General features: G+C 52.0%; 10 protein-coding genes, 2 long non-coding RNA genes and 1 pseudogene across 21 annotated transcripts; 8 read left to right on the top strand and 5 right to left on the bottom strand.

Moving 5' to 3' along the window:
• The first annotated feature begins 10,505 nt into the window (after window positions 1-10,505).
• Window positions 10,506-55,501, top strand: LOC119847488 (galectin-4-like). The gene is given in 12 exon segments (XM_038382320.2): window positions 10,506-10,661; window positions 12,283-12,371; window positions 17,001-17,199; window positions 20,810-20,929; window positions 22,921-22,968; window positions 23,576-23,623; window positions 36,563-36,607; window positions 42,885-42,914; window positions 43,534-43,622; window positions 44,171-44,219; window positions 44,222-44,338; window positions 54,876-55,501. Coding segments are annotated over 12 exon segments (1,008 nt in total). The 5' UTR covers window positions 10,506-10,631; the 3' UTR covers window positions 55,020-55,501.
• Window positions 55,502-65,476: 9,975 nt separating this feature from the next.
• On the bottom strand, window positions 65,477-75,364 carry TRAPPC6A (trafficking protein particle complex subunit 6A). Its single transcript, XM_043501705.1, has 6 exons — window positions 75,271-75,364; window positions 70,133-70,200; window positions 69,218-69,335; window positions 68,240-68,323; window positions 66,355-66,448; window positions 65,477-65,641 (listed from the first exon to the last, which is right to left on the bottom strand). The coding sequence occupies exons 1-6, from the start codon at window positions 75,328-75,330 to the stop codon at window positions 65,610-65,612; spliced, it is 456 nt and encodes a 151-aa protein (XP_043357640.1). The 5' UTR covers window positions 75,331-75,364; the 3' UTR covers window positions 65,477-65,609.
• On the top strand, window positions 75,192-81,823 carry BLOC1S3 (biogenesis of lysosomal organelles complex 1 subunit 3). Of its 6 annotated transcripts, none has more exons than XR_006276807.1 (3): window positions 75,223-75,466; window positions 76,406-77,420; window positions 81,588-81,823. XR_006276807.1 is itself a non-coding variant. In XM_038382318.2 (2 exons), the coding sequence occupies exon 2, from the start codon at window positions 76,423-76,425 to the stop codon at window positions 76,990-76,992; it is 570 nt and encodes a 189-aa protein (XP_038238246.1). In that variant the 5' UTR covers window positions 75,192-75,449; window positions 76,406-76,422; the 3' UTR covers window positions 76,993-77,446. The 6 variants fall into 6 exon arrangements, 4 of the variants coding, with proteins under 4 accessions (XP_038238246.1, XP_043357636.1, XP_043357637.1 ...); XR_006276806.1 differs by lacking the exon at window positions 81,588-81,823 and adding an exon at window positions 77,714-78,054 and having other exon boundaries at window positions 75,224-75,449; XM_038382318.2 differs by lacking the exon at window positions 81,588-81,823 and having other exon boundaries at window positions 75,192-75,449; window positions 76,406-77,446.
• A 14,053-nt stretch (window positions 81,824-95,876) lies between these two features.
• LOC119847381 (very-long-chain 3-oxoacyl-CoA reductase-like) lies at window positions 95,877-120,350 on the top strand. Its single transcript, XM_038382163.2, has 12 exons — window positions 95,877-95,947; window positions 99,377-99,843; window positions 105,031-105,077; window positions 105,209-105,284; window positions 105,754-105,864; window positions 106,839-106,906; window positions 108,504-108,548; window positions 110,072-110,106; window positions 110,661-110,742; window positions 114,740-114,805; window positions 115,538-115,687; window positions 119,360-120,350. The coding sequence occupies exons 1-12, from the start codon at window positions 95,877-95,879 to the stop codon at window positions 119,477-119,479; spliced, it is 1,338 nt and encodes a 445-aa protein (XP_038238091.1). The 3' UTR covers window positions 119,480-120,350.
• Window positions 120,351-122,767: 2,417 nt separating this feature from the next.
• Window positions 122,768-124,131, top strand: LOC122457323 (rho-related GTP-binding protein RhoC-like). Its single transcript, XM_043501706.1, has one exon. It carries the CDS (start codon window positions 123,856-123,858, stop codon window positions 124,084-124,086), a length of 231 nt encoding a protein of 76 aa, XP_043357641.1. The 5' UTR covers window positions 122,768-123,855; the 3' UTR covers window positions 124,087-124,131.
• A 3,122-nt stretch (window positions 124,132-127,253) lies between these two features.
• On the top strand, window positions 127,254-139,672 carry LOC119847098 (annotated as a pseudogene).
• A 21,765-nt stretch (window positions 139,673-161,437) lies between these two features.
• Window positions 161,438-162,142, bottom strand: LOC122457315 (zinc finger protein 3-like; the record flags this gene model as incomplete). The annotated part of the gene is made up of 1 exon (XM_043501668.1): window positions 161,438-162,142. A coding segment is annotated over one exon (576 nt), but the record flags the coding sequence as incomplete, so codon positions are not given.
• On the bottom strand, window positions 162,113-162,663 carry LOC122455424 (zinc finger protein 22-like). The gene has a single exon (XM_043501704.1). The coding sequence runs from the start codon at window positions 162,659-162,661 to the stop codon at window positions 162,143-162,145; it is 519 nt and encodes a 172-aa protein (XP_043357639.1). The 5' UTR covers window positions 162,662-162,663; the 3' UTR covers window positions 162,113-162,142.
• Window positions 162,664-176,296: 13,633 nt separating this feature from the next.
• LOC122457324 lies at window positions 176,297-177,425 on the top strand. Its single transcript, XR_006276808.1, has 3 exons — window positions 176,297-176,309; window positions 176,596-176,605; window positions 177,348-177,425. It is a non-coding gene; the product is annotated as an uncharacterized LOC122457324 (long non-coding RNA).
• An 8,557-nt stretch (window positions 177,426-185,982) lies between these two features.
• LOC119847489 lies at window positions 185,983-202,360 on the bottom strand. The gene is made up of 3 exons (XR_005290096.1): window positions 202,236-202,360; window positions 187,293-187,560; window positions 185,983-186,904 (listed from the first exon to the last, which is right to left on the bottom strand). It is a non-coding gene; the product is annotated as an uncharacterized LOC119847489 (long non-coding RNA).
• PPP1R13L (protein phosphatase 1 regulatory subunit 13 like) lies at window positions 202,296-234,254 on the top strand. The gene is made up of 13 exons (XM_038382299.2): window positions 202,296-202,434; window positions 221,139-221,244; window positions 222,301-222,431; window positions 223,037-223,574; window positions 224,194-224,292; window positions 224,589-224,686; window positions 226,192-226,609; window positions 227,499-228,031; window positions 228,386-228,523; window positions 228,989-229,122; window positions 229,779-229,945; window positions 231,085-231,284; window positions 232,585-234,254. Exons 1-13 carry the CDS (start codon window positions 202,339-202,341, stop codon window positions 232,621-232,623), a joined length of 2,697 nt encoding a protein of 898 aa, XP_038238227.1. The 5' UTR covers window positions 202,296-202,338; the 3' UTR covers window positions 232,624-234,254.
• Window positions 234,255-246,335: 12,081 nt separating this feature from the next.
• On the top strand, window positions 246,336-266,260 carry ERCC2 (ERCC excision repair 2, TFIIH core complex helicase subunit). Of its 3 annotated transcripts, none has more exons than XM_038382302.2 (23): window positions 246,336-246,428; window positions 248,014-248,113; window positions 248,906-248,983; window positions 249,408-249,470; window positions 249,829-249,942; window positions 250,548-250,664; window positions 251,983-252,099; window positions 253,051-253,174; window positions 254,109-254,205; window positions 254,280-254,413; window positions 255,096-255,264; window positions 256,104-256,222; window positions 261,071-261,140; window positions 261,259-261,328; window positions 261,896-261,997; window positions 262,208-262,271; window positions 262,877-262,998; window positions 264,138-264,230; window positions 264,579-264,651; window positions 264,976-265,046; window positions 265,334-265,477; window positions 265,715-265,858; window positions 265,999-266,260. In XM_038382302.2, the coding sequence occupies exons 1-23, from the start codon at window positions 246,424-246,426 to the stop codon at window positions 266,089-266,091; spliced, it is 2,283 nt and encodes a 760-aa protein (XP_038238230.1). In that variant the 5' UTR covers window positions 246,336-246,423; the 3' UTR covers window positions 266,092-266,260. The 3 variants fall into 3 exon arrangements, 2 of the variants coding, with proteins under 2 accessions (XP_038238230.1, XP_038238231.1); XM_038382303.2 differs by lacking the exon at window positions 246,336-246,428 and adding an exon at window positions 247,216-247,370; XR_006276804.1 differs by lacking the exons at window positions 261,071-261,140; window positions 262,877-262,998; window positions 264,138-264,230; ... (3 more) ...; window positions 265,715-265,858; window positions 265,999-266,260 and having other exon boundaries at window positions 246,368-246,428; window positions 262,208-262,248.
• Window positions 251,812-275,224, bottom strand: KLC3 (kinesin light chain 3). Of its 3 annotated transcripts, XR_006276805.1 has the most exons (15): window positions 274,748-275,224; window positions 273,279-273,558; window positions 272,646-272,873; window positions 272,242-272,320; window positions 269,834-270,059; window positions 269,409-269,496; window positions 268,960-269,061; window positions 268,705-268,878; window positions 268,224-268,323; window positions 268,007-268,050; window positions 267,714-267,841; window positions 267,072-267,144; window positions 266,843-266,969; window positions 265,513-265,519; window positions 251,812-251,827 (listed from the first exon to the last, which is right to left on the bottom strand). XR_006276805.1 is itself a non-coding variant. In XM_038382310.2 (13 exons), exons 1-13 carry the CDS (start codon window positions 274,804-274,806, stop codon window positions 266,898-266,900), a joined length of 1,653 nt encoding a protein of 550 aa, XP_038238238.1. In that variant the 5' UTR covers window positions 274,807-275,223; the 3' UTR covers window positions 266,551-266,897. The 3 variants fall into 3 exon arrangements, 2 of the variants coding, with proteins under 2 accessions (XP_038238238.1, XP_038238239.1); XM_038382310.2 differs by lacking the exons at window positions 251,812-251,827; window positions 265,513-265,519 and having other exon boundaries at window positions 266,551-266,969; window positions 274,748-275,223; XM_038382311.2 differs by lacking the exons at window positions 251,812-251,827; window positions 265,513-265,519 and having other exon boundaries at window positions 266,551-266,969; window positions 274,674-274,805.
• Between the last annotated feature and the right edge of the window lie 6,410 nt (window positions 275,225-281,634).

The raw sequence follows: 281,634 nt of genomic DNA, 5'->3' as shown, positions 1-281,634 counted from the left end.
CAGCAGGGGGGGGAAAGGAGGAAAACCTTTCATGGTGACAAGCAAGGTAGGCTAATTCCAGCAGTTAACAAGAATATCAGAGGAACAGTGGGGGGTGGGGTGGGAGGGAGAAATACCAGGGGGAAATAGCTTTACTTTGTGTAATGACTCATCCATTCCCAGTCTCTATTCCTCCACATGAGGACCCCACACAGGATCCCTTAGTCCCGTGAATATCTTCCTCGTCCTCGCCTGATGAGGCAGTGGCAGGGACTACGGTTTCGGGCCCTCCTCCTATGGACCTAGGGAGGGATAGCTCAGCGGTTTGAGCATTAGCCTGCTAACCCCAGGGTTGTGAGTTCAACCCTTGAGGGGGCCATTTAGGGATCTGGGGCAAAAATTGGGGATTGGTCCTGCTTTGAGCAGGGGGTTGGACTAGATGACCTCCTGAGGTCCCTTCCAACCCTGATATTCTATGATTCCATGATTCTATGACCTCCGCACCCACCAGGAGCTGCTCCACAGGGTGGTGCGCAATATGAACCTCCAGGTAGAGGAGGTGGTGGAGGTAGAGGACCCGGTGGTCGACATTCTGTCTGCAAAGGCACCATCCAGGGTGGCCCTCCCAGTCATACGGACTATACAGGCCAATGCCAAGACAATCTGGCAATCGCCAGCCTCTGTTCCACCTTCGACCAAGGGGGTGGAAAGGAAGTACTTTGTCCGCTCAAAGGAGTACGAGTACTTCTATATGCACCCCCAACTGTGTTCCCTTGTCGTGACTTTGGTCAATGAGAAGAAACAGCAAGGTCAGCAGGTCCCAGCGCCCAAATCGAAGGACACTAGATGCCTAGACTTGTTTGGGCGCAAGGTGTACTCGGCCTGAGGCTTGCAGCTCAGGGTGGCCAACCAGCAGGTACTCTTGAGCACATATGATTATAATTCTCTATGGAGAAATTCAAAGAGCTGGTTCCACAGGAGTCCAGAGAGGAATTTGGGGCTCTAGTGGAGGAGGGCAAGAAGGTGGCCAGAAACTCCCTGCAAGCCTCTCTGGATGCGGCGGACTTGGTAGCTAGGACCCTGGCATCAGGCATAGCCATGCGCCGCATCTCATGGCTGCAGGACTCTGGCTTGCCACCAGAATTGTAGCAGACCCTCCAGGACCTACCCTTTGATGGCCAGGACTTATTCTCAGACAAAACAGACTTGAGGCTGCAGAGTCTGAAGGACTCAAGAACTATTATGCGCTCTATGGGAATGCATACCCCAGTAACGCAGCATCAGAGGTCCTACCCTCCCCCTCGGCCAAGACGGGACTTCTTTAGAAGATGCGGCCGAGGTGGTAGAAAAAGACAAACTGGCCACCAAGCCAGCTAAGGCCAGGGCCCTCCCAAGCCATCAGCTGGGCCTAAGCAGACCTTTTGAAGGTGTGCCCGAGGACAGAGCACCAGTCTCCATTCAGGATCCTTCCCCGCCTTTCCAAGATCGTCTCTCCCATTTCCTCCATGCGTGGTCTCACATAACATCAGACGGTTGCGCTCTTCGCATGGTGGAAAGGGGTTACTCCCTTCAATTTGCTTCCCCCACCACCACCACCCTCCTATCCCATCCCTCTTCAGGGACTCTTCTCACAAGCACCTCCTTGTACAGGAGGTCCAATCACTCCTAGCTGTGGGGGTGATAGAGGAGGTTCCAAGAGAGTCAAGGGGCAGGGGTTTTTACTCCCGCTACTTCCTAATCGCCAAGGGTGGGCTTCAGCCCATCCTGGACCTTCGCGGACTCAACAAATTCATCGTAAAGTTGAAGTTCTGCATGGTCTCTCTAGGGACCATTATTCCTTCCTTAGATCCTGGAGATTGGTATGCCGCCCTCGACATGAAGGACGCATACTCAGGCCTAGCCCAGCACTTCTGCCAGAAGCACGCTTCCAATCCCTGGTGAACATCATCCACAGCCTGCAAAACTTCCCAACCTCGACCGTGAAAACATGCCTATGCCTCCTGGGACATATGGCCTCTGGCACGTATGTGACCATGCATGCCAGGCTGTGGCTACATTCACTCCAAGCCTGGCTATCAACAATATACCGCCTAGGTCGGGTCAGCTTGAGCACGGTGGTTACCATCCCACCAGGGATATTAGCCTCTCTAGACTGGTGGCTGGACCCCAAATCAGTGTGCGAAGGGCTGCCATTTCATGCCCCACAGCCCTCCGTGTCCCTAGTCACGGATGCGTTATCCCTGAGATGGGGAGCCCACATCGGGGTCCTCCGTACACAGGGGCTACACAAGGTCGGCAGGAGAGTTATCCCTGCACATCAACGTACGGGAACTCAGAGCTGTGCACCTGGCGTGTCAGGCATTCCGAGAGCACATTCAAGGCCGTTGTGTTGCAGTCCTCACAGATAACACAATGGCCATGTTTTACATCAATAAGCAAGGGGGACCTGATCATCCCCCCTCTGTCAGGAGGCCACTTGTCTGGGAATTCTGTATAGCCCACTCGATCCATCTGGTGGCATCCAGGACTCCCCCAGGAGTCCAGAGCACCTTAGCGGACCACCTCAGCAGATCATTTCAGATTCACGAGTGGTCGGTTTGCCTGGACATCATCCACTCTGTCTTCCTGAAGTGGGGCTTTCCCCTGATAGACCTATTCGCCTCTCATGAGAATCGGAAATGCCAAGTGTTCTGCTCTTTACAAGGATGCTCTCCAGGTTCCCTGTCAGACGCCTTCCCATACAGTGGAAGGATCACCTGTGCTATGCCTTCCCTCCACTCCCGCTAGACCACAGGGTCCTGCTCAAGCTGCGCAGGGACAGAGCCCGTTTGATTTTGGTCGCCCGGGCGTGGCCCAGACAGCATTGGTATACCACTCTCCTAGAGCTGTCGGTGACACTCCAATTCCACTCCCGCTATGGCCAGACCTGATCACTCAGGACCACAGACGACTCCGTCATCCTGACCTGCAATCTCTCCACCTCACAGCGTGGATGCTGCATGGCTAACTCAATCTGAGCTGTGCTGCTCTTGCTTGGTACAGCAGGTCCTTTTGGGTAGCAGGAAGCCCTCTACCAGGTCCACGTACTTAGCCAAGTGGAAGCATTTTTCCTGCTGGTGCACTCAGAGTCATATGGCCCCGCTACAGGCATCAGTACCTATCATCTTGGACTATCTCCTGTCCTTAAAACAGCAGGGCTTGACAATATCATCCATCAGAGTGCACTTGGAAGCTATTTTGGCTTTTCCACCCGGGCGAAAACGGGCATTCGGTCTTCTCCAATCCCATGGTCAGCAGATTTCTCAAGGGGTTGGAGTGCCTGTTCCCACAAATTTGACAACTGGTCCCTACATGGGATCTTAACCTGGTCCTCCCCAAACTCATGGCTGCCCCGTTCGAGCCGATGGCCACCTGCTTGCTCCTGTATCTTTTGTGGAAGACAGCCTTCCTCGTAGCTATCACTTTGGCAAGGCATGTGTCTGAGCTCAGGGCACTCATATCGGAACCGCCATATACAGTGTTCCATAAGGACAACGTACAGCTGCGACCCCACCCAGCCTTCCTCCCTAAGGTGGCATCTGCCTTCCATCTCAACCAGAACACTTCCTCTCCGTCTTCTACCTGAAGCCACACACCTCTTGACAGGAACAACAGCTGCACTCCCTGGACGTTCACAGGGCCCTCTCCTTCTACATTGAGTGAACAAAATCTTTCAGGAAAACGTCGCAGCTGTTTGTTGCTGTGGCAGACCCGATGAAGGGCCTTCCAGTCTCCTCCCAGCGCATCACGTCCTGGATCACATCATGCATCCATGCATGCTATGACTTGGCTGGTGTCCCAACTATGCACCTTACTGCCCACTCCACGTGGGCTCAGGCTTCATCTTCTGCTTTCCTGGCACATGTACCCATACAGGAGATATGTAGGGCAGCAACTTGGTCATCGGTGCATACCTTCGCCACCCACTATGCGATAATTCAGGAGTCCAGGGGTGATGCTGCATTTGGTTCAGCGGTCCTTCACTCCGCGACATCTCACTCCGACCCCACCGCCTAGGTAATGCTTGGGAGTCACCTAATTGGAATCGATATGAGCAAGTACTCGAAGAAGAAAAGACGGTTACTCACTTTTGTAATTGTTGTTCTTCGAGATGTGTTGCTCATATCCATTCCAAACCTGCCCTCCTTTCCCTCTGTCGGAGTAGCCAGCAAGAAGGAACTGAGGGGGCGCTGGGTCGGCTGGGGCATATATCCGGCGCCATGAAGGCGTCACTCTAGGGGGCACCTCAGCTGACTCATCGAGTGTTGCTGGGGTAAAAATCTTCCGACATTCATGCACACGGCACACACACACATAATTGGAATGAATATGAGTAACACATCTTGAAGAACAACAGTTACAAAGGTGAGTAACCGTCTTACTTTAAAGCCTGATCCTGGGTGACCAGGTGACCAGTTTTCAACCTGAAAGTCCAGTCGAAAAGGGGATCTGACAGTGTCTGGTCAGATCTACTGACCAGACACTCAAAATTCGGTTATTGCGGCAGGGGATGCACCGGGTCATCACTAGTTCCAGTCCCTACTCAGCCGGGACTGCCTCCTACTTGTGTCGGGGGGCTGTAGCTCCCAGCAGGCAAGTCCCTCCTGACCCAGGAGGGGGATGGGAAGGAAAAAGCAGTGAGCAATGAAGAGGGAAGGGGGAAGAGGAGTGGATGGGGGCAAAGCCTCAGGGAAAGAGGCAGGGCAGGGCTTCGGGGGCAGTGGCCAGAGTTTCCAGAGTGTCCAGTTTTTAAATACAGTATTACCAAGTTGGCAACCCTAATCCCACCCCTTAGAAGTCAATGGGAATTTTGCTACTGGGGACAGAGGCTCCATGTGTCCCCTCATTTCCCCCCTTACTCTCCATGGCTCCCATTCCCCTTTTTGACTCCATTCCAGGGGACCCCTGTCCAAACTCCTGCCCGGTGTTCTGTCTGCTGCCCATCCCCCCCATACCAGTGTCCCCATTTTTCTTATTATTATTATTTACGAGGTGTATTATGGTAGCACCTAGACCTTCCACCTTAAAGCAGCCTTCCACTTTAAAGCAGGAGTGAGCCCTGGCGAGGGGATGGGGGGGCGCAGAGGGGTGCACTAGCAATTCCCACCAGTAGCGGATCCAAGCTCTCCCCCCTGACTTTCCGCAGCCCAGAGGGGCTGTTCTTCAGGTGGCTGAGTGAAGCTAATTCTGTGCACATCCGGATGCTCCCGGAGGGAGAGTGGGTGAATCTGGAGTAGAAGGGTAATGATGCTTGCCCTTCCTGCTCTCAGCCGGTGCCCACAGGGTGAGCAGGCTGCCACAGGCCCTGCTAGTGTAGCCACAGAGCAGACGGAGAGCTCGTCACGGTCAGAAATGCCAAGCTGGATTTCCAGCTAAAACCTGCTGAGCTCACCCTGGGAGCATTCCCAACCGAGGAGATTCATAAACTGCAAGGCCAGAAGGGACCATTGTGCTACTCTAGTCTGCCCTGACTAGCACAGGCCAGGGAAGTGACCAAAATAATTCCTAGGGCAGATCTTTTAGAAAAAACATCCCATCTTTGTTGAAAAATTGCCTGTGATGGAGAATCCACTATAACCCTGGGAATTGTCGCAATGGTTAATTATTCTCAGTGTTAAACGTTCACACCTTATTTCCAGTCTGAACTTGTCTTCCTTCAACTTCCAGCCATTGGATAATTTTAGACCTTTCTCTGCCAGCTTGAAGAGCCTGTTATTAAATATTTGTTCCCCTGTAGGTACTTACAGACTCTGATCAAGTCCCCCCTTCCTTACTCATCCCCCTTACTCATCTCTGTGTTGAACTAATAGGTTGAGCACCTTGAGTCTATCACCATAAGGCAGGTTTTCTAATCATTTAATCATTCTTGTTGCTCTTCTCTGAACCCTCTCCAGTTTATCAACATCCCTTGTGAATTGTGGGCACCAGAACTGGACACAGGATCCCAGCAGCAGTTGCACCAGTGCCAAATACAAAGGTAAAATCACCTCTCTGCTCCTACTCAAGAGTCCCCTGTTTATTCAGCCAAGGATCACAATAGCCATTTTGGCCACAGCGTCGCACTGGGAAGCTCATGTTCAGCTAATTCTCCACCCCTAAATCTTTTTCAGAGTCACTGCTTCCCGGGAGAAAGTCCCTCATTCTGTACGTGTGGCCTGCATTCTTTGTTCCTAGTTGTATACATTTGCATTTAGCTGTATTAAACTGCAGCCCAGACCTGGCCCAGGGATCAACACTGCAGTGAATTGGATTCATGATGGGCTGCCCATTCAAACACCACCACCCACTAGCCACCTAGCGCTCACTGGCACGGGGGCCCGAGTGTTTTGCTGTTCAGCAGAAGATGGGCCTGGGCGGCTTAGGAGAAATATGTCATGCTCCCAGAAGTCCCCAACTGCTGGGTGTAGCTCTTGATCCCTTGCCAACAGGTTCACAGTGGAGAAGGGACAGGCGTCTTGCCTTGTCTCCTCCAAAGTCTGGTGATGGGGCCTGAGGCAAAGGTAACCCAAGCTAGAGGAGATCATGGGATTGTAGCACACCCCGTACCCCCCTCCTACCACTGATCCCTGCTTGGGTGTGTCAGCACCTGGCAATTCCTGATATTTAGCTGGAATTCCTGCATCCTCTGCTCTTATTTCTCATTAAAGATGTGTCTTTGTTACCTCTTCATTCCGCCCCCTCCCAACGCTCTCTCTAATCCAACACTCACGAAAGCTTATGCTCAAATAAATGTGTTAGTCTCTAAGGTGCCACAAGTCCTCCTTTTCTGTTGGCTTTGAATGAGCGAGAGGCAGGCAGGGGGCTCCGTTTGGAGCGCTGACAGCTAATGTTTGCTTGAAGAGAGAGGCAGTGGGGCAGGGTCCGTCTTGGCAAGCGGCTGCTTATCTCGTCTATGAGGAAAAAGAGAAACAGCTGCAGTTTGCTTTCAGTGAGTGAGGGGGGGGGTCTGTACTTACAAGACTGCGTGCTGACACACTCTCAGCACCCCAAAACCCCACTCTCCCTCCCCCCACGCTCCCTGTCACACTCCACCCCCCATTTGAAAAGCACGTGGCAGCCACTTGAATGCTGGGATAGCTGCCCATAATGCACCGCTCCCAATGCAGCTGGAAATGTGGACACCACAGTGCGCTGACAGCTGTCAGTGTGGACAGACTGCAGCGCTTTCCCTACTCAGCTGTACGAAGGCAGGTTTAACTCACAGTGCTGTACATCTTTTAAGTGTAGCCAAGGCCTAAGCCACTGATGCATGGAGTCAGATTTGGATACTTTGTCCACCAGAGGGCTCCCAGCAGTGACCATCGAAACAGGCTTGCAGTGAAGAGATGTGTGGTTGCTAAGCCTTCTGTACCCAGCATTGAAGATCAGATACAAGGTGGGCGTGAGCCAAGCCAGAAACCCCCTGGAACAGTGCTTCCCAAACTTTAACAACTCGTGAACCCCTTTCACAAAAATATCAAATCTTGTGAACCCCGTCCCGATAATGAATATTTCCAGGGATTTTCTCCCTTATCTGAGTGTAAATTATAGAGACAGTGGTCTTGGAAATAATTTGTTAATTTATGACATGCTTATTACACACTATTTATTATTACATTATTATTTATCATTACATTATTAATTTTATTACATTATGAAAATAGCAACACTCTTCCAAGATTTCACTTTTGTAGCTCATATCACTTTGATTAAGCCTCCTACATGTTTCATCAAGGAGTACCAGACGTGAAACAGTATGAAAGTATTTAAGCATCCAACTCAACTAAAGAGTTCCTCCCACAAGCATTCGGGTCTTGAGCAGTCCAGGCAAACAACGCATGACTACAACAAAGCTTAAACTTGTTCTGCCAAGAAGTAATGGTCACGGGGCTCAAGCTGCCGGCGCCCAGTCCCCAAGGGGCTTGGGCTACCAGCCCCGGTGCCTGAGGTCCTTAGGGATGGCTCTGTCCACCATTACAGAATTTTTTTCTGAGAACCCCCAATACATTTCGCGAACCCCCAAGGATTCATGAACCCCAGTTTGGGAACCACTGCCCTGGAATAATACTGCTGATATCAAGGCCAGAGGGCCCTAAGCCAATGTGAGCATCATCAACTGCACAGCTCTCAGACTTAGCTCACACAACTCATCTTGGCAACTCCAGCTCCAGGACTGACCATGGCTCAATCAGCTCAGGCAGGGGAGCAGGGGTGGGGGAGCACATCAGTAGATCCCCAGAGTCATTTTATCCCAGGTCTCACAAGGGAGGTGGACACATTGACCTGACTCCACCATTCCCTGCACCTGAGGTCAAAGCACAGCCCCTCCCCTGCTAGGGTGCCTGCTATACCAGGTAGCCTGCCACCCAGAGCTGAGCCAGTGCAGGGCCAGCTCATGTATCCGGCTGGGTCTTGGTAACACAGGTGAGGTTGGGGCACGGCTGGCGATGGTTATTGTGAATAAATCCAATCTGAGCAGCCAGTTTGGGACCCTGCCCCAGGCTGCCCCAGGCTCCTGGGAGACGATCTCAAGCAGAACATATAATACCTGGCCCACGTCTGCAGCTGATGGCCAGGTGATAGCTCCCTGAGGAACATGACATCACAGATTGACAGCTGTCCAGGGTGCTGCATGGCTAAGCTGTGGGGGGGGGAGGGGTGTCACAAGAGGGGAGGTGCAGTGCTGTACTGTCCTCGGCTATGGGCTGGAGGAAAATCCTGGAGAGGGAACCTGTGCTGGTAGGGGGAAGAAATTGGAGGAAAGGGGATAAGGGGGGATGAGATGAGAACCCATAGTGAAGGGGGAGAAGGGACAAGACAGGGAAATTTGGGGGGAGGAGGGACGTGAGAGGAGTGCCTTGGGGTGACTGGGAGAGGGGAACTTGGGGAGGGGGGACTGGAGTGGGGAACTTGGTGGGAGTGGGAGACGGGTGAGGAGAACCCCTAGGGAGGTGGGGATATCTGGGGGGACAATGTTTAGTTTTTCCAAAAGCCCCAACTCCTAGAGTCATGTTAATACCTGAGAATCTCAGCTTTCATTCCAAAGAATAACAATTTTAGCCCTCCTGTTTGTCTAGGTAACTTGAAACCATGATGCCCAAGGCTCAGAAATCAGAACCGCAATGAATTATAGATCACATCTCCTGATTTTAAGCTCGTCTGATGGTCCTTGGGGTCTTGTGGACCTGTCCTCCTGAGAGCCCCCCCAAAACCCTATAGCTATATGCACATTGCACCCAGTAGGTACCATTGGCAGGGCAGAGCTTGGACTTAGCCCCCCTTGGGCAATCTCAATGCCCTTGGGCATGCTCAGTTGCATTGCTGAGCTCAAGGACATTCTGGAAGAACTCACTCCACAATGTTCAAGGTCACCAGGGGAACCATACATTGCACAGGGCTGGCAGGGGCCAGCGTGGGGCACTCAGGGGGGTGGGGGAGTGACACTGACCCTGGGTGGGCTAGGTTGAAAGGCTGGGGCAGAGTGTGGCATGGACTGGGCGGGTAAGATCCTGGGGCCAGCGGCTGCAGCAGAGATGGCTGCACAGAGATGGGCAGCTCCACAGGGATCTCCCCGGTTTCCCCTGTGCTGAGGTCAGTGGCCACCCTGCCTAGGAAGCACTTGACTTTCAGTGGGTGACTCCGCTGCATCCTGCATTCACCACTTGATACGTTGGGAGGTCTGCCCTTAGAAGCATGTGTTCATTGCTGGCTAGGGGACCATGGGGCCAGCACACAACACTTCTCAGCTGCAGAGAAGGTCTCAGAAAGTCCTGAAACCTAGCCTCAGAATTATGGCCACAAGAGAGGATCTCTGCAGGTCCAGAGCCAGGCTGAGCCCCAGCTCCATGCTAAAGGAAGAGGCGGGTCAGGCCAAAGGGCATTAACTCTTTCCATCCTTCCAATCTCATTCCCTGAACAAACTCCGGCTGGATGAGCAGGCCCTACAGTCCGCAGGCTACTACCAAGGTTGTGTCAAGACACCACTGCCATGTCCCTGAGCACTGGAGTCATGCCAACCCGAGAGCACAGAGTGGTGTCTGTGGATCAGGGTTAGCTGGGTAGGTCTGGATTCCACAGGCGCAAAAGACACTGGTGTCTTTAAAAGGGGAAAGTCTCTTACCCAGCTCAAAAGCAGCCAAGTAAATGGCTGAGAGCCTGGTGGGAACTAACAACAGCTGCACTTGAAAGGGGAACTGGTTGCAGAGACAGGAAGCAGGGTGTGTGAGCATGTGGCAATGCTCCTGGACTTTCACCCCATAGCAGCTGCATTTTACTTCCCCTTCCTTGCCAGCTCCTCAAGTCATCGGCACCGATTGTGGCCCTGGGATGGCAGTCCCTAGGGAACCATGGTGCATCCAATGAAGTGAGCTGTAGCTCACGAAAGCTTATGCTCAAATAAATTTGTTAGTCTCTAAGGTGCCACAAGTACTCCTTTTCTTTTTGCGAATATAGACTAACACGGCTGCTACTCTGATACCTTAATGGGTTAATCAAAGCACACCGGATGGCAGGAGAGAGACAACCCGCCCACATTCTGTGCTTGCAGCTCAGGAAACGAAACTGAAAGAGTCACAGAGAGCCGCCTGGGGCTACCGCCAGCAGCAGCAGCAGCAGCAGCGTTGGACAAGCTCAGCATGGCTTTTCAGCAGCCTATTCTGAACCCAGTGAGTCAGGCTGGGTGGGAGCTGAACACCTGGAGATGCACACTGTCTTCTCTCTTCAGGAGATATCTGTCAGGGCTAGGGTGACCAGACAGCTAGTGTGAAAAATCAGGACAGAGAGGGGAGGGGGAATAGGGTCCTATATAAGACAAAGCCCCTAATATCGGGATGGTCCAGAAAATATCAGGACATATTTCTGGACATATTATCTGGACATAATATTGGGATGGTCCAGATAATATCAGGACATATTTCTATCGGGTGGTTAGAAAGCTGGTTAGATTGTTGGGCTCAACAGGTAGCGATCAATGGCTCGATGTCTAGCTGGCAACCGGTATCAAGCGGAGTGCCCCAGGGGTCAGTCCTGGGGTTGGTTTTGTTCAACATCTTTATTAATGATCTGGATGATGGGATGGATTGCACCCTCAGCAAGTTCGCAGTTGACACTAAGCTGGGGGGAGAGGTAGATACGCTGGAGGTTATGGATAAGGTCTAGAGTGACCTAGACAAATTGGAGGATTGGGCCAAAAGAAATCTGATGAGGTTCAACAAGGACAAGTGCAGAGTCCTGCACTTAAGACGGAAAAATCCCGTGTACCGCTACACACTAGGGACCGAATGGCTAGGCAGCAGTTCTGCAGAAAAGGATCTGGGGATTACAGTGGATGAGAAGCTGGATATGAGTCAGCAGTGTGCCCTTGTTGCCAAGAAGGCCAACGGCATATTGGGCTGTATTAGTAGGAGCATTTTCAGCAGATCGAGGGAAGTGATTATTCCCCTCTATTTGGCACTGGTGAGGCAACACTTGGAGTACTGTGTCCAGTTTTGGTCCCCCCACTACAGAAGGGATATGGATAAATTGGAGAGAGTTCAGCGGAGGGCAACGAAAATGATTATGCGGCTGGGGCACATGACTTACGAGGAGAGGCTGAGGGAACTGGAGTTATTTAGTTTGCAGAAGAGAAGAGTGAGGGGAAATTTGATAGCAGCCTTCAACTACCTGAAGGGGGTTTCCAAAGAGGATGGAGCTCGGCTATTCTCAGTGGTGGCAGATGACAGAACAAGGAGCAATGGTCTCAAGTTGCAGTGGGGGAGGTCTAGGTTGGATACTAGGAAACACTATTTCACCAGGAGGGTGGTGAAGCACTGGAATGGGTTACCTAGGGAGGTAACCACTGAATGCATCCGATGAAGTGAGCTGTAGCTCACGAAAGCTTATGCTCAAATAAATTTGTTAGTCTCTAAGGTGCCACAAGTCCTCCTTTTCTTTCTAGGGAGGTAGTGGAATCTCCATCCGTAGAGGTTTTTAAGGTCAGGCTTGACAAAGCCCTGGCTGGGATGATTTACTTGGTGTTGGTCCAGCTTTGAGCAGGGGGTTGGACTAGCTGACCTCCTGAGGTCTCTTCCAACCCTAATCTTCTATGATTCTATGATCTGGTCACCCAGTCAGGGCCCTGACAGAGAGACGCTCCCAAGCCACAATGTCCCAATACTGGGAGACACAGCAGAACACTTGCAGGAGGGTCCTGTGAAAATTACTACCCCACTGGCCAGTGCAGGTGTATGTGCAGTGCAGTGTATGTTTCCTCTGCTGCCATTAAAACTGTGGGGTGGTTTCTTCCAGACTGTCCCCTTTTCTGGACCCATCTTTGGAGGCCTGTATGAAGGGAAAATGGTGTTAATCCAAGGAATAGTCCAAACCTTCGTGAAAAGGTGGGTGCTATTTACTCCATCCTGTGCTGCATTTCACCCACTTCCTCCACCAGCACCCCATCTGGACTCAGCTCAACCAGGCCCTTGTGCTGTCAGCACTCAACAGCTCTCCACTATCCCTCCCTCCTCACTCACCAAGACCCCCTCCCCTCCTTCACTGCACCACTAACTCTGAGCTGTCTTTACTGTCATCCTCCACCAGCACGGTTTCTCCACCAGGCTCCTCCTGGCTCCTGTTAAGGTTCACCCCCTCCACTGGCCCCTCTCTCTCCTTGTTCTCCTCTCTCTTCCTGGCTCCTTTCCCTGCTGCTTAGCTGCACAGAGCATGACTCTATTTCCCATGCTAAACCGCCACCCCTGAATCACCTGCCTCTCAACAAACTCCTCACCTCTCACTCCTCCACCATAGTTTCTACTTCCACTGCCCCAGCTCTCTGAAAAGGACTACGGGTCACTGTGAAACCCAGCTTCCAGCAAAAGCAAAAATAAATGTATTCACTTAAAATATTTCTTTTGTAGTTATTATAAGTGATAGCAAACTGATGAAAGCAGGTTACCTAGCAAATAAATAAATAATAAAACAAACTAAACTTAATATACTAAATAGATTGGATATGAATTAGCAGCTTCTCATCCTAAGAGATGATACAAGCAGGCTGCAGATTCTTAAGGGGCAAGCTGCACTTGCTTTACAGATTGGAACCTTCAGGTATTTCAGTCACAGGCTAAAAATCCCACTAGCCTGGGTCCAGCACTTCCCCCAATTCAGTCTTTGTTCCTCAAATGTTTCCAGGAGTCTTCTTGTGTGGGGAGTAAAGAACTCCTGATGACGTCACTCCCTGCCTTATATAGCTTTTACGTATGGAAGGAATCCTTTGTTCCCAAAGCTTGGTTCCCAGACTAATCTATGGAAAACCACTGACATCCAGAGATGGAGTCTAGAGACATGTGGCCTCATCACATGTCCTTGTTGAGTCATAGCAGCCATTATTCAGAGGTTTCAGAGTAGCAGCCGTGTTAGTCTGTATTCTCAAAAAGAAAAGGAGTACTTGTGGCACCTTAGAGACTAACAAATTTATTAGAGCATAAGCTTTCGTGAGCTACAGCTCACTTCATCGGATGCATTTGGTGGAAAAAACAGAGGAGAGATTTATATACACACACACAGAGAACATGAAACAATGGGTTTATCATACACACTGTAAGGAGAGTGATCACTTAAGATAAGCCATCACCAACAGCAGGGGGGGGAAGGAGGAAAACCTTTCATGGTGACAAGCAGGTAGGCTAATTCCAGCAGTTAACAAGAATATCAGAGGAACAGTGGGGGGTGGGGTGGGAGGGAGAAATACCATGGGGAAATAGTTTTACTTTGTGTAATGACTCATCCATTCCCAGTCTCTATTCAAGCCTAAGTTAATTGTATCCAGTTTGCAAATTAATTCCAATTCAGCAGTCTCTCGTTGGAGTCTGTTTTTGAAGCTTTTTTGTTGAAGTATAGCCACTCTTAGGTCTGTGATCGAGTGACCAGAGAGATTGAAGTGTTCTCCAACTGGTTTTTGAATGTTATAATTCTTGATGTCTGATTTGTGTCCATTCATTCTTTTACGTAGAGACTGTCCAGTTTGGCCAATGTACATGGCAGAGGGGCATTGCTGGCACATGATGGCATATATCACATTGGTAGATGCGCAGGTGAAGGAGCCTCTGATAGTGTGGCTGATGTGATTAGGCCCTATGATGGTATCCCCTGAATAGATATGTGGACAGAGTTGGCAACGGGCTTTGTTGCAAGGATAGGTTCCTGGGTTAGTGGTTCTGTTGTGTGGTGTGTGGTTGCTGGTGAGTATTTGCTTCAGATTGGGGGGCTGTCTGTAAGCAAGGACTGGTCTATCTCCCAAGATCTGAGAGAGCGATGGCTCGTCCTTCAGGATAGGTTGTAGATCCTTGATGATGCGTTGGAGGGGTTTTAGTTGGGGGCTGAAGGTGATGGCTAGTGGCGTTCTGTTGTTTTCTTTGTTGGGCCTGTCCTGTAGTAGGTGACTTCTGGGTACTCTTCTGGCTCTGTCAATCTGTTTCTTCACTTCAGCAGGTGGGTACTGTAGTTGTAGGAATGCATGATAGAGATCTTGTAGGTGTTTGTCTCTGTCTGAGGGGTTGGAGCAAATGCGGTTATATCGTAGCGCTTGGCTGTAGACAATGGATCGAGTGGTATGATCTGGATGAAAGCTAGAGGCATGTAGGTAGGAATAGCGGTCAGTAGGTTTCCGATATAGGGTGGTGTTTATGTGACCATCGCTTATTAGCACCGTAGTGTCCAGGAAGTGGATCTCTTGTGTGGACTGGTCCAGGCTGAGGTTGATGGTGGGATGGAAATTGTTGAAATCATGGTGGAATTCCTCAAGAGCTTCTTTTCCATGGGTCCAGATGATGAAGATGTCATCAATGTAGCGCAAGTAGAGTAGGGGCATTAGGGAACGAGAGCTGAGGAAGCGTTGTTCTAAGTCAGCCATAAAAATGTTGGCATACTGTGGGGCCATGCGGGTACCCATCGCAGTGCCGCTGATTTGAAGGTATACATTGTCACCAAATGTGAAATAGTTATGGGTCAGGACAAAGTCACAAAGTTCTGCCACCAGGTTAGCCGTGACAGTATCGGGGATACTGTTCCTGACGGCTTGTAGTCCATCTTTGTGTGGAATATTGGTGTAGAGGGCTTCTACATCCATAGTGGCTAGGATGGTGTTTTTAGGAAGATCACCAATGGACTGTAGTTTCCTCAGGAAATCGGTGGTGTCTCGAAGATAGCTGGGAGTGCTGGTAACGAAGGGCCTGAGAAGGGAGTCTACATAGCCAGACAATCCTGCTGTCAGGGTGCCAATGCCTGAGATGATGGGGCGTCCAGGATTTCCAGGTTTATGGATCTTGGGTAGCAGATAGAATACCCCAGGTCCTGGCTCCAGGGGTGTGTCTGTGCGGATTTGTTCTTGTGCTTTTTCAGGGAGTTTCTTGAGCAAATGCTGTAGTTTCTTTCGGTAACTCTCAGTGGGATCAGAGGGTAATGGCTTGTAGAAAGTGGTGTTGGAGAGCTGCCTAGTAGCCTCTTGTTCATACTCTGACCTATTCATGATGACGACAGCACCTCCTTTGTCAGCCTTTTTGATTATGATGTCAGAGTTGTTTCTGAGGCTGTGGATGGCACTGTGTTCTGCATGGCTGAGGTTATGGGGTAAGCGATGCTGCTTTTCCACAATTTCAGCTCGTGCACGTCGGCGGAAGCAGTCTATGTAGAAATCCAGGCTGCTGTTTCGACCTTCAGGAGGAGTCCACCTAGAATCCTTCTTTTTGTAGTGTTGGCAGGAAGGTCTCTGTGGGTTAATATGTTGGTCAGAGGTGTGTTGGAAATATTCCTTGAGTCTGAGACGTCGAAAATAGGATTCTAGGTCACCACAGAACTGTATCATGTTCGTGGGGGTGGAGGGGCAAAAGGAGAGGCCCCGAGATAGGACAGATTCTTCCGCTGGGCTAAGAGTATAGTTGGATAGATTAACAATATTGCTGGGTGGGTTACGGGAACCATTGTTGTGGCCCCTTGTGGCATATAGTAGTTTAGATAGCTTAGTGTCCTTTTTCTTTTGTAGAGAATCAAAGTGTGTTTTGTAAATGGCTTGTCTAGTTTTTGTAAAGTCCAGCCACGAGGAAGTTTGTGTGGAAGGTTGGTTCTTTATGAGAGTATCCAGTTTTGAGAGCTCATTCTTAATCTTTCCCTGTTTGCTGTAGAGGATGTTGATCAGGTGGTTCCGCAGTTTCCTTGAGAGTGTGTGGCACAAGCTGTCAGCATAGTCTGTGTGGTATGTAGATTGTAATGGATTTTTTACCTTCAGTCCTTTCGGTATGATGTCCATCTGTTTGCAGAGGCTGTCTGTAGTTCTCAGGAAGGCTCCCCAGGTGGGAGAAAAGCTTCCCCTAAGGCCTGTTTTATTCTAATGGCATGTTGCCCTGAAAAGGCCCTTCCCCACTCACTATCTAGAATGGTTTCAGAGTAGCAGCCGTGTTAGTCTGTATTCGCAAAAAGAAAAGGAGTACTTGTGGCACCTTAGAGACTAACAAATTTATTAGAGCATGCTGTAGAGGATGTTAATCAGGTGGTTCCGCAGTTTCCTTGAGAGTGTGTGGCACAAGCTGTCAGCATAGTCTGTGTGGTATGTAGATTGTAATGGATTTTTTACCTTTAGTCCTTTTGGTATGATGTCCATCTGTTTGCATTTGGAGAGGAAGATGATGTCTGTCTGTATCTGTGCGAGTTTTTTCATGAAGTTGACAGATTTCATTCTATCTAGAATGAAAGCATCTTGGCTAGTGGGAGTTACCCAGGTGTAACTACATTTGAAGTACAGATACATAGACAATATTCATCACTTCAGATACAAAAGTGATACACATGCATAAAAATAGGATAATCCTATTCAGCAAATCATAACCTTTTCAATGACATCCGACATGATTATCTTGCATAAAGTACATTATGATTATGTCATAATCATATCACTGTGAAGAATATAGGGTGCAGTGTCACCCCCCCCCTCCTGGCGCAGGCAGACCCGGTCACACCATCTCGTTCTGTTTCAGTTTTGGGGTGAACCTGCGGTGCGGGAATGGGGACATCGCCTTCCACTTAAATCCGCGTTTCAACGAGGACCGCCCGGTGGTTGTGTGCAACACCGAGCAGAATGGCTGCTGGGGGGCGGAGGAAAGGACCTACCGCATGCCCTTCCAGCCAGGCATCTACTTCGAAGTGATCATCAATGTCAAGGGCCACTGCTATCAGGTGAGCACACGGCCCTTGCAGGACAGCAGCCGGGGTGGATACTCTGCTGCTGGCAGCTGCCAGGCACTGCACCAGAGCCCATCAAGGGACACTAGCTCCGCAGGGGTGATGGAGGGGAAGCAGGTCCCCTTGCTGGGACAGGACACATCAGCGAGTACCAGTCTGTGGCCTTGAGGGAGGCCAGTACAGACCAGTCTGTGCTTCTGGGGTGCCTTGCTGGTGCCAGTACATGCAGGGGAGGCAAGTTTGTATCATTTTTGGTGGTGCCTAAGGCTCTGGGAAGAAGTTTGGGTGTGGGGTCTGGGCTGGGGCAGAGCATTGGGTGAAGGAAGGGGTGCAGGGGTTGGACTCTGGGAGGGAGTTTGGGTGCGGGGTGCAGGCTGGGGCAGGGGGTTGGGGTATAGGAGGGGGTGTGGGGTCAGGCTCTGGGAGGGAGTTTGAGTTCTGGGGTAGGGGGTTGGGTTGCGGGAGAGGGTGAGGGTGCAGCGCTTACCTCAGGCAGCTCCCGGAAGCGACGTGCACCCCCCTCCAGCAGCAGCTCCTAGGCGGGGGCCCAGAGGGGTCTCCACGCACCGGTGCCTGCAGGCACCACCCCTGCAGCTCCCCTTGGCTGTAGCTTGGGGTGGTGGCAGCACTCGGAGACACCCCAGCCCCCAGGGGCTGCACCGGCCACTTCCAAGCACTTCGGGAAGTAGAGCGGGCTGGTGGGCGGGCCGGCAGGAAGCTGCCTTATCCCCATTGTGCTGCCGGGGGTGGCGGTGAGGGTCCCAGGCCCTTTTAAATTGCCCAGGGGAGGCAGGGGGAGCCAGGGTGAGATGCTTCGGGGGAGGTGCATGGGGGCGGGAGGTGGGGCAGCGGGAGAGACCCGGATCCAAACTTCGGTGGAGCCAGGCCTCTGTGCTCTCATATTGGTGGAGCATGGGCACCATGGGCCCATACACCTCACCGCCCCTCGGTTCACACTGCTTCGTGACTGGCCTCGAGATGCCATAGAGGGATGTGAAAGGGAGACAGGATCAGGCCCTAAGCATTGATGGAGTTCAGCTGATACTGTGTTTGGCGGGGAGGGGAGAGACTTGCAGGAAGGGATCTCACTGAGGTCTGTCTCTGCAGCCCGGCAGAGGGTGCGGCTAAGTCTTCCTCTGTTACAAGAGGGAGATTTCCAAAGGCACTGTCACAAGGTGGCCAGCCTCTTAGGGGAGGGTCCCAGCCCCACATGGGCCACGCGCGACTCCTGCATTTGGAGATGCTGGGCATGAGCACTGGAAGCTCCCTAGAAGTAGGGAGGGTACCAGTGCCTGGACCCTGATCCCCCACCCCACTCCGTCCCGAGGCCTGTCCCAGCTCAGCCTCCTCACCTCAGAGGGGGGGCATCAACTAATGGGGAGGACATGTGACCTCCCCTCATGTCTCCTCCCTACTCCCCCTTCCCACCCCACGTTACCTGCGGGGGGATGGGGTCTTCCAGGGACACTGGCTGACTCTGAGCATGCTGGAAGAACCAGGGGGCTTTGGGGGGCGCTCCAGAAGCAGAGGCAAATTAAGGTTGCCTGGGACCTTGAGCCGGAGCTAGTGGGGTGGCCCCTCTGCACCCCTTCCACCTGCAGCCCCGCCCACTGCCCCATCCCTTTCTGCCCCTTTCCTGAGGCCCACCCCTGTTCCACCCAGGATCCACCCACCCCACTGCAAACCCCTGCCCTCTCCCCTCAGCCCCAAGACCAGAGAAGCTCTGTCCCCATGCCACGGCCACGGGGCGCAGCAGGGAGTGAGAGCTCCTCCAGTCCCAGCGCCACAGCGGGGGTCTGGGTGCTGGGGCTTCCCCTGCCACACCGCAGCTTCTGCTGGGACAGGTGGGTGGCACTGGGGCTACGGTGCTTGGGGAATCGGTTTTGCATACCCCTGAGGGCCGAAGCTATGTCCAGCTAAATGTTAAGTGCAGATCAGGCCTCAGTGCGCAGTGGATCTGAGGCAGCAGCACCATGGGGAGCCTTTCACACCCTGATTCCCAAACTCGGAGCAGCCCAGAGCCTTTAAAAAGGGGAGCCTGTGACAGCTCGGCCCAGTAATCTACCCATGAGAACTCATGGCACATGTGCCAATAGAATTGTTGTAGGCAAATTAGCTGTAGAGGAAGGGAGGGGATAGATTGAGTTACTGCTGATGTCATAAGGACCCTACCTGAGTTACCTAAATTGTCGATTTGAGCCTATTTGCAGCGTATATAACCATAACAATTAAATAAAAAAAATATTAATCACTTAGCTAAATAACAATGTAATTTCTTCAAATATAGCCTGTGCACAAGAGGTCTAGTAATGTTAACTATATGTAAAGTTTGAAGTTTCATCTATCTGGGAGGTTATCGAGATCATTCTGGACAAAGAGACACTGGGTGCTAAATTTCTTAAAGGATCCAATTTTAATTAATTTTAACTCACAAACTAATTAATTAATGGATGTACTTGTAAATCTTCAGACAATCCATTCAGTACCCAGTGAGTGAGTGCTGTAAGTTTGAGGAGGATGTGCTGTATTTTTCACATAAAACAAATCCCTGATTTAAGTGCAAAATGCAATTCAAGCTGAACTGTAAAGTCAGGACCAACACTTCCATGACAACGCACTTTTGAACTGACACTGGGGATTGCACTGGTTGATCTAAATCAGTTTCTAAACCGATGTAGTTCAATTGGTACAATTTCCTTGTGTAGACAAGACCTAAATCCATGGCCTCATTCTCCTTTTGCACTAGTGTAATCTCTGCAGCCTCTTTGGCGTTACTTCTGGTTTACACGGAGGTGGCGGAAAGTGGAGTCAAGCTCTACAAGTCAGTGGAGTTACCTCAGATTACCCTGGTATCACTGGCAACAGAATCTGGCTCAGTGTCGGCAAAGAATGTTTCCACTCGTGTCAAACGGGGATGCACAGAAACTGGTTAACTTTCATGCAGAGACTGCAGTCACTTGGAGGCTCCTCCTCAGACAGGCCCAGACACCAGTGGACAGGAGAGTTCAGCTTTTATGATGCTGGACATTTTTTCAGCCAAACTAAAAGTCATCGAATAGACTTTGCTGAAACTTTCCAAAATGTTTCCCCTTGGGCTGGGTGTAGCAAGGGAGATTTCAGTCACAGAAGAGACATTCCCCCTTGGGCTGAGTGCAGCCGAGGAGGTTTCAGCCCCAGAGGAGACATTTTCAAGAAGCTGTGAGCAAGTGAGAGCAGGGAAGCCCTGCATTCTTGCAATATTGGGTGTTTTTCTTAAAGTCCCTGCTCCTGGAGTCATGTGATTACATCAGATTAATAGCTTTCATTAAAAAAAAAAACAACAGCAAGTTTCCAGCTCTCATGGCTGTGGAGAAAAGTTTGAAAATGTGATCCCGAAAGACCAGAAACCCAGAAGGCAAATAGACAGAGTTCATAATTCTTTATATTTAAGACAATCTCATGATTTGATGGGGCATGACTCATAATTTGTGAACACTGGGGTTGGCGATACTGAAATCCTGACATGATCTTAACTAGAGTAAAGGCTCCCCCACTGCGGATACCCTCATCTTCTCACTCCTCCTAGCACAGCCCTCACCCATCCCTCCCTCTGCCCTTTCCCTAGGTCTCTGTGAATGGTCAGCACCTCCTGGAGTACAGACACCGCCTTTCCCTTCATACTGTCCAGATCCTGGAAATCAAAGGGGACGTGACTGTGAACTGCATCAACTTCACAAACCCCAGCGTGAGTATCTGCTCTGGCCTTGTTCGCACCAGTTCCACTGCTCAGGCTGGCTGCCCAGTGGCAAGGGACGTTGTGTTAACAGACCTCTCAACTGTCCTGGGTTTCGCTGGACTGTCCTGCTTGACCCCCCAAACTCCCATCCTGGTTAAAGGAGAACGTTTTTCACATTCAGGGCCACCTGTGAGAGGAGAGGGGAGAAAGGGGCAGTTTGTCACAGGCCCTGGTTTGAGAGGGGCCGCAAACAGAGCGGCATTGAGACTCAGTGCACAAGGTCACAGCCCACTCAGGTTTGGCCTGGCCACCTTCTGTCTATGGCTGGCCAGGCCATACCTGAGTGACCCCGTGCATTAGGTCACAACACCACTCAAACCTGGCGTCTCCATCTCCAGAGAGGCAGACGGGCCAAACCTGAGTGGCGCTGTGTCTCACTTTAGCACTTGAAATATAGGAAGGCATGTGTTGATGCAGGGCAAGGAAAGCCAGAGGAACTGGGGGTGTTGTTCCATGGGCGCCCCCTCTACTGCACCCAGCAGGAGACACCATTCAGGAACTTGGGTGTGACTAATGTCTTGCCCTCCAATGGTGCCTCCAATGTCCAGGCCCAGAGTGACTGGCCACTCAGGGGTCCAGTGCCCAACGGGGCAGGGAGTTGCCTGCGCTGCATGCAAGGCGAGTATCTCAGCTCCTCAGCAATCATAGATTTAACAGCTGGAGGAGAGAGGGAGAGGGACACGGAGCCAGCAACTGCCAGTTGCAAGATGGCTACTTTAGAGCAGCAGCCGTCAAATTTTAAAGGGCCAGACACAGAAAGGCATGCTGGGAAAAAGCTCCCTGCAGTGTAGAGTGGTAGTCAAGATTGGGAAGCCAGAAGGGAAGGTCCAGCTGGGGAGAAGGATCTATTCAGGTGTTGTGCCAACTACCGCTACATCACAGATTCTCAGTATCTAGACCTGCAGCTCTTTGCCTGCCTTGACTCCCCGTTACTGCCCTGCCCTGTCTCTAGTACCATTAAACCCCAGGTGCAATCCCTACTTGACAGCCAGTATGAAGCGGAGTGCCCCGGGGATCGGTCCTAGGGCTGGTTTTGTTCAACATCTTTATTAATGATCTGGATGATGGGATGGATTTCACCCTCAGGAAGTGAACGGACGACACTAAGCTAGGGGGAGGGGTAGAAATGCTGGAGGGTAGGTATAGGGTCCAGAGTGACCTAGACAAATTGGAGGACTGAGCCAAAAGAAATCTGATGAGGTTCAACAAGGATAAGTGCAGAGTCCTGCACTTAGGACGGAAGAATCCCATGCACTGCTACAGGCTGGGGACCGACTGGCTAAGCGGCAGTTCTGCAGAAAAGGGCCTGGGGAGCAAGTAGGAGCATTGCCAGCAGATTGAGGGAAGTGATTATTCCCCTCTATTCGGCACTGGTGAGGTCACATCTGGAATATTGCGTCCAGTTTTGGGCCCCCACTACAGAAAGGATGTAGACAAATTGGAGACAGTCCAGTGGAGGGCAGCGAAAATGATTAGGGGGCTGGGATACATGACTTATGAGGAGAGGCTGAGGGAACTGAGGTTATTTAGTCTGCAGAAGAGAAGAGTGAGGGGGGATTTGATAGCAGCCTTCAACTACCTGAAGGGGGGGTCCAAAGAAGAGGGAGCTCGGCTGTTCTCAGTGGTGGCAGATGACAGAACAAGGAGCAATGGTCTCAAGTTGGAGTGGGGGAGGTCTAGGTTGGATATTAGGAAAATCAATTTCACTAGGAGGGTGGTGAAGCACTGGAATGGGTTATATAGGGAGAAATCTAGGGTGGTGGACTCTCCATCCGTAGAGCTTTTTAAGGCCTGGCTTGACAAAGCCCTGGCTGGGATGATTTAATTGGGGTTGGTCCTGCTTTGAGCAGGAGGTTGGACTAGATGACCTCCTGAAGTCTGTTCTAACCCTAATCTGCTATGATTCTATGGTTTACCTTAATGTATTTCTTTGGGTTTAGGGTCTGCAAGGGCAGGCAGCCCCTGCTTACGGAATTCACTCCAGCAGTGTAAGTACAACTCTTACATTCCCATGTTCAGCTAACTTAGGAGGGAATGTGTATCTAAAGAGGAGATGCTCAGATCATCCTAGAAAAGTGAGCTGGAAAAGCTCCAGGAGACATCAGGGGTCAGAATGCTTCTGTCTCTGGCCATGGTAGCCTGCACAATACCCGACATGTCCCCCTGCTTGAATCAGCATGGGAGTAGTGGACTGGGTCCAACCGTCCCCCTGTGTATGACATTGACATTCAAACAGGGTTTGCCTCCCACTGCCCGAGTTCTGTCGGGCTGAGACGACTTCCTCTCCTGGGCAAGGGCTACAAGACTAAAGAAGCCAGAAAACTGAGGAGTGTTTTGTCTTCTTCCACCCCTGCTGCACTGTCTCTGTGTAGGCTGCAGGCTCCTTAGGGCAGGGCCTTGCTTTATACCTGAACTAAGCACACTTTTGGGTGCTCTACGAATGCCCCAGTCACCTGGTTGGGAAGCATCTTGCTGCTGAGTCCCCTCAACCCTATCAGAATGGAGCAGCTACACAGCTCAGCAGAGTGACAGAGTTTTAGCTGCTGAAGCTCACATCACAGGTGCTATGCTTACCTGGCCTCTCTGTCCTTGCAGATCTCCAATGTGTTTGCCCAGACAGTCTTCGGGGCTCCAGCTCCCAGAGTGAGTATTTTGCTACAGATGATACACATCGATCATACAGAGACTTTGACAAGACCCTGGGATGTGAGGGGGCAGGATAGGGAGGAAGACCCAGTAAGGTAACATAATTCCTGGCATATCATACAAAAGTCCCAGGTGAGGCTGCAGAGGTTTGGGGTATGCAAGCTATGCTTCAAGGACTCCTGCATGGTGGGGGCCATGAAGAAAACCCTGCATGGTTCCAAATCCCAGATCTGGAGAATCCCAATGCCTGGGTGGTGTAGTAACCGGTGGCCTGTGGCTCGAGCAGTCATGGGCTTGCAGATTTAAACTTGGGAGCAATTTGTGAAATCTGAGTTCAGCAAATTACTGGGAACAGATGGAGCTATCGGGGGTCCTGTGTGCAAGAGCAGAGACACTGACCAGGATCTACAGGCACTGTGACTATAAAAAGAGCAGCTGCTCCTGAGGTTGGGCAGCTGCTAACATGGAACTCTCTCTCCTTCTGCTCATTTGCACCTGCCTACTGTTATATCAGCTTAGTCTCAAATTTCCCTGTGTCCCACAAACTTGGTGTTTCATTTCAGCTGACTGAGGGCATAAAAATTATACCGTTAATGCAGTCACATTATTTTAGTCTTCTTCACTCTAAGGGTATGTCTACACTACGAAATTAGGTCGAATTTATAGAAGTCAGTTTTGTAGAAAGCGTTTTTATACAGTCGAGTGTGTGTGTCCCCACACAAATGCTCTAAGTGCATGCAGTCAGCGGACTGTGTCCACAGTACCAAGGCAACAGTCGACTTCCGGAGCTTTGCATTGTGGGTAGCTATCTCACAGTTCCCGCAGTCTCTACCGCCCATTTGAATTCTGGGTAGAAATCCCAGTGCCTGATGGGGCTAAAACATTGTCACGGGTGGTTCTGGGTACATATCGTCAGGCCCCCGTTCCCTCCCTCTCTCCGTAAAAGCAAGGGCAGACAATTGTTTTGCACCTTTTTTCTTGAGTTACCTGTGCAGATGCCATAACACGGTAAGCATGGAGCCCGCTCAGCTAACCGTCACCGTATGTCTCCTGGGTGCTGGCGGACATGGTACTGCATTGCTACACAGCAGCAGTTTATTGCCTTTTGGCAGCAGACAGTGCAGTATGACTGGTAGCCGTCATCAACGTTGTCCTGGGTGCTCTTTTAACCGGGCGCCTGGGCAAACGTGGGAGTGACTCAGCCAGGTCATTTCCCTTGTTTTGTCTCATGGCGATTGAGTCCTACCGGCAGTGCACTGTCTTTTAATTTGCAGCCAGCAGAAGACAATGGCCAGTAGTCATACTGCACCGTCTTCTGCCGAGCACCCAGGAGGTGACAATGGCTAGCGGTTGTACTGCACAGTCTGCTGCCAGCATGATGTATAAAGATAGATGAAGTGGCTCAAAACAAGAAATAGACCAGATTTGTTTTGTATTCATTTTCTCCTCCCTCCCTCTGTGAAATCGATGACCTGCTAAACCCAGTTTTGAGTTCTATCCTTGAGGTTTTAAGTTCTATCCTTGAGGCGGCCATTCAGTTTCTCGCAAAGCCACCCCCTTTGTTGATTTTAATTCCCTGTAAGCCAAACCTGTAAGCCATGTCGTCAGTCGCCCCTCCCTCCGTCAGGGCAACAGCAGACAATCGTTCCGCGCCTTTTTTCTGTGCAGACGCCATACCATGGCAAGCATGGAGCCCGCTCAGATCACTTTGGCAATTAGGAGCACATTAAACACCACACGCATTATCCAGCAATATATGCAGCACCAGAACCTGGCAAAGCGAAACTGGGCGAGTAGGCGACATCAGCGCGGTGACGAGAGTGATGAGACATGGACACAGACTTCTCTCAAAGCACAGGCCCTGCCAATGTGGGCATCATGGTGCTAATGGGGCAGGTTCATGTGGTGGAATGCCGATTCTGGGCTCAGGAAACAAGCACAGACTGGTGGGACCGCATAGTGTTGCAAGTCTGGGACGATTCCCAGTGGCTGCGAAACTTTCGCATGCGTAAGGGCACTTTCATGGAACTTTGTGACTTGCTTTCCCCTGCCCTGAGGCACAAGAATACCAAGATGAGAGCAGCCCTCACAGTTGAGAAGCGAGTGGCAATAGCCCTGTGGAAGCTTGCAACGCCAGACAGCTACCGGTCAGTCGGGAATCAATTTGGAGTGGGCAAATCTACTGTGGGGGCTGCTGTGATGCAAGTAGCCAACGCAATCAAAGATCTGCTGATATCAAGGGTAGTGACCCTGGGAAATGTGCAGGTCATAGTGGATGGCTTTGCTGCAATGGGATTCCCTAACTGTGATGGGGCCATAGACGGAACCCATATCCCTATCTTGGCACCGGAGCACCAAGCCAGCGAGTACATAAACTGCAAGGGGTACTTTTCAATAGTGCTGCAAGCACTGGTGGATCACAAGGGACGTTTCACCAACATCAACGTGGGATGGCCGGGAAAGGTACATGATGCTCGCATCTTCAGGAACTCTGGTCTGTTTCAAAAGCTGCAGGAAGGGACTTTCTTCCCAGACCAGAAAATAACCGTTGGGGATGTTGAAATGCCTATAGTTATCCTTGGGGATCCAGCCTACCCCATAATGCCATGGCTCATGAAGCCATACATAGGCAGCCTGGAGAGTAGTCAGGAGCTGTTCAACTACAGGCTGAGCAAGTGCAGAATGGTGGTAGAATGTGCATTTGGACGTTTAAAAGCGCGCTGTTGCAGTTTACTGACTTGGTTAGACCTCAGCGAAACCAATATTCCCACTGTTATTACTGCTTGTTGTGTGCTCCACAATATCTGTGAGAGTAAGGGGAAGACGTTTATGGCGGGGTGGGAGGTTGAGGCAAATCGCCTGGCTGCTGGTTACACACAGCCAGACACAAGGGCAGTTAGAAGAGCACAGGAGGGTGTGGTGCGCATCAGAGAAGCTTTGAAAACCAGTTTCATGACTGTCCAGGCTACGGTGTGAAAGTTCTGTTTGTTCCTCCTTGATGAAATCCCCCACCCCTTGGTTCACTCTACTTCCCTGTAAGCTAACCACCCTCCACACCTCCCTTCGATCACCGCTTGCAGAGGCAATAAAGTCATTGTTGCTTCACATTCATGCATTCTTTATTAATTCATCACACAAACAGGGGGATAATTACCAAGGTAGCCCAGGAGGGGTGGTGGAGGAGGGAAGGACAAGGTCTTTAAACGTTTAAAACTTATTGAATGCCAGCCTTCTGTTACTTGGGCAATCCTCTGGGGTGGAGTGGCTGAGTGGCTGGAGGCCTCCCCAACGCGTTCTTGGGCGTCTGGGTGAGGAGGCTATGGAACTTGGGGAGGAGGGCGGTTGGTTACACAGGGGCTGTAGCGGCGGTCTGTGCTCCAGCTGCCTTTCCTGCAGCTCAACCATATGCTGGAGCATATTAGTTTGATCCTCCAGCAGCCTCAGCATTGCATCCTGCCTCCTCTCATCACGCTGCCGCCACCTTTCAGCTTCAGCCCTCTCTTCAGCCCACCACTTACTCTCTTCAGCCCACCACCTCTCCTCCTGGTCATTTTGTGCTTTCCTGCACTCTGACATTGTCTGCCTCCATGCATTCGTCTGTGCTCCGTCAGTGTGGGAGGACAGCATGAGCTCAGAGAACATTTCATCGCGAGTGCGTTTTTTTCGCCTTCTAATCTTCGCTAGCCTCTGGAAGGAGAAGATCCTGTGATCCTTGAAACACATGCAGCTGGTGGAGAAAAGAAAAGGGACAGTGGTATTTGAAAAGACACATTTTATAGAACAATGGGTACACCCTTTCACGGTAAACCTTGCTGTTAACATTACATACATAGCACATGTGCTTTCGTTACAAGGTCGCATTTTGCCTCCCCCCAGCGTGTGGCTAACAGCGGGGAACATTTCTGTTCAGCCATAGGCAAACAGCCCAGCAGGAACGGGCTCTTCTGAATGTCCCCTTAAGAAAAGCACCCTATTTCAACCTGGTGACCATGAATGATATCACTCTCCTGAGGATAACACAGAGAGATAAAGAATGGATGTTGTTTGAACGCCAGCAAACATACAGTGCAATGCTTTGTTCTACAATGATTCCTGAGTATGTGCTACTGGCCTGGAGTGGTAAAGTGTCCTACCATGGTGGATGGAATAAGGCTGTTCTCCCCAGAAACCTTTTGCAAAGGCTTTGGGAGTATATCCAGGAGAGCCACGAATGCCAGGGCAAATTAATCATTAAACATGCTGGCTTTTAAACCTTTTATAGTATTTTAAAAGGTACACTCACCAGAGGTCCCATCTCCGCCTGGTGGGTCCGGGAAGCAGCCTTGGATGGGTTCGGGGGGTACTGGCTCCAGGTCCATGGTGAGAAACTGTTCCTGGCTGTCGGGAAAACCAGTTTCTCCACTTGTTTGCTGTGAGCTATCTACAGCCTCCTCCTCATCATCTTCCTTGTCCCCAAAACCTGCTTCCGTGTTGCCTCCATCTCCATTGAAGGAGTCAAACAACACGGCTGGGGTAGTGGTGGCTGAACCCCCTAAAATGGCATGCAGCTCCTCATAGAAGCAGCATGTTTGGGGCTCTGACCCAGAGCGGCCGTTAGCCTCTCTGGTTTTCTGGCAGGCTTGCCTCAGCTCCTTAAGTTTCACGCGGCACTGCTTCAGGTCCCTGTTATGACCTCTGTCCTTCATGCCCTGGGAGATTTTCACAAATGTTTTGGCATTTCGAAAACTGGAACGTAGTTCTGATAGCACGGATTCCTCTCCCCATACAGCGATCAGATTCTGTACCTCCCATTCGGTCCATGCTGGAGCTCTTTTGCGATTCTTGGACTCCATCATGGTCACCTCTGCTAATGAGCTCTGCATGGTCACCTCTGCTAATGAGCTCTGCATGGTCACCTGCAGCTTGCCACTCTGGCCAAACAGGAAATTGAAATTCAAAAGTTCGCAGGCCTTTTCCTGTCTACCTGGTCAGTGCATCTGAGTTGAGAATACTGTCCAGAGCGGTCACAATGGAGCACTCTGGGATAGCTCCCGGAGGCCAATACCATCTAATTGTGTCCATAGTACCCCAAATTCAACCCAGCAAAACCAATTTCAGCGCTAATCCCCTTGTTGGGGGGTGGAGTAAGGAAATTGATGTTAAGAGCCCTTTAAGTCGAAAAAAAGGGCTTCGTCATGTGGACGGGTGCAGGGTTACATCGATTTAATGCTGCTAAATTCGACCTCAATGCCTAGTGTAGACCAGGGCTAAGACTGTGTCAGACATATCTCATAATACTTTTTATACAATACAATTGACTTGTGGAATTCATTGCCACATGATATCACCAAGAGACTTAGACAAAGATGGGACACTTACATGGATGATGAGAACATTCAGGATTAAATTCTGGTTGGACTGAAGTCCGTGGCAAAAATCCCAGTGACTTAAATGGAACCAGAATTTCACCCCAACATTGTGTTAGAGAGAATAAAAGTAGTATAAGGGCCCTACTGTCAATCAAATCCTGACCCTTGCCCCCCTTCACCAGAAGGCCTGCTCCATGGGATATTACTTCCGGGGTCAAGGCTGCCACATGACCGGAAGCAAGGTGTGTCATGTGACCCCTCTAACAACTCCTCCCACTTCCCTCTACTAATCAGGAGGGGTTTCACCCCTCTAGGACTGCCCCGAGAGGAGATTTGACAATCAGGGCAAGTTCCAGGGTGGGGGTGTCCTCTCCGGAAGTGGGTCATATGACCCCCTCTAACAACTCCTCCCCCCACCCTCTACCAATCAGGATAGGTTTTGTCCTGCTAGGACCAGCCCCAAGAGGAGATTTGACCAATCAGGGTGAGTTCCGGGGGTGGGGTGACCCGCCTGGAAATGATTCGTGTGACCCCTCTAACAATTCCTCCCACCAAACTCTACCAATCAGACCACCCCGAGAGCAGATTTGACCAAAATAGGGCAGGTTCTGGGATGGGGTGAACCGCCCAGAAGAGGGGCATGTGATCTCTCTGCCAATCAGAGTGCAGCACCCATCACCCCATATGTCCCAGCGCTGGGCAGAAGAGGCCATCTTTTACCAAGAGCGTGTGTTTTAGAAATCGTGGAAACATAGCCTCCTTCACCACCCCCGTGAGACTTTGTTTTAGCCCCAAGCACCTTTGGACTTGTGTGGAGAAAGCGCTACATTACTGAGAGTTCTGAAGAGGACCCTTTGGCCCAACCGTTGGTGGATACGGCGGAAACCGACCCCGAAACCCAGATGCTTGTGAGGCACCCCGATGAGCGTGATGGCCTCTTGTTGTCCACCCCCCTTGAGGTGGAAGGGGATCATGGCTTGGGGGAGTTACGGGCAGACAAGGTGAACAGAAAAGACAACACTCAGGTAAATGAATGTTTAAGAAGTTGGGAGCTTTGGCGAGGTGAACCCTCTTTTTCAAGTGGCCAAAAAGCATAGTAAAACTTTAAATAGAAGACAGGTAACAGCTTGGCTTTCAGAGTAGGATGCTTACCCTTTACACAAACCGGCTCGAATACATTTTAAAAGAAACAAGACCATTGTTTCAGATGTGGATGCGCAATGGCAGGCAGATTTGGTGGCTATGCACCGGTTCTCCAAACACAACATCAATTTTAAGTACATTTTAACAGTGATAGACATTCTATCCAAATATGCCTTGGCCTTAGACCTAAGAGACAAGACGAGTGGTGAGGTATCCAAGGTCTTTAAAGCTATTTTTAGCGAAGGGCGCATGCCTCAAAAATTACAAACCGATCGGGGGAAAGAATTTTTAAACAAACCCTTAAGCAGATTGTTAAAGCGGCATGGCATTCACCATTTTGTTACTAATAATAAGTCAAAGCAGGGGTTGTGGAACGATTTAACAGAACTTTAAAAACTAGGATGTGGAAATATTTTACAGCCCATAACAAAGTAATGTAAAACCCGCCGTCGCTCATTTTCTCTGTCTTTGTAGGAGGAATAACTTTGGTTTGTTTTTGTTGTTTGTGTCTAAATGTCACAGAGCTGAGAAGCTTTCACCCAGCTGTTAAACTTATCAGGCCAATCCAACCATTTCACCAATAGTTGCTTTTTTTGCCCTTTTCCTTTCTCCGCTAGAACTTTTTCAATCCTGTAAATCCTGTCGCGTTAGGGGTTTACTTTTTGTAATTCTTCAGGGTAAAAAGATCCAGTAACTGTCTCACCCTTGTAATCTTTTAATCGGTATACAGGTCTCTGACCCCTGGTTAAGGCTTCATCTACTATGAATATCTCATCGGTAAATGTCTGTTCATAACCTTTTTCAAAAACTCCTTTGGTTTTAGATAGTCTCACGTGGTCGCCTTTTCTAAAAGGGGCAACAACCGGTTTTATTTTAAAACCATCTCCATAAACTGTTTTCCATACCTTCAGAGAATTTGAAGGGTTAACATCAGCAGGTCTGGTACGTATAGTTCTGTGAAAGCTCTGGTTGTAACTCTTTATAAAGTCAGGTAACACATCGATGTAGTGAAAGGTGTTATGGGTTATGATACCCCACCCCCAGAACTTACCCTGATTGGTCAAATCTCCTCTCGGGGTAGTCCTAGAGGGGTGAAACCCATCCTGATTGGTAGAGGGTGGGGGGAGGAGTTGTTAGAGGGGTCACATGACCCACTTCCAGAGAGGACACCCACCCCGGAACTTGCCCTGATTGGTCAAATCTCCTCTCGGGGCAGTCCTAGAGGGGTGAAACCCCTCCTGATAGTAGAGGGAAGTGAGAGGAGTTGTTAGAGGGGTCACATGACACACCTTGCATCTGGTCATGTGGCAGCCTTGACCCCAGAAGTAATACCCCATGAGGCAGGCGTTCTGGTGAAGGGGGCATGTGTAAAGGGGTGGGGCTTATGGGGTCAAGGGGCGGGGTTAGGGTTTGATTGACAGTAGGGCCCTTATGCTACTAATAAAAAATATGAGATGTAAACCCTCCTGCTTTGGGGCATAAGCTAACCACTAACTGGTAGGGTTAGGATACAGACTAGATGGCCACAGGTCTGCTCTGGCATGGCAGTCCCTGTATTCCTACAGGTATGTTCCTTTCTGAGTCCTAGCGGCTGGGAGTTGCAGGGTTGCTGTGCTTCAGACAGAAGCAAAGGTACTGCAGACTTGTGAGTACAAGGGAGAACGACTGAGGTGCTGATGTTCCTTGCCTGTCACAATTCTGAAGCAGACCCTGTAGAGCTGTGGATCTGGCCTGTGAAGAAATAGGAACAGATGAACAAGGAGAGAACAGTTCTACCTTGGATCTGGATATCTATGATCAATGGCATGATACCAGCCTGTCTTCCATGAGGGAAAATAATCTGTCTCTGGCATGCTAAAGTCCACTGGAAAAAGTGAGCCGGGTGACCTGGTGGCTCCCAAGGGCTTTGGCTAAAATGCACGATAGGAGATGAAGGAAATTCGATACTCACTGAAGGGCAAAGTCTTGTTGGGATTTCAATCTAGTCATGCGAGACAGAAGTTGTCACAGTCACAGTGATCAGCTGCTCCTCAAAGAGGAGAAAGGCTAAAATGCCCAGCAAAGGGAAGAGGCATTGAACATGTGTGCTTTGGTGCATCCGTCTGATGAATAAGGAAGGCTGGAGGGATCAGAGAGAATTCACTTGTTTTTCCCATTAGAAAGTCAGGACCTGTCCAGGCTGAAAGACTCTGTGATGCCTGGAACATGAGTGAAATATTGGTGGCATTAGAGCCAAGAGAATGAAAGCGGAGCATTTGAGAGAAGAAAGGGGTTTTGATCAGACTGTTTAATACTTGGTACCTCTGCTTTGGTTGACACACACATAGCTCCAATGGCTTATGAGTATTTTGGAAAAAGGATGCACCTTAATTAAACATTCAGCATGCTTCAGTTAATGTGTCCGAGCTCTGGACACATGCTGGGCTGACTGTGACTTTATTCACTGAATTTTGTCCCTCTTTGTTTCTGATCATCCTGAGATTTTTTTCTCTCATTTAATTTTGAAATGATTCACTGAGTAATCCTTGGTCTACAGCTCATATGTGAGCTGTTTGTTTCCAGGGCCGTCCCTAGCCATTCTGGGGCCCTACGCAGCCCCCCTGCAGGGGGGTGGGGGTGGGACCCCAAGCCTCCACGGAGGGAGGCTTGGGGGGCAGGGGGGAACAGAACTCATTGGTGGCGCGGCTGGGGCCGAGTGGCTGCACTTCCCGCCGCCTGTGAGTGCAGGCCTGACCTGCTGCAGTCCTCAGCGGACTGGGGGCAGGGCTGGGGCAGAGTAGGGGCAGGAAAAGGTGGGGCTGGGGCAGAGCAGGGGCAGGGGCCATGGGGAAGAGGCAGAGCAGGGGTTGGAGTAGCATGCAGCTGCGTAGGGCACCAGGAAATTTGATGCCCTAAATTTCCTGCTGCCCTATGCAGCTGCGTACTTTGCGTATGGGTAAGGACAGCCTTATTTGTTTCATTTGGTATTCAGGATACATCAGTCACATGCTCTTGTTTCTGTTCCCTGTCTGGATGAATGTAACCCCTAGAATTAGAGCTGTGTTGTGATCACTTGTAAATGCAAATACAGAATTTGCTTTTGCAAATATTCTCTAGCATATGCTTCAAATATGCTGTTTCCATAAACGTCCTGGAGCTCTTGCCCACTTCTGTTTTTGTTTTGGGTAAATCAACAAGTTAATGGCTGGAGGAAGAAGCTGACAGCAAGTTGGTGATGTCTGTTGAGGATACTAAGGCTATGTCTACACTAGCATTTTTGTCAGTAAAAATTTTGTGGGTCAGGGGTGTGAAAAGAAACACAGGGGCTGCGCTGGCAATTTAAAGGGCCCGGGGCTCCAGCTGCTGGTGTGGTAGCAGCAGCCGCCAGGAGCCCTGGACCGTTTAAATTGCTGCCGGAGCCCCAGGCCAGCGGCAGCCAGGAGCCCTGCAGCTCCCGTGGCGATTTAAAGGGTCCGGGGCTCCGGCTGCTGCTGGGATTCCCGGGCCCCTTTAAATTGCCAGGCCCCAGTTCACCTGTGCCTTTTGTGCCCTCCCCACCATCAGCGGCCCTGCTGGTACGGTTGGCTGTGTACTGGCGGCCACTTTCTTGCCAGTACGCCAGACTGGACCAGGCCGGCTTACTTTCACCTCTGCCCCGACCCACAAAAGTTTCACTGACAGAAGTGCCAGTGTGCACAGGGCTATGTCAGTGGGAGATAGTCTCCTGCCAGCATAGCTATCACTGCTCATCACTGCAGAGACTATCACTGTTAATTATGCTGGTGGGAGAGCTCTCTCTCACCAGCATAGAGCCGCGACAAAGGAGATCTCCCAGTGGTGCTGCTATAAGGTCCATAGTGTAGACACAGCCTGAGCTGGTTTGGTTAGGCTCTGTCTACAGCAGAGAGGATGTGTCCTGTTGGGAAAAATCACTTCTTGCCCCCTCACCGGTGTACCCCAAGTGATGTTTCTCTGACTAAACAAGTTGCTCTGATGTGTAACCGGATAAGTGTCTATTGGTGTTAGTGCCATTGGTTGTGTGGCAGGGTGCATGCATCCATGCTGGAGAGAGATACGGTCATTGCTCGTGATCCTTCTTGACATTTTTGGATCTAATTTTTGGTTTTAGGAATATTTCCTGTACCCTGTACTCAGTGTAACTGGAAACCCTCACTGCAATGATGCTTCCCTAATCTTATAAACAATGGCCCGTGTGGCAAAATACCTTGTTCCCCTCAGTAGGCTCACTCCTTTTTAGCCTTGGAGACTCAGGTTTGGGGCAAGGCAAATCCTTATAGGTGGCACTGGGTCCTGCTACTCCTCTCCTCAGTCAGTCCCTTGTGCTTATTTTCCTTCCCTCCTGGGGAGCGAGTGCAGCCTCCCTACTGGGAAGGTCTGGTGTCTTGTTGCAAACAACCTACTAGCAGCTTCCCAGCTCCTCTTACCCCTTCACTCTGCCCCTCCTACCACCGGGGGAGGGTTTAAAAAAGTCCCAAGTAGTTGGAGTCAGCTGAACCTAATTGGTTCCCTAGCAACCCCTTTCCCAGCTGAACCTTATTGCCCTATAAAAAGAAAAGGAGTACTTGTGGCACCTTAGAGACTAACAAATTTATTAGAGCATAAGCTTTCGTGAGCTACAGCTCACTTCATCGGATGCATTTGGAAAGCTTATGCTCTAATAAATTTGTTAGTCTCTAAGGTGCCACAAGTCCTGCTTTTCTTTTTGCGAATACAGACTAACACGGCTGCTACTCTGAAACCTGTCATTATTGCCCTATGGTTCTCTCTCCTCAGTGGATAGGGAGGGGTCTTTTAAACCCCTGGGGCTAATTACTACCCCTCTTTTGTAGCTGTTTGTCCTGGGTTTACCACACCTGTTACTTACAGTAGAGCTAGAAGGGGGACCACTGCATCATCTAGGCATCATCCAACGGGTCTTCTAAGCTAAAACTTGTCTAAATCCCCCCTTTATGTTCTATACCTACATGCTTGCTGCACTTGCTTGCATCAGTCAATGTTCCACTTGTCTCAGACACATCCTCTTGCAGAGGTACAAGCCTTCTAGTGGTTTTAGCCTGCTTAAACATGGTTTTGTGTGGTTTAAACAAAACACAAAAGCAACCCTCTTTAACCTCATAAAACAACTTGAATTGGCCTAACAACAGCAAAGCTAATTATAACTAGTTACTAACCTAACATTATTTTTCTATTAAGTGCCATCTTGCATTACCTATATTCCTTCAGTCCTCCCACTCATATCCCACAGTGCACTCGTCATTTCTGGACTCCTTTCTGTACAACATTGCTCAGGGTTCAATTTGGCTGGAGCCCCATTGGTTCAAACAGTGCAGCGTGCTACATGGATTTCACATGTAAGCCATTTCTGGAGCTAGCTACTTCTGCGTGCTATGCCTCTACGCCGCCCAGCCCTGCTTTAACCATTAGACATTATTGCCTTCTTGTACTAACAATGTTTATTGCATCTGCTGGGGATAAGTACATCTCATGTTTCAGAGCAAAGGTTGATCCGATTATTTGCAGGCATCAGGAAGGTCCATGTGGAGCATTTTACACTTGGCTAAGTGCATAGTTGAGGATTTTTGCCTTGCTCTGTAGCAACATGTACTGGCCCCTGGCTAGGGGCAGGATGTCAAACTAGATGGCCCAATAGTCCAATCCAAGACCTATCAAAGAGAATCAGGCAGGGAGTGATTTAGGTGATACCAGGGACACCTTCATAGGGGAACATTCATTAATGGAGCCTCCAGGATGGTCATTATTTTTCTAAAGATCTGGGCCAGTTCGTGTTTTTTCAAAAACATTTTGCTTAACCTGTATCAAGCTCTGGTTAGGCTGAATTTCATTTCAGCCCTGAGGGAGGACAGTTGAAGGGAAGACAGAAATGCAGAGCAAAATTGGGAAGATTCATAGTTTCACAGTTTTTTAAGGCCATAAGGGACCATTATGAGTAATATCTAGTCTCATCTCCTGCATAGCATAGACTAGAGAATCCAACCCAGGGAAGAACACTGGGCGGAACAGAACAGGATAAAGCAATGATGGGAAAAGAAAGATAAGGAAATGTCCTTAGATCTATCCTCAGTTGTTACTCAGGGGATGGATGTGCAGGAGGCAGTACGCTCGGAGTAAGATAAAAGGCATTGTGAAAGAGCAAAGAAACACAAACCGAGAGGTGCTGAGAACCTCTGACTCTATTGAGTCAAAATCAAGAGTGGTGGGATCTCAGAAATTAAATTGGAAAAGACCTGTTTGATTCTGGAGAAGAAACAGCTGGAAGCATCAACCTCACGGCTGCAAGGACAGCTGAACCAATAAGGGTCCCAGGTTCCCCCAAGTGTGTTCATGGAGCAGGGCCCACACTCAGGTAAAGGTGAGAGTGGGAATAAAATAACAAGCTGAAGAGCCTGAGAGACTGAATTGTGAAATCTGTCTTCTGTCTTTGCAGAGGAAGAAAGTGAAGAACTTCCCAGGACAGGTGTCAGCTGCCTTGGTATGGAGCACAGCCCAATGCAGTGTGGCTGCGACCCTCATTCTCTGCTCTCTAGTGAATTGTGAGAGCAGTTCTCTCCAGGGCCGTTTTGAAAGTCAGTGAGAGGGCAGTGAGTTCTCTTAGGGGAGCCAGCTATCCAAAGACCAGCAATGCCCCTCGTTCTCAGTGGGTATCTGGGGGAAGCAATGCCTGGCTTGAGCAAATCCAGCAAATGTGCATCTCAGGGGACATTTTTCAGAGTAGCAGCCGTGTTAGTCTGTATTCGCAAAAAGAAAAGGAGTACTTGTGGCACCTTAGAGATAAACAAATTTATTGAGCATAAGCTTTCGTGAGCTACAGCTCACTTCATCGGATGCATTTGGTGGAAATACAGTGGGGAGATTTATATACACACACAGAGAACATGAAACAATGGGTTTTATCATACACACTGTAAGGAGAGTGATCACTTAAGATGAGCCATCACCAGCGGGGGGGGGGGGGGGGGGAGGAGAAAAACCTTTCATGGTGACAAGCAAGGTAGGCTATTTCCAGCAGTTAACAAGAACATCTGAGGAACAGTGGGGGGTGGGGTGGGGGGAGAAAATAACATGGGGAAATAGTTTTACTTTGTGTAATGACTCATCCATTCCCAGTCTCTATTCAAGCCTAAGTTAATTGTATCCAGTTTGCAAATTAATTCCAATTCGGCAATCTCTCGTTGGAGTCTGTTTTTGAAGTTTTTTTGTTGAAGGATAGCCATCCTCAGGTCTGTAATCGAGTGACCGGAGAGATTGAAGTGTTCTCCAACTGGTTTTTGAATGTTATATTTCTTGACGTCTGATTTGTGTCCATTCATTCTTTTACGTAGAGACTGTCCAGTTTGACCAATGTACATGGCAGAGGGGCATTGCTGGCACATGATGGCATCTATCGCATTGGTAGATGCGCAGGTGAATGAGCCTCTGATAGTGTGGCTGATGTGATTAGGCCCTATGATGGTGTCCCCTGAATAGATATGTGGACAGAGTTGGCAACGGGCTTTGTTGCAAGGATAGGTTCCTGGGTTAGTGGTTCTGTTGTGTGGTGTGTGGTTGCTGGTGAGTATTTGCTTCAGGTTGGGGGAATGATGACTGGGAATGGATGAGTCATTACACAAAATAAAACTATTTCCCCATGTTATTTCTCCCCCCCACCCCACCCCCCACTGTTTCTCAGATGTTCTTGTTAACTGCTGGAAATAGCCTACCTTGCTTGTCACCATGAAAGGTTTTCCTCCTCCCCCACGCCGCTGGTGATGGCTCATCTTAACTGATCACTCTCCTTACAGTAAAGGAGTACTTGTGGCACCTTAGAGACTAACAAATTTATTAGAGCATAAGCTTTCGTGAGCTACAGCTCACTTCATCGGATGCTCACGAAAGCTTATGCTCTAATAAATTTGTTAGTCTCTAAGGTGCCACAAGTACTCTTTTTCTTTTTGCGAATACAGACTAACACGGCTGCTACTCTGAAACCTCTCCTTACAGTGTGTATGATAAAACCCATTGTTTCATGTTCTCTGTGTGTGTATATAATCTCCCCACTGTATTTTCCACCAAATGCATCCGATGAAGTGAGCTGTAGCTCACGAAAGCTTATGCTCAAATAAATTTGTTAGTCTCTAAGGTGCCAAAAGTACTCCTTTTCTTTTTTCAGGGGACATTGACACTGCAGCTGGTGGTGTACTTTCTGGTTTGGTTGGACAAACTCATGCTAACATGCTAAATGCAGCCATGGAGCCACGGTGGCACAGATGTTGTCATGGGGTAGCCCGGGGTCTCAGATAGGACTGTACTCAGGTAGTTAGCTCATGTTGAGCCCTGCATGGCTGCAGCTACACTGCTATTTTTAGCATGCTAACGCCAGCACAGCTAGCCTGTGTGTGGATCTATCCAAGCTGGAAATTACACCTCCATCTGCAATGTAGCCAGACCCTAAGTCTGCCCACTCTGCCAGTGTGTGAAAGGGGGAATTCAATGGAGGGGAGAAGAACAGGATTTTTAAGAGGGTGCACACTGAAGCTAACTGGAGCAGGGGAAATAATGTTCTGGTTGGTAAGTGGCTGGAAGGCTGCATGTCTGTCATTCCTCTGGCAGAAGAAAGATTGCCACTAGTGGCACTGGGGTTTCTACCATAGCGGAAGGGTGTCCTGAGCCTCTTTATAAGTAACAAAAGCAAGATACCATTGAATCGGGCCTCCTTTTCTTGGGAGTGGTTCAATAGGCTAGCAAAGATTGGCTGATATTCAACCGGAATGCTCCTTTGCTCAGTTTCATCCCATCACTCCTGCAGTTAGGTCCCCGGCTGCTGATGTCCGTCCAGCACTTTAGGTAATCGTATAGTCAGTTCTTTTTTTGTTGAGATGTTGCTGTGGGAGATCACATGACATTTATTTTCCAGACTGTTCCATGACAGGAGAGACATCAGTATCATTTAGTCCCATCATATGCTTCTGTTCTACCCTCTGCCTCAAACACAGGCAAGGTGTAAAGATAGCTAGAGATGAAGGGCTTGTCTCCACTGCAAAATCAGGATATAATTCCAGTGGTGCCCCTAATTCGAGTTCCATGACCACGCAGCTCCCCCACTGGAGCATAACAGGACACACCGTCTAGCCAGCGCTCAAGTCATACAGGAACGCTGGTCCAGTGCTCTTCTGGGGAGCTGGCCCAGCGTTCCAGTCCTGTCACTTGACACACACAGGCCGGGAGGGCTGGCTGTCCGTCAGTCTGGGAGCCTATTGTTCTCTCTCACAGTCATTCAGCCAGACAGGCAATACCTGCGCAGAGCCAACCCCTCAGCTGCCAGCGGGACCCACTCGTTTTGCCAAGCTTATATGGGGCGATGGGGATTTATCAATTGAAGTGGCCGCTCCTGGCACTGGGGCGGGCACCAGAGCTGGTGCTCCTGCCGCTGCTGCAGGTGCCTCTTGGAGCAGGATTGACTTGCCCTTCCCCAGCCCTAGAGCCAGCTGCCTCGGAGAGACACCCCACAGCCCACCAGGAGCCTCTGAGCAGCACTGACCCCCAGTAGCAAGGAGCCACGCCTGGAAACTGCTTGTTCCTGGCACCTGGCCTCTGCCCTGCCCCTGGCAGCCTAGCAGGACTGGGTGGTGCTCAGCCCTCTCCTGCATTGGACTTTTGGGCAGGGTATTCCATCTCCCCAGCACCACTCCCTTCCCTGTGATAGCAGTGAGCTGAGCAGCGAGGGGTTCCCCCTGCTGCTGCTGCCACCCCTGCCTCACCCCTCCCTTCCAGCCTGTGTGTTTTTTTTTTTAAGGACTGGAGTACTGGCCATCTTTTGTGGGGGCTAGGAATGCTCAGAGCATCCCACTGAAGCAAGACCACAGATGATACAGGCTGGGTGACACCTAGCTCGTCAGAGCTAGTGCAAGTACCTCTACCTGAGCGAGCATTACCCCCTGCTGCTCCAATGGCAGTGCAGTTCATAGCCAATGATACGCAAAGGAGTGATGTGGCCAGCATCACATCTGACCACCTTTGACTGCCCTAACCTGATGGATCAGATACCCTTGAACAGGTGGGTGAACAGGAGGGCACCGGTCCCTTCAGGGGTGTAGCCAAGCACCTTAACCACTCAGCCACCTGCACCCTTCTGAAAGGATTGGGCACTTAAAGAAGCAGTTTGGCAGTACGGTCCTTTGTGGCTCTAGCCTGGAGTGAACAGTCATGTAGATCGATCAGATGGTGAGTAATAGGACAGGTGTGAAGGGTACAGACACCAGGGAGAAAGAGGACTAGTTTAGGGGGGCGCAAAGGGGGTAGACTCAGGAGTAAGGGAATGAAACTGAGCAAATGAAAGTGGGGTAAATAGCAGGGAAGTGTTTTGGAATAATGAATTTACTAACTGTGAAAGTTTCCCAGGGAAAGGGCCATTGCCTGAGCTAATTAAAACAGGGACCAGCCTAAGCCCTTGAATCGGCTACCCATCAGAGGAGGGAGGTTCTGGACCAGCCCTCCAAAGTAGTCATGGGGGCAAGAAACCTAGCTGGTTTTAAGACGGAGCTGATAAATGCATAATGGGATTAGACGATGGGGTTGCCTGTGAAAGCAGGGACTGGACTCCATGACCCAGGCAGCTGCTTCCAGCCCTGTGTTCCTAAACCGTCCAGAAGGACCCAGCATGCAGGTCTCCTTCCTCTCTGATTCTGTGCTGTCCTGCAAGTGGTGAATTCCACACATTGATTAGCTGCTGGGTAAAAGTGTGCTTCCTTCGATCCATCGTAAAGGTGTCACGATTGCATTTTAGTAGGTGTCTCAGTTTAAACCCCAGGTCTCTCTCTCTCTCTGCACTGCTGCCCTCTCCCAGATTATAAGCACTGTGATTATTCTGTCCCTCCAGGGTGGAGATCTAGATTCACCGAGCCCCATCTATGCTGCACAGTTCACGCTGGATCTCTCATTTGTGCTTATCTGGGCCTGTGAATCCAGACGGAATTTGCCTCTCCTACACATCAGTATTAATCTCATGGAAATACTGATCCCTGTCTTCTCTTTGCTGCCTGTTCTCTGCAGGCAGTTTTTATTCACTCCCAACCTGTAACTTGTTCTGTGGGCCTGTTTTCGCCCAGTGCTGGGATGGTGGCATTGGCATTCCTGGTGTTCCCTGCTGCATGGTCTGTCGGTGAAATCCCCAGCTGTCACACCTCCATTGATTAGTTGATACTTTGCTGTGGATCAGCCCAGTTGTTATTTCTGTGCAACTCCCACAATGCACACTTTCCTCTTGGTACACAGAGGAGGAGGAGCTGCTAGTTATTTAACACACTTCCTGCCCACCACTTCCATTATTGGCCTTGTGCTTTCTTTTATCCGCAGTGGGTTTCCTCTCCTGGCTTTTATTCAGTGGGGTCACAGGCTTCCTTCTGGGATGTCTCAGCCCCCTGCCTGGCTGAATCTCGTCCCCAGCTAGCTCCAGGACACCAAGCACAATCCTTCCCTTCCCCAGGCTGCCCTTACCTTTCCGTTCCATCGCCCTGACCTTAGGTCTGCTCTTTCCTTTTTTATTGTTCATGCCAAACCCACGGCCTGGATCTTGCTCCATTCCAAACCCTCTTGAAAGAGCAGCTCCTCCCAAAGCTCCCAGCAGGTGCAATGAGTTTGATGGGTCTCAGTTCAGTTCCTGTGGCAGGTGCCCCCTCACCATGGTCTCTCGGACAGAGAGACAAAGACTCAAATGGGCCAAGATGCTGAACGCCTCTCTGATCAGGAGAGATGACCCCTTCCTGGCAGAGGTGGGGCACACTGCAGGAGGAAGTGTGTGTGGCTGGCTGGGATGCCCCTGTCCTGAGGGCACCATGATTCCCAGCAGATCTGGGGGCAGTTTTCAATTCCTGGGGAGCTAGGAGAAGCTGGGCTTTCCTAAGGTTTCTTTTTTATCCATCTTCTCCATTGCATTTGATCTCTCACAAATGTAAATTGCTGTTTGTTTCCTTGCTTTCCTGATTTTGGGCTCCTTCAAGGCATTGTTGCTGGCAGGAAGGCGGCAGGTTTTATGGGTTGTTCTTAGTCAAAGCTGCTACAGAGGCTGGGAAAGCTCCTGTCAGAGATGAGTTCAGGGGCCCAGGGAAGCTTATGCTCGGGAGATGACCTAGAGTGCAGGCTGGATGCAGCAAGCATAGGTGAGAAGTGTGCCCGACTGTAAAGTTCACAAGCTGAATGCTACTGAGAGCATTTCTGGGAACGGTGACAATGCTGAGAGCTGGGCTGGGGTTCGCTCAAGGGCCCGGAGGCACATTCTGGAGCCAGCTGTGGCCAGCTCCATGGAGATGGCAGCTGGCATTCACAGCTGCCTGAGGTAGTCCTTGTGGGTCACTGGTCTGCCTTGCCCTGACTCCCATGTCCACTGCAGCGGGAATGCCCGGGCTGCTCAGGACAAGAGCACTGGGTTGTTATTGCAGGGTGCTCATGAGACCTGAGCAGCAGACCGGACTCCCTTCTGGGGAGAAAAGAGCTCTGTTGGCCTTTATTTTAAGGAGGAACCCGCACCGGCGTTCCCTGCGCCCTGCAGAGAGGTAGGAGGAAACACAGGCCGGGTAGGGTTGTGCCTAGTACCCTTGCCAATGGCTTGTCAAAGAACAGGGAAGGCCTGGTGCAGTTCCCCACCACCAGAGAGGTGCTGGAGCCTCCTGCCAGGGGCTTAGCCACTGGCGCTCCCCAGCCAGCACAGGACTGGGGGTGTTACACCAGTGATGTATGAGGGACTGTTCTGACGCCTTTGTGTCGTCTCTCCTCAGCACAACACTCCTGTGACTGTGACCAACCCTGTGGAGTACCCAGCCAAACAGCGAGAAGGAACTAGTGAGAGCCGGGGTCAGGATTTTCTGACTTATCTGAGCAGGAGCTGCCCCCACCCAGAATCTGCCTTGGCCCAGAGGCCTCAACCCCCATCTCAGTTGCTCATGACGATATGACCTAAAGGCCACTGTGCTACCAGCTGAGTGATGATGGCCTGGCCTGAACAGGTGTGGCACCAGAAGAACGGGGCCTGTGCAAGCACATGGGGACTGAGTCAGCTGCTCCATACGGAAGGCAGGAGCAGGAGCACAGCCCCAAGGTTGGGGGAAGCTGCTTGCTTAGCCCTCTGCCCCAGGGCAGCTGTGTAGGAGCTGCACCTCCCTGAGCCCTGGTGAGGCAGAGCTACACTGGTGGGACACAACCAATCCTGACCAACAGAGCCAGTAACAAGCCCCTCCAGCAGCGCTGTCCCTCCAGGGCCTGGCGGTAATGGAAGATGCCCCCTCCCCCTGAGACACTTCATCCCCTACCCAGGCCTGTCAGCCCTTTAACCCCAATCTGGGTTATGACAAGCCTCCCCTGGCTCCTCCACACTTGGGTGCTGTGGGAAAGGACTGTGGCCTATGAGATTTTGGGCTCTCTTTTCAGGTCGTTCCCATTCCAAGTGGCATCCCAGGGAATATCGCCCAGGACCGCAAGATCACAATTATGGGGAACGTGCCTTTCCATGCAAACAGGTGGGTTTTCTGGATGCAGCCTGGAGGGGACACTGGGGGCTTTGGGCCCATGTGAAGGGCTGGTTTTCACCCCACCATCACACAAACCCAGCTGATAGGTTACAGCAGGAAATGGGGGAGAGACTCACCAAGCAACAATGCTTTAGAAATGGCGGGGAAGGGTGGGTTGATGCACTCAGCATGTGACAAACAAAAACCCTTTGTCTTCATTTGGGATGCAACGCTAAGCACCAGGCCCAGCTGGATGTAATCCCCCTTCCTAATATTCCTTCTCCACAAGCAGAGTGGTCTTGTCACAAGATGCTGAAGGCAGCTGGGAAAGTCTGGGCTGGGATAGGGAATTGCCAGGAGCTGGGCATAGGAACTACTGGTCAAGTTGTGTGGGCTCCAGTGCCCAGAGAGGAGAGGGGGTTGGGGGGGTGTGTTGAATGTGGCCCTGGCTACAGGACATGGGTCTGTCCCACTCTCCAGTGTTCACCATCCTGGTACATTTCTCCCTGAGCCCTTGTTGTGAAAAGCTCTGAACAAACCCTTTCTCCTCCTCATAGCTTCTACGTCAATCTGAAAAACAGCATGACTGGCAACATTGCCCTGCACAATCACACCCACGGCTGAAGGAGAAGGCGCTGGTTCGGAACACCCAAAGCCATGGCACGTGGGGCTCAGAGGAGAGGCACGTCGCCATCCTGCCTTTTGTGCCAGGCCAGGCTTTCCAGGTGAGCCCCAAAGGCAGCTGTCTTGAGGCACACATGGGAAACATGTTCTCAGCTTCATGCTTCAGCTGGGATGCTGTGCAGTCGGGAGTCAGACCCACTGGGAATCCACAGAGCCACAGGCCCCTGTGGAAACTAAATCCTTCAGAGGACATTTCATTTTGAGGACTGCATCATGACCAACAAAATATTTTCCATCTTCCTCTACCCCTTTGGGGGTCCTTGACACCGGCGGAGTGTGAGAATTAAAGGTTTCAGAGTAACAGCCGTTGTAGTCTGTATTCGCAAAAGAAAAGGAGTACTTGTGGCACCTTAGAGACTAACCAAATTTATTAGGGTATAAGCTTTCGTGAGCTACAGCATCGATTGAAGTGAGCTGTAGCTCACGAAAGCTTATGCTCTAATAAATTTGTTAGTCTCTAAGGTGCCACAAGTACTCCTTTTCTTTTTGAGAATTTAAAGTTCACCCATATTGGAATTGTCCAGACATAGAAACAGTCAAGATCAGTTGGTTGGTTGTTTTTTAATGGGCCAGTGCCTACTAATTAGAGATTTGCTCAGCATGAGGTATTCTACCCTGTCAAAACTGTTAGAATTAATTAGTAGAATTCCTAGATTTTATATTTTGTGTGGTGGGAATCTTATTAATTTCTTGGCCTCAATGAACAGCCTGTGGCAGTGAGCCTTACAGTCTAATTGTGCCCTAATGTGAAAAAGTATTTCCTTTAATTTCATGGACTAGCTCCCAATTCTGTGTTTAAGAGACTAGGGATAAGCTCCTGTGCTCTGGCTCTTGGATCATTCATTGTATAGCATCCGATGAAGTGAGCTGTAGCGCACAAAGCTTACTGCTCAAATACAATCTGTTAGTTTCTAAGGTGCCACAAGTACTCCTTACTTATTATTAAGGTTGCTTGAAACTTCCATTAATAAGATCCTTTTTTTCAGTGCTTCTAACTTAGCCTGAATTCAGGATGAAATTTCCCTAGCCAGGTATCAGCTTCAGACTGAATTTTTTGGTAAGTTTCAGTAGAAACAGTTCAGCCTTTTCAAGAATAAAGCTAGGAAGAACTAGGTTGTTTTGCTCATGCTCAAGAATCCTTGTGACCATTCTTGCTGAGAAGCTCTAGGGCAAGACCCAACAAAGGGGACTTAGGCACTGCACTGCTGAGCCAACTTTTAGGTTCCCTGCTGTCTAGAAGAATCCACAGCCTCAAGTGGGCACTTCAGGCTCCCCATACCAGTGCCAGGGGAAAGTTAGGGCCTATGACTGGGGTCCACAAAAGCCAGCAGGCTGAAGTGGCAGCTGCGTAAAACAGCCAACAGGAAATGCCAAGGAGCGGCAGGTGACCAAAGCTCAAAGGGATGTAGGTGTCATCCCTCGACTGGGAGTTAGGTGTCTGTCTGTGCTCGGATTCTCTGGTGTGACTCTCTCCTGGAGTTAGGTGCCTAAGCTGGATCAGCTCTTTCTTGGGGGGAAAAGACATCCCTTAGCGGATAGAAGGGGTGTTGACACTACGCCTCCGGTCCCCTGGCCAGTAGGGGCACTCACCCAGGATGTGGGAGATACGAGTCCTGCCTGATTTGAACCAAAATCTCCAAACTTCCTAGCTAAGTGCCCTAAACCAGTGGGCTACAGAGGGTAGGTCACATTCAAGTACTCCTGCTGGAGCTATTCCACCTTGATAATAAAACACTTAACTAATCATTAGAACACATCTCCTTAAACCCCTGGCCTATACAGGGGAGGGGCAATGCCACCTCTTTGCATGGGACCCAGTCCAGTACATATGCTCTAAGGCAGCTTCTTAGCTTGGCCATTAGATCTGGCCCCGCAGGTGAGATAGGTGGGTACTGTCTAGTTTGTGAATTCCACTGGGGTTTAGGCATTAGCAGGGTGCCAGGTGTCAAGCCTTGGACGGCTGTGCGCATACCCACCCGCAGGGATTTAGGTGCCTAGGAGACTACCAAGAGAAACAGAGGCACCCAGAGGATTCAGGAGCCTACAGGGTTTGGCAGCAGCTGGGCAGGGGTTTTGAGGTTCTAAATTTTGGACTCAAGTGCCTAAGCTGGCAGTTAGGTGCCTAAATCCCCCTGTGCTTTAGAAATTTGGCAGGGGAGGGGGAAATGTGTATCTCCCTTGTATCAGGAACATGCCTTTTGCTGTCCCTGCGAAAATCCACCCACCTACGGCCAAGTTATACATCAATGCAAACTGCACTTTGCACCATGCTCAGTAGGGTTTGTTAGAGGCTGCAGGTGTTATTCTCTGAAGAGTCCGTCTGCACAGAGCATGCTCCAGCCCAGGGCTGTAGCGTCTGCAATTGCTCCTCCTGAAGGTTGCTGTCCTGTCAGGCTCCAGAGTGGAGAACAGGGAGACTCTCTCCCGGGTTCTCCTCTGCTTTCCCTGCTGGGCCCCAGCCATGAAGTGGAGGAGGAAGCAGCCTGCCTAATGCAGAGGGATAAAGAGTAGATGCAGGGTGATTTCATCGTATAGTGATTGTATTAGCAGGAGTGTTGTAAGCAAGACACCGAGAAGTATTCTTCCGCTCTACTCTGCGCTGATTAGACCTCAGCTGGAGTCTTATGTCCAGTTTCTGGGCGCCACATTTAGGAAAGATGTGGACAAATTGGAGAAAGTCCAGAGAAGAGCCAACAAAAATGATTTAAAGGTCTAGAAAACATGACCCATGAAGGAAGATTGAAAAAATTGGGTTTTTTAGTCTGGAGAAGAGAAGACTGAGAGGGGGGCAACTGTTAACACCACCAACCTCCTGTATCCCCTGGCCAGTAGGGCACTCACCCAGGATGTGGGAGATACAGCGTCTGCCTGATTTTGAACCCAAATCCCAACTGATAACCGTTTTCAAGTATATAAAGGGTGTTACCAGGAGGAGGAAGAAAAATTGTTCTCTTAACCTCTGAGGCTAGGACATGAAGCAATGAGCTTAAATTGTAGCAAGGGAGGTTTAGGTTGGACATTAAGAAAAATTCCTAACTGTCAGGGTGGTTAACCCACTGAATACATTGCTAGGGAGGTTGTGGAATCTCCATCATTGGAGATTTTTAAGAGCAAGTTAGACAGACACCTGTCAGGGATGATATACTTAGTCCTGCCATGACGTGCAGGGCACTGGACTGATGACCTCTCGAGTCCCTTCCCGTCCTATGATTCTATGATAGCTTCCAAGGCCAGAAGGGAACCTGTGAGCATCCAGTCTGACCTTCTGTATAACATGGGCTAAGAGAACTACCCCCACAAAAATTCCTCTTTAACTTGAGCAACATCCTTTAAAGTGGTGTTGTGGCAGATAGAAGCCTAAGAGGGACAGGACTCAAGAAAGGCAGCATAAGAGCAGATGTGTCTGGGTCTCTAGAGCAGGGGTCCTCACCTTTTTCTTTCTGAGGACCCATCCCCTCCCCCACCCCACATGCTACAAAAACTCCAAGGGACCCACCAGTGCCACCACAACTGTTTTTCTGCATATAAAGCCAGGGGGGTAGCATTTAGGGCAATTGCCCAGGGTCCCATGGCCACCATAGGTGCGGGAATAATGGGTGCGGGGGGGAGAGGTGGTGCTGCAGCACCCCTGGGAATCCCGGCTGCCACCCAATGTACCTGGCATCTCAGCTGCCCTCCCCGCTTCCAGGGTCCTGGCTGTCGCCCTGTGCCGAGGGCTTTGCCTCAGCCTGGGGATGGGGGAGAGTGGACAGCACCCCCACTATTTAAAATGTTCCAGCGCCACTAAATGCCACAGGGGTCCCCACAAAAACAGGTTGCTCAGGCTTCGGCTTCAGCGGTGGCAGGGCTGGGAGTCCTGGCCTTCAGCCCCACACAGCAGGGCTTGAGCTTTCTGCCCTGGGCCCCAACAAGTCTAACATTGGCCCTGCTTGGCAACCCCCCCAAAACCTGCTCACTGCCACCCTGGGGGCCCCCGGACTGCTGGTTGAGAACTGCTGCACTAGAGCACAAAAATCAGGGTTCAACATCTCACCATTCCTGTGCAGTCAACACATCGCTGTGAAATGCGCAGGCAAAGTGTGTTTCATCCCATCTAGTGACCAGTCCCTATAACAGCCTTCTACTGTTTGCTACCAGTTACTCAGCTTGAGGAGTAGCAGTCTGTGCTGTGGGCCCAAAGGTCCCAACCCTACTGAGGACCCATGTGGGGGCCAATACAGCTCCATGTAATGGAGTTTCAGGTTTTGCTGTTTGGTTTTGCAAAAATCAGAAAGTTACATTTAAAAAGTATCTAGATTAAAAGAGCGCTAAAGTTGCAAGCACTCAAAAATTAAGAAATGCAAGAGGTAAGATTCCCGAGGCAACCTTAACTCTGCCCCCTTGTGGGTGTGCATCATAGTACAGTCTTTAACGCCAAGTACACTGACTAACGACTATTTTTTCAAAAGGATCTCTGCCTCATTCAGTGCACAGGATGAACTGTGCTCAGGGAGTGAGGCAACATTTGAAGACTTTTTTATCCTCCTCATTCAACGTGTGGCTCCTGCCTTATTTGCCACACCTCACCTAAACACTGTACGGCATATAGAATTATTCCATTTCCTCTTGGGCTTTTCGATGACACTCACTACTGTGGCATCTGACGGCAACACAAAGATTAGTGACACCTCTGTCAGGTGTGAGACAGTATTATTATCCACTTTTTACAAATGGGGAACCGAGGCACAAAGAGTCAGTATTGTCAAGAGTGATTTGGGGCACCTAACTTGAGATACCTGCGCCCTGATTTCTCAGAGTGTTCAGCATTTGTATATTACCTCATATGCTCAATTGCAACTCCCACTGACATCCCTTGCGGTTACAAACACTCAGCCCTTCTGCAAATCAGGCTCCATGATCTCAAGTTGGGAACCCAGAAAATGAGAAACACACAATGACTGGCCCCCCCATGAATATTTTCATTTAAGTGACTCACCGAGGAACTCTGTGGCAGCATTCAACTGCCCTAACCATGGGAAATCCTTTCCTCTGCCTGCAATTACCCTGCCTCATTCATCACACATTTTCCAACTTCTGCAGCAAACGAGGCCGGGGTCCTGCAAATAATAGCCACCTTTACTACACAACCCTGATTCATCCCAACACACCGTCCATCCTGTGCACTGAATGAGGCCGGGGTCCTGCAAACAATAGCCACCTTTACTACACAACCCTGATTCATCCCAACACACCGTCCATCCTGTGCACTGAATGAGGCCGGGGTCCTGCAAACAATAGCCACCTTTACTACGCAACCCTGATTCATCCACAACACCGTCCATCCTGTGCACTGAATGAGGCCGGGGTCCTGCAAACAATAGCCACCTTTACTACGCAACTCTGATTCATCCCAACACACCATCCATCCTGTGCACTGAATGAGGCCGGGGTCCTGCAAACAATAGCCACCTTTACTACACAACTCTGATTCATCCCAACACACCGTCCATCCTGTGCACTGAATGAGGCTGGGGTCCTGCAAACAATAGCCACCTTTACTACACAATCCTGATTCATCTCAGCATGATTCAGAAAGGCCATAGCCCCAGTGCCCACACTGCTCATGGCTCCTCCACTTGCACCTGTGTCCAGACAGAACCCAACCACAGATGCCTCTACACAGGCCTGGTGTGGATTTTCAGAGACTGTGGCCTGCATTTGCCCATCACAGAAAGCCAGACTGGGGGACCGTCCAGTGTGAGAGATGCCTACTGAGAGACTCTCTCAGGAAGCAGGTGGGAGAGTTTCAGGAGGAGGTGGCTAGGCTGAGGAGCAGCCATGCATACAAGGAATTCATTGAACATATGCATATGGAGACCTCCAAGGTTGAGGAAGCAATCCAGCTGGAGAGGACTGCATTAGCACCACCAGGGGAGGAGGAAACAGCTTCTTTACAAGGAGGAATCTGGTTACTTCTGATGGCAGGCAGTGCTCCACCCTTGCTCCCAACACACCATCCACAGAGATAAAAAAAAGGGTGTGCTGCCCTGGCAATGAGGGATGGCGGAGGGAGGAGAAGCCATATACTCCTGAGGCTAGCAGGGTCACAGCCACCACTCCCAAGAGGAAACAAAGGGTGGCGGTGGTGGTCAGTGACTCCCTCTTAAGGGGGACGAAGGCATCCATCTGCAGTCTCGACCTGGCATCCTGGGAGATGTACTGCCTGCCAGGCGCCTGTGTCAGAGATGTTACAGAGGGATTGCCATGGATCATCTGGCCCTCTGACTACTACTCTGTGCTGCTCATCCATATGGCACTAATGATTTACTGCAAGGTATGACCCTGAGCAGGTCAGCAGTGACTACAGGGCTCTGGGAATGAGGCGGAAGGAATTGGGGCAGGGGACAGGTATGTTCTCGTCGATCCTTTTAGTCACTGGTAGGGGTCCAGGCAGTGACAGACACATCCTGGAGGTGAATGATGGGCTCCGTGGATGGTGTTGCCAGGAGGGCTTCAAGTCCTCGACCACGGGATGCTGTTTCAAGGAGCAGGACTGCTGAGCAGAGATGGGGTCCATCTGTCAAGGAAGGGGAAGAGTATCTTTGGATACACACTGGCTAACCTAGTGAGGCTGGCTTTAAACTAAGTTTGATGGGGCAGGTGACAAAAGCTCACATGTAAGTCCAAAACATGGAGACTTGGGTGAAAGGTCAGAATATGGGCGGGGGGGGGGGACGGGACACAGGCAATCACAGCAGGGACAATGGAGACAAGAGGGAATATAGAGGAGAAATCAAATGAACATCTTAGATATCTGTATACTAATGTAAGAAGTAGGGGGAATAAGCAGGAAGAACTGGAAATACCAGTGAATAATCACAATTGCAACATAACTGGCATCACAGATACTTGATGAGATAATTCACATGCCTGGAACATTGGTATAGAAGAGTACAGCTTGTTCAGCAATGACAGGCAGGGAAAAAAGGGAGGAGGCGTTGCCTTGCACATCAAAGATGTCTACACTCTAACTGAGGTGGAGATAGAAGTGGGAGAAAGACCTGTTGAAAGTCGCTGGGTAAGGATAAAAAGGGGTAAAAAACAAGGGTGCAGTCATGGTACAGGCCTACGACAGGCCACCTAACCAGGAAGATGAGGTAGGTGAGGCTTTTTTTAATAGCTAACAAAATCATGCAAAACGCAGGATTTGGTGGTGATGGGAGACCTCAACTAACCGGACATTTGTTGGGAAAATAATACAGCAGGGCACAGATCATCCAACAAGTTCTTGAAATGCACTTTTTATTACAGAAGATGGAGAAAGTGACTAGGGGAGAGGCTGGTCTAGATTTGATTCTGACAAACAGGGAGGAATTTGTTGAGTATTTGAAGGTGGAAGGCAGATGGGTGAAAGTGATCATGAAATGATAAAGAGTTCCTGATTCTAAGGAATGGTAGTAGGGGAAAAAAGCAGAATACAGACAATGGACTTCAAAAAGGCAGACTTTAGCAAACTCAGGGAGTTGGTAGGTAAGATCCCATGGGAAGCAATTCTAAGTGGAAAAAGAGTTGGCACTTTTTAAAAGAGACATTTTCAAGGGCACAAGAGCAAACTATCCTAATGCATAGGAAAGATAGGAAGTATGGCAAGAGGCCACCTTGGCTTAACCAGGAGATCTTCAACGAGCAAAACTTAAAAAAGAATCATACAAAAGTGTAAACTAAGTCAAATTACAAAGGATGGATATAAACAAACAAACAAAAACAAACACAAGTATGTAGGGGCAGAACTGGAAAGCCAAGGCACAAAATGAGATTAAACTAGCTAGGGAGATAAAGAGTAACAAGAAAACATTTTACAAATACACAAGAAGCAAGAGGAAGACCAAGGTCAGAGTAGGCCCATTACTCAATGAGGACGGAAAGATAACAATAGAAAACACAGCAATGGCTGAAGTATTACATGCCTTTTTTGTTTCAGTATTCAACAAAAATGTTAGCAGTGATTGGACAACTAACATAGTGAACATCAGTGTAAATGGGGTAGGATCTGAGGCTAAAATAGGGAAAGAACACGTTAAGAATTACTTAGTCAAGTTAGATGTCTTCAAGTCAGCAGGGCCTGACAAATAATTCATAGAATACTTTAGGAACTGGCTGAAGAGATCTGAGCCATTAGCGATTATCTTTGAAAACTCATGGAGGATGGGAGAGATCCCAGAGATTTGGAAAAGGACAAATATAGTACCTATCTATAAAAAGGGGAATAAGGACAACCCAAGAATTTATAGACCAGTCATCTTAACTTGGGTACCCAGAAAGAAAATGGAGCAAATAACCAATCAATTTGTAAGAACCTAGAAAATAATAAGGTGATAAATAGCAGTCAACATGTATTTGTCAAGAACAAATCATGTCAAACTGACCTAACTTCCTTCTTTGACAGGGTAACAAGCCTTGTGAATGGGGGCAAGTTGTAGATGTGATATATCTTGATTTTAGTAAGGCTTTTGATATTGTCTCACATGGCCTCATAAACAAAGAGAAATATAGCCTAGATGAACATATTAAGGTGGGTGCACAACTGGTTTGAAAAGTGTACTCGGGGAGTACTGATCAATGGTCCACAATCAAGCTGGAAGGGCATATAAAGGGGTCCCACAGGATCTGACCTAGGTCTGATTCTATTCAATATCTTCATAAATGATTTGGATAATGGCATAGAGAGCACACATAAAGTTTGCAGATGATTCCAAGCTGGAAGGATTTGAAAGTGCTTTGGAGGAGAGGATTAGAATTCAAAATGCTCTTGACAATCTGGATAAATGGTGTGAAATAGATAGGATGAAATTCAATAAGGACAAATGCAAAGTACTGCACTTAGAAATAATCAATTGCACAAATACAGAATGGGCAATAACTGCCTAAGAAGGAGTACTGCAGAAAAGGATAGGTTTCAGAGTAACAGCCGTGTTAGTCTGTATTCGCCCAAAAAAAAAAAAAGGAGTACTTGTGGCACCTTAGAGACTAACAATTTATTTGAGCATAAGTTTTTGTGAGCTACAGCTCACTTCATCGGATGCATACGATGAAGTGAGCTGTAGCTCACGAAAGCTTATGCTCAAATAAATTTGTTAGTCTCTAAGGTGCCACAAGTACTCCTTTTCTTTTTGCAGAAAAGGATCTGGAGGTTATAATGAATCACAAACTACGTATGAGTCGACAATGTAACACTGTTGGGAAAAAAAAGGCAAATATCTGGGATGTATTAGCAGGAGTGTTATAAGGAACACATAACAAGTAATTATTCCACTCAGAACTGATAAAACTTCAGTTGGAGTATTGTGTCCAGCTCTGGGCACCACACTTCAGGAAAGATGTGAACAAAATCCAGAGAAGAGCCACAAAAATGATTAAAGGTCTAGAAAACATGACCTATGAGGAAACATTGAAAAAACTGAGTTTGTTTAGTCTGGAGAAGACTGAGCGGGGACATGGTAATGGTCTTCAAGTACATAAAAAGTTGTTATAAAGAGAATGGTGATAAATTGTTCTCCTTAACCACTGATGACAGGATAAGAAGCAATGGGCTTAAATTGCAGAAAGGAAGATTTAGGGTGGACATTAGGAAAAACTTCCTGTCAGGGTAGTTAAGCACTGGAAAATTGCCTAAGGAGGTTGTGGAATCTCTGTCAATTGAAAGTTTTTAAGAACAGGTGAGACTAACACCTATCCAGGTCTAGTTCAGTGGTTCTCAATCTATTTACCATTGTGGGCTACATATGCTGCTCTCTATGTGTTATGTGGGCTGCATCCACACAATATATACTACATGTATGGCCCTGAGGATGTCACATGGGCCACAGCTGTATGCTGATTGGGCCACAAGTGGCCTGCGGGCCATGGGTTGAGAACCACTAGTCTAGATAAAACTCAGTCCTGTCCCAGTGCAGGGGACTGGACTAGATGACCTATTGAGGTCCCTTCCAGTCCTACATCGCTATGATTTTATGTAATTAAAGACTGTACCATGATGCTCACACACAAGGCAGATGAATTAAGGTTGCTGGGCAATATTAATCCCTATATCATCTAATTTTGAGTGCTTGAATTTGCAATCTTCATGTTCTTTTAATGTAGGTTTTAAAAATATGATTTTATATACTTTGATCTGCTCCCCATTCGTCTCCTTTCCCAAGCAGGTAAGCTTTCTGCTGAAAACAAATCTTTTAAAGATACTTCTGAGGAAGTGGAGCTTGAGTTGCAATCTTAGCCATACTGCGTTCCCTACCAAAAGAGCTTGAAATAAACACTCTGTGATCATGTAATGCAAGGGGTGATCTTGGAGATAAGCCAGCTGCTGTTTATTTCAGGAGCTCTGTTAGAAAATGTTACATTTGTGGTTTTGAAACACACATTCACATGACATCAAACTCACAGGTCAGGAGAAGGTTTTCTTGACTTCCAACTTTATCTTCTTAGCTAATGTGCTGCACAATGAACTGATGGCTCCCCTAGGCCTTGTGTTATCCATGTAACAGATGTTCTTGTATCCTTGGGTGTCAGGGCACACAAATGTAAATCTTCTCTCTCTTCCAGATGGAGATAATGAACACGAGGAACTGCTACCAGGTCTCGGTGAATGGGCTGCGTGTGTTTGACTATGTCCATCGCATCCCTGCCAACCAGGTGGACCAGCTACAGATAGCAGGGGATGTGACACTCTCCTTTGTGCAGTACTAATGGCCCCACCTGGGCCACTAAATTCTCATTATTTTACTCAACCCACTGGGCTGAGTCTCATCTTCCACTCCACTCCACAGCCCTCCATCTTCCACAGCCCTCTCATCATCTTCATTCAACAGCTCCACTGCTGAGCCTGGAGATCTCAGCCACCAAATCTCACATCATACAGAAACTTGGAAGTCTCGGGGCTTGGGGGAGGGAAGGGCTTCTCTCATTGTCTCTTTTTTTAATCTATATACATTTCTGATACTGTAGATTAGAGCAGTGGTTCTCAATCTTTCCAGACTACTATACCCCTTTCAGCAGTTTGATTTATCTTGCGTATTACAAGTTTTACCTCACTTAATAACTACTTGCTTACAAATCAGAGATAAAAATATCAATGTGTCACAGCACACTATTACTGATAAGGTGCTTACTTCCTCATGTTTACCATATAATTATAAAATAAATCAACTAGAATATCAATATTGAACTTACATTTCAGTGTGATACTTGAGCCTGTTTTTCACTTGTGAGCCTTGTCTGAAGGCTGAGCCCCATGCGGCGTGGCTAAAGCATGTAACTTATCTTTATGGGGCCCCCTATGGCATGGGGCCCCAGGCAGTTACCCTGCTTGCCACCCCCTAATGCCAGCCCTGCACTTGCGAACTCCCTAAACCCATCCAGTAACCTCTCCTGGTGTCATGACCTTCAGGTTGAGAAACACTGATCTAGATGATTTGAGTACCCCCTAGAAGACCTCTGCGTACCCCCAGGGGTGTGTGCACCCCTGGCTGAGAACCACTGGATTAGAGTTCCAGGGCCTGATTCAACCATGTCTGATGATGAGTTTGGAGAGGGTGGGGGGGTTGTTTGAAAGCCTGACAGAACACCATATCACCCGTGGGTGAACACTTTTCACCAAGCGATCACTCCATAGCTGACCTCTCAGTCCTCTGCCTCCAAGGAAACCTGCACAACACTGTCAAAAAATGAGCCTGGGAGCTTAAATTCATAACTTTGCTAGACACTAAAAATCATGGACTGAATAGAGGCACTGGATTTATGGCTTATTACAGCAACGTGTAATCCCCAATCCTTCTCCCCACCAAGCGTTCCCCTCCCAATGACTGGACAGGTACTGAGAGGCTACTTCACTTTTGAAATATGTGCTATCTACTTATGCTAAACAATCTGTTCCATCTTGTATTTAGCTGTGACTATGACGAAGTGGGAAATTTTCTTAAGAGTTTTGCATGAATACTGTGTGGATCTCAGTTTCCCTGTGTGCTGCATGCATAATGAGGTGGTGGGAGAGGGAGTTTGTTGTTGCAGGGGACCAGGTGTGACCTCGCCTGGCAGTTGGGACACCGGAAAACTGCCTGGAGATGGGGGACCATAGTGACGAGGTGGCCCATCCCAGCTTGGCAGTCAGCCAATTCTGGCCACTGGGAGGACAAAGGGCTGAGGAGAGAGGACCCTGCTGACCTGACTTGCTGGTTCCAGCCAGGGGGAAACAAAAGATGGAGGAGAGGAGGCCCAGGTGATCTGTTTACCTGGAACCAAGACAAAGGACAGCAGAGGAGCTGTTGCAGGAGATAATATAGGATGGTTGGCTGGAAGGAAGGGGCAGCTGGACTGGGGAGAGAGAGCAGCCAGAGCCCCCCTGGATGCAGGAGAGACCTAGATGTACTGTGCTGAGGGTTGCTAGGCCCGAGGGCCCGGAGAGTTTCCTGTGCTGGGTTCAGATGCTCAATAAACCCTTCTGTGTTACGCTGGCTGAGAGTCACTGCAGGCTAGAGATCATGGTTGCATTATTTCCTCTGGGCATAGAGGCCCCAGGATTCAGAGCGAGTGGACTCCCTGAGGGGCCCCTCAGCCAGAAACAGGTGTGCTAAAGGACCCCCAAGAAGGGCTGACACTCTGAAGGGAGTTCCTCCCAGGGACCGTATGGAGCCAAGAGAGAGCACGAGTCCTGTGAGTCCATGACAGTGACACTCTGAGTACCGTTCCCACACTTGAAGAAGAGCTCTGTGTATGGTTGAAAACTTGTCTCTCACCAGCAAATTGGTCGAATAAAAGATATTACCTCACCCATCTTGTCTCTCTAATAAATTAACACAGCACACATTACATGGATTAAAAATTGGTAACATATAGGTCTCATCATAGGGGAATCATCGAGTGGGTGTGCTTCTAATGGGGTCCTGCAAGGATTGGTTCTTGGCCCTATGCTATTTATGTTTTTATCGATGACCTGGAAGAAAACATAAAATCATCACTGGTGAAACTTGTGGATGACACAAAGACTGGGAGAGTGGTAACTAGTGAAGAGAACAGGTCACTGATACAAGTCTTTAAATCAGCTATGCACTGAGAAATGAAATGTCATATGGAATATCATCCCTTGCAGCTGTACCTCCAGTGGTTCTCAACCTATTTACCATTCCGGGCCGCAGGTTGAGGACCACTGCGCCAGACACACATTGGCCTGCCCAACCCTGCGCTGCCCGCCTGCCCCTTCCCCTCGGGGGCAGGTCCATGCCAAGCGCCACACCAACCCCCCTGCCCAGAGACACCCCCCACACACAGTCCCCTATGGCCAGTGACCCCGCTAAGACTCCCCACAGACCCATATGCCCAGCGCCCCCCTTCCCACAGCCCCGCACTGCCCAGCGCCCCCACAGCCCCACCGCCACAACTGCCCAGCACCTCCCACAAACCCTCTCAGAGACCCTCTCCTGCACCCTTCCCCCCGGCCGCACTCAGCGGCCCCATTGGGAGGTGACTGTGTCCACTGGGCTGAGCTGGCAGTATGGCCAAGGATTGCTCTGACCCCTCAGGAGCAGCACAATCAGCTAAGATGGAGCAGGTACAGGGCCTGCCCAGGCTGGACTCCTCAGGACCCACTTGCCCAGCAGGGCCGCCTGTGTTGGACTGCTGAGCTCGTCTCCTGCCCCAGGGTGCTGCTTCACCTTCCCTGCTGGCAAGAGCGTTCCAGCTGGGCTGCACGGCACCATCTCCCCCTCAGCCAGCCCTGCCTCCTGCTGGACTGGAGTGGGAAACTTTGAATTTTTTTAACACACAGCTGGGCTGCAGCTGGGTGCTCACTGGGAGGCATGAAGCTGCCCGGGGTTGAGAACCACTGTACTAAACAGTCCCCAGAAAGACAGTCACAATGGAGACAGAGGACTATACATCACCCAGCATACACCAACAAACCTTCCAGCAAACACAGATTAGCCTCATGACTCACCAGTTATCCCACGGTGGGAAACCAGTACAGAAACAGCACTTCATACAAAGAAATGGCATGCGTGGGCAGGCAAACTGCAGAAAACCGGCACTTCCAGAGCACTGCCGGTGTAGCACAGACTTGATTAAACTGAGACAGGGAAGGAGACACAGAAGCAGGGTAACACACCATCCCACAGAGTGATAAACCTCATTGTGATTCCAAAAAGCATTGTGCAACTGTATCATGGAAACGGGTTGAGAGAGGGGCCCTTGACAGTAGAAGCTGGCAGACAGCACTGATCTCAGTGCTGGGGGGGACAAGCAGGAGAAGCAGCTAAGATGTTAGGAGGAAGGGGAAGTGAGGGGGAAACAAACACTGAACTCACAGTGGGGAGGAAGTAGTGGGGTGCGGGAGTGGAAAAGCAACACCACAGCACAGGGTGGGGTGCCTAGGACATGAAGTGTGAAAACTAGTCAGCGACAACATTAAACAGGGGATCGGAGAGACCAACAGAGCCCTACCCCAGCACAGGGTGTAACCTGTGGGGCGGAGAGAGCGGATGTGAATGCAATACACATGGGAATTCTTTACAAAAGGGAAAGAGGCCCTGCAGTCATCCCCATCACCTCTAGGTACAGCATGGGAAGAGGGCAGCTACCGGGAGTGACCCTGGGTGCAGCAGAAGTCAACACAGAGAATAGCAGAAAGAGCCAGGGGCCTGGGTGGCAGGTGAACCATGGGCTTGGGGAGGCTAGCCCCTGACTGGCCCACCCCTTCTGCCCAGGACCTCACCCCTCCCGACCCCACCAAAGCCCAGAGCCCCCCTACTCCACCCTGGAGCACCGGGCGGGCGGGCAGTACAGCCCCTTCCCAGGCCTGGAGCGCCGGGCAGGTAGGCAGCTGAGCACAGACCCCAGCCCCAGCATGGACCCCAGCCCCGGAGCTCCAGGTGGGCAGGCGCCATGGACCCCAGCCCCCGAGCACCACGTGGGCAGGCAGAGCGAGCACCTGCTCCAGCCACCCGGAGTCCCTGGCTGCAGGCTGGCCCCCACTAGCCCCAGCCTGGGACAAGGGCACCAGAGCCCTCCCAAAAGTGGGGGGCTGGGGCCCCCCACCTGAGGTGGAGGCAAAAGCAGCCCTCTGATCGTGTCCCAGACCCCCTGCTCAGGGCAGGTGGAGGGACCAAGGCTCCCCACAGCTGCCCGTGCAGGTCTCCCCGACCCAGCTCCAGCTGGGGGAGGAGGCCACGGAGCCACAGTCTGGCCATGATAAGAGCCGGGTGGCCAGCTGTAGGGAGCTGCGGCTGCCTGTGGTCCACCTGCCTGCCAGGCTCTCTGCATGCTGCACGGCTCTGAGGCCCTCCCACTCTGCTGGAGCCAGGTTCGGGAGAGCCATGCAGGTGCCAGGCAGGAGTGGGGAGCCGATGTGGAGTCGCAGGGCGGGGACACGGGTGGGCTGCTCTCAAACCCTCCCCCACCCAGGCAAGTGGAGGGTCCACTGCGGCTCCCCTCAGCTGCTTGGGCTTCCCAGCTGGGCTCCCGGGCCTGTCAGGGGGGTGGGGCCTTGGGGGGAAGAGGAAGGGAAGAGGGTGGGGTCCACCTCAGCAAAAGGTGGATGGGTCAGGCACCAGAGTAGCAGCCATGTTAGTCTGTATTTGCAAAAAGAAAAGGAGGACTTGTGGCACCTTAGACACTAACAAATTTCTTTGAGCTTAAGCTTTCGTGAGCTACAGCTCACATCATCGGATGCATTCAGTGGCCCGTCCACTTTCAAAAAGCAGGAGGGCTATGGCCCTCTGCCCCCTGGTTCTGGTACCGCTGGCCAGGGGCTTGGCCACATGGCAAAGAAGAAGCGCTGTGGTGGGAAGCAGGAGGGGGCCTAGGGTGGAGTGTGGGCAGAGCCATGCAGGCTGTTTGGGGAGACCCAGCCTTCCCCTGCCTTTGATACCCAGTGCCCATGGCCACAGGAGCCATGACAAGCAAAGTGGGTGGGGGAACTATATGCGGTAGAGGATGGGAGTGAACCTTGAGAAGAAGAGACACACACCAGGTTTCTCCCCCAACCTCCAACTTCATGTAATTTCCATGGGATGAAGCCCATGTCAGGGTTCACTCTCCTGACCCTGACAGCACCGCCACACTGAGAAGTTGGATAACATTGGAAGTATTTTTTTAAAAGGAGGGGGAGGAACACCCAGCCTACCCCACAGCAAGAGTATTAGCACCATTGCACTATGCAAAGAGCGAGTGAGCAGGACAATTAATGAGCCCTTCTGTCTGTCTCCAGTTACCTCTACAAGCATGGGCACTCTCCAATTTATCAATGTCCTTTGTGAATTGTGCTCACTAGAACTGGACACAGGATTCCAGTAGCGGTTCACCAGTGCGAAATACAGAGACAAAATTAACCTCTCTCCTCCTACTCGGATTCCCTGGTTTATTGCATCCAAGAATTGCATTAGCCCTTTTGGGCAGAGCGCCCCATTGGGGCTCACGTTCAGCTGATTATTCTGCTAACCACCCACAAATCTTTTTCGAGTCACTGTTTCCCAGGATAGAGTCCCCTATCATGTAAGTATGGCCGACATTCTTTGTTCCTAGATGTATGTGTGATGCTCTGTACCTCGGGGTCATATCCTACACCCCCCCATGTTCATCTTTATAAAATGATTGTTGGGGTATCCAATGCAAGTTTTGCCATGCTGGGTATCTTCAGAAGGCTCATAATGCCCGAGCATGGTGTTATAGTGATGTTATAGTAATGTAATGTTATAGTGAAGGGTTATAGGTTATAATTTCATGTATATTAGTTATGAGGCTTGAAAAATGTATCCCCATGGTTTAAAGCAAACCACTGCAAAAACTCTCCAAGAACAGGAAGGCAGTTCACCACCTCGTCAGGGACAAACCCAAGCCCAGCGTCACAGAACAATGGTCACTGGCTCAGGCAGCAAGAAAAGAATCTGTTAGACCAGGGATCTCAACTCGAATCACCACAAGGACCACCATGAGGACCAGTACATTCGCCCGAGGGCCGCATCACTGCCCCTGCCCCCGCTGTGCTGCCCCCACCCCCACCCCCACCCCACCCCACCCCTTCTATGCAGCCCCGCCCCGCCTCTTCTCACCCCTTCCCTGCCGCCCATTCCACCCCTTCCTCCAAATCCCCGCCTCTGCCCCACCTCTTCTCCTGCCTCCTCCCCTGAGCACGTGGCTCCCTGCTCTTCCCCACTCCCTCCTGGAAATGCTAAGCACCGCCAAACAGCTGTTTGGCGGTAGGAATCACCTGCAGGTAGGCAGAGGATGCGGACACACAGTGCACTGAGGAGAGGGGAGCCTGGCGGGCCGCAGGAAATAGCTCCGGGGGCGGGCGCAGGGAGCTTCGTGGGCCGCAGGAAATAACACCCACGGGCCACATCTTTGAGAGCCCTGTGTTAGACCCTCAAGGGAGTCACCCCCTTTCTTTGGCAGTTTAGGACTGCGATGAGGTAATAGCCACCTGACTCTGAGGGGTGGGGAGGCAAAGCCAAGAGGAAAAGAAAGGACATAATAAAAGGGAGAGACATTTTATCATGCTCTCTTTCTTCCACCTACATCTACAGATACCACCACCACCAAGCGCCTGAAATGCAGATAAAAGGGGGAAAGCCCAACTGAAAAGTTACCAGCAGCCTGTGGTGAGAAGCATCTAAGTTTTTAAGGACACTGAAAGTGTTAAGATCAGCTAGAAAGCATTCTGCTTTTATTTCATTGACCAAATCTGACTTATGCTTTGACTCACTTAAAATCTATCTTTAGAGCTAATAAATCGGTTTGTTTATTCTACCTGAGCAGTGCGTTTGGTCTGAATTGTGTCAGAGACTCCCCTTGGGATACAAACCTGGGACATATCAATTTCTTTGTTAAATGGCAAACTTAAATAAATGTGCAGCGGCCAGCGGCATAACTGGACCTGCAAGGTGGAAGGTTCCCAGGGTTGTGTCTGGACTGGAGACATTGCTAGTGTCATTTGGTTGCAAGTGGCTGGGAGCAGCTTACCATGCCAGAGGCTGTGTGTGAAGAGCCCTGGAGTGGGGTTCTCACAGCAGAGCAGGGTCAGCTGGCTCCCAGAGTCAAGGATTGGAGAGCCTACAGATCACCGGTCCAGATAACACCAGAGGGGAACGTCCACAGTATACATTTTCATTGAGCACATTAAAACAAAACATCATTTGCTTGTGCCCCGCTTACCAGTAATCCAGATCGCTCTGGTCTCAGGGAGCTGTTCTCTTCAATTATTTACCACTCCCCCAATTTTTGTGTCGCCTGCAACTTTATGAATGATATTTTATGTCTTCTTCCCAGTCATTAATAAAAATGTTAAACAGTGTAGGGCCTAGAACATATCCTTGAGGTACCCCATTAGAAACACACCCATTCCCCATTTACAATTAGGGAATACTGTACCTACACTACAAGCATTACAGAAGCACAGCTGTAGACATTTATCACAGAGATAGAAGGGCTTTTTTTCCAATCACGGACGAATTCTATAACTACCGAAATAGCTACCGCCTTTCAAGAGTTCTTCCATTGACCTAAGTAGGAGATCATCACACAGGGTGTGACGTTTTTCAAAGCCCTGAGCGATGTAGTTAGGTCAACTGACATTGCCTCTGGGGAGCTAATATCTGGCTGATTTCCCAACTTACAGCATGTCTCAGTGACCACCATATAACACAATTCTCATAACTTCATATGCATGAATGATACACATATATGGATAGAGAAATGATATTCAGCAGATCATAACCTCTCCTTTGATACCTTACATGGCATGCTTTATATGCAATTCATGATTATATGTAAATGAGAATATAGGGTTACAGGAAGCTCCTCCAAGGTATAGAATGTCAGAGTGGTACCCCATCAAATGCCTTACAGAAGTCTAAGTGTACCACAACAACACTTATCTTTATCCATCAGATTGTAATCTCACCAAAAAAGATCCAAATTAGGGTTGGATCTTTACTTTGTATTTTCCTGGTTTTTCAGACGTTTAGTGTAGCTGGACTCAGCGTTCTGGAAGGGCATGAATGAGCCACAGGCAACCGTAGCTCTGTGTTAACGAAGTTTTCTGCTGCGTGAACAGGAGATGTGGTATGTTATGTGGTCCTAATCCCTCACACATGGGCTCAGGCCCCTTTTTGAAATTTTGGAGCCACGATAAGTAACTGCTGACTTCTTCATCTCCTGCCATTATTCGGAAGTCAAACCTGCTTTGGGAAGCTCTGACAGACGCTACTGGGCCACGCTAAAGATGCAAAAAAATTTCCGAGTGGTCCAGTCCTGTGAGGGACTAAAATTGCTGTTAGGGATTCAATTAGACCATATTGCAATACATCCATGATGGACAGAAAGCTCAAACCCTCTGAGATCACCATTTCTGGGTGCAAATGGCTCTTAGGAAAGGGTGGCCAAGCTGGGGCTTTCATCATACCCTCACAGCCTGGACTCTGATTGTAGGGAAAGCAAGAGAAAGAAGCCTGGAGGAGTGAGCATGGAGCTCAGAGACAGCAAAGGTGGACGCAGAGCAATGCCATGCTCTGACCACCCTACAACGCACAAAACCGTTTATTAACGAGCCCTTTAATGTGGCTGCCCTGGTTATGGGCTCCTGATAGTCTCTCTCTTCCGCTCCGCTCTGCCTTTTTGTGTCGCTGTGTATTCGTTAATGTTCACACTACGTACCTGGTCCGAGTGTGGGGGAGTCAGGGCCCTGCACCATCCCCCACACCCCCGCGCGATTCACCGTAACTCTCAGCCAGCAGTAAAACAGAAGGTTATTAGGCGACAGGAACACAATCCAAGACAGAGCTTGTAGGTACAGACAACAGGACCCCTCAGTCAGGTCCATCTTGGGTGGCAGGAAGCCTAGACTCCCGTCCTGGGTCTCCCTCTGTTTCCCCAGCCAGCTCCAAATTGAAACCCCCTCCAGCAGCCTCCTCCAGCCACACACCCTGGCCCCTCATCCAGCCTTTGTCCAGTTCCCCGGGCAGAAGGTGTCACCTGGCCCCATTCCCCTCCTGGGCTCAGGTCACATGCTCACATATCATCCCTCAAGTGAAGTCACACCCTGATATCCCCCAATATTCCCAGGTCAATAGTCCCCACTCCCTACTCAGTCACAGTACCTCACTGGAAGTGTGGCATCACTAAGGCTAGGTTGTGTCAGTGGAGGAATCAGGCAAGAGGCAGCAACGAGGACAGGGAATTATCTGGGGCTGTAGCCCAGAGCTGCCTGCGTCGGCCGGTGACCACTGTGCACACACACTGACCTCCACCATTCAGGGCCTGCAGATGCTGACAAGCTGTCCCAGCAGAGAGCTCCAGAGAGAACACGCGTAAGGTATTTCCCCTACAAGGAGCAGTGGGAGAGCCCAGGGCTGCCACTGGCGTCTGACAAGGGTACTTAGGGCTGCCTTTCACTCTTGCTACGGAGGTGCTGCAGTCCCTGCATGCCAGACTCCATGTGCATTGGAGCACTGATTGCTGGGCCTGGAGCATAGGCACTGACTTATTTTCCCCTGGGGCTACTTTACCCCCCAGTCTGCCCCGAGGTCCCGCCCCCACTCCGGCCCTTCCCCTGAGGCCCCCTCCTTGCTCTGCCTCTTCCCACCCCCGATCTGCCCCCTTCCCTGAGGCTCTGCCCCCATTCCGGCCCTTCCTGTCTCCACTCCAATCCCTTCCCCAAGGCCCCCGCCTGCCTACTGCTCTCCATCCTCCCGCAAGCGCCTCCCAAACAGCTGATCCGTGGCACCACCAAACAGCTCTGGTGGGTGCTGAGAACCCTCTATTTTTCTGTGCCCCTCTCCCTCCCACAGGCTGCAAGCAGCAAGAATCAAAAGGCCAGCAAGAACTCACAGGCTGGAAAAGCCAAACCCCCAATTATGGAGCCACGCCCCTATCAACAAAGGAACAAATGGTTCCACTCCCATCAGAGCCCACCCATTGTCCTCCTGGAGGGAAGGGGATCCCTGCTCATCCAGAGACCTGAGAATCACTCCCAAAACCTCAGGTCACCACCACCACTTTTCTGCGACTGTACCTCCGACAGGGAGGGATATTCTTCACGCCCCACCAGCCCGAGCTCATTCACTTCTGTGTGGTAGCACTGGAACACCAGCATTAGGTGTCAGGCCATCCCCACACCTGATGGAAGCTGGTTGGTTACATGGGAGTTCAGCATAGATGAATGGAAATCAAAAACTTTTATTGCAAACCTACGACATCCTGGTACCCAGAAAGCAGAAACCAGTTCCACTGAAACAGGGCTGCGGGGCTGCTCCACTGTCTCTCATCCACCACATTCCCAGCCGCCACACCAGGTCAGGATTTCTGAATCACCACTTGAAATTTACCTGGCAGAAAGAGAAAGCAGAGTGTGCAACACATGCCGAAAAGGGAACTGCTACCATGTCATGGGGCTGGGTTAGAGAGATCTCATTGCCGAGACACTCTGCCTGGGGAAATCACTGTCCTGGCTTCCACCAAATACTGAACCAAGAGCCCAAAACCGATTCCCTGGGCCTCTCTTCCCTGGACACATGGCCCTCACCGAGCGCCAGCTAGGAGGGGTCCCTTTCTGAAGTGAATATTGGACAGGAGAAGGTTGGTCCCCCCGGCACACCGTTCTGTACTAACACAGGTGGCAGCAGGCACCTTCCTCCACATGCGTCAGCCTCTAGGGCCTCTCCAAGAGAAGAGTTCAGCCTGCCTGGCCCTCTCCATCCTGGCCCCCCTCCAGGGGCCACCGGGCAGGAGAGCCAGCTGGGGCCGATGGTGACGATAGCTTTGTGACAAGGGCTACCCCGTTGCCAAGAACTGGACTCAGACCTTCTGTCTCCCCTGTTCCATTCAGGGCCACAGAACAGACATCAGCTGGCTGGAACATCTGAGCAATGCCCTGCACGTCACACTGTGACCCAAGGCTCCTGAAGGCCCCCTTCTTCCCTAGAGCAGGGATGGGAGAGGGGTATATCCAGTATAGACTAAGGTTCCCTGCTTACTGGCAGCCTGCTCCCAGCCTACCGGATCTCAGCTCCCTCTCCCCACGCAGAGGCTAACTACTTACTGGAGGGCATCACCGGCACCTCGGCAGTCACAGTGCTGTCAAAGCCCAGGTGGAGAGAGCTCCTTTCACAAGGGCCACATGTAAAGGCGAGAAACTACAGGAAAGGCAGAGAGCCGGTCAGTTCTCCCCTTGGGGAGCAGCAATACTTGCCTGAGGTAGAGGGGGATTGAGCTAGGACTCACTAGCTACACTGGGAGTGACTTTCTCTACGTGCAGACTGCTCCAGTGGCTAACAATAGGGAATTATCCTCACAGTCATGGAGTCCTCTGGTGAAATCCTGGCTTGCCCAACTCAGTGGGGGACTTCAGTGGGCCCAGGATTTCATGCATATGTTTTAAGACAAGAAACAACACTTAAGATCATCTGCTCAGATCTCTTACATAACACAGGCCAAATAACCTCCCCCACTGATTCCTGCATCAAACCCGTAACGTATGGCTGAGAACAGAGTCTCTTTGTAAGATGTCCCACTTTAATTTAAAGACTCCAAGTGGTGGAGAATCCGCACCAACCTTAGGAGAATTTTCCCAGTGGTTACTCTGTTAAAAATTTGTCTTATTCCTACTCTGAGTTTATCTAATTTCAGCTTCCAGTCACCGGAACTTGTTCTAACTACTTGGCTAGATTAAAAAGCCAGAAATCTCTTCCACACATAGGTACTTGTAAATCATAACTGTAACTGTCTTTTGGATAAACTAAAGAGACTGAACTCTTTAGTTTCTCACCAGTCATTCTGGTAGCTCTTCTCTGCACCCGCTCCAATTTTTCCAACATCCTTTTTAAAATGTGGACCCCAGAAGTGGATGTAGTCTCAATGTTCTACAGAGGGAAAATTACCCTCCTGCTCCTACTCACTACTTCCGTTAATCATGGGCGGCGGGTATCACAGGCCAGAGGAGGTTGAGCCTCCCCAACAGCCCAACGTGGCCCTGTCCATGCTTTGCCCCCAGGCCCCCTCCTGCCTGCTTCCAGTTCCCGCCCTTCCCCCATGACTCGGGCGAGCCAGCCTGTGGCTGGGACTTGGGGTGACTGGGGCCGGTGCTTGCACCGCCTGGCACACCGGAGCTGGGGGCCGCTGGGGCTGCCCGCTTGATGCTTCGGGGCTGGGGGCCACTGGGGCTGTCCACCTGGCGCTCTGGGGCTGCGCGCTGCCTGTTTGGCATTCCGGAATTGGGGGCGCTCGGGTGGCCTGGGGCTAGGGGGCCAGCGGCCGTGGTGGGGGTGCTCTAGGCTCTGGCGGGGGAGAGGCAGGGCCTCAGGCAGAAGGAGAGTGGCTGGGGGCTAGCCTGCCCCAATGGGTGGTTCATGCACCACCCATGCCATTAACGCATCCAAGTATCCCATTAGCTCTTATATGGGCTTTCAACAGTTACACCAGCTCCAAGTTCAAAGCACAACAGTGACAGACTTCACCAGAGGACCTGGAACCCAGAGCACAGGAAAGCAGGCCAGGTCACAGTCCATGCAGCTGTGTTTATTATTTTATAACATCCAAGGTATGCTGAGGCCCCCCAGATGAGGTAGAAAGGCCTGGTCCCTGTCCCAAAGATCTTACAACCTAATATGGGCTATTTGAGCTTGAGGGGGGCAGTCAGTCACAGGAGAAAAGCAGCCACAAGCCACATGGTTCGGATTCAGCTTCCAGCTTGGCTTGCTAGACAGCTTTCAAAGCCTGGCAAGAGCCAACATACAGCATGTCCACGACTGCTTTGGAGGAATGTAATCTGTTGGGTTTTATATCAGGGATCTGAACACTGAAGAGGGTTTTAGCCGTGATGCCCGAGGTCACAGTGCAACCTTTCCTATGGCCCCGACAAACAAGGAGGAAATTAAAACACCCAGAGGAGATGGTTCTACTGGAGGATGTCCCCTTGTTGTGCTTACCTTGGGTGCCTCCTCCAGGTACTGCTTCCCATTGGATAGCTGGCTTAGGAGGAGGAAGTGATTGTCTTGCAGCATGTAGGTTCCCTGAGGGAATGAGATATCTGTGGGTTTGGGAGTCAAAATAAGTCGAGATGGCTGGGTCTCAGAGCCGCAAATACTAAGCCCATTAGAAATGAAACCAAGAGTCAGACTGTGTGAACAGCAGGTACCAGGATGCCCCCTGCACAGCACATGAGACCATCAGCAACTGCCTAGAAATCTACACTGACTGCCACAGGCTCACCCAATGCCAAGCCCCCGATCCTAGCACAGCAGGAAGAGCACTTCCTTCCACTAAATGATCCCAGTGCTGCTCAGTGGGGGGAGTTCTCCAGCTGCCCCTTGGTCAGTGCACTCGCTGTCTCAGAGGCAGCCTTCAGAGTGACCCCTGATCTGCAAATGGCACCTCGGAATCTAAGTCAGAGGTCAGTTCCAGAGCAGGGACAGGGACAGGACTTCCAGAACACACTGATCCAGTTCTGGATACACTTCATGGTCCTTGTATTAACCTCTGAGCTATAATGGGTTAGGACCTGCCAACCTCAGTGACCACTTCTCTCCCCAGGACAATGGGGACAATAGGGTGGAACTCCGGGGCTGGGCATTCTTAGTGCAGGGTCCTCAGCTCAGGAGCTCTGTTCTCCTGGAAATAAGGCTGCACTTGTGCCACGGACCCCTCAGCCACAATGCCAGACTCAAATGTTTGCTCAGGCCTCTTGATACTACCTGAGGCAGCAGCCATGATCTTTCCACCCTCCTCTTGGAATAAGCTAAGGCGCAAGAACAACTTTGAGGAGAATTAATGCTTTTCTTCTTACCCCTCTGCATCATGCAGCAGGGACACTGAGACAGCTAGGGAGCAGCCTGCAAAGGCCAAGACAAAACTGTGGGAAAGCATCCAGTCTTCCTGGGAGCAGGGGAAAGCATCACAGCTCTTACCTGATGGTTGGTGCGCAGATTATCCACCTGCTTCTTGAAGACAGTTATCCACAGATCCTTGCAGAGGAATTTCAGGACGTCCAGCTCATCCTTGAATGACGGAGTCTCCTTTGTCAACCTTCAGCAGAAGGGGGAAATCGCAGAGTCTGGTAATTGTCTCTTTGAATGGGTCCTACAGTATCAGGCAGCGGGACTAGAGAAAACCTGGAGCTGAGTCACCTCTCAAAGCAATGCTGACAGGATAATTGGCAGACTGCCCAGGGGCTCTAGCTCAGTGGTTCTCAAAGCCAGTCCGCCACTTGTGCAGGGAAAGCCCCTGGCGGGCCGGCCCGGTTTGTTTACCTGCCGCGTCCGCAGGTTTGACCGATCGCAGTTCGCCGCTCCAGGCCAATGGGGGCTGCGGGAAGCAACGCGAGCGGAGGGATGTGCTGGCTGCCCTTCCTGCAGCCCCCATTGGCCTGGAGCCGCGAACTGCGGCCAGTGGCAGCCACGATCAGCCGAACCTGAGGACGCGGCAGATAAACAAACCGCCCTGGCCTGCCAGGGGCTTTCCCTGAACAAGCGGTGCACCGGCTTTGAGAACCATCATTTGAGAACCATGGATGCGTTAGCTTCATCATTTCCTGTTTTCCTTGTATCTTGTCAAAAGAGATTGAGCACTAAATGGGAAGGGAAGTTGGTGCCAAAATTAGAAATGAATCCAGCTTCAGGACCCCTGCCATGTCCCCAGGCCCTCCTGAGGCCTTCCTTCCTTGGTGCTCATCGGGCTCCATTTCAGACTCTGATTCACTCCCAGTTCACAGGCATCACTTTGTACTGGGAGTTACTCCTGCCGATCTGTTAAGTTTCCTCCTCCACTGTCACTCCAGGAATCTCCCACCCCACCCCGCCTGTGCTCTGGTACTCTGCACTCACCTCTCCGAGAGTCCTTGGCCCACTCGGAAACCCACTCCCTCCAGCGCACCGAGACCTTTCTCCTGTTCCTGTCAAACACCACAGATGAAAAGGCTCAGAATGGGACCAGTGCACGTGAGCCATTCGTCTGGCAATGGGATTAGCCTGGCCTAGCAGCCCCTCCATGGCTTTAGAAGCGTGGGAGAAGGTCTCTGAGCTGGGAGCAGCAGGGCAAGATGCAGCACTGTGAAGTTGATGCTGAAGAGTGGGGTATGATGGGCTGGGGTGGGGTAGGGAGAACCTGCTGCTCACTCTGAAATTTCATTGATTTCTAGGCCAGAAGGGACCATTGTGAATGTGATCATGTAGCGTGACCTCCTCCCATACAGGACAGGCCGGAGAACTGCACCTAGCCTCTGGCACAGAGCCCTACCCCACACCCAGCCTCTGGCACAGAGCCCCATCCCACTGCACAGAACCCCACCCTTCACTGCATCCTGACTCTGGCACAGAGCCCTGTCCCACACTGCACAGACCCTACTCCACACCCAGCCTCTGGCACAGAGCCCTGCCCCACACCCAGCCTCTGGCACAGAGCCCCATCCCACTGCACAGAGCCCGCCCTTCACTGCATCCAGCCTCTGGCACAGAGCCCTAGCCCACACCCAGTCTCTGGCACAGAGCCCCATCCCACTGCACAGAACCCCACCCTTCACTGCATCCTGACTCTGGCACATAGCCCTGTCCCACACTGCACAGACCCTACTCCACACCCAGCCTCTGGCACAGAGCCCTGCCCCACACCCAGCCTCTGGCACAGAGCCCCATCCCACTGCACAGAGCCCGCCCTTCACTGCATACAGCCTCTGGCACAGAGCCCCACTACCACTGCACAGAGCCTCTGGCAGAGAGCCCCGCCCCACACTGCACAGACCCTACACTGCACCCAGCCTCTGGCACGGAGCCCCAACCATACTACAGCCAGCCTCTGGCACGGAGCCCCGCCCCCACTGCACCCAGCCTCTGGCACAGAGCCCTGCCACCACTGCACAGACTCTACTCTGCACCCAACCTCTCGCACAGAGCCCCGCCCCCACTGCACCCAGCCTCTGGCACAGAGCCCCACCCACACTGCACCCAGCCTCTGGCATAGAGCCCTGCCCCCACTGCACAGACCCTACTCTGCACCCAGCCTCTCGCACAGATCCCCGCCCCCACTGCACCCAGCCTCTTGCACAGAGCCCCACCCACACTGCACAGCCCCTACTCTGCACCCAGCCTCTGGCATGGAGCCCCACCCACACTGCACAGCCCCTACTCTGCACCCAGCCTCTGGCACGGAGCCCTGCCCACAGTACACCCAGCCTCTGGCACGGAGCCCTGCCACCACTGCACAGCCCCTACTCTGCACCCAGCCTCTGGCATGGAGCCCCGCCCCCACTGCACCCAGCCTCTGGCATGGAGCCCCGCCCCCACTGCACAGCCCCTACTCTGCACCCAGCCTCCTGCACGGAGCCCTGCCCCCACTGCACCCAGCCTCTGGCACGGAGCCCTGCCACCACTGCACAGCCCCTACTCTGCACCCAGCCTCTGGCATGGAGCCCCGCCCCCACTGCACCCAGCCTCTGGCATGGAGCCCCGCCCCCACTGCACAGCCCCTACTCTGCACCCAGCCTCCTGCACGGAGCCCTGCCCCCACTGCACCCAGCCTCTGGCACGGAGCCCCGCCCCCACTGCACCCAGCCTCTGGCATGGAGCCCCACCCACACTGCACAGCCCCTACTCTGCACCCAGCCTCTGCCATGGAGCCCCGCCCCCACTGCACCCAGCCTCTGGCACGGAGCCCCACCCACACTGCACAGCCCCTACTCTGCACCCAGCCTCCGGCACGGAGCCCCGCCCCCACTGCACCCAGCCTCTGGCACGGAGCCCCGCCCCCACTGCACCCAGCCTCTGGCACGAAGCCCCGCCCCACACTGCACAGACCCTTCACTGCATCCAGCCTCTGGCACAGAGCCCCACTACCACTGCACAGAGCCTCTGGCAGAGAGCCCCGCCCCACACTGCACAGACCCTACACTGCACCCAGCCTCTGGCACAGAGCCCCACTACCACTGCACAGAGCCTCTGGCAGAGAGCCCCGCCCCACACTGCACAGACCCTACACTGCACCCAGCCTCTGGCACGGAGCCCCAACCATACTACAGCCAGCCTCTGGCACAGAGCCCAGCCACCACTGCACAGACTCTACTCTGCACCCAACCTCTCGCACAGAGCCCCGCCCCCACTGCACCCAGCCTCTGGCACAGAGCCCCACCCACACTGCACCCAGCCTCTGGCATAGAGCCCTGCCCCCACTGCACAGACCCTACTCTGCACCCAGCCTCTCGCACAGATCCCCGCCCCCACTGCACCCAGCCTCTTGCACAGAGCCCCACCCACACTGCACAGCCCCTACTCTGCACCCAGCCTCTGGCATGGAGCCCCACCCACACTGCACAGCCCCTACTCTGCACCCAGCCTCTGGCACGGAGCCCCGCCCACAGTACACCCAGCCTCTGGCACGGAGCCCTGCCACCACTGCACAGCCCCTACTCTGCACCCAGCCTCCAGCACGGAGCCCTGCCCCCACTGCACCCAGCCTCTGGCACGGAGCCCCGCCCCCACTGCACCCAGCCTCTGGCATGGAGCCCCACCCACACTGCACAGCCCCTACTCTGCACCCAGCCTCTGCAATGGAGCCCCGCCCCCACTGCACCCAGCCTCTGGCACGGAGCCCCGCCCCCACTGCACCCAGCCTCTGGCACGGAGCCCCGCCCCCACTGTACCCAGCCTCTGGCACGGAGCCCCGCCCCCACTGCACCCAGCCTCTGGCATGGAGCCCCGCCCCCACTGCACAGACCCTACTCTGCACCCAGCCTCTGGCACGGAGCCCCGCCCCCACTGCACCCAGCCTCTGGCACGGAGCCCCACCCACACTGCACAGCCCCTACTCTGCACCCAGCCTCCGGCACGGAGCCCCGCCCCCACTGCACCCAGCCTCTGGCACGGAGCCCCGCCCCCACTGCACCCAGCCTCTGGAACGAAGCCCCGCCCCCACTGCACCCAGCCTCTGGCACGAAGCCCCGCCCCACACTGCACAGACCCTACACTGCACCCAGCCTCTGGCATGGAGCCCCGCCCATACTACAGCCAGCCTCTGGCACGGAGCCCCGCCCCCACTGCACCCAGCCTCTGGCACAGAGCCCTGCCCCCACTGCACAGACCCTACTCTGCACCCAGCCTCTCGCACAGAGCCCCACCCACACTGCACAGCCCCTACTGTGCACCCAGCCTCTGGCATGGAGCCCCGCCCCCACTGCACCCAGCCTCTGGCACGGAGCCCCACCCACACTGCACAGCCCCGACTCTGCACCCAGTCTCTGGAACGGAGCCCCGCCCCCACTGCACCCAGCCTCCGGCACGGAGCTCCGCCCCCACTGCACCCAGCCTCTGGCACGAAGCCCCGCCCCCACTGCACCCAGCCTCTGGAACGAAGCCCCGCCTCACACTGCACAGACCCTACACTGCACCCAGCCTCTGGCATGGAGCCCCGCCCATACTACAGCCAGCCTCTGGCACGGAGCCCCGCCCCCACTGCACCCAGCCTCTGGCACAGAGCCCTGCCCCCACTGCACAGCCCCTACTCTGCACCCAGCCTCTGGCATGGAGCCCCGCCCCCACTGCACCCAGCCTCTGGCACAGAGCCCTGCCCCCACTGCACAGACCCTACTCTGCACCCAGCCTCTCGCACAGAGCCCCACCCACACTGCACAGCCCCTACTCTGCACCCAGCCTCCGGCACGGAGCCCCGCCCCCACTGCACCCAGCCTCTGGCACGGAGCCCCGCCCCCACTGCACCCAGCCTCTGGAACGAAGCCCCGCCCCCACTGCACCCAGCCTCTGGCACGAAGCCCCGCCCCACACTGCACAGACCCTACACTGCACCCAGCCTCTGGCATGGAGCCCCGCCCATACTACAGCCAGCCTCTGGCACGGAGCCCCGCCCCCACTGCACCCAGCCTCTGGCACAGAGCCCTGCCCCCACTGCACAGACCCTACTCTGCACCCAGCCTCTCGCACAGAGCCCCACCCACACTGCACAGCCCCTACTGTGCACCCAGCCTCTGGCATGGAGCCCCGCCCCCACTGCACCCAGCCTCTGGCACGGAGCCCCACCCACACTGCACAGCCCCGACTCTGCACCCAGTCTCTGGAACGGAGCCCCGCCCCCACTGCACCCAGCCTCCGGCACGGAGCTCCGCCCCCACTGCACCCAGCCTCTGGCACGAAGCCCCGCCCCCACTGCACCCAGCCTCTGGAACGAAGCCCCGCCTCACACTGCACAGACCCTACACTGCACCCAGCCTCTGGCATGGAGCCCCGCCCATACTACAGCCAGCCTCTGGCACGGAGCCCCGCCCCCACTGCACCCAGCCTCTGGCACAGAGCCCTGCCCCCACTGCACAGCCCCTACTCTGCACCCAGCCTCTGGCATGGAGCCCCGCCCCCACTGCACCCAGCCTCTGGCACAGAGCCCTGCCCCCACTGCACAGACCCTACTCTGCACCCAGCCTCTCGCACAGAGCCCCACCCACACTGCACAGCCCCTACTCTGCACCCAGCCTCTGGCATGGAGCCCCGCCCCCACTGCACCCAGCCTCTGGCACGAAGCCCCGCCCCACACTGCACAGACCCTACACTGCACCCAGCCTCTGGCATGGAGACCCGCCCATACTACAGCCAGCCTCTGGCAGGGAGCCCCGCCCCCACTGCACCCAGCCTCTGGCACAGAGCCCTGCCCCCACTGCACAGCCCCTACTCTGCACCCAGCCTCTGGCATGGAGCCCCGCCCCCACTGCACCCAGCCTCCGGCACGAAGCCCCGCCCACACTGCACCCAGCCTCTCGCACAGAGCCCCGCCTCCACTGCACCCAGCCTCTGGCACGAAGCCCCGCCCACACTGCACCCAGCCTCTCGCACAGAGCCCCGCCCCCACTGCACCCAGCCTCCGGCACGAAGCCCCGCCCCTCGGCAGCGCACCCGCCCGCCACGCAGCGGCTCGCGGCCGACACGGAGCCATGACCCCGGCTCGGTTCCCTCTCACCCCCTCCCCTCACCGCACACAGCGCATGCGCCATCTCCATGTGCAGCGCCTGGAACAGCGGCGAGTCAGCCATGGCCGCCGTTCCGCCTTCCGGGATTGGACACCGCGTGACTGATCATGTGACCTATCTGCTCGTGGATCATGTGACCTGACTCCATCAGTGCCGTTCCTGTTCCGCCTCCGCGATAGCGGGTAGCGAAGAGAAGCGGGTGGGGGCTGGGCTGGGCTGGGGGCTCGGAGTGTGGGGGTTCATTGAGGGATTTTGGGGGGAGTGTGGGATGAGCCCTGGGGGAGGGGTGGAGAGAGTGGGGGCGCTCGGGGGGAGGGAGCAGAGGTGTTCTGGGGAGGGGAGTGGGGGCGCCCTGGGGGGAAGTTGGGGGAGCGGGGGTGCATGGGGGCGGGAGCAGAGGCGCTCTGGGGAAGGGAATGGGGGTGCCCTGGGGGGAGTGGGGCTGCTCTGGGGGAGGGGAGTGGGGGTGCCCCGGGGGGAGGGTTGTGGTGAGTGGGGGCGCTCGGGGGCAGGGAGCAGAGGTGTTCTGGGGAGGGGAGTGGGGGCACTCTAGGGAGGGGAGTGGGGATGCTCTTGCAGGAGGGGTGCTCTGGATGTGGAGGGAAGTGTGGGGGTGCTCTGGGGAAGCAGGGGTGCTCTAGGGCTAGGGGTGGAGGAGTAGGGGGGTGGGTTGGAGGGTTGGGGTAGGGCAGTGTAGGGGGAACAGGGTGCTTTCTGGGAGAGGGGCTGGGGAGGAGAGGTGGAAGAGATGTCTATGGGAAGTGAGAGGGGTGTGTCTCCCTGAGAAATGAATGACAGGCTTCCGGGACTTTGCCCATGGCCATATTTTGTCCTGCGCTGATGTCCGCCTTGCCATGGACTGGTGGTCTCTGTTACTGTGTTGCCCCCCACTTGGGGTCATTCATTGCCTCTCTCCTGGCTGGGTACCTGCCATCCAGTGGCTGTTGGGCTGGTTGTTGCTGGCATATAGCACTTCAGCTAATGCCCCACCTAGCTGCTCCCCCCTGGAACTTCACAACCACTTGCCAGCTTCTTCCAGGCTCCTGGGACTCATCGACCTTCTGAGCTGTCTCAGGCTCTTCTCCATTGTCGCAGTTTCCCCTCTGTTGCTCTGACTGAACTGCTTTTGTTTCTTTAGGTGGCTGAAGTCCAAGGATGGCAGCGCCCCAGTACAAAGCAGTGGTTCAAGGGGAAGCATCTGAGACTGATTCAGATGAAGAAGTTTATCTGTCATCTGTTCCTCAGGCCTCCTTCCCCAGCCTCTCTGGTGTGAAAGTCCTCGGGGAAGCGTCTGAGACCGATGACGAAGACGAAGGGAGCCCAAGTGGGCACAAAGTCAAGTCTAAGCTAGTTGACCTGGACCTGCCTCCCCTGATTGTCATCAGAAAGGAGGAGCCAAGGTCTCCTATGGGAATAGAAGAGAAACCTGCCCTTCGTATCCAGCACGAGGGGCGCTACAGCACCTTGCTGCAGCAGAAGCTGATTGAGAGCAATGCCCGCTTGTACTACGATGTCAGCAGCACCATCAAGCAGGTGTATCAAATGGCCACCAAGGAACTCGGCACCATCACTGCACAGCTCAGCAACTCACAGAGCGGCATCATCAATGCCTCGCACAATATCCGCCTCATTCTGGATGACTTGCAAGCTGTGGCTGACAAGATGGACATCGTCACCAGCTGCAACCTGCTGCCTGATATCCAGATGGAGCTGCCTCCTGCATAACCTTCCCCTTCTCTTGGAACTAGGGGACCTGAGCTACTCTGTTCTGTTGGCAGCTTGGAGTGCTGGGCTGGTTGGTTACTGGTTACTGATGGGCACTGGCTTGTCAAAATGATGGGATGTGGAATATCAAATGGAGCTGCTTTAGCCCTGATGGGTCTTTGTAGTTTTGATGATGACAATGCTGCCCAGCTAGTCCCAAGCGAATTAATGACCAAGATCTCGGGGAACACTGCTCCCAACATGCACAAAGGTCTCATGCAACTGTTGCTTAATAGAACTGCTGTTAATATTATCATGTGGCTGGAGCTAATTCCAAGAAATAAGTGCAGTGGATGCACTGAAAGGTCTGTGCTTTAGGGTAACACTTTCAGAGTTGTATGTCCAGCACGTGTCTGAAGGCCAAGGACAGTGCCTGTCCTGTAGCTGATGTAAGTAAAAAGCTCTAAAAATGGAATGTGTGGGTTCTTTTTTTGGGTCAGCAAAACTACTAAGGAGACTAACTGTCATGTGGATATGTCCCCTAACATAGAGCAGTTGTCAGATGGTCATTTCCAGTCATCCCTCCCCAGGACGGAATTTAAAGCAGTGATTTCTCAATGAAAGGTTTCTCAGCCTGTTCCCTGGTGTTTTCCATTTGGGAAGCTAATACAGACCCAGTTGTGCTAACTAATACCCTGTCAGCTCGAGTTCTGCCATTTTCTTCTCTCTTGCCTACTTCTAGGAGGGGTCACACAAGGTGGTGTCCTTGACCTTGTCTTCTCCCTCTACACCCTTTCTTTGTCATCTCCTCCACTCACCTGGCTTCAATGACCATCTTTACACTGATGACTCAACCCTACTTGTCCAGTCCTACATCACCATCTGTCTCTGTATCCTCCTTGGTCATGCCTTCCTTTAGCGTAGCGGTGAGTATCCCTGCCTGTTATGCGGGAGACAGGGTTCAATTTCCTGACAGAGACGCTTCACTTGATTATGTGACGTGGTAGCCTGCAATACCAGAGGACTGGATGTGATGACCCAGGAGGTGCCTTACAGTCCTGTGTATCTTCCTCCTGGATGTCTTGCTGCTATCCTTAATTTCCATTGATTGCAATGGAAATTAGGACCCTAAATACCTTTGAGGATTTGGGCCCTAGCAACCAAAGGGAAAGCAACCTCCTCTTTCCCTTTCTCTGTCACTGTTCAGAACACCACCATCAGGCCTGCTACCTGGGTGTCATATGTAACTTTTCACACACCCAGGTAGTGCCTAAATCATGCTGCGGCTTCTTCTGTAACAAATTGCCTTTAATCTCTGTCCATCCTGCTCACTCTCTCCTCTGGGCCCTCATCATCTAACTTGGCTCCTACAATCCCCTCCATGGCATCCCTGCAATCCACATTGTTCTCCTGGCCATTCGTTCATCGATTATAAGGCAAGATGTGACCATTATGATCATCTAGTCTGGCCTGTATCATGCAGGTCAGAGAACTGCATCCACTGATTTCTGCATCCAGACCACAAACCTTAATCTTAGCAGCGGAGTTTTGAATTATTAGTTCCTTGTATTAGTGTAGTGTGATGCCTTGGTGCCTTAATCATCCTGGCCTATTACTTTAACCATCTCAAACCCGCTTGAATCCCTCTGCTGGCTCTCCCCACTTTTCTGCATGAGATTCAAGCTTCTTGTGCTCACCTTTAGCTCCCCTCTCCCCCCACTTAGTCCTTGCCTGTTCCTCTGCTTTTGTAACTTACTGATTTTGCTCCCCGTCTCCCTAGGAGTCTCAGCCTCAAATCTCCTTCCCCTTTTTTTCTCTTCTTCTACAAGCACCTTTGCCCTGTCTTCCCCACCACTCCTTATGCAGGGAACACTTTCCCTTAACTAGTCTGTTTAAAAACAACCCCCTTCCCAGCAGCAGCAACTCACAACCATGAGTTTAGCAGGCCAATGCTCAAACACTGAGCATTGTGTGTAACTTCTGTGAGGGGGAGGCAGGTCTAAAGAAAACTGTGGGAAGCGTTATGAGTTTCAGATGACTCATTTAAAACAATGGGCCAGACAAGATTAAACTTCTAGTGAACGGCTTTCCTAAGAAATATTTGGGAGAATGGGAATGCAGATTACCCACCTCTGGTCCCATCCTTCTGAAGCTGCACCCTGAGGAGAAACGCATTGTCTACTGATCACTCATTACATGAGGATGAGTTCAGCAGCCCAAACTGGATAAAAGAGTGACCCAGATTCATGGGGTTGCTTGTTCTGAGCTAACAGCTGTTACGAACTTGTTACCATAGAAAAACCCCAGGCTGGTGGAGGTGGGGGTTGGGTTTTGAAACACTGTTTACTGGCTGGAGCCCTTAGTGGAGTTCAGGTTTTAATATTTTCTCTGTAACACTTTTACCTTAAGAAGAAATGTACTTGCTTGGAAAGGGCTGTGTCGTAGCATAACTCTGGCAATTGCATGGTTTATAGCCTCCGAGGGGAAAAGCAGGCCAGAGGTGTTTGGGCAATCTGACTTTGCTGGGGAATTCACAGTGTAGGCAGGGAACTGTGCAGCCTGGAAATAGCCAAGTCAGGAGGGAGAGAGTGTTCGTGACAATGTAGGATTCAGGCCTGTATCTTTGCCTGAGATATAATTTTGGGTCTTGTTTGCCCAGTTGATTTTTCATATTCTTATATCTTATACTAATGTGTGCAAACAAAGGACAAAGACTCTGTGTATGTTGCTTCTGCCTAGCCAGTTGGGTTTGTTAGTATAATGGGAACAGGTTAGAACAGTTAGTGTTACTGGGCATGATGGGAGTATAATATAAAAGCGCACACTTTAAGATTGCCTCAACTCTTATCTCAAGGCAAGGTCAAGCACCTAGTCAGGAGGGGTAAGGGAGGATTGGGGGGAAGGTATAAAACACCAAAAGGCCAAAGAAATGCCTATCCCTGACCATAGCACAACCTCACCCCTCCCATGGGATATAAAAGAGGTGGGACAAAGCCCCAGACTCACAACCCCCAAAACGGAACATGATCATAAATTGTAAGTGGTGGGACTGAAAGTGTGCATTGCAGGTATAATTATGCCCGCTAAGGAGCGGGAAGAAGGGGACACTGGGAAACAAGGCTCTGCGGCATCAGAGTTATTGCCATGCTTGCTGGAAACTATCCCCAGTACACATTGCATTGCCTGCACTTCAGACTTCTGGCCTTTTGCTTTCTGTCTGTGTGACAAGAACTAGGGGAGCAGGGGTGAAGGGAAAGCCCCAAACAACATTCCAAGGCACCTCTCTTCCTCTATGGAGCCTGGGTGCCTAACTCAAGCTTTGTGGATCACAGTGTGTTCCTGTGATGCTCAGCATTGCAACACCTAAATACTCTTGCAGATCCTGGCCAAGATCCCTGCCGGATTAAATGCACAGGCTGCACAAAGCTCAGGGAAAGAATCAGAATAGCATAGTGAATGAGAATGACAAGATTCATTTGTTGTAGAATTTGTGTACAGAATGAGGCTGGGGATTGCAGGAGGAGAAAGGATGGTCCTATGGCTAAAGCAATCAAATGCCATGCTGGAGAACTGGCTTCTACCTTTGCATCAGCCACAGAGTAAAGTCACATAAAGCCAACTTTTTCATGCATGGCCACTAATTAATATGTTCATTTTCAGGGTGCTCATCTTGAGACACTTGGGGATTGAGTTCCAGAAGTGCTGAGAACTCAGCTGCAACTCAAGTCAATTACAAATCAACTTTGAAAAAATCAATGCAATTTATAGGAGGCTCAAAGGATCAGAGAGAGAGGCAATGAATTGATTTTTTGATGGATTTAATCACATGTTGGTGATGGGTTTCAGGTAGCTGATGATCATACCAAAGCTGGTAGATTGGAGTCACAGGTAGGGATAACAAACAATATATGAAGAAAATATTTCTATCAAGGAAAATATCTGAAATAGGTGGTAGAAAGATAAAAGATCCTCTGATCAATATCAAAGGATCTCAGTGCATGCCCCTGGTCCCACCCCTTACAATTTATGGTCATGTTCCCGTTTCGGAGGGTCATGAATCTGGGGGCTTTGGTACCATCCCTTTTGTATCCCATGGGAGGGGTAGGGACTGAGGTTGTGTTTCGGTCAGGGACAGGCATTTCTTTGGCTTTTAGTGTTTCTTTTGCCTCCCCCCTTACCCCTCCTAACTGGTTGCTTGACCTTGGCTTGAGAGAGGAGCCAGGCAGCCTTTCAGTGTATGCTCATATGTTAAAAAAATTATATAATACATAGGTTGGGAAAAGAATGTCTGTACATTTGGGTATATTGCTTAAATTATCCACCAATACAAAGTAAGGTTTTTTTTTTTAAAGTCATGGGATATACAGAGTACATAATCAGCAATAACCCAAATGTAGGTGAATAGATTTATCAATGCAGTTTAGATATTAGAATCTGAATACATGGGTACATCACTCATTAAAAGTTATACAGAGATTTGGTTGTGGAAAGCAAAATATACTAATGAGGGAGATTGTCCCTCAGTAATTGAGACTTAGGTTGGTTGTTCATTTAGAAAATGGAATCAATGAGGAAAGTATGTTACTTTCTGACTACGCTTCTCATTGGCACTCCAGCTCATCCCACCTGGTATTGCTGATGTCCAGTGATGTGTTCTATGCAGATGTCTCTCGATCACCTGATGGCATCTGACACCATGAGTTGCTACATCAGCTGAGTGTAGCATTGACCAATTCTGCATTCTCTCAGCACTCACTCATTACTGGGGTCCCATGCGCCCAAGGCTCCGATGATCAGCAAGTGTGTCTGGACTTGGTAACCCTTAGCTCTCAAGGTTTCGGCCCGAGGGGAATATTTCTCTACCTTTCAAGCTCGGGCATCATGGAAGGCCAGGGTCCTGTTCTCGAATGGCACTGTGACATGCACCATGATGAGCTTATTCCGGTCCTTGTTGGTGATGACTATGTGTGGTTGCAGTTGGCTGTCGATTCCGGGAATGGCAGAGTTTACGGCAACCTTCCCCATGGGTGGCAGGATGGCTCTGGCCAGGCGATCTTGGATGGCGTTGTATTGCAGCTGCCAAGCTCTCGAATGGGGCTTGCAGCTACACAGGAGGTGGGGTAGTGTCTCGTTGTCATAGCCGCACTTCCTCTGTCGCTTGTCCCAATTCCCATGGCGGATGGCTCCGTTCAGTGGGATGCAGTTGATCCGGGCCCTGTGGATGAACCTCCAGTTGGCAAATTGGGTGAAGCTGCCCCCAGGGAGGAAGTGGTTGCTGGCATCCCACTTGCACGTCACCTCGAACTCCTTGTCCTGGTCTGGTTTCTGTTTCAGGTTTTCCACATATTGGCAGTGGATGGCATCCTTCAGGGTCCTCTTCAGCATGATTCTAGCTCTCAGAGTGATGATTGTGTGATCTGTATTCTTCACCTGTAGCACCAGGACTCCCATCTCCTGGCATTCCTTGCACCACATCCAGTGGCAGCTGATATGCTTCTCCAGTCGTCACATAGCGTTGCGGACACAAGTCCAGAGCGAAGCAAAGTCTCCCCTCTCTCTTCTAAATTCGCCTTCCAGCGAGCTGCTTAGGTGACATCTTAGTTGGAGGGGGTCCTGGGGATTTGCTTCTTCACAGAGAGTGCTCTGGAGGATGCCGTCGTGTTCCTCACCATGGTATCCAGGCACGTCAAAAGGTGGAAGGCGTGAGTGATCACGGCAACGTCGGACAGATCACCCCTTCGAGGAATGTTGGCACCGCCCTGCCTGTGCGAGATGTGCACCAGTTCATTGCTGGCCCTCTGGGGAAGAAATGTCCACTTCTTCACAAGCTGCCGAATGGTGTTACTCCCACTCTGTCCAGGAACACTTTAGCTCCATTCCTTATCTTTTCTCATTATACTAACAAACCCATCTGGCTGGGCAGAAGTAACACATGGTGTCTTTGTTCACACACAGTAAGGATATGAGAGAATCAAAAGTCAAACCCAAAATTCTAACCCACGTTAACAAACAGGCCTATATCCCAACAACAAAAGTCACCCAAGCTAGTCAATGGGAGATGCTGATGACAAGTGTATGCTCAGCCCCTCCTCTCTGAGAGGTAGGGGCCTACGTCTGGTCTGCAGGGAGACTCCTATCTCTGCTTAGCCATCTATGAATGGGAACCTGCCACCTTGGCCAGGCAGCTTAAGTACCCAGGGCATTTCTTGTGGCAATGAGTTAGGGCCTGGCTTGCTCCACACAAAAACAGCCAGAGGAGGAGCTACCTCTGTTAGCCCAGGTTAGTGCCTGCCCCTGGGATGTGGGAAACTCAGGTTTGAGCACCCCTTTTGCCCTGTTCAAATCTTCCCTCTCAGGAGACAGCTCTAACCACTGATCTGTGGGATAGTCTGATGTGGGGCTGCCTCAGTCTCTCCTGTTCCACTATGGCTCAGTAAATGAAAGAGTGACTGGAGTAAAGGGACAGAACCGTGGCTCCCCCCAGGTGAATGCCCTAACCACTGGGCTACAGAGAACAGTCTCTCGGGCCCAATGTTTAAGTTTTGATTACTGTGGAACAGTCATTGAGCCAAAAAAGAGAGAGACTGAGGCAGCTTCCCATCAGAATACCCTAGTGGTTAGAAAATTCACCTAAGAAGTGGCAGACCACCGTTCAAATCCTTTCTCCCCCGATACCAGTCAGCTCTGTGTTCTTGGGGAACCAGCGTGCAGCATCCAGCCTGTCTGACACATGAAAGTCACGCCTCCACCAGCCTCTGCTTAAACCAAAACCCATCAGAGAAAAAAAAACTTGCAAAGAGCAGTGAAGGGTGGATGGGAGATAGACCTAGACCCCTCCTGACAAGGGTGACAAGATTAAGACATCCCCATTAGCATACAGAATGAAGAACAGAGACAACTCCCTTAGCCTCAGCTGCATGAAAGATAGGACAGGGATTAGCATAAAGAATGAAGAACAGAGAACCACACTGAACTCTGGGACCAGAAAAGCAGGGATGCACTGCATCATGGGAATCTCTGCTCCAGATGTTAATGAACCTATGCCTGCACACACCCAGCTCAGCAATTATCAGACCAATTCTAGTAATAAATCCTTGATTGAGATCCAAAATACTGAAGCAGCCTAGTTGCATTGTGAGCTCCCTGAAAGAAACCACCACCCAGAGTCAAGAGTGATCAGCTCCTATTGTCTAGCCTAAAGAAAACCCTTGAATCATCAGTTTACCCATAAACAAATCCCTTGAACCATTGTATTTCCTCTACAAAAACCCGTCCAAATAAGGGTTCTGATGCTTAGATCCAAACTATGCATCAGTTCCACTGGGACTCCATCGTCTCCTGACTGATCATGCTGGGGCTTTGCCTGTCTCCTGCCCTCAGGACCCTGAGCTACCACCATCACCTGGGAACCCCGACCAGTTTAAGCTTCAGGGAGTGGTGACATCCCCTTCTTTCTCTCTCTCTCTGTTTTCCTTTCTACCTCAGGTATTAACCTTTAATAATGTATGTTATGTTGGTTTAGGCTCTCCTTGGGTAGTTATTGCTATTAGTCAAATAACTTTTATGGTTAAGCTGGTTGCTTCTCTCTCCCTCTGAACTTTACTCTTTTGTGTTTTTAGCTTCCCCCATTTACTCTGCAGCAATGCTTCTTTTACCTAAGCTAAATATCCCTGTAGTGCCCAAAAATACCGTGGGGTTTGCTCATCAAATGGGTTACGACCAGTACAAGTGTGAGGTGAAAGTGGGACAGGGATGTGTTAAACCTGTGACACATAAAGGGGGGCAGCTGAAAGTGCTGCTCAGCCCAACCTCTTGAGAGCAGGGGCACATAAGAGTGACAGCTTGAAGGTGCTGCTTAACCCAGCCCATTGAGTACAGGGACATATAAGGGGATCAGCTTGAGAGTGCTGATTGACCTGGTCCGCTCAAACATGGGTGTGTGTGTTCATCTAGTTCTAGGGTTGGAGGAACCCAGTCCTGGGGAACCGAGGTCCTGCAGGATAGCTCCATTGGGAGGGGACTTGCAGAAGGAAGGAGTAGAGCTCCATACGAACACACAAGTGACATAAGCAGTACATTAATAGAATTACAAAACCCCTGCCCCCAGAACAGTAACCCTAATAAATGAACGTATCCCAAAGTAATGGGCATATGTGGTAACACCCTTCTGGTGGAGAGGGGAATTGAACCTTCTCCCACAGCCCAGGTGAGGGCTCTAACCACTGGGATAAAAATTATAAGGTAGGCACTGCCATCATCTCCACCACCTTATCCTCCCAACAGGCTCAGGCCCTGCGGGTGACTTAGGCAACCAAACACCGGTCTTCCCCTGGTTTGTGACTCACTCTGGGGCTTAGGGCAGAGGTAGGTGTCGGGATGCCTAGAGTGAGGCAGCAGTACGCGTGCCATGGGGCAGAAATAGAAGGAACTTTGACCCTGAAAACTTAGACCCTGAGTGAGTTCAGGTGCCTACAGGATTCAGCAGGAGTTTTGTGGATTGCAGGGGAGCCAAAACTGGGACTTGATAGATTCCAAAGCCAAGGAGTGACCATTGTGATCATCTAGTCTGACCTCCTGTATCACAAAGGATGTCCCCCAAATAATTCCTAGAGCAGATCTTTTAGAAAAACCGCCAATCTTTACTTAAAAGTGTTCAGTGATGGAAAATCCACCACAGCCCTTGGTAAATTGTTCCAATGGTGAATTACTCTCACCTTTTAAAAATGTAGCCTTGTATCCTGTTTGGGGCTCAGGTACCTAAGTACCTTTATGGCTTTGGGCTTGTGGGAAATATAGTATGTGATCCTCCAATTAAAAATTGTATCTCTCTCTCTCTCTCTCTCTCTCTCACACACACACACACAAAACCCCCACATTTACTAAATTTTGAGTGCTTGACTTTGTAAGTCTAATGTTCATTTTAAATGTAACATCCTAAAATTTAAAAAATGCCAATTGAAAAAACAAATTCCATCATGTGGAACCACATTGACCTGCATGGAGCATCGGCAGGGTTTGTCCTCTTGGACCCACTGCAGACCTCTACTACCTTAGCTAACAGTGACAAGTGGCAGCAGGAGGCCATTATCCTTTAGGTAGGGGATAAAACACACTTTAGCAGCAAGTTTCCCAGCTATTTGCTGAATCATAGAATCATAGAATCATAGAATATCAGGGTTGGAAGGGACCCCAGAAGGTCATCTAGTCCAACCCCCTGCTCAAAGCAGGACCAAGTCCCAGTTAAATCATCCTAGCCAGGGCTTTGTCAAGCCTGACCTTAAAAACCTCTAAGGAAGGAGATTCTACCACCTCCCTAGGTAACGCATTCCAGTGTTTCACCACCCTCTTAGTGAAAAAGTTTTTCCTAATATCCAATCTAAACCTCCCCCATTGCAACTTGAATGCAGAAGAATATCGCGACTCAGGAATGCTGGGCCCTAGTCCAGGTTCTGGAGGAGGGCGATATGATTGCATGGGGAAGCGGGGAAGAAGGGCACTCCACTACAGATCCAGCCTTTGGAAAGAGACAGGAAAGAGTGAGCTAAAGGAGTTGTTTCAGAGTAGCAGCCGTGTTAGTCTGTATTCGCAAAAAGAAAAGGAGTACTTGTGGCACCTTAGAGACTAACAAATTTATTTGAGCATAAGCTTTCGTGAGCTACAGCTCACTTCATCGGATGCATTCAGTAGAAAATACAGTGGAGAGATTTATATACACAGATACACAGAGAACATGAAACAATGGGTGTTACCATACACACTGTAAAGAGGGTGATCACTTAAGATGAGCTATTGCCAGCAGGAGAGCTGGGGGGAGGGGGTGGGAAGGAAGAAAACCTTTTGTAGTGATAATCAAGGTGGGCCATTTCCAGCAACTGACTCGAACATCTGAGGAACGGGGGGGAGGGGGGGAGGAAATAAACATGGGGAAATAGTTTTATTTTGTGTAATGAGCCATCCACTCCCAGTCTCTATTCAAGCCTAAGTTAATTGTATCCAGTTAGCAAATTAATTCCAATTCAGCAGTCTCTCATTGGAGTCTGTTTTTGAAGTTTTTTTCTTGAAGAATAGCCACTCTTAGGTCTGTAATTGAGTGACCAGAGAGATTGAAGTGTTCTCCGACTTGTTTTTGAATGTTATAATTCTTGATGTCTGATTTGTGTCCATTTATTCTTTTACGTAGAGACTGTCCAGTTTGACCAATGTACATGGCAGAGGGGCATTGCTGGCACATGATGGCATCTATCACATTGGTAGATGCGCAGGTGAACGAGCCTCTGATAGTGTGGCTGATGTGATTAGGCCCTATGATGGTGTCCCCTGAATAGATATGTGGACACAGCTGGCAACGGGCTTTGTTGCAAGAATAGGTTCCTGGGTTAGTGGTTCTGTTGTGTGGTGTGTGGTTGCTGGTGAGTATTTGCTTCAGATTGGGGGGCTGCTGTAAGCAAGGACTGGCCTGTGTCCCAAGATCTGTGAGAGTGATGGGTTGTCCTTCAGGATAGGTTGTAGATCCTTGATGATGCGCTGGAGAGGTTTTAGTTGGGGGCTGAAGGTGATGGCTAGTTGCATTCTGTTATTTTCTTTGTTGGGCCTGTCCTGTAGTAGGTGACCTCTGGGTACTCTTCTGGCTCTGTCAATCTATTTCTTCACTTCAGCAGGTGGGTATTGTAGTTGTAGGAATGCATGATAGAGATCTTCTAGGTCTTTGTCTCTGTCTGAGGGGTTGGAGCAAATGCGGTTGTATCGTAGAGCTTGGCTGTAGACAATGGATCGTGTGGTATGATCTGGATGAAAGCTAGAGGCATGTAGGTAGGAATAGCGGTCAGTAGGTTTCCGATATAGGGTGGTGTTTATGTGACCATCGCTTATTAGCACCGTAGTGTCCAGGAAGTGGATCTCTTGTGTGGTCTGGTCCAGGCTGAGGTTGATGGTGGGATGGAAATTGTTGAAATCATGGTGGAATTCCTCAAGGGCTTCTTTTCCATGGGTCCAGATGATGAAGATGTCATCAATGTAGCGCAAGTAGAGTAGGGGCATTAGGGGACGAGAGCTGAGGAAGCGTTGTTCTAAGTCAGCCTTAAAAATGTTGGCATACTGTGGGGCCATGCGGGTACCCATCGCAGTGCTGCTGATTTGAAGGTATAAATTGTCCCCAAATGTGAAATAGTCAACCTCGGCCTGGACTAGTCCACACAAGAGATCTACTTCCTGGACACTACGGTGCTAATAAGCGATTGTCACATAAACACCACCCTATACCAGAAACCTACTGACCGCTATTCCTACCTACATGCCTCCAGCTTTCACCCAGATCACACCACACGATCCATTGTCTACAGCCAAGTTCTATGATACAACCGCATTTGCTGCAACCCCTCAGACAGAGACAAACACCTACAAGATCTCTATTAAGCATTCTTACAACAGTACCCACCTGCAAAAATGAAGAAACAGATTGACAGAGCCAGAAGAGTACCCAGAAGTCACCTACTACAGGACAGGCCCAACAATGAAAGTAACAGAACACCACTAGCCATCACCTTCAGCCCCCAATTAAAATCTCTCCAACGCATCATCAAGGATCTACAACCTATCCTGAAGGACGACCCATCACTCTCACAGATCTTGGGAGACAGGCCAGTCCTTGCTTACAGACAGCCCCCCAACATGAAGCAAATACTCACCATCAACCACACACCACACAACAGGACCACTAACTCAGGAATCTATCCTTGCAACAAAGCCCGTTGCCAACTGTGTCCACATATCTCTTCAGGGGACACCATCATAGGGCCTAATCACATCAGCCACACTATCAGAGGCTCGTTCACCTGCGCATCTACCAATGTGATAGATGCCATCATGTGCCAGCAATGCCCCTCTGCCATGTACATTGGTCAAACTGGACAGTCTCTACGTAAAAGAATAAATGGACACAAATCAGACATCAAGAATTATAACATTCAAAAAAGTCGGAGAACACTTCAATCTGTCTGGTCACTTGATTACAGACCTAAGAATGGCAATTCTTCAATAAAAAAACTTCAGAAACTCCAACGAGAGACTGCTGAATTGGAATTAATTTGCAAACTGGATACAATTAACTTAGGCTTGAATAGAGACTGGGAGTAGATGGGTCATTACACAAAGTAAAACTATTTCCCCGTGTTTATTTCCCCCACCCCCACCCTCCACTGTTCCTCAGACGTTCTTGTCAACTGCTGGAAATGGCCCACCTTTATTATCACTACAAAAGGTTTTCTTCCCCCCTCCCCCCTCTCCCCCCCGCCCCACTCTCCTGCTGGTAATAGCTCATCTTAAGTGATCACTCTGGTTACAGTGTGTATGGTAACACCCATTGTTTCATGTTCTCTATGTATATAAATCTCCTCACTGTATTTTCCACTGAATGCATCCAATGAAGTGAGCTGTAGCTCACAAAAGCTTATGCTCAAATTAATTTGTTAGTCTCTAAGGTGCCACAAGTACTCCTTTTCTTTCTACTAAACCCAGTGGGAGGTGAACTCATGCAGATGTACCTGTGAACTCTGGGTCTTCACTGAGCAAGGACAGCAACTGTGGGTGGGGTGGGCTGGAGGAAGAAGGGAAGGGGACTTTAAAGGAACTTTTGGTTGTTGGACTTAAGAACCTGAGGCAAAAAACACTGCCCAACATACTCTGGGGTGTGTCTTTTGCCCATGGTTTTAAGCTTATGAATCCTGCTTGTGGCATTTTCCCAGTTAATGCCGGCTTACTTTCCTGCTTTTTATTAAAAGTTTCTTTTCTATACTCAGGCTCTGGGCTTGTGAGAGGGGAAGTATTGCCTCTTCGAGGTACCCAGGGGTGGTGTGTAATTTTCCCAGGTTACTGGGTAAGGGCTCGAGCTGGTTGTGTTGTACTGTTGAAAAGGAACCCCTAGATATTGAACCTGGTCTTTGTTGCTGCCAACTCCATCTGGCAGAAGGGTTACACACCAAACACATCTTGCAGGATATTTATCCATAAAGTGTAACATGTAAGGTGACCTACAAAATACTCTTTACTTGTCAAGATTCATAATAATTGGGAGCTGTATGTATAGGTAATTGTGACAGTTTGGATCACAGAAACCCCCTGGGAGCTGCCACCTGATGTGCCAAGACTACTTCTTCTCATGCTTTCCTGCCCTGGCAGCTTAGGTCTTCAGTGCCCTGCCTGGTTTGAGCCAGACCTGCTAGCCTGCTGCAAACCCAGACCCAGGTCTGAACCACGTCCCCTAACAGCTGTAGGCTTAATTGAAAGCAGCTTACAGAAGTGTTTCTGCCTTTAACACTCAGATGCCCAATTCCCAATAGGGTCCAAACCCTAAACAAATCCATTTTACCCTGTGTAAAGCTTATACAGGGTAAACTCATAAATTCTTTGCCCTCTATAACACTGATAGAGAGATATGCACAGCTGTTTGCCTCCCCAAGTATTAATACATACTCTAGGTTAATTAATAAGTAAAAAGTGATTTTATCAAATACAGAAAGTAGAAAGTAGGGATTTAAGTGGTTCCAAGTAGTAACAGACAGAACAAAGTGAATTACCAAGCAAAATAAAATAAAACAGGCAAGTCTAAGTCCAGTATAGTAATAAAAACTGAATACAGATAAAATCTCACCCTCAGAGTTGTTTCAATAAGTTTCTTTCACAGACTGGACACCTTCCTAGTCTGGGCACAATCCTTTCCCCGGTACAGCCCTTGTTCCAGCTCAGGTGGTAGCTAGGGGCTTTCTCATGATGGCTTCTCCCTTTGTTCTGTTCCACCCCCCTATATGGCTTTGGCACAAGGTGGGAATCCTTTGTCTCTCTGGGTCCCCCCCATCCTCCCCCCAATGGAAAAGCACCAGGTTTAAGATGGATTTCAATACCAGGTGATATGCTCACATGTCACTGTAAGACCCCAAGCCTTCATTCCTCCCAGCCTGACTCACAGGAAGGCCTGCCTGCAAACAGAGCCATTCCCAGTCAATTGTCCTGGCTGATGGGAGCCATCAAGATTCCAAACCAGCATTAATGACCCACACTTTGCACAATTACAATAGGCCCTCAGTCTTATTTCATATTTCTAGTTTCAGATACAAGAGTGATACCTTTATACAATTAGGATAACCACACTCAGTAGAATATAAGATTTGTAATGATACCTTACAAGGGACTTTTTGCATGAAGCATATTTTAATTACATTATATTTACACTCATCATAAAATCATATCGAATGCAACGTCACAGTAATATTTAAAGAATAATGTATTTATACTGGATGTATGCTTTGTGGGCGTAGAGTAAAAAGTAAAGATTAGTCACCAGGATGTCTCAGTAATGGGCCAGTCAGGCAATGGGCAGTTGTCACTCATCCTGTCTGGCGGATGATGCAATGCAAAGCTCAGCCATTTAGCCTTGCACAATACTATGACCATGGGCAACATGTGAACAACCATTGGGGGAGGCTAGCCCTTGGCCCCGCCTCTTCTGCCTGAGGCCTTGCCCTTCCCCCTCAGCGCCCTCCCACTGCGGCTACCAGCTCCCCTGTCCCAACTCTGGAGCACCGGGCGGGCAGCGCGACCCTGGAGCACCGGGCGGGCGGAGGAAGCACTGGCCTCAGCCACCCTAAATCCCAGCCGCAGGCCACCCTAGCCCCAGGCGGGGCCACACTGGGCTGTTTGGAGAGGCTTAGCCTCCCCTTGGCCTGTGATACTTAGGGCCCATGACTATGACCTTGAATGGGAAACCGTCAGAGGCAAAGACAAACAATTGAAACCTCTTAGAGGTAAAAGAACATTAAAACAGAGCTTTGCCCTGGCTTTGAATAGAAACAAAAGACTATTTTTCAGTATAATAGAGTGCAGGGAAAGACATTCTGTATCCATTCACTCAGGAAACCCCTTGAGGAGCAGAGGCTTTCATAAATGCTCAGATCCTGATTTGTCTGAAACCAGCCAGCTCTGCAAAAGACTGAATTTGGGGAGAAATCTACTATATTATGTAGGAAAGTTAACCACTGATAAGTGTAAACCCACGTTTATGTTTTATGACTTTTTGTACTGTAACAATTTGTTTCCATCACTCACTCTTGTTTCTAGTTAAATCTTTATTCTTACTTAATAAAACAAAGTTTATCATAAGTGCTGTGTGGTTTACAGCAGCGGTGGTTTAAGATAAAACTGGTACACAGTGGCACACTGCTCCTCTGAGGTCAGAGGATCTGGAATTTCTGTGAGTAGCCAGTGTTGGGGCTGGATATCAGAGAGGAACGATTCAAAGGGTTTGAGGTGCACTGGTTGTTAACTTGCAAGGCAAAGGAGGGGCTGGCATAGCCCAGTGAGAGTGCTTGAGTGGCCGAAGGGCTGTATTGTCAGGGAGCTGACACCAAGCGACCACTGGAAGCAGGGAGGTGACTCACAGTCCTGGGAACAATCACACCTTGTATCACCTGGGAGCCACTGCATGGTTCACAGCTGGTGACCTAGCATCCTATTTTCGACATCTCCGACTCAAGGAATATTTCCAACACACCTCTGAACAACATACTAACCTACAGAGACCTTCCTACCAACACTACAAAAAGAAGGATTCTGGGTGGACTCCTCCTGAAGGTCGAAACAACAGATTGAACTTCTACATAGAGTGCTTCCACTGACGTGCACGGGCTGAAATTGTGGAAAAGCAGCATCACTTGCCCCATAACCTCAGCTGTGCAGAACACAATGCCATCCACAGCCTCAGAAACAACTCTTGACATCATACTCAAAAAGGCTGAAAAAGGAGGTGCTGTCGTCATCATGAATAGGTTGGAATATGAACAAGAGGCTGCTAGGCAGCTCTCCAACACCACTTTCTACAAGCCATTACCCTCTGATCTCACTGAGGGTTACCAAAAGAAACTACAGCATTTGCTCAAGAAACTCCCTGAAAAAGCACAAGAACAAATCCGCACAGACACACACCTGGAACCCCGACCTGGGGTATTCTATCTGCTACCCAAGATCCATAAACCTGGAAATCCTGGACGCCCCATCATCTCAGGCATTGGCACCCTGATAGCAGGATTGTCTGGCTATGTAGACTCCCTCCTCAGGCCCTACGCTACCAGCACTCCCAGCTATCTTCGAGACACCACTGACTTCCTGAGGAAACTACAATCCATCGGTGATCTTCCTGAAAACATCATCCTGGCCACTATGGATGTAGAAGCCCTCTACACCAACATTCCACATAAAGATGGTGTACAAGCCATCAGGAACAGTATCCCCGATAACGTCACGGCAAACCTGGTGGCTGAACTTTGTGACTTTGTCCCCACCCATAACTATTTCAGATTTGGGGACAATGTATACCTTCAAATCAGCAGCACTGCGATGGATACCCGCATGGCTCACAGGTGACCCATCAATCTCACAGATCTTGGGAGACAGGCCAGTTGTTGCTTACAGACAGCCCCCCAACATGAAGCAAATACTCACCATCAACCACACACCACACAACAGGACCACTAACTCAGGAATCTATCCTTGCAACAAAGCCCGTTGCCAGCTGTGTCCACATATCTCTTCAGGGGACACCATCATAGGGCCTAATCACATCAGCCACACTATCAGAGGCTTGTTCACCTGCGCATCTACCAATGTGATATATGCCATCATGTGCCAGCAATGCCCCTCTGCCATGTACATTGGTCAAACTGGACAGTCTCTACGTAAAAGAATAAATGGACACAAATCAGACGTCAAGAATTATAACATTCAAAAACCAGTCGGAGAACACTTCAATCTCTCTGGTCACTCGATTACAGATCTAAGAGTCTTCAAGAAAAAAACTTCAAAAACAGACTCCAATAAGAGACTGCTGAATTGGAATTAATTTGCAAACTGCTTACAATTAACTTAGGCTTGAATAGAGACTGGGAGTGGATGGGTCATTACACAAAGTAAAACTATTTCCCCATGTTTATTTCCCCACCCCCCACCCCTTACTGTTCCTCAGACATTCTTGTCAACTGCTGAAAATGGCCCACCTTGATTATCACTACAAAAGGTTTTCTTCCCTCCCCCCCAGCCCCCCCGCCCCGCTCTCACCTGTAACACAAAGGAAAGATGGTTGATCTCAAGACACCTTTCTTTCTGTCTGTAGCCAGGCACCTGCATCTGACCAGGGCAGAGGAATGACTATCCAGGGAGGGATAGTTCAGTGGTTTGAGCATTGGCCTGCTAAACCCAGGGTTGTGAGTTCAATCCTTGAGGGGGCCATTTGCGGCTTGCTCCCGTTTTAAGCAGAGGGTTGGACTAGATGTCCTGAGGTCCCTTCCAACCCTGATATTCTATGACACTTCCCCCCCCCCCCACACACACACACCAGGGATGTGAGTCACACCATCTCAGGTGTAAAATCCCTGAAACCTGGTGCTGTGACCAAGGGTGCAAACTCATGGCCTGCCCTCAGTGGGAAAGCAGAGGCAGAGCTGAGCCTGCAGCCAAATGTGGGGAAACACAGGAAGGAAAGCAGGACTCCCAAACATGTTTGTCCAGCCCAGGGGTGAGAGAAGCCCCAGTGAAGGGTAAAGCAGCCAGAAAGCTGCTGCTGGTAACAGACACCTTGTCAGAAGGGTCCTGCCAATGTGCAGGAGCATCCTGCCTCACCAGACTCTGGGTCACCAGAGCCCCAGAAATATGACCAACCTTGGAGGGGGACAAACCTCCACTGGTTTCAGATGCATCCGATGAAGTGAGCTGTAGCTCACGAAAGCTTATGCTCTAATAAATTTGTTAGTCTCTAAGGTGCCACAAGTAAACCTCCACTGATTACCCTTTGGTTGGGGTAGGGAGTGACCCCTTCAGCATTTGGGGAAAGACACCCCAGGCTGCAGCCAAGATGGCTGACACATAGAAGAATGTGAATTCACTGCCTGGCAGATGAGCAGGAGGAGGTAGTGGCCAGACCCCAACCCAGTTTCAAACCTGAAGGTGCTGAGGTGACAGGAAAGCCCAGAGGTACATGAAAACTCCAAAGCTGCTCCCTGCTAGTGTCATCTAACAGCCAAGACCTTAGGGAGGAGCAACAGCAGAGAAGCCAGCAAACAGAGCTGAAAACAGGGGAGATTGAGTGGAAGATTGTAAGGAGACTTTGGGGGAGGGTGTGTGGGGTGTTCTGGTTTTGGTTTGTGTGATTTCTTTTCCCCCTTGATAGGAGCTGAGGTGGGAAGTCTATGTCAGATATAGAGGCTCCAGAGGTAGTGACCCAAGGAACGGAAGAGACCATGAAGATGACTGGATGTAGAAGCTGTGGGATGTACATTATCCTGGTGTGGGTACCTGAAAAGAGTTTCGTTTGTCTGAAGTGCTGCCTTGTGGAGCTGATGGAAGAGAAGATGAAAAGTTTGGAGTTGCAGGCTGCATCTCCAAACTTGACTTGCAGGTAGAAACTATGCTTGAGTTTCAAAGGAGATTTGAGCAGAGGATGGAGAGAAAGCAAGAGGAGGCTGAAGGGAAAACTCAAAACTCGCAGGTGCAAGTGAGACTGGAAAACTGTGAGGGTGGACTGCTGGACGAGGAAAGTCACCAGTGGAAGCATGTGACCATGAGAACCAGGCAGAGGAAAAAAGACTGGCTAGTGAAGGAGAAACTGAGCTCAGAAATAGGGCTGCTGAGTTAGAAAATGAAGAAGGCACAGCAGACAGTAATAGAAGGTGGGAGGGCAAGGAAGAAGAGTAGACGGGCTAGTCCTACAAGAAGAGGGGAAGAGTCAATGAAGATTGCCAGAGTTCAGAGCCCCAAGAGGATAGAGAATGACTCACAGAAGATAGGAAGGGAGAACAAAAGAGAAGGACAAAGAACAAGAGGAATAATCAGAGTATCACACCAACACCAGAAAGAGGCAGGACTACATGACTGGGGAGAGGACTCCCTACCAAGAAGAGCACACAGACCAGTCAGAGCTGATCTGGAGAACACCAGGGTATGCTGTCTGCTGGGAGCTAATATACGGGATGCAAACCTAAGGCTGAAGATCCTAATGGGAGCAGGAAATAATCCACTGATTGTCCTTCATCTAGGAACAAATGATACTGCTCGATTTTTGTTGGAATGCACCAAGGGAGACTGTGCCAGGCTGGGGAAGATGATTAAATAAATGGAGGCTCAGGTTATTTTCAGTGGGATTCTATCTGTCCCTAGAGGAGGAGAGTGAAGGCCAGACAAGATTATGACAATCAACAGATGTCTCAGGCAGTGGTGCTTTAAGGAGGGCTTTGGGATGTTCGACCACTGACAGCCATTCACGGACAGAGAACTGTTCTCATGGGATAGACTCCACCTGAGTAGGGAGGGAAATAGACTTCTTCTGGGATGGAAGTTGGCAGAACTGATTAAAAGAGTTTTAAACTAGGAATTTGGGAGAGATACTCATAATCTCCAAGTCTGTTTTTGAAGACTCCGACGAGAGACTGCTGAATTGGAATTAATTTGCAAACTGGATACAATTAACTTAGGCTTGAATAGAGACTGGGAGTGGATGGCTCATTACACAAAGTAAAACTATTTCCCCATGTTTATTCCCCGCCCCCCACTGTTCCTCAGACGTTCTTGTCAACTGCTGGAAATTGTCCACCTTGATTATCACTACAAAAGATTTTCTCTCCCACCCCCCGCTTGTAATAGCTCATCTTAATGACAGGTTTCAGAGTAGCAGCCGTGTTAGTCTGTATTCGCAAAAAGAAAAGGAGTACTTGTGGCACCTTAGAGACTAACAAATTTATTAGAGCATAAGCTTTCGTGAGCTACAGCTCACTTCATCGGATGCATCGGATGTAGCTCACAAAAGCTTATGCTCTAATAAATTTGTTAGTCTCTAAGGTGCCACAAACTCATCTTAAGTGATCACTCTCCTTACAGTGTGTATGATAACACCCATTGTTTCATGATCTCTGTGTATATAAATCATCTCCCCACTGTATTTTCCACTGAATGCATCCAATGAAATGAACTGTAGCTCACGAAAGCTTATGCTCAAATAAATTTGTTAGTCTCTAAGGTGCCACAAGTACTCCTTTTCTTTTTGCAAATACAGACTAACACGGCTGCTACTCGAAACCTGTCATAATTACAAACTGTGTCTCATCTGGACATATATTTTACCTGCTTTAATCTGTCAATAACTCACTTCCTTTTCTTAGCTAATAAACCTTTAGTTAGTTTACTTTAGTATTGGCTACCAGCATTGTCTTTGGTATAAGATCTAGAGTACCAATTGACCTGGGGTAAGTGACTGGTCTCTTGGGACTTGGAGCAACCTGATGTAGTGTGATTTTTGGTTTAAGTGGCATTTTATCACAAAGTCCAGTTTGTCTGGGTAGCAAGATAGACTGGAGAATCTAAGGGAACTGTCTGTGACTCCATGGCAAGGCTGGCTAGCGAGGTGTCTGCTCTGTTTTCTGACAGTCTGCCCTGACGTAGGCACTCAGAGTTGTGAGTCACTCCAGACAGCTCTCACTGGAGATCAGATGAGTCTGAGCCCATGAAATTACAATGGAACACGTACATCAGTGCCTGGGGTTGCAGGGGGTTCTCGGGGAAAAATTCCCTAATGGCGGACAGACCTGACCCTAGGGCAGCACAGGGCCAGCAGTCCGGAGCCTTGGGGACTTCCAACAGCTAAGCAGATCAAAGCAAGCATCTCTATCACACTGAGATTTAAACTTCAAGATTCCTTATACGAAACAGAAAAGGAGGTGGATATTTTTTGCTGTTTTTAAAATGAAATAGGCAGCTAGTATTGTTTTTAAATTATTACGAAGAACAAGTTTGAACTTTGCTGTAACGTGCGTTGTTTGCCTGGATTGCGAGGAACCCTTTGAGTTGGCTTCTTAAATCCCTTCCTGCTGTTTCACAACTGATACTCCCTGATGACACATAGGAGCCAGAGGCGCCAGTACAGCACGTGTCGCCCCTGCATCGGCATGCCCCCCCCGGGGTCCCTCCCCCTTTTTTTCTGGCAGCCCCACGGGCCTCCCCAGTTTTCCAGCAATGCCCCCCCCAGGTCCCGGGGAGTGCAGGGGCTTCGCCCCGCACCTTTTTTTTCTACTGGCACCTCTAATAGGAGCCTTATCTTATAACAGGCTTAATGAAAAGTGATACAAGCTACAAAAGTGAGATCTTGGAAGATCTTGGCTGTTTTCATAATGTAATAAAAATACTGTCATGATAAATAATAATTAATAAATAGTGTGTAATAAGCATCTCATAAAACATTTTATATTTCCAAGATCACTGCTTTTATAATTTATGCTGAGATACGGGGGAGAAAATCCCTGGAAATATTCATTTTTAGGAAGGGGTTCACGAGACTTCACATTTTAGTGAAAGGGGCCTGTGGGTTGTTAAAGTTTGGGAACCACTGTGCTAGGGCATGCTGTGCCCCAGAGGAGCTGACTGTGTGATCATTTTCCTCTGAAAATTCAATCACGCAGTTCACTCTTTGAGTGAGCTACAGGCTGCTTTCTAGGCTGGGCAGATGATGGGTGAGCCCCTCAGTCCCAGACAAACTCCAAGTCCTTCAGCCTTGGGTAGTACACTCAGTTGGTCTTTAAGGTGCCACCAGACGCCTCATTGTTTATATCTAAATTGAGGGTGTCACAACATGTAGGCAGTGGACTTGAGCCATCCTCTGAGATACATCAAACAGGCCTGTCAACCAACAGAGCACTTTAGTACAAATCTGACACCACCAACTACATAGGTAAGAGGTTTTTCGCAGGAGTGGGTGGGTGAGATTCTGTGGCCTGCGTTGTGCAGGAGGTTGGACTAGATGATCATAACGGTCCCTTCTGACCTTAGTATCTATGAATCTATGCCTGGTCTGCTTACAAATGTTGCACCTCAGGTCTTTGGGCTCCGTTGGTGGGGGTCTACCAGGACTGGCTGCCTTCCAGCCCACTCACTTTGGGTTTACCCAAATCTCACCGCTCCAGAGCCTCCACTAATTCTCCTTCCCAGGACCTACGCTTGGACCAGTCCCCTGGGGTCTCTTTTCATAGCCGGACCCACTGTCCACAAGCCCAAGGCCCGTGCACACGGATCCTTACACGCTCGCTCCGCTGACCACGTTTTACGCTCAGGAAACCTATTCCCACAGAATTGCTCTGAGTCTAAACCCGTCAGGTCGGACAAAGAGTCCAGGCTAGCGACGCTGGCCCGTTTCACCACTTGTGCGACGACTTCTCTAGTGCCGACCTCCAGCTCCCCCCTTCCTTAGTTTGCACACCCGGCCGCCCTTTCTTCTGGGCCTCAGGTAACCACTCAAACACGAGGGCCCATCTCTTTCCACGGGTTCCCAGCACCAAGCCGTCCCATCCAGTTGGCTCTGAACCGCAGGTGCGTGGGCCCCCAGTTCAGGGAGCCAGCCTACGCCGCCGGCGGGCGGGGGAGATTTAGTTCCCCTCACAGACCTGCCCAAAGGGGCTGAGGGAGGCCTCCGTGTCCCCAGGATCAGGGAGGGCGCTTCTGTTGGGTGCACTTGCCGCCCCCCGCGGAACGCCCGGATAGCAGAGAAACCCTTTGAAGCCCGCGGCTGCAGCGGCGGCCGCAGCGACCGGGAGCGGCCCCGCCCCGGGGGCGGCTTAGCCCGGGAGCCGGGAGGCCGAGGCGGCCGGGCGGGGCGCGCTCGCTCGCTCGCTCGCTCCAGGAGCAGCCGCGGGACGATGGACGGCGGCGTCGCGGGGCTGCCGGCGCTGGGCGCCCTGGTCGGGCTCGGGCTGCTGCTGCGGGTCGCCTGGGCGCTGAGCCGGGCGGCGCGGCCCCATCTGCTGGCGGCGCGCGGGCGGGGCGCGGAGCTCGCCCGCTTCGGAGCCTGGGCGGGTGAGCTCGGCCCGCGGGCCCTGGGGAGGGTCTGGCCGGCCCGAGTGATGACCGGCGGCGGGGCTGACGGCTCCGGAGAGGGGGAGGCTGCGCGGGAGGTTCCCCCCCCCCCCCCGGGGGGCTGCCTGGGGCAGGGGTGCGACCGAGGGGGCTTGTACACACTGGCATTTAGGGCGACATAATTTGAAGACGCCGCCCCCTGGGCGAGCTGCGTTACCCCGGCCCCAGCGCCCGTGTGGCCAGCGCTGTGTCGGCGGGAGGTGGTTTTAATATGCCCAGGGGCGAGCTCTCTCCGTCTTCACCCGCTGGGCTAGTAGCTTCTCATGTAGTCTGGCCTTGAGTTTCCCAGCTCTGGAGCTGGAGGAGGTGCAGATTGCTGCTGGCCGGGCAGGGGCAGGTTCCTGCTCGCAGGGCTTCAGGCGTGAGGCAGCGGGGTGCCCCATCAGCTCTTGTTGTGAACCCCAGGACCGATGCCCCCAGGCACACGAACCAGCTGGAAGCCCCAGCGGGCAGGAGGGATGGCCAAGGTCAGGGGGCTCCGTGAGCCAGCCAAAGGGCCTGGGGGATACCGGCTCTGTAGAGAGGCCGGTGTCCAGGGTATGGGGTAGAAAACGTCTGGAGGAAACATTTCCCATCTTGCTGAGGTCAGAAACTAGACTGCTGCCCACTCCAGTTAACGTGGCTCTTTGTCCTTCTGGGGGCTATAAAATGAGTTCCAGGCCCTTTACTAGACCTTAAGGCAAGGGACTGGGAGCCAGGGTCTCGGGTTTTCCCCACACCTGTATTGCCAAACCCTCCTGCCGCATCTGCAGCTGATAACTGCGGGGGGGGGGAAGAGCGCTTTTGCTTCCTCAGCAAAATAAGCTATAGCAGAAAAGCACATTTATGTTGATATAACTGCATCTAACGTAAGGCTTTTGCTGGTATAACAAAGTCGCTCTAAATTCTCAGCCCTAGCCGACATTTCTTTACTGCAAAAGTTTCTAGTGTAGCCCTGGCCTCAGTGTTGCCAAAACTTGTCACGTGGGGTATTTTTCTCAGAGTCTCAGCTCCTGGAATCCTGTAATCACAGGAGAATCTCCACTCTCCTCAAATTAAAAAAATAGTTTCTAGCCCTTGTGGTTACAAAGAAAAGCTTGGAAAAATATCCTAAAGCCCAGAGACCAGAAGTCAAAGTGAGAGAGAACCCAAAATTCATCATGGCTGACAAATCACAAACATTTTTTTTATAAAATGTTTTATTTTGGGGGGGGCCTTACTCCTGATTTTTGAGGGCCTCGGGCTGGTGATACTGCAGACTTGCTGTAGAACTTGGCCCTGCCTGTAGCCTCCTCAAACAGGAACCCCTGCTCCAGAAGGCTTGTGTTGCCATATGTTCTTGCAACCACCTACTCCACTTTCTGCCTTGAGTCCCAGTGCAAGGCTACTGCACCCACCGCTGTGTATGGGAACCCCTTGGGTTCTTACCAGAAGGAATTTTTCTCCCAAGTGTTTCTCAGGCATTGAAGTTAAATGAGCTTAAACAGGAAATAAAGCATTTTAAGCAGCCTGAAGACATCCCTTCCATTCTTAGTTAATGAGGCCTCCGAAGTATGTTGCCTCTGTTGTCTGCATTGTGGTAGCACCAGTTCAGGGACTGGAGCCCCATTGTGCTAGGCACTATACACAGAGCTGGTCCCCAAGAGCTTCCAATCGATAGTTCTTCTGTTACCCAGAGAAACTGCATGCATCCGATGAAGTGAGCTGTAGCTCACGAAAGCTTATGCTCAAATAAATTTGTTAGTCTCTAAGGTGCCACAAGTCCTCCTTTTCTTTTTCCAGAGAAACTATGTAGTCTAGACCTGGATTTCCTGTGTAATAACAAGCAGGAGAGTGTCTACCTGTGTGGAATCCCTTTCTGATTGTCTCTACACATCAGAAAGGGGCACAGACCCTCTGCACCCTGGGAGGCTCTTTATCTCATTGGCCCAATGAGGCGTGTTCGTGTCTTTCATTCACTTCAGTCCTGGAAGCCCTTGAGAAGGGAGTGGGACTGGCAGCCAACTTGCCAAGCAACATTCCTTAGGGGCAGAGGGCTAGGACTGACATCCCAGCACCTCAGGCTGCCAGACATGCTGCTCAGCAGGGCACAGGGGCTCCCCACTGTCTGCTGTACTCAGAATGCTGGGCTCTAGACACAGAACCCGAGGTGTGGAGCCTCATTCTCCATGGCCTGGCACCTTGGGTCACTGTGCACAGTGGGTGAGTGGGGTGGAGAACAGAGACCAGTAGAACCAGGGAGAGTCTCCACCAGACCACACTAGGCTCCCTGCCAAGGGGGAGAGGGACTCCACCACTGATGTCCCCTCTGTGGGATTTGGGGGAAGGAAGGCTGATACTGGGGGGACCCACACATGGAGTGCTCTACTGGGGTGGACCTGAGCTGAGTATTCCTGCCTCATGTAAGTAACCTAGCCTGCCAGAAGGCAGGAAGCAGTGGGCCAGGAAGGGGGAGGTCCCAGTCTGCCCCCTACCAACATTAGGTGGGTAGGCCTGACATTCCCTGCCCAAGTAGGTATGGGACTGTAGTGCAGGGATTATAGGGCTGTAGGGGGCTCACATGAGGGTGAGCTAGAGCTCCAGATTGTCTAGTTGGGCCCTGTCTGAATGTTCCACTGGGCTGTCGTTCAGTAGAGCTTGGGTCTATTACCCCCACACTGGGCTTTGCTCCTACCTTCTGGCCGGTGGGCTCCACAGGTCAGATGGGTGGAAGAGCTGGGGCAGGGGCAAATCAGTAGCGGTGACTGTGTGAAGTACCACTGGTTTGTGGCAGCAAAGTGAAAAGTCACTGCAGCTCTATGTCGTTAGGGTTGAAAGGTCGTTAGGGTTATAATTCTTGACATCTGATTTGTGTCCATTCTTTTACGTAGAGACTGTCCAGTTTGGCCAATGTACATGGCAGAGGGGCATTGCTGGCACATATCACATTGGTAGATGCGCAGGTGAACGAGCCTCTGATAGTGTGGCTGATGTGATTAGGCCCTATGATGGTATCCCCTGAAGAGATATGTGGACAGAGTTGGCAACGGGCTTTGTTGCAAGGATAGGTTCCTGGGTTAGTGGTTGCTGGTGAGTATTTGCTTCAGATTGGGGGGCTGTCTGTAAGCAAGGACTGGCCTGTCTCCCAAGATCTGTGAGAGTGATGGGTCGTCCTTCAGGATAGGTTGTAGATCCTTGATGATGCGTTGGAGAGGTTTTAATTGGGGGCTGAAGGTGATGGCTAGTGGCGTTCTGTTATTTTCTTTGTTGGGCCTGTCCTGTAGTAGGTGACTTCTGGGTACTCTTCTGGCTCTGTCAATCTGTTTCTTCACTTCAGCAGGTGGGTATTGTAGTTGTAGGAATGCATGATAGAGATCTTCTAGGTCTTTGTCTCTGTCTGAGGGGTTGGAGCAAATGCGGTTATATCGTAGAGCTTGGCTGTAGACAATGGATCGTGTGGTATGATCTGGATGAAAGCTAGAGGCATGTAGGTAGGAATAGCGGTCAGTAGGTTTCCGATATAGGGTGGTGTTTATGTGACCATCGCTTATTAGCACCGTAGTGTCCAGGAAGTGGATCATGGACACAAATCAGACGTCAAGAATTATAACATTCAAAAACCAGTTGGAGAACACTTCAGTCTCTCTGGTCACTCGATTACAGACCTAAGAGTGGCTATCCTTCAACAAAAAAGCTTCAAAAACAATTCCAATTCAGCAGTCTCTCATTGGAGTCTAATTTGCAAACTGGATACAATTAACTTAGGCTTGAATAGAGACTGGGAATGGATGAATCATTACACAAAGTAAAACTATTTCCCCATGTTATTTCTCCACCCCACCCCACCCCACCCCACCGTTCCTCAGATATTCTTGTTAACTGCTGGAAATAGCCTACTTTGCTTGTCACCATGAAAGGTTTTCCTCCTTTCCCCCCCCCCGCTGCTGGTGATGGCTTATTTTAAGAGATCACTCTCCTTACAGTGTGTATGATAAACCCATTTTTTCATGTTCTCTGTGTGTGTATATAAATCTCTCCTCTGTTTTTTCCACCAAATGCATCCGATGAAGTGAGCTGTAGCTCACGAAAGCTTATGCTCAAATAAATTTGTTAGTCTCTAAGGTGCCACAAGTACTCCTTTTCTTTTTGCGAATACAGACTAACACGGCTGCTACTCTGAAACCTATGTTGCCATTTGAATCACAGAGCAGTTGTTGCTCTAGAACGTTTGTCCTTCCCTTGCTTGTGTGCTCTGTTGAGCAGTACAGCAGTAAATGCTGACATTTATCCTTGTTGGGCATCTGAATTATCATCCTTTTGAGATGAATGAGGCAGTGTTCCACTCTCAGTGCTATTGTGTTAGGCTTTCTGCAGATTCAGGCCAGCATTGCTGTATTGCTTACGCTGGGACTGCATTTTCAAGGCTTTCTTTGCATCCAAAAGTGCTAGAGGCTTACTGCTTTTTTTTTTAATGCAAGTTGTGATTCTGGAGAACAAGTTGGCAGCCTAAAAGGGAGTACTGGATGGCCCAATTTGAAGAGGTGGTGGAAGGTCCAGGAGGAGATGCCACACAGGAGGGAGGAGGAGAGGTACAGCAGTGAGGTCCATATGGGAATTCTTGGTGTAGAGAAAGTCCATGAAAACGTGGGAGGGGATGAGGTCACCTAGGGATACAATGCAGGGAGACCAGAGGAGAGGGCCAAAGAACAGAGCCTTGAGGGAGAGAGGGGGTGGGGAAAGGATGTGCCAAAGCAGCAGAGGGAGGAAGAGGAACAGGAGTAGACAACCATAAAGTCCATAGAGAAGATTGAGCTGATGGAGCAGTATGAGGCCTGTGGACGTGGCCATTGGGGTGTTGCCAATGACCTCAGCAAGGATTGTCCCAGGGATTGGAACTCCCCCAGGTTCTCAGTATTTTGGGGTGATAATGAAGTACCCCAGATGCTGTCTCACCAGAACCTATAGAGAGGGACTCTCCCTCCCTGCTCTGGGATTGAGGGGCTTAGCATTGATCCAGACCCTAGATAAGGTGTCCCCCTCCCTGCTCCATGGAGCTTACTCCAAACCATGCTGGGGAGTGTGTGCAAGGCATGCAAATTCCCCAGGGGAGCGGTTCTCAGCTACTGGCCTAAGGAGGCATTTACAGCCCGTACCTCTCTCCTCTTGCAGTGGTGACTGGAGCAACATCTGGGATTGGAAGAGCCTATGCCCATGAGGTAATAACCAGTGCTACTTTAGATCAGCTTTGGCACAAAGGTGAAGCTGACCCAGGAGTAGCTGTGGGGAAAACTGAGTAGATTTAGGGCTTCCCAGATTTTTCTGAGTTCCCCCCTTAATTGTTTTCCAGCTCGCCAAGAGAGGCCTCAATGTGGTGCTGATCAGCCGCTCTCTGCAGAAACTGAAGCAGGTGGCAGCTGAGATAGGTGAGTAAGACAGGCTGGGCAGGCTTCTGCTTGTGAGTGGGGTCTCTATGATGACCTGTGTGGATGCCAGGGGGTTTGGGCACCTAGGCAGTTAGGGTGGGAATCTTATGTGGTGTCACCTTGTGGCTGCATTGTTACCAAAGCACAGTATTAGAGCTTGGGTGAGTGAAGGGGTGGAAGGTGGGGTCCGGGTTGTGCCTTCCCTCCTACCACTCCCAGGGGTTCTATTACCACTAGACTAGGCCTTACACCCCTGCCCCCAGCCCAATTGCTGCAAGCCCAGGCTCCCTCCCTTTCCTTCTCCCAGGGACCTGTTGCAGCTAGCCTAGATCCCCACCCCCACCCCCACCCACACACCGTTTCCTCTCTGCCCGGGGGCTCTGTCACTCTGAGCCCACCCGCTCCCCAGCCCTGCCTTCTCCCTAGCCCCTCCCCAGGGTTCTAATCTTGCTCTGACTTTGCTTTCCAGAAGAGCAGCATGGACAAAGCACCAGAGTTATTGAAGCTGATTTCACCCAGGGGTCAGAGATCTATGACTCAATCCAAACCGCCCTGCAGGGCCTGGAGATTGGCATTCTGGGTAAATTGGCTCTTGGATTTTGTTCTGTTTGTCTTTGCAGCTGCCCTGGCCTGAAACATACCTTGGCCAGAAGCAGTGGGCCTGTGATTGGAGCTTTCCCAGGGAGATGGCAGATGTCATGCTCTCCGTTCCAATGTCTGTGCAGTTCCCAGTGGACTGTGCCCAGGTCAGACTCAAAAATAACCTGGTCAAACACTTGATTTCCATTGAGCTAATGGGTCTGATGTAAACCTAACAGATGAGCAAATTTTCTTGTAGTGTCTTCTGGGACTGGAGACTGCCTTGAACATGTGCACCTAACAGTGTCTTCTAGTTACAATCTAGGCAGGCACCCTTAACTAGTCTAGAGCCACGTGCTTGCTCCAGTAGGCTGTCTTCTTCATCCACTCCTGCTTGCATTTCCTTCAGTCTCCAGCATCTTCTGTCTCTCACACCACATGCACTAAAATCCAAATGGACACCACTGGTGGCTGTTTCTCATCACGCCCTTTACTCTCTGAGGGGATGTCTGTGCTTCAAGCTGGAGGTGTAAGTCTCAGCTCGAGGAGCTATACCTATGCTAAAGATAGTGTGTAGCTGTGGTAGTGTGAGCGGTGGGAGGGGCAAGCTACCCTAACACCTATGGTTTTGTGTGGTGTATGGTTTTGTAGGGTGGCTAGCTTCTACCACCATGGCTACGCCCTATTTTTAGCATGGTAGCTCAATCAGAGCTAGTGCTGGTATGTCTCCCTGAGCTGGGAATTATACTCCCAGCTCCAAGTACAGATGTACACTGTATAGCAAAGATCCCAAACATTCCCCCCATTTTTGGGAATAGTTGGATCCAGATCCAAATCTCCCTGCTTGGGCCTGTCTGAACCTGGTTCTTTGGGTCCTAGCGACAGACTTGTGTTATTTCTGAAGTGCCAAGTGTTTCTACTACATGATGCTCATAATTCAGAACAGCTGGGCCTGATGCATTGTTCTTTTAACAGTGAACAACGTTGCCATGACCTGTACAAAAGAGCCAGTGCATTTCCTGGATATCCCCAACATTGAAAAGGTTAGTCTTGTTCAAAAATTCTTGCTAGGCTGGTTTCCTGTCCTGCCGATGATCTGGTCTCCCTGGGAACCAGGGAGTAAAGCTGGGTCTGTGCTAAGTGTTCACGGTGTACAGATTTTTTTTAGTGCAATCTAGCGAGGATGTAGAAGTGTGTTGTTCACAAACATGCTAGAAGTCTAGTACAGCCAAGGGAATGTCGACTTTGAAAACATGTTAAGCAAGTTGAGTTAAAAGACTGGCCTACGGAATTGGGGGAGCTGTCACCCACTCCCTGACACCTCCCTCTTCCCACTTGCCTGGCTCAGGTGGATCTCAGAGCAGGGGAAGAGAGTGCCCAGGGAATGGGCAGAGTTATTGTGACTGGACTTTTCCTATATGAAGAATAAGATGATAGGTAAACATAGGGCATGTCTCCCTGGGGCATGCTGCTCAGCCTCTATTTCACATCATCTTTGGAGCCCAGTGTAACAAAGTCTCAAAGGCAATACTGAATTTCACCACAGAGTCCCCTTGTGGCTTTCATATTATTTGACAATAAAATCTCTTTATCTCTTCACTTCTGTATCAAGGTGAGTCTCTTTGGACCCTTACCATGGCTCACACCGTCCGTGCTGGTCCCACTCCACACCCTTAGCGACTGTCCTTTTGCCACTCTGTACAGAGAGACCCACCCCAGATCCTCTCTGTGCTCTAGGACCATATGTGAAGGCAGGGCTAAGTGACAGGGCAGGTCTGTGTGTTCACCACTAAGGCTGTCACCCACAGCTCTACCCAGCCCTGAAAACTCTATGGGACTGGAGACAGGTTTCATTGTTAGTCTCTAAGGTGCCACAAGTACTCCTCGTGTGTGGTTTTTTTTTTATGGGACCGGAGGAGCTTCTTGCATCATCACAACAGCTCCTCCTGCAGACACAAAATCCTGTGACTTTCAGTTGGTTTGTGAGAATAGGCAGCACTGGCCTTCCCCTGGCTGCTTGGCGGGGAATCCTCTCCCTACTGCACCACTGCCATTTGATTCCATCCATCTCCCATCACTGTCCTCTGTATCCCTTTCAGCCTTTCACCTGCCTCCACATCCTCCTGCGCCCCAACCAACTAAATCTGCCTCCTGCTCCCGTCAGTGCCCTGCTCTCCCTCATTCTCCCCATCCCTAGACAGTGCCTTGTCTTGCTTCCTGGACCATAGAGTGGCAGCAATTTTGTCTGTGGGCCTGGCTTCAATCTCATTGAAAACAGTGGGAGATGGCTTTTGAAAATGCCCCTAGGTGCTTTTCTGCGTCTTCAAGTGCCAAATACCTAACTGCCTAAGTAACTATCGGATCTGATCACCCTTCCCCTTTTCCCGCCTAAGCTATGTTAAACCTGCTGTTGTCTCTCTCTTTCTTTAGAGGGTGAGCTCTGTGGGACAGGGGCTGTCTTGATGTGTCAGTATAGTGGCTGGGGCTCTGAGTGCTACCCACCACAATAACCGCAAGCATGTATAGTGACAGAGATGAATGTGCTAACCCGTCCACAAGGGGTGGCAATCTCAGTGCTGTCAGTGACAATGGGAAAGAAGAGGTCATTATGTCTTTTCCTTTCACTCCCTCTCTCTTCAGACTCTATCGGATATTGTGAATTGCAACATGCTCTCAGTGGCAAAGGTAAGTGAAATAGAGCTGGCATCCCTAGGCAGCTTCGGTGGCTTTCTCCTGTTTCTTTTACATGGGGCATGACATGAGGAACCAATAAACTCCTGGGAAACCGCAGGGTGTTACCCGTACAAAATTCTCTGTTACTCACACACTCTAAGGGCACCCACCTTTACCCAGTTCCTAGGGCTCAGGCATAACCCTGTGGGTTTGCAGGACCTTTTACCAGTGAAAGAGCCTTACACAGTAATATCCTTTATCCTCTCTTTATTAACAATCACCAAAAACAGACTGCACACGCTACACATACAGTGCTTACCACTCCCAATAAGACACATGAACTTTTCTTGATGGCCAGTCAGGATCAGGTCCATCTGGGGGACTCTAGTTTCTGCATGATGTCATTGGTAGTGTTGCGGTCTGGGAGCTCTGATCTTTGGGGCTGTGTCCTGGAATTGGTTCCCCAAGAACTTCCTTTCGGACCCCAGTTTATATAGTGAAATTTGAGTCCTTTTTAGCTATACCTTAACCAATCATTATACTAAAATTTTACTAACCAATCCTAACATAGTGTAACAAAATTCTCTAACCAATCCTACCCCACCACCTTAATTCATTTACACCTAGCAAAATTAATTATGCAACAGACAGAAACAATCAAAGAACCAGACAGAGACCATACAGACAAACAATAGGGAAGTGGGGATCATAGTGACAAAACAATAAAGAAATGAGGATTTCCCAACCACAACTATTGATAAGTGATTGCTCGCCAGACAGGATACTGTCAAACTAAGTTTTCTTTAACCATTTTAAACTGTTTATTTGGTGATTGTGGGGGCCATTAGGACGGGGTCTCCGTCTAAACAGGCTGATATTACATTAAAACAATGTAATAATTTAGATGGAATGTGAGGATGCGAATTCCTGCTTCTCAGCTAATGGCTGCTGATCGGCTGCTCTTTTAATCTGGCTGCAGACAAAGGCCTTAGGCTTTAGGCCTTACAGTCTGGCTGCAGACAAAGGGTTTATCCTCACAAGGGGGGAGAGAGCAGTTCCAGTGTTGGGTAGTGAAGGGCTGGTGGGTGAAAGGAAAGAGGAGTGTGAGGATGGGCAGTGGGAGCGCTAATGGGAGAGGGATGGGGACATAGGAACAGCACCTATTACTGAGGGAAAGAGGGTGCAAGGGGGATGATTTGGGAGCATGAGGCTGGACATGTCAGGGGGGTGTGGCTGGTGAGAGGAGGGCAGGGTGAGGACTGTCTCTGCCTCTGTGGTCTCTGGCTGATGAGGGGAGGACAGGCCTTGCTACTGGGGGACATAGCTGGTGGGGGCAGGGCAGGCGGGATGAGGGTTGTTGCATGTGGCTGGTGAAGGGAGGACAATCTGGGGGGTGGGAGGCAGATTCTGCCATTGCAGGGCATGGCTGCTAAGGGAGGGCAGGAGCTGATGATGGCCCCTGTCATGGACAGGGCATTGCTGGCAGGCTGTGCGGCACGTCCTGTCTCATGTCTCACCGACGCCTCTCATTGCAGATGACCAGGATTGTCCTGCCCCAGATGCTCACCAGGTACAAGCAGCAGGAAATTACTGTGGCTCGACAGCGGGGGAGCCATGTGTACTGGGCCTACTTGACAGGGGCTGCAGTGCAGTGCCATCTTTGTGCCTCGGGGTGGCATCCGCCTTTAGCTGCCCCCATCCCACACTGATCAGGAATCTTCCTGGGCAATGAGCTCTCCCTCTCCCCTGCTCTAAGTGATGGGTTCTCCCTTCTCCTCCCCGTCCCCTCAGCCTGGATGGTGGGCAGGGCCTGGGCAACAAGCTCTACCTCTTCCCCTGCTCCTGAGCTCTAGACGATCATTCAAGCCCTAGTCAGCCCATCCACGTTCTCCTCTCCCTCGGTTCAAAAGGAACTCTCTTCTCCCCACCAAACAGGGTAGGCGGAGTCTGGCTGCAAACTCCAGCATAGACTCCTGTGCCCCCCACTTTGTAATGGGGTGATGGGTTCTCCCCTCTCACCCCCCGGGGGCATGGGCTGGGCCTGGGCAATGAGCACACCTCTCTCCTTTTTCCTGGGTGCTCTCTGGGGCCATCCTCACATGGAGTTCTCTCTCTTCATGGCAGGAAGAAGGGGGTCATCATTAACTTGTCCTCTGAAGTGGGTCGTCATCCCCATCCAGTGGCCACAGTGTACAGTGCTACGAAGGTAAGGAAAGTTACATCCTGTGCCTAGCACTCTTTTCTCTCCCATAGAAACTTAGAAGATTAGGTTGGAAAAGACCTGCTCAAAGCAGGACCAGCACCGACTAAATCATCCTTAAAAACCTCTCAGGATGGACATTCCACCACCTCCCTAGGTCACCCATTCCAGTGCTTTACCACCCTCCCAGTGAAATAGTTTATCCTAATATCCATCCTAGACCTCCCCCACTGCAACTTGAGACCATTACTCCTTGTTCTGTCATCTGCCACCAAAGCGAACAGCCGAGCTCCATCCTCTTTGGAACCCTCCTTCAGGTAGTTGAAGGCTGCTATCAAATCCCCCCTCATTCTTCTCTTCCGCAGACTAAATAAGCCCAGTTTCCTCAGCCTCTCCTTGTAAATTATATGCCCCAGCCCCCTAATCATTTTCACTGCCCTCCACTGGACTCTCTCCAATTTGTCTACATCCTTTCTGTAGTGGGGGCCCAAAACTGGATACAATATTCCAGATGTGGCCTCAGCAGTGCCGAATAGAGGGCAAAAATCACTTCCCTTGATCTGCTGGCAATGTTCCTACTAATGCAGCCCAGTATGCTGTTAGCCTTCTTGGCAACAAGGGCACAATGTTGACTCTTACCGAGCTTCTCATCCACTGTAATCCCCAGGTCCTTTTCTGCAGAACTGCCACTTAGCCAGTCAGTCCCCAGCTTCTAGCAGTGCATGGGATTCTTCTGTCCTAAGTGCAGGACTCTGCACTTGTCCTTGTTGAACCTCATCAGATTTCATTTGGCCCAATCCTCCAATTTGTCTAGGTCACTCTGGACCCTATGCCTACCTTCCAGCATCTCTATCTTTCCCCCCAGCTTAGTGTCATCCACAAACTTGCTGAGGATACAAACCATTCCATCATCCAGATCATTAATGAAGATGTTGATCAAAACCAGCCCCAGGACCGATCACTGGGGCACTCCACTTGATACCAGCTGCTAACTATAAATCGAGCTGTTGATCACTACCCATTGAGCTGACAATCTAGCCAGTTTTCTATCTACTTTATAGTCCATTCATCTAATCCATACTTTTTTAATTTGCTGGCAAGAATACTATGGGAGACCATATCAAAAGCTTTGCTAAAGTCAAGGTATATCATGACGACCACTTTCCCCATATCCACAGAGCTGGTTATCTCATCATAGAAGGCAATCGGGTTTGTCAGGCATGACTTGCCCTTGATGAATCCACGTTGACTGTTCCTGCTCACCTTCCTCTCCTCCAGGTGCTTTAAAGTGGATTCCTTGAGGACCAGCTCCATGATTTTTCTGGGGACTGAGGTGAGGCTGACCAGTCTGTAGTTCCCCGGATTCTCCTTCTTCCCTTTTTTAAAGATGGTCACTATATTTGCCTTTTTCCAATTGTCCGGGACCTCCCCCGATTGCCATGTGTTTTCAAAGAGAATGGCCAATGGCTCTGCAATCACATCAGCCAACTCCCTCAGCATCCTTGGATGCATTACATCCGGACCCATGGACTCATCCAGCTTTTCTAAATAGTCCTTAACCTGTCCTTTCCCCACTGAGGGCTGCTCACCTCCTCCCCATACTGTGCTGCCCAGTGCAGCAGTCTGGGAGCTGACCTTGTCTGTGAAGACTGAGGCAAAAAAAGCATTGAGTACTTCAGATTTTTCCACATCATCTGTCACTAGGTTGTCTCCCCCATTCCCACACTTTCTCGGACCTTCTTCTTATTGCTAACATACCTGTAGAAACCCTTCTTGTTACCCTTTACATCCCTTGCTAGCTGCAACTCCAGTTGTGCTTTGGCCTTCCTGATTATACCCTGACATGCTTGAGCAATATTTTTATACTCCTCCCTAGTCATCTGTCCAAGTTTCCACTTCTTGTAAGCTTCCTTTTCATGTTTAAGCTCACCGAAGATTTCTCTGTTAAGCCAAGTTGGTCGCCTGCCATATTTGCTATTCTTTTTGCACATCGGGATGGTTTATTCCTGTGTCCTCAGTAAGGATTCTTTAAAATACAGCCAGCTCTCCTCGACTCCTTTTCCCCCTCCTTATTAGCCTCCCAGGGGATCCTGTCCATTAGTTCCCTGAGTGAGTCAGTCTACTTTTCTGAAGTCTAGGGTCTGTATTCTGCTGCTCTCCTTTCTGCCTTTTGTCAAGATCCTGAACTCTACCATCTCATGGTCACTGCTGCCCCGGTTGCCACCCACTTCTATTTCCCCTACCAATTCTTCCCTTCCCTGTTTGTGAGCAGGAGGTCAAGAGGAGCACAGCCCCTAGTGCGTTCCTCCAGCACTTTCATCAGGAAGTTGTCCCCAACACGCTCCAAAAACCATCCTGCCCTATACTGAGATCCCAAGAGTAACAGCAAGCCCTCTGTGGGGAATTACGTCTCCTGTCTTTGCTCCAGGGTTCTCGTCCTTCAGCCAGACAGGCTGCTGGATCCTCTCATAAAAACAGCCATACTCAGTCAGACCAATGGTCAAGCTAGACCAATATCCTGTCTTCCAACAGTGGCCAATGTCAGGTACTTGAGGGGGAATGAACGGAACAGGGCAATTAGGTGGACTATAAGGTGGATAGAAAGCTGGCTAGATTGTCAGGCTCAACGGGTAGTGATCAATGGCTCAATGTCTAGTTGGCAGCCGGTATCAAGCGGAGTGTCCCAGGGGTCTGTCCTGGGGCCAGTTTTGTTCAACATCATCAGTGATCTGGATGATGGGATTAATAGCACCCTCAGCAAGTTCGCAGATGACACTAAGCTGGGGGAGAGGTAGATACGTTTGAGGGTAGGGACAGGGTCCAGAGTGACCTAGACAAATTGGAGGATTGGGCCAAAAGAAATCTGATGAGGTTCAACAAGGACAAGTGCAGAGTCCTGCACTTAGGAAGGAAGAATCCCAGGCACTGCTACAGGCTGGGGGCCGACTGGCTAAGCAGCAGTTCTGCAGAAAAGGACCTGGGGATTACAGTGGATGAGAAGCTGGATACGAGTCAGCAGTGTGCCCTCCTTGCCAAGAAGGCCAACGGCATATTGGGCTGTATTAGTAGGAGCATTGCCAGCCCTAGTACTGACTGACGCTGCCAACGACCAAGAGTTATGTAGTCCTCCTGTGTACGTCCTTCTGGCACCATCGCTTTTCTTACACCAGGACTCTGATGTCAGAGAATCTCCTCCGCCATCCTCGCCAGTACTGTGCTCCCCATCTTGGCACCAGCAACTATCAGTGTCAACCTGATTGTTTGGCTGCTAGAGCTGTCAAGCTATTAAAAAAAATTAATCATGATTAATCGCACTGTCAAACAGTAATAGAATATCATTTATTTAAATAGTTATGGATGTTTTCTACATTTTCAAATATACTGATTTCAATTACAACACAGAATACAAAATGTACAGTGCTTACTTTATATTTATTTTTGATTACAAGTGTTGCACTTTAAAAAAACAGAAGAAATGGTATATTTTCAGTACTGTACAAGTACTGTAGTGCAATCGCTTTATCATGAAAGGTGAACTTACAAATGTAGAATTATCTACCAAAAAACTGCACTCAAAAATAAAAATGTAAAATGTTATGGCCTGCAAGTCCACTCAGGCCTACTTCTTGTTCAGCCAATCGCTTAGACAGAACAAGTGTGTTCTTCTCCTTCCTTGCACCTGAAAATCCTGTCTAGGTATAGGGGGTGGGGTTGGAAAACAACCTCCCTTGGTCTCCATTAGCTACAAAGCAGCTCTCCTGTTACAGCCGTGTGCTTGCCCTACTAGGAGCACCCAGTGCTATCTCACACCAGCTTCCCATGAGAGCCAGAGCAACGGGCCTTGTCCCAGCCACCCATCCTTTCAGGATCTGCTTTTGAGGTTTCTTAGCTCCCTTGTGAGCGTTCATTGTGACATGTCCCCCTCCCCCCGCCACGCTACCCTTTCCCTTCTCGTTCTCCATTGCAGTCCTGTGGCTTCATTTTCATTTTCTCTCCATTGCAGAGATTTGTAGATTTCTTCTCGAGAGGCTTGGAGGCCGAGTACCACTCCCAGGGCATCCTAGTGCAGGTACTGAGAAATGAGACCTTCTCCCCTGTGGACACAAGGGCAAGGAGCGCTCTGGAGTTTGGGGCCAGCAGTTGCGGGAGGTGTCTGGGGATGCAGACACCTGTCTGTGCTTTGCCATGCTCCACTGCTCCATCTGCAGGCAGCACTTTTCACTGCCAGCTGCTGGCATTCAACAGCTCCCTGTAAGGGGAGGGAAAGGGATTATCCATTACTCTCTGTGGTGGGAAGGAAGGAGGAGGGGAAGGGGGATTCTCTGTATGGGAGTTGCTGGGTGCAGGGCACTTATGAAAATCTGGCCATTAGTGCTCTGCCCTTCTATGAGGGATACAGACAAAAGCTTATAGCCTGTTCTCTGCCCCTCTTCAGGTCAGAGGGGATTTGCTGTGCTGTGTCAGAAGCCCACTCTCTATTCCTGATCCCTTTCTCCCTCCTTGGACCCTGAGTTAGCATGCTCACCCATTGGGGGAAAATAGCCATCTTGCATGACTCTAAAGTTACCCCTCCAACCAGGAGTGACCAAGCTGAGCTGTGACTAGCATCGTCCCTTTGTGGCTGCAACAGTCAGACTGAGGTGGGAAACTCTCATGACTTCATAGTGACAGTGATTGGGCCTTCACTGCCAGCCTTGTGAGGGATCAACTCTGGTGTCTGACTAGTAGGCAGACTGAGCCTAGAGATTGTGCCGGAATGCAAGAGAACAGGCAATAATTCTCTCCCCTCTGCCCCCTCTAGAGTGTCCTGCCTCTCTTTGTTTCCACAAACATGACCAACAACATCATACCCAACCGCTATATAAAGACAGCAGAAGACTTCGCTTGTGAGGCCTTGAACACTGTGGGCATCAGTAGCAGGACATCTGGCTGCCTTTCCCACTCCATGCAGGTCAGTCTGACAGATGGGGGTATGGGAGAACGAGGGGGAGTGTCTGGTCTGGCTGCCTCTCCCACTCTGTACAAGTCAGTTTAGCAGGTGAGGGGCAGCAGCTCAGGGAGTGAATCTTCTGACAGCAGCCGCTAAATGTTAAAAATGAATGAATAAGCCAAATAAAATTCAGCTGTAAAAGCTAGAAGGGAATAGTGAGAACGAGGATTCCTCTTCCAGGCTCTGTGCTGAGGAACTAAGGCCCACCTCTCCCAGGATCCAGACCAATGTTCCCTCTAATATTTTACATCCATGTGCGGAATGAATTTTGTTATATGCAGCACCAATATCGAGGTAATGTGCAGATGTGCGCCACCAGTACAAACAAAAAACCAAGATATAATATATATTTTTAAACAGTTCATAGGTATGGAAGAAGAAAGAATATTAAAACAAGGGATAATTAACAAGCTGCTTAAGATGTTTATTTAATATGAAATCAGATAAAAAGAAAATTAACACTGCCCTTGGAGTACATGTATGTTATCATCCTGTATAACAACTTAAGCTAGTAAACATACCAAAATGTGGCCTACTGAAAACAGCTATATAAATAAAACAAAGTCTTGGCCATTAAGTGAAAGCATAAAAAATATGGACCAGAGGCCCAGCTGAATAACCTACTCCTACCATAGACCACTAAATCTTCAGGGAAAGCTATCGTCGAAAAACAAAACATCTCCCAAAACATTAGCATGCTATGGACTTTTGCCGTTCACAAAACTATCCCTCTTGCATTCATGTTATCTGCACACTGAGCTCAGCTTTAAGATGCTAAACAAATCTATGAGTCAAGTAGAAATAGTCATGTTCTCATTGCAAATATTAATACAATATTTTCTGATACTGGAAAGGAGAGTAAAAGGCATTCCCTCAGGCTTATACAATTTCTATGGGATGTCAACTCTTAATTTAATACTTCACATACAGAACAGTAAAAATAAGTAATAAAGCAACACAGAGAGCAAACAAAACCACAAACAAACAAGTGACAGCACTGAAAATATGAAGGGAAGTAAAACATCAAGTGGTTGGTTATGGGGATTTTAAATGAGCGTTTAGGAGGAGCCACACTGTGCAAGTGCAACAGAGCCCTGTAGAAACAGGCAAAGTTCTCCTGGTTTCACACTGTGTATGTCATCAACTCAAAAACTTAGAGTAGGGTCATTACCTTTTTACAAGCTCCTTAAGTAAACAAAGCACATTAACACAGGGCTTCGGAGGTTGCAGATAGATCCCTGCTTCAAAGAGCCAGCAAATAAGATCTTCATCCTACAAAGCACCTAACATCAAACCCCCTAGTGCTTGCTACTTACGAGTCAATGGGAGTACTCTGAAGAGCCAGAACTATATCAGATAGCAAAGATCTGGCCTTAATGGTTTCCAGTACCTTTCCCCAAACAAATTTTAAAACTTAATGGAAATCAGTTGTCTGGAATCCAAGTGATTTCCATTGTTTTAGAATTTGTTTGGGGAGAGGCATCTCTCCTGGCCACTGCAGCCCCAGAGCTGGGGCTGGGACATGACAAGTTAGAAAATACAAGAGTGATACTGCAAATCAGACTTTAAAGCTGTAATACATCTTCCCAGACAAAGCTAAATCCAAACATTTTAAGCAGCTGGTGGAGCTAGCATTCATTTTAGGAACTAGATTAATTAACCTCTGTACCTGTTAAGCAATTCTGAAAAGCCATCCAAACCAAAAGCTAGGCATAAATAATGCATTGCATCTCTCCCTGGCTGTCACACGCAGCCCAGCTGGGTCTGGGATGCTCTAAATTTAGTCCAGACTCCACTGACCTCCACCCACCCCCTATTTCCCCCCACATACCCTGTATTTTCCCCCATCACCTCACCTTCCATGTCCTCTCCAGGGTCCAGGTCCACCTAATTAGTGGAGCCATGTGGATAAGTCCCAGAGAGATGCAGCCTTAACCGTTTTGCCACCCAGGGCAGAAAACGTTGGTCCATACACTCCTGAGGAGGAAAAGAAAATGTAGAGTGACGAGGCGGTCTCGCACCACTGGAAGCTGGTGCCCAGGGTAACCGCCCTGTTTGCCCACCCCTAGAACTGGTCCGGGGCCCAGCTCCCTGAACCCTGTAAAAAAAAATCAGGAATACTTGTGGCACCTTAGAGACTAACACATTTATTAGAGCATAAGCTTTCGTGGGCTACAGCCCACTTCATCAAATGCATTGAATGGAACATATAGTAAGAAGATAGATATAGATATAGATATAGATACACACATACAGAGAAGGTAGAATTTGCCATACAATATAGTAAGAAGATATATATATACATACAGAGAAGGTAGAATTTGCCATACAATATAGTAAGAAGATATATATATACATACAGAGAAGGTGGAATTTGCCATACAAACAGTTTGTATGGCATATTCCACCTTCTCTGTATGTGTGTATATATATATATATACCTTCTTATTATATGTTCCATTCAATGCATTTGATGAAGTGGGCTGTAGCCCACGAAAGCTTATCCTCTAATAAATGTGTTAGTCTCTAAGGTGCCATAGGTACTCCTGTTTTTTTTTGTTTTTTTTTTTTTTGCAGATACAGACTAACACGGCTGCTACTCTGAACCCTGTAATGTTGCCAATCCCAGGAGTTCAGAAATCATGAGTCAGGACCAAAAAATTCACAACACCGGCTTAAAATTCTGATACTTAGAAAAAAATCTTTTGTTTCCTTCTGACTTCTAGTTTCTGAGACTTTAGGTCACACTTTGAACCATGTTTTCTGGCTTCTATCCACAGCCTGAAAGTCTTTTGTTTTGTTTGAGATGAAATATTGCAAGATTAATGATAAATCACACAGGTTTCAGAGTAGCAGCCGTGTTAGTCATCCGATGAAGTGAGCTGTAGCTCACGAAAGCTTATGCTCTAATAAATTTGTTAGTCTCTAAGGTGCCACAAGTACTCCTTTTCTTTTTGATAAATCACAAGAGTTGTCAATGCTGGCCTGGGCCTGCACTGAGGAGCTGGGCCCTGCACCCCTGTGGAAAATGAGAGGGCCCTGTGGTGAGGACCCCGTCCCCCACCCTCTGGGGTTCATGTCTCTGAACTGAAGAGCTAGGCCCCTTGCTGCTTGTGAGGATCATTTGCTGCAGTCATGTTACCGTCCCTGTTGTTTGCAGCACAGCTGCTGGGAAACCTGAGTCTCTCTGATGTCACGTTTGGGGAACAGGAAGAAAATGTCTGGGCTCCAGTTAGAGAAACATGGTTTTTGCTGTGATCAGTACAGCTGCCTGAGCAGCCTGGGGAGTTGGGCTGTGTTCTGAGCAGGATTCTCACACAGCTCACATGTCCAAGGCTCCTTGCAGGATACTGAGTGACAACACACAGCCCACTAGACAGCACTCCAGCAGCTGTGAGGAGCGTCACCACCAGCGTACATCTCCTCTTCAGCCTTTCCGTTTCTCCCCTCCAGTTGTCCACAACAGCGCTTGACGAGACAGTTCAGTGCAAGAGGGTACCTCTGTCCATGCCCCATTTGACCGAGACCATGCGTGGGGTTTAGACTCTAGATTCACCTTTTGCCTGATTAATCATATGTCTCTTCACAGGTGGTAGCAATTTAAATGACTTGTCCCTTCTTTGCTCATTTCAGAGCTTCTTTTATGAGCTGCTGGTTCCTGAGTGGTTTCTTTTCTCCTCCCTTGGGTTTAAATGCACTCTGGCACTGTGGAGTAAGTTGAAGACCCGGATGCCCTCACTGAAACATGAGTAGGCAAGAACTCACAGGCCCAAATGATGCAGCACTAACCCTTTGCTCCGAGCTAACCATATCCTTTTCTTCTCCTCCTGAGTTTGCTAAATTTGCTGCTGTTAGCCTGTACTTTAAAATAGCTTCACAGGGTTAATTGGTTGCTTTCCACCCTACCCCACCCCCCTGCACTTTTGTTTTTCTGAAGTTTTAATGGAGGATTACTTTGGATACTTATGGGAAATGTTTTTCTGGATAGAGCATGACACAGCTCTGCCATATTCCACTGAAATTTTAAGAGTAAAAGATCCGTGGGTGACCATGGAGACAAATGTTTTCCTGTCTTTGTGAGCAATCCCATGGTAAAGACAGCACAGGGGAAGGCAGCTGTGTTGCGGGGACTGTATTTGGTGGCTAAGTCATTACAGACAAAATGCACCACCTTGAAGAACTGAATGCATAAGTAAGTGATTTAAAGAGAGTGAAGGGTTAAATGTAGCTTTGGCAGAAATTAAAACTACAGTAATTTACAGAGTCTACATGTACAGAGTCTGTATGTAGTCTGTACATACTACAGAGTCTGTATGTAGTCTACAGAGGGTAGATCTATCCTCATCATCGTATCCGCTCATTATACTCCACACCTGAACATAGCCATTATATGGACAACATCCCCCCATATCTCAATGTTTGTACTTTGATCCGTTAAACTTTTACCCCCAATCGGGGAGATTGCAGATTATGTATTCCTTACGTCACCTGCTCCTAAACTGAACTTCGCACCCCTTGATAATCTATACCTTATTCCCTGATAACCAGAAATTTCTATGCCTAAACTCTGTACCGTTTTCTTTTTACTTCAACATTATCTTAATAAAATTATTAAATCTGCCTCCTCCCACACCCCGCGTACTTACTGCCTTTCTCCCTCCAACAGGAACCCACTAGTAACTCTCTGATAATCCCTACTTACACTAGCTTCACAGCAGCCATTTAACTTCCCTGGTCTCTGGAAGGATGGAATGATCTGGAGCAAACATGGATGTTATGCCACAGCCTTTTAGGGTAGAAAAGGCAACTGGGGACATGTCAGAACAGGAAATAATTTCACATCACAATTCCCCCCCGGCTCTTTCCCTGCATACTGGTGTTCTAGACTGTCAGGCAAATAACAGAAAAATTCAAAAGACAGTAAGTAATGGGGGTGGGGAGGATGACAACATCTGTTAGAAAAGGAATTCACCAAACACAAAGTGTCCAATAAGCTCTCGGAATGTATTGGGGACACTTGTTTCTTTCAGAAGATGGAAGAAGTAACTGGAAGATGGCCATTTTACACCTGATTCTGACTAAGAAGAAGAAATTAGTTAGGAAACTGAAGGCAGAGAGCAATGTGGGCAAAAGTGATCTTGAAGTGATGATTTCATTATTCCATGAGAAGGACGCATGAGACAAGCACAAGGAGATTAGGGTAATGGACTTCAAAAAGGCAGACTTCAACAAACTCGGAAAACTGGTAGGTGAGGTCCCATGGGAATAAAATCAGAAGTGGAAAATTAGAATCCAGGAGAGCTGGCAGTTTCTCTGAGACAATGTTAAAGGAGCAACGCCAAACTATCACAATGTGAAGGAAAGATAGAAAGAATAGTAAGCGGGCAATACAGCTCCACCACGAGCTCTTTAATGACCAGAAACTAAAAAGGAATCCTAAAGAAGTGGAATCATGGACAAATTGCTATGGATGAGTATAAAAGAGTAGCACAAGCATGTAGGGACAAAATCAGAAAGATTAAGTCACAAAATGAATTGCGTCAAGCAAGTGCCATAAAAGATAATAAGATAAGGGTTCTATAAATAAAAGGAGTACTTGTGGCACCTTAGAGACTAACAAATTTATTTGAGCATAAGCTTTCGTGAGCTACAGCTCACTTCATCGGATGCATTTGGTGGAAAAAACTTTTTTTTCTTTTTTCCATCAAATGCATCCGATGAAGTGAGCTGTAGCTCACGAAAGCTTATGCTCTAATAAATTTGTTAGTCTCTAAGGTGCCACAAGTCCTCCTTTTCATCTTGATTTTAGTAAGGCTTTTGACAAGTCCCTCATAAGCAAACTAGGGAAATGTGTGTATATGTGTAACCCCCCAAGGAGATTACCTAGATTCCTGGGGCTCTGTCTGCCGGCAGCTCAGGGAGAGGCACGCTGTCCCTGGTAGGGAGGGGGAGCCAAGGCAGACTCAGAGTCTGCCTGGCAACCAAGAGGGAGTGAGAGGCCCTCCAGGAGGCTCAGGAAAGGGGAGAAGCCATTTTTGAGTCTGGTCTGGAGCCAGCCAGGGCAAAGGCAGGACTGGCTGTGTGGGGAGCTGGCAAGTCCCAGGTCTGCATGGAGGGTTCCCGTTGAGAACTGGCCTCTAGGGACCTGACAGCAAGATCCCTCAGCTGGGCTTTTCTTTCTGCACTGATGACTCCCAGTTTGTAGAGTTTTGCTGGGAAAGTTCCCCAGCCAGGCTGAGTTCGCCCTCCAGCTCCCTCGGTGAGACCAGCCACGACATGGTCAGCTCTGCTCTGGCTGCTAGTCCAGGGTTGCTGCCTGCTGCGAGTGTGTCTGCACGCTGGGCTAGAAGACTAGTTTGGATTTTAGTACAGTTGTGTAATCTGCACCTTGAGCCCTGCACCCCTGTGTGGTGATGGGAAATCCTGGGACCAGAAGCAGCCTGACTCTTGACTGAAGAGGATCCCTGCCAGCAGAGATCAGCCCCTCTGTAGTGACGGAGGAGTCCAGAGTCTGAACCTGAGGATCATTCATGGAGTCTGAGAGTGCACCGTCTTTTAGTTAGTCAGGGAAATTGTTTTGGGGACCCTCTAGTCCCTGAGCTGTGTCCTCAAGCCAGGGAGTAAGGGTTTGGGGATTTTATAACCTGCTGCGTATTAAACCTGGGAGGGACTTATCATCTCCTCCCACTTATGAGTCCTTTGGGCTGTACTGATCCCAGTCAGCCACACTGCTAAACCACTGCAGAGAAGATATCGTGGTCATAGGTCATCAAGGGCCCTAACAAAGTATGCATGCCAAGGGGACACTGATCTTACATTTGTTACATCAGGTCATGTGACTGGGGAAAGTCACGGGTATTATCAGTGTGGGCACTGGTGACCCTAAGAATAGTGATTTACCCTGTAATGTTATATTTGTCTCGTGTTTAATATAATTACTGTGTGGAATATATTGTATGTGTTTGTGTTATTTCTTGGGAGTCTCCAACTATCTGGCAAGTAAGTGGGGGTTACCCTGTGGTTAGAATTTTCCTCCCAAGCTGCCCTGGTGACCCTGCCAGGAAGGAGTGAGGGTGGTTGAGGCACTACCAAATAAATTCATAGGGAAAAATAAAGAAGATACTGAGTGGGTGGCGGGATCCAGAAGAACCCAGACCTGTCCATCAGAATCGGTAAGCATATTGGCATTAAAGAAGGTAACCGGGTGGAGAGGGGGCATTACATATGTAAGGACTATAAGGGATGTACAATTTCTTGAAAGACTGTATTCAAAGAGAGGATGTATTTAGTGGGGTTCCAAAGGAGCCAGTCCTGTGTCTGGTACTAGCCAATATTTTCATTCATGACTTAGATAATGGAGTGGAGAGTAAGGTTATTAATTTAGAAGATGACACCAAGCAGGGAGGAGTTGCAAGCACATAGGATAACAGAATTAGAATTCAGATTGACCTTTATAAATTAGAGAATTGATCTGAAAGAACAAGATGAAATTCAATAGAGACAAGTGCAAAGTACTACAGTTCAGGAAGGAAAATCAAACGCACAACTACAACATGGGGACTAATGGGCTAGGGGGCAGCCCTACTCAAAATGATCTGGGGTTTATAGTGGATCACAAATTAAATCTGAGTCAGCCATGTGACTTGGTTGTGAAAAAGGCTAGTTCAGTACAGGAATAGGTTACTAAGAGAGGTTGTGGAATTGCCATCACTGGAGGTTTTAAGGGCAGGATGGACAGACACCGCAGTAGTGGGGGCTGGATTAGATCATCTCTCAAGGTTCATTCCAGCCCTACATTTCTATGACTCTATTCTGAGGAAATGTTTGGTCACTTTATTACAGCATTGACCCAGCCCCTCCCACTAGCACTAAACCAGAGAGATATTTTAAAACCCTCCCATTAACAAAGAAACCAAATGCAAGATAGGAGCAGAACAAAAGGAGTGACTTTGGGGGATTCCCTCTGACATTGTCCCCAGGGCAGAATACTCCCACAGGAGGGGGTACAGGGAGAGTCAAAAATTCGCTTTTCCTCTCCCTGCACCTCACTTCATTCACAGGAAAGTGAATCTGCCCAGGAATGCCACGGAGCCCGAGCAGCCGGAGCCAGCGAGTCCTGTGGCCAAGCAATGGCAGCCATCAGAAAGAAGCTGGTGATTGTGGGAGATGGTGCCTGTGGCAAGACCTGCCTGCTGATCGTGTTCAGCAAGGACCAGTACCCTGAGGTCTACGTGCCGACAGTCTTTGAGAACTACATCGCTGATATTGAAGTAGATGGAAAGCAGGTGGAACTGGCCCTTTGGGACACAAAAAATAATAAAGCAGCAATAAGTGTGTGTGGGCAGGTTAGAGATCTGTGAATCTCTCCCCACAATTATTTCTCCCACTGCCTCTTTCAGTCTCTCTCCCCTTATGTCTCCCTTCCCCTGTCCCTCCTCCCCTGGCCTACAGACAGCCATTCTTAGGTGTTCGCTCTCCTAGGGCTGGCCAGGCTCCGGCAATTCCTAAGGGGAGGAGAGATGTGCAGGGGAGAAGGGCTATTTGTGCAGAGTCACTTTCATGCCCATCCCCAGCACATTTCCTGAGGTCTTTATCAATCACCTGGAGTCTCTGGCTCAGATGTTCATGTGGGCAGAGCCTAGGGCCGGCTTATGGAGCTAATTACAGCTGGAGATGGGGCACAGAGGAAGCTTCACTCAAATTCAATCCCAATCCCAGAAACCACCGGGGAATCATAGAAGATCATAGAATATCAGGGTTGGAAGAGACCTCAGGAGGTCATCTAGTCCAACCCCCTGCTCAAAGCAGGACCAATCTCCAACTAGATCATCCCAGCCAGGGCTTTGTCAAGCCGGGCCTTAAAAACCTCCAAGGATGGAGATTCCACCACCTCCCTAGGTAACCCATTCCAGTGCTTCACCACCCTCCTAGTGAGATAGTGTTTCCTAATATCCAACCTGGACCTCCCACAATGTAACTTGAGACCATTGCTCCTTGTTCTATCGTCTGCTACCACTGAGAACAGCCGAGCTCCATCCTCTTTGGAACCCCACTTCAGGTAGTTGAAGGGAGCAGCAGCTGCTCAGCCTGGGCTCCTAAATCACAATGGAGGTGGCAGCTCCCAGGAACCTCAACCCCAACATGTTAGGATTCATAAGGAATGGGATGGAGAATAACACAAAACATTTGTGTATAAATCAAAGGGGCAGCCTCTAATATCCTGGGATCACCATGGCTACTACTGCACTGCACACAGGATATTTTACATCAATCTCTGAGAACTGAGCAGGAAATGGGGAAAAAAATAAATATTTGATTATATGATAGAAAACAAAGATCTGAAGGGATTTTATATCCATATTAAATATGTGAGAACATTGGGACAATTTGACAGGACTGTACACAGAAGTTCAATAAACAGACAGTCATAGTTCTCCACCACTACCAGCAGTCACCTGGGCAGGAAGAAGCCCTTTGGGGAGCTGCTTTAAGAGGGTACGTGAGGGTGGTATGGAACACGAAGGCTCCCTGGCAATGGGGGGGGGGCACAGCAGGGGTGGGCAGGTGACAAAGCCCTGGCTGGGATGATTTAGTTGGTGTTGGTCCTGCTTTAAGCAGGGGGTGGGACTAGATACCTCCTGAGGTCCCTTCCAACCCTAATCTTCTGTGACTGGCAGCTGGGGGAAGCTGCATTGGGCACCGGGCGGGGGCAGTAGCCCAGACTGTGTGGCCAGGAGCTGGGCAGTCTCCACGGGCCACTTTCTCCTCCTGTGCCCTTCCATGCCTTGTTGCTGGCAGAGAATGGATACCCCACCCCAGTCACAGACGCAGCCTGATCGCAGGGCCCTGCAAGCTGTGCCCATTGACCCCCTTCTCATGTGAGTAACTTCTTCCCGCTGAAACAACGAGAATTTGCTGCAGGTGAAACAGGCGGGAAAATATCCCAAATCGGAGATTTTAAAGGGATATTGGAGAATTAGGGAGAAAACGGGGCAAAGAGCGAGGAGACCAGTGACAGGGTCAATAAGTGCTCAGGCCTGGATTTCACACCCCGCACTGACAAGCGGGGAGCATTGTATCGCTGCTGGAGAGACATGTGGCCAAATCAAAGGGGGGGCTCACCCCGCACTGACAAGCGGGGAGCATTGTATCACTGCTGGAGAGACACGTGGCCAAATCAAAGGGGGGGGCTCATGAGCCCCCCCTTTGATTTGGCCACATGTCTCTCCAGCAGCGATACAATGCTCCCCGCTTGTCAGTGCGGGGTGTGAAATCCAGGCAGGTGTCTCCCCTTTCGCTCCAGTGACTGACCCTTTCTCTAGGCTCCGCCTCAGATCCCCCCCCCCTCTTCAATTCTCCAAAGTCCATTTAAAATCCCCTCGGAGGTGGGATGTCGTCCCCCCCCCCCGTTTGCCCTGCTGCAAATTGTCCTTGGTTAGGTGGGAAACTGAGTCATTCCCCAAACGGGAAGGGGGTTAGCGGGGGCAGCTTGCACTGAGACGCGACCGCCTCTGGGGTGGCCGGTCTGTACCCGCAACAAGGCGCGAAAGGGCACAGGAGGAGAAAGTGTCCCCCGTGGAGACTGCCCAGCTCCAGGTCACGCAGCCCCAGATAATGCGCCCCACACGCACACACAGGCGCACTATGCAAAGCAACTCCCCCCAGCTGCCAGTCACCTGCACACCCCTGCTGTGGCCCCCCTCCATTGCCAGGGAGCCTTCCTGCTCCATACCACCCTCACGTACCCTCATAAAGCAGCTCTCCAAAGGGCTCCCTGCTGCCCATGTGACTGGTGGTGCACTATGACTGTCTGCAAAAAGAAAAGGAGTACTTGTGGCACCTTAGGGACTAACAAATTCACAAGTACTCCTTTTCTTTTTGTGAATACAGACTAACACGGCTGCTACTCTGAAATATGACTGTCTGTTTATTGAACTTCTGTATACAGTGCTGTCAAATTGTCCCAATGTTCTCACATATTTAATATCAATATAAAATCCCTTTAGATCTTCATTGTTTTTTATCATATTATCAAATATTTCTTTTTTGCCCATTTCCTCCCCAATTCTCAGAGATTGATATAACACATCCTGTGTCCAGTGCTGTAGTAGCCATGGTGGTCCCAGTATATTGAAAATCGTCCCCTTGATTTGTATACAAATGTTTGGTGTTCTTCTCCATCTCGTTTCTTATGAATCCTAACGTGGTGTTAGCTTTTTTTGGCAGCAGCTGTGCGTTGAGTGGAATTTTGTTATTGCAATTCATTTTTTAAATCTCTTGACAGCCCTCATATTTATAGAACCCTTATCTTATTCGCAAAAAAGAAAAGGAGTACTAGTGGCACCTTAGAGACTAACAAATTTATTTGAGCATAAGCTTTCATGAGCTACAGCTCACTTCATCTCAAATAAATGCTTATGCTCAAATAAATTTGTTAGTCTCTAAGGTGCCACAAGTACTCCTTTTCTTTTTTGCAAATACAGACTAACACGGCTGCTACTCTGAAACCTTATCTTATTGTCTTTTGTCACTTGCTTGGCGTAACTCATTTTGTGACTTAAAGTTTCTGATATTGTCCCCACATGCTTGTGCTATACGCTTTTGTACTCATCCGTAGCAATTTATCTGTGATTTCACTTGTTTAGGATTCCTTTTTATTTTCTGGTAATTAAAGAGCTCCTGATAGAGCCATGTTGCCTGCTTACTATTCTTTCTATCTTTCCTTCACATTGTGATAATTTGCCATTGCTCCTTTAATATTGTCTTGCAGAAACTGCCAGCTCTCCTGGACTCTAATTTTCACCTCAGATCTTATTCCCATGGGACTTCACCTACCAGTTTTCCAAGTGTGTTGAAGTCTGCCTTTTTGAAGTCTGTTGTCCTTATTTTGCTACTCCTAGAATTTTTGCTACTCATAGAATCATGAAATCTATCATTTCATGATCACTTTTGCCCATATTGCTTTCCACCTTCCATTTCCTAACTAATTCCTTCTTATTAGTCAGAATCAGGTGTAAAATGGCCATCCTCTGGTTACTACTTCCATCTTTTGAATGAAACAGGTGTCCCCAATACATTCAAAGAACTTATTGGATACTTTGTGTTTGATTGAATTCTTTTTCTAACACATGCCCTCCCCTGCTCTTCCTCCGCCCCGTTACTAAGTATCTTTTGAATTTTTCAGTTATTTACCTGGGTCTAGGACATCCATGTGCAGGAAAAGAGCCTGGGGGGAATTGTGATGTGAAATTATTTCCTGTTCTGACATGTCTCCTATCGCCCTTTTTGCCGTAACAGGCTGCAACGTAACATTCATGTTTTGCTCCCAGATCATTCCATTCTTCCAGGGAAAGGAAATGGCTGCAGTGGAGCCAGTTGAGGTACGGATTATCAGAGAGTTGTTGATGGGTTCCTGGGTTCCTGTTGGAGGGAGAAGGGCAATAAATACATAGGAAGTGGACACTTCTCGGGGGTTGATCTGGAGGTGGGAGGGTTTAGGGAAATACACAGGGTGGAGAAGGGGGTGGGGGGGACAGGGTATGACAAACTTGCTGCGATTTGTTTACTGTGAGGCCTAGATCCGAGCAGCAGAGCCCTGGGGTTTGTGGGTGGAAATTCCGTAATTTGTCAAACAGGAAACAACCCCTGTGAACTGGCTGGGAAAATCTACCAGCCTCCTCCACGTGCTGTAGCCTGAACCTTCGAGCCAGACGCAGCTGTGAGATAAGAAGGGGCACTCCACAGTAAGGCCCAAGGAAGACACCTCAGCCCCTCCCCTCCAGATGCTGGTAATGGAGAGGGTGTTGGGATTCCCACCAGGAAATTGTCCCTGGGCCCTGCTGCGGGCTCCATCTCCTATATCAGCTTCTAGCTAGTTAGGTGAGCGATGAGAATGGGAAGACCACTGCCTCTTCTCCCTGCTAGAAGGGCTCTCTCTTTCTCTCATCACCCTGATGCTTCCTGGCTGCTCTGAGGGGGTGGAGGTGGGACTATGCTCACGCCTGCCTCCCAGAGCTTCCATGTGGTTGGACTTCTTCTCCTGTCAATAGTGATGTTGTCACTAGGTAGCAGGTACTGAGTAGCAGGTTCTTGCTCTTTTAGGGACCAGTGACCTTCGAGGAGGTGGCTGTGTATTTCACCAAGGAAGAGTGGGCTCTGCTTTACCCCGCTCAGAGAGCCCTCTACAGAGATGTTATGCAGAACTATGAGAATGTGACCTCGCTGGGTAAGGATTCCCATCCCCTTGGTTATTAGAAGGGGAAAATGAGGAATTAAAGTTCACAACACCCCACAATGCAACCTCAACTGTGCCCTGTTTCAGCAACACCTTGACAGCCCAATGATAAATACTAGCACTCTATCCTCCCCACTAAAGCATAGGAGCACTATAGCATAAAGTCTAATACCTTCTCTTTGCTAAGGCAAAACTTGGAGTTTGGTCCAGTGTAGAAAGCAGAAGCTACATACCCCTGGCATGCACTCAAACACTGAGCCTACTGCACACAATCCATCTCAGACTTTCATAATGTTACCACCCTTTGTTGTTGCACTGAGGATTCCTTCTGAGTCACCTACCGCTCACGGAGACCACTTGCATGTATGCCACCAGACTGCTGACAGTTGTCGTGACAAGAACACACCCTTGTGCACCTTTATTGACCTACCTACAACACTCCTCACTGAAGTGAGGAATACCTCTTCCTTCAAGTTTCACATGCACCTCTCTTCATATCAGAATCACAGCTCTGCCAAGCTGCTCCAACTATTCCCTAAAATGGGTGAACTTGAGTGCTTGTTTAGCACATCTATCACCCAGTGGCCCCACTGATTGTCAGGGTTCCTGCTTCTAATGTACTTAAAAAACAAACAAACAAAAAAAACCCCGGTGTTAGTTTGTGACTTCTAAATGAGGATATTGATATGATAGGCATCACAGAAACTTGGTGAAACGATTATAATAAATGAGACATGGTAATGCCAAGATATGAATGATACAGGAATAGGAATGACATAGGATATGACAGAGTAGGTTGTGCTGGTGGCAGAGTGGCACTATATTACTCCTGGGGGAATTCTGTGTATTTTATTTGTCAAAATAATGCAATATAATCATGCTGGTTTCAATTATGTAGGTAATTTAAACTACAATAAAATGGATAGCGAATGGGAGTGGGGAGTATTGGAGGAAATCCCCAAGCCTCCTTGCCTAATAGTAATGTAGCTAGGTTTGATTCTCTTTCTAGTTATGGCTGCATATATTTGTTGGCTAATCTGCTCAGTGATACATCGTAGGCAACTGAAGAGCAAGTGAGGGCTGAGGAATCAGATGCACAATTTGTATTGGCTACTGACCATCTCCAGAAACATCAGTGGCAAGAAGTTCATAGAGCACATTTTTTTTAGTCCAAAAATTTAGACCCGTTTTAATCAGTAAAGCACCATAAGCATTTATGAGGCCACACTGTCCTTTCCAGCACTCTGGCACTGTAAAGGCACCTTCAAACTTTTACACCTATTTTATACTCCTAGGGGAATTCACAAAGACAATAGGAACAATTTACTAAGCAGGCAGGCTGCTACCTTCTTCTCTGCCTGAGGGGACAGAGTCTGCCCCATACCTAACTCCTCAGAAATACCCCGAAGCCCTGCCCCTCCATGCCGAACACACCCCAATAGCAAGCAAGAGGGACAGTGTGTCTCTCACATGCACGACTGCCCAGCTCCTTCCCCTCCTGCCCCCTGGTGGTGGTTTATGTCTCTACCAGCTGCTCCGGGCTCCCGAACCAACCTGCCTGCGCTGCCATAAGGGGTGCGTGACCACTCTTGCGGCTTCCCTTTGCTTCCCCGTCAGAAGTCATTTTTCTGCGGGGAAGCAAAGAAATGTGCAGGGGACATGAATTCTGCATATGCACAATGACACAAAATTCCCCCAGGAGTAACTGTGAAAGAAACCATGTCAAATATAGAAAAAATTCAATTTTTTCAATTACATTTAACATCATTGCAAGGGGGGAGAGTACCAACAACTCCATCACTGTAGCATTTAACTTCGGAAAGAGAAACGACACAAAAGTGAGAAAGCTAGTTACGTGGAAACATTTTTAAAATACCATAATAGAGGCTCAAAATAAATGTGTACCTCCAAATGGGGACAAAAAGAACAGTAAGAGGACTAAGAAAATACCACCATGGCTAAAGAGTAAATAAGGCAGTTAGAGGTGAAAAAAGGCATCCTTTAAACATTGGAAGTCAAACTGAGGAAAATAAAAGGAGCAAAAATTCTGGCAAGTCAAATGTGAAAGTATAATTAGGCAGGCCAAAAACATAATTTGAGGAGCAACTACAAAAAGTCACTAAAACTAACACCAATTTTTTTTAATTTTTTTTTAAGTACATCAGAAGCCTGACAAACAATCAGTGGGGCTGTTTGGTCATTGACATACTATAAACAAGCACACAAGGAAGCCAAGGCCATTGCAGAGAAGCTAAATGAATCCTTTGCCTCAGTCTTCGCTACAGAGGATGTGAGGGACTTTCCTAAACCTGAGCCATTCTTTTTAGCTGGCGAATCTGAGGAACTGTCCCAGACTGAGGTGTCGATAGAGGAGGTTTTGGAACAAATGGATAATTTCAACATGAATAGGTCACCAGGACTAGATGATATTCACCCAATAGTACTGAAGTACTTTTCATACATAAAAAGTGCAGAACTACTGACTGTGATAAGTAACCTACCACTTAAATCGGCCTCTATACCAGACTGGGGATAGCTAATATAATACTAATTTTTAAAAAAGGCTCCCAAGGGGATCCTGGCAATTTGAGGCTGGGAAAGCTAACTTCGGTACCGGGCAAATTGGCTGAAAACTATAGTAAAGAACACGATTTGTTGGGGAAGAGTCTACTTGGCTTTTGTAAAGAGAAATCATGCCTCATCTATTAGAATTCACTGAGAGAATCAACATACATGTGGACAAGAGAGATCCAGTGGATACAGTAGAACCTCAAACATATGAACACCAGAGTTACAGACTTACCGGTCAACCAGACACCCTGTGGAACCAGAAGTCCTCAATCAGGCAGCAGCGCAGACAAACCCCACAGGGGTTGGGGCTGCAGTGGGAGGAGAGGGGTGTCAGGGTCCTGGAGAGGGCGAGGGCTCAGGGCTTTAGACTGGGAGGGAGCGTTGGGGGTTGGGGTACAGGAGGGGGGCGGCAGTGCGCTCAGGGCAGAGGATTGGGATGCAGGATGGGTGTGAGGTGCGGCAGGGGGTTCAGCTGCAGGAGGGGTGCAGCAGGGGGCTCGGGGCAGGGAGTTCAGCTGTAGGAGGGGTTTGGGGTGCAACAGGGGACTCAGGGCAGGGGGTTCGGCTGCAGGAAGGGTTCAGGGGGTGGATCCAGCCCAGTGCGCACCAGGGGCAGGGCAGGCTCCCTGCCTGCCTGCCCTGCCCCCACGCCGCTCCGGGAAGCGGATGGGACCTGGTGGGGGCACAGGGATCTGTGTGTTGCCCTGGCCGCTCTTCCAGGTATCTCCCCCGAAGCTCCCATTGGCCGGGAACAGTGGATAGCAGCCAATGGGAGCTTAAGGGGAGGTACCTGGAGGAGTGGCCAGGGCAACACACAGACCCCTGTGCCCCCCTCCCCCAGGTCCTGGCTGCTTCCCGGTGCACGCCGGGCTGGAGCCGCTCTAGGTAAATGCTGGAGGGGCAGGGGTGCCATGTGGAGCTGGCGGGCCACAGAAAATAACCCATGTGTTTGAGACACCTGTACTAATGTCTAACCTAAATCTCCCTTTCTGCAATTCAAGCCCTTTATTTCTTGTCCTGTCCTCAGTGGATAAGGAGAAAAATTTAACATCCTCCTCTTTATAACAGCCTTTTATGTTGCAGCCTTGCAGACTGTTATGTCCCCCCGCTCAATCTTCTCTTCTCCAGACTAAAAAAAACCCTCAATTTTCTCAATCTTTTCTCATAGGTCATGTTTTCTGTACTTTTAATCATTTTTGATTTTTGCTCTCCTCTGGACTTCGACCAATATGTCTACATCTTTCCTGAAGTGTGGTGCCCAGAACTGTATTCATTATTCCAGTTGAGGGCTTATCAGTGCTGAGTAGAGTGAAAGAATGACTTCTCGTGTCTTGCTTACAACACTCCTGCTTATACATGCCAGAATGATATTCATGTTTTTTGCAACAATATTAAATTGTTTAGTCCCATTTAGTTTGTGATCCATTACAACCCTGTGACATTCCCCTCTGGTGTTATCTGGTCTGGTGATCTGCTAGGTCACTCCAGTCCTTGACTCTGGGAATCAGCCTTACCCTGCTCTGCTGTGAGAACCCCAACTCCTGGGCTGTTCACGCACAGCCTCTAGCCTGTAAGCTGCTCCTTAGATTGTGCAATCGAATGACACTAGCCAATATCTCTGATCCCAGACACAACCCTAGGAACCTCCGTCTTACAATGTCCAGTTATGCCCACTGGATGCTGCAAGCTATCTGAGTTTATCAATTTAACAAAGAAATTAATATGTACCAGGCTTGTTATCCCAAGGAGAGTCCCTGACAGGCTTCAAACCAAATGCTCTGCTTCAGGTAGAATAAACAAACAGATTTATTAACTATAAAGAGAGATTTTAAGTGATTATAAGTCAAAACATAAGTCAGATTTGGTCAAATGAGGAAAAAAAAAAGCAAAACACATTCTAAGCTGATCTTAACACTTTCAGTGCCCTTACAAACTTAGATGCTTCTCACCACAGCCTGGCTGGTTGCCCTTCAGCCAGGCTCTCCCCTTTGATCAGCTCTTCAGCTGCTTGGTGGTGGTGTCTGTAGATGGAGATGGAAGAGAGAGGAAGAGCATGGCAAACATCTCTCCCTTTTATCATGTCCTTTCTTCCCTCTTGGCTTTGCCCCCCCCTTCAGAGTCAGGTGACCATTACCTCATTGCAGTCTGAAACTGACCAAAGGAAGGGGGGTGATTCACTCGAGAGTCCAACAGATCCTTTGTTGTTGCCTAGGCCAGTGTCCTTTATTCCTATGAGGCTGGGCTCATCAGGGAATGTATGGGACAATGATGAGGTTTGAACTGCCTCTCTGCTCTTGGAGAGTTTTTGTCTGGGCTTGCTTTAAGCCATGAGGATACATTTTCAGCCTCATAACTATATACATATGAAATTATAACCTATAACATTACTATAACATCACTATAACAACAATGCTCAGTACATCATGAGCCTTCCGAAGACACCTGATGTGACAAACTTTGCATTGGATACCATGCAATCATTTTACAAGGATGAACATGGGGGTGCTGGGTGTTTCCTCCGAGATACAGAGCATCACAACCCCCCAGATTCTTTTCCGCAGTACTCCTCCTTAGACAGTCCTTTCCCATTGTATATTTGTACAATTGATTATTCCTTCCTAAGTGTACTACTTTGCATTTGTCCTTCTAGCATTTCATGCTATTTATTTCAGGCCATTTTTCCAGTTTGTCAGGATCATTTTGAACTCTAATACTGTCCTCCAAAGCGTTTGCAGCCTCTCCCAGCTTGGGTTTGTCTGCAAACTTTATAGGTACCCTCCATGCCATTATTGGAGCCATTTATAAACATAATGAGTAGAACTGGATCCCAGACAGATTCCCTGAGGGACCCCACTTGATATGCCCTTCGACAACTACTCTGACTATGGTTTTCCAACCAGTTGTGCACCCACCTTATTGAAGGTTCTTCTAGGCTATATTTCCCTAATTTGTTTATGGAGAAAGTATTAAAAGTCAAGATATATCACATCTAATGCTCCCTGCATCCACAAGGCTTGTTACCCTGTCAAAGACAGATGTTAGGTTGGTTTGATATGATTTATTCTTGACAAATCTATGGTGACAGGTACTTCACCTTATTTTCTTCAAGATGCTTACAAATTGATTGATTTATTATTTGGTCCAGTATCTTTCCAATTACTAAAATTAAGCTGACTGGTGTATAATTCTGTGGGCTGTCCTTATTTCCTTTTTATAGATAAGTACTATATTTGCCCTTTTCCAGTTTTCTGAGATATCTCCCATTTTACATGAGTTCTCAAAGATAATTGCCAATGACTCAGGGTTCTCTTCAGCCAGTTCCCTAAGTATTCTTGGATGTATTTAATCAGGTCCTGCTGACTTGAAGACATCTTCCAAAATTGTTGATAATGACTCAGAGGTCTCTTCAGCCAGATCCTTAATGAGCTTATTATGGAGCAAGGGATATTTAGGTTAGATATTAGGGAAAAGTTTCTAACTCTAAGGATAGTTTACTCTGGAATAAGCTTCTAAGGAAAGAAGTGGATTCCCTGTCATTGGAAGTTTTAAAAATCAAGTTGGACAAACGCCTGTGAGGGATGATTTAGATTCACAGGGTCCTGTCACAGCACAGGGGGTTGGACTTGATGACTTCTTGAGCTCCCTTCCAGCCCTACATTTCTGTTGCTTTTTTGCTTTCTCCCATGCTGCTCATTGGAGGAGCGCCCCATAAACATCCCCAGACCTACCTCATTATCCTCCTTCTCATCCCTCTGTTCAGCTCCCCTGTTCTAGGATACCTACAAACGCATGATGATGGTTAGGGTACTGGTGTCCAGAGACCACTGTCTATCAAGGTGACAAATGGCTTATTGTATCCTTTGCTCCCCATGTCACTATTCAGGGTCATTGTACCTGTATTCCCACTCTTTGGTCCAGCAAGGGCACCCACTCTCAGGCTGTCTAGCAGTCACCTCTCTGGGGTAGAAACCCACATGTCTCTTCTTCCTATCTGGGGTATCTCCAGGCTGCATGTCTCCCTGCCCACACTCTGAATTCCCCAGCAAGGCAGATCCCTCAGCAAGCCTGCTTTCCCTTCCTTCCTCAGAAGCTTTGAGCAACGTACCTAAGTTACCACACAGACCATTCCCAGAAAACAATGATAAAATCAAGGTAAAAGCATTACAGAGAGATCATATTAAAAACAATATAAGAACCTACATGCATGATAATAAGCTTACCAGAGATCACCCCAAACCCACCAAGGGCTAAAGCAGGTGAACAGACCTTCAAACTCCACCAAGAGTTTTTTTCCATGTGGTCAGAAGCTAACAGTTGTTAGCTCAGAAGAAGCATGCCCATGCATCTGTGAGTCACTCTTTTATCCAGTTTGGGCCTCAGAACTTGTCTTCATGTAACAGGTGATCAGCAGGCAATGATTTCTCCTCACAGTGCAGTTTCCATAGGGTTTGCTGTGGAGGTGAAAAGTTGACTTCTCCTCCCCCAAGTATTTTCTAGAAATCCCACTTAAATTTTGTCTAGCACATTTTTTTTCAGAGTCCTTTGAAGTTCATAACACCTCCTAGGATTTATGTTAGCCAGATATTACATACCATCTGTAACGGGGTCAGCGCCCACTTCTCGTGAGCACCTCCTTTTCTCTGGCCGATATGCCTGCAGTCTCTTTTCAGCTCTCGCGAGCGCAGCCCCACACCCAGAATGGTTCTCTCGGCAGGTCTTCAGCAACTCAGCCTTCCAGCCGAGCCACATACACTGTCCACCCTTCCAGGGTATACAGTCCGTAGTATGGCGCCGTAGCTCTAAAAGGCTTCTCCCAGAGGCACTGCCTTCTTCAACCACCCAGCTGGGGCCCATTTTGGTACCCGCAGCTGGTGGTGTTTCAGCAGGCCTCCCTAGGCTCAGTCTTCAACCAGACCAGCAGGGCCCATCTCGGGACCCTTGCTGACCTGCACAGGTTCTGTGCCCAGTTTCCCTGGGCTTCAGCCTGCCCACACTGACTGGAGTCTTCCCTTTCTGGGATATGGAGGTACCTGCTCTGGGTTTTAGGAGCCCCTTTGATCCTGAGTGTCTGGCAGTGTGTGTTCCCAGTAGACATGGGCACAGTTAAATTCCTCATAAGAAGAATGTCCTGCACCTTTGAGCCCCAGGATTTTATTCATTTAATATGGTCTGGAGTTAAAATAACAGAACTTTCTGAGTGGGTGACAAATGTCCTATGAATTCACCTGATCTCACTTTTCTTCTTTCCCTTGGGCAGGGTTTCCAGTTTCCAAACCTGATGTAATCTCCCAACTGGATCAAGGGGAAGAGCCATGGGCCTCAGATCTCCAGGGAGCAGAGGAAAGAGAGATCCTGAGCGGCATCTGCACAGGTGAGCAATCATTAAACCTACTCAGAAACTGTCAGTACCTGAAGGAAAAGCTGGGATTCCCAACGAAGACCTTGTGAGGACTCTGAATTCAGGATTGTCCCCACCAGGTGTCATATCCTCAGGGCAGATACTGCTCATGGTTTCCTACCTATCTTGACTAGCTCCTGGCAGAAGCCCTATAACGTTGCTGGTTCAGGTGGGACACAACTGAGAGTGCCGATTCAGGACAAACTGCTTAAAGCAGGGCAGTTGCAGCCCAAGGCTGGGATTTTTCCACCTCTGGAAAAAACCAAACCAAACCAGCCAGCCAAAGAGGACTTTGGTTTTACCCCACTGGCTAACCACAAGTCACACAAGCAATTCCTTTAGATACTCCATTTTCTCAGTATCACCACCAGTGCCACTCGTTATGGGGACAAATGGTTATGAAAACCAATACCCCAGTAAAAGAAAAAAGGTTCTCTCGATCCCAAAGCACCAAGCCCCAGACCCAGGTCAATATGCAAATCAGATCTTACCCACAAATCACGCTATTGCCAATCCTTTAGAAGCTAAAATCTAAAGGTTTATTCATAAAAGAAAAAAGATATAGATGAGAGCTAGAATTGGTTAAATGGAATCAATTACATACAGTAATGGTGAAGTTCTTGGTTCAGGCTTGTAACAGTGATAGAATAAACTGCAGATTCAAATCAAGTCTCTGGAGTGCATCCACAGATGGGATGGGTCTTTCAGTCTTTGGTTCAAAGCTTCAGTGTAGCAAAGTCCCTCCAGAGGTATGAAGCAGGATTGAAGATAAGATGGAGATGAGGCATCAGCCTTTTATAGTCTTTTCCAGGTGTATGAACACCTCTTTGTTCTTACTGTGGAAAATTATAGCAAAATGGAGTTTGGAGTCACATGGGCAAGTCCCTGCATACCTTGCTGAGTCACAAGGTGTATCTGCCTTCTCTCAGTGGGTCGATTGTATTGCTGATGGTCCTTAATGGGCCATCAAGCAGGCTAGGCAGAGCTGACACCAACTTGTCTGGGGTGTCACCCAGAAGCATAGCATAAGTTTGAAATACAGACAATATAGAGCCAATATTCATAACTTTAACTACAAAAATGATACACATATATAGACAGCATAATCATAACCAGCAAACCATAACCTTGTCTTAGACACCTTATTTGACCCCCTTTATACAAGATTTGGTGCCACTACAGGACCTTGGTTGCAACAATGATCTATACGGTCCCAGATTATGTCAATAACGTCACAAGCCCCTTCCCTGAACTCGCTTCTCCCTGAGTGTTTGGATGCAAACTGGATGCAGAATTGATCCCCTCTTCTCTCCTCTTTGGGGAATTTTTTTTTCCATCTGCAGTTGCTTTTTTAGTTTGTTCTCCCCTTTTCCATTCCTGTTTCTGAGGGTTTTCTTTCTCTGTCCCAGAGTTGATGAGATGGTGAGTGAGACCATGAAGCAGAATCCTCAGCAGGAAGATGATGAGCAAGTGGAGCCACCTGGGGCATTATTGTAAAGATGCAAAGGGAGTATGTCCAGGAGTTGTGAGCAGGGAAAAGCCTGTGAGAGTCATCACATTCCAGAGAAGTGGCAGGGAAACCAGCCAATGCAGAAATTTGGTAAATCTGTTAATTATCAGGGAACTCACAAAGGCCTCAAGGAAACCACAGCCCAGCAGAGAATCCCCATGGGAGAAAAAAATAACACATGCATTGAGTGTGGGGAAAAGTTCAGTAGGCACTCATGCCTTATTAGCCATCAGAGAATCCATACTCGAGAGCAACCCTGTGTATACTGTGAGTGCAGGAAAACCTTCGCTCAGAGCTCAACCCTTATTAAACATCACAAAGTCCACACAGGGAAGAAACCCTATGAATGCTGTGAGTGCGGGAAAATCTTCACTCGGAGCTCAACCCTCATTGCACATCAGAGAATCCACACGGGGAGAAACCCTATAAATGCTGTGAATGCGGGAAAACCTTCACTCTCAGCTCAACCCTCATTGCACATGAGAGAATCCACACAAGGGAGAAACCCTATAAATGCTGTGAGTGTGGGAAAACCTTCACTCAGCACTCAAACCTTATTACACATAAGAGGATCCATTCAGGGGAGAAACCCTATGAATGTTGTGAATGCAAGAAAACCTTCACTCAAAGGGCATCCCTTATTAGCCATCAGAGAATCCATACAGGGGAAAAACCCTATGAATGCTGGGAGTGCGGGAAAACCTTCATTGTGATCTCAAATCTTATTAAACATCAGAAAAACCACACAGGGGAGAAACCCTACGAATGCTGTGAATGTGGGAAAACCTTCGCTTGGAGCTCAAACCTTAGTTCACATCAGAGAATCCATACGGAAGAGAAACCATATAAATGTAGTGAATGCGGGAAAACCTTCACTCAGATCTCACACCTTATTACACATCAGAGAATCCATACGGGGGAGAAACCCTATGAATGCCATGAGTGCGGGAAAACCTTCACTTGGAGTTCAATCCTTATTATACATCACAGAATCCATACAGGGGAGAAACCCTACGAGTGCTGTGAGTGTGGGAAAACCTTCACTCAGAGCTCAACCCTTATTACACATCAGAAAATCCACACAAGAAAGAAACCCTATGAATGATGACAGGGTTCAGAGTAGCAGCCATGTTAGTCTGTATCTGCAAAAAGAACAGGAATACTTGTGGCACCTTAGAGACTAACACGTTTATTTGAGCATAAGCTTTCATGGGCTAAAACCCACTTCATCGGATACATGCAGTGGAAAATACAGTGGGAAGATATATATATATATATATATACACACAGAGAAGATGAAACAATGGGTGTTATCATACACACTGTAACAAGATCAGTTAAGGTGAGCTATTACCAGCAGGAGAGGCAAAAAAACCTTTTGTCGTGATAATCAAGATGGGCCATTTCCAGCAGTTGACAAGAACGTGTGAGGAATAGTGGCGGGGTGGGGGAGGGAAATAAACATGAGGAAATAGTTTTACTTTGTGTAATGACACATCCAGTCCCAGTCTTTATTCAAGCCTAATTTAATGGTGTCCAATTTGCAAATTAATTCCAATTCAGCAGTCCAACGAGAGACTGATCATTCTCCTTGTAGTGTGTATAACTGTATTTTCCACTGCATGCATCCGATGAAGTGGGTTTTAGCCCACGAAAGCTTATGCTCAAATAAATGTGTTAGTCTCTAAGGTGCCATAAGTACTCCTGTTCTTCCTATGAATGACATGAGGCAGGAAAACCTTCACTCAGAGCTTAAACCTTAATACACATCAGAAAATTCACAAAGGGGAGCACCCCTAGGAATGCTGTGAGTGTAGGAAAACCTTTGCTCGTGGCTCACACCTTAATGGACATCAAAGGATTCACAAAGGAGAGATCCTATGAATTCTCTGAGTGAAGGAAGTTCTGTCAGAGTTCAGCCCTTATTTATTATCAGAGAAGCTGCAAGGGAGATAAATACCATAAAAACCTTGATTAGGGCTGAGAAAAGATTTTATTTTCCTTTTGCTAATTCCTACATAATGAACTTCAAGGCAGCATTTGTGTCATCATGGTGTCTCAGCTCCACCAGCTGAGTTGTCTGCTTTTCCCTTTTGCACTCACCCTTCCTTGGGGTGAATCTTAGATTTTTTTCTTTTTCACCAACTCCTTTGTCCTATGTCATGGAAGTGTGTGTCCCTCCAACAGGACTGTCCATCAGCCCGAGGTGGGGGAAGTGGGAGTCACTTCAACTAGGTGCATGGAAGTTAAATCTACCTGGGCCCTGACTGCACTAGGATATTCCATGGAGTTAGATAGCTTGAGTTAGCTATCTTGATGTAAAAACACAACTATTTTTTCAAGAAAGAAAATAGCCCATGTATAGTGGTCAGGGAAATTTAGCAAATTTCCTCAAGACCTGACATAACCTCCGTAACTTCTCCTAGTCTAAACATATTTCGAGCATCATATTCCTCCCACTGCAAAGTGATTGTTAGTCACCAGGTTCCCCCACTAGGGACAAATTGTCTCATTCCCAGTTGTTCTCACAATGCACTGGGTTGTGCTGAATAGCAGTTGGGTTTTGTATCATTTTTCTTATTTTAAATATAACAAGGAGCAGGATTAGGGATAGAAAAATATGTTTTTTCAACTTCCGTGACACCTGAAGTGGTGAGTTGGAGGGATTTCTATGTTCAGAATTAGCTCAACTGTATTTCCTCTGTTTGAGCCATGTAGAATTTATCTTCTACACATTCTACCACTCTACCTCTCAATGTGTCATATGAGTCAGTGTTCTCAGTCCTCTGCTTGGGAATCACACTTTGTTTTCTTTGATCTTAAAACCTAGTAATTTAGGTCTTGAAATGAAATTGGCAGAGACCTGGAAAGGGAATTTGAATGGATCTCAAACACAATGCCATCATTTGGAGTTTAAATCCCAGTTTCCAACTGTTAGCAAAGGATTTTTCCTACTAAGATGGGGTGTTTTGCAGATGGGAAGGTTGGCTGGGTTTTTGTTTTGTTCTGTTTTTGTTTTTTCATTACAATGATTCTAGAACTTTTGTAAATAATACAACTCAACACTAATGAGTGAAGCAGGTTTGAATGGATCAGAGAAGAATCTCTTGTCTTGGTTCTGAGTCAACACATTCAACACATGCTCTGGAATTTCTAGTTCTGTGAAACTGGATGTATCATATCTCTCTGTGATACGGATTTTTCTTCTTTTTTGAGGGCCATTTGGTCACATAACAGGATATTAATTTGATTTGTCAGACTGTGGCTCCGATTTATTGGGGACTTTGAGAAAATGACTATTTTAGCCAGTAGTCATTTCTTAGTTTATTTTTGCTTTTTCCCTTCCCCCCCTCCATGATGACATGGAGAAACTTCAAGTGCAGTTCAGTCAACAGGAGAGAATACTCTGAGTTATTGGACATATCACCAACTGTTTTTAAATCTCCAGTCTGAAATGGTGAACAACAGCATGCCCCAAGTTATGCAACTAATGGAAGTAACTGGATACAGTCACAGTGCTGTTCAGTTGTTTAGGTCAATATTGTCTCAGATGATCTGGGTAGAGGATTCCTCAGTAAGTGATTAGGAACTAGACAAAAGGCTCCTATATATGTTTTCCAAGGCAGTTGTGATGCAGGGTCTTGTGACAGACTTGTTCACACCCTGCACACTATTACAGTAATTTTTGTATAAGGCATGTCTTGTGAGGTACCATTTAAACATTCATAATTTGCTGATCACTAGTATGGAAAAGTACACATAGCAGCATTGTATGTAACATAATAAACAAGCTGAAATCATGGCTAAAAGTATGTTTGGCAGATAAATCTGAGGAATAGCCAAAAGCAGTTCCTCAGAGACCAAGGGCAAATGACACCTCAGCCAAGTGTAAACAAGGCTGATGGACCATTACCTGCTAAGTGGCCATTCTTTGGCAGGAAAGAGGGCCAGAGCAAGAATATCTGCATTTTAGGCCTTGTCTGCACTATAGAGTTTTGTCAACAAAATTATGCCGCTTTAATTAAACTGCTGTTGCATGATCACATTATGCTTCTTGTGTTGGCAGAGCACATCCACACTAGTAGGACTTGCATTGCCACAGAAAGCCGTGCACCGTGCAACAGGAGACAGGCTGCTTTGGGAAGGGCTTGCAATGCCTTATGGAGGAGGTACAGCGTCACATGATGCAGGTTTCTTAATCCCATTGTTATACCAATAAAATAAAAACCAGCAGAATCTTATTAAAGGGGAAAAGGCAAAATGCCACATTTATTGTGAATACAGAAAGAATCATAGTAAGCAGTTAGTTATAGCTATAACATTCCATTCAATTTCATATTTATTCACACATTCATTCATACACACACACACAGGTTCTGCACAGTTGTTATCATAGTTACCAGCCTTAGAGTTGCTCATGCCAAGCCACTGAACAGGTGGCCTGGACATGAGGAGGGAGCAGGGCCTTGTCAAATGCTCATCTGATGCTCCTGGAAGTTGGTTTGCAGAATTAGACCCCAAAGTTCTCACTTTCTAGAGTCCATTTTTTATAGGAATTTATTCCTATGCCAGTCTATGGGAATTGCTTCATCATGCTGTTGCTTAATCAATCAGCAGATAGCATATTCCTGATGGCTCCATGCTGCCAGATGTTATCTTGTTCTTTGGTTCTCCCATTCTTGAGGCTTTTGGGTGGATTCCAGTCCTTCTTCAGCCGATTCTGAGATTCTTAGGCTGGCACCTCCCTGAACATTCAGTTATTATCCACACCAAGCATCCATCCACATACATCCTCTATCTCTATTTTTATCACAATTGTTAACAAAGCAAGATGAATACAACAAAAGGGGGGGAGTCTCTGCGTGCTGTTTCTGTTGTTACAAAGAATTGCTTTGAGAACAGACTGTGTCTTAGAATGTACTAACACAATTAGCAGCTTGCAAGTTTCACACATAGAGGGAGAGAAACAGTACCAAAACCCAAGAGACCTCTTAATTAGTAGTACCCTGGAATTTAAACTATGGGGAAGCAAACTCATTTGTGATTTTAATACAGAACTACTTTAATATGATCCAACACCATTGTTCCATGGGCATCCTTCTAGATTACCAGCCACTTTTCAATGGAAGTGTGTGTGTGGGTGTGTTTGGGGGGAGAGACAAAGACAGAGTGTGTTTTGAGGGAGAGTGAGTATGTTGGCATCCTGTTTCTTTAAGTTCAGACTGCAACTAGTCCTGAGGTAGGACACCCCACCCCTGCCTCTGCACAGCAGAGCAGTCCCTCCCACAGCAGCAGCCTACCTGCCGCTGTGTTCCTAGTGTGGGGGAGAGCAGGAGGATTCCACATTAATGATTTGCTCTTTGCTGCCGGAACAGAGCAGCATGCTCAGCTGTCAGAACTTCTTAGAGCTTTAAAAGGGGAGGGAAACATACCTGCTGGGCAGCCGAATTCAAAACAGTGAGCAGAGTGGTCACAGCGGGCATTCTGGGATACTGGGGGATGCCAGTTATGGCGACATAATGAATTGCAGTATCTATACTAATGCTTTGTCACTTCAATTTTGCAGCAAAAACCTCTGTCTCTCTCATCTAAGTGGTTTTGTTTCACCACCAAAAGTAGCATTGTAGTGTGTGCACCCCCACTGTTCTGTTGGGAAAAGCAGCCTTTTGCTGACAAAACTGTGTAGTGTAGACAAGGCCTTAGCAAAGAAACAACATGTTCTTGTCCGCACAGACTGCCTGTAGCCTGCTCCCAGCTGGTAATGCTTCTCAAAGGGGAACAGGACTATAAAAAGAAGGGGCAGACACCCCTCAAAACACTTCCCTCTCTCTCCCTATCCATTGCATTCTCTGCCACTGAGAAGACAAAATGACACAGCTGTTGAGCTTTGGGGAAGGGGTCCTGGCCTAAAGAGTTTGGTCAGTGAGACCACTGAAGCATGTAGGTGAGAAAATTTTGCTTTGAAACTAAAAATTTCTTAAGTATGTGTTAGTGAGCATTTATCTTTATTTTTCTTGTAACCATTTTTGACTTTTATGCTTCATTACCTGTACTTATAAAATCTGTCTCTTTGTAGTTAATAAACTTGTTTTCTGTTTTATACAAGCCAGTGCGTTTAAACTGAAGTTTCTGAATAACTAAGGCTATGTTTATGTCACGGAGGTCATGGAAGTCACAGAATCCATAACTTCCAAAGACCTCCATGACATTCTCTGCTTCAGCCCCAGGGGCTGCGGCACTCTGGAGCTGGCAACCAGTGGGGCTCTGACAGGTTCCAGTCACAGCAGCGACGGGGGGACCCTGCAAGGTTCCAGCGACAGGTGACAGACTCCTGAGGGAGCCCTCCTCAGGGTTCCAGCAAGGGTGACAGCCTCGTGCGGGGGGAGGGAGACACCTCGGGCGAGTGGCTGGGGGTGTCCCATTTTCTCTTTGGGAAATATGGTTACCCTGCAGCTCTCAGCTGCCCTGGGCAGAGGCCATGGATGGAGGGGGATCCCCACAGCTCCCAGCAGCAAAAGTCACAGACAGGTCATGGCTTCCTTGAATTTTTGTTCATTGCCCGTGACCTGTCTGTGACTCTTACTAAAAATAATCATGACAAAATCTTAGCCTTACAAATAACCCATTGAAATAAACTGGCATATTATTCTCTTAAAGGTTTATTGGACGTCAAATATGTTGTACTGTCCAGGAGAGGGCTGGGCAGTACAGGACATACATTTCTGGGGGAAGATCTGGGACTGGTCATGTGTTGGGGGTCACACTGCAGTATAACCAAGGCTGAGGCAAGGCTGAGTGTAACCCAAGTGTGGCTGGCAGGCTGCAGTTACACACACACACACTCAGGATGTGTCTTGCATGCTGGAAGGCTGTTTGTGAGTGGCCCAGTTGGAAGCTACTTCAGCAAGGCATTGTAAGGCATCCAAGGTTGCAGGGCAGGGGTGAGAGAATTACTCATTAGGCTGGATTGTACTCTGGTATGTCACAGCTCTGCAGGACGTTACTCCTGAAGTCATCTCCTAGCTAAGCCTCTGGTTTGGGAAATGCTGTCCCTAACTATGGCAACGTGGAAGAAATAGAAGTGTGTTTTTGTTGAAGTAGGAACTGCAAATGTGTGTGAAATATAATCAGTGTTAAAGTTGACAGAGCTGCAGGAAAATAAATAACTATTTTTGTTTAGAAACCCCATATGAGGTAGCCAACAGAGATTGTGATGTAGGCTTATGTCTAGTTCTTAACTGACACCTGTGCCACCGGTTTAAAGAAATAAACTGGCCATGTTTGCAAAAGCTATTGCTGACAAGCACTGCTGAGATTTTGGGTGGTTTGTTAAAGGAATCTACTCCAGCGAAGTGTACATTTAGCATGGTGAAGGGTTTGGCAAGAACTCAGATAGAAATAGTAGGCACTCACCTGTTGGTTTTCACCCCAGAGAAGGAAGCTATGGAGAGCTATGGTCCATAGAATCACAGAATATCAGGGTCGGAAGGGACCTCAAGAGGTCATTTAGTCCAACCCCCTGCTCAAAGCAGGACCAATCCCCAACTTAATCAACCCAGTCAGGGCTTTGTCAAGCCTGACCTTAAAAACCTCGAAGGAAGGAGATTCCACCACCTCCCTATGTAACCCAATCCAGTGCTTCACCATCCTCCTAGTGAAAAAGTTTTTCCTAATGTCCAACTTAAACCTCCCCCTCTGCAACTTGAGACTATTACTCCTCGTTCTGTCATCTGGTAACTGAAAACTGAAACTGAAAACAGTCTAGATCAATCCTCTTTGGAACCCCCTTTCAGGAAGTTGAAAGCAGCTATCAAATCCCCCCTCACTTTTCTCTTCTGCAGACTAAACAATCCCAGTTCCCTCAGCCTCTCCTCATAAGTCATGTGTTCCAGTCCCCTAATAATTTTTGTTGCCCTTCGCTGGACTCTTTCCAATTTTTCCACATCCTTCTTGTAGTGTGGGGCCCAAAACTGGACACAGTACTCCAGATAAGGCCTCACCAATGCCGAATAGAGGAGAATGATCACATCCCTCGGTATGCTGACAATGCTCCTACTTATACAGCCCAAAATGCTGTTAGCCTTCTTGGCAACAAGGGCACACTGTTGACTCATATCCAGCTTCTCGTCCGCTGTAACCCCTAGGTCCTTTTCTGCAAACTGCTGCCGAGCCGCTCGGTCCCTAGTCTGTAGCAGTGCATGGGATTCTTCCGTCCTAAGTGCAGGACTCTGCCCTTGTCCTTGTTGATCCTCATCAGATTTATTTTGGCCCAATCCTCCAATTTGTCTATGTCCCTCTGTATCCTATCCCTACCTTCCACCATATCTATCACTCCTACCAGTTTAGTGTCATCTGCTAATTTGCTGAGGGTGCAATCCATGCCATCCTCCAGATCGGAATGCATCCGATGAAGTGAGCTCACGAAAGCTTATGCTCAAATAAATTTGTTAGTCTCTAAGGTGCCACAAGTACTCCTTTTCTTTTTTGCAAATACAGACTAACACGGCTGCTACTCTGAATCCTCCAGATCGTTTATGAAGATATTGAAGAAAACTGACCCCAGGATTGACCCTTGGGGCGCTCCGCTTGATCCAGCTGCCAACTAGATATGGAGCCATTGATCACTACCTCTTGAGCCTGACGTTCTAGCCAGCTTTCTATCCATCTTATCGTCCATTCATCCAGCCCATACTTCTTTAACTTGCTGGCAAGAGTACTGTGGGAGACGGTATTAAAAGCTTTGCTAAAGTCCAGGAAAAACACGTCCACTGTTTCCCCCTGTTTTTAGACTGTTTTTAAACTGTTTTTAGAATACCGCTCCCTGCTTTAGTGGCATTGATTGCAGCCCCAAAGGATACCAGGGTTAGATGGGAAACAATTGTTCTTTACCATTTGGCACCAAAGTGTCATGAGGAAAAGAGAGAAACAGTTGGTGCCTGTTAGGATATAGATATTCAGGCTTGTCTGTAAAGGCCTCGACGCTAAGAATTTAGGTGTATTCTTATCACTTGGCTAGTTACAGGGGTATATAAGAAAGAATCAAAATCACTGTCTGCCGGAGTAAGGGCCTTCTCTTACTGTGACAGTCTGAGGCCCTATTCTTAGGCTAAGGCCTTGGACTAAGCAGCAATGGCAGCCATAAGCTTGGAAGCGACCATTCACCTCCTCACTTTCCAACCTAGTCCCATTGAAAGAAGGTGCTATTGGGCTGTTAGGAATACAGTCCTGTCCTGATCATGCTCGTCGCCTCCAGAGAAAGGGAAGTGCCTAGAAGATGTAAAAGGAAACTTAGTTTGATAGCATCCTGTCCGGCAAGAACTCACTTATCAATAGCTGGGATGTGAAATCCTCATTTCTGTGTTTGTTCGATCACTGTAGTCCCCATTTCCCTATTGTTTGTCTGCATAATCTCTGTCTGGTTCTGTGATTGCTTTTTCTGTCTGCTGTATAATTAATTTTATTGGGTGTAAACTAATTAAGGTGGTGGGATATAATTGGTTAAATAATCATGTTATAATATGTTAGGATTGGTTAGTTAAATTTCAGTAAAATGATTGGTTAAGGTATAGCTAAGCAGAACTCAAGTTTTACTGTATAGTCTGCAGTCAATCAGGAAGTGAGTGAGTGGGGGGGAAATGGGAACAGGGAATGGGGGTGGGGAAATTGGAATCATGTTTTGCTAAGGGGGGGAATGGGAACAGGGACACAGGTAAGGCTCTGAGGTGTCAGAGTTGGGAAGGGGGATACTAAGGAAGGAAACTGGAATCATGCTTGCTGGAAGTTCACCCCAATAAACATTGAATTGTTTGCACCTTTGGACTTTGGGTATTGTTGCTCTCTGTTCATGCGAAAAGGACCAGGAAAGTAAGTGGGTGAAGGAATATAGCCCCCTAACAGTGCCTTCAAAGGACATTCCTTGCCTATGGATTCCAATCTGACTGCCTGGCTGGACAAAAAGGACATTTGTGGTGTGTATGTTATGTTGGATCATATTAAAGAAGTTCTGTATTAAAATCACAAATGAGTTTGATTACTAATTAAGAGGTCTCTTGGTTTTTGGTCTTTTGTTTTTACTGTTTCTCTCCCCCTCTATGTGAAACTTGCAAGCTGCTAATTGTGTTAGTACATCCTAAGATAGAGTCTGTTCAATACTTTGTAACAACAGCTACTCACACAGAGAGAGACTCAAAGCGATACTTTGTAACAACAGAAACAGCACCCAGAGATTCCCCGCCCTTTTGTTGTATTCATCTCGCTTTGTTAACAATTGTGATAAAAATAGAGATAGAGGATGTATGTAATGGATGCTTGGTGTGGATAATAAATGAATGATCAGTGAGGTGCCAGCCTAAGAATCCAGTGTCGATCGGCCAAAGAAGGCGTCAAGTGGAAATAACCAGAGGACCCTCAGAGGACAGACTGGAATCCACCCAACAGCCTCAAGGATGGGAGAACTGAAGAACAAGATAACATCTGGCAGCACCGAGCCGTCAGGAATGTGCCATCTGCTGACTGATTCAGCAACAACATGATGAAGCAATTCCCATAGATTGGCATAGGAATAAATTCCTATAAAAATGGACTCTAGAAACTGAGAACTTTGGGGTCTGATTCTGCAAACCAACTTCCAGGAGCATCAGATGAGCATCTAACAAGCCCCTGCTCCCTCCTCATGTCCAGACCACCTGGCCAGTGCCTTGGCACGAGCAACTCTAAGGCTGATAACTATAATAACAACCTTGCAGAACCTGTGTGTGTGTGTGTGTGTGTGTGAACGAATGTGTGAATAAATATGCAATTGAATGGAATGTTATAGCTATAACTAACTGCTTACTATGAGTTTTTCTGTATTCACAATAAATGTGGCATTTTGCCATATCCCCTTTAATAAGATCCTGCTGGTTTTTACTTTATTGGTATAACATGTGAATGATGGTAACCACACTTTCACCCTTTGTAAATGGGACACTTCACATCCCAGGGGAGTGCCCTGTTGCTCCATATTCATCAGTTGTATATAATTGTGATATTGCATATAAAGCAGGCCATGTGACGTATCGTTGGAAAGGTTATGATCTGCTGAAACCAACTGTTCCATTTAAAGATATTATTAATGCATATGAAGTTATGAGAATTGTGTTGTATGACTCACTAAAATATACTGTGTGTTTGGGAAGCGCCTAGATACTAGCTCCCCAAAAGACAGTAACCAGGGAGCTAACCAATGCCTGGGAGGGTGTCAAACAACCATCATCCAGCAAGGGAGCTACAATGCAATGACTCACTTACACAAGGCCACACCAAGGGAATTGCTCAATCTTGCCTGGTGATTCAGCAATGCTCACCAGACATGCCTGGACTTATGTTGTTCAAGCACATGGGACTAAGGGTATACAAGAGAATACAAGGGCCCCATGCTTGGCCTTTCTCCTGCCCCCAACTATGCTGCAAGCAACAAGGATGCTCAGAAGACTGAAGACTCCAACAGAGGAGACTGGCCCAGGCTTCAAGGGTGAAACCTGTGTACTATGAACTGCAATATGCAGTGGGGTGAGAAAAAATGCTTAATGTAGATGGTGTCCAGTCTAATATGGTTGAGAATTTAGACTGCATGCTTATATTTTATTTATTTTATTTGGTAACGAACTCTGACTTTTTGCTTATTATTTATAATCACTTAAAATCTCTCTTTTGTAGTCAATAAACTTATTTTACTGTTTAACTTTACCAGTGAGGTTGCCTGAAGTGTTTCGTAAATCTGCTCAGGTTTACAAAGGCTGGTGTAGATACACTTTCCCTTGATGAAATGGGGAACCAAGTAATAAACTTGCACTGCTCGTCTTGAGTGCCTGCCACACACTGAGTGCAGCAGCTTGGAAGGGAGGGAACATCGCACCCATTGCAAAGAGCAGGAATGGGTGAGTTCTAGGTGACTGTACGGTGGACGGGCTAATGTCTTTTATTGGACTACTGTTGGTGAGCAAGACAAGCTTTCCATAAGCCCCCCCTCTTTTAAAAATGATGGGACCCTGGCCCACAGTCCCCCCTGTTCTGGCACCCCTTCGCTGAGTTGCTCCAACATCAGCACAGCAGCGGCAGGTCTTGGACGAAGACATCAAGCAAAAGTGCAGAGGCATGCAAATGCCATAGACAATTAAGTGGCACAAAGTCCAAAGAAGGAGAAAATGAACTCAGGGACGCTGGAATAAGCAAAGTTTCTCATTAAAACTCCTTAAAATTGATTTCCTACTTTCACTCAGGGATGTGATGCTACATTTTAGCAATCACTGCAACAGCAAGTGACAAATCCCTATTTGGAAATATATCTCTTACTTCTTCTTCTATGTGTTTATTCTCCTAGCCCTTCCACACACATTCTCTCTTTCTCTGAGGCTCCATTTTCCCAGATGCCATTGAAAATGTGCATTCAAATAATTGAAGCAGCAGAAAAGATAAAACCCCCAGCACTGGAGAACAGACAAGCAAAAGCCTGAGATATCTAATGTAGTCCCCACCCCTGCTCCCCTTTCCTCCCTGGAGTTTTACCCTGCTACAGTCACTGCAGCTCTGATCATCATCTGTCGCACAGAAGCCCTAGCCAACAGAAAAGGTGTGAATGTAAGCAAAACGTGTTGTTTGACCAACAGGATTCCACAAAATGCCATCACAAACTGGCTCTAAAATAAGAGGAAGAACAACAATTTGCTTAGCAATAATTGATCAGTGAAGAGTGAGAAGGTGGTGGTGGTGTGAGAGAGGAAGAAATCACGAGATCATAGGTTAGGGAGAACAACAGCAGCAGCACTGTGGTGTGTAGCAAGGATGGGAGGAAGATACACACAACCACACACACTACTACTCAGTTTCTTGTGAGGCTATAAATCAGAATTATGGACAAAATAAATGCTGAAAGCCTGTGTCGTTTTAAGAATTGTATAATAATGTACAGTTCAAAAGGTCCCCAAATCACTCAAATATACTACATGTTAAACTCTGTTAGGCAACATGGTTTAACGTGTAAGTCTACTTTTAAACACCCTGGTAGGGCTAAAATATCTGTTAAGCTTTCCTGCAGTACAGCACATTTCTCCACAAGCTTACACCAACCAGTTTACAGTCATTGTCTGTATTGCTTCATATGGAAACATTCAGACACAGATACACGGTGACATTATATTTGTCCAATCAGCTGCACCCATTGTATTTTATAAAGCAGCCCAGTGCAAATAACGTATTGCTACTAACAATAATAAAAATAAAACCAGCTGCCGTCTTACCTTAAACATCAGCGAAGTAAACTCCGGTACCTGGACTTGGCACCATAAGCGTCAATGATTTGCTCAGGGTTAATGTCGCTGGTAAGGTCACTCTCTGTATGCAGTAAACACAAAGCTGACAGTCTCTCTTGACCCACTGTGGATCGTCCCCAGCGTGTGGCAGGAAACAACGTCTCACGTCCAGCTGTGCCAGCAGGTTCAGGGCCAATTTCAACAGTTTTGTAAAATTTGGATAAAATGTTGAAGCAGCTGCCTGCAGTCTCTCCAGCGTGATCTCTGGCAAACCCATCCTGAACCAACTGCAGTTCTGTGCGAGCGAGTGTGGAACTGATTGAAAGGGCCCTTGCATATTGACGGAGCAGCCCAGCAATGCCACATCTGGATCATATGTTAGCCCTGCATCTGCGCTTTCAGCTATTTCCATGGATTGGGACGAAAACCTGCGATTACATTCACCTAACAGTGTGTCCAATACAGGAAAATTCAGCTGTCAGCCCCATTTTTCTTTAGCGCTCTCCTTTTCATTTGGCTGATAGTCTCATTGTCTGAGTGTGCTTGTAACAACTGAACAGTCAAGGAAGGCTATTTTTTTCATGGGTCATTTATAAGCATACTTTTCATCTACATCGGGGTGACAGGGACATCTTGCAGCTCACAGAACTTCTGGGCTTCCTCCCAAACATCATCCCACTTAGTGCTGGTTCACACACTAAGGCATTGACACTTCTCTGACATACACTGCAGGCCTGAGAAAGTGTCGTGTCTTGTGGCTGCAGAGCTTTGTGTACTACGTGACTCATACTAAGAGCATGCTAAAAAAGGATCAAGCTCACAAAAATCTATTTTCTGCACATTCTTCTACAAACCTGATGCTTCAATAAATCTTCGGTAGGGAGGCGCTGACAGTCCCAACAAACGGTTAAGAAGTGTTCTCATGGAGTTTTTTACAGCAGATACATTTTTCCATCTGCATGCCCATCTCGTGTTACTTAAAGTACACAATCCCAATTTCACTCCAAGGGTCTTCTGGGCCTCCAAGTAAACATGGTGCGTGCCATGCTGTGAAAAGAAGGTAAACAAGCCCTCTAGAGTGTAAAAATATCCTGTTGCTGTTTACTTTGCAAGCCTTAACTAAAACCACATTTGATTTATGAGCCATGTGGTGTGTATATATAGCAGTGGGTTGATCTTGCAGGATTTTTTGCTGTACTCCACTTACATGACCTGTCATAACAAGAGCACCATCGTAACACTGTGCTACAACTGGCAATTTTGCAATCCCCGATTCTTGTAAAAACTGCTTAATGTTACGATAGATGGCATTAGCATCCTTTTGCTTAGAGCAATCAACAAATCCTAGAAATTGTTCCTTTATTTCCAGTTTTTCTGTGTATCTCACACAGCCTGTCATTTCTTCCTGTTTAAAACTACGTGCTTTGTCAACAAGAACAGTAACAAACCCATTCTCCTGAGCTTTTGGAACGATTGTGCTTTTCACAATCTCAGTAGCAATTTGTAAAAGCTCGTTTTGAGTTCCATGGCTGATGAGACTGAAAGAACCCCTCTTTTTTTTTTTTGGCAAATGTTTCATCAGACTTTGAAAACAAATTGCATAATTCCAGAAAGTTTTCATGGTTTGCTGATTCTCTCTCATCATGCCCCTCACAATGCAATTTCTTGTTTAGCCAGGTAAAGCAGTATGTCGGTGATTTTTACAGCCTACTCTCTGTTTTCATGCAACGCCATCTTCTGAGAATTTGACAACCATGTAATTAGAGAGACCACTTCTTTTGACTGTTTGAAAAAATGCCACCTTTCAGAACACAGCTCATGTATAGTAGATCATACGTTTCTGAAGCTTTTTTCCTATATTTTCCCAGTCCCTTACTCCAGTGTATGCAGGGTCTTTCAAACCACTGGAAAACTGTCTGCAAGGAAAGTAGAAAACTGCATCTGCCTGCTTACTGTATTCTAAAAATGAAAATGTCTTGCAATACTCTGATGTAAATGAATGACGGTACTGATCAAAAGCAGTTTTTGGATACTCAGGTAGAGGTTCTGATGGCCCTATTGCAGTTGTACCAAGGTCCAAAACAGGAGATTTAGCAAGGTTGTTGCTGTCAGAAACCACAGTACTCTTAGTATAGATGTAGTTTGGGGTGCAGGGAGGGGCATAGCCGCCCCAAACAGAGGCGAGGCATGGGGGAGGAGGGTTGCACACCAATCCCCCCCACCATTTCTGTGAGCACTGAGCTGTCCTGAAGGGCTTTCTCTGCTTGTCCTGAGGGGGAGGAGAAGGGGCTTTGTCATTCCCATACTGCACCCTCCACATCCTCCCTGGCACATTTCGGCTTGCAGGACGGAGCAGGATGGAGCAGCTTTTCCCCTGTGCTCAGCTGGGGAACAGCTGATTGTGGCAGGTGGGAGGCGCTGGAAGGGAGCGGGAGGAGTTGATCAGCAGAGCCACTGGCGGGGGGGGGAGAGACGCTGGGGGGATGTGGGGAGCTGGCTGCCAGTGAGTGCTAAGCACCCACTAATTTATTTTCTGCGCCTATGCCTGCAGCATGAACCCCCTGAGCCCAAGTCAGCTGGCATGGGCCACCTGTGGGTTTTCCTTTGCTATGCAGACTGAAAGAGAGTGAGCGCTCTCTGACATGTGTTGTTCACCCACAAGTGATAAGGGTTTTTTGTCTTTTATCACTTTTTTGCATGAGTTCATTCAAGAGTGTAGTGTTTGTCTGGGTTCACCCACATAGTTATAGGGCCAAAAAGCTGTGGAAAAAGCTGAAGTACTCAAAGCTTTTTTTGCCTCGGTCTTCACAGACAAGGTCAGCCCCCAAACTGCTGCATTGGGCAGCACAATAAGAACGTAAGAACATAAGAATGGCCATATTGGGTCAGACCAAAGGTCCATCCAGCCCAGTATCTTGTCTACCGACAGTGGCCAATGCCAGATGCCCCAGAAGGAGTGAACCTAACAGGTAATGATCTAGTGATCTCTTTCCTGCCATCCATCTCCACCCTCTGACAAACAGAAGCTAGGGACACCATTCCTTACCCATCCTGGCTAATAGCCATTAATGGACTTAACCTCCATGAATTTATCCAGTTCTCTTTTAAACCCTGTTATAGTCCTAGCCTTCACAACCTCCTCAGGCAAGGAGTTCCACAGGTTGACTCTGCGCTGAGTGAAGAAGAACTTCCTTTATTTGTTTTAAACCTGCTGCCCATTAATTTCATTGGTGGCCCCTAGTTCTTATATTATGGGAACAAGTAAATAACTTTTCCTTATTCACTTTCTCCATACCATTCATGATTTTATAGATCTCTATCATATCCCCCCTTAGTCTCCTCTTTTCCAAGCTGAAAAGTCCTAGCCTCTTTAATCTCTCCTCATATGGGACCCGTTCCAAACCCCTAATAATTTTAGTTGCCCTTTCTGAACCTTTTCTAATGCCAGTATATATATCTTTTTGAGATGAGGGGCCATATCTGTACGCAGTATTCAAGATGTGGGTCCACCATAGATTTATATAAGGGCAATAAGATATTCTCCATCTTATTCTCTAACCCTTTTTTATGATTCCTAACATCCCTTTTGCTTTTCCGACTGCCGCTGCACACTGTGTGGATGTCTTCAGAGACTATCCACCATGACTCCAAGATCTTTCTCCTGATTAGTTGTAGCTAAATTAGCCCCCATCATATTTGTATGTAGTTGGGGTTATTTTTTCCAATGTGCATTACTTTACATTTATCCACATTAAATTTCATTTGCCATTTTGTTGCCCAATCACTTAGTTTTGTGAGATCTTTTTGAAGTTCTTCACAGTCTGCTTTGGTCTTAACTATCTTGAGCAGTTTACTATCATCTGCAAACTTTACCACCTCCCTGTTTACCCCTTTCTCCAGATCATTTATGCATAAGTTGAATAGGATTGGTCCTAGGACTGACCCTTGGAGAACACTACTAATTACCCCTCTCCATTCTGAAAATTTACCATTTATTCCTACCCTTTGTTCCCTGTCTTTTAACCAGTTCTCAATCCATGAACGGTTTCAGAGTAGCAGCCATGTTAGTCTGTATTCGCAAAAAGAAAAGGAGTACTTGTGGCACCTTAAAGTCTAACAAATTTATTTGATCATAAGCTTTCGTGAGCTACAGCTCACTTCATCATATGCATCCATGAAAGGATCTTCCCTCTTATCCCATGACAACTTAATTTACGTAAGAGCCTTTGGTTACGTAAGAGCCTTGTCAAAGGCTTTCTGGAAATCTAGGTACACTATGTCCACGGATCCTCCTTGTCCACGTTGTTGACCCCCTCAAAGAACTCTAATAGATTAGTAAGACACGATCTCCCTTTACAGAAACCATGTTGATTTTTGCGCAACAATTTATGTTCTTCTATGTGTCTGACAATTTTATTCTTTACTATTGTCTCAACTAATTTGCCCGGTACTGACGTTAGACTTACTGGTCTGTAATTGCCAGGATCACCTCTCGAGCCCTTCTTAAATATTGGCGTTACATTAGCTATCTTCCAGTCATTGGGTACAGTAGCTGATTTAAAGGACAAGTTACAAACCATAGTTAATAGTTCCGCAATTTCACATTTGAGTTCTTACAGAACTCTTGGGTGAATGCCATCTGGTCCCAGTGACTTGTTACTGTTAAGTTTCTCAATTAATTCCAAAACCTCCTTTAGTGACACTTCAATCTGTGACAACTCCTCAGATTTGTCACCTACAAAAGTCAGTTTAGGTTTGGGAATCTCCCTAACATCCTCAGCCATGAAGACTGAAGCAAAGAATTCATTTAGTTTCTCTGTGATGACCTTATCATCTTTAAGTGCTCCTTTTGTATCTCAATCGTCCAGGGGCCCCACTGGTTGCTTAGCAGGTTTCCTGCTACTGATGTACTTAAAAAACATTTTGTTATTACCTTTTGAGTTTTTGGCTAGTGGTTCTTCAAACTCCTTTCTGGCTTTTCTTATTACATTTTTACATTTAATTTGGCAGTGTTTATGCTCCTTTCTATTTACCTCACTAGGATTTGACTTCCACTTCTTAAAAGATGCCTTTTTATCTCTCACTGCTTCTTTTACATGGTTGTTACATTTTTAGTTCTTTTACTGTGTTTTTTAATTTGGGGTATACATTTAAGTTGAGCCTCTATAAAGGTGTCTTTGAAAAGTGTCCATGCAGCTTGCAGGGATTTCACTCTAGTCACTAAAAGAAAAGCGTACTTGGGGCAACCTTAGAGACTAACAATTTATTAGAGCATAAGCTTTCGGTGAGCTACAGCTCACTTCATCGATGCGTGAGCTGTAGCTCACGAAGCTTATGCGCTAATAAATTTGTTAGTCTCTAAGGGTGCCACAAGTACGCCTTTTCTTTTGCGAATACAGACATAGCACGGCTGCTACTCTGAAAACTCTAGTCACTGTACCTTTTAAATTCTGTTTCACTAACCTCCTCATTTCTGCATAGTTTCCCCTTTCTGAAATTAAATGCCACAGTGTTGGGCTGTTGAGGTGTCCTTCCCACCACAGGAATATTAAATGTTATTATATTATGGTCACTATTTCCAAGCGGGTCCTGTTATAGTTACCTCTTGGGACCAGATCCGGCCCTCCATTCAGGACTAGATCGAGAATTACTTCTTCCCTTGTGGGTGCCTGTACCAGCTGCTTCAAGAAGCAGTCATTTAAAGTATCGAGATTTTTCTCTGCATTTCATCCTGAGGTGACAATGTCCCGTCAATATTGTGATAATTGAAATCCCCCACTATTATGAGTTTTTTATGTTGATAGCCTCTCCAATCTCCCTTAGCAGTTCATCGTCACTATCACTGTCCTGTCAGGAGGTCAATAATAGATCCCGACTGTTATAGTTCTTATTAGAGCCTGGAATTACTATCCATAGAGATTCTATGGACATATGGATTCATTTAAGATTTTTATTTCATTTGATTCTACATTTTCTTTCACATATAGTGCCACTCCCCCCCCTCCCCTGCACGACCCCTTCTGTCCTTCTGATAGATTTTGTACCCCGGAATGATTGTGTCCCATTGACTGTCCTCACTCCACCAGGTTTCTGTGATGCCTATTATATCAATATCCTCCTTTAACATGAGGCACTCTAGTTCACCCATCTTATTATTTAGACTTCTAGCATTTGTGTACAAGCACTTTAAAAACTTGTCACTATTTATTTGTCTGCCCTTTTCTGATGTGTCAGATTCTTTATGTGAATGTTTCTTGTTTGATCTGGCCCATACTTTATCCTCTTCCATCCTCTCCTCCTGACTAAAAACTAGAGAATCTCTATCAATAGACTCTCCTCTAAGAGAAGTCTCTGTCCGATCCACGTGCGCCTCTGCAGCAATCGGCTCCCCCCCCCCCGCATCTCTTAGTTTAAAAACTGCTCTGCAACCTTTCTAATGCTAAGGGCCAGCAGGGGGAATATGGGGAGGAGGTGAGCAGCCCTCTGTGGAGAAAGAAGTGGTTCGGGACTATTTAGAAAAGCTGGACATGCACAAGTCCATGGGGCTGGATGCGCTGCATCCAAGGATGCAGAGGGAGCCATTATCTTTGAACCTCGTTGTGATCAGGGAAGGTCCCGGACAATTGAAAAAGGCAAATATAGTGCCCATCTTTAAAAAGGGAAGAAGGAGAATCCGGGACCTACAGCCCTCACCTCAGTCTCTGCAAAATCATGGAGCAGGTCCTCAAGGAATCCATTTTGAAGCACTTGGAGGAGAGGAAGGTGATCAAGAACAGTCAACATGGATTATGAAAGGCAGTTATGCCTGACCAACCTGATTGCCTTCTATGATGAGATAACTGGCTCTTTGGATATGGGGAAAGTGGTGGACATGATATATCTTGACTTTAGCAAAGCTTTTGATATGGTCTTCCACAGTATACTTGCCAGCAAGTTAAAGAAGTATGGATTGGATGAATGGACTATAAGGTGAATAGAAAGCTGGCTAGATCGTCAGGCTCAATGGGTAGTGATCAATGGCTCCATGTCTAGTTGGCAGCTGGTATCAAGCGGAGTCTGACCTGGGGCCAGTTTTGTTCAACATCTTTATTAATGATCTAGATGATGGGATGAATTGCACTCTCAGCAAGTTCGCAGAGGATTCTAAGATGTGGGGAGAGGTAGATATGCTGGAGGGTAGAGATAGGGTCCACAGTGACGTAGACAAATCGGAGGATTGGGCCAGAAGAAATCTGATGAGGATCAACAAGGACAAGTGCGGAGTCCTGCACTTAGGACGGAAGAATCCCAGGCACTGCTATAGGCTGGGGACCAACTGGCGAAGCAGCAGTTCTGCAGAAAAGGACCTGGGGATTACAGTGGACAAGTAGCTGGATATAAGTCAATAGTGTGCCCTTGTTGCCAAAAAGACTAACGGCACATTGGGCTGCATTAGTAGGAGCATTGCCAGCAGACCAAGGAAAATGATTATTTCCCTCTATTCAGCACTGGTGAGGCCACACCTGGAGTATTGTGTCCAGTTTTGGGCCCTCCACTACACAAGGGATGTGGACAAATTGGAGAGAGACCAGTGGAGGGCAACAAAAATGATTAGAGGGCTGGGGCACATGACTTATGAGGAGAGGCTGAGGGAACTAGGGTTATTTAACCTGCAGAAGAGAAGAGTGAGGGGGGATTTGATAGCAGCCTTCAACTACCTGAAGCGGGCTCCAAAGAGGCTGGAGCTTGGCTGTTCTCAGTGGTGGCAGATGATAGAACAAGGAGCAATGGTCTCAAGTTGCAGTGGGGGAGGTCTAGGTTGGACATTAGGAAAAACTATTTCACTAGGAGGGTGGTGAAGCACTGGAATGGGTTACCTAGGGAGGTGGTGGAATCTCCATCCTTAGAGGATTTTAAGACGCAGCTTGACAAAGCCGTGGCTGGGATGATTTAGGTGGGGTTGGTCCTTCTTTGAGCAGGGGGTTGGACTAGATGACCTCCTGTGGTCTCTTCCAACCCTAATCTTCTATGATTCAATTATCTCAAAACATTTGTATTTACCTAAAGTTAAGAAATGGTTTTGAGGGATCAGCATCCAGGTTTCTGGGGGGGGCCCACCTTTGATCTAGGTGCTGGGGAACTTAGCTGTCAAATCCTTGCCCAAAGAAAGCTTCCTCGGACTGTTCTTTCACCTAATCTTTATTAGCTAACTTCAAACAAAGCATATAACCTCTAGTGACCCCTAATGGGTCACCAATTCTCCTACTTTCAGCAAAACTACTCATTATCTCTTACCATCAAAACATTTTTATTCATAACTAAACTTACATCCTGATGGTGTCAGAGGTGCTCAAGACCAAGTTCGGTCGTCCAAACATTCCTGCTATTCTTACAATACAGTCACTTCTTATCCCGTCCTCTCATTCTGATAGCAAAACAGAAAACATGCAGTTATTTGGCCTTGCCTCTCAGGGCCTAAGATTTTCCTAGCTATGTCATGTTTTGTTTTGAGCTGGGAGTGGCTAATCATACAAAATTGCTGACTGCAGTACTGTCAAATTCTGGGGTAACACACAGGAATATCAAATTCCAGGGTAACACTCCAGCTCTCTGAAGTCCCATTGTTCTCTCCTGGGAGGGCTCATAGGGGACACTTTGAAAAGAGGAACCAGCCAGTCAGAGCAGAAGCAGCAAAATAAGAGATTTCTGGAGATTCAGAGACCCTTTTTTGACTGGGCTTCCTCTGCCCTGTGCTGAGGGCTAGTTTGAACCCTCAGTCCTACCTCTTTCACCTCCCTCCCGATCTCTTCACCTCCCCGTCACTTTTCTTACCCTGTTCTCCACACCCCTTCCCACCTCATCCCATCCGTTCAATGTCCCTCTCCCTCCCCTTTAGCTGGTCACATTGTAATTCAACCCAGCAAAAAGAAAAAACAGGGACATTAACATGCCAGTTGCTGTCCTCACATTGTTCGCTCTGCTGGTACGGTCTACCCTTCCCCTGCCCTGCCTGGCTGGCTTGTCAGCTCTTCAAGCCTAGGGCTGTTCAGTGTTTGTACAGCACTTAGAACAACAGGGACACGGTCTGTGTGACTGGGGCTTCTAGGGCTAAGGTTATATAGACATAATAGTGATTAATGAATTGCTCCCCTGCATGGTTTGCTACTTTGCTGTTACCGAGCACTCCCAAGTTTAAACTCCAAAAACATGTACGAAAATTATCAATTTTTAAGGAGAGAATGTAAAAAAAAATGTCACTGCTTCCAGGCTCCTTCTGCAGCTCCACACATCACTTAAGATGGGGATCAGCTGCCTTGCCCGGGCCTAGGGATGCAATGTGCCTTGAAAACACAGCCCTGGAGCGGGGGTATGGAGATGGACCATTCTGTGTGGCTCAGTAAAGCCCCTCGGCCTCTACATTCTAGATTTGAAAACACTTTGGAAGGCTCCCCCAGTTATGAGGTAACTGTTATTCCCTGTACCCCTCCCTATCCTGGGTATCCCTTTTGCCATTATCTGGCCGTGCATCTTCCCTTTTCTTAACACCAGCTCCTACTCCCTGGCCCTGACTTTGCCCACCTGTCTCCCGTGCCTCCACGTTTGACCCACCTGCATAGTAAGCTTGCTTCCCCTACATAAATTCTGCCCAATGCATCCAGTGAATGCATCCGATGAAGTGAGCTGTAGCTCACGAAAGCTTATGCTCTAATAAATGTTAGTCTCTAAGGTGCCACAAGTACTCCTTTTCTTTTTTCTGAAATTAGAGAATTTTGTTATGGTGTTTCTCTCCATGGTAGCTTCTCTGCTGGTAAATAAGGGCTGAGCTCTGATGGATGCATTTCCCACACTCAGAGCATTCCTAGGGCCTCTCTCTTGTGTGGATCCTTTGATGTTTAATAAGGTGTGAGCTCTGACTGAAGGTTTTTCCACAGTCACAGCATCTGTAGGGTCTCTCTCCTGTGTGGATCCTCTGATGTGCAATAAGGTGTGAGCTCAGAGTGAAGGTTTTCCCACACTCGCAGCACTCATAGGGTCTCTCCCCTGTGTGGATCCTCTGATGTTTAATAAGATCTGAGCAGTAAATGAAGTTTTTCCCACAGTCACAGCATCTGTAAGGTCTTTCTCCTGTATGGATCCTTTGATGTGTAACAAGGGCTGAGCTCTGACTGAAGTTTTTCCCACAGTCAGAGCATACATAGGGTCTCTCTCCTGTGTGGATCCTCTGATGTGTAATAAGGGCAGAACTCTGGGTGAAGTTTTCCCCACACTCGCAGCACTCATAGGGTTTCTCCCCCGTGTGGATTCTGTGATGTTTAATAAGGTCTGACTGGGAACGGAAGTTTTTCCTGCAGTCACAGCATCTGTAGGGTCTCTCTCCTGTATGGATCCTCTGATGTACAACGACGGCTGAGCTGTGATTGAAGGTTTTCCCGCACTAACAGCATTCATAGGGTCTCTCCCCTGTATGGATTCTTTGATGTGTAATAAGGTTTGATCTCTCCTTGAAGCTTTTTCCACACTGATGGCATTCATAGGGGCTCTCTTCTGTGTGGATTCTCTGATGTGTAAGAAGGTGTGAGCGCTGAGTGAAGCTTTTCCGACACTGACAGCATACATAGGGTCTCTCTCCAGTATGGACTCTCTCATGTCTAATAAGGTGTGAGTGGCTGTGGAAGTTTTTCCCACACTCAGAGCATGTGTTATTTCTCTCTCCTACAGGGATGCTCTGCTGGGCTTTGGTTTCCTTGAGACCCTTCTGAGTTCCCTCACAATTAACAGATTTTCCAACTTTCTCCCTTGACTGGTTTTCCTGCCACTTCTCTGACTTGTGCTGATGCTCACAGGCTTTTCCCTGCTCATGACTCCGGGACACATTTCCTTTGGATCTGACTGCATATGGTTGTATTTGCTCAGCCTCTTCCCGCTGAGGATTCTGCTCCTCCTCACTCACCATCTTGCCACCTGCCGGGACAGAGGAAAAGAGACACCTCAGAAAAAGATATGGAAAAGTGGAGAACAAACAAAAATAACAGCCAGAGAGATGGGGGAACATATTAGGGACTGCATTCCCACAAACTCTTCCCCACAGACTAGCGAGGAGGGGATCAATTCTGCCTCCATATCCCACCCACACATTCCAGGGAAGAGGGGGAATGGAGGGAGCTACTGCCAGGGGTCAGTCAGGAAGGGTAGAGAGTCATGAGCAATATGTAGTGAGACAATATGATGCCTGCTAGGAACAATCCTGAACTTAGAGGGTTCACAAGGGCTTTGCAGGGAAGCCCAGCTGTTCCCTGCCGGCCCTGGCAGGTTTTCAGCTGGTTTGAATGACTCCTCACTTTGGCAGGTGGCTCCCAGGATCTCTCTTTTCTCAGAGCCCTGGAGATCTAGAACCCACGGATCTTCCCCTCGTTCCAGATGGGTGATCACATCAGGTTTGGAAGCTGCAAACCCTGCTCAATGGAAAGAGAAATGAATTCATGTGAATTCATGGGACATTTGTCACAAAAAAAAGTTCCATTATTTTAACCCCAGCCCATTTTAATGGAGTAAAATCCCAGGACACTCTGCTTATGAGGGATTTAACTAACCCCACCTCCACTAGAGGGGGGGACGTGGGACGGGATGACATGACACACAGCCATATATTCAGCATCAAAGGGGCTCCTGAAACCCAGAGAAGGTGACTCCATTTCTTAGGAAGGGAAGACTCCAGCCAGAGGAGAAGTCCCCGTGGAACTATTTCTTACTGACACAGAGAGGCCCAGATGCACTGCAGGAGAGGGAAAGACACGAGGCCTGACACCTGAGTGGGGGCAGTCAGAGACATCAGGTAGGGGACAGAGGTGCAGCTAGCACTGTCACTCACTACAACATTCTCCATTCTCCAGCCCTCCCCACTGCCTTGGACCCAAGCAGCACCCACTCTTTTTCTCTCCTCCCCGCCCATTGAGCAGAGCCCTCCTCACTCCCAGGTCTCCCAAATGTTCTGCCCCCAACCATTTTCCACACCCCATCCCCCCACACTGTCCCAAATGTTCCTTGCTTCTGACTCCCCAGGGCTTCCTCCTGTTGCTGGTGCATCCACTCCTTGGCACCTACTCTCCTTGTACTCCATCCAGCACCAACCCTTCCAGCTCCTTGAGCTCCATTTCTTCCAGCCCTCCACACATTCCAACTCCCTACAGCAGCTGCTCCATCGCATCCCCACCCCATCCCACTGCCCCCAGCCCTCCCGACTCACAGGAGCTCTTTGCCCGAAACTTTCCCCTCCCTGGTTCTTCTATTATGCTAAGTTTCAGTATCTAAGGAGTATCTTAGAAATATGAGTGTGAATGTATTACTGTGGGATTGGCTGTAACATCTTTGGGGACTCTGAATTTATGTGCTAGGCCCCTGGCTCCCAACCTTTCCAGACTACTGTACCCCTTTCAGGAGCCTGATTTGTCTTGTGTAGCCCAGGTTTCACCTCACTTAAAAAATACTTGCTTACAAAATCAAATAAATTACAATATAAAAATGCAAAGGATCACAGCACATTATTATTGAAAAATTGCTTACTTCTCATTTTTACCATATAATTCTAAAATTCATCAACTGGAATATAAATATTGTACTTACATTTCAGTGTATAGTATATAGAGCAGTATAAACAAGTCATTGTCTGTATGAAATTTTCGTCTGTACTGACTTCGCTAGTACTTTTTCTGTAGCCTGTTGTAAAACTAGGCAAATATCTAGATGAGTTGATGTACCCCTGGAAAACCTCTGTGTACCCCCAGGGATATGTGTATCCCTGGTTGAGAACCACTGTGCTAAGCAAGCAAAGTTAAGTGGGATTCCTAGGAAATACTTGGGGGGTGGGGAAGGCAACTTCTCACCTTCAGACTAAACCTTTTCAAGCTGTGCCCTGAGGAGAAACCCATTGCCTGCTGAGCACCTATTACATGAAGCCAAGTTCAGAGGCCCAAACTGGACAAAAGGTGACTCACAGTGGCCTGGTGGTGCTTGTTCTGAGCTAACAACTCTTATGTGACCACAGAAAAAAAAAACCTTTGAGGCATTTGAAGGTCTGTTCAAATGCCAGAACCTCTGATGGAGTTGGGTGATCTCTGGTAAGCTTATTGGCCTGTGTGCTAGTTCTTTTCTTGTTTTTAGTATGTTTTCTCTGTAATGCTTTACCTTAAGAATAAATGCTGGCTTGGAAAGGGCTGTGTGGTACCTTAACCGGGGGCAGTTATTCTGTTCATAGCCTCTGAGAAAGGAAGGCAAAGAAGGCGTGCTGAAGAAGTCTACCTTGCTGGGGAATTTACATTGTAGGCAGGGAGTTAAGCAGCCTGGAAGTACCCCAGTCTGCAGGGAGAGAGATGTGGGTCTGTGCCCAAGAAAGGTGATGGCAGGGCAGCCTCAGATTGGGTGTCCTTGCTGGACCATAAAGGGGGAATACAGGTGCAGTTATCCTGAATAGAGACGGGGAAGCACAAAGAACCAATGAAACAACATTGGTCACCATGAGAGGCAGCACCATAGCACCCCAACTGTTCTCATGTGTTTGAAGGCTTCATGGAAAAGAGGAGTTGTACAGAGGGATAGGAAGGAGGATAATGAGGTAACTATGGATGTTTATGGGGAGTTCCTCCAAGGAGGAAGGGGCAACCTGGGAGAAAGCACAGAACCATAGAAATGTAGGGATGGAAGAACCCCAAGAAGTCATCAAGTCCAGCCCCCTGAGATGTGACAGGACCAATTCAACCTACACCATTCAGCACCGGTATTTGTCCAACCTGTTTTTAGAAATCTTCAGCAATGGGCAACCTGCAACCTCCCTTGTGTCAGACAGAGAGAAAGAGAGAGAGCCTGGATCACTGGGCTTGGTGCAAGATCTGAGACCTGAACCAGAGGCTGTGAACCAAAGTCAGGCCATGTAATAAAGCAGATGCTTCCAAGTTCACTGTCCAGTGCATGCACTTGGCAACGTTGTTGCCAGTGCACTAGATATTTATGTAAACATATTCCAGCTAATACAGCTACATCCCAATCTAGTACAAGATGAGATGGTTTGACAGAATAATGAATAGGGATGTATTGTCCAAGATATCAGGAACAAAGGGAGGTAACAAAGCAGATGTCATGGAACATGTAAGGTAGTATGTAAGTTGTTTATTCCAGTTGTATGTATGTCTCATTCTATAAATGTAGGGGTACCTTGACTTAACCCTTTGTCCAGCCTAGAGAGCTGAGTCCTTGCCACTGGGCACTCATGTGTTACTGTACCCGTAGACATTGATTCGAGAAGCTGGTATTGTGTCTTGAGGGCAGTAGAACTGGTGGAGCCCCTTCACCACCGAACCAAGTCTGTGGTCTTTCTGGGTAACAATTATCGAGATCTACTGCTTCCCTTCATCCACTAGGCCAGTAACCTTGTCAAAGAAGGAAATTAGGTTGGTTTGCAACAATTTGTTCTTGACAAATCTATGCTGGCTATAACTTATCACATTACTATCCTCTAGGTATTTACAAGTTGATTGTTTAATAATTTGTTCCAGTATCTTTCCAGGTACCAAAGTTAGGCTGCCTACTTGTCTATAATTCTCTGAGACCTTTTTGTTCCCCTTTTTAAAGAAGACAAGTGTTATGTTTGCCCTCACCCATCCTCCAGAAGTTCTCAGTGATAATTGCTAAGGGTTCCATGATTGATTCAGTTTAAGTACCCTAGTGTGAATTTCATTAGGCCTTGCCGACTTGAATCCATCAAATTTATCTAAGGCTATCTCTATACTGGCAACTGAATGACAATACTTTTGTCTTTCAGAGGTGTTAAAAAACACATACCCACACACTCCGAAAGACAAAAGTTTCGCCAATGACAAGTGCCGGTGTGAACAATGCTTTGTCGTCGACAATGAAGTTTTTTGTCAGCAGGGGAGCTGACAAACAGCATCTACACTGTGTGCCTTTTAGCAGCATGGCTGTAGCAACACAGCCGTGTCGCTAAAACCTGTGTAGTGTAGACATAGCTTTAAGTATTCTTTAACCTGTTTGTTCCCTATTTTGGTTTGCATTCCTTCCCCCTTGTTGTTAGTGTTAATTGTGTTGAGTATTTGGTCACTGTTAACCTTTCTAATAAAGACTGAAGTAAAATAAGCATTAAACACCTCAGCTTTCTTGACATCATCAGTTATTAGCCCTTCTTCCCTGCAAAGTAGAGGACCTACACTTTCCTTCATCTTTCTCTTGCTCCCAAAGTTTTGAACAAATATCTTCTTATTGCCTTTTATGTCCCTTGCTAGGTATCACTCATTTTGTGCCTTAGACTTTCTAAATTTGTGTCTACATGCTTGGGCTATCCTTTGTACTCATCCTTACCAACTGGTCCATGTTTCAACTTTTTGAGAGATTCCTTTTTTGACTTTCAGGTCAGTAAAGGGCTCCTGATAGAGTCACATTGGTCTGTTACTATACTGCCTAGCTTTCCTTCACATTAGGATAGTTTGCAATTGCACATTTAATATGGTCTCCATAAGAAACTGCCAGCTCTCCAGAACTCCTTATTCCCTTAGATTTTCTTCCCATACGACTATACCTACGAGTTCTGAGTTTGTTGAAGTCTGCTTTTTTGAAGTCCCTTGTCCTTATTTGTTTTGGATATTTCTGTGATTTGTTCAGAAATGCCTCAGGCACCGCCTCTTCCTGATTTGGTGGTCTATATTAGACCCCTACCATGAGGTTACCCCATTTTTAATCACCTTTATCTTTGCTATCAACTGGCCTGGCTCCCACCTGCTTTTGCAGCTCAGAACAAATACCTCCTCCCATTTTACCCTGTCTGTCCTTCCTGAACAAGCTATACACCTCTGTATCAATATTTGTGTCATGACACTTATCCCACCAAGTCTCTGAGATCCCAATTAAGTCATAATTTAGCTTATGTACTAATACTTCCAATTCTTCTTCTTTCTTACCCACACACTTTGTATTTGTGTATAGACATCTAGACGTTGAGCAGGTTCCCCCACTGATTTCCCTATTGCTGTTCCTATCACCCTATTATAATTTTCCATGTCCATGAAGGACCATGTTTTAAGATTTCACAAGTGGGTGATGAAGGCTGGCAACCACGGGCTAATCGGAGGAGGAATTGGCACCTCAGTACCAAATGGGAGATGATTTGCAAGGAAGGGATAGGCCATGAAGGGCTTTGACAGGGAAGATAAGAAGTTATGGTTTTACAAGGTCTTATATACTGTCTTTATACAGTCTCTGTCCCCATTATATCCACACTGCTTCAGGGAGCAAGCCAATCAGCCTGGGTCCACAGATGTTTGTTCGTGATGCTAATCTTAGCACATTAAAAAAATATGGGTAGACATTTCTTTGACACAGTGACTCAGGCTGAAGCTCAAGCTCTCAAGCCCACCCTTGGCTTGAGTGACTGAGCTCCAGCCCAATCAACAACATCTACACAGTTATGTTTAGCCCACTGCTACAAGTCTATGGACCCAGGTTGGGAGGCAGTGTAGACATACCTATAGTGTGCTACACCTTAAGCATAGCTTTTCACAAGGGAGATCCCCACAGCTCCACAACTCTGAGACAGACCCTTCTCCAGAAAGTGCAAATGATTTCAGACTCCTGTTAAACACTATCCCTGTTGGGTGCTACAACCACTAGGTATTTGCAGCAATGCAATACAACCTTTTCAGACAAGATTAGATACTGATTAGGCAACTGGAATACAGCATTTGAAGATCCATAGGTTAGTCTGGTAAAACAAAACTGAAATCGAAGTTCACTTTGCAAGAGTCATCTGCCTGGCTTTCCCAAAGCCTCCTCAGTTTCATGTTTCTCTCTGTCTCCCTCTCTTGGTCTTTTTGCCCTGGCCAGCAGCAAGCTTTTTGTCTGTTTGTAACCTAGTTCTAAGTTGCAATTCCATTGTGTTTCCATGTTCTGCTTCCCTTGGGTCACAGTCATTACAAGTTAATATCTAGTCTTGGGTCTTCCACTCTCTCTCCAAGGTGCTCCATTCATATGTGGACAATTATTGATAGTGTATCCATGCCAATATAGAGAAGCCCATGTTACTTCAACAGCCACTGTTTCCCTGTCCCATAGAGGAATAACCACTCATTCACACCCAGTGGGTAAAAAGGCGAAGTGGGAGGAGAAGCTGACTCATGCATATTTTTCATTAAAAAAAATACTAATTGAATCCTCACATTCTCCAGAGGGAGACAAGGATATAGCAAAGGGATAGGATAAAGAATCATAAAATCTTGGTATTGTAGGGGTAGAAAGCATCTCAAGCAGTCATTTAGTCCATCGTTCAGGCCTAAAACAGGAACAAGTAAACCTAGACCATCCCTGAGAGATGTTTATCTTACCTATTCTCAAAAAAACTCAATTACAGGGACAACCTCGCTTGGTAACCCTGTGAATCCCCCTCAGACGTTGGGAAGGGAATGAGGAGGGTCCTCCTAAGGCCCCACTGGAGGAGAGATTAGAGAGGTAGGAGGAGAATCAGGAGAGGCTAACTGAAGATCCGATTTCAAGAAAAGGACCATCGTCAGTGGTGTCAAAGGTGGCTGACAGGTAAAGGAGGATGAGGATGGAGTACTGGCTCTGAGATTTGCCTAGCTAACATTTATTAGAGACCTTGGCAAAAGCAGTCTCAGTGGAGTGCCCCAAATCTCTCTCGCTCTCCCTGAAACCTCCCCTCCCCAGCCCCATGGGACCCTCCCTGCTCCCTAGAGCAGCCACTCCCCAATTCCTTCCCTCCCCCATGCTTCTATCCCCAATGTTCCCCACTCCCATGTCAAATGGATCTTCTACCCAACCCTCCTCTAGAACAGCACCACTGCTGGGCCCTCCACCCCCTTTGTCCCGTTCCCACTCTCCACTCTCCCACGCACACCATTCCCAGTTCTCAGCAGTGCCTCCCCCGACTCCCTCCATCCGCCTCCTTCCTCTGTACCCAATCATCCCTGATTCCTTCTCGTTCCAATGTGCCACAGTTCATGCCTTGGCTCTCAGCCCTCCCTGCCTTGTGGCACCTCAGCACCATCATTCCCCCCCTCGCCCCATCATCTTCTCTTCTCCCACTGTTCACTGCTTTCACTTGACTCAAGGACTCCTCTGTAAGAACCTCACACAGTCTCCTGTCTACAGAGGGAAGCACCTGACTGTAACACCAGGGCCGGCTCTAGGTCTTGCCGCCCCAAGCAAAAAATTTGCCTCCCCAAGCTCAGGTGTGGCTGAGCTTGCAGGTGGCCCTGGAAGCGGAGGGAGTGATGTCACCTTCTCCCAGTGCCTGCTTCTCCCAGCGCCTGCAGGGGCTTTCCCCCTGCCCCTGCCCAGCCGCGCAGAAAATAAGGGGATGGCACAAGGCAGCGCAGCAGGCAGTGCGCAGATGAGGGGGCGCAGCCCCAGCTCCCCGGCAGGACTCGCCCTCTCCTTCCCAGGTAGCGGCTGGGCCCAGGTAGCGGCTGGGCCCTGGCAGCTCAGCATCCCAGAGCTGAGGCTTCCCCTTCTCGCTGCAGCCAGTGGCACAGCGCCCTCGCCCTGTCTAAGTGGTGCAGCTCTGAGAGTACAACTGCCCTGGAAAAAAAAAGGATGGCCAGAATGCCGCCCCTGGAAATGTGCCGCTCCAAGCACGTGCTTGCTTTGCTGGTGCCTAGAGCCGGTCCTGTGTAACACCTGCCACGAATGTGCAAGTGTTCCCAGCAGAGTTAAGGTTAAGGTTCAGCATTACTTTCTGGTTAAAGGTCAGCTATGCTAATCTTACTGAAATTTACATTCTTACTCATATTGTCTTGAAACACACTGCTCATCATTGGGGGGCAGGGCAGTGTGAGTGGTCCAAAGATGGGGTTATTTGATCAAGCAGTACCTGAGATACAGCCCCCATAAAAGCAGCTTTTTTACAAAAATCACTTTGCTCTTATAAACACTTCCTTGCAGACTTTAGGCTCAAACCACAGTTCGAACGGTCCCCTGACTAATCGCAGTCACTTGGCATTTATCTCAGCTGGTCCCTGGCCTCCACTGCCTCTTTGAGGAAGCAGCACTGAAAACGTTCAATATTGTAGAGTTTGAAACTTAAGATTGGCACAAGCCAAACTGATGAAGGGGGGTTTTCTCCCCCCCCCCCCCACTCTCCTGCTGGTAATAGCTCACCTTAAGTGATCACTCTGGTTACAGTCTGTATGGTAATACCCATTGTTTCATGTTCTCTGTGTATATAAATCTCCCCACTGTATTTTCCACTGCATGCATCCGATGAAGTGAGCTGTAGCTCATGAAAGCTTATACTCAAATAAATTTGTTAGTCTCTAAGGTGCCACAAGTCCTCCTTTTCTTTTTTGATGAGTCAAAGAGATTGAAATGCACACGTGCAGCAAGACTGAGGCTCTGAACACCCAGAGCAATTGGCTCTCACACTAATGGGTGCGCTCAAGAGGACCTGCTGTGGCCACTGAACCCGAACTCCACCAATGCATTTGAATCTGAGCCCCATCACTGACAGCTTTCAGAGAAATGTGTGTGGTGGATTTTTCTGACATTCTGCAGGAGCTTCTCTTAGAAATGTTGTCCTGATACCAAGATTTCTGGGTTAAGAGCAATATTCTTAAGGTGCTCTAAAATCCACATGGAGATTTTGGCCAGGCGACCACATACAAGTTTCACTATCCCACCCCTATCCAACACAGTTTTGCTGGCAAAAACTCTAGTGGCAGTTATCAGTGGCAAAAAAGTCCATTAAAAACTCAAAGAAATTAAAGATCCATAAAGTAGATAAATGCAGAGTTCAGGTGGCCTGTGCTGCCCCATGACCTTCCAGCATGTTGATGGTAGCTAAATTAAAAACCTCTGGTTTCAGAGTAGCAGCCGTGTTAGTCTGTATTCGCAAAAAGAAAAGGAGTACTTGTGGCACCTTAGAGACTAACAAATTTATTAGAGCATAAGCTTTCGTGAGCTACAGCTCACTTCATCGGATGCATTTGGTGGAAAAACAGAGGAGAGATTTATATACACACACACAGAGAACATGAAACAATGGGTTTATCATACACACTGTAAGGAGAGTGATCACTTAAGATAAGCCATCACCAACAGCAGGGGGGGGAAGGAGGAAAACCTTTCATGGTGACAAGCAGGTAGGCTAATTCCAGCAGTTAACAAGAATATCAGAGGAACAGTGGGGGGTGGGGTGGGAGGGAGAAATACCATGGGGAAATAGTTTTACTTTGTGTAATGACTCATCCATTCCCAGTCTCTATTCAAGCCTAAGTTAATTGTATCCAGTTTGCAAATTAATTCCAATTCAGCAGTCTCTCGTTGGAGTCTGTTTTTGAAGCTTTTTTGAAATTGTGGAAAAGCAGCATCGCTTACCCCATAACCTCAGCCATGCAGAACACAGTGCCATCCACAGCCTCAGAAACAACTCTGACATCATAATCAAAAAGGCTGACAAAGGAGGTGCTGTCGTCATCATGAATAGGTCAGAGTATGAACAAGAGGCTACTAGGCAGCTCTCCAACACCACTTTCTACAAGCCATTACCCTCTGATCCCACTGAGAGTTACCAAAAGAAACTACAGCATTTGCTCAAGAAACTCCCTGAAAAAGCACAAGAACAAATCCGCACAGACACACCCCTGGAGCCAGGACCTGGGGTATTCTATCTGCTACCCAAGATCCATAAACTGGAAATCCTGGACGCCCCATCATCTCAGGCATTGGCACCCTGACAGCAGGATTGTCTGGCTATGTAGACTCCCTCCTCAGGCCCTTCGTTACCAGCACTCCCAGCTATCTTCGAGACACCACCGATTTCCTGAGGAAACTACAGTCCATTGGTGATCTTCCTAAAAACACCATCCTAGCCACTATGGATGTAGAAGCCTCTACACCAACATTCCACACAAAGATGGACTACAAGCCGTCAGGAACAGTATCCCCGATACTGTCACGGCTACCTGGTGGCAGAACTTTGTGACTTTGTCCTGACCCATAACTATTTCACATTTGGTGACAATGTATACCTTCAAATCAGCGGCACTGCGATGGGTACCCGCATGGCCCCACAGTATGCCAACATTTTTATGGCTGACTTAGAACAACGCTTCCTCAGCTCTCGTTCCCTAATGCCCCTACTCTACTTGCGCTACATTGATGACATCTTCATCATCTGGACCCATGGAAAAGAAGCTCTTGAGGAATTCCACCATGATTTCAACAATTTCCATCCCACCATCAACCTCAGCCTGGACCAGTCCACACAAGAGATCCACTTCCTGGACACTACGGTGCTAATAAGTGATGGTCACATAAACACCACCCTATATCGGAAACCTACTGACCGCTATTCCTACCTACATGCCTCTAGCTTTCATCCAGATCATACCACTCGATCCATTGTCTACAGCCAAGCGCTACGATATAACCGCATTTGCTCCAACCCCTCAGACAGAGACAAACACCTACAAGATCTCTATCATGCATTCCTACAACTACAGTACCCACCTGCTGAAGTGAAGAAACAGATTGACAGAGCCAGAAGAGTACCCAGAAGTCACCTACTACAGGACAGGCCCAACAAAGAAAACAACAGAACGCCACTAGCCATCACCTTCAGCCCCCAACTAAAACCCCTCCAACGCATCATCAAGGATCTACAACCTATCCTGAAGGACGAGCCATCGCTCTCTCAGATCTTGGGAGACAGACCAGTCCTTGCTTACAGACAGCCCCCCAATCTGAAGCAAATACTCACCAGCAACCACACACCACACAACAGAACCACTAACCCAGGAACCTATCCTTGCAACAAAGCCCGTTGCCAACTCTGTCCACATATCTATTCAGGGGATACCATCATAGGGCCTAATCACATCAGCCACACCATCAGAGGCTCGTTCACCTGTGCATCTACCAATGTGATATATGCCATCATGTGCCAGCAATGCCCCTCTGCCATGTACATTGGCCAAACTGACAGTCTCTACGTAAAAGAATGAATGGACACAAATCAGACGTCAAGAATTATAACATTCAAAAACCAGTTGGAGAACACTTCAATCTCTCTGGTCACTCGATCACAGACCTAAGAGTGGCTATACTTCAACAAAAAAGCTTCAAAAACAGACTCCAACGAGAGACTGCTGAATTGGAATTAATTTGCAAACTGGATACAATTAACTTAGGCTTGAATAGAGACTGGGAATGGATGAGTCATTACACAAAGTAAAACTATTTCCCCATGGTATTTCTCCCTCCCACCCCACCCCCCACTGAGCTGTAGCTCACGAAAGCTTATGCTCTAATAAATTTGTTAGTCTCTAAGGTGCCACAAGTACTCCTTTTCTTTCTGATATTCTTGTTAACTGCTGGAATTAGCCTACCTGCTTGTCACCATGAAAGGTTTTCCTCCTTCCCCCCCCTGCTGTTGGTGATGGCTTATCTTAAGTGATCACTCTCCTTACAGTGTGTATGATAAACCCATTGTTTCATGTTCTCTGTGTGTGTGTATATAAATCTCTCCTCTGTTTTTTCCACCAAATGCATCCGATGAAGTGAGCTGTAGCTCACGAAAGCTTATGCTCTAATAAATTTGTTAGTCTCTAAGGTGCCACAAGTACTCCTTTTCTTTTTAAAAACCTCTGAAAACCAGGAACTGAAGAACTGAACCCCACGTCACCCCTGCAATGCAACCTTAACTCTGCCCCTACCCCCTAACCCTGGAGCTTAGGTCAGTAAGGGTGATGCATAGGTTAACAAACTACCAAGTGACAGATTTTCCATCTCCTGAAGTCTTCATGCCCTTCTGGAAGATGTTTTAGTCAAACACAAGATATTAAGCTCAACACAACACTAAGTGGATAAAATTCCATGGCCTATACAACACAGGAGATCAGACTAGATGACCTAATTTCCCTCCTGGCCTAAAAATGCATTAATTTATAATCGATATGAGGAAGGACGAAGAGAACATGCCAGTTTCTTGAGTTGTGTTCTACATATTTGAATACCAGCATTTCTCTGCATGTACTCCAGTTGTGTGCACTGTATCAGCTGTATGTCAATGGAATGGTGGTAGGATTAGCTGAAGCAGCTTGGCAAATCGGTGATATAAACTGTGATATAAAGACAGGTGCGACGGAACAGGTGTGCCTCATTTAAGTGCTGAACACTGTGTAAGTTGTGTCAGTACAGGTGCACGTGGATGTGTCCTTGCCATGGAGTTTGTCAGCAGTCTGGTGGCATACATGCTAGAGGTCTCTAGGGCCTTGTGAGAGGTAAGTGAAGGCGATGACTTAGCAGAAATCCTCAGGGCGACGGCAAAGGGGTGGTAACATTTTAGAAGTCTGAGCTGGTCTGTGTGCAGTAGGCTCAGTATTTGAGTGCAGCCCACGTGTATGAAGCTTCTGTTCGCTATGCCAGACCTAAACCCATATTTTGCCTTAGCAAAGAGAAGGCATTAGATTTTGTGCTATAATGCTCCTGTGCTCTGTTCCCAAAGTGCTCTGTAGCAGGGGAGGGTAGAGTGCACGCACACGTGTCACTGGCCTGTCGAGGTGTTGCTGAACCAGGGCAGAGTTAAGGTTGTATTGTCGGTGTTGTGAACTTTAAATCTTAATTTCCCCTCCTAAGAACCGAGGGGTCAGGAATCCTTACCCAGCGAGGTCACATTCTCATAGTTCTCCTGCATGACATCTCTGTAGAGGGCTCTCTGCGCAGGGTCCAGCAGAGCCCACTCTTCCTTGGTGACATACACAGCCACCTCCTCGAAGGTCACTGGCCCCTGAAAGAGCAAGAGCCCCCTACTCAGTGCCTGCTGCCTAGTGAAAACCCCCCTGTTCATGGGAGAGGAGGGCCAACCAGATGGCAGCTCAGGGAAGCAGACAAAAAACAGAGTGCCACACCCACCCCGCCCTGCCAGCCAGGAGGCATCAGGGTGAGGAGAGACAGAGAGAGCCCCTCTTCTGAACAGTAGATAGAGACAACAGGAGTCTTCACATTCATCACACAAATCCTAGCCTGAGGCTAATAGAGGAGATAGGGATCCAGCATGGCGCAGGAACAGCCCCTGGTAGGAATCCCAACACCCTCCCCGTTGCCAGCAGCTAGATGGGAGGGGAAGGGGCATCTCCCCAATCATCATTGGTGGGTGTTTCCTTCATATTTCATACAAGACTCTGGCCAGTAGGTTCAGGCTCCAGCACCTGGAGTCTGGTCACTTTTACCAGCCCAGTCCAGGGGTTTTGTTTCCTTTTCCATAAATTAAGGAATTTCCACCCACAAACCCCATGGGTCTGTTCCTAGAATCTAGGGCAGAGGTGAGCAAACTACGGCCTGCAGGCCACATCTGGCCCACGGGACCGTCCTGCCCAGCCCCTGGGCTCCCGGCCAGGGAGGTTAGCCCCCAGCCCCTCCCCTGCCGTCCCTCCTCCCCCACAGTCTCAGCTCGCCGCGTGGGCAGTGCTCTGGGCAGCCCGGCTGGCTCCAGCCGAGTGGCACAGCTGCCAGTCCTGCTGCTCTGAGCAGCATGGTAAAGGTGCAGGGAGCGAGGGGGTTGGATAAGGGGCAGAGACTCCTGGGGGGCAGTCAGGGGACAGGGAGCAGGGAGGGTTGGATGGGGCAGAGGTTCTGGGGGGTGGGGGAGGTCAGGGAACGGGGAACAGGGATTAGACAGGCGTGGGAGTCCTGGGGGGCCTGTCAGGGGGCAGGGGTGTGGATGAGGTCACAGCAGTCAGGGGACAGGGAGCAGGGGGGGTTGAATAGGAAGTGGGGTCGTGGGGGGGCGGTTGGGGGGGTTCTGGGAGGGGGCGGTGAGGGGACGGGGGGGTTGGATGGGTCAGGGGTTCTGAGGGGGCAGTCAGAGGGCGGGAGGGGCCAGGCGGTTTAGGGCGGCACAGTCTTCCCTACCTGGCCCTCTGTACAGTTTCGCAACCCTGATGTGGCCCTCGGGCCAAAAAGTTTGCCCACCCCTGATCTAGGGCCCAAGTAAACAAATCCCAGGACCTTTGTTACATCCTGTCCCCTTCTCCTTCTCCCCACTGTATATTTCCTCCACCTCCCGACCAACCACCCAGAAGCCCCCATCTCCTATATATTTACCGCCCCCCTCCTTCTAACAGGAACCCACCAGCAACTCCCCCATAATCCCTACCTGAATTGCCTCTATTGCAGCCATTTCCCTTCCCCGTCCCAGAGAAGGGTGGGATGATCTAGAGCAAAACACGGATGTCACGCTGCAGCCTGTCAAGGAAAGAAGGGCAAGTGGAGAGATTTCAGAACAGGTCTTAGTAATTTCACATTACAATTCCCGGCAGCCTCTTTCCCTGCAGACTGATGTTCTAGACGCCGTCGTGCAAATAAGAGAAATAGTCAAAACATAATGACAGGTTTTAGAGTAGCAGCCGCGTTAGTCTGTATTCGCAAAAAGAAAAGGAGGCCTTGTGGCACCTTAGAGACTAACAAATTTATTTGAGCATAAACCAAATTTGAGCCAGTGGGGTGAAGCTACCTTCTGTGGAATGACTGAACACCTCTAAATCACAATCCCCCTTAAACATAATAATACGGCAGCACCATGGAGCCTCGGTTGGCCCCGGATAGCTGCCCCCCCTCTCCTCTCAGAGAGGAGAGCCATTCGTGTCGGGACCGGAGCGCGGACAGAAGGGAGCTGCCTCTCACCCATTGCGTATCGCATGTTCCTGTAGAACCTGGTGCTAAATCATTCGTAGACGACTTGATTCTGGGTCAGGGTTTTGTGCGTAGCAGAGCAACTACCTGGCTGCAAGCTATTGAAAGTCAGCCTTTGACACAAGACTTTGTGTAAAAAGAAAAAAAAAAAAAAAACCAACCACCCCAAACTCAGAGAAATGGTCAGTAGAGGCCCATTAGAATAAAATCTAAGGCAGGGGAGGGCAAACTACGGCCCACAGGCTGGATCCAGCCCGTCAGGGCTTTCAATCCAGCCCATGGGATTGCCAGCCCTGTGGCGCAGCGGGGCTAAGGCAGGCTCCCTGCCTGCCCTGGCCCCGAGCTGCTCCCAGAAGCGGCTGGCACCATGTCCCTGCAGCCCCTGGGGAAGAGGGGACAGAGGGCTCCGCACACTGCCCTTGCCTGCAGGCAACACCCCCTGCAGCTCCCATTGGCCAGGAATGGGGAACCGCGGCCAACAGGAGTTACAGGGTGGTACCCACAGGCAAGAGCAGCATGCGGCGGAGCTGCCGTCCCCACTCCACCCCCAGGAGCCACTGACGGACATGCTGGCCACTTCCAAGAGCTAGTAACAGCTGACATCAGGAAGACTAAGGTGTTTAATCCCACTTTGCTTCAATATTCATACACAAAAAAGTTTAATTGTGATGAGATACTTAAAACAGTAATTACTAACAATGTGGGGGAAGGAGCAGAAACCCACAATACGGAAAGAACAGATTCAAGAATATTTAGCTAAGTTAGATGTATTAAAGTCATCAGGGCCTGATGAAATTTGTCCTAGGGTAGCTGTGGAATTAGCTGAAATACTTTCAGAAACATTAGCAATAATCTTTGAGAACTTCTGGAGTACGGTGAAGTCCCAGAAGACAGGTAAATATATTACCTATTGTTTAAAAGGGGAACAAAGACCACTTGCAGCACGAAAGACAAGTCAAGCCTTACTTCAATACCTGAAAAGATACTGGAACAAATTATTAAACCATTAATTTGTAAGCACCTAGAGGATAGTAAGATGAGAAGTAATAACCAGCGTGGAGGAAAGTTGATCATTTAACCTTCTGCAGCAGCCAGAATGGAAAATGACTCAAAGCAACAATTCCCTCCAGCACAGGAGAAGTGGCTGCAACTAAAAAACAGGGGAAATATCCCCAAACTGAAGAGGATTCCTACATGGAAAAAGGCAAAATCTGAGAGCTGAGACCAATGTTCAGTAATTAAAGAGAAGTGTGGAAATCTGAAGAATTTTAGATCAATTTTTACAAACTAGACAAGTGGTTTTCAAACTGTGGGTCGTGACTCAGTACTGGGTCGCTGAGCTCTGGTCAGCACCGCTGACTGACCCATTAAAAGTCCCATCGGCAGTGCTGCCTGGCTAAGACAGGTTAGTTCCTACCAGGTCCAGCTCCTAGGCGGGGGGGCCAGGGGGCTCCGCGTGCTGCCCCTGCCCTGAGCACCGGCTCTGCACTCCCATTGGCCAGTTCCCAGACAATGGGAGCTGGGGGAGGGGTGCTGTGCCTGCGGGCGAGAGCCATGAGGAGCTGCTTGCATGCCTCCACCTAGGAGCCGGACCTGCTGCTGGCCACTTCCAGGGTGCAGTGCAGTCCGCAGTGCCAGGACAGGCAGGAAGTCTGCCTCTGCACCCCAGCTGCACTGCTGACCAGGAGTTGCCAGAGGTAAGCCCCTGCCCCAGCCCTGAGCCCCCCCTGCCTGCACCCTAAACTCCTCATCCCCAGCCCCACCCCAGAGCCCACACCCCAGCCCAGATAGCTGACCCCCTCCCACACCCTGAATCCCTCATTCCCAGCCCCACCCTACAGCCCTCACCCCTGCACCCCAACCCTCTGCCCCAGCCCTGAGCCCTGCCCACACCCCAAATCCCTCATCCCTAGCTCGGTTGCATCACGGACATCAACAATTTTCTTCAACTGGGTTACCAGAAAAAAAGTTTGAAAACCACTGATCTAGACCAGTGGTTTTAAAACTTGTATTGGTGACCCCTTTCAAACAGCAAGCCTGAGTGTGACCCCCTCCCTTATAAATTAAAAATGTGCGGGGAGTAAATGTAATTTAGTGGGCATTGGGGCTGTCAGCGACCGCCATGTAACTATCTTGCGACCCCCTGAGAGGTCATGACCCCCAGTTTGAGAACCCCTGATCTAGACTATCCCTGACAGGCGTTTGTCTAACCTGCTCTTAAGAATCACCAATGATGGAGATTCCAAAACCTCCCTATGCAATTTATTTCAGTGCTAAACTAACCTTCCAGTTAGGAAGCTTTTCCTAATGTCCAACCTAAGCCACCCTTGTCCTATCCTCAAAAGTTAACGAGAATAATTTCTCTCCTTCCTCCTTGTAACAACTTTCTATATACTTGAAAACTGTTATGTCCCCTCTCAGTCTTCTCTTCTCCAGACGAAACAAACCCAGTTTTTTCAATCTTCCCTCATAGGTCATGTTTTCTAGACCTTTCATTGTTTTTTTGTTGTTCTTCTCTGGACTTTCTCCAATTTGTCCACATCTTTCCTGAAGTGTGGGTGCCCAGAACTGGATACAATACTCCAGTTGAGGCCTAATCAGCTCACAGGAGAGCAGAAGAATTACTTCTTGTGTCTGAAAATAGCTAAAGTAGTAAAAACTGAGTGAATTTCAGATCATTGTTTGATAAAGAGATAAAAGGGGCAACGTGCAAGAATGCCTCTCAATAGTCAAAAGAACAGGAGTACTTGTGGCACCTTAGAGACTAACAAATTTATTTGAGCATAAGCTTTCATGAGCTATAGCTCACTTCACTAAATGCATCTGATGAAGTGAGCTGTAGCTCACGAAAGCTTATGCTCAAATAAATGTTAGTCTCTAAGGTGCCACAAGTACTCCTTTTCTTTTTGCGAATACAGACTAACACGGCTGCTACTCTGAAACCTCTCACTAGTCAAGAATTTGAGAAATGGGCAAAATCTGAGGAGATTTTATGTTAATATTTTCTAATTAGGGGAAAATCTCAGGACATATTAAATTAGGAATAGAGAAGCAGAGAGAAAACTGGCCCAAATGTAAGGCTATATATGATATCAATCTTTGAGAACTGGAGAGAAAATAGGGCAAAAACTAAATATTAGATAATGCCTGAGAAAAACAGCAAGATCTGAAGGGATTTGATACCAATATTAAATAAGTGACAAACGTGGGGGAAATCTGCAAGGACTGTATAAGAAAGTTCAATTAATAAAGCTAAAGTAAGAATCCCGCCCCCCCCGTCTACATGGGCAGCAGGGAGCCGTCTGAGAGAACTATGTTAAGATGGCAAGTGAGGGGATATGGAGTGCGAAAACCCCCCGGCAGCGGGGACGGGGCAGCAGCAGGGGTGCACAGGTGACTGGGGGAAGCTGCACTGGGCAGTTGTGGGGGGCAGCAGCCAGGAGTGGGTAACCTGGGGTGGGGCAGTCTCCATCTGCAGCCATTTCTCCTTCCTGGGCCCTTCCATGCCTTGTTGCTGGCAGAGAACTGGCTCTGCAAGCTGCCCCCGCTAACCCCCTTCCCATTTGGGGAATGACTCAGTTTCCCACCTAACCAAGGACAATTTGCAGCAGGGCAAACGGGGGGGGGGGGGGGACATCCCACCTCCGAGGGGATTTTAAAAGGACTTTGGAGAATTGAAGAGAAGGGGGGGGGGATCTGAGGCGGAGCCTAGAGAAAGGGTCAGTCACTGGAGCGAAAGGGGAGACACCTGCCTGGATTTCACACCCCGCACTGACAGGCGGGGAGCATTGTATTGCTGCTGGAGAGACACGTGGCCAAATCAAAGGGGGGGGCTCATGAGCGCCCCCCCCGCCACCCCGGGGGGTTCCCGGCTGCAGAGATGGTCCAACCCCCCCCCGCTTCACAAGCCCCCGACACACACACAGGGGAACCCCCTGGGCCCCGCCACCTCTGTCCCCAACGCGCCCCCAGAGCCTGGCTGACCGGGGGCGGCGGCCCCACCGCTGTCCAGGCCCCCCCCCAGCCCAGGCGCGTCCCCAGGGGCTGCGAGACCCTGCGCCCCCCCCCCCCGGCCCTTTGCGCAGCGCCGCCCGCCCGCGCGTCTCTCCGGCACCGGAGCCCGGGGCGGGTCCAGCCGGAGACAGTCCCCCGGGCGCAGGAGCCGCTGCTCGGCCGGGCTCCCAGCTCCGCCCCGGAGCCGCTGCCCCGCGTCTCTGATCCTTGTTTTCCCCGCTTCCTCCTTCCTGCCACTAGTTCCCCCCCCCCGCTGGCTCCGGCCCCTGCCTGGCCTGTCGCGCTCCCCGGGGCAGGGACTCTCTTAGGGGGGAAACTAGCCCCCCTCCCTGCTCCTCCTCCTCCTCCTGCACCCCCTGTCCCAGAGCCCTGCAGGGGCTGACCCGCCCCCAGGCTCTCGCTCCTCTTTGCACTGGCAGGGGCCGATGCGGCTAGGGGGGAGTGAACGCCCCTGGGAACAGGAGAGTGACCAAGGCTCCCTGCGCAGGGGTGAGAGAGGGGAAAAGGAGAGAGAGACTGATAAGGAGAAAGAAGGGGGTTTTATGAGCAGCAGGAAGGAAAAAAAAAAAGTTGTTTTTTTCCTCCTGCCGATAACTCATCTTAATGAATTAGCCCCTTACTCCACCTTTTCATCTTCTCTGTATATATATAAATAATCTTACTGCATGTTCCAGTCTATGCATCCCATCAAGTGGGCTGTAGCCCACAAAAGCTTATGCTCAAATAAATGTGTTAGTCTCTAAGGTGCCACAAGTCCTCCTGTTCTTTTTGCGGATACAGACTAACAGGGCTGCTACTCTGAAAACTGATAAGGAGAAATAACTGGGGAAACTAGTGCCCAGCTCTTTTCTACTGCATCACGTGAGCTGTAGCTCACGAAAGCTTATGCTCTAATAAATTTGTTAGTCTCTAAGGTGCCACAAGTACTCCTTTTCTTTTTGCGAATACAGACTAACACGGCTGCTACTCTGATCCCTGAGTAGGTTTCAGTGTGGATCCCCCTTTTAGGCTGGGGGGGATCCTTTAGCAATGGACGGGCTTCGCCCGCCCACTTCCCGGATCCCAATAAGACTACTCTTCCATAGCCATCTGGCCTTGCCCGGTCACACAGTGTAACTGATTCTTAAGGCCCCAATCCTGCCAGATAATTGGTGTAGGTGCACTCCTGCGCTTGGAAGTCAGTGGGGCTCTGCCTGGGTTCAAAGCCACTGCCTACACGGATCTATTTGTAGGGTCAGGTGCATCCTTTCATGAAATTTTAAAATAAACATTCTGAAATACTAAGTTCCCATGTCTATTTAATTTCCTTTACGGTGATTAAGTGAGTAGGTTTCAGAGTAGCAGCCGTGTTAGTCTGTATTTGCAAAAAAGAAAAGGAGGACTTGTGGCACCTTAGAGACTAACAAATTTATTTGAGCATAAGCTTTCGTGAGCTACAGCTCACTTCATCGGATTCATCTTCTCCTCGAGTAGATTGCTCCTGAGCTCTGGGTAAATATCCCCCCCAGTGTCCAGGTCTCCCAGCTCCCCCTGCCTCCCAAGGGAATGCACATAGGGGTCTCCTTCCTGCCAGGCCTGATTACAAGGAGCTGGAGGTATCACCCTTCTGTCACTTAAGGAAGACAGGTTTCAGAGTAGCAGCCGTGTTAGTCTGTATTCGCAAAAAGAAAATTTGTTAGTCTCTAAGGTGCCACAAGTACTCCTTTTCTTTTTAAGGAAGACAGCAAGCCTTGGGAACATGTATCTGCGGGCTGCAGTGTTACAGTGCCTGCTCCAGGAGGCGTTTGTGCTCTGTTCCTACTTGATGGGCACAGAACCGGGCAGCAAAAGGTTTGTGTCAGTTTTGTTGCTGCACATCCCTTAAATTAGAATAATAATGAAATGAGGAAAAGGGAGATGGATTAAAAGGGGAAAATAAAAGGAGACTGTTAATATACTTTGGTAAGGAGAAGATTGAGATTAAGCCAGACAAGGCTGCAAAGTGATGATTATAATAAAATAAAAAACCCTAAGTGTGTTGAGATCCCATTGAAATTTGCACACGACTCAAAGTCGGGTGTAACCATTACACCACTGACGCTGTTATTGCCCTCTCCTTGGCACACCTGGGATGCTCTGGACTGAGTTGGGATAACCAGTTCCAGCACAGACTTTGACTGAGATCAGGGTCTCCATTGTGCCACATGCTGCAGAAACTGCCGTCAAAACGTAGGCCAAAATTTTCACTTGCACTGTAAAATACTAACTGAGACTAGGGCCTTCTTTGTGCCAGGCACTACAGAGACCCTAACCGACACTGGGGACCCCATTGTGCCAGGGCCAGCCAATAATGGGATGTGTGGATGAACAGAGGGACCTGCTGTTTACACTACCTGCCTTCTCTCTGAGCAAAATCTTGCTTCTTTCCCCCACTGGGAGTTGAACAAGCATCATCTGGGTGAAATCCAGGAATCCTGACATCTAGACCAATGGTTCTTAAACTTTTGTACTGGTGCCCCTTTCACATAGCAAGCCTCTGAGTGCGACCCCCTTATAAATTAAAAACACTTTAAAATATATTTAATACCATTATAAATGCTGGAGGCAAAGTGGGGTTTGGGATGGAGGCTGACAGCTCGCAACCCCCGATGTAATAACCTCACGACTCCCTGAGGGGTCCCAACCCGCAGCTTGAGAACTCCTGGTCTAGACAGAGCTGGTGTTGTCCCTGCCTAATGCCATGTCTACACTACAGCGTAAAGTCGACTTAAGTTATGTCAATGATCATAAGTCACTTTAATAACATCAGTGGAGCACATCCACACAACTCTCCTTGTGTTGGCTGAGTGCGTCCACAGTCAGAGTGACAAAGAGAGCATTGCATCGTGGGTAGCTATCCCACAGTGCAACTAGTCACCTTCTGTCACCATTTTCTGCTGGAAGCTCTGTAATGGATCGCAATGCATCATGGTGATGTACTCGCCATCCCATGATGCAGTTCTTTCCATCCCATCATTCGATGGGCTTCCTACTTTGTTTCGTGTCATTTTTCAACAGCCCTTGCAAACTGTGCCCCCGCCATCTCTGCCTGGCAGCACAGATGAGCTGCTAACCATTCTGGTAATGAGTGTTATGAACACAATGCAGCTGGTCCTGCTGTATTTCATAAGCTGTTAAACAGAGAGTGAATCGGTGACGCCTGCCCTGTTTGCCATGGAAACAAATCATTGAAGATTGCTACTGGCATTCACGGAACAGCTTGCCAGGGTGGACCGTCGGTACTGGGCTCAGGAAACAAGCACTGAGCGGTGGGATCACAGCATGATGCATGTATGGGATGATGAGCAGTAGCTGCAGAACTTTCGGAGGTGCAAAGCCAACTTCCTGGAACTGTGTGTGGAGCTTTCCCCAGCACTGCAGAACAAGGAGACCAGAACGAGAGCTGCCTTCACTGTGGAAAAGCGAGTGGCGATCGCTATGTAGAAGCTGGTAACAGTAGGTCAACCATACTTCTGCATGGTTGTGCAGGCACTGGTGGATCACTGGGGCCATTTCACTGATAGAAATTGGGCATGGTCAGGGAAGGTGCACAATGCATGCATCTTTCAGAATACTGGACTGGATAGAAAGCTGCACACTGGGGCTTTTTTTCCAGACCAGAAGATTCCAGTGGGGGATGTGATCCTGGGAGACCCCGCCTTCCCCTTGGTCCTGAAGCCTTACACCAGGAACCTAGACAGCAGCAAGGAGCACTTCAACACCAGGCTCAGCACGCGCCGAATGACCGTTAAATGTACCTTTGGCAGATTAAAAGATCACTGGGGCTGTCTTTTTGGCCAGTTAGGCCTCTGTCAAGGTTCCTTCCCCACTCTGAAGTCTAGTTTACAGATGTGGGGACCTGCATGAAACCCCCCTAAGCTTATTTTTACCAGCTTAGGTTAAAACTTCCCCAAGGTACAAACTATTTTTCCTTTTCCCCTTGGGACTTTATTGCTGCCACCACCAAGCGTCTAACAAATATATAACCAGGAAAGAGCCCGCTTGGAAACATCTTTCCCCTACAAAATCCCCCTCAAATCCTACACCCCCTTTCCTGGGGAAGGCTTGATAAAAATTCTCACCAATTTGCATAGGTGAACACAGACCCAAACCCTTGGATCTTAAGAACAATGTAAAAGCAATCAGGTTCTTAAAAGAAAAATTTTAATTGAAGAAAAAAAGTAAAAGAATCACCTCTGTAAAATCAGGATGGTAAATACCTTACAGGGAATCAGATTCAAAACATAGAGACTCCCTCTAGGCAAAATCTTAAGTTACAAAAAGACACAAAAACAGGAATATACATTCTATTCAGCACAGCTTATTTTCTCAGCCATTTAAACAAACAGAATCTAATGCATATCTAGCTAGATTACTTACTAAGTTCTAAGACTTCATTCCTTTTCTGTTCCCGGCAAAAGCATCACACAGACAGAGAAAGCCTTTGTTTCTCCCCCTCCCCAGCTTTGAAAGTATCTTGTCTCCTCATTGGTCATTTTGGTCAGGTGCCAGCAAGGTTATCCTAGCTTCTAAACCCTTTACAGGTGAAAGGGATTTTCCTCTGGCCAAGAGGAATTTAAAGTTGTTTACCCTTCCCTTTAAATTTATGACAGCCTCAATGAGGAAAATATTCTGATGGTCATTGTGGCCTGCTGTACTCTGCATAATGTTTGTGAATCGAAGGGGGGAAGTTTCCGCAGGTGTGGACGGCTGGCTGCTGATTTTGAGCAGCCAGATATAAGGGCAATTAGAGGGGCGCAGGGCAGGCGGCTATTCGAATCAGAGAGGCTTTGAAGGAGCATTTTGACAATGATTCACAGTAATGTATCTTTATGTGATGCATTTGGCCCGGCAAGGTTTACTTGCTGCCATGAATTACCCCTGTAGTGCTTGCTTCCTGAGCGCTATTTGCAAGGAGCAAATATTCAAACCTATAGCCACTGTGTTTCAATGTTAGCACTGAGTGATGTATGTCACAAATAAAGATTCATTTTATTTTAAAGACTCAAGTTTAACAACAGGATAAAAAGCGAACTTTTGATCAAATAGGGGATATGAAAATGAGGAAAGTCTCGTGATTAGAGCTCTCACAGCTGGGGGTAACTCCAGCTTTCATTGGACAATCATTCCCTAGGTGTGGAGTGCACTGGGTTCTGTGAGGGACTAGGAACATGCAAGAAATGCCATGGGGCAAGTGTGGGGAGGGTATGGACTGGAGTTCTGTAGTGGCTGAAGCGGGAATCAGGCACAGATGTGCTCTGATTGCAGGCTAATGAGGGACTTCAAAATCTCTCTCTGGCCCTCCAGAAGCTTTATCAGCTGCTCCTGCCCCATAGTCTTTCATTGATGGTCTACCTCCACACTCTTGCTTTGTGAATTGTGGCACTATTTCTCCTGGGTCACAACCTTATCAGATGGAGGCACTCTGCCGGTGTGGAGGAGTGGGTCTTCAAGGGCACACCTGCAGAAGCCAACGAAACAATGACCAGAGACAATATTGTGAGTGTACTCACAGCCGTGAATCACAAAAGTTACACACACCTCTTCCTCCCTGCCCCTGGGCTAGCACACAGGTCAGCGCTAGTGCCAATGATGGTGAGTTCACGGGGAAGGCAAGGGGAATGCACAAAAAGGGATAAAGGGTGATTTGCAAAGGGGGTTACTATAAGCAGGTAGGGACCCTATTCTGAATATTGGTACCATTTTCCACAAAGTTTCCTACAGCGGGGGAAGAAACAAGGTCGTGGTGGTCAGATGTTTGGCTGCATGTGTGTGTTTCCTCTGTGCGCCACCCTAGCCCTGTGCAGACAGCTGGCACGGCAGACGGCTAGCTTTGCTCTTTCACTTACATCCTTCACTTCTTTGGATGAAGCTGTGTCTGCCACAAAATGTACGGCATATCTGAGGTTCCAGCAGCTAGTGACAAAGCTAAATTCCCATTGCCATCAGCAGGAGGTTATTCTGGGCTGCCAGGGCTGCAGGTTTTGGTCCAGGGTCAATCCAGGGGATACAGTTGTTGCACACCTAAATTGGTGAATCCTGCAGCTCATCATTAAACTGCGCTGCCATATTCTGCAAGGTGGCCTCGGTGGCAGAAAATCTGGCAGAACAGAAACCCTGCAGTAGAGAAGGAAAAATCCTCAACAGTCACCGCCTGCAGGAGCAGGAAACGCTGGGTTTGCTTTTAAACTTCTCACACTCGTCAACCCTTGAATCATCCCTGTAGCTCTCCTCTCCAATTTATCACAAAAAACAAATAAGCGCACAAGCAACCAACCAAACAAAATCAGGTTGTCCTGTCTGATCGAACCATCTATCGCCACCCAAGGTTTAATATAAAGCTGATCGTTCCATTCACCCAAGAGTTCAACTTTAACAACGGTTCATTTTTTTCTAGTTCCAATCAAGTCCTGTGCAAGATGTTCATTTTTAATTGATCACTTATTTATTTCACATTGGCAGCTTGAAAATGTTGTCAGGTCTAGTCTTTCCTTCCTAATCAATATGAAGAAAAAAAAATCAGAAAAAGAAAATTCCCTAAGGCACGTCTTCTGTCCTGCACAATGGAATAGGGAAATATGGATTCCTCACTCTTCCTGATGGTGAATAACAATCTGTTTGTCCTTGGGATCCTGTCACAGGCACAAGGCTTGAGGATGCAAATGACATATCAAGGCTACATTGGTTTGTACAGTCTTTTGCTCCTTCATTAGTGATCAGGACGCATGAATTACAAATAACCCAGCTTTGACTTTCACCTCATAGGCTATTTCCAGGCTGGCAATTAGAAGTGTCTGTCCTATGGCAGTTCCCACTGTATTCTCCCGTCTATGAACTCGTCTTCAGTTTATAGGCCACTGAACCAAGTGAGGGGGAAGGTTCCCAGAGCTCCAGCTCCAGCCCAAACTTGAACATCTACACTGCAATTAAACAGCCCCTTACCCGGAGCCCCACAAGCCCGAGTCAGCTGGCTTAGGCCAGCCGCTGGTCTGCAATTGCAATCTAGACATACACTTCATGTCAAAATAACAGCTTTCCCATCAGGGAATCAAGCTCCAGTCTCCCATGGGAGAAATAGGTGGGAATAGTCACTATGTGCATGAGGTAGAAACCAATGGGGAACAGCCTGAGGCCTTGAGCAGCTGCTCAGAGACCTGTGACTGCCAGGAGATCCAGCTAGGTGGGGGTTGTTTGGGTCCTGCCTGAGGTGGGGTTCAACTTGAAGAAGGGGCAGAGTAGGGGAGTTTGTCTCTGATTTACAGGGGGCTTTGTCAGCAGGAAGGCTGTAGGACATTATTTGGGGAGTCAGTGGGGTCTGAGCTGGACGAGCAGCAGCAGGGGGGCATGGTAGAGGTTTTATCACTTGGTAAAAATGAAACTGCAAAACCTCTCCCTGTGCTCCTGAAAAAGCCTCATTTATCCCGGAACACCTCCCTCTAGGAAAATCTCCACCCCTGCCCCAGCACTCTGAGACCCCCCCACCCCACACACACACTCCCTTGCAGAGTTTTAACTCTCCTTACTTTTCCTTGGCCTTGTACAAACCTTTTCCCAATCAAAATGATCAGGGACATTTAAAATGAGAAAAAGAAACAAATCAAATCACAACCAAAGAAGCCTTCACCCATAATTTAGGTCTGAATTTTGCTACTGAAATTTCAAGGCAATAATACTCAGCCTGCTATTAGCCAGAATACAAACCTAGACTTCCCATGCTGTACCTAAAATTTCTACTACTGAACCACCAATGCTCTAGCTATTCTCATGAGACATTTCCAGCAGCCCAATGCTGCTGTTATTCCAGGGGAACAATTCTTGACTCCAGGAAACATTTTTCTTAGCCTGGTTCTGTGCATCACTGGTTTCTCTAGCAAAGGGCAGGGCAGGGCTATATGGTCCGGACATCCTCCTGGAAAACAAGCTACAATCAGAGAATCCTTTCCCTTTTCCAGGTTGTGGGAAGGGAGACCTTTAAAAGTGCTCTCTGTGCTATTGCACAGGGCTAAATAAATAGAACAAACCCCAAATTCCCCCTGGGCTTTGGGAGCCGGCTTAGCTGTTTGAATTCCGTATTTCAGATGACTTCAAGTCTGCGCATGGTGGTTCTTTACCAGTTTAGCCATGGGATTTTTACTCACACACAGCTATGATGGCTGAGTGGTTAAGCCAATAGACTTGAAATCCAGTGGGGTTTCTCTGGGCAGGTTTGAGTTGTGCTCATAATGAGTGCAGCGTTTTAGACCCAGTTTCTAACTAGGGCAATAAATCTAGATGAACCCCTGAGACACTCTCAATTCACTCTCCATCCCAGGTAAACCCTGCTCTGCACTGGCCCTATAGATGCCTCACACTGTGTCCTAGAGGTCTTGGGCAAAACGCCGCACAGGGGCAAACATTCTGGGCTCCCGAAGCTTCTACCACCTGCCTAGCACCCCTGGCTCAGCCCAAACCCTGGCTGCTGCTCCTCTCCATACAGTGGAAGGAGCTAAGGCAGTGCAGGAGGCTTCCCTAGGGCCACGGGCCTGAAGCTTTGGGAGAGAGAGATTCCCTGAGACATCAGAGTGCTGTAAACCATACGGGCACCCCCTAAATCAGGGGCCTGTTCCAGCCCTGAGACTGAGCTGCCAGGATCCCTCCCAGAGAGCTGGGTGCCCCAGATTCAGGGCCGGCCTTGGTGCCCTGGGCGAACCTGTGTTTTGGTGCCCCTGACCCCATGGGCATGGTGCCCCACCCCCTAACCCGGCACTGTGCCCTCTTCGCCCCTAACCCCTGCACCCCCCTCCTGTGGCCACATGGGGAAACTGACCTGGATGCCTTGAACATCTGGCGCTGCTGCTCACTCCTCCCTTGAACACCTGCTCCTCCATGCCCACCCTAGAGAGCTGGGGAGAGGGGGACGAGGAGGACGTCAGGGCTCCCTGCATCCAGGCCACTTTCCCCACCTGGGCTGCGTAAGGGGCAGGCAGGGCAGGAGAGCAGCAGCTGCTGATGCTCGCCTCACAGCCCAACCCAGGTGGGGAAAAGTGACCTGGAGGCACACAGTGCTTGGTGTTGCTCCTCGTTCCCACCCTCACTCCCAGCCCCCTGGGAGGGCATGGAGGAACATGGGGGGGCAGTGTCTGTGCATCACTACTCCCCCCCCATGTTCCTCTGCCAGGAGGAAGCAAGGAAAAATCTCGGTACCCCCCCACGTGGCACTCCCCTGGCAGCTGGGAACAGCTTGTGACACTACACGGGCAGTGCACACCTCTGCGCTGCCACACAGCACCTCCTTGACCATGGCGCTGCTGGGCGGTCACCTGGGTGGCCCATGCCTAAGGCTGGCCCTCCCCAGATTACAGCCTGGAAGTAGGCATGTGAAACTAACTCCTCTTCTCCCTGCATCACAGCTGGGGGTAGCATGACCTCTCCATGCCTGTGGGCATCATGCCATAGCACCACGCAGACATTCACGGCATCAGCATGTCTACCAGCAGCACTGTGCCAGCCACAAAACCCTCAAAAGGGCCAGGCTGGGCTGTTTACGCTATTGGGCATCATGTCCAGTTGCAGCCGGGAAACCAGCCTTTGCTACCAGGCAGCTCAGGGCCGGTCTCCATAATGCATCCGATGATGTGAGCTGTAGCTCACGAAAGCTTAGGCTCAAATAAATTTGTTGGTCTCTAAGGTGCCACAAGTCCTCCTGTTCTTTTTGCGGATACAGACTAACACGGCTGCTACTCTGAAATCTCCATTCTCTCTCCAGCCCACGGTGCTGGTTCTAACAACCACCACTGGGTTTGTTACAAGTGAATCCAATCCCAGTTCATCTGCTCTAGGAACTGGTTTACACTTGCGTCTGGCTCTCAGAGAGATAAACAAACCTCTCTGTGGACTGGAGAGGGTCATGCTCAATCCCTTGACACCATCAATGTGAAGCCTAGGAGAACCTGTTGCTTTTCATTGCTGATGCGCACCATCGTGTGGCCATTTTGTGTCACTGCCTTTTATTAAAAATGGCTTTTTTCATAGAAACATTATTTTCCTCACAGAGATACAGGAGCAGATTAATCTGCAAAGGGAAGGTGATGCTGAGGCAGTTCTGGACAAAGAAGGGAACATTTTCAGCATTACTAAATTAATGGATTGTGCCTTCTATACACACACACAGAATAACCTTAATTATTGGAGCTACCAACACACTTCACAGAATGAAATAAACTCCGCTATGTGTAAGGAGAAGAGTGAATGTAACCAATTCTAAACATATGTTGTGGGCAATGCATGACAAAATCACCGCATTGAACAAACTACTTGATATACTGAATGTACTACATAATGTTTTAAAGGAGTTAAGAAAGATGTGATTGAAAATTAATGTGTTGTACTTTTTACACACACACAAACACAGAACATGTGACAGAACAAACTGAATTATTTGAGCTTCCAACATTTCTGCTTTTTCACATCATTTTTGTTATGAAGGTTATTTATATGTTCTCTTTTTCTCAGGCCTAAAGATGGGGTAGGAGTAAACTGGAATTGAGGAAATAGAGCAGTGAGGAATTAGACTCATTATCTGTTCATTGACAACAACCAAACAAAAAACAAACATTGTGAACACAGAGCTGAGGTTTCCCAGTGGTGTGTCTTATCCTTCCAGAACATCAAGTTAAGCAAAACTTAAACTTTGGGAAAGCAGGGAATACAGTATGAAGTACACTCCCCCCCCCCCTTAAATCTGATCACTTGGAATAATTCCCTGATAGCGCATATGAAAACACACAAAAGTTTGGATATAAATTATGGCTACTTTGCAATATATCTTTAGTAAAAGATCATACCTGCCCCCATCAAGAACAGCTGATTTTATGCTCACTACTTTCAAGTTTCTATGATGCTGGTGTCTGGGGCTGGCATTTACTATTTATTTTTATCCCAGCATAGTTAAAGACCAAACTGTTGCACAAACCTCCTTTATTCCAAGTGCTATAAACAACCCACTCCCACACCCACTTCCAGGGGGTGGGTGTTTTCCTGGCCTACAGGGAATTTAAAGTAACATGCCCTAGTCCTTAGGAGAAAACCAAGGGAAATACAAACCCAACCATTCCTACTCCAATGTTCAGTATGACCAGAATGTGAGCCTAGTGAAGTACATCTGTATAATTAACTCTCTGGTACTACATTAATCCTGCAATTAGTTAGATGCAGATGTAACCAGCTCTATATCTGGTAAAGTTTACAGAAACTCTGCAGCCAGTCCTGCAATAGGAGAAGCACATTAACTTTAAACAGCTGCTCTTTCAATGCATCCAAAAGTTACAAAAAACAATGCTCTATGTTAAAGTTGCCTTTTACTCGAGCACAATTTATATTGTGTGCATAAAAGACGACAAGATTTGAAGGTGTAACAGGCCGTTTTGAAAAGCTTTGCTATTTTATTTTTTAAACAGGCGACTGCCTACCTCCAGTGGAGTCTTCTGCCATGTATGATTATAACTTACGCACCAAACATAATACAAACTTGTCCATTCCTCCCCATATTCAGGCTGTGACCAGGAAGTTAGCATGAGGCAGAGTCATGTGAAATTATCGACGTAGGAAAGAATTAAAACTGGGATTAATCCAAGATGAGATTCAGACACATTCCATGCTGCAGCTAGTGAAGTGACAGGGACACACTCCCTCTACTGTGAACTCCACAATAACAGCATAAGTAGATCCAAGAGAGCAAGCTCATGTAGGAGCTATGGACAGCTGCCCTTTCAGGGCATAACTCACCTGGCAGGTGTTTTACACAATACAGCCCTTCCCCTCTATAAGGGGACTCCTGCACCCCCAGCAACTTACTCCCCAGAGGGCTGTTTGTCCTGAGAGACCTGCCTTTCTCTGGGATGTCTAAGGTAAAAAAAAGAGCCACTGGGGGAGGAGTTTTTCCAATAGAAATCTCTTTACTTCTTTCTCGCTGCGCTGGTGTAGCCCTGGCTGCTCTGGCTTGGGGGCTGGTTTTAGCCTTGCTTTCAGGTGGGATCTTGAAAAATTTCTGGGGCTCGGCAGCTTTGATCTTTTTGGGGGGCTTTTCTCTGCCCGTTTGGTGCTTGCTACAGCTACCTGTTACTTAGTGCTGTTCCTGGTCCTGGTGGCCTTTCTGGGGCTCCTGGCAGCTCTGGCCAGCTTCTTGGTGCCAAGTTTCCTGTTCAGAGCCACAGGCTTGTTCTTGTGCTTTGTCCTGGGAGTCCAGCTGCTTCCGGCTGAGTGTGAGCCAAGGTGTCCATGACCTTGACCTGCATCAAGGTACTTTTGCACAGAATGCTCCTGAGCCCCAACTGAACGTGGTGCTTGTTCTTCTGCACAGCCCCGTCCATGGAGAACAAGGACGGGCAAATGCACATTCACATCATATCTTTCGTTCATTCAGGACAACAGGTTTGATTTCAGCTGATGGATAGGATTGCTAGGTTTTTACACGTTTACACTGGAAATGATTGTGGTGTTTAAATTCATTTCAAGCACCATCATGCAGCAGAACTCCTGAGCAGACTGAAACAGAAGGATGAAACCATGTGGCATGAATAAAAACCCAAAGGGGGCAGCTGGGAACCACAGCATCCATAGTCTGGCAACACTCTGCCATTGACCTGGACCTTCTTTGGCAATGGCAGGTGGGAGACTGTGATCATAAGGACAATGAAGGAGAGACCTGCTTCCAAGAGCTCCTGTTCCAATCTGAGACCATGCATGGCTTTGAAATGTTTTTAATACATTGTATAGGTGTGTGTCAACACCACAGCTTGCACAATCCCCACCCCCATTCTCTCACACCAGAGCACAATGATAACATTTCTGGGACCACACCCTACTCCCCAACTGTGACCCCCTTTTGCAGTTTAAGTAACTGATAAAACCCCTCCCCCATCCTGCCCCTGCTACTGCCCCAGCTCTGCTCCGACACCCGCATCTGCTGACAAAGCCCCCTGGGAGTCCTGAGACCACCCCCCCCACCTGGCCTTTCTCTCAGCTGCAAAACCCCTACAGATTCCAGAGCAACCTCCCTCCCAGCACAGCCTTTCAGCCACAGGCCCTTTGAGGAACTGCCCTGGCTGATTCCCTCATGGTCTGTGCAAGGACAACCTCCCACTTCTTCCTCATTGGGGTAGCAGTGAGCATCCCTTCCTATCACCTTGGAGACCTGCATTCAATTCCCTGATGAGGAAGCTGCAATTTTGACACACACAAAACTTTGATGCTAACTCAGATCTTCCTACTGATCAGCCCTGAGCCAGGTCTCAGGGCAGCAAATGAGTCCAGTGTCTGGGAATGAAATCACAGTAGCCCATGATTTCAGCTCTTTTCTCTTACAGGGATATGGTACAACCAAAGTCTGTCACTGTTCAGCGTGTGGTGCATCTCCGTTTTCTTTGCTACTCATGGTGAGGAATTTCTCCATTTACAGACTTGCCAACCCCAAATGTTCAAAAATCATGAGTCAGGCTCACCAAAATCATGAGATTGGCTTTTAAATCATGAGATTATGTAAAAATAACAGCTTTGGGGTTCTTTTTATTTGCCTTCTGCTTATTGAGCCTTTAGGGTGATTGGGATCATATTTTGAAGTTTTCTCCACAGGCACGAGGGCTAGAAACTTACTTTTTCTTTAAGAATGAAGGCTGAAATTATCACATCTTCACTTGACTCCAGGAGCTGAGGCTTTAAGGGAAACAATAATAATCATGAGAGTTGGCAACATGGCCTTTATAAAATGTCCTGCTGGAAGGGGAAAAGGCGAGAGGATAGGTGTTTTCTCTCTATTTATTTCCTCTCAATTTTCTGTTCCTTTTTCTTTTCCAGGATCATTCCTTCCATTTCAGATTGTTCAGTGACCCCATCCCCACTTAGGAGCAGATGGATCCCATCAACTCAGGTTGAATCCGAGGGGTGAATTGCTGGCCGCGAGGAGATCTATCAGCTCTTCTGGGGCTGCAGATGAGAAATAGCAGGCTGTTCTCTAGATTCTCCCCCAAGGGGCTCTGGGGAGCAGGGTGGGCACGTGAGCTGCATTCTGTCCAATATTCCCCTTTGATCCCAGCCCAGGGACATCTCCAACCCGTTATCCTCATGCTTCCTTTAGCAGCAGCAAATAAGGGATGTTTCCCATTGCCCAGGAGACCCCAGCCTGGGATTAAAGGCATCTCTGGGTTTTTCCTCTCTCCCTTCCTGGGAATCAAGTGCATGTGTTTATCAACAGGTAAAGAAGCCTCACCCCACACTTCCTTTATGTCTGAATTAATATCTCACTTCTGAGTATCTAGCAAAAGATTCAAACGTCATTTTAGTTAATAGAATCATAGAATATCAGGGTTGGAAGATCCCTCAGGAGGTATCTAGTCCAACCCCCTGCTCAAAGCAGGACCAATCCCCAACTAAATCATGCCAGTCAGGGCTTTGTCAAGCTGGGCCTTAAAAAGCTCTAAGGATGGAGATTCCACCACCTCCCAAGGTAACCCATTGCAGTGTTCACCACCCTCCTAGTGAAATAGTGTTTCCTAGTATCCAACCTAGACCTCCCGCACTGCAACTTGAGACCATTGCTCCTTGTTCTGTCATCTGCTACCACTGAGAACAGCCGAGCTCCATCCTCTTTGGAAACCCCCTTCAGGGAGTTGAAGGCTGCTATCAAATCCCCCCCCACTCTTCTCTTCTGCAGACTAAATAACCTCAGTTCCCTCAGCCTCTCCTTGTAAGTCATGTGCCCAGAGAGGGAAGTTAATTCAGTCAAGTTCCCAGGGAGTGGAGTCATAGGTGCCAACTTCTCCTGGTGCTGGTGGGTGCTCGACGCCCGCCCCCCAGCCCCACCCTGACTCCACCCCTGCCCTGCCCCCATTCCAACCCCTTCCCCAAAGTCCCTGCCCTCTCCCTGCCCCTATTTGACTCCTTCCCCAAATCCCCGCCCCGGCCCTGCCTCTTTCCCTGAGCACACCGTGTTCCCGCTCCTCCCGCCGCAGCTTGTTATGGCAGCAAGCGCTAGGAGGAGAAGTGGGGACGCGGCGCGCTCGGGGAGGAGGCAGAGGCGAGATGAGCTGGGGCAGGGAGCTGGGCTGCCGGTGGGTGCTGAGCACCCACCAATTTTTCCCTGTGGGTGCTCCAGCCCCGAAGCACCCATGGAGTCGGCGCCTATGAGAGGAGTTAATTCCGTTTTCAGCCTGCATCCTCTCCAGCCACATTCCTCAGGGCATTGCACCACCACATGGGCATTTAATTTCCCTCCTCAGTTTCACACAGAGACACAATTTCCTTTATATGAACAGCACAAGCTTTCCCTGTCTCTTCTCTGAGCCAGGGCATTCAGTCCCATTGAAACCTTCTCTCCTGCATCAGAGATGTATGGTTAAACAGAGGGGACGTGAACACCTTCATCTCTGACAGTGAGATGTTCCCTCTCCTCTTTCTTTCTGCGGCTGGTGTAATTTCAGGGAATGCCGGGGATGGAATGAAAGGCTGAGTTCCCTCCAGGGTGAGGAAGGAAAAGAGCCACCAACTCCCTGAATAAACCTCAGATTCCCAGGGAAAACCTGACCCCTGACCGCTATTGGAATCCCTGAATTGCAGGAGAGGCGAGTGAGAAAAGACTTGTCTCAGTTGTCAAGACGGGGAACGAACAACTATCTACAGCAGGGATGAGCAAACTTTTTGGCCCAAGGGCCACATCGGGGTTCTGAAACTGTATGGAGGGCCGGGTAGGGAAGGCTGTGCCTCCCCAAACAGCCTGGCCCCCTCCTACTTCCCGCCCCCCTCAGAACCTCCGACCCATCCAACCCCCCTTGCTCCTTGTGTGCTGACCACCACCCCCTGGGACACCACCCTCTATCCACCCCCCCACTCCCTGTCCCCTGACTGCCCCAACCCCTAACCACACCCCCACCCCCTGACAGGCCCCCAGGAACTCCCACGCCTATCCAACCCCCACTCATTCCCTGTCCCCTGACCGCCCCCCTACCCAGAACCTCCGCCCCATCCAACTGCCCCCTGCTCCCTGTCCCCTAACTGCTCCCCCAGGACCCCCTGCCCCTTATCCAACCCCCCCTGCTCCCTGCGCCCTTACCATGCTGCTCAGAGCAGCCCGACTGGCAGCCATGCCGCCCGGCAGGAGCTCGCCACCCCGCCGCCCACAGCGGGGCCCGCGCGGCGAGCTGAGGCTGCAGAGAAGGGGGGACAGCAGGGGAGGGGCCGGGGGCGAGCCTCCCTGGCCGGGAGCTCAAGGGCCAGGCAGCATGGTCTCGCAGGCCGGATGTGGCCCACAGGCCATCGTTTGCCCACCTCTGATCTACAGCAATGTCATTAACCCCAAACACACTCTAATCTTGCTCCAGACAGAAGGGAAATTAAATTGGCAGGAAATCTTGTGATTCAGCTATGGCCACACTTACACAACTGCACAGCAGAGAGAGTCCTGGGGAATTGGTATGAGCAAACAACTGGAAATGATAATTCAGTGAAATGCCTTTTCGATGAGAACACAACCGTAGTGCAGTGAGACAACTGTGCTGCTGTAAGCGCTCTAGTATAGACATGGCTGTAGTCTTTTACAATGCCACAGAGAGTCCTTTCAGTAGCCAAAACCTCTCCCCACCACCACCTATGGCCAGCTAGTAGGGTGACCAGCTGTCTGGTTTTCAGCTGGAACATCCGGTTGAAAAGGGATCCTGGCGGCTCCGCTCAGCACTGCCAACCAGGACGTTAAAAGTCCGGTCGGCGGTGCTGAGCCACTGAGGCAGGCTAGTCGCTACCTGTCCTGGCTGGCACGGCGCTGTGACCCAGAAATGGCCAGCACGTCCAGCTCCTAGGCGGGGGGACACATGGGGCTCCATGCGCTACCCCAAGCACTAGTTCCGCACTCCCTTGGCTGGTTCCTGGCCAATGGGAGCTAGGGTGGGGTGGTGTCTGGGGGCGAACGCAGCCTGCCTTAGGCCCCCCCGCTGCACCACTGACCGGGAGCCGCCTGAGGTAAGCCCATGCCCCAACTCCCTGTCCCAGCCCTGAGCGCCCCCAAACCCAGAACACCCTCCTGCACCCTAAACTGCTCATCCTCCCCAGAGCCCTCACCCCCCCTGCACCCTAACCCCCTGCCCCATCCCAGAACCCCCTCCCACACACTGAACCCCTCATCCACAGCCCCATCCCAGAGCCCTCACCCCCTCCCACACCTCAACCCCCTGCCTCAAACCACAGCCCCCTCCCACACTCTGAATCCCTCTGCCCTACCCCCCCAGCCTGAAGCCCCCTCCTGTACCCCAAACCCCTCAGCCCCAACCCCACCCCAGAACCTGCACGCCCAGCTGGAGCCCTCACCCCTGCCACACCCCAACTTCCTGCCCCAGAACGGAGCCCCCTCCTGCACCCTGAATCCCTCATTTCTGCCCCACCCCAAGAGCCTGCACTCCCAGTTAGAGCCCTCACCCCATCCCACATCCCTGATCTAGCCCAGTGAAAGTGAGTGAGATTGGGGGACAGCAAGTCACCAAGGGAGGGGGAAAGTAGTGAGCAGTGGGTGGGGCCTTGTGGAAGGGGCAGAGCCTGGTGGAAGGGGCAGGGCTAGGGTGTTCGGCTTTGTGCGACTAGAAAGTTGGCAACCCTACCAGCTGGGGAAAAGACCTCAAAAATAATTAAATAACAATAAACCCATCAGACTAAGTGGCCAAGTAGTTACAGCAACAGCTTGCTAATCTTTCCTCATTGTTGTGGGCCACTTTTATTCTTCCCCCATCTTTCTTAAACAACCTTTTCCCTCCTTCAATTCAGGGTCAGTCCCGCACTCATTGCTTCCTACACATGACAATTCATACACACCCGGTGCAAGAAAAGCTCATCAAGGAATCAAAGGCACCTGCTGGATCCCTGTCCCACTGCTTTACAAAATCCAAAGCTTGTCAGGCCCTGGTGGGGGCTGGCAGGGAGTCAAGTCAAATTAAATTAAATTAAATTAAATTAAGTTAAACTACAGTGACAGGCACTAATAGTAAAGTTGCTGAATGCATGGGAGTTAAAAATTGGTAGGTAAATGTTCCAGCCTTGTTATAACTCCAGAACTTAATCAAATTGAACTGCAGTCATTGTGTGTGTCCAGCCATTGCTAGCTGAAAACCAAATGCCACATAGCTAGGAACGATTGTTAGGACTCCAAGAGGCAGCAAGGCCAAACAGCTGCATGACCACAGTTTTGCTAATCAGAATGGGAGCGTGGGATAGAAAAGTTAACAGACCTAAAGGCCCCTGACATATAAGCTTTATTGTTGTTATGACTAGAAATATTATAAATGCTTTGGTGATCAGAGATAATGAGAAACTTGTTGAAGTTAGGAGAATTGCTGACCCAGTAGTGGTTACTGTGGAATATGTGATTTGTAAGAGTTAGCTACAAAAAATGAAGTAAAAGTCAACATCTCAGAGCAGTCCAAGGGAGCTTTTCTTTGGGCAAAGAGCAGACACCTAAACTCTCCATCAGGTGGACAGAAGGAGGGCCCCCAGTAGCCCAGCTAGTGACTGCTGCAAACCATCTCAGACTTGGAGTAACTATGTTTGAGATGCTCTGAACCTGTTGCACACACACATATATATATGTGTGTGTGGGTGTGTGCGTGCGTGCTCGGGACCTATTCAATGTAGTTTTAGGTGAAAGCACTCTGGTTTGTATCAATCATTCATCGGACGGCAGAGCTGTGTCCCCACTGATTTATTCCTGGCATCACCTGGAGAGAAACAGTTCAGTTACCCCTGCTTTGGGTCCTGAAACCCTGGGTAACACTGCTACAGACCACCCAGTCACTCTGTGAAAGATACAAAATGGCCCCTTCTGGCTGAAAGAACTTGTGAGTGTTGACTAAACAGCCACTCCCTGAGGTTTGATTCCTGTTTTGTGCACTGCGTTTGGGAATGAAAATCATCACCTCCCCCTTGACATCAGGACATGTTATCACCCCTGCCCCAATGCAGACAGACTAACAGAGAAATAGACTACTAAGACTACTAAGAGAAATGCTGTTGATTCAAGGATAAGACTTCCCAATGCTTGGCCAAATAGGCAATCTCCTCTCTTTAAACATTGTCACTTGTTAAACTTTTTGCTAAGTGGTTACAGTGCTGCTATTTTAAGTGTGAGGTTGTGAGTTGAAAATTGCTAGAGTCTTAGACCAGATGTAGCTCAGGGGGTTGGAGCAGTGGTCTTGGACTATGTGGGTCACTGTCTCAAATCTTGCCGGGGCCTAGGTAGCTGCCTCAGATTTGGAATCTCCTCACTGGTGGCTTGTCACTCGTTCCTTGAGAGCTCATCTCTCCTCAGCATTAACCTCCCTCTACCGAAGGGACCTGGGCAGGGGCTCCATAGCTCAGGGGGCTAGAGCAGTGGTCCTGGACTGCAGGTGCTCTGCAGTCAGAACAGAGCTGGTCTCTGCCCTGGGAACCCCACTGCAGAGAACAGTCCCCCAGACTTCAGGATGCTTGGTCCTGCACAAGACAGAACAAAGCCGGTCCCTGCCCCTGGGAACCTCCTGCATAGACCAGTCACCTGGACCGCAACTGCGCTAGGACCTGTACAAACTACAACAGAGCCAGTCTCTGCCCCAGGAACCCCCCTGCACAGACCAGCCACGTGGACCCCAGTAAAAAGAAAAGGAGTACTTGTAGCACCTTAGAGACTAACAAATGTATTTGAGCATAAGCTTTCGTGAGCTACAGCTCACTTCATTGGATACATTCAGTGAAAAATACAGTGGGGAGATTTATACTGTATTTTCCACTGAATGCATCTGATGAAGTGAGCTGTAGCTCACGAAAGCTTATGCTCAAATAAATTTGTTAGTCTCTAAGGTGCCACAAGTACTTCTTTTCTTTTTGCGAATACAGACTAACATGGCTGCTACTCTGAAACATGCACCCCAGTGTGCTAGGTGCTGCACAAACAAGAACAGAGCCAGTCCCTGCCCCTATCACATCCCTGCACAGACCAGTTGCCCGGACCCGAACCACACTAGGTGCTGCACAAACCAGAACACAGCTGGTCTCTGCCCCGGGAACCTTCCTGCAAAGACCAGTCGCCTGAACCGCAGTGCGCTAAGTGGTGCACAAACCAGAACAGAGCCAATCACTGCCCCAGGAATCCCCTGCACAGACTAGTCACCCAGACCCCAGAACAATAGTTGCTGCACAAGCCAGGACAGAGCCGTTCCCTGCCTCTGGGATAGACTAGTCACCTTGATCCCCAAGTGCTAGGTGCTGCACAAACAAGAACAGAGCCAGTCCCTGCCCTTGGTAACCCCCTGCACAGACCAGTCACCTGGACCAGAGTGCGCTAGGTGCTGCGCAAACCAGAACAGATCTGCTCCCAGCCACTGTCACCCCCATGCATAGAATAGTCACCTGGAGTGCAGCATGCTATGTGCTGCACAAACCAGAACAGAGCCGGTCCCTGCCCCTAGGACCCCCCCCTGCACAGACTAGTCACCCGGACCCCAGAGCAATAGGTCCTGCACAAACCAGAACAGAGATGGTTCTTGCCCTTGGAATCCCCCTGTGCAGACCAGTCATTTGGACCCCGGAGCACAAGTTCCTGCACAAAGCAAAACAGAGCCGCTCCCTGCCCCTGTGACCCCCCCTGCACGGAGCAGTCACCTGGTCCCAGCGCGCTAGGGGCTCCACAAACCAGCACAGAGTCCGTCCCTGCCCCTGGGATCCCCCTGCACAGACTAGTCACCTGGACCCCCGAGCGCTAGGCGCTGCACAAACCAGAGCAGAGCCGGTCTTTGCCCCGCAGATCTCACCTTGTCCTGGATGAAACGCAGGACAGAGGCCGCCCCGCCCTGGCCACTGGAGCCCCGGGACCGCGGTCCCAGCTCGCTCCGCGGGAGAACTACAGCTCCCAGCATGCACCGGGGCGCGCCGGCCCCTGTCCCACCTGTGCAGCCGCCCGAACCTGCTCCCGGGGCGGCGCAGCGCGGCGCGGCGCGAGCTCGGAGCCAGGTCAGTGCCAGCCCCGCGCGCGCTGCCCACGCGCCCCCCGGGCACCTGCGCCCGCCGTGCGGGGGGGATCGATCCGGCCCGGCCCGTCCCGGCCCGTCCCAGCGGCGCTGCCCCGGCTGCGGGGGGGCGGCGGCGGCTTTTGGGCCGGTGGGGGGGGGGGTCTGTCTGCCGCCTGCCCGGGGGCACCCAGCGGCGGGCGCGCCTGGAGCGGAGCCGGCTGCAGGGAGCGCCCGCCCGGCCGGCGGGTTAGGGCGGGAAATGCTCCCGCTGCGGGCCGGGGAAGGGGCGCTCCCCGGGTACGATTCTGGGGGGGGGGGGGGGATGAGACCGCCCTAGCGCGCGCGCTGCGCCCGCGGCCCTGCCCCCGACACGGGTCTGAGCTTGTTCGGGGCGCGGGATGTCGGACCGGTGGGACCGGGCTTTCCCGCAGCGGGTGGGCGGATTGTGGCTGGGGCGCTCTGGTCACCGGGGTTACCCCGGCAGGGCCTTGTGGTTCCCTCTGGGGCCGCTCCCTCGTGGCCGGGGTTAAGCCGTCGGTGGGGTCCGCCGGCTGCAGCCGCCCGACGCCAGGCCGGGGGCGGTGGGGTGCGTGGGCAGGCAGCACGCTGCTGAGCTGGTCTGGCTCGGGGGGTTTTTGCTCCCAGCTGGCGTTTGGCATTGGACGGCTGAGAGACCCCTCGCCCCGACCCCGCCCAGGGGGGCCCCAGAGCAGCTGGGGAGGGGGGGGCTGCCGGACCCAGAAAATGCCTTGGCTTTTGGCACGGAGCGGCCATGCAGCCTCTGGTTGGGACTCGGCTGAGCTTCCCAGCCCCGCTTCCCCTGTACCTTGTGCATGGGGGGTGGGCTGGGGACATGAAGCAGCAGCACCAGCCTCGGGACTGATTTTGACCTCGCTCATCCCAGCGTAACCTAACTCCCCATTTACCCAGGGGAGGGGGCCTGGAGTAGTCTCGGGGACCCCCTGGGCTTGTGTAGGCTCCAGCCCAGCTGGCACGGGAGTCACTGGGCTTAGCCTCCAGCCTGGAGTGAGCAGCCCGAGATCAGTGCACATACCAGCCTGGCCATAAAAGGCTCCTAGTGGCAGGCGGCATTCTGGCCTCCCACATTCTTACAATTAGCCGATGCCAGCTTGTCAGTGCCCCATGCCTGGGCACCGGGCCAGGGGCTCTGGGAGCTGCTGCATGGCATGCTGCCAGACTGCCTGCAGGGATTGGCATTTGCAGGCCCCAGCTGGGATCAGCCATGTCCAGTAGTTGGGGTTGCTGTGTCCCATAGCTGAAATGTAGCAGAGTGGCTATTGGCCCCCAAAGGTGCTGCTCGGCTGGCTGCGGTAGGGACTTCCTGCTGCCCCTGGCCCTTAGTTCACACCCCTGCGACCTGCATGGCATGTGATGCCTCTGCCTTTATTGCTAGTTCCCTGGTGTCCCTGCTCTGCTAGGCTGTGGAAGCTTGGTCGGCCTGTCCTCTGCCCACCGTGCAGCATGGGGGGGAGGTGATTGCCCGTTGAATGACTGGGCTGAATCTGCTGCGAAAGAGCTGGAGACAGTCATGTGGAGAGGTGGGAGCAACCCTAGCAGAGTGTTGACTCTGGACCTTAATGCTGATGGATGGTCATTAGCTCTCTGGCTGCTGATTGTGTTAGTAGAAGCATTTGGGCAATGTGTTATCCAGCGCTGTGCCCGGTGGCAGGTTCGAAACATGATGACAAACTTATTTTTGTGACAGGTTTCAGAGTAGCAGCCGTGTTAGTCTGTATTCGCAAAAATAAAAGGAGTACTTGTGGCACCTTAGAGACTAACAAATTTATTAGAGCATAAGCTTTCGTGAGCTACAGCTCACTTCATTGGATGCATCCGATGAAGTGAGCTGTAGCTCACGAAAGCTTATGCTCTAATAAATTTGTTAGTCTCTAAGGTGCCACAAGTACTCCTTTTATTTTTGTGAGCGGCCAAGCAGATGGGCACCCTGCTGTAATGGGCTGTTCTCTGTGCTCTTGACTTCCCCAGGCACGTCCTGGTGCAGTCCTGGCTGCTGCTGGTTCCACAGCATTAGGAAACATTGCTTGCTGCCTAGATATAGTGGTGATGGGTGCATTGGGATGGAGTGAAGAGGGGCTGAATGTGTGGTGTCCTGTGCCAGGATGGGCGGTGCTCTGCAATCTGTTTTTGTAGTGTTGCTCCCTCCAGCTGTGTGACACGGACACATCTGGCTCCCCTGGCAGGTCCTTTGCCAAGGAGCCAGGGGTGGGTGGGGAAGGCACATTTGGTTTTCACTTGGGGAAGGTACAGGTTCTTCCAGGCCTTGGAGCATGGAGGGGGGAGATCAGAGCTGGGTGGGAGGCTGCAGTGCCAGGCAGGGAAAGGCCCCCAGCCCAGAGGATCTGGTGCCCTGTGGTGCATGTATCCCTTTGCAGAGTGGGCATGAAGCGCTCCAGATCAGGGCTCTCAGTGGGGGAGAATTGGGCCAAGAGCCTGTGTGGGACACGAGGGGAGATGGGGAGACTGGGCAGCATCCCAAAGTAGCCAGAGCAGCGGGGCTAGAGATCCCAGCAGGGGGAGGCATACCTGGGTTCCCAGCTACCTGGGTCTCCCCTTATCAGCACTGTGGGGATGGTCTGTGGCCTGTCCCCTCAGAGCTCCTCCCTGCCAGTATTGTAGGGGGCATCTCTCTCCCTATTCCATAGAGGGCGGCAAGGGAGACTGGCTCCCACTCGCCTCCCTCGCCCCATGTCTGACTTCCTGCCCCAACGCTGTTTCGTGGCTCCACTCGGGTGGGGTTGGATTGCATTTGCCTTTCTGAGGTGCTTCTGGGAGGTTTGAGCACAAACTGGCCCTAAATCCAGAGACCCCAGCTGGTGGTGGGGAGCTGCTGGGGTGGGGGGCTAGGACTGCAGAGACCTGGAAACCTGCTGCTGGGATGCCCTAGGCTGTGTTCAGTATTCACAGTGGGTCCCTGTTCCCAGCCTTGCCGGGTAAATGTTGGCAAGGAGCTCATGCTGCAGAAACCGGCTTGTCTCCACTCCTCAAGGGGCCCTGCCAGCCAGGCTGGGGCTGAGCAGCCAGCCCAAGCCCAACTGCTGTCAAACTCTCCTCTGGATTCAGTGAAGTGGCTGCAGGCTAATTGCTCCTCCTCATCAGAGGCTGGGGAGCAGGGACATCACAAAGGGAGCGTGGGCAGACCAGCGAGATGGCAGCACAGGGCAGACACTGACAGCCGAAGCCCCTGGGGCTGCCAATTTTTCACGCTTCATGGGGCCGAGCTCTTTGGGTGAATGGTTCATCAGTGACCCCTTGCAGAGCCACTGATGCCAGAGTAAAGTGAGGGCCAAAAATTGCATGTTAAACACCCAGTTTGCACTGGTGCCAATTACTTCATGTGGTGCTGGGCACAGTAAATTGGGCACTGTGCTTCAGGAAGTGGCACGTGGGGCTCAGCCATGGGCACTCTCTCCTTGTAGGCAGTGCCAACCCCAATGCCCCAGTGCAGTGCTAATGAGTGCTGTGCAGCAGGGAGTCGGCTGGGGGCTCAGCAGGGGGCGCTGTCTTTGGCAGTCAATGCTGACTCCAGTGTGGTGTTGGGGGGCGCTGTGCCCATAGAGATGCCATCTTTCAAAAGAGATGCTGGTTGCTAAAGATCCCAGGGACTTTTTGCAGGAGGGCTGCGCGTTAGCCAGAGAGAGGAGGCCACATTTCCACTGGCTGTTTTGCTAGTTCTCCTGGTGTCCCTGCTCTGCTAGGCCATGGGGGCTTGGTCAGCCTGTGCTCTGCCCACTGTACTGTGCAACATGGGTGGCAGGCTGTGGTGCCCATTGGATATCTCTCGAGGCCCTGGTAGTTTGCTGCGGGAACCTTCCTCACTTCCTGTCCCAAACTGCACTCAGTGTTGCTTGTGTGGCTGTTTTAACGAGCTGCCCTGTTCCACCTGGCTGCACTTCAGCAGTGGGTGAAATGATTCCTGTATGCACCCCCTGGGCCTAGTTCTCCAGGGCCGTGTCCTCTGGTTGCTGTTTACACCTGGCCTTATGCTCCCCGCTGTCGGGCCGCGACAGGCCAAAGGTGTTTGTGTCAGGCAGGGGAGCGAGGCACCTGGGCTGGGCAGCGGGATGTGCTTTATGAGAGTCACTCCCAGACGCTGGGCACTGCCGCAGAGCTGCCCTGCTATTAAGGGCTTTGGTGCGTCGGCACAGCCTGGCTGGAAGTGGCTGTTTGATCTCCTGGCCGGCTCCCAGCACTGACTGCAGCTAGATGGTGCTTGTAAAGATGCACAGCCACGCCTGCCCGGCAGCGCGAGTACACGCCATTCGCATGAGGCAATCACTGTCTGTTCCTTCTCTCTCCCTGGCTCTACCTCCTGCTGGGGGGGTCCCCTTCCTGTTTGCCTGCTCCCCCAGCTCTGTGAAGGTGCCCGCGAGGACCTCCTCCGTGCAGAACGGCCGCTCCTGCCTCCACACAGCTTCCTTGGCAGACCCTGAGCTCTGTCAGCTTCGTTCTGCACCAGGCGTGCTCCCATGGGAAAGTGCCTGGAGGGTACCAACAGCCCCACCCCGAACAGAGAGTGTCTGCTTTGATCTGGCCCCTGGGCAGGTGCTTTGCTGGCTCAGGGGGCAGGGAATGGGACACAGGATCTTCCCCTCTAAGGGGCACTAATACCATTCTGGCCTCGGGGCAGGGAATGGGACATGGGGCCTTTTCCCTCTAGGGGCAATAGCACCAATCTGGCCTCGGGGCAGTGGGACACGATGGGCTGCCTCAGGGGGCAGGGAATGGGACTTGGGGCCTTTCCCCTCTAAGGCACCAGCCCATGTTGCTTGCTAGTGACTGCACTGTTTCCCCTCTCTGCTGCTCTGTGGCTGAGGTGAAGGGGGTTTGACAGGGCCCAGCCCTTAGGGTAGGGTCCCATCACTAACCTTGTTTTGGCCAGTGGCACTAACTGACCTCTTCCATATAATCTCAGCAGAGAGGCTCGGGGCTGAATGGGCCATGGGCAGTCAGGCCCACTTGACCCCTGGGGGATGGGATGGGGGTCCCTGCAGGGCTGGGCTGGAGCCTTGTGTCCGTGGGGCTGGGAGTGCAGCTCCTGCGCGGCAGGACCAGCCCTGCACCTGGCTTGTGAGCTGGCATTATCCGCTGGCTCTCGAAAGGGTCTTAGTGCCAGGTCTAGTGAAGGGGGGAGCCCTGGGTGTGGAGACAGGGCCCCCTCAGGCCTGGCCAGCCCTCCCAGGCGTGGGAAAGAACATGGTAGTATAGTTACGCCCAGGGAATGGCGTTCACCCTCTTCTCATCTGGGGACCATGGTGCCAAGCGTGGGTTGATTTGTCCACTTCTGTTCTTACACTGCCCTACTGGCAATGCTGGCCCCAGAGCTCCAGCCTGCCCTGGGGAGCCGGGGCCTCTGGGTGGCCCCTTGGCTTCCCCCAGACTCCCTTGATGCTGGCTTATACCAGAACTGCCCTCGCTATCTTGGGCGCAGACATACTGGGGGCTCCCCTCCGCTGGCAGTGGAGGGATGTATCTGTGTGTGGTTCCAGCCGCTGATCTTCTGCCCTGGGGTCCAGTCCCTGTTCTGCTACAGGCTGCCTATGGGATGAGTCACTCAGCCTCCCTGGGCCTCAGGTCCCAGCCATACCACGGGGAGCCGGCCGGGGCTGCGAGGCGCCCAGGTACTGTGGTGGTGGGGACCGGAGGTGGAGGGGCGTGGGTAACTCATGGTAGTCACTCTGTGGCTGTAACATCCCTGGAGGCGCCCCCCCCAGTGACTCCAGTGTGAGCGGGGCTGGCGCCGATCCTGGGCATTGTGGCAGCCTGGTGGACGTGCAGCTCCTGGGAGTGTTTCTGGCGGTCAGCACCAAACAGGCATTTTCCTTCATTCCTATGGGATTCTGACTCCAGAAGTGGAGGGCTCTCGCTGCGCCCCATGTGCTTGAGCAGGACAGCGCTTACCCTGTTCCACACTCACTGGCTTGATTCCCATCATGTCCCAGAGCGGGGAGTTCCCTGCCTGTCTGTGCTGTGGGCATCACCACAGGCGAGGGCACCGTGGCCCATGCCAGGCAGAGCCAGGAGGTCTGGCTGACCAGCCCATGGTATGCTGGTGCGGTGCCCTCTCTGCGGAGCTCTAGGCTGGGCCAGCCAGGCCCGCCCGTGTATGTGCACCCGTTGTGTTGAGTTCTGAAAGGGATGTGTCTCTGGCTCTGTCGCCATCGCATGGCCCAGGGCTGGGCTTTCGAAGAAGCCAAGCGGAGTGGGGTGCCTATGAAATTCAGTGGGGCTGGGGTGTCCCAAACTCCTCAGGCTCAAGAGTGAGATGCTCTTGCCCTAGCGTGCTTGAGGGGCTGCTGAGCCAGCGGGGGGCACTGGCATAGAACCCCATGGTCAGGGAGACTTGGGCCAGCTGGAATTTAAACACATTTTGTTTAGGAAGCAAAGTCCGTGGGATGGGGTCCCCTCCCGCAGCTTGGCACATCACCTCCTCCCCGGCTCCCCCTTCCCAGCACCTTCCTGGTGCTTCACAGCTCCGCTTCTCTCCCCCAGTTTGTTTCTGTGGCCTTCAGGGGCATTCGCTGAACCTTACCTGTGTCAGCACCAGCATTTCCTGCAGTGCCCACCCTAGTGACCCCTTGGGTTGGGGGTCTCTGACTCCTGCTCCAGGAGTGTGAGGTGGCTGCCGTCCTGAGTAACTGGGTTCGTCTGCGGCTCAGCCGTCCCTGGGGTCACGTTCTCCCTTGACTAGGAGGCTCTGAGCTGCACTCTGCCCCAGGGACCCCTGGCACCACAGAACAGGAGAGTGGCCCAGGGCTGTGTCCTGTGGGAGGGACTTAGGCTCCCCAGAGTGACGTGCACTTTAATACAGCTAAAGGCCAGGCCCTGCATCTGGGAACCAAGGCCAGTGCTCATGCTGGCGGGATGAGGAACAGGGACTGAAAGGGACTTGGGGTCATGGTGGACATCAGCTGGCGAAGAGGGCGAACGTGATCCCTGGGTGTGTGAGCAAGGGATTTCTAGCAGGAGCAGGAAGGGGGGGTCACCTGGGTATATGGCACTGGTGAGACCCTCACGGACCCTGTTCCCAGTTCAGGGGTCTTCAGAAAGGGGAGTGATGAACTGGAAAGGGCTCAGAAAAGAGCCACGAGAGCCATACAAGGGCTGGAAACCTGCATTCAAATTTCTTCAGTCTCGCTCTGCCACAAGCAGGAGGATTTTGGGAGCAGAGGGCTCTGCAGCCCAGCGGACAAAGGCAGAGCGAGGTCAGTGGCTGGAAGCTCAGGTAGATCCAGAGCAACCAGAAGGTGTAGCAGTGAGGGGTGTTAACCAGCCACGGGAAGGCCCCATCTATCGGTGGGTTTAACTCCAGACTGGCTGTGTCTCCTTGAACGTTTCACTCTGGCTCCAGCAGCCTGGGAGGCAAGCCCTGAGGAACCACTGTGACCATCCAGTCTGACCTGTAGGACATGGGCTAGGGGATGTCAGGGGGTTAGATGGATGCAGAGGATCTAGGTAGGAATAATCAGAGGGGTTACCCATGCGGCAAATGAGGGCTAAGCAGGAAGAAGGTCAGGCTTGACAAAGCCCTGGCTGGGATGATTTAGTTGGGGATTGGTCCTGCTTTGAGCAGGGGTTGGACTAGATGACCTCCTGAGGTCCCTTCCAACCCTGATACTCTATGATTAGGGAAGGTCTGTGTGAGCCCCCCTGGGTTCCTCTGGGATGGGGTATAGGGGGAGTGTCAGCTTGGGTCAGGTCTGGCTGCCATCGGGTCACAAGGTGAGGTTTACAAAACTTCTCCTATCGCTGCAGCTGTGACATTGCTGTGGGGGGCTGGACCGGGAGCTCCAACCACCTGAGGCCCTGGTCATGGGGCCTCATCCCACCCTGGGGAGCCCCTGCTGATGTGTAGCTTTCCATGCAGGGCAGACTGTGCTCAGAGGCCCCTACCTGCCAGAATCTGGGGCCGTGAGGCCAGTGCCACTTTGCTTCTGGGTTGAGCCACGGAAGGGGTGTAGTGCAGTGAGGGGGACCCAGCCCCAGACTCCCGGACCCTGCAGGGGAGGAGCACATTGACCCCCAAGACTCCCTGCCGAGCTGGCAGCAGTGGGTGGTGGCCCAGGTCCATGATGGTGTCTCCCGCTGGTGACATTTGTGGCTGGGGCCCTCTTCCTGGACCAGTGAAGGAAAGGGCTGGTTTGCTGGGGGGCGTTGGGCAGGTCTGTCTGCCTGGTACATCCTGTGGGCTGGGCAGCTCCAGCTGCATGTTACCTGGTTCTCTATATTGGGTGTGGCTGGCTAGAGAACAGGTTTCCCTAGTGGGCGGCGGCAGAGCGAGTGTCTGGCACATGCACAGCGCTGTGTGTTACTCACCTGCCTGCCAGTGCCGCCTGGGAGCTAGGGCCGTGCAGGGGGCTGCGTGGGACTTTCTGCCGGCTGGGGGGGCACCAAAGCCACAGATGCCGCAGACTGCTCGAAGCTGGGCTGTCCTGAGGGATGGAGGGCAGTGGCACCTGGCTAGTGCCAGCTTGCTGGACCTGGGACCGGTTACAGCCCACTGCTGGCTCACCCCTGGACTCACTGCTCCCTCAAGGCTGGTGCGGGAGGCCGGGGGTTCAGTGCTGGCTGCAGAGCTGTGCTGGGGATGTTACCACAGCTCCTTCTGGCGAAGCCCTCCTCCTTCACCCGTCCCCTCCTCTAGGCGGCCCCAACGGGCCAGCGCCAGGACTAGGCCCCAGGGGAGCCCTCCCGAGGCTCCCAGTATATGAGGAGAAGCTCCCAGGATGTCTGGCAGGAGACACCCCCCCCCCCCCAACTTTCACATGCAGGCAGGTAGCTCCTGAGGTCCCTCCACCATGGAAAAGCCCCTTTGACCTGGCAGATCCAGTCAGTTCCTGCCAGAGAGTGTGGAGAAGCTGGGGTTAGGGCAGGTCCGTGGCTGCCAGTGGAAACCTGAACCCTGTGCCGAGGGTCCTGGCTCCCCCGTCCTCAGGTGTCTGCTGCCATCACCATCATAGCCAACTGCATGGCCAGGCCAGTCTTCCATTCACTTTGCGTTTGCGCTAGGGAAAGTGACTCCGTCATGGCTGCTTGCCCCAGTTCTGCAGAGGCTGGTGGCTGGCCCCAGCCCTTTGCCTGGGCCAGGAGGCTTGGACAGCTGCACATTCCCACAAGCCATCTCTTGGGTTGCAGGCCCAGCTCTTGGTGCCCGCCGGCGTGCCTGCACCTGTCGGGTTTGGTACCTGTAACTGCATGGGACGCTTGGCCGTGTGGTGCCCACTTCTCCACTCTTGTCAGGCCGGGGATGAGCAGGAGTTCTGAGCAGAGAGATCCCCTGTGCAGCTCTCTCGGGAGCTGGAGACAGCAGGGGTTGGAAGGAGGATTCCTGGCTTCCGTCCACGGCTCTGGGAGGGGAGTGGGATCTTGCGGGAAAGAGCAAGGGGCTGGGAGCCAGAACTCCTGGGTTCTGTTTCCAGCTCTGGGAGGGGATGAGATCTAGTGGTCAGAGTGGAGAGGGAGCCTGGAGCCAGGACTCCTGGGGTCTATCCAGAGCTGTGGGAAGGGAGTGGAGTCTAGTGGTTAGTGGGGAGAAGGCTGGGAACTGAGATTCCTGAGACTTCTCCATCTTGCTGCATGACCTGGGGTGAGTTCCTGCTTGTCTGTGCCTTGCTCTCCCTGCGGCCGCTGGAGCTGGTAACACTACCCAGGCTCTGGCAGGTCCCTGGGGGCTCTGTGCTCCCCAGTGCTCTGGCGCAGGGTTGTTGGGTTTCACTCTGATACCCACGAGGCAGTGGGAGCTGCCCTGCCTGCCTGCTGAAGGGTGAGAGTACATGAGGCTGCAGCTGGGCAGGGTGGAGGGAGAGGAGACAGCCCTGGCGCTGCCCTCTGCACTACCTCTGCCCTCTGTCGGGGCGCTGCCCTGTGAGGCACTAGCTGTGCCTCTCCCTGGCAGGGCTCCTCAGCCAGGGCCCAAATCAAGAGGGGGTGGCGTGAACAGACCCAGCCAGGGTTCTGCAGAGGGGCCCCGGGAGAAGTGAGGCTAACCTAGAATCATAGACCCATAGGGTTAGAAGGCATGGCAAGGGTCACCTAGTCTAACCCCCTGCCATGATGCAGGATTTGTTGTGTCTAAACCACCCACGACAGGTGGCTCCAGCCTCTTTTTGAAAACCTCCAGCAAAGGATCTCCCTAGGTGTCTGTTCCATTGTCCTACTGTTCTTACAATTAGGAAGTTTTTTCTGAGATTTAATCTAAATCAGCTGTGCTGTAGTTCAAACCCATGGCCTCTTGTCCTGCCCTCTGTGGCAAGAGAGAACAACTTATCTCCATCTTTTTTATGGCAGCCTTTCAAGTGTTTGAAAACCCACTATTATGTCCCCCCTTAATCTCCTCTTTTCCAGATTAAACATACCCAGTTCCTTCAGCCTTTGTTCACATGGCTTGCATTCCATCCCTCTGATCATCTTTGTCACTCACCTCTGGATCCTTTCTAGTTTCTCCACACCCTTTCTAGACATTGGTGACCAAAACTGGACACTGTCCTCCAGCTGAGGCCTAGCTAGCGTCTAGCAGAGTGGTACTGTCACCTCCTGTACTTCTGCTAATGCAATCTCAAATTGCATTTGCTTTTTTGCAACAGCATCACATTGTTGACTCATGTTGAGGTTGGGATCCACTACAACTCCCAGATCCTTCTCAGTAGTGCTGCTGCCAAGCCAGTTATCCCCCATTCTCTATTTGTTTTTTTCTTCCCGAGGGTGGCACCTTACAATTGTCTTTGTTGAATTTCATTGTGGTGTCTATACCCCAGTTCTCTAATTTATCAAGATCCTTTTGGATTCTAGCTCTATCCTCCAAAGTGTTGGCAACCTCCCACCTCCAGCTTTGTGTCATCTGCAGATTTGATCAGGGTGCTCTCTAGACCTAAATCCAGATCATTAATAAATATGTTAAACAACATCAGACCCAGAACAGATCCCTGTGGAACCCCACTGGAGACCTCCCTCCAATCCAACATCATTCCATTTATAGTTACTCTTTCTTTGTGGTAGTTTAACCAATTATGTATCCACTCAATGGTAGTTCTGCCGAGCCCACGTTTCTCCAGCTTACTTATGAGAATGTCATGTGGGGCTGAGTCAAAAGCCTGGCTAAAGTCCAGGTATATCATGTCCACTGCATCCCGCCCATCCACCAAACTAGCTACCCTGTCAAAGAAGGATAAGTAAAGAACACGTCAGAGATCTTCTGCCCAACCTGAATGAATTCAAATCAGCAAGGCCGGATGCTATTCAGCCCAAGGTGCTGAAGGAATTACCTGAAGGAATCTCAGAGCCAACTGGCGATATTTTCAAACTCATGGATGACAGGAGAGGTCCCGGAAGACAGGAGAAGGGCCAGTGTGATGCCCATCTTTAAAAAAGGGGGAAAGGAGGAGCCGGGGAACTACAGACCACTCAGCCTGAGCTTGGTACCTGAGATCTACTAGAGCAAGGTATAAAATGTTCCATTTGCAGATTCCTGGAGGATGAAGGGGTGATCACTAGCAGCCAGCATAGATTTACTAAGAACAAATCATGTCAAACCAGCTTGATATCCTGTCCCCTTTATTGTCTGTGGTACCTTCACTAGTCGTCCGGTCATCTGTTATTTTTTTGTGTGATGACTGAAGCAAAGACATTGAGCAGTTACTGGCTCGCCTTCTCCATTAAACAGCAGCCCCTCACCATCCCTGACTTTTCTTCTCTGTCTGACTTATTTGTAGAGCCTCTTCTTGTTGGCTCTAACATCCCGGCCAGCTGTAGCTCATTCCTTGCCTTGGCTTTCCTGATTTTGTCCCTACATGCTTGCGCTGTTCCCGTGTATGTTCTTTGGTGACCAGCCCCTCCTTCCATTTCCTGTAGGATTCTCAAGCCCTGACTGACTGGCCAGCAGCAATGGGCCTGGGGCATGTCCCACCTGAAGGGCTGTGCTGTGATATCAGGCACCCCATTTCCCTCTTAGCCACAGGGACCACCGGTGCCCCTCGCCTACTTGGAAAGTTTAGGCAAAAATGGTTAAGTACAGAGTTGAGGGCGGGGGGGATGCACTTTTCCCATGATCTGAAACCCCCAAAGCGTGTCTGGGAAACACACACGTGCCCTGGGGCACCAGCGCACGAAGCATCGCAACAGCTGCTTCCCGTTGAGAGCTTGCGCAGTCCCATGGAAGCCGCTGGAGTCCTGCTGAAGCCAGGAGTCAAGCGCATGCCAAGGGGCTTTCCCAGAGCCGGATCTTATGGGGGCTTGCAAGTGCATTTGGGGGTGGGAGTTGCGCCCCAGGAGTGTGTTGGGGGCAATGTCTCCCCAGCATACTGAGCTCCCAGAGAGCAGTGCTTCCCGTGGCTCATTCTATGAGGGGGGGTGGAGGGATAGCTCAGTGGTTTGAGCGATTGACCTGCTAAACCCAGGGTTGTGAGTTCAATCCTTGAGGGGGCCATATAGGAATCTGGGGCAAAAATTGGGGATTAATCCTAGATGACCTCCTGAGGTCCCTTCCAACCCTGATATTCTATGATTCTAAGGGGCTGGGGTGATGGGGGTGCCTGACTCTCCTGGGCTTAGCGTTCCCACCATCCCCTTCTCCTGCAGAGTGTCATAGCTGAGCTGCAGCCCCCCAGGGGACATCTCCGTTCAGCTGCAGGCTGGCCTGGGAAGCTGGTAGGAAGGAGCTGTGGCACCCTACATGGCTCTTCCTGTTTCCTCATGTCCTGGGACCTTCATCCTAGAGCAGAGATGGGCAGGACCAGAGCCTGGAGAGCTGGGCGACTGGAGCATCGGCAGTGATGCACAAGGGGGGACAGGAGTGACCTACAGTGTGATGCTGTCCCGCCCCGGAAGCATCAGGACAGGCTTCTTCAGCCCCACAGAGCCTCAACCCCCCTATGTGCTACAACCCTGAGACATCTCTGTATTAGTGTCTCCCAACTGTCCCCATCTCCTCCAGCCTGATGGATGCATCACGGTGATGCTCAATGCCAGGCTGAACTCGGGAGACGCTCAGCAAAACCACTGGCCATTCAGCCACAAAGGTGTGCCCCAACTTCCTGGGCTTTGCACGCGGGTGCCTGGGCTTTGCACACCTGTGTGGGCGCTGTGTGTGTAGGATGTACATACCTGTGTGTGTAAGGTATTGTAGCAAAGTGGGTACTCATGGCTGCAGCACCTCCTACTGGTCAGTCCAGGAATTAGCCCATTCCAGCCTCAGAGCGCCTCCTGCTGGCCGGTATCTCCCTACTGGTACCTTCTTCCTCATCCATCTCCACCACTGTACTTCAGACACTTCAGGCCCTGTGTCCTTCCCGGTGCCTCTTATCCCCCATATTCTGGGTCTCCCTTCCCAGGGGAACCCCCTCCCCCTATGCCCACCTTGCCTCAATGGCTACTGCCAGTCGTCATCTAGCCCCCTTTCTCTGGGGCAAACTGCAGTCTGTAATGGCCACTCATCATGGGCAAGGGGGTTGGACCTGCTGCTTTTCTAGCCCCAGCTGTCTCCCTGCAGCCCCAGTACCTCCTTAGGCCTTTCTGCCAGGCCTCAGCCTGGGAGATGGCCAGGCCTGAGCTCCCCAGCACTACTCTGCTGAAGGTACCCTGTCGCTTCAGGCAACCAGGTCCTTCTTGCTCCAGGGCTGGAGTGAGACTCTCTCGGCTCCTTACTCACAGCGCTTGTATCAGGGGCAGCTGTGCCCTGAATGAGCTGGCCACACCTGTGCCCAGCTACTCAGCCAGCCTCCCTCAGCTGCTCTCATTCCTTTTATCCCAGAAGTGGGGTAACCACCCCGCTACAGGTGTATATACCTCTGGGTGTATGTAGGGTGTATTGACAGGTTTCAGAGTAGCAGCCGTATTAGTCTGTATCCGCAAAAAGAAAAGGAGGACTTGTGGCACCTTAGAGACTAACAAATTTATTTGAGCATAAGCTTTCGTGAGCTACAACTCACTTCATCGGATGTCCACGAAAGCTTATGCTCAAATAAATGTTAGTCTCTAAGGTGCCACAAGTCCTCCTTTTCTTTTTGTAGGGTGTATGTACCTCTGGGTGTATGTATCCGCTGTGTGCGTGTGTAGTGTGTACGTTCCACTGGGTGTCTGTATGTATTGTGTGCGTGTGTAAGGTATATGTTCCACTGTGTTTGTGTGTGGGGGAGGGTGTATGTTCCTCTGTGTATGTGCTGTGTATGTGCATGTGCTGTGTGTGTAGGGTGGCTGGAACTCTGTGTGTATCTGGAGTGTGTGCACCTGCCTGTTGTGTCTGCATGTGCGTTGTGCGTATCCACCAAGGCAGCATGTCAAGACTTGGTAGCAGCCGGGCCAGGTGCTGCCCAGGTGGCAGTGCAGGGAGCAGTCCCTGGCCTTGCCCGCGATGTTGGGAGGCCCTGCCTGCGGTGACCCTGACGCTGCTCTGCCAGGGGCATTCTTGGGGAGGTCACCCAGCTGGCGGATGCTGGGGCAGAGTCCCAGCAGGGGCATGAGCCGGCAGCACTCTGGAGCTGCAGTCCATCGCCCTGGTCAGAGAGTGCTGCTGTCCTTTCTGTAGGGCAGAGCCCTCCCAAGGCAGTGGGGGTGCGGGGACGGAGCTCAGCATGGGCCTCAGAGGCACTCCACTGCTGGCGTAACTCCGCGAGGGGAGGGGGGACTGCCCCAGCCGGGAACTCAGTCCAGGGGCAGGGGGGCTGCACAGCATGAGAGCAGAGCTACATGGGTACCAGCATGGCAGAGCACAGTGGGGGCCTAACCCCAGACCAGGAGGACAAGGAAGGGACGATGGGACGGAAGCTAGAAAGGCCCTGTCTGGGCAGATCATAGAGGGCCAGGCAGCAGCATCCTTGCAGTCTGTCCCTGGGCCTTTGCCAAATCTGGGTCTATACAGCCCTGGCGATGGGGGGGCCCCCAGCCTTCCCCCTTGGGGTGATTCCTGGCCAAACCCGTCCCCCGTCAGGGAGTGGCATAGCCCCCAGCCTGTCCCTACAGTGTTCGCCTTCCCCTCCCTCCACAGGGCTCACACCCTGCCAGGCTTTGTGGATTCTCACTAAGCCCAGGGCCAGGCTCCAGCCCTCCTGGCCAGCCAGGCGGCTCCCTGGCCGTAGATACTCCTGCGGGAGGGCTAGCTGGGTTGCTCTGGGCCCATCCCCTGGCCTGTTTCTCTGGCCTTGGTTAGCATGGTCTGCAGTGGCATTAGCACACTTGAGGCTGGGCTGACGTGAGGTGAGTGAGGCTCTGACTCCCAGCCCACCTGCAAAGCAGCTCCCTCTCCAGCCTGTGCTCCTGCCAGCGGGAAGGTGACAGGCCCCGGCAGACTTGTTTCCGCTGGGTATCGGATAGCTGCAGCTCAAAGCCCTTCCCCTTGGCTGGGCTCCACTGGGTTCTGTCCCAAAAAGCAGACGGAGCCGCTCTGGCCCTGGGGCGGCTCCACACGCCTTCGATTCTTGCCTGGGGAATCCCCTTTCCCTCCCCGCAACCCCTGGTCCTGGATTTACCAGGGTGGGGCCAGGATCGGGGTCTTGTCTGTACTTGAAGGCTGCTCCCATGTTGGCTTATCTCAGGCTATGTCCGCACTATGCTACAGCCCTTACAGTGGCCCAGGAGGTGGGGGCTGGCTCTGTGACCCAGGCCAGAGGTGCCGACTCGCTAATTTCCCAGAGGGGACTCGACCCCTGCTCCACCCCAGGCCCTGCCCCCCCACTGCTCCCCTTCTCCCAAGGCCCTGCCCTGCCTCTTTCCACCCCTGCCACTTCCCACCCTCGCTCCCCCCCGCTGAACAGCTGATCACTGGTGGGTAGGAAGTGCTGGGAGGAAGGGCGGGGGAGCTGATCAGCAGGGTCGCTGGTGGCTGCTGTTTTTTTTTTCCCTGTTGGTGCTCCAGCCCCGGAGCACCCATGGAGTTGGCATCACTGCCCCAGGCCCCTCCTTTCCCCTGGGAGCAGGGGTCTCCTAGTGATCCCACCCTAGCTCACTCTGCTCCTTCCCAGGCCCCATGGCAAAGCCCCTCCAATTCCCTTCCTCGATGGCTGGTTCCTCCCAGGGCCTGTGCATTTCACCGCAGCCGTAGCTGGCCGCATCCTCCTGCTCTTCCTTCCCTGGCCCTCGGTGCCAGCCTAGCTAGGCGCTGCAATCAGCTGTAGCTCAGGGGTAGCTGTGGCCCGGGGTAGGGGTGGTGATTAAGTCACATGGAGCGTCTGCAGCTCAGAATTGAATTAGATCCCCTGACTCACCAGCCTGTTCCCCCTGTGGGCTCCCAGCATCCCCACTTGCTCCGCACATTCCCTGGGGCCAGCTCCCCTGTTGCACTGGTAGGTTTGCCCCCTGCCCCAGTTGCGCCTCACTCTTTTGATGCCTTAGCCCTCTTTCCCCCCCCCCCCCCGAGCTCTCCATGGCTCAGGATGTGGTACCGGGGAGGGGAGCAGAGCACTGTGCTCCATGTTCACAACATGGCCCGCTGCAGCGGGCGTCTAGCCAGCCCCCTCACCCTGCTGCACTCAGGGGCCTCTGTCCCCAGAAGCTGCCACCTCCCTGCCCTTTCCCCTGCAGCGATTGTTCCCAGGCACCTTCCTGGCCTGGAAGGGGTCTGTACTGCTCGGGAGATGGTATCTCCTGTGCCGTGGGCACCAGCGCTCTCCACCCACCGCCCTGCCTGGCTCCAGGGAGAGCTCACATGCAGCTTCCCAGCTGGCCTGAAATTTGGGTGGGGCCTGCAGGGGCATGATGGGGAAGGGGCAGAACAGCTCAGAGCATAGGGTCTGTGGGTGGGGTTGGGCCATGGCCCCTAACTCAGGCTGCAGACGGTGCGATCCGGCCTGGACCCCACTGTAACAGCTCCCGGAGGCACCAGACCGGAAAGCCCCACATCCAGGCAACACAGCCTTAGCATTGGGAGCTAGCTCGACCTCCTGCCCCATAGCTCTGAACCCGTCGCTGCATGTCCCGCAGCTCATTTGCTGGTATCCTCCCCTGCCCCCTTGTCTTGCCCCAGGTGCGGCACCTGCCTGTGGCTGGTAACCGGAGACGGTCCCAGTGCAGAGCCTTGGTTCGGTGGGTCTGAGGCTGCAGCTCAAATCCTTCCAGCGAGGGGCCCAATGTGAACCAGACCCAGGAGCAGCCAGGCTCTGGGTCCCTGTGGCTGAGGAGGACAGGCCAGGCTCTGGCTGGGCCCAGATAGAGGCACAAGGCTCAGCTCTGGGTTGGGCCATCCCCCACCCCAGTCTTTCTGGGCCCATGGATGGATGTAAGAGTCCCGTGGGATTAGCTCCGCTCTAGGTGTACATGTGTCCATGCCACTGTGTGCCTGTCTGTCTGTACACCCCCATGCAGTCGTGTTCCCCCCCCCCCCGCCTATGCTTCCGTGGGCCCATGTGTGTGCTTGTGTCTCTGTGTGCCCAGGTGGGTTTGCCCACATGTACCCTAATGCCACTTGTTCCTTGCTCTCAGGAGACCATTCTGGGGGCTCTGCTCTGCATCGTGGGGTCTCGGGAAGCTGATCCCACGGGGAGACCAGCCCCTCTTGTGCAGCTGTGGCACTGCTGGTATTAGGGGGAGGGTGTGCTGTGCCAGGCTGGGCTGTGGTGGACCTTAGCCCAGTGTGAGGACTGGTTCAGGCATGGCAAGCTGGGATTTGGCCTGGCTCACCCTGTGTACTCCATTATAACTTCCATTTTGGTGCCACATGCTGTCTCCGCTGGCACGGACGTGGCATGTCCGGGGGGGGATGCCTCACTCGGGGAAGAGATGCCCACAGCAGGTAGCTCTGGTGGTGATTGCTCTTGGGTAGGATGCCCGGTGCAGAACCGCACAATGGATTACGTATTTTAATTATTATTATTGAAAGCAATTCAAGACAGTCACAGCATGCAGCCAGGAATGGGCTGCAGGGTCCCCAGGGATTCTGGGTAACAGGGTGGGGGCTGGGTCCCCTAGGGAAATGGAATGGGCAGGTCCTTGGGAGGTGATGGGGGGGTAGGAGGGCAGCTCTGGTGGGGGGCAGCTCCCTGGGGGGGCGGAGGCGCTGGGGCTGGGCAGCAGAGCAGAGCTGATAATAGCTGTGCTGCTGCCCGGCAAATGCAGGGCACTACTGGCTCTGCGTGCGCCAGGCGAGCAGGCCCGGGTGCGTAGCTGTGCCCACCCGTGGGTGTTTGCTTAGTGCGTGGGATGGCCGTGGGTGGCAGGCTCAGTTGCAGGAGGGTTTGCTCCTCTACATGGTGCTCAGCAGTCTCAGGCATGGCTGTGCCCAGCCTGTGCACCAGGCAGGGGGGCAGAAGTGCCAGGGGCTGGAGTATCACCGACCTGGTGGGGTTGGTGCCAGGTGAGCTGGGTGTTCGCTGTGTCCCTAGCCCCTGTGTCGGTGGCAGTGCCGGGTCCTGGTGCCCGGGCGTCCCCGAGCCTGTCCCCTTTGGTGCTGGATGCCAGCTGTGGCGCCCTGGCTCACTGGAGCTGGCGGCGCCTGTGGCCTGGCCAGGTTTCTCTGCTGCTCCTTCCATTGCCCAAGAGCCCTGAGTCAGCCACTCCGCCTGCATTCCCAGGGCCGGGCAGGAGCCAGCCCCGCCCCTGGCTCCCAGGGCTGCTTTGTAGAGCAGAGGAGCGATACTGAGCACCAGGCGCCTACTCAGCCCATTGGCACCTGGGTGGGGCAAGGGGGTGGCCCTGGCTGAGAAGGCAGCTCTGGGTCCCAATGGAAGTGCTTCTCCTCCCCAGATCCCTGCGACACTGCAGCTGGCGGCCAGTGGCCTCGGAGCCCCCTGCACCATGGCCAGCGAGAAGATGCATGGTGCCCAGGACCTGCTGGAGCTCAAATTCCAGTGTAAGGGTGGAGGGCTGGGGGTCGCAGGGTGGGGAGGCCCTGTGCTTTGTGCACAGTGGTCTAGGGAGTGGCTGGGAGAGGTGGGGGCTGTGTGGTGACTGGGGGGAGGTGTTGGGGGGGCAGGAGGGGCGCTGGTGGATGTGTGGTGACCAGAGGCTTGGGGGCATTGCCTGGTGGTTGGCAGGGGTGCAGGGTAGCCAGGGGCTGGAGGGGGCATGGTGGCTTTCTTGGATTTGGGGTACCAGGAAGTTGAGCTTTTGCGGGGAGCAGAGGGCGCATGGTGGCGTGTGTGGTGGCCAGGAGGGTGGGGGATTTGTGGTGGTTGGAGGTTTGGTGCATGGTGGCTGGCAGGTGTTTGAGGTGGCCAGGGGTGGGGATTGGGGTGCAGTAGGTTGGGGATTTGGGGGGTGTCAAGGGTGCGTGGTGGCTGGCAGGTGTGTGAAGTGGTCAGGGGTGGGGATTGGGGTGCAGTAGGTTGGGGATTTGGGGGGTGCTGAGGGTGCATGGGGGCTGGCAGGTGTGTGAGGTGACTGGGATGGGGATTGGGGTGCAGTAGGTTGGGGTTCTGGGGGGTGCTGAGGGTGCATGGGGGCTGGCAGGTGTGTGAAGTGGTCAGGGGTGGGGTTCGGGGTGCAGTAGGTTGGGGTTCTGGGGGGTGCAGAGGGCGTGTGTGGTGGCCAGGGGTTCGGAGTGCAGTAGGTTATGGTTCTGGGGGGTGCGATAACTAGTGGCTTTTCAGCTATTTGGTCACAGCCTCCCAGAGCTCTTGGGCTGCTGTTGCTGAACCCGTAGCCCAGCCGTCCCACCAACAAGCCTGAGTGCTCTGCTCCCCACTGACTCCTTGGGAGAGCCTGGAGACAAGCTGGGGATGGGATGAACCTGGGACCCTGTTGCTCACCGAGTCTAGGGGCCTCTCTTGGAACCGCCGGCCTGCCCGAGTACACTCAGCGGGACAAGGGCCCCGCAGGGCCATGGCTCTGGGCTCTCTGCGTAGCCCGGGCCAGCCGGGTGCGGACCCTGCCCTGGCACAAGGCCTCACAGTGCCGTCTCCCCCAGCCCTAGCTATGAAGCACATTGACCTGAAGCAGGTGGAGCTGGACACGGCTGCAGCCAAGGTGGATGAGCTGTCCAAACAGCTGGAAACCCTGTGGACGGACAGCCCAGGGCAGACTGCTGGGCAGCCCAAGGTATGGCAGGGAAGGGAGGCGGCTTGTTTTGGCAACGACTGCCTTGTCACGGCGAGCACTGCCCCACCACTGAGATACAGCCATCTCTGGGGTGTGATGTAGCTGAAAGAGAATCCTCTACTTTCACCTGGATGGGGATGTTTCAGGGAGGAGGAAAGGGATTTGACCAGGATCCCAGGGCTAACACCCTGGCAAAGGGGAGTCTTGTGAACGGGCTAGTGAAAGAATCAAGTGGGCAAGAGTTCAGGTCTCTCATCCCCAAGAAGGCACCTCCAGCAGCACAGCGGCCCATAGTGCCAGGCTGGGCCAGTGGGGGGTCAGCACTCACCCCGAAGGGACAGCGCCCCCTACTGAGTCCTTGCCCCTTTCCCTGCAGCACAGCGCCCCCTAGTGCCAGGCTGGGCCAGTGGGGGTCAGCACTTACCCCAAAGGGACAGCGCCCCCTACTGAGTCCTTGCCCCGCTCCCTGCACACAGCATCCCCTAGTGCTATGCTCCCCCCCGGTGCAGTGGTGCCATAACAGGAGTCTGATTTGCTCTGGATGGGGCAGTGGCTGCAGCCGCCAGGCCCGTGCTGAGCCTGTCTGCTCTCCCTGCCGCTCTCAGGTGGACAGATACGGCGCCAGCCCCTCGTACGCCCCAGAGCCGCTTGGCTTGGCCACGTCCCCACAGTACGCCAGGAAGAACGTGTCCCTGGAGAGCACCAACAGCTACATCTCCTACCACGCTGAGACCTTCTCGCCCACCGCCACCGGCAGCTCCCCTGCCAAGGCCCCGCTGGGCCACCCCGCCTCGCCCCAGTCCCCCTTCTACCTGCAGGGCGAGCCCCTGGAGCGGGCCCAGTCGCCCCGGCCCAAGGTGCTGCCCGTCTCTTACAACTCGCTGCCACTGCCCAGCCCCAAGGGACGCATGCCTTCCTCGCACTCCCTGTGGCAGGCTGGGGCCACCGAGCGCCCGTCCTTCTGCAGGCCGGCGGGCCGCGCTGGCTCCCCCCGGCTGGCGTCTGTCCCCTCTGAGGCCTCGGCACCGCAGATGTTCTTCCCAGACCGCGCGCTGTCTCCCCGGCCGCCCCACCCGCCGTCCTACGAGAGCCACAGCCTGTTCCCCACTGGGCCCAGTTCCTTCGCCCCCTTTCGGGCCCAAGGTAAGCCAGCCCCAGCCTGACGCACGGACCCCCTCCCCATATGGCTTTGGGGGGAAAGGGGAGTGCACCGCTGGGCCTGTTCCTCTAGGGGGCATTAGAGAGGTGCTTGCTGCGTCCTGCAGCTTTATGGGGGGGCTCAGAGCAGGAATGACGGAAGTTCTCTAAAAGTGGGGGGGGGCCCATGGGTGCCTGAACGGTGGCCCCGCCCCTTCCCCCAAGGCACCGCCCTCACACCACCCGTTCTCCCAAGGCCCCCGACCCCTCTGAGGCCCTGATCCCGTGTGGTCCCCTCCCCTGAAACCCCGCTCCTGCACTACCTCTTCCCCCCAAGACCCTGTCCCCTGCTTGCTCCTCCCCGCCCCATTGTTCACCCTTACAGCCAGTAAAATGTGGGGTGGGACATGGACCCCTGCCTCCGAGCAGGGACGAGCTGCGGTGCTGAGACAGGCAATTACTTCCCTGGGGGACGTGGAGGGCTCTGGGTCACACTGGTGAAGTCTCCCCTGCCCATCCCCCATTCTGGGACTGGAATGGCCCCTGCTGGGGGCAGGGCAGGGCTAAGGACCCAGGTGCTGGGGGGCTGAGGGTGGGGTGAGCCATTCAGAGTCTCTCTCTCCAGATGACCTGGTGATCCGGCGAAGGCCCCAGAGGAGCTGGAATGAGTCGGACCTGGATGTGGCGTACGAGAAGAAATCATCCCACTCGGCCGGCTACGAGAGTGAGTGCCCAGGGTCCATGGGGAAGGCCTGGGGGGATGGACAGACTTCTCTCTTCCCCTCCCAGTCTCTGGGAAGCTCCTAGCTGCGGAGGAGCTGGCAGCGCCGAGGGTCCCTGGCAGGCCACAGGGGAGCTGGCAGCACCATGGGGGGTCTCTCCTAGCATTGTCTGGGTACCAGATCCATTACCACACAGAGCCCCTCAAAACCCCCATCCTAGCAGGACAGAAAAGCAGGGTGTGGCTTGGCCCCTGTGACAACATGGGAACCCCCCACCTCACCAGCTGCCTTCCCGCAGGAGGAGATGTGCACGCAGGGCTCAGGCAGGCGCCCGCGGGGTTGCAGCTGGCTCCTTGGAGGGAATCAAGCCTGGATGGGGCCACAGGGCAAGGCAAGGTAAGTGCTGGCCAGGCAGGGTGTCACGGAGTCCCCGGGCGATGCTCTGGAACTGCTCCCTACAGAGCCAGGCAGGACTCTGGGGGGAGTCTCCGCTCTGGGAGCAGCCTGTCTGCAGGACACACAGCTCACCCGGCTTCCACCTTCCTGGGTCTGACCTCGGAGCAACCAGCATCCTCTGCCCCTCCGTGCACTTCCCACAGCGAGTCCGTCCAGGCAGGGTCCTGGGGAAGCCAGAGGGTCCTGCCCCCCAACTCCGCAGTCAGACGTGACTCTCAGCCAGCCAGTAAAACAGAAGGTTTATTAGACGACAGGAACATGGTCTAACACAGAGCTTGTAGGTGCAGAGAACAGGACCCCTCAGCTGGGTTCATTTTGGGGGACAGTGAGCCAGACAACCACGTCTGCACTTCACTCCATGTCCCCAGCCAGCCCCAAACTAACTCCCCCTCCACCCCCTCTTCCTCTGGGCTTTGTCCCTTTCCCGGGTCAAGAGGGCACCTGATTCCTTTGTTCTCCAACCCTTTAGCTCTCACCTTGCAGGGGGGAAGGGCCCAGGCCATCAGTTGCCAGGAAACAGGGTGTTGGCCCTTCTCTGTGTCCAGACCCCTGCACACACCTGCCCTCTAGGGCTCTGCAATGATCATGCACCCTCATCCCACCACCTAGATACTTAAGAACTGCCTAGGGGAAACTGAGGCACCACTCTATTCAGAGGAAACATTAAGAACAGTCCTCCTTCATCACACAGGGCTAGCAGCCGACAGGGCTGGCGCATAGCATGGTACCACGTGGGGAGGAAGGAGTCACAGCACCAGTCCCTGTGTGCTCTGGGGAGTGAAGAGAATTCATCTGCATCTGAATCAGGCCAAGCTGACCCCTGCCAGAGACCAGATACTGGGCTGGGCCTCTGGGTCTGATCTGAGGCCACCGGCGCTGGGATGGGGCTAGCTGGGGCAGTGGGTCTGATCTGGGGCCACCGGTGCTGGGATGGGGCTAGCTGGGGCAGTGGGTCTGATCTGGGGCCACCGGCGCTGGGATGGGGCTAGCTGGGGCAGTGGGTCTGATCTGGGGCCACCGGCGCTGGGATGAGGCTAGCTGGGCCAGTGGTTTGATCTGGGGCCACCGCTGTAGGGACGGAGCTAGCTGGGCCAGTGGGTCTGATCTGGGGTGACGGGGGAGAGGTTTGGGGCTAGCTGGGCCAGTGGGCCTGATCTGGGGCGACGGGGAAGAGATTTGGGGCCAGCTGGACCCGTGAGTTTGCTCCTGCTCTGGGAACCTGGCAGCCCTGCATCTGGCGGCAGGCAGCTGCTGCGACTGGCAGCCCTGCATGGGCCCTGCCCCACTGCTGGTGGGACCCTGGAGCCAGAGCTGTACTGACTAGGCGTGGAAGCTGCAATGACTTGTGGCTGGGTGTCCCCCTGTGCTGCTGGGGGGCTGGTGGGGGGTGTTCTTAGCACTGCATCTCATCCTGGCTGGCTCACAGCCCCCTCTCTCCCCTCCAGGACGAGCACCCCCAGCCTTATGCCATGCACAGCGCCACACTGCCCCGCAACTACAAAGTGTCCCTGCTGCCCGGCGAGCGCAGACCAGACAGCTCCTTCCGCAGGCTGCTGCCCGCCAGCCAGACGGGCACCCTGCCCCGCAACTGGCAGTTCTCCCAGCAGCCTGTCTCGCGCATCGCCATGCCGCCCCCCAGCCCGCAGGGCACACGGGCGAAACGCCACAAGCCCCTGCCTCTCTCCATGATCTTCAAGCTGCAAAACGCCTTCTGGGCATCTGGAGCCTCCAGTGTCAAGGGCCAGCTCCAGGGGGCCCCAGGCTCCCCCATCTTCCTCCGCTCCCCACAGAAGCAGCCCCAGCTCCAGCAGTCGTCTCCTCCGGCCCAGGCTCCTCTGCGGCTGGCCCCATCGGGGGCTGAAGGTGAGAGACCTGGGGCAGATGTTGCAGGGCCTGATGGTCTCCTGGTTCCCCCGGAGCGGGGGTGAGGTCAGACCCCTAGCACCATGGGGCACAGTGTGTGGGAAACAGGAGGAATTGCTCTGCACTCAGCAACGGGGCTGTATATGTGCAAGGGCCAGGGGGCTGGGAGTGGATCCAGGACTCCCCCGAGCTGTTGGGATAAGGGAGGAACTGAGTAGGTTTTGGGGCTCCCCTTTGGGTCTTGGGGTGCTGCCCGGTGTCTGGGGAAGGGGTACTGCTTGGTTCCCCCTGTGGATCTGGGGAAGGGGGTGCTGCCTTGGCCCCCCTGGGTCTGGGGGTGCTCCCCTGGGGTCTGGGCATGCTGCCTGGGGTCTGGGCTTCTGGGTGCTGACTGGGTCTGGCGGTGCTGACTGGAGTGTGGGTCTGAGGGTGCTGCCCTGGTTCCTCCTGTGCATCTGGGAAAGGGAATGCTGCCCTGGCTCCCCGGGTCTAGAGATGCTGTCCTGGGTCTGGGGGTGCTGACTGGGTTCTAGGACTGGGGGTGCTGACTGGGTCTAGGAGTGCTAACTGGGGTGCTGGCCTAGGGCTGGGGAAGGGGTGCTGCCCTGGTTCCCCCTGTGGATCTGGGGTGCTGCCTTGTCTTCCTTGAGTCTAGGGGTGCTGTCATGAATCTGAGGGTGCTGACTGGGGTCTGGGTCTCACGGTGCTGCCCAGGGTTAGGGGGTGCTGTGCCACATCTGGGGGTGCTGACTGGGGTTGGAGGTTTGGGGGTGCTGCCCTGGGTTAGGGGTGCTGTACTGGGTCTGAGTCTGGGGGTGCTGCCCCTCATCCGGGGGTGCTCACTGGGGTCGGGGACTTGGGTGTGCTGACCTGCCATGTCTCTTACCAGCAGCGGGAAGGGCCTCAGCCCTTGAAGCACTGGTGGAGCCCGTGCGAGGGGCCCCGGCGGGGGGTGACACGGAGCCCGAGCTGGAGAGCATCCTGCGGGGCAGCGAGGCAGAGGAGGTGGCTCGCCCATTGAGCCCCACCCGCCTGCAGCCTGTCCTGCCCCCTGAGGCTCAGAAGGTGCCCGAGTTCAAGGAGGTGGCCCGGGTGCTGGCGGAGATTCCCCGGCCCCTGAAGCGCCGTGGCTCCATGGAGCAGAGCCCCAGCCCTGTCCTGCCACCTACCCACAAGAAGCAATACCAGCAGCTCATCAGCCGCCTCTTCCATCACCGGGGCCGCAAGGAGGAGCCCGTGTTGGTGGGGGACGACCTGCCGCTCATCACTGAGACAGCTGAGCTGAAGGCAGCGACCCTGGTCAGCCCTGCCCCGGCACCCTTGCCCCAGAGCTCGCCAGTACCCGCAGCGTCACCCCTGCTGGCTGTTACAGAGAGCCCAGGCACCCCGACACCCAGCCCCGGCACCCTGATGCCCAGCCCTGTAAGTGCACTGAGGAGCTGTCAGCCAGACCCCTTCCCCGCCCCAGCCCCGGCACCCTGACGCCCAGCCCTGTAAGTGCACCATGGAGCTCTCAGACAGACCCCTTCCCCCCTACTCCCCCAGTCCCAGCACCCCAACGCCCAGCTCTGTAAGTACAGCCATGGAGTTGTCAGCCAGCCCCTCCCCACAGCCCCAGGACTGGGCCCCCCAACCTCCCCGGTGCAGCCATGGAGTTGTCAGCCAGTCCCCCCCCCACCCCTGCAACTCCCAGAACTGGCCTCCCTACTCGCTGGCACAGCCCGAGCTCCAGCCCCTCCTGCCCACACCATGATCTTGCCCCTTGCGTGCCTGCAGGAGAAGCGCTCGGCGCTGCGCAAGCTCTCGTCCCCGAGGCGGTGGCTGGGGAAACAGGTGAAGCTCAACCCCCTGGTGCTGCTGCTGGACGCGGCCCTGACGGGCGAGCTGGATGTGGTGCAGCAGGCAGTGAACGAGGTGAGGCCCCTGCCCTGCCCCGCTGGAGACAGGCCTGGCCTGGAATCCTCTGCTGAGCGCGGGCTGGGCAGGAGGCAAGGGCACCCCCAGGCTGATGCACTCCCAGGCTGCCCCGTCCCCTTCATCCGGCTGGGGCCTGGCCATCTAGACACGGACTCCAGCCCCTGTGACTGGTGAGCGAAAGTTGCTGCCCCGTCAGCCCGTGATCCCTGCGTGACTCAGCCAAGGGCCCCCATTGGGCAAGCCCAGCACATCCCTGTACCCCACAGCTGGCAGGCCTCTGGGTGGCTGCTCTGGATCCTTTGTCAGCAGTGGTCGGGGAGATGATGAGTGTCCTGCCATGCTCTGGTGGATTGGGATGGACACAGCCCCTGGGACGGGCCCGGTGTGCGGGGAGAGCAGGGGGCACAGCTCTGGGACAGGCGGTTGGCTGCATTTTCTGAGTTCACCCGCTCTGGCCTGCAGCTCAACGACCCGAGCCAGCCCAACGACGAGGGCATCACAGCTCTGCACAACGCGATCTGCGGGGCCAACCACAACATTGTCGACTTCCTCATCAGCGTGGGCGCCAACGTCAACTCCATGGACAGCCACGGATGGTAAGTGCCCACCCATGCAGCCGCTGGCACCCGGCCTGCACTCGTGTGTCTGCCAGCACCCACCGTGCAGTCTTGTGCCCACTGGTGCTTGCCATGTGGCCCTGGCACCCTGCGTCCCCGTGTCTAGCTCCGCGCCTCCCAGCACTGCCCTGTGGCCCTCCGCCACTCAGCCCCATGCCTGCCAGTGCTGCTCTGCACCCTGTGTCCCAGTGCCTCCCAGCGCTGCCCTGTGGCCCCGTCATGCAGCCCCGTACCTGCAAACGTTGCCCCAGCATCCCAGTGCCCTCACCCTATGTGCAGCCACATCCCTGCCCTCGAGCTCCTGCTGCACAGCCCTGGCATCTCAGAGCAGCTGCACTGCTCAAGCCCCCATGCCCCCCTATCACCCAGTGCCTGATGCCCAGCTGTGCACCCTGGCCCTGCCCCTCCCTTGCAGCATGCCCGGTCTAGCCTTGTGCCCTCATGCTCCCCGTGGGTCCGGGCAGGGTTGAGGTGGGTGGATGTAGGTACTGTGTGCGTGGCTGGGGTCCGTCCCTGTCCCCAGTGCTGCCTGCCCCAGGTCACCGTCGTGCCCACTAGTGCAGGCAGAAGCTGGTGGTCCCAGCAGAGCCCCCCACTGCCCTGGGTGCCTGTCAGCTTCTGCCTCCTGCCCCCAGGACTCCCCTGCACTGTGCCGCCTCCTGCAATGACACAGCGATCTGCACGGCCCTCATCCGGCACGGAGCCGCCATCTTCACCACCACCTTCAGCGACGGCAGCATGGCCCTCGAGAAGTGCGACCCCTACCGGGAGGGCTACAGCGAGTGCTTCAACTACTTGGCTGGTGAGGGAGGGCCACCATGGGGAGGAGCGGGGAACGGGGGGGTCATCCTCATAGGGGCGGGTTGGGGTGTGACGAAGTGGGACTGTTCTTAATGTTTCCTCTGAATAGTGTGGGGGTGCCTCAGTTTTCCCCAGGCAGTTCTTAAGTATCTAGGGGGTGGGATAAGGGTGTATGATCATTGCAGAGCCCTAGAGGGCAGGTGTGTGCAGGGGTCTGGACACAGAGAAGGGCCAACACCCTGTTTCCTGGCAACTGATGGCCGGGGCCCTTCCCCCCTGCAAGGGGAGAGCTAAAGGGTTGGAGAACAAAGGACTCGGGTGACCTCCTGGCCCGGGAAAGGGACAAAGCCCGGGGGGGGGGGTGTGTGGAGAGAGTTTCAGTTTGGGGCTGGCTGGGGACATGGAGTGAAGTGCAGACGTGGTTGTCTGGCTCACTGCCCCCCAAAATGAACCCAGCTGAGGGGTCCTGTTCTCTGCACCTACAAGCTCTGTGTTAGACCATGTTCCTGTTGTCTAATAAACCTTCTGTTTTACTGGCTGGCTGAGAGTCAACGTCTGACTGCGGAGTTGGGGGGCAGGACCCTCTGGCTTCCCCAGGACCCCACCTGGGCGGACTCGCTGTGGGAAGCGCACGGAGGGGCAGAGGATGCTGAATGCTCCGAGGTCAGACCCAGGAAGGGGGAAGCCTTGTGAGCTGTGTGTCCTGCAGACAGTTGCTCACAGAGAGGAGACTTCCCCAGAGTCCTGCCTGGCTTCGTGGGGAGCAGTTCCAGAGCATCGCCCGGGGACTCCATGACATGGGGGCAGCTGTGTGTGTGTCGGGGGGGGCCCTGGGGTTTGATCCCCGCGGGGGAAGGGGTGGGGTACTTCCATGGGGGAAGGGAGGGCAGGGTGGCTGGTAGGAAGGGTGGGGCCAGGAGGCTGGGTTATTCCACTGTGGGACTTGGGCCTCCCCTGGGGATGCTGGCTGATCCCTATGCCTCCCAACCCCGTGGCAGCTGGTTCATTCTCTTTCCTCCCCCACCCCCCATGGCCCGTGGTGGCAGCTGGTTCGCTCGTGCGCCTGCCCCCATCCCCGTGGTGGTATCTGGCTCATGCCGTCCCCCCTTTCCCCCCCGCCCGGCCGGACTGTTGTTGCAGATGTGGAGCAGAACATGGGGCTGCTGAACAACGGGGTGCTGTATGCGCTGTGGGATTACAGCGCCGAATTCAGCGACGAGCTGTCGTTCCGCGAGGGGGAGCCGGTCACTGTGCTGCGGCGCGACAGCCAGGAGGAGCTGGACTGGTGGTGGGCCTCGCTTTACGGCCAGGAGGGCTACGTGCCCAAGAACTACTTTGGGGTGAGCCCTGCCCTGAGCTCACCAGGGTGGGGAGGGGCCGGGGCTGGAGGAGGACAGGCCGTGCTGGAACCAGCTGGGAGCAGACCTGACCTAGGCTTTGTCTTCACTGCAAAGCCAATAGCACAGTGGTCCCCAGACTTTTGAGGGTTGCACCCCCCTTACCCCTGTCCACGCCTCCAGTCTCCCAGAGCTGGGGCTGGGGCTGCGGCTTGAGGATGGGGGACGCAGCCTGGGTTAAGGGGGCAAGGCTGGGGGTGGGTCTGGGGCCGGTAGTGGGGTGGTGGCTAGGGGCCGAGGCTGGGGGTTGGAGTGGAGCTGCAGCCAGGTTACGGTGGGGGCTGGCAGCCAGGTGTGGCTCCACTCCCAGCCTTGGTCCTGGCCGGGAATGGAGCAGCAGCCGAGGCTGGGGGCTGCTGTGGGGCAGGGAGCAGAGGGCCAGGGGTGGGGCTGGGAGCCGGGGACGTGGCTGGAGGCAGGGCTGGATCAGACCTGGTAGCAGAGTGGGGTTGGGTAGCACTCGCTCCCCTCCTCCCCGCCCCAATGGGGGCTAATCCAGACCCCGCCGAACCCCCTGGATGTTCATCCACACACCCCCAAGGGGTGCGTCCCACACTTTGGGGACCTGTGCTATGCCCCTAGTGCAGACGCAGCATATGCTGACAATAGGAGGAGTTCTGTTGCCTTAGGAACACCACATCCCCGAACCCCAGAAGCTGAACCTGCCTGAGCCTCCCTCGACAACGCTGTCTACACACTAGGGGCATTGCCAGCATAACTGGGTCACTGGCCCGTGTGGTTTTTTTACGCCCCCGATGGACCTAGCTGTGCTGGTGTGTGTTTGGCCCGAGACTCAGGGATTTCAGTTCGCCTGAAGCTTTGGTATTTTCTAATTTGCTTTGGTTCAGATTCAGAAAATAAATTTATCAAAATTCCCTGGCGAACCAGAGATCCCTGAAACATTGGTTTCAGAAAGACCAGAATATGGTGGGGATGAAACAGAGATGTGAAACTGACAAGAATTCAGAGCTATTCGGTGAATAGCAGCCATGAAACTGAGAAGAATGTCAGTTTCACTTAGCAGTTCCACAGCTGGGAGCCGGCCAGTCCCTGGAGCCCCAGTTCCAGCCAGGATCTGGGGTACGGGCAGACTCACTGGTGAAGCTGTGGACCCTTGAACACTGGCAGGCTTCTGACCACCACTGAGCAATAGCCACTGCTGTGGGGAAGCTCGTGGAGCTGCGGTCGCTGGGAGGGCACTGCTGTGGGGAAGCTCACACTCTTTCTCTCTCTCCTCCCTCAGCTATTCCCCAGGGTGAGGCCTCAGCGGAAGAAGGTCTAATGCACCAGCACACGGCCCATCTGCTGCTGCTGCAGACCTGGGAAAGCAGCTGGCTCCTGATGAACTTAGGGGCTGGGGGGAAGACGGGGTTCTGCTGCTGGGATTCTCCCCTGCTGGGAAGTGCTCCCCTCTTCCAGGGATTTGGTCAATTGGCCCTGGGGGCTGTGTGGATGGGGGGGTAGGGCTGTGAGGGAGCCAGCTGGGCAAGGTGGATGTCATGCTGGCAGAGAGGTGGGATGGGGGGCAGAGGGGGGTCATGGCTTTGGCGTGCACTGTGCGGGGGGTAAGAGCGTTGGTGGGAGCTGGGTCTCACCCTGGATTCAGTCGGGCCCCATCTTTGGCTCATCCGCGTCAGAGACTGGTATGCGTGACTGCAGGGGGAAGGGGGGAACAAATTCAAATTGGTCTCTAACCAAACTAAACAGTCTGTCCCTTGGGAAAACCCGAGGGTGGGTGAGTGTGGCGGGGACAGCCTCCTGTGGCAGACCAGGTGCCACCCTGCTCCTCCCCCACCCTGTGGGCTCCCGCCTGACCCGGTGCCGTGGCTGGGGGAAGCTGTGGGGGGAGCGGTCATTTCCTGGCCCAGTCTCAAAGCAGCTGTGTTCCTGTGGGAATCACTGGGCCCAGGTGCACCTACTTGCCAGCCCACCTAATGGGCATACAGAGGGAGAATCCTTCAAGATATGGACATGCAGCCCATGGAGACTTTGGGTCCCAGCATGCATTGGGGCCAGTCGGTTCAGTGACCCCCAGCGGTGAGGTTCTGGGGGCTTCACCCTAACTGGATCCTGGGCACTTCCACAGAGGTCCAGGCCAAGAAGATGCAGGGCCCAGCTTCCTCCACAGTCTGGCAGCACTCCTGGTACCAGTACAATAGGCCCTATGGTGCTGCTGTCCTCCTTACCCATGGGGCTTGGCGCCCAGCCCCCATTCAGCCAGGGAGTGGGGAACGAGGCTGAGAGCTGAGCCCTACTCTGTGCCCTTCACTCACAGGCCTCTCCCCAAAGATGTCCCTCTGCCCCCCGCTACCTGCCGGCCTTAGCTCAGCTTGTGCCGTGTAAGCTCCCCACACAGGCCCTGGTTCTCCGCCACTCATCTCCGGCTGTTCGCTGTGTCGGCATGAGGCTGAAGGGGGGGAAGCTTTCCAATCAGTGGGGCAGCTTGGAGGTGAGGGCCGAGGCAGGGAACCCCGGTGGGCTGGGGATGCAGCTGTGCTGTCGTGCAGCCCTTCGCGTGAAGCCTGCTGCCGGGGCCTGTGTGGCTAGCTGCTGTGAATACAGGAGAGGCTGACGATGCTCCAGTGGGACAACCTGTATTTCTCTCAGATTCCAAGGCCAGACATGTCCATTAGATCATCGAGTCTGACCTGCTTTATCACAGGCCAGGGAGCTGCCCCCAAGTTATCCCTGTAGGGACCCAATTGCTTGTGCTTGGCTGAAGCATCTTCCCAAAAGGCAGCTAAGTTGGACTGGGAGAGATCAGGAGGTGGAAAATCCACCACTGCCCTGGAGAGTTTGTTCCACTGGGGAATATTTGTGCCTAATTTCTAACTGGAACATGTCAGGTTCCAACTTGTAGCCGTTGGTTCTTGTTCTGCTTTTCTCCATTAGATTAAAGTGCCCTTTAGTACCCAGTTTGGCTGCTGTGAAATTGCTGCGATCGAGGGACCTCTCAGTCTTCTCTGGGATCAGCTAAACAGACTGAGCTCGGCTCTGAGAACTTTAAAGCACCCTAATAGAGGCTCAAACTAAATGTATACCCCCAATGGGAAAAAAATACTGCCATGGCTAAACAAGAGTGTAAAAGAGGTGGTTAAAGACAAAAAGACATCCTTTAAAAATTGGAAGTTAGATCCTACTAAGGAAAACAGAAAGGAGCATAAAGGCTGGCAAGTAGAAAGTAAATTCGGCAGCCCAGAAAGAATTTGAAGAGCAACTAGCAAAAAAGCACACAAACTAACAGCAAAAAAAATGTAAGTACATCAGAAGCAGGAAGCCAGGCAAGCTATCAATGGGGCCACTGGATGATCAAGGTGCTAAAGGAGTACTCAAGGAAGGCAAGGTTGTGGTGGAAAAGCTACATGAATTCTTTGAATTGGTCTTCACTGCAGAGGAGGTGAGGAAGATTCCCACACCTGAGCCATTCTTTTTAGGTGACAGATCTGAGGAACTGTCCCAGATTGAGGTGTCAATAGAGGAGGTTTGGGAACAAATTGATAAATTAAATAACAATAAGTCACCAGGGCCAGATGGTATCACCCAAGAGTTCTGAAGGAACTCAAATGTGAAATTGCGGAAGTACTAACTGTTTTATGTAACCTATCATTTAAATCAGCCTCTGTACCAGATGACTGGAAGAGAGCTAATTAACACTGATTTTTAAAAAGGCTACAGAGGTGATCCTGGCAATCCCAGGTTGGTGAGCCTGATTTGAGTACGAAGCAAATTCATTGAAACTATAGTAAAGAACTGAATTATCAGGCACATAGATAAACACAATTTGTGGGGGAAGAGTCAACATGGCTTTTGTAAAGAAAAATCATTCTCTACCAATCTATTAGAATTCTTTGAGAGAGTTAACAAATGTGGATAAAGGTGATCCACTGGATATAGTTTACTTGGACTTTCAGAAAGCCTTTGACAAGGTCCCTCACCAAAGGCCTAAATAAGCAATCATGGGAGAAGAGGGAAGGTTCTCTCATGGATCAGTAACTGGTTAAAAGACAGGAAACAAAGGATATGAATAAATAGTCAGTTTTCATAGTGAAGAGAGAGAAATAGCGGGGTCCCCCCAGGATCTGTGCAGGGATCTGTGCTGTTCAATATATTCATAAATGATCTGAAAAAAGGTGTGAACAATGAGGTAGCAAAGTTTGCAGATGTTACAAAATTACTCAGGATACTTAAGTCCAAAGCTGACTGTGAAGCATTACAAAGGGATGTCACAAAACTGGGTGACTGGGCAACAAAATGGCTGATATTTGATGATAAATGCAAAGTAATGCACATTGGAAAGCATAATCCCAGCTATACAGAAAATGATCCAGTCTATATGAGCTGTTACCACTCAAGAAAGAGATTTTGGAGTCGTGGATAGTTCTCTGAAAATGTTTGTTTAATGTGCAGCGGCAGTCAAAAAAGCGAACAGAATGTTAGGAACCATTAGGAAAGGGATAGATAATAAGGCAGGAAAATATCATAATGCCTCTATATAAATCCATGCTATGCCCACACTTTGAATATCACGTGCAGCCCTGGTTGTCCAATTTCAAAAAACCTATATTACAATTTGAAAAAGTACAGAGAAGGGTAACAAATGATGAGAAGTATGAAAAAGCTTCCATATGAGGAAAGATTAAGAAGACCGGGACTGATCCGCTTGGAAAAGAGATGACTAAGAGGAGATATGATACAGGTCTATAAAATTATGAGTGGTGTGGAGAGAGTGAATAAGGAAATATTATTTATCCCTTCATATAACACAAGAACCTAGGGTTACCCAAAGAAACTAGGCAGCACCTTTAAAACAAAGTACTTCTTCACACAAGGCAGCATCAATCTGTGGAACTCATTGCCAGGGGATGTTCTGAAGGCCAAAAGTATAACTGGGTTCAAAAAAGAACAAGATAAGTTCATGAAGGATAGGTCCATCAATGGCTGTTAGCCAAGATGGTCAGGGGTGCAACCTTATGCTCTGGGTGTCCCTAAACCTCTGACTGCCAGAAGGTGGGACTGGACAATGGGCTGGATCACTAGATAATTGCCCTGTTCATTCCCTCCGAAGCATCTGGCACTGGCCACTCGAGGGTCAGGATACTGGACTAGATAGACCCCTTTTATTCTTTTCTGCACCTTTGACAATGTCCATCTTTAAAATATAGACCCCAGAGCTCCACACAGGATCCAGTACTGGTCCCGCCAAGGCTGGGTACAGAGGGAAAATCCCCTCCTTGCCCCTACTCACCACTCCCCAGCCAAAGACCACATTAGCCCTTGACATTAGTCTGACAGCCTCTGGGCTGTTGAGGAGGATGAAAGTCTCTGGGAAGGAGAACATCAAGCTGGAGCAGAGGGATATGATTGCATAATTGGGACCCTCCTTCCAGATAATGTCATGGTCTCTTCTTCACTGAGGATACCGCTCTGGGGGAGAGAACTCCAGTTATTAGGAAGCGATAGGTATTAGTAATGAACAATTTGATCATTAGAAACATAACTGGGTTTGCAATGACCAGGAGAACTGCATTGTGAACTGCCTGTCAGGTGCAAAGTTTGTGGATCTCAAGACATCTAGACAGGCTTATGTGTAGTGCTGGGGAGAAGCCGGTGGTTGTGGTACATGTAGGTACCAATGACATAGGTAAGGACAGGAGAGAGGTTCTGGAGGTCAAATTTAGGCTGCTAGGTAAGAGATTGAAGTTCAGGACCATGGTAGCATTCTCTGAAATGCTCCCAGTTCCACCCACAGGGCCAGTTAGACCGGCAGAACTGCAGAGTCTCAATGTGTGGATGAGATAATGGTGTAAGGAGGAGAGGTTTAGGTTTATTAGGAACTGGGGAATCTTTTGGCAAAGGAGGAGCCTATAAAGGAAGGATAGGCTCCACCTCAACCAAAATGGAACCAGGTCGCTGGCATGTACCATTAAAAAGGTTGTACAGCGGTTTTTAAACTAAGGGCTGAGGGAAAACTGACAGGTGTGGAGGATCCCACAGCACAGACAGAGACGTGCATTGGGGAGGATCTATTAATTGGGATTCTCTATGTCCTAGTAAGGAGGAGAGGATGGAAGATGATAAAGTACTGGTAGGATCTGGCAAGAAACAGCCAAATGAAAAAGAGTCCCATTCAATTACATCACTTAATGGCAGACAGCTAAAAAGTGACACATTTTATAAGTGCTTGTATACAAATGTTAATCTAAATACTAAGATGGGTGAACATGAGTGCCTGGTATTAAATGAGGATATTGCTATAAAAGGCATCACAGAAACTTGGTGGAATGATGATAATCAGTGGGACGATAATAGCCAGGTACAAAATATACAGAAATGACAGAGTAGGTCGCACTGGTGGGGGAGTGGCTCTGTATGTGAAAAAAGCTTAGAGTCAAACATAGTAAAAATCTTAAATGAATCAAACTGTACCATAGAATCTCTCTGGATAGAAATTCTAGGCTTGAATAATAAGAACATAACAGTAGGAATATACTAACCCCAGACATGCCAAACCTGCGAAAAAACCGCAGAAATTGGGCTTGTTTTTGGCTTAATTGGTTTGTGAGTTGCTTGTTGGCTAATTTTTGGCTTCTTGCTTGTTGTAGCTTGTTGCTTCCTTTTATTTTTTATTGGCTCCCAGCAAGCCGGGGCAAGGCGGGGAGAGAGTCAGGGGTGCACAGCGGGCCCACCACAGTTCCAGACTGCATGCCGAGGGGATCTAGTCACATAAAGTGTTGCAGTTCTTAGGGATTGGCTTGTTTTGGCCTTGTTTTGAAATGGGATTAGCTTGATTTTTGGCTTATTGTGAAAGTCGGGGTGCTTATTTACTGCATGAAAGTTGGCAACTGTGCTACCGACCACCTGACCGGGATGGTGACCAGAATGCTCAGGGAGCATTAGGGAGGCTATAAAAATAGAAAACTCAATAATAATGGGGGATTTCAACTAGCCCCATATTGACAGGGTACATGTCACCTCAGGACAGGATGCAGAGATAAAGTTTCTAGACACCATCAGTGACTGCTTCTTGGAGCCGCTAGTCCTGGAATCTACAAGGGGAGGGGCAATTCATAGTTTAGTCCAGGGGTTCTCAAACTGGGGGTCATCAGGTTATTACATGGGAGATTGCGAGCTGTCAGCCTTCATCCTAAACCCCGCTTTGCATCCGGCATTTATAATGGTGTTAAATATATTAAAAAGTATTTTTAATTTATGAGGGGGGTTGCACTCAGAGGTTTGCTGTGTGAAAGGGGTCACCAATACAAAACTTTGAGAACTACTGAGTGGAGCACAGGATCTGGTCCAAGAGGTGAATATAGTTGAACCACTTAGTAATTGTGACAATAATATAATAAAATTTAACAACATAAATTAAATTTAATAAGACACCAAAGAAACCCACCACAGTAGCATTTAACTTCAGAAAGGGGAACTACACAAAAATGAGGAAGCTAGTTAAATGAAAATTAAAAGTGAAATGCCTGCAAGCTACATAGAAACTTTTTTAAAAAACCCATAATAGAGGCTCAAATTAAATGTATACCCCAAATTAAAAAACATAGTAAGAGAACCAAAAAGTACCACCATGACTAAACAACAAAGTAAAAGAAGCAGTTAGAGGCAGAAAGGCATCCTTTAAAAATTGGAAGTTAAATCCTACTAAGGAGAATAGAAAGGTGCCTAAACTCTGGCAAGTCAAATGTAAAAGTATAATTAGGCAGGGGAAAAAAGAATTTGAAGAGCAACTAGCCAAAGACTCAAAAACTAACAGCAATTTCTTTTAAGAACATCAGAAGCAGGAAGCCTGCCAACCAGGCAGGGGGGCCATGGGACGATTGAGGTGCTAAAGGAGCACTCAGGGAAGGCAAGGTTGCTGTGGAGAACCTAAATGAATTCTTTGCATCACTCTTCACTGCAGAGAATGTGAGGGAGACTCCCACAACCGAGCCATTCTTTTTAGATGACAATTCTGAGGAACTGACCCAGATTGAGTGGTTGAGAGAGGAGGTTTTGGAAAAAATTGGTAAATTAAACAGTAACAAGTCTTCAGGACCAAATGGTATTCAACCAAGAGGTCTGAAGGAACTCAAATATGAAGTTCGCAGAACTAGTAGCTGTGCTACGTAACCTATCACTTAAATCAGCCTCTGTGCCAGATGACTGGAGGATAGCTAATGTGACTCCAATTTTTAAAAAGGGTCCAGAGGCAATGCTGGCAAATACAGACCGCTAAGCCTAACTTCAGTACCAGGCAAATTGATTGAAAGTATAGTAAGCAGAATTATCAGACACATAGATAAACGCGATTTGTTTGGGGAGAATCAACATGGCTTTTGTAAAGGGAAATCATGCCTCCCCAATCTATTTAAATTCTTTGAGGAAGTCAACAAACATGAGGACAAGGATGATTTCGTGGATATAGTTTACTTGGACTTTCAGAAATGTTTTGACCAAAGGCTCTAAGCAAAATAAGCTGTCATGGGATAAAAGGGAATGGATCAGTAACTGGTTAAAAGACAGAAAACAAAGAGTAGGAATAAATGGTCAGTTTTCACAGTGGAGAGAGCCGGTAAATAGTGGTGTCTCCCAAGGGTCTGTATTGGGATTAGGGCTGTTCAACGTATTCATAAATGATCTGGAAAAAGGGGTAAATAGTGAGGTGGTAAATTTTTCAGATAATACAAAATACTCCAAATAGTTAAATCCAAAGCAGACTGTGAAGAGTTACAAAGGGATCTCACAAAACGGGAGACTGGGCAACAAAATGGAAGATGAAACTCAATGTTGATAAATGCAAAGTAATGCACGTTGGAAATATAAACCAAACTATACATACAAAATGATGGGGTCTAAATTAGCTGTTAACACTCAAGAAAGAGATCTTGGAATCATAGTGGATAGTTCTCTGAAAACATCCACTCAATGTGCAACGGGAGTCAAAAAAGTGATCAGAATGTTGGGAATCCTTAGGAAAGAGATAGATAAGACAGTAAATATCATATTGCCTCTATATAAATCCATGGTATGTCCACCCCTTGAATGCTGCGGGCAGTTCTAGTTGCCCCATCTCAAGATATATTAGAATTGGAGAAGATACAAAGAAGGGCAACCAAAATGATTAAGGGTCTGGGACAGCTTCCATATGAGGAGAGATTTAAAAGACTGTGACTGTTCAGATTGGAAAAGAGGCGACTTAGGGGAGATAAGATAGACGTCTATATAACAGTGTGGAGAAAATGAATAAGGAATTATTTGTCCCTTGACATAACACAAAATCCTGGGGTCACCTGGTGAAACTAATAGGCAGCAGGTTTAAAACAAAATACTTCTTCACACAAGGCAGAGTCAACCTGTGGAACTCAGTGCCATGAGATGGTGTGAAGGCCAAAAGTATAACTGGGTTCAAAAAAGCATGAGAGAAGTTCCTGGAGGACAGATCCATCAATGGCTGTTAGCCAAGATCATCAGGGATGCAAGCCCATACTCTAGATATCCCTAGCCTCTGACTGCTACAAGCTGGAAATGGATGACAGGGAGGGATCACTCCATAATTGCCCTGTTCTGTATGAAGCATCTGGCACCAGCCACGGTCAGAGACAGGATGCTGGACTAGCAGGTCCATGGGTCTGACCCAGTCTAGCCGTTCTTATGTTCTTGGCACCAGCATCACCATGGGAGCTCATCTTGAGTTGCTTGTTCACTGTGACCCCTCAATCCCCTTCAGAGTCCCTGCTTGCCAGGACACAGCCCCCTGTGCGGTAGGGGTGGCTGGAGTCCCTTGATCCCTCATGTAGAACTGCATTTGGCTGGGTTAGACGCATCTTTGAATGGTCCCAGCTCGCGCTGGCTGACGGCCCTGTGCTCACTATTCATCGCTCCACCGATCTGGGCCGTACGCTGTCTCTGCAGCAATGGTATGGTTCGTTCCAGCTCATTGCTGACAATGTCCAACAGTGTCAGGGTTAGAAGTGCTCCCTGCAGAACCCGCTTGAAACCCCCTCATTTAGTCCACTGCCCCTCCCACTACTGCTCCGACTCCCACCTCTGCTGTCCGCACTCCAGCCCTCTCGGGCCTCCTCCCTGCCCTGTGGCTTCTGGTGACTCCCTTGGCCATCCAGAGGCTCCATCTCCCAGCCATGTTGATGCCAATGGGAGCAGTGTGAGGCCAGGGCTGGGCAAGCACCTCTGGGGATTCCACCACCCTGCCCTGCCCCAGGGAGCCGCTGTTGGGCATGAGGCCCTGAGGGGTGCCTGGGCAGGGCCCACAGGGGTTCTGCATTCACCTGTGACCCACCCCCCTGCCCCAAGCATCTGGGGCCATTTTCCCTGGGGCTGTCATTCCCCATGCAGCCCCGCCTCCGGCAAGGCCTCAGGGCCATGAGCAGCGTTTTCCCAGTCACACGTGCATTGGGGAGGCTTGTTTAGTTGCCCTCAGGGGCATGCACCCCCATAATCATCAGGGGCACAGAACTTCTCTGGCCCTGGGTCTGCGGAGGGAGGGAAGATCGAGCTCCTGTCGGGGAGGGGGGAAAGCAAGCTCCTCCCGGGGCCTGGTGGGGAGGAAAGGAGAGCAAGCTCCTGGGGAAGCACAAAAGGGATCAAATTTAAATTCCTGCACACACCCATGGTAGCCCTGACTCCCAAATGGATGGAGCTCCAAGTGCCGCCACCATACGGCATGACAGGCTAGCGTTAGGCATGCTGGGGCCACCTGCTGCTCCTAGCTGAGGCAGCATCTGGGGGGCCCTTCCAGCCCAGGAACCCGCCGGTGGGGCAGAGCACGGCCCAATCAGGTGTGTGGGGGGAGCGGGTGCCAATGGGGTTTATACACATGGCTCTGAAGCTGATGTACAGACCTTCACAGCAGCTCTATGTGCATGCCCCATTCCCCACCAGGGCCTGGCACAGCACGGCACGCCCAGTCCTGATCTACACCCCACTGTAAATCACTCCCCCCCCGGCTTGGGGCCTGGCTGAGCTGGGGCAGGGCCAGCCGGGGCAGCGAGCCAGAGGCTGACATTAAAGCTGCATTAACTGGACCAACCTGCTACTGCTTTGATGAGCCGAGCCCCTCCCCGGCTGGGGGGGGACAATGAGGGTAGAGGCAAGAAGATGGGAATGAGGGGGTGGGAGAGACCCACTGGCCTGCAACGCAGAGACCCAGGGCTGTACAAATGCCCCGCAGCCCTCCTTCGACGGCTGGGCCTGGCTCACTTTGCTGGGGGCCGATGGTGGGGTGTGTGTGGAGGGGGTGACGGTGGCTGTGCTCTTCCAAGGTCAGCCCACAGACTACGCCCCTGCATGAAACAAGCCCCAGGGGAGGAGCCGTGACGTCAGGACAGGCCAGACTGGAGTCAGAAGAGCCGCCGAGGAGGGTGCACACCTGCACCGCGGCGCTGAGCAGGGAACCACAGCAGCAAGGCTGTGAACCGAGACCTTTGGGGGTCACCCAGCCCAATGGGGGAGCTGTCCTGTGCCCTGGGGGTGCCCTCGTGGTACGTTGCCATGGCTCAGGCTCTCACACGAGTGGCCAGCTCACGAGCAGCTAGAATAGTCTGGAAAAGCAAACAAGTTATGAAGCCGCAAGGCTCTGTGCGGGCCGGCCCTTGTCCTGCTGCGGCAGGTGGGGTTCCCAGGGCGAGCTGTGCCACCAAGGATGCCCGCGGGCCATGGCCGGCTTCCCACTCGGAGGCTGCCCCAGCCTCTGGATGAAAATCACCTCAGTTTCAAGCCCCCAGTTTAAAAGACTGGTGGAGGTGCAGGGGTGGGCAGGCTGAATGGTGCAAGCCCCAGGGATGAGGCCAGGTGCACGCGCCCCGATACACTTGCAGCCCCACCCCTGAATCTGCACCGCGTAGTGACCGGCATGGTCAGAACAGGTCTCGTGCTCAGGAGGGACCATATGCCAGGAGTTCTCAGCCTTTTCCTCTCTGAGGCCCCGCAACACGCTATAAAATCTCCACGGCCCAGCTGTTCCACACCAACTGGTTTTCTGCATAGAAAAGCCAGGGCCAGCGTTAGGGGGTACAAGCAGGGAAATTGCCCAGGGCCCCACGCTAAGTGAAGTTGCTCAGGCTTTGGCTTCAGCTCCGGATGGCAGGGGCTCAAGGCGCCGGGTCCCAGTGTGTCTAATGCTGGCCCTGCTTGGCGGACCCCCCCTGAAACCTGCTCACGGCCTCCTAGGGGGCCCTGATTGAGAACCACTGCCGTACACAACATATTGCCAGACACATTCCCGCTGTGTGCCTCCATTGGGTCAAATGCATGTTCGCTTGTTTCAGACACACTGAAACAAGTTAGTGTTTAGATCAAGCCTGGGTCGTGTTTGCAGATTGGCAGGAACTATGATGTCATTGGAATAACAGAAACTTTGCAGGGCAGTTCAGGTGACGAGCACTGTCATGGGTGGGTATAAACTGTTCAGGAAGGACAGGTACAGGAGGAAAGGGGGAGGAGTTGCACTGTATGTAAGGGAGCAGTATGATTGCTCAGAGCTCCCGTTTGAAACTGGAGAAAAGCCTGTTGAGAGTCTCTGGGTTAAGTTTAGAGGCGAGAGCAACAAGGCTGATGTCGTGGTGGGCGTGTGCTATAGACCACCAGACCAGGAGGATGAGGTAGACGAGGCTTTCTTCGGACAACTAACTGAAGTTTCTAGATCACAGGCCCTGGTTCTCATGGGGACTTCAATCGCTCTGACATCTGCTGGGAGAGCAATACTGCAGTACACAGACAATCCAGGAAGTTTTTGGAGAATGTTGGGGACAACTTCCTGGTGCAAGTGCTGGTGGAACCAACTAGGGGCCATGCTCCTCTTGACCTGCTGCTAACAAACAGGGAAGAATTGGTATTGGAAGTAAAAGTAGGTGACAACCTTGGCAGCAGTGACCATGAGACGATTGAGTTCAGGATCCTGACAAAAGGAAGAAAGGAGAGCAGCAAAATATGAACCCTGGACTTCAGAAAAGCAGACTTTGATTCCCTTAGGGAACTGTTGGGCAGGATCCCCTGGGAGAATAACATGGGGGGAAAGAAGTCCAGGAGAGCTAGCTGTATTTTAAAGAAGCATTATTGAGGGTGCAGGAACAAACCATCCCTATGTGCAGAAAGAATAGCAAATATGGCAGGTGACCAGCTTGACTTAACAGTGAAATCTTCGGTGAGCTTAAACTCAGAAAGGAAGCTTACAAGAAGTGGAAATTTGGAAGATGATTAGGAAGGAATATAAAAATATTGCTCGAGCATGCAAGGGTGTAATCAGGAAGGCCAAAGCACAATTGGAGTTGCAGCTAGCAAGGGATGTGAAGGGTAACAAGAAGGGTTTCTACAGGTATGTTAGCAACAAGAAGAAGGTCAGGGAAAGTGTGGGACCTTAACTGAATGGGGGAGGCAACCTAGTGACAGATGATGTGGAAAAAGCTGAAGTACTCAATGCATTTTTTGCCTCGGTCTTCACAGATAAGGTCAGCTCCCAGACTGCTGTATTGGGCAACACAGTATGGGGCGGAGGTGAGCAGCCCTCAGTGGTGAAAGAACAGGTTAAGGACTTTTTAGAAAAGCTGGACATGCACAAGTCCATGGGTCCAGATGTAATGCATCCAAGGATACTGAGGGAGTTGGCTGATGTGATTGCAGAGCCATTGGCCATTATCTTTGAAAACTCGTGGCGATTGGGGGAGGTCCCGGACGAGTGGAAAAAGGCAAATATAGTGCCCATCTTTAAAAAAAGGAAGAAGGAGAATCCGGGGAACTACAGCCTCACCTCAGTCCCTGGAAAAATCATGGAGCAGGTCCTCAAGGAATCCATTTTGAAGCACTTGGAGGAGAGGAAGGTGATCAGGAACAGTCAACATGGATTCACCAAGGGCAAGTCATGCCTGACCAACCTGATTACCTTCTATGATGAGATAACTGGCTCTGTGGATATGGGGAAAGCAGTGGATGTGATATATCTTGACTTTAGCAAAGCTTTTGTTATGGTCTCCCACAGTTTTCTGGCCAGCAAGTTAAAGAAATATGGGCTGGATGAATGGACTATAAGGTGGATAGAAAGCTGGCTAGATCATCGGACTCAACGGGTAGTGATCAATGGCTCCATGTCTATTTGGCAGCTGGTATCAAGCGGAGTGCCCCAGAGATCGGTCCTGGGCACGGTTTTGTTCACCATATTTATTAATGATCTGGATGATGGGATTAATTGCATCCTCAGTAAATTCTCAGCTGACACTAAGATGGGGGGAGAGGTAGATATGCTGGAGGGTAAGGATAAGGTCCAGAGTGACCTAGACAAACTGGAGGATTGGGCCAGAAATCTGATGAGGTTCAACAAGGACAAGTGCAGAGTCCTGCATGTAGGATGGAAGAATCGCAGGCACTGCTAGAGTCTGGGGACCGACTGGCTAAGCAGCAGTTCTGCAGAAAAGGACCTGGGGATTACAGTGCATCGAGAAGCTGGATATGAGTCAGCAGGGTTTTTAAGGCCCCGGCTTGACAAAGTCCTGGCTGGGATAATTTATTTGGGGTTGGTCCTGCTTTGAGCAGGGGGTTGGACTAGATGATGTCCTGAGGTCTCTCCCAACCCTGATCTTCTATGATTCTATGAAATGTATGTATCTAGAACCCGTGAAATGAGCTGTGGCTCCCCCCAAAATCCATGACTCTGGAGCTGGGGCAACAAAAAATGCAAGACTGGCCATAAAACCCTGAGAGCTCGCAGCACTGCTCTCGCCATAGAGGTCACCCTTCCCCAAGTCCCCCTTTATCCCCATCCACCCTAACCCCAGATCCCACAGGCAGGGTTGCGCCTGCAGCTCTTGGCTCGATTGCTCAGGCCTGCCCATCCATAGCGCTCCCCTGCGCTGCTCATGCCTGGGCGCTTCGGGCTCCCGGCCCACCCTGCCGCTCAGGCGGCCGGGCTCCGCCTCTCAGACGTGACTGGCAGTGTCTTCACCCAATGGAAGTCGGACTCTTCCCTACCGGTCGGCTCTCCAGCCAGTAGGCGGGGAAGGCGGGAGTCGGACCGAGGTGGGAACCGTCAGAGGGCGGGACAGGGCCGGCATGAGGCGTGGGAGGGGCGGGGCTCGGAACCATGAAGTGAGTGAGGGGAGCCGGGGGGTCGGGGTGTTGTGGGGGATGGAGGAGGCGGGGACAGTGGGGAGGGGAGCGTGGGGTGGGGAGGGATGGGGCAGGGTGGGGGGTGTTGTGGGGGATGGAGGAGGCGGGGACAGTGGGGAGGGATGGGGGCAGAGTGGGGGGGGTGTTGTGGGGGATGGAGGAGGCGGGGACAGTGGGGAGGGGATCGTGGGGTGGGGAGGGATGGGGGCAGAGTGGGGGGGTGTTGTGGGGGATGGAGGAGGCGGGGACAGTGGGGAGGGGGTCGTGGGGTGGGGAGGGATGGGGGCAGAGTGGGGGGGTGTTGTGGGGGATGGAGGAGGCGGGGACAGTGGGGAGGGGGTCGTGGGGTGGGGAGGGATGGGGCAGAGTGGGGGGGGTGTTGTGGGGGATGGAGGAGGCGGGGACAGTGGGGAGGGGGTCGTGGGGTGGGGAGGGATGGGGCAGAGTGGGGGGGTGTTGGGGGGGATGGAGGAGGCGGGGACAGTGGGGAGGGGGTCGTGGGGTGGGGAGGGATGGGGGCAGAGTGGTGGGGGTGTTGTGGGGGATGGAGGAGGCGGGGACAGTGGGGAGGGGAGCGTGGGGTGGGGAGGGATGGGGGTGGGGTGGTGGGGGTGTTGTGGGGGATGGAGGAGGCGGGGACAGTGGGGAGGGGAGCGTGGGGTGGGGAGAGATGGGGAGCGGGGGGATGGTGGGGGGTGTTGTGGGGGATGGAGGAGGCGGCGACAGTGGGGAGGGGAGCCATGGGGTGGATTGGCAGGGACAGTGGGTTGGAAGGGCGTGGGGGGGGCGGGTAACAAGCCCCCAGCAGTGCCTGGCAGCCCGCCCTGGCGCAGCCCGCCTGTGGTACAGCAGGCAAAGCACGGGAGGCTGAGCTGGAATTTTCTGATCCAAGAGCTGAAGATGTGACACCACCGAGCTTAGGTTACCATATTTCCGGTTCCCAAAAGAGGACATTTGGGGGTGCTGGAAGTGGCACTGTGATGGGGGTACTCACTGGAGGTGGGGGGCAGTCACTCCCTGTCATTGTGGCAGGATGGTTGGTGCATGGTCAGCGCCTCCCTGCAGGCCCCCTCCTAGGGTGATCAGACAGCAAATGTGAAAAATTGGGCTGGGGTAATAGGAGCCTATATAAGAAAAAGACCCCCAAATTGGGACTGTCCCTATAAAATTGTGACATCTGGTCACCCTACCCCCTCTCCAAGGCTGGAGCCTGGGTTGGTGGGATCCGGCAGCTGTGACTTGCAGGGGAATGGACCAATCAGATGCAGAAGAGGGACCAATCAGGGCTCTTTCTGAGCAGCACCTTGTCTGCTCTGCAAAACCCCTGGACATTTCCTGTTGTTTTAAAAATCCTTTCCCGGACAGAGAAAGGAGGCTTAAAAAAGAGGCTCTGTCTGGAAAAACCCGGACGTACAGTAACTCTAACTGAGCACGGCCCTGAATCAGGTGCTGACTCTGTTTACTCGTTTCTGGGCCAGCCTCCTCTGCCCCACTGTGCCAGGGTGCCCCTCATAGCGGTGGTTCAGCTGGGCTCTCTGAACCCATGACTTGGTCTCATTGTCAGGCTGAACATCGATGGGCTGCTGGTATATTTCCCCTATGACTACATTTACCCGGAGCAGTACTCGTATATGCTGGAGCTCAAGAGGACGCTGGATGCCAAGGTCTTTCCTGGGGGTGGGGGTCTTTGTGGCGGTGGGGAGCACTGGGGGTGGGGGTGTTACATATCTCACTGTGTATGGCTAAATATCAGTGCTTGTATTCAACTATGTTCCCTTCAGAGCCCCTGAGTCCTGCCCAAGTGGGGCTCCTAGCATGCAGCCTGTCACCCAGCTTGGGCACCCTGGGTTGGATGGCACATGTAGTGCCCACTCAGAAAATAGCAGGGTGAATCTCTGTCTGTTGAGGGCAGTGATATGCTGTGGGGGCTGCATGCCACCAGACCAGATTGGCGGGCTGGCACAGCCATCTCCCCGCTGAGGTCGGCACTCTGCTGCAGAAGATGGAGAGGTGCCCAGAGGTCCCCTGGTTGGGCAACTGTGGGGGTGGAATGGGCCGTGTTTGCTGCCCCTGGAGCCTGAGATCTGGTTGTGGGTGCAAGGGTCGTCTCATCCTATCCCTGTCTCTCCCTCCTCTTGCCTCCAGTGTGACACTGCCCCAGTGCTACCCAGGTCACCCTGCTGGGAGGGACCAGTGTGGCCCAGTCCAGCCAGTCTCAGTGGGGTCCTTCTGCAGCCTCCGCTCCTCCCGGACCCGCCTCTGTCCCGGGCTTGGTGACTCCAGATCCCAGGGCCTTTCCTTGCAGGACTCTTTCTGTCTCTCCTCTCTTCTCTGGCCCTTCTGGGTCCCTACAGAAGCAGGGATTGGGGCTCCATAGGCCTTGGCTCAGCCTTCCCTGCTAGCCCCCTGCCCACCCCCTTGGGACTCCCTGTGTGACGGCTGTTCCTCTCTCCCAGGGCCATGGTGTGCTGGAAATGCCATCAGGGACTGGGAAGACCATTTCCCTCCTGTCGCTCATTGTGGCCTATCAGCGGGTGAGTGCCAGGCAAGAGCTGGGCGCGGGGATTGCCAGGTGCGTGTCTAGGTGGCCCACTGGGAGAGGCACTTTCCCCCAAGGCCAGCGTGGCCGTGTGGCAGGCGCTGGCCCAGCACTGGCGCTATCCCGCAGATCTCATGGGTGAGTCTGGGCGGGGGCTAGAGCTGCCTCTGCTTGCTCCACTGGCAGAGTCCTGGGACTGGGGGTCAGGGCCTCTTCTGTGCCCCTCATGTCCCATAGCCAGGTGGGGGTGCTCCACCATCCCCCCATCCCTGGGGCTGTAGCTGTGACGGTGGTGGAGAGGGGAAAGCAGCCTGGGGAGTTTGATGCCCTGGCTGCTCCAGGCTTGGCATCGGTGGCCTCTGGGGCTAGCCAAGCCCCCATCTCGCCCAGTAATGCAGGTGTCTGGCCTGTCTCCCTAGGCCCATCCGCTGGAGGTGACCAAGCTGATCTACTGCTCCAGAACCGTTCCTGAGATCGAGAAGGTGACCAGGGTGTGGGGGGCAGGACCTGTATGTGGTGGGGCCTTGTGTTTGGGGGGTGGGGGAATAATGGCAGGGGCCCTTGCTGCCCTGTGATGGAGAGTGGGGAGGTCGTGGGGGCCCCCCCTCACTGCCCTGGTGCAGGGAGGAAGAGTATGTTGGGAATGGTGTCAGGATCCTTGCTGCCCCAGGGGGAGGAATGTGGGGGGGGAGGGTGTGGGGGATGGTGACAGGGCCCCTTACTGCCCTGGGGGGAGGAGAGGGATGGAGTGGGGGATCACAGCAGGACCCCTCGCTGCCCTGCGGGGAGAAGGGTGTGTGCGGAATCATGGTGGGCCCCTCATTGCCCCTGCTCCGGCAGGTCATTGAGGAACTACGGAAGCTCCTGGATTTCTATGAGAAGTGGACGGGGGAGAAGCTCCCCTTCCTCGGCCTGGCTCTGAGCTCCAGGAAGAACCTCTGCATCCACCCCGAGGTGAGTTGGTTCTGGGCTCCCCACCCTTGGGACCCTGGTTCTGGGGCACAGCCAGGACTCAGTTGCACGGCAGCCTGGGGAGGAGCCCGGGGCTGGTCTGCCCTCCATGCCTGCCGCCCCACGGCCAGGCTGTCCCGTTCAGGGACCTGCCCTGGGCAGAGGCTGAGGCTGCTCCATAGGGTGACTGTGGAACTGCTGCCCCCTGCCCTCCCATCCTCTGGAGCCAGGTACCACTTGCCCTGCCCCTTCCTGTGCATGTCCTGGCCCGAGAGGGTGACAAGTGACTCCGCTGCCCTGTGTGCCCCAGCAGCTGCTCCTTTATACGAGCATGTGTGGTTGAATCTCAGTATGTGCCAGTGCTTGCCGCACTGACTGGCTAGAGAGGCTATGAGTCGGGAGTGAGGGGCACCGGCAGAGCTGGCGGGAGCCCAGGGCTGGGATAGCAGGGGGGCTGCAGGTCGGGAGTGAGGGGCATTGGCAGATCAGGCGGGGGACAGGAGACAGCCCTCCCCCCCCATGCGTTAAACATGGTGCTCTCCAGAACTGAGGGCCCCATGGCGAGGTGCCCTTGGCTCTTTGCCCAGCCTGACAGCTGCTTGTTGTAGGTGAGCTCACTGCGGTTCGGGAAGGAGGTGGACGGCAAGTGTCTGAGCCTGACGGCGTCGTACGTGCGGGCGCAGCATCAGTGGGACAGCGCCATCCCCTCGTGCCGCTTCTTTGAGGTAGTAGGGCTCCTGGGCGAGGGTCAGCCCCTCCCGGCCCATGGGGCCAGCCTTCCCCTCCCAGGAGGTTGTGTGGCGGGAGTTTGACATGCCAGCTGAGCACTGTCACTAGAACCGAAGGGCTACTGGGACGTTTCCCGGGGGGGGGTACCCTGGGCTGTGAGGCACCTTGCTGCTATCTGCCGGAGCACGCAGGAGCCTTGTCTGTGCCCGCTGGGCTCAGCTCCGCCGTCCCCCTGCAGGTTAGCAATAGGCACACTCCAGCCTCCCAGCGCCCGCAAGCAGCATTCACAGATCCGCTGGCCCAAAGCGCCCAGCCCGGCTCCCCGGTCCCAGCCCAGCTTGCAGCCCTTCCATTCGTTTGTACCGAGAACCAGGCGAAGCTCATGTGACAAAGAGCAGAGGTTTGAGAGAGAAGTCTTGGAAACAAATGGTTACGAGTCAAACAAAATCCTAACTCGCCTTCCAGATCCCAGACGTAACTCACCAGCCACTCACCTGTCTGAGGGGGTCTTGCGCCTGGGCTTTTTCCCACCGTTTCCTAGCCAGGCTGGCCGTGACCCTGCACTCATAAGACAAACTATTGGCAGCTGGGCCCTGGGGGGCAGGATCCCAGGTGTGTCTCGGTGTTCCCCAGGCACACCGGCCTTGGTCTTTGATCTTAGGCATCAGCAGGGCACCGCCTGCTGTCTTCCGGAGCTCGTGTGGTGTCGTAGCGACTGCAGTCTTGGTTATGCCAGTGGACTCTCATTGTAAGACACACGATACCCAGGAGAGACATGGCCCGTGTCCCCTTCCTGATGCTGAAACTGTGCGTCACCTTCTGGTCGTAACTCACAGAACTTAAGATGACACGGACAGCCGCCACCTCAAACACTGTCCTGTGACCAACCGGCAATGGGCTCTCACTAGAGGCCGCACATGCCACCCATTGGCGCAGAATGATGTAGCCATCAGACCCAGGGGATCCCTGTAAACCTCTCTGCACCCCATATGCCCTCTGCCAGGTGGCACCAAGAGGTCTGCCCTCCCCAGGGGAAGCTCCTTGCCCCATCGGCCACTGGCAAAGAGAAGACCCACTCTGCTGCCCTGGCTGCTGGCTCTTGCCATTAACACTGGTGGGAGGCATCCCCGCGGCCCGCTCAGAAGGGTTAATGGGCAGGGAACTGGGCAGTGGGGACGGTAGTGTGAAGGGGCTGAGGAGTTGAACTGGAGCAGCTGGAGATGGGCTGGCCCAAGGCCTGGAGCAGCAGAGGGGGGGACGTGAGCCTGGGTGGCACTAAGCCCTGATGTGCAGCGTGCTGTCCCCCCCCCACAGGAGTTCGATGCCCATGGGCGGCAGGTGCCCATCCCCTTTGGCGTCTACAACCTGGATGACCTCAAAGGGTACTGTCGGCAGAAGGGCTGGTGCCCCTACTTCCTCGCCCGCTACTCGGTATGTGGCGGGCCACCGTGCCCTGCTGGGCCCAACGCAGGGGGTGGGGGTGGGGTTCACTGAACCTGGAGAGCAAACCCTCCTCCCCTGGCAGCCAGCAGGGCACATGCAGGGCAGCAGGGTACAGCAGGCCCAGCTGGGAGCCCAGTCCAGCATGGCCTGTCGAGGGGAAGGAGCTGTGATGCTGGGTGGTGGTGTGCTCCTGCGGTAGGTGAGTCCCCCCCCCGCTGGGCACAATGCCAGCCTGTCCTCCAGCCCCAGTGGCTCTGGCCTCCTCTGCCCCACTGGCTGTGACCCAGGCTGGTTACTCCCAGCTGAGCTCAGTTCTGCTCCAACGCTGGCACTGACCCATTGAGTGGGTCTGCCCCAGGGCAAGTGGGATTCAAATCAGGCCCCTGGCAGACTGTAGGGGACTTGGCCCAGGGAGGCTGCCCATGGGCACTTGGGTTAGGCAGAGGCTGAAGCTGAGGCAGGCGCTGGTCCCCCAGGGCCATGTGTTCCTGAGGAGTCGCAGCTGGATGCGCCTGGGAGCTGAGTGGGGCCAGGCCTGGGCTGGGCTGGGCGAGCCTCCGAGGGCAAAGCGGGTGGCGGTGGCGACAGCCTCCTCCCTGAGCTTCCCCCCGGGGGCTCCGGGCGTTCCGTTCGCTCATTGGCCTAGGCAGCTACAGCAGCCTCAGCCCGTCCCACCCAGAGCTGCCTGCCTTGGCCACAGGGCCGTCGAGTGCCGTGCAGCTGCCCACTGTGCTGAGGCCAGAGCCCAGCTGCTCCTGGTGCACAACCCTGCTACCGGGCACGGAGCTTCCCTCTTGCCCGGGGGCTGCTGGCCTGTAACCCTCTAGGGCTCGCCAGGGAGGTGGTATGCCAGCCTGGGGCTGCCTGTCTCTGGGCCCCCAGCGGGGCGTGTGTATGTGTGTGTGTTCTGGGCAGTAACCCTTTCCTTCCTTTGGTCAGATCCTCCATGCCAACATTGTCGTGTACAGTTACCACTACCTGCTGGACCCCAAGATCGCGGACCTGGTGTCCAAGGAGCTGGCCAAGAAATCCGTTGTCGTATTTGACGAAGCTCATAACATTGGTAATGGGGCATGGCTGAGCCTACACAAGGGGGCGGACAGCAGCCTGGGGGCGGCAGGATGTGTTTTTGTCATGTGTGCCTGGTCCCTGCCTGCCATTCAGTACTTAGGGCCCCTGGTGGGGGCGGCTGAGACTCTTTCGCTGACGCTGTGGGGCTGCTCCATGCCCGGCTGGCTGACACGCTGTCCCGGCTGGTTATGAATGTGCTGGGCGGGCGATCCCTGCACCAGCCCCCTGGGGAACGACTCCCCACCTGATCTGGGTATGGATGTGTCTCCAGATGGCTGGGCGTGGCATTGCTGCCATTCCCCGTCATGCCCCTTGGGCTCCCAGGGGAGTGGGAGGGCTCAGATCCCTTCCCATTTCCCTCCACTTCGTCAACCCCTCTGTGCTGACGAGGTGCCCCCTCCCTGCTCGGGGCTGTGCAGCCCGGTGCCTGTGTTGGTCTGGTTGGATCCAGTGCCCCAGGGTCGCTCTGGCTTCTGAATGTTTCCTGGTTTAGGGCATCCCTGCCTCCTCTGCCAAGTCCTTCCTGACCCTGTGTCCTGTTGTGGCTCTTTGCTCCCGCCCTGCGGCTGTCGCTTGGGACAGGACACTGCTCTTGCCCGAGCCAGGGGGACTGCCCCAGGCCCTGTGTTGAGATGTCCCTGGGCCCCAGCGTGTCATGGCTGTTGTCTTCAACTACTGCCTGCTCTAGTCTGGGGGGTCTGTATGTAAAGGCCAGCCCCTGCCCCCCATCCCTGTTTGTTACTGTCCCCACCAGCAGAACTGACCTATCCTTTCACTCTGCCGATGGGGCGTCTGCCCAGCCTGGTCCCTGTCAGGGGAGTCAAAGTCTCTGCCCCCCTCCCGCCTGGGGTTTAGTCCCTCCCCAAGGCCCCCTGCCCACCCAGACTGCTGGGTTCCCCTGGAGACCAGGTGCCTTGTTCCTGCAGACAATGTGTGCATCGACTCCATGGGGGTGAACATCACGCGCCGGACGCTGGATCGCTGCCAGGCCAACGTGGCCACGCTGCAGGCTACCATCCAGAAGTGAGTGCCCTCCCCGTGCCCCTCCCTGCCCTCCCCGTGCCCACCTGGGCTCACAGGCGCTGGTCCCTTTTCAGGATTAAGGAGACGGATGCCCAGAAACTGAAGGAGGAATACCGGCGGCTGGTGGAGGGGCTGAGAGAGGCCAATGTTGCCCGGGAAACTGACATCTACCTGGCCAATCCAGTGTTGCCCGACCAGATTCTCCAAGGTGGGCCCTGCTAGCTGGTGGCGAGAGGGTGGCATTGCTGGGGGCCAGCGCCTCCCAGTGCAGCTAGAACAAACAGAACTGGCTGGCTGGGGTATGGGACACGGGGCCTTTTGCTGCTATGGTGTAGCTGGATCCGATCCAGCCCCAGGGCAGGGGACTGGCTGGCACTGGTGGGGGTGGGCAGGGAATGGATGCAGGCCCTTTCCTCTCCAAGGGGTGCTGGCTCCAGTCCAGCCCCAGGACAGGGAGACTGGCTGACCTTGAGGGCACTGGGGGCGGGTGGGGAGTGGGACACAGGGCCTTCCCCCCCCCCCCCCCCATGGCATCAGTTCCATCTCAGCCTGGGCTGGTGTTGACTCAGAGACCGTTCTCTGGGGCCCCCTGGTGCTGTACGTGAGATGAGCTGGCGTTTCTCAGCCCTCTCCCTGCCCTACTTCTGATCTCCTTGGAACCATGGAGCCTGAGCCCAGCCTTGATCCCTGGCTACTGGTGTAGGCCTTGCAGTCAAGGGCATGGTGGACATGCATACCCAGCATGGACTTGGGTCTGTCCCCCCCCCCGGGCAGGGACCTGGAGAGAGGTGGGCTGCAGCAGTGGCATGCTCATCCTGGTCATGCCCCCTTGTGGGTGGGGTGTGGGCAGCGGTAGGTTGTGACTCAGGGTGAGCCTGTACCCCTTGCAGAGGCCGTGCCCGGGAACATCCGGACAGCCGAGCACTTTGTGGGCTTCATGAAGCGCTTCCTGGAGTACCTGAAGTCGCGGCTGCGGGTCCATCACATGGTGCAGGAAAGCCCCCCCTCCTTCCTCAAGGACATCTTTGAGAAGGTGTGCATCGAGCGCAAGCCACTGCGGTAAGCAGCTGGCCTGGGCCTGGCCTGCCCCTCCGCTCTGTGCCCCTCCTCGGCTTGGCCTGCTCCTCCGCCCCTCCTCGGCCTGACCTGGCCTTCCCTGGCCTGCCCCTCTGCTCCGCCCGCCTCCTCGGCCCATCCTGGCCCAGCCTTCCCTGGCCTGCCCCTCTGCTCTGCGCCCGGCCTGGCCCGGCCTTCCCTGGCCTGCCCCCCCAACTTTGTGCCCCTGCTCAGCCTGGCCCATCCTTCCCTAGCCTGCCCCTCTGCTCTGCGCCCCTCCTCGGCCTGGCCTGCCCCTCTGCTCTGCACCTCTGCCTGGCCTGGCCCGGCCCGGCCCGGCCCGCCCTGGCCTGCCCTTCTGCTCTGCGCCCCTCCCTGTCCCAGCCTGCCCCTCTGGTCTCAGCACCCCTCCCTGGCCCTGTCTTCCCTCCCCACTTGGGCATTGCCCACCTGCCACTGTGCCGTGCCTTCCCCCTGGAGGCGCTGGCACTCCTCCGATATGGGCAGATAGGTCTCGCAGCCCCCCTTGCTGTACAGGGTTTGGCTTGTTGAACCTCAGCCCCCTCTTGGCTGAGCTGCCTCTGGCCTGCCCATGTGGGGTGCCATGGAGGTGCCTGTGCTTGGCGTGGCCTGCCTAAGGTCATTGGATGCCCTGTGCCCTGCTCAGCCTGGCATGCTCTGCAGTTGCACCAGGCTGGGAGTGGCATTAACAACCCCCCTGCAGCCGCAGTGTGTGGGGTGGAGGGCAGATAAAGGGGCATCTCCTTCCCCGGAGGTAACAATCACCTCCCCCCTTCCCGCCCTGCTGTGGTAACCCCCTCGACCTCTCACGCCTGCCGTAGGTTCTGTGCTGAGCGGCTGCGCTCCCTGCTCCGCACGCTGGAGATCGTGGACATTGCTGACTTCTCTCCCATCACCCTCATCGCCAACTTTGCCACACTCGTCAGCACCTACGCCAAGGGTAAGGTGCCCCACGACCGGGAACCAGGACTTCTGGTGTTGCTCGTGGTGTGGCTCCTTCTTGGTTTCGCGGGCAGTCTGAGGGGCTTGCAGGGAGTTGAGGCTCTCAAGCGCGTCCTGCTCTGGGTGTGAAGCCTGCAGGCTGCTGCTGGAGGGAGAGGCAGGCACTGGCACCAGCCCGTTGCCCCCACTGAGAGCTCTGATCCTCTGTGTTAATGGCTGGGTTTGGGTGATGACCCTTGACTGAGCTCCTCTCGCAGGGTTGGGGTGGCAGCAGTGGCTGGTGTCTACAGTAGGCCACAGTGAATTTTCCGAGTCTGGCTGGGTGCCCCACTGGTGTGCCGGAGTCCCTTGGGTGTGTGCTGGGTGGGCAAGGGGCACTGGGCTGCGTTTGCTGCTGGACTGCCAGGAATCCCTGATGGGCTGTGGGTCTCTTCTGTGCCTGGCTCGGTGGGGCCCAGGCCGTTCTTTCCTGCAGATGGGGCTGTTGCTCAGCTGGGAGCAGGTGGAGGGAGACGCAGAGGGACACAGCTCGGCCTGGCAGAGTGTGGGGCTCCTCATGCCAGGCCTAGGTATGCGCTGTAAGCATAGCAAGAGAAAGCCTTGGCCTCTTCGCCCTCTGACCAGGCGCCCCTCAGGAGCCAGCAGGAGGCTGTTTGGTGCCAACCCACAGCGCGTGGCTCCTGACTCGCACCCCACAGCAGCGTGTCCCCCAGTCGAGGAGCCAAGCCCTCTCCCCAGGGCTCGCCTTGGCCCCTCCTGCCTTGGAGAAAGCAGCTGTGGTTCTCGGGGCCCTCTGAGGAAAGGGGAACACAAGGGGGCTGCAGATCTGTCTGGACCAGGGCATGCTGGAGAGGGGAGGGAAGTGGGGCCAGTCATGTGTCTGGGCCCAAGGATGCCAGGTGAGGGGCCGGGCCCGTGGACATGGTGCTGTGGGGCCTGGGGCTGGTGTGCTTCCAGGCCCGTGATGGGGCGTGCCTGAGGGGGGGCCAGGTGTCTCTCCAGGCCGGCGTGTGACGTGGCAGTGGAATATAAATACCACATAAATCTCTCAAGCATTCAGCCGCAGGGATGCAGCAGTTTCAATCCTCTTAGTGCTAAGCAGCTTGCTCCCCTCCCAGCACGTGGACTGGGGCTTTCCCTTCAATGTGGCTGCCCTGCGGGCCTGGCTGGGACGGACGCTTGCAGCACAAAGCAGCTGGGCCTGGAGGGCACCGGCTCCTCTCCTAGTGCTGGGAATGGAGCCTGGGCTGTGGGTGTGCAGGGTGGGAGGGGGTGAGCAGGATCTGGGGGGTGGGGTGAGAGGGGGTGAGCATGTTGCACTGCACAGGATCTTTTCAGGGGGAATAAGGCAAAGCACCACATTTATTGGTAACCCATGTATCAATCAACACTGGATCATATGCGTATGATCTATATATTGCACTCCTGCACTCACACACACAAGCCTACTCCATCTTCTTGTTGTTTAACAATTAGTTGCTCCCCTTAACTTCACTGGCCAGGTGAGTTAGATGGGGGAGGGGTGGAGCCAGGCTTCTGCTGATCTGGTTCAATGCTCCCATGTTGACAAGACGAGACCTGGGGTCTTCTGCAAGACCCCTCTCATGCAAATTTATCAGTTGGTCCTTTGTGCTGCTTGCTTCTGGGCATTGTCCCAATGCTGTTCAAAGAGGGTGTTTTCAAAAGAAGGTGCTTGCTTCTAACCCCCAAGGCCGTCAATATGTCTGTTAGTCTCTAAGGTGCCACAAGTACTCCTGTTCTTTTTGCTCTTCTATTTTGAGCCCACTTGACAAGTTTTAATTTTCTTGGGTCTGGCTTCCATCCCCTCCCCAACTGTTGCAGCTGTCTGCAGCTTGCCTTCCAGGCCTTTACTCATTCACACCTTGTTCATTCAACAGGGTAATTGATTAAAAGGGGGCGGGGGGGATCTTATTCTGCTCCTAGCAAAAAGACATTTTTTTAACATTATACCAAGGCTCAATACAAAGTTTTCTGTATAAGGATCTGATGCAAAGTTGTACGAAAATAGAGGCATAAGACAAAGTTGTATGAAAGTTATGTGAAGATGCTTAATGCAGAGATTTATCTACAAGCAGGGTCTGGGGCAAGCAGGTGGGAGGGGGCAAGCGGGGCCTGGGGGCAAGCAGTTGACAGGGTAGTAGGGGGCAAGTGGAGCCAGGGGTGGGAGGGCGCAAGCGGGGGTGGGGGTTGGAGGGAGCGAGGGGGGTGAGCGAGGCCCCAGTGCAGGGGACGAGCAGGGACAGATGGGGCCTGGAGGGGGTGAGCGGGGTCTGAGTGCAGGGGGACGAGCAGGGTTTGGCTTTCCTGCTTGTTTGTATCTTTGCCCAAGAGCTCGGTGGTAGTGTGAGTTCAGCGGGGGGTTGCAGACACCACTGCAAATCTGAGATGATAGCCTTCTGAACAGATGTCCTGTGGCCTGCCAGCCAAGCGTCGCTTGTGCTCCGTGGTGCCCCCGGCGGGCAAGCTGGGTGAGACTGGATGGCTAATGGGAGAAGCTGAGCAGAGGGACCCCAGCTCCTGTGTGCAGCACTTACAGGCAGTGCAGGGCTCGAGCCCAGATACTTCTCAGCTGCCCACAAGGAAACGCTCACCCTGCCCCCAGCTGTGGTCCGCGGGCTGTTTCAGGGAGAGCTGGGGCAGATGGCAGAGCAGCCGAGCTGTGCGCTCCCTGCCCTGAGCCGTCGGAGGGCTGGCTGCAACCACTGGTCCCTGGGCAGGTCTCCAACTACACAGGGGCTAGGGCATTCCTGGGGCAGTGCAAGCCAGGGAGGGGCTGGGTCACTCCTGCCCTGCAAACTCGGTTGCCCCCTGATGCTATGCTGCTGTAGTTTCCGCCGGGCCGCTCACAGCCAGCCTGCCGGTCGCACCTCAAGTGTCTGTCCCAGCAGCTCTCGCCCCAGCAGGCTGTCAGCAAACACCAGCCACACTGACTTCCACCGGCCTTGGTTACCATTGCAGGGTGACCCTAACTCACTCCCAGCCTCAGATGTCCCCCCCCCCCCCCCAAAGTGTGTTCTGCACAGTCCAACCCTCTCCTGGCCAGTTCGGATATGTTAGGTCTGGGGCCGCTCTAAGGCAGGGGTGAGTAAACTATGGCTTGCGGGCCATATCCGGCCTGCCAGCCGATTTAATCTGGCCCTCAAGCTTCCACAGGGGAGCAGGGTCTGGGGCTTGCCCCGCTCCCGTACTCCAGCTGGGGAGCGGGGTTGGGGGCTGCTCCATGCGCACATGCTGTGTCTCCCGGAAGCAGTGTCATGTCCCCACTACTGCTCCTCCATGTAGGAGCAGCCGGGGGCTCTGCATAATGCCCCCGCCCCAAGCGCCACCCCTGCAGCTCCCATTGGCCAGGAACTGCAACCAATGGAAGCTGCATGGGTGGCGTCTGCAGGCAGGTCAGCGCACAGAGATGCCTGGCCCTGCCTTCGTGTAGGAGCTGGAGGGAGACATGCCACTGCTTCTGGGAGCTGCTTGAGTCAAGTGCTGCCCGGAGCTGCACCCCTGACTCCCTCCCGTGCCCCAGTCTCCTGACCCAGCCTGGAGCCCCCTCCCAAACTCTGAACCCCTCAGTCCCAATCTGGAGCACCCTCCTACACCCCAAACTCCTCATCCCTAGCCCCACCCCAGAGCCCACACCCCTAGCCAGAGCCCTCACCCCCTCCCACATCCCAACCCCAATTTCATGAGCATTCATGGCCCACCATACAATTTCCATACCCAGATGTGGCCCTCGGGCCAAAAAGTTTGCCCACCTCTGCTCTAAGGGGATCAATATACAGCAGTCTGCTGCCCCAAGTGGTGGTCCCCACCCTATTCCCAGCCCTTGATCTGTTTGGATTAAAGAGTAAAGCATGTTTATTTAGCTACACGGAGGCAGGTTTTAAGTGAGCACACGTTCAGGGCATTGAAGTTAGAAATGGTTATAAGAGAACTACAGATAAACCACTTCCTACCGTAACAACCTAGCCTGGAGTCGAGCTGGGATTCCTTACACTGGGAGCATATGGTAATTGCTGGCCAAATTCCCAGGCCAGGATCTGCTTCCCAAGTTCCTTCTGTTGTCTTCGGGGGAAGTCAGAGCGGTGTTCAGGGAGTGCTACCTTGGGGTGCTTTTGCTCCTCCCTTTCATAGTTCAGGCCCCTTTTGAAAAGCATTTTCCTGAGGGTTACCCCTAGGCAAAGGTCATTCCCCGCGCGATGACGGACACCAGGAGCGTGGTGGTGACAGAGGTTCCTTGCTACTGTTTGCTAAGATGCAGCTCTGTTTGATACTGCCGCTGCCTTGCCAAAGATGGCCACTGGGCAGGGGATGGCCCATCAACTTGAATGACACCTGGCTAGAGGCATTAGCTTGTCCTTTGTCCTTGAGAAACAGGTTTAGCCGTTGCTCAGGCGTGTCTGGGAAACGCTTCGGTCCCGATTTCAGCCTCTGTTCTAAGCTTTACACACAACGTTGCTACATGTTTCCCCGTGTTCGTGACCAGCGAGTTACTAGTTTCCAGATCCTTCACAAGGTGTGTTCGGTACAAAGCTCCTTACAGTGGGTGCAGGGAGTGAATACAGGGGTGCATGCAGTCAACTGGCTAGTGTGTGTGTGGAGACCCCGGAGGAGCAGCAAGGGGCAGGGGATTGAGGGCAGGGGGATGCCCAATCCTGGCACGAGGAGGGGGTGATATGTTGAGCCTTCCCGCTGAAGCCGCTGCGGGTGGTGCTGATAAGCAGCAGCTCCCTGCCACCCCAGAGGGGGCTGCATCTCGGTGGTGGTGGGGGAGAGGCACGAAGGGAGATCCCGACAGCTCGCTGACTCCAGAGCTCTGACTCCTCTGCAGGCTTCACCATCATCATAGAGCCCTTCGACGACAGGACCCCCACCATCGCCAACCCCGTCCTGCATTTCAGGTGAGCAGGCAGGGGAGCCGGCGTGGAAAGGCCATGGGCTCTGGTCGGGGGTGGGCAGGCTTGCCTGGGGGCTGCTGTTTGCTGCCTGCCCCCCAAGACACTCCTCCTGTCCTTCCAGCTGCATGGATGCTTCCATCGCCATCAAGCCAGTCTTTGAGAGGTTCCAGTCGGTCATAATCACCTCGGGGGTAAGAGGCAGCCTGGGGCATGGCTTCTGGGACTGGGAGAAGCTGGGCTGGAGCTGTGGCCGCTGGGGGTGCCGGTGATTGGCCCTTGCTCCGGATAGCGGCTCTGCTAGGAACAGCCCTTCCTGCTCAGCGGGTGCTTCTGCCTCCCCTGCCTGGTACATTCAGGGCTGCATCCCTGGTGTGTGCTGCAACTCGGGCCAGCCGGCTTCTCCGTCCCCTGCAGAGCGGGCCCGGCCTGGGCACAGGTGGGGGTTCTGGGGGCGCATGGCTGGAGCCCTCTGCTGCCCCGGCTTCCCAAGGGCCCATGGGCTGGGCTGGTGACCCAGTGCTGAGAGTCCAGCTTGGCTTCCACATGTGTGTGGGGACCCCCCAAACCCTGGCACTGCTTGTGGATTGCCCTGAGAGCAGAGCCCTGTCCTGGCACAGCAGAGATACTTGAGCCATCTGTAGCTGGCATCTCTGCTCAGCCACCATCTCATTTCCAGGCCTTTGGGGCGAAGGTTCCATGGGTGGTGTCTGGTGAACAGAGGCCCCCCAGCTCATGCTTCACCCCATGTCTCCATGTAGACGCTGTCCCCGCTGGACATATACCCCAAGATCCTGGATTTCCATCCTGTTACCATGGCCACCTTCACCATGACTCTGGCCAGGACCTGTGTCTGCCCTATGGTGAGTGGACGGCTGGGCTAGGTGGGGGGTAATTGCATGGGGCTGTGCGTGGGGGAAGGAGGGGGGCTGCCAAAAGCCCCATGCTCCCCCTGTCTGGGCAGTTATTGGGCACCTCTGAGCCCCTGCCCCCTTGGGGGCAGCCCCTGGGCGGTTGGGCGCAGCTAAGCTCTGGACTGGGGCCCACTTGCCAGCGTCCTGTTTTCCTTTCAGATTGTGGGGCGAGGAAACGACCAGGTGGCCATTAGCTCCAAGTTCGAGACCCGCGAAGACATTGGTAGGGATGCTACAGGGCGTTAGCCTGGTGGGGAGGATGTGGGTGCCGGCATGGGCTCACCCTGGAGCCACCTCTCCTATTCCCAGCTGTGGTGATAGGCTGCCCTGCCAGGGGCTCCCCCCACTCCCTTCTGTCTTGGTTCTGTGGACTGAGTTGGGATCCCCCAGTGACAGCTTGGGCTGTGGGAGCTGTTGCTGCGGGTGTAGCATTAGCCGGCTCCCCTTGTTCTGCCAGGAACTGCTGTGTCAGAATCAGGGGGGACCCTGCTCTGCAGGGTGCAGAGGTGATCTGTGCCATATGCCCCCCCATGAGTGAGCTGGGCAGTGGGAACTAATGGGCCAATCCCCCCCCATGCTGTATTGTGTGACTGAGCTGGTGATCTTCCTGGCCCTGCCTGTGGCCCTTCCCCACCCCCCCATGGCCTTCTCCTACCACTGGGGACCTGAATATGTACCCCCCAAGTGCTGGCTGGAGCTGCCCCTAGCATGGGCCAACGGGGGGCCAGATCTCAGCTTCAGTCCCTGCCCCACCACCATGAGAGTGTTCACCCCCCACTACGGCCCACCTGGCTCTGGACCCATGAGACCCTCCCTGCCCCTTCCCAGCTGTGATCCGGAACTACGGCAACCTGCTGCTGGAGATGTCTGCGATCGTGCCTGATGGCATTGTGGCCTTCTTCACCAGCTACCAGTACATGGAAAACATTGTGGCCTCGTGGTACGAGCAGGTGCGTACAGGGGGGCAAGTGGGGGCTGGTCGCAGAGGGCCCTGGGGGCTGGCCAGTGCTGCTGGAGTGACTGGGGGGGGGGGGGGAAGTGTGGCCTGGGAGGATTTCCCTGCTCCACTTCACTGCCAGAAATCCCAGGCTTGTCCGTGGAGGGTGCCCGCTGCTGGCCCTGCCCATGTCCCGCCCATACAGCTGCTGCCACAGCCTCTGCCTTGACAAAGAAGCCCAGCCAGCCTGGGAACAGTGTGGCAAGGCAGCCGGTGGCACGGAGCCTGTGGGCGGGCCGGCAGAGCGAGCACCGCGTTGGGGGATTCTTAGGCTGAGTCCTGTTAACGCCATGAACTCTGGGGCCTAATGGGATCATCTGGGATCCAGACTGGCCCCTTGCCATTCCCAGGGGGAGAGATCACAGTGCGACACTGGGACCCTGCCAGCCTGAGTGGGTGGCTGGACGCTCAGGGAATGTGGGTAGGAAAAGGCCCTTTAAGGGAGCCAGCAGGGAGTGGCTGGGAAGGGCCCTGGCTGTGTTAGCTGGCTCCCCCTGGCAGTACCTCCTGCTGGCAGGGCAGGAGCCGAGGGGCCGGGAGCCGATGGATTCGTCCTGAGCTCCAGCCCTGCCTGCTCACAGCCATAGCTGCCTGGCCAGGCACTGAGCCACAGCGAGTCTCTGGGAAAGCAGTTTATCTCCTGGCTCATATCCAGCTGCAGTTCTGGGGCTCCCTGCCTGTCTCCTGGGTGAGGCAGCTCCATACTGCACCCTTCCTGGCATGGCACGCTGGCACCGGGCTGCATCCTCCTCCCTCAGTCAGGTCCCGCATGGGACTCAACTCCACCTCCTGCTCCTGGCAGTGTGGGACCCCTGGGTAGGGAGGAGTGCTGGGTCCCACAGCCCCACGGCAGTGCCTGCCTGCCAGCTCCTGTCTGGTTTGTTCTCCACCCTGTGACACAGCAGAGCCGCCCGTGTCCAGATGCTGCAGCCCCTGCCCAGCGCTGGAGCGGCCTAGTAACGAAGGGGAATGTGCTGCTTTCTCCCACAAAGCCATGAGCGGGACTGGAACCTGCACCCGGCCCTATCATGGGTCCCAGCTGAGCCTGGGCAGCTGAGCCCTGATATCTGACCCAGGCTGCTTTCCACACAGGGCATCCTGGAGAACATCCAGCGCAACAAGCTCATCTTCATCGAGACGCAGGACGGGGCCGAGACCAGCATGGCACTGGAAAAGTACCAGGAGGTGGGCACTGTGCCAGCACCGAGGGGGGCTGCGCCTAGTCCTGGTGCTGGAGAAGAGAGAGGCTGGCCCCTGCAGGCTAAGCGAAGGCCAAGAGGCTGCGATGGAGCAGAGCTGCCTGATGCTAGGGAGCCGACTCCTTGTGCCGGGCTGGTTATGGCAGTGTGGCTCTGCGGGGATGGAGGGAGACTCCTGGGTTGAAACTGGCTGTGCCCACTCCTGAACTCAGCCCTAGCTCTCCCCAATACACACACAGCACCGACCTTCCCTGCACAGCACTGGCTGGGCACAGCTGGGGGTGGGGGGGTGGAGGCACGGGCCCAGCTTGGCGTGACCCCTGTTTGCACACAGGCCTGCGAGAACGGGCGGGGAGCCATCCTGCTGTCCGTGGCCAGGGGAAAGGTGTCCGAAGGCATCGACTTCGGTGAGTTTTCTTGCTGGGGAGTGCCAGGGAGTCACAGTATGGGTCTGCCCCAGCTCCACTGCTGCTGTTTGGGGGTGCAGGACCTTCTCAGCTCCTTCTACCTGGTGGGTAATGCTGATCTGAGCACAGCTCTTTCTGCTCCCAGCAGGGCTCACTCTCTGTGCCAGGGCAGAGCACGGGGGGTGAGGTGCCCTCAGTCCTGTCCTTTCTCTTGCTGGCAATAGCTTTTGCTCGGTTTTTGACCCCAGGCCCCTTGTGTAGCACCAGCCTGGGGCCCTGCTAGGGGTGGCGGGGGGCAGTCTGACCTCTGCTCTGCCCCTGCAGTGCACCACTACGGGAGAGCTGTAATCATGTTTGGCGTACCCTATGTCTACACCCAGAGCCGCATCCTCAAGGTGAGCTGGCACCATGTGCCCCAACACTTAGCCCTGCTTGGCTGGGGCCCAGTGCCTAGTGGGGGAGGGGTGCAGAGACTATCCTCCTGAGAATGCAATGGGGATCAGCCTACAGGGCCCTGCTGGGGTGGAGTGGGTGCAAATGCAGGATCGGCACTGGGGTCCCAGCCCTGCTGCCCCCGAAATTTGAGGTTCATAGCAGGAGCCTCGTGTCCCAAGGCCACATCCCGTCCACTGCAGCTGAGCAGGGCCAGGCATGTGCCACAACCCTGCTCTTGTCCCATCAGGCACGGCTGGAGTACCTACGTGATCAGTTCCAGATTCGGGAGAACGACTTCCTGACATTCGATGCCATGCGGCACGCAGCGCAGTGCGTGGGCCGGGCCATCCGTGGCAAGACTGACTATGGGCTCATGGTCTTTGCAGACAAGGTGTGTGGGCAGATGGGGCAAGGCAGCAGGTAGGGCTGCGGGTACTGCAGGAAGTGGCTGCTGAGCAGGCTTTGCCCTGGGCCATGAGTGAACCCCCCCGCGGGCTCCAGCATGTTAACCCCTGGTGGACCATGGTGAAATGCAGGCGCACCCCCCACCCCCAGAAGGGAAAGATGGCACGCTCTGGTGGGCAGTGGCTCCACAGCTCAGGGTTGTCTGGGTCTCTTTGGTTGGTAGCGTTTTGCCCGGGCCGACAAGCGGGGGAAGCTGCCACGCTGGATCCAGGAGCATATCACGGACGCCAACCTCAACCTCACGGTGGATGAGGCCGTGCAGGTGGCCAAGTACTTCCTGCGCCAGATGGCCCAGCCCTTCCACAAGGTGAGTGCTGTCCTGCGGCCATGGGAGGCGGGGATGGTCCCTCCTGAGCGATTGCCAGCCCTGGAGGGGGGAACTGGCTGTAAGCTCAGGCCAGGGTGCAGATCTCAGCCCTGCTCTCATGGGCTGTGTGGTTTTGGCAGGAGGACCAGCTGGGCCTGTCCCTGCTCACTCTGGAGCAGCTGCAGTCGGAGGAGATGCTCCGCCAGATCACGCAGATCGCGCACCAGGTGTGAGCCGGAGTGGCAGGCGTGGGGGACCTTGGCTCACCCAACACACAGATAGAAGTCTGCTGCTGGAGCCAGCCTCCAGCCAAGTGCTGGCCCTGCCACCAGGGCCTTGTTTGATACTGGCTTTTATACTGAAGGTGACTGTCTAGGACACAGCAATAAAGAACAGGACATAGCCCGTGTGCTGTGCGATCACCCTGCTCCGGTCACTGCGAACCAGGAGACCACACAGGAGGGTGCAGCATCACTGAGTCTGGGCATCTCCTGCTGCCCAGGGGTGGGGCTGGTATTCCCCTAGCCTGCAGGACTTTAACTGGGGGGCTAGGCCCCTGCGCTACACCTCTGGGGAGGGGGTCCCTGGCCTGGGGGGGAGGGTAATAGTGCCAGCCTGCTGCTTCTCAGAGGGGCCAGGGGAGCTTTTCCTCCTCCCTGGGTTGAGCCCTGACCCACAGACAGTCCCAAAGCCAGCAGTCAAACACCTTTATTCAGGTTGTACTTGTTCTGCTCTCACCTACCATGTCCTATAAATAGAATAAATAGCAAACCCTGGCCCCTGCAGTCTGGGGGCAGTTAAGGCAGCTGGAGCAGGGCCAGGCCGCGCCCAGTGGCTTCCTGAGAAAGAGTGGCCCAGCAGGGGGCAGGCACCGGCTTGGTGTCTCCTAGTTGAGGGGGGCACATTCACTGCATCCAGTGAGGTCCAACGTAGGGAGTGGCTAGGCTGCAGCCAGCAGTGCCCCTTGCTCTGTGCACACTGCTCGGGGGCCAGGAGCAAGCAGAGCTGAGACTCCAGCTGGCCTGGTTGTGCCAGTACCTCAGCCTGCACTGGAGAGAGAGCTGCTGGGGGACAGGTTCTGGCTGCTGGCGCTCAGATTCCTGCTGGGTACCTGCAGAGAAGGAATAAAGGGGAGCAGAGAGTTAAGGGGTCCTGGGCCAGGAACCCCACTGCCGGGGTCAGCAGCTGCTGGGGCCCTGGGACCAGTTCTCACCACTGGGGAAGCAGCTGGCGCCGGTGGCCTCTCGCCCACATGCAGGACATTCAGGGAGCTGGCGCGTTTCATCCTGCAGGAGAGAGCGTGAGGTGAGCACCCAGAGTCGCTACATGCGGGTATCACACTCTCAGTGCCACAGCTCTTGCCCAGGGGCTGGGCAACACAGCGCAAGGGCTAGAGCCTTCGCAGCGGGGCACAGAATTAACACCTGGCAACAAGGTGCCAGCAAAACAGCCAAGCAAGCTGCTCGGAGTAACCCCAGGCAGAACAGACCCAGGGTTGGACAGGTCTCCCCCATGCTCCCAGGAACGCATTTGCACTCTCCCAAGCCAGGGTCACCCCCTGGAAAGGATTAGACATAGCGGGGGGGGGGGGGTTCCTGCAGGGCACTGCTCCTAGCCCCCCCAGGTGGCACACAAACGAGTGCGGTAACTAGTGGTGGGCCAGGGCAGCTCTACAGAGCAGTGGGCTGGCAGGGGCAACTGCCTTGGGCCAAGGAGCACTTCAACAGCCTAGCGCAGCTTTGCCCGTGGGAACCAGGAACACTGTCCCTGGGAGCCAGCGACTCTGGCAAGGACACGGGGGCCTGGTGGAAGAGTGCTGGACCCCTCGTCGGAGCTGGGGGGAGGAGCCCCTTACCCAGGGTTAGGGTCGATGGGCTGGACGCTCTCGCCTTTCAGCCGGGAGACAAGCTTCTCGCTGCCACGCCGGATGGACTCCCGCAGCTTGGAGAAGGAGCTGCTCCGGTGCACATGGCCCATGGCAGCCTGGGGGAGACAGTGGAGCTGGGGTGTGCAGAGCTCCCAGGAGGAAGGGGCTGCAGCCCCCCTGGATCCCAGGCCAGCTCATCCCCCTGCAAGACCCGCTCGGCTCTCCCACTGCTGCCCTCTCTGATCTCTCCCTCCCCACCCTGCACGAGCCCTGGCACTTACCTGGCTCAGGGGGTCTGCACTGCTCTGGCCTGCTACGGGGTCACCTGGACGAGAGAGGTGATGAAGAGAAACGGCTCTGAGACCCTGCCCCCAAAGCCCCTCTCCCCTGGCAATAAACCGGCCCCAGAGGAAGAGCCCCCCGACTCCCCCTGCCCGCACACAGCTCAGCCCTGTCGCTGGGCAGCCTCCCACCCACAGAGGAGCCAAGCGGCCTCACCATGGCGGGCAGCTGCCAGCTCCTTGTCATGCGAGGTGAGGATCTCCTTGTACAGCTCCTCAGCCTGCTGGTACTTGCCCTGCTTCAGGTAGGAGGTGGCCTGGCAGGAAGGGGAGTGTTACCAGGGGCAGCCCTCATTCACCCAGTGCTGCTGCCAGCGGCCCCTGCCCCCCTGCTTCCTGGGCCAGATTCCTGCCCCCCCCCCAAAAGGCCAGGCCAGTGACCAGGGGGAGTTTAGCCCTTCCTGTGCAGTGCCACCCACACATGCAGCAATTGCAGAAAGGCAAATCCCCCAGCCCTGCAACCAGCCACCGGGGAGTCCCCCACAGCTGCACCCCAACCCCTTCCCCAGGGGCAGTCATGGGCCCTGCCCCCACCCCTAGCAACCCTCCTGGCTCCCCTCAGGGACAGTCACGGGCCTTTCCCCAACCCCTCCCCCAGGGGCAGTCATGGGGCCCTCCCCTAGACCCCCCCCCCTCACCAGGTTGTTCTTGGTCTTGGCCACATTGGGGTCGTGGGGGCCCAGCTGGCTCTGGTAGATGCGCAGCGCCCGCTCGTAGTAGTGCTCCACCTCCTCGAACTTGCCCTGGTTCTGGCACAGCAGGGCCAGATTGTTGAGCTGCTTGGCCACGTCGGGGTGCGTGGTGCCCAGGACCTGCCCGGGACGGGAGGGAGAGCGTCAGGGACGGGGCCAGGCCAAGGGGCTGTGTGGCAGCGCCCGCCAGCATGGCCTTACCTTCTCGCGGATCTCCAGCGCCCGCTTGCACAGCGGCTCCGCTTCCTTGTACTTGCCCCGCTTGCCATACAGCACGGCCAGATTGTTCAGGGTGGCGGCCACCTGTGGGGGGAGGGGGCAGCATTAGGACGCAGATGCGTTGGCAAGGACACGCATCTCCTTTCCACAGGGAGCACCCCCCCCACAGACGCTCCAGCCCCCCCACTCCCAGCAGGGGGTGCTATGTGGGGAGCTCCCAGCTACTCTAGCCTGGCCTCTCCCAGCAGGGGGCACTGGGGGGGCGGGGCAGACACTGGCTGTGGGGGGGGGAGCGCCTGACTATTCTAGCCCTCTCCCCCCCCCACCAGCAGTACCTGTAAACCCTGCTGGACCCAAGGGACCAAGAGCCACTGGGATAGGAGAGACCCCTCCCCCTTATCAGATCCAGGGAGCCCCCCCCCGGCACTCACCGCCGGGTGCTCCACACCCAGGGCCTGCTCCCGGATGTCCAGCGCGTCATTCAGCAGGTCCGTGGCCTCCTTGTACTTGTTCTGGTCCCTGCAGCAGGGCAGACAGCAGCGGTGTCACCCGGGAGCTTGGCCCACCCTCACCTCACCTGGACCCCCGGCCCCTGCCCGGATACCAGCCAGGCCCAGGGCAGGGAGCCTGGAACCCCTCCCAAGCCAGGCCACATGCCGCAGCCACGCGGGGCAAAGCCCCAGACCTCAGCCAGCCTCTCTCCGCACCTGGCGCTGCCAGCGTCCTTCAGTGCTGGAGGCAGCTCTGCCACATGCCTGGCTGGGGGGTCTCGGTGCCCCAGGGGGCTACATCAGCCAGGAGCCCCTGGGGGAGGAGACCCACAGGCAGGCGCTGCCCCGCTGGCCACGGTCCTCACCTGTACACCAGCGCCAGGATGTTGAGCATGGTGGCCACGTCAGGGTGGCTGTGCCCAGAGCTCTTCTCCAGGTCCTCCAGCGCCTGCTTGCAGAGTGGCACAGCCACCTCGTAGCGCCCCTGCGAGGCGTATTGGATCACCAGATTGTGCAGCGTTCGCAGGCGGGCCGGGATCTCGTAGCCGCCCTGCTGGGCCACTGCCATGGCCGTGCTGGTCGGCTGCCTCCCTGCAGAGAGCCCCAGTGACGGGAGGCGCCCGCGAGCCCCCGGACCCGGCAGCCCCGTTCAGGGCCGACCCACCAGGACCAAGCCAGGGTCAGCGCTACCCCCTCCCAGCTCTGCCCTGCAGGGGCCACCCCCGGGGCCTAGCGCAGCTGGGGGAGCCTGGGCGAAGCCCCCTTGCCCCCCCCGGCAGGGTGCCCCCCCCATCCCGACTCCATCCCCTCAGCTCTGCAATGAGCCCAGCCTCGGGGGCACAGGCAAGAACCAGGCAAAGGCCCACGAAGGGGGCTGCTGTGGGGGTTGCCCTCACCCAGCTCCCCAACTGGTGGGGCAGAGTCAGCAGAGGCCTCCACACTCCAGGGCTTCCTTCTCCCCACCCTCACTGACCAACCTCTCCACCCCGGCCACCTCCTCCCTGGGCCCCCTTGCCCTCCTACACTCCCCCACCGACCCACCTCTCTGACCCTCCTCTCACCCCAAGCCCCCTTCCCCTCCTACACTCCCCCACTTCTCCCACCCTCACCAACCCTCCTCTCCCATCTGGGTCCCCTTCCCCTCCTACATCCCGACCCTCTTCTCCCCTGCCCCCACCAACCTCCCCGCTGACTCCACTTCTCCTACCCCCAGGCTCCCTTCCCCTGCCCTCCTCATCCCCTCCGTACACCTATCCCCACACTCATCTTTTCCCGGGCCCCTTTCTCCCCCACAGGTCCCCTTAACCCACCCCAGCCCCACACTGGCCTGCCTCTCATCCCTGGCTCACTGCCCCAGGGTCCTGGACTCAGCAACTGGAGCCAGGTGGATGCTCCAGTCTCGGGCTGGGCTCCGGGTTCAGGGGCTCTGTAAAAGCCCATTGGGGGGGAGGCAGTAAAAATGTTAACCCCCTTGGTGCCAGGAGGCAGCTGTCTCTAGGGGTGTGGGCAGGCGAGAGGCATCATGGGGAACATGCAGAGGAGCCCATCCACCCCTGCCCAGGGGTCTGGCTGGCTGGGAGCCCCCAGGGTTTGAGGCAGATGTGGGGCTGCTCTGTGACAGGCAGCAGGGCATCACCACACCACACAGATGGGCCGGCTCAGTTGGGGGGGGCAAAAGGGGGCTGTAAGAAAACCAGCCGGAAGGTGGCCTGGGGAGGAGTCACCCCAATGCAAATGGTAGGGGGGTGCTAAGAGCCGGTGGGCGGCTGGGGATGGCCTGGCAGGAATGGCTGGGTAGAGGGGACTCTCGGGGGCTGCTGGTCCAGGTGCTCGTCGGGTGTGTAGAGAAGCTGGGCCTGTCCAGGTTGGGATGGGGCAGGAGGGCACACAGGAGGCCGGGCAAGGTTGGGCAGGAAGGCAGGGTGGGCGGGGGCAGGTGCACAGGAGGGCAGGCAGACAGGCAGTGGGGGCAGGACAGGCGGGGCAGGTGCACAGGAGGGCGGGTAGGTGCGTGGCTAGGCCAGGCAGGGCAGGAGGACAGGCGGGGTGGGTGCACAGAAGGATGGGCAGACAGGTGGGCAGTGCGGGGCAGGAGGACAGGCAGGCGGGGTGGGTGCACAGGAGGGTGGGCAGAGAAGCAGCGCAGGGCAGGAAGACAGGCAGTGCAGGAGCACAGGAGGGTGGGCAGACAGGTGGGCAGTGCGGGGCAGGAGGACAGGTGGGCGGGAGAACAGGAGGGTGGGCAGAGAGGCGGGGAGGAGGACAGGCGGGGTGGGTGCACAGGAGGATGGGCAGAGAGGCAGCGCAGGGCAGCAGGACAGGTGGGGCGGGTGCACGGGAGGGTTGGCAGACAGATGGGCAGGGCAGGAGGAGGGACAGGGCAGGTGCACAGGAGGGTGGGCAGCACAGGGCAGCAGGACAGGCGGGTGGGCAGACAGGTGGGCAGTGCAGGGCAGGAGGACAGGCGGGCGGGAGCATAGGAGGGTGGGCAGAGAGGCAGCGCAGGGCAGGCGGGTTCAAACCTTCTCTTGGTGGTTTGTTCCCGCAGTTACCGTTAAACCTTGCTGCTGGGGGGCAGGCGGCCGGGTCGCTGCCTTTCTCCCCACCCATTCCATGGCAAAACCGAGGGGCTGAGCCCGTTGGACCCACAGGCTCAGCGCCTGGGCGGACAGCAGAGAGCCTGGGGTGCACTCAGAGAGCTGAGGAGCAGCGAGCCAGCCCCGAACCTACAGCCCACAGCCCGCTCCTCAGGCAGGAGCCCCCGGGCACGTACCCTGTCGCTGCTCATCCTCGTCGGTGGCGAACAGGGAGGCCAGGCTATCCTTCCGCGGATGGGCCTTGTCCTCTTCCAGCTGAGGGTACAGGGGGAAGGCAGCTGGGGCCAAGCATTCCCACCCCACAGCCCAGCGCCTGGGCTCCCCCACCGCATCTCCCGATCACCCCCGCCCCGCGGCTCCTCCCTGCCCGAGGCTGCAGCCAGCGAAGTGGGGGGATGGTTGCTGTGCAGCCGGCGAGGGGTTCTGGGCCCCACCTGCTCCTCTCCCTCCCCTCCCCCTTGCCAACCAGAGGGGTCCAGGCCTCACTTGCTCCTCTCCATTCTCCCCCCACCAGCTAGGGGGGTCCAGGCCCCACCTGCCTCTCTCACCCGCCCCACAACCTGGGGGGTCCAGGCCGCACCTGCTCCTCCTTGGCGTCATACTGCTTCAGCTGGTTCATGAACTCCAGATGTTTCTTCTCCTCCTCCAGCTGCGCCACCATCTCCTCGCTCTGCTGCAGCCGCAGTTGGGTCCCTGCGAGCTCCTCCCGCAGCCACAGGTTCTCCTGGCAGAGCCTCTTCACCTGCGCCCGAAGCTTCTGCTTCTCGGCCTCCAGCGCCCCGATGTGGGACGACAGCGCGATCATCATCTGGGCAGGGCACGGCACAGCTCAGCAGGGAAACCCCCTGGCAGCCGCGCTGGCCACCCCCCAGGAGAGGCTGGGATGGCCGGGAGATCCCCACAGCCAACCTCCTGCCCCCCAGCCCAGAGCGCCCGCTGCTGGGAGAGAATGGGATGGCTGGGAGCTCCCCCAATAGCCAGCGCCTTTATCCCGCTCTCCACAGCACCCCTTACTGGGAAAAGCCGGGACTGGGATAGCTGGGAGCTCCCCCGGCTCTGCTCCACCCCCACAGCACTCTCTGCTGGGAGAGGCCAGGGCTGGAGTAGCTGGGAGCTCCCCCCACAGCCAGTGCTCCTGTTGCCAGATGCCCTTCCCTTGTTCGCAGCCCCTCCGCCGCACAGGGGCACTGGCACAGCACAGCACAGCCGGTACCTTTGCCTCGCCAAGCCCCAGCTCAATCCCCTCCAGGGACTTGCGGACGAGGTCGTACTTCTCCTCCAGGAGCTGCAGGGCCCGGCTGCCCGGGGGCTCCTCCTGCCCATGGCCCTGGATCAGGGCCTCCTGCAGCCGCTGCGAGATGCCCCTGTTTTCGCTCCGCAGCGCCTCCAGCCCCTTCACCACCTGCCGCGTGCCAGCGATGATGTCATCTGCCGTCATCCTCCCCAGCTGGCCCTCGCCAACCTCCACCATCAGGGACATGGCACAGCTGAGCCTGAAGGGAGAGGGCGCCCTGAGCGCTGGCATCCTCCGCCCCGGCCAAGACGGCTCCTGGGCCCCTCAGCCCTGGAGCCGGCAGCCCCGCTGGTGATGCTGCAGCAGGGTGACCTGCCCAAAGGGGGGTGTCCATGGCCGGGACAGGCAGTGAGCCCTTGTCCTTCCAAGTGTGGGACTTGAGGCAGGGGGGTTCGGAGGGACAGGCACCTCCAGGGTGACCCATGTCTCCAGGGAGGTGACACAGTGGCATTGGGGGCAGCACGGAAGGCCAGACAGGGGAGCACATGGGAGGAGTCCAAGCTGCAGAGGAGCAGACACGTTCCTGACTCTCAGCCTTGGCTTATGGCCATAGGGACCACGACTCGCCACCACTGATGCCCAAAGGCTTGGGGTGACTCGGGGCCCGCCCAAGCAGGGCGGGGCCCGGAGCTGCGAAAGGGGCCCAGCTCGCTGGTGGCTTTGGGGTGGGAGGGTGCATTTTAGGCGCCGTGTTCCTCCCCACCCCAAGAACCAGTCCCGCCGGCCTGACGCGGAGCGAGAGTGCCTGCACCGACCGGCCCAGCCCGGCCTGCAGCACAACGGGCACGGGCAGGGCACACGTGTGAGCAGCCCACCCCACCTGTGCACGAGCACAAACACAAGACACACCCCGCACTCCAGACACGGCACACACATGCCCAGTCACAGCCTGGCACCTGCCCGTGTCACACCCCCCCACGGTTCACCCCCTGCACAGGTTAGTGCCAAGGCGGCACGCACTGCGTCAGCCTGCTGTGTATTGTGCACACCTGTATAGAAATGCAACACGCACACACGGCCGTGCACGTGCACAGGGTGCACACACGGCCCGCGCACACGCACGCACGCACACACACAGGGTGCACACACGGCCCGCGCACCCGCACAGGGTGCACACACGCTGGCTGCGTGCCCGCCCCGCACGGTTGCACGGACACCCGTGGCGCACACCCGGCTCCAGCCCCGTCCTGCGCTCGGGCGGCCGCGGGGGGCTCCGACCTGCGCGGCCGGTTCCTGGAGCTGCCTCTGCCCCGCCCCGGCCGGCGCGTCCCTGGAGCCCAGCGCCCCCGAGCCCCCAGCCCCGCCGGGACCCACCTGCCAGCCGGGCCGGAGCATCCGCCGCCCGCGCCGCGCCCGGAGCCGCTGCCCTCCCCCGGCTCATCGCTCACCTGCCGCTGCTATGGGCGGTGCCCACAATGCACCGGGCTCCACCCCCTCCCGGGGCCATCTTGGGCGGGGCGGCCCCCCACGGCAGAGGGGAGCGGGGCCCCCTTCCCCGGGGCCGGGCCTGACTCCGGCGACGTCCCCGGCCCTTTGCACTCCCGATGGTGATCGGGGTCTGCGAGGAGCTGCTGTAAGTTAGAGCAGCCCCAGGGTGGCGCTGCCTTCTGCACCCCGCAGGCCCCCGGGGCAGGGAATAGCCACAGCGCAGTGCGCCCCGGCCGTGCCCCCGATCTGCCCCCTGTGGGCCGTGGGGGGCAGGGAATAGCCACAGCGCTGTGCGCTCTGGCTACGCCCCCGATCCGCCCCCCGTGGGCCCTGGAGGGCAGGGTATAGCCACAGCGCAGTGCGCCCCGGCCATGCCCCCGATCCACCCCCCGTGGGCCCTGGGGGGTAGGGCATAGCCACAACGCAGTGTGCCCCTGGCCATGCCCCCGATCTGCCCCCTGTGGGCCGTGGGGGGCAGGGAATAGCCACAGCGCTGTGCGCTCTGGCCACGCCCCCGATCCACCCCTCGTGGGCCCTGGGGGGCAGGGAATAGCCACAGCACAGTGCACTCCGGCCACGCCCCCGATCCACCCCCCGTGGGCCCTGGAGGGCAAGGAATAACCACAACACAGTGCACTCTCACCACGCCCCCGATCCACCCCCCATGGGCCCTGGAGGGCAAGGAATAGCCACAGCGCAGTGCGCTCCGGCCACACCCCGATCCGCCCCCCGTGGGCCCTGGGGGGCAGGGAATAGCCACAGCGCAGTGCGCTCCAGCCATGCCCCTGATCTGCCCCCCCCGTGGACCCTGGGGGGCAGGGAATAACCACAGCACAGTGCACTCTCACCACGCCCCCGATCCGTCCCCCATGGGCCCTGGAGGGCAAGGAATAGCCACAGCGCAGTGCGCTCCGGCCACACCCCCGATCCGCCCCCTGTGGGCCTTGGGGGGCAGGGAGTAGCCACAGCGCAGTGTGCTCTGGCCACGCCCCTGATCTGCCCCCTGGGGGGCAGGGAATAGCCACAGCGCAGTGCGCTCTGGCCACACGCCCCTCTGCCCCTTGTGGTGGGGCCTGGGAGCAGGGCCTGTGTGCCAGCTCCACCCTGACAGACAGGTCCCTGTTTTCTGCGCCTTTCAAGGCCCCTTTACGTTGCACAGGGGCGTAGACGGCCTCGAGTGTAACAGACCTGGATCCACGTACCCTAATCGCTCTCCAGCCATTCACCTTCTGGTGGGGCAGCTCACTCTGCACGTTCAGATGTGCCCATCGCTGGGGCCTCTGGCCATGGGACCTGTTGCTCCGGGACTCCCCTGAAGAGCAGAGGCTGCTTGGTGGCTTGGCTGAGAAGGGGACCTGCCTCGTTCGCTCAGTGTCCTCAGTGCCACTGGCTGGTGTCCTGTGTCGCCTGTCCCGGGGCATAGGCAGACCCAGGAGAATCCACTGGCCTCCCTGGCCGGCGAGGTGGAGATGGGAGCGACGCCTTGGCCAGCAGCAACCGGCAGCATGCCCTCGCTCTAGGGGCAGGAGCGCTGGCTGCACCTGGGAAGATGATGTCAGGCAGATCTGCTGCCCTTGGACATGCATGGAAACTGTGGGCAGATCCCTCGCCAGCTCCGAGCAGCAGGATCCTGAGCTGAACTCAGCTGGCCCCGAGCAGCCGTGAGACTTTGGGCAAACCCGCGTGCTGCAAATACCTCAAGTCAAGCAGACTCCAGGCTGGGGATCGTGGCAGGAGCAGGACCCAGGGGAAACCACTCTGGGGCCGCAAATGGGGGATCCAGAGCTGCTGCTGCTATCCCAGCGGCCTGCCCTCACCTCTTCTGGGGCTGCATTCCACTGTGCTAGCATCATGCAGCTGGAGGAGTCATAGATACCAAAGGCAGACGGGAACACAGACAAGGACTAGTCTCCTGGGTCCTGTTTTTGCTGCTGCTTGTAGCAGGGCACTACCCAGGAGTCCCAGAAAAGATCTGGGCCCCATTGTGCTGGGTGCCGCCGGGGGGCCGGGGGCAGAGGGGGATCGAGCACCCACCGGCAGCACCCAGCACCAGAAGAAGTCAGCGCCTATGCATCCAGGACAAGAAGCAATTGGCTTAAATTGCAGCAAGGGCAGTTTAGGTTGGACTTCAGGAAAAACTTCCTAACTGTCAGGGTGGTTAAACAGTGGAATAAATTGCCTAGGGAGGTTGTGGAATCTCATTATTGGGGATTTTTAAGAGCAGGTTAGTGAAACGCCCGTCAGGGATGGCCTAGATAATTCTCAGTCCTGCCATGAGTTCAGGGCACTGGACTAGATGACCTCTCGAAGTCCCAGTCCTATGATTCTATGATTTGACTTCAACTTCTTTATCATCACTAGTGGCTCGACCTGATCTTTGTGCTACGTTTCCTGGGATGAAAGAAGTAGGCATTCATCTCTTGCTACTCCCAGTCACAAGAGCTATGGCTGAGCGTTCTTCTTCCTCATTGAATAGACTGTTGTGTTCTCAAATGCGTTGACTTCTTCCTGATCATGAGCATGTCATGAAGCACTGGAAGTACCAGACACCATAGGCGCTGACTTCTAATTGCGCCGGTGGGTGCTCGGCCCACCTCTGCCTCTGGCCCCACCCCGCACAGGCTCTGAGCCCCCAAACCCCTTTGGGACCCAGCTGCAAGCTGTTTGTCTCGTGACCCAGGGACTCAGGCTAGTTCTTCCCTGTCTGCTCCAGCCTTAAGTTGTGTTCGCGTGGAATGGAGAACAGCAAAGCATCAATGTTACCTGCAGGACTCCTGGTCCTGGGAGCTCCTGCTCTGGCCTCGAGTTCCTGCACCCTGGCCTGGCCACACCTAAGCTTGCCTGGGGTCCCAGCATGGCTTGACCAGGAGGGAGGTGTGCGGATGTGACAGTGGGACTGACTCACCGAGAGTTGCTTTCTTCTGACACTGAACAAGGAGCTCTGGTAGTAGAAGGACCCCATTGTCCCCAGAGCTGCTGTCTCTGCTGTGCCCCAGAGCTCCTGCCTGCCCCATCTCCTCCTGCCTGCCCGGGTCCGGGCACCATGGACTTTGTCATGGGCTCAGGGTCAGGGCCTCTCCTCAGCCGCACACCCTTTAGACTGCCCCCTTTAGGACAGAGCTTTGCCCCCACAGCTCTGGAGCAGCTCGGGGGTAGGGGGCAGGGCTGCAAGCGAGCCCCTGGTGTGTGACTGTGCAACTTGCCGGCCTCACATGGAAGGTAGGGGCTGGGCGGCTGGGTGGTGGAGAGAGGAAAGAGACGGAAGTGCCAAGCCGCAGAGGTGGAGAAATAGAGGACTTGGCCTGACGCCTGGGGAGGGAGCAGGGCATGCGGTGCAGGCCATGGCATGAGCTTTGACTGAGGGAGGGGCCCACACGCTGTTCGGGGGGAGTTGCCTCTGCCACAGCTTGCTGTGCTGACATCATACCATGCCCAGTGCCAGGCTCACCCAGTCCCAGGGCAGCAACCCCACCCAGCTCCCTGGAGAGCTGCCCTATAAACCAGCCTGTCTTCTGCCCCGGCCTGACGTCAGCAGGGCCCTCCCAGAGGCTGTGCTCACACTCTGCAGGCTGGGGTGGATTGGGGACACTGGCCGCAGCCCCTGCTCCCTGGGCCAGGCTGGCTAAGCCCCCCGCCTCAGTCTGCGAGCCTGAAACCCCCCCTCTACCGCCACCCTATGCAGAGTGGTGCTGGCACTGGGGCAAATCTGGCCAGCAGGCAGCTTCCAGAGTGCCTGAGAGAGCGTGGTGGGGAGCCCCAGCTGGGGGGGCAGGGTGGGAGGGTGATGGGGCCTGGTGTGATTGGGTTGGGGAGCCCAGCTGGGGCGGCGGGGGGTTGTGACGTTCCCCTGGTGTTTTCTGGACCTGGTGGTCTGCTAGGTCACTCCAGTCCTTGACTCTGGGAGCCAGCCTTACCCTGCTCTGCTGTGAGAACCCCAACTCCAGGGCTCTTCACACACAGCCTCTGGCATGTAAGCTGTTCCCAGCTACTTGCAACCAAATGACACTAGCCAATATCTCCGGTCCCAAACACAACCCTGGGAACCTCAGTCTTGCAGGGTCCAGTTATGCCCGCTGGAAGTTTATATAAGTTCATCAATTTAACAAAGAAATTGATACGTACCAGGCCTGTTTTCCCAAGGGGAGTCTCTGACACACTTCAAACCAAACACACTGCTTCACGGAGAATAAACAGATTTATTAACTACAAAGATAGATTTTAAGCGATTATAAATCAAAGCATAACAAGTCAGAGTGGTTACCAAAATAAAATAAAATATAAGCTTGCAGGCTAAACTCTCAACCCTATTAGACTGGGCAGCAACTAGATTAAGCAGTTTTTCTCACCCCACTGGATGTTGCAGTCCTTAATGTACAGGTTTGTTCCTTAAACCTGGGCCAATCTCCTGGGCTGGAGTCTTGTCTTCTTCTCAATGTCCTGTTGCTTGCAGCATAGGTGGGGCAGGAGAAGGGCCAGTCTGCGTCTACTCTGTCTGTTTTATACTATCAGTCCATGTGCTTGTCGAACACAAGTCCAGGCATGTCTCTGGGGCATTGCTGAGTCTCCCGAAGCAAGGTTGAGCAATTCCCCTGGTGGGGTCTCATGCAGGTGAGTCATTGCATTGTAGCTTCCTTGCTGGACAATGGCTGGTGATGGGCTATTTCACACCCCACCTGGGCGTTGGTTACTTTCCTTGCTGTTGCCACTGGGGAGCTAATATCTGGCTGGTTCCCCCAACCTACGGCATGTCTCAGTGACAACCATACCGCACAATTCCCATAACTTCATATGCATGAATGTTACACATATATGGATAGAGAAATGACTCACAGCAGAACATAACCTTTCCCCTGATAGCTTACAAGGCCTGCTTTATATGTGAGATCACAATGATATGAAAATGAAGAATATGGAGGTTACAATATGCTCCCTCAAGGTACAGAATGTCACAGGGGGGCAAGGCTGCCTGATGTGGCGGGGTTTGGGAGCCCAGCTGGGACGGGGCTGCGGGGGGGGGGGGAATGGGGCCTGGTGTGAAGGGGATGGGGAGCCCTGGCTGGGGGGGTGATGGGGTCTGGTGTGGCAGGGTTGGGGAGCCCTGGATGGGGTGGGGGGCGATGGGGCCTCATGCAAAGGGATTGGGGGCTTAGCCATGGCCCAGCGACAGTGTCCCAGGGATTCAGGAGGGGCATGGCCTGGCTTTCCTGCCCCTGTTTTCCCCCCCTCCAGCTCTGGGGCTGTGAGCTATGGCTGAGATCCAAAGCTGACAGTTTAACTAGCACCAGTGTCAACTGTTTCAGGGCCGATCCTTTTAACAGCAGCGCCTGGCTGCGGTGCTCCTCTCTGAGTCCCACCCCTCCCAGGCCCCCACCTGCCCGCTGGTCCTGGGCAGCCAGCACTGAGAGCTGGGGCCCTGTGAAAAGGGATCCCATGGAGAATAGTCTGAATTTAGAGAGGGCTGAGAACATTGCTCAGTCCAGATCCCTCTTTGCTGAAATGAGGCTGCTGTCCTGTCCAGTGTGCTGCCATCCGAGTGCCACAGCACCCCCCGGGTCATGCTGCAGGGTGGAGGTCACATGCAGGGCCCTGGGGAACAGAGTCTGAGACCTTTTGGGGGGACATGAGATGTCCGTAGAACGTTGCCTCGTCTAGATGGGGAGACTGGGAGTTTCTGCCTCCTAACATGGGGACAGGGGGGCATTCCATGGGGTTAAACGGTAGGAAATTCAAAAACCAATCAAAGGAAGTATGGTTTCACTCAACGTGCGATTAGCCCGTAGAACTCCCTGCAACAGGATGTTGTTGAGATCAAGAAATTAGCAAAGTTTAAAATGGGATTGGACCATTAAACAGATCTCAAAACAGAGCTGTCACTGTCATAATGAATAATACAGATGTTGTGGCACCTGCTTCATGACTTATGACAAGCTAACTCAGTGGTACGGCCGAGACTCAGTGTGGGGGCAGATTCTCTGCCGTCTGGCTCTGCAGGATTCACAAACAGCATCTGGCCACTGTCAGAGCCGGGATCCCAGGCAGGATGGGCCTCCTCTCGGGTCTGATCTCGTCTGGCAGATCCTGCATCATTACTGCAGGCACAGTGCCCTTGCCCCACCTCCAACTCCTCCCTGCTGGGATGGGGGGTCGCATGCCCCTAGAATGCCCAGCTGGTGGGATTATCCCCAAGCCCAAACCTTTCACAGCCTGCTGGGGTGCTTTGCTGCGTGCCCACCAGGCCAGCCACAACACTCGGCCTCAGGACGCCCCAATGTGCCTCTGCCCTTGGGGTTTGTGTTCCCCACACCCAGCCTTTCCCTTTGGGACACTAAGCCAGCACCTGCTCCTTGCAGTGTATCTTGCTGGGCCTGAAATCCAAGTGCCCTGGACTTGGCCCACAGGTTCCTTATGGAGGTAGCTCACCCACCCACCCAGTGTAGCCTGGCACGCTTAGTACCACCCAGCGCGGCCGACCCTCCCACTCAGCGCTGGGAAAAACGTGAAAGGAACGGGCACATCAGCAGGATCACCAGCCTCCAGGTTGCTGACCCCACAGCCCACTGGTTATGCTGCTCTCCCCTCCCCAGGGCTGCCCCCGCTCCCAGACTTACCAGGCAGGTGATTCTGGTCCCGTGGCAGAAGCCCTCACCCCCCAGCCACCCATCTGCACAGCAACCACCTCAGTCCTGACTCCCCAGGCAGGCATCATGTCTGCCCCCCCCAGCCTCCCTTCTGCTCCTCCATGCCTCTGCCTCACCCCCCCCACCCCCCACTGGTGCTCCAGCTGCTGGGCTCCCTCTGCTCCCTCCCCCATCCCCCTGCCAAGATGGCTTCAGGTCACTGAGGGGAG

The sequence above is a fragment of the Dermochelys coriacea genome, chromosome 23, assembly GCF_009764565.3.
Source record: "Dermochelys coriacea isolate rDerCor1 chromosome 23, rDerCor1.pri.v4, whole genome shotgun sequence".
NCBI classification, from domain to species: Eukaryota; Metazoa; Chordata; order Testudines; family Dermochelyidae; genus Dermochelys; species Dermochelys coriacea.
This window is presented reverse-complemented; position numbering and strand designations above follow the sequence as displayed.

What these genes read in the sequence shown, in the direction of transcription:
- TRAPPC6A (XM_043501705.1), bottom strand. Translation starts at nt 75,330, where the DNA reads ATGGCTGACTCGCCGCTGTTCCAGGCGCTGCACATGGAGATGGCGCAT. An exon ending in GGCCAAGGACTCTCGGAGAG is followed by an intron (nt 69,336 to 70,132) that starts GTGAGTGCAGAG and finishes CTTCTGCTGAAG; the next exon opens with GTTGACAAAGGAGACTCCGT. An exon ending in ACCTGGAGGAGGCACCCAAG is followed by an intron (nt 66,449 to 68,239) that starts GTAAGCACAACA and finishes CCTTTCCTGTAG; the next exon opens with TTTCTCGCCTTTACATGTGG.
- BLOC1S3 (XM_038382318.2), top strand. Translation starts at nt 76,423, where the DNA reads ATGGCAGCGCCCCAGTACAAAGCAGTGGTTCAAGGGGAAGCATCTGAG.
- LOC119847381 (XM_038382163.2), top strand. Translation starts at nt 95,877, where the DNA reads ATGACTGGGGAGAGGACTCCCTACCAAGAAGAGCACACAGACCAGTCA. An exon ending in CCGCTTCGGAGCCTGGGCGG is followed by an intron (nt 99,844 to 105,030) that starts GTGAGCTCGGCC and finishes CTCCTCTTGCAG; the next exon opens with TGGTGACTGGAGCAACATCT. An exon ending in CTGCCCCAGATGCTCACCAG is followed by an intron (nt 110,107 to 110,660) that starts GTACAAGCAGCA and finishes TCTTCATGGCAG; the next exon opens with GAAGAAGGGGGTCATCATTA.
- LOC122457323 (XM_043501706.1), top strand. Translation starts at nt 123,856, where the DNA reads ATGGCAGCCATCAGAAAGAAGCTGGTGATTGTGGGAGATGGTGCCTGT.
- LOC122455424 (XM_043501704.1), bottom strand. Translation starts at nt 162,661, where the DNA reads ATGGTGAGTGAGGAGGAGCAGAATCCTCAGCGGGAAGAGGCTGAGCAA.
- PPP1R13L (XM_038382299.2), top strand. Translation starts at nt 202,339, where the DNA reads ATGCACCGGGGCGCGCCGGCCCCTGTCCCACCTGTGCAGCCGCCCGAA. An exon ending in CGGCGCGAGCTCGGAGCCAG is followed by an intron (nt 202,435 to 221,138) that starts GTCAGTGCCAGC and finishes TCTCCTCCCCAG; the next exon opens with ATCCCTGCGACACTGCAGCT. An exon ending in TCCATGGACAGCCACGGATG is followed by an intron (nt 229,123 to 229,778) that starts GTAAGTGCCCAC and finishes TCCTGCCCCCAG; the next exon opens with GACTCCCCTGCACTGTGCCG.
- ERCC2 (XM_038382302.2), top strand. An exon ending in TCATTGTGGCCTATCAGCGG is followed by an intron (nt 248,984 to 249,407) that starts GTGAGTGCCAGG and finishes CTGTCTCCCTAG; the next exon opens with GCCCATCCGCTGGAGGTGAC. An exon ending in CGAGACCCGCGAAGACATTG is followed by an intron (nt 262,272 to 262,876) that starts GTAGGGATGCTA and finishes GCCCCTTCCCAG; the next exon opens with CTGTGATCCGGAACTACGGC.
- KLC3 (XM_038382310.2), bottom strand. Translation starts at nt 274,806, where the DNA reads ATGGCCCCGGGAGGGGGTGGAGCCCGGTGCATTGTGGGCACCGCCCAT. An exon ending in CGAGGATGAGCAGCGACAGG is followed by an intron (nt 270,060 to 272,241) that starts GTACGTGCCCGG and finishes GGCTCTCTGCAG; the next exon opens with GGAGGCAGCCGACCAGCACG. An exon ending in CCCATCGACCCTAACCCTGG is followed by an intron (nt 267,145 to 267,713) that starts GTAAGGGGCTCC and finishes TCTCTCCTGCAG; the next exon opens with GATGAAACGCGCCAGCTCCC.